The sequence below is a fragment of the Phaenicophaeus curvirostris genome, chromosome 2 (genome assembly GCF_032191515.1).
Source record: "Phaenicophaeus curvirostris isolate KB17595 chromosome 2, BPBGC_Pcur_1.0, whole genome shotgun sequence".
Classification (NCBI taxonomy): domain Eukaryota; kingdom Metazoa; phylum Chordata; class Aves; order Cuculiformes; family Cuculidae; genus Phaenicophaeus; species Phaenicophaeus curvirostris.
This window is the reverse complement of record NC_091393.1, coordinates 107,462,469-107,750,826: the sequence shown is the minus strand read 5'-3', so window position 1 is coordinate 107,750,826 and position 288,358 is coordinate 107,462,469. Positions and strand designations below refer to the sequence as shown.

Genomic DNA, 288,358 nt, shown 5'->3' with positions numbered 1-288,358 from the left:
GGAAATTCTTCTAGAACATCTTCTAGAGATATTAGGAAGAAATTCTTTACTGTGAGGGTGGTGAGGCACTGGCACAGATTGCCCAGAGAAGGTGCACCTGCCCCTTCCCTAGCAGTGTTCAAGCCAGGCTGGATGGGACTTTGAGCAACCTGATGCAGTGGAAGGTGTCACTGCCCACGTCAGGGGGGTTGGAACTGGATGATCTTTAAGGTCCCTTCAAACCCAAATGATACTATGATTCTATGATAATAAAGCCAGTTAAAAGCAAAATTAAACAAATACCTGTATGAAAAAAACCTATCATTTAAAAAAAAGAGACAAGAAGAAGGCCTCATTTCCTTTCTACTGCAAGTATTTAAAAAATGCTATGTCTTCAATCAGATTCAGAAGGCGAGCAACATTTTAGTTCAGAGCTTCAAGCCTTCACACAGCTCAGCCTGCATCACTGTTGCCTGGATTTCTGTATACACCAATAGAATGTCACCAAAAATGTATGCTTATACCTGAATTTTAGAGTCAATAAATATTTTATTGCTGGAAAGAATTGTCCTTGGATCCATAAAGTGTTACCATAATTAAGTTAAAAATATGTGACTGTTGTGGAGACCAACTGTTGCGTAGGGTTGCAGAATCCATCATAGCAATTATGCTGCTGTGTGTCATCAGTTACAAGTTACTTTAATGACTTGTTTGCTAAATCCATCTCCTACCTACAAAAGTGCTTTAATTCATTAATTTGCAAAATGCCTTAGCATATAAGCATTAAAGCTATTTTAAGAGCCACAGAAGTGTCATTCGCTATAGAAGATAACTGCAAATTAAATTAGGAGTGGGAAAGAGGAGGGATAAATTATAATGGGTGTTTATATACAGCTGTACAGAAAAAGCAGAACATTGAGTCATAAAGGTACATTTAGACTGATGTAGGCTTTCTTTCAATTAAGTGCACTAACTAGGATTAACTCACTGTTAGATTTTGACTTGGCACTTGGTGTTAGTCATGGAAATCACAGTTAGGATTGCTCTCAGGTCAGTGAAACCTTATGTCTGCCACTGGGAGACCATATTTTCACCCTGCTCAAAAACATCAGGTATCAGTAAGTGAGCACTTCTTTGAAGTGCCATGTCAAAAATGACATAGTGAAGTAAAATCTCTCACCTCATACAATCAGCTGCAGAGAAACCCACTTCCTTCAGGTTGCAGGGAAGCACAATAGCATGAAGCTGCAGCTGAATCCTGGTGAATGAGATCAGCCAGAAGACAGAGTACACTGTATACCAGCAGTGGATAGTATCACCTCTGGAAGAAATAAAAGAGCTGGATAGCCTATAGAGCTCTATATTCTGAGCTTCAAATCAGTGTCAGTCAGAACAAGGAGAACTGCCTGAATAAAAGACGCTGTTCTCCCAGAAAAGCACTAAGACAAAACTCCAAACTGGTAATAGAGAAAAGAAGAATTGCTGCTCCCACACTGTCCTCAACCTCTGAGAAATAATTATTTTGTACTTATTAATTCTTTATATAAAAAGATTTATTCTCATTCCTTCTTATATAAGTAATCTCCTCCTTAAAGAATTATCAATACCGAGAATGAACAGTGGCAGAATTTAAGGAATTTGGCTTCTAATTACTTTAGTAGTTCCTGCATTTAATGATATTTTAAACCCTTCTTAGTAGGGAGAACTGGATTAAAATCAGATTGCAGAGCAACAACTTGGGAAGTGACCTGCCAGCCTCATCATGTCGGCACAATATGTGGTGTCAAGCAACCATAGACAGTAGCTATGGTGGAAGAAACTAAACTCCAAAAGGGAATTTCACATTACCCAAGGTGCAATAGGACATAGGCTGCATTATGATACTATGAATTCACATAGACGCACACAGGAATACAATAGCCTCAGAGGCAGAAAAACTTACAGCCAAGTTAGATGAGGCAACGTCAATAATATGCTTATTTTAAAAGGTAATTAGTGTTAGTTAATTACTTTACCTATGTATCCCACCATGATCATCAGTACATGCCTACTATTAAGGTTAACAATTTATTAGATACAGAGCATCGATGACTTCTCTAAGTCTTAAAACAATCTGAATCAAAACAAAAGTAAGTCACTCAAGGGAATTCCTAGATTACTGTTTTTCCAACCATCTTCTGTCCTTCCCTAAGTAGTCATGTCACCTGAGAATCTGCCTGAAGTTGGGAGATTATTTCATTGTAGAAACTGAATATCATGCAAATATTAATAGGCAATGAAAAACCTGGAATTAGAATTAAAATAATTTTGTAGACCCAGCTGTAGGGTTCTGCTCAGAAATTACAGAGATCAAAGACAGAGAAGTTTAAACAGAGACCAGGCAGAATCATTATTGTCATTGCACGATCTCCACAGAACAGGTTTGTCAAATCAAAAATGTAGACCTGCATGCCTAGAAGAAAAACTTCTTTGTGCCATTCTGAATCTTCACCAGCAACAGCAAAATAAATCTGCCTCTGCACAGAAAGAAAGAGGAAAGGAAGTTTGTGTTGGAGCAAAGTAATAAACTCCACCAGCTCCCCTTTATCATTTGACTTTTCTTGAAGAGGGTCCTTTCCAAAGAAAAAGACATATTGCAACATACTGTACTCAATCATGGCTTTGTGATCCTATCAGACAGGTTTTAAACATTAGCAAGGGCTGTAATTTTCCTTGCAGTGCCCACAAAAATACGTATTTTCAGAAAAAAAATATAGAAAGACAGACAGTTACGTTTGACACTGAAGACGGAGAGCCTAGGCCTAATGGGCTGGAGGAAAAGTCTAAAAGCAGTTCATCTCTCTGAACTCCCTGAATGACCCCTGTGATGCAGTTGTGGCTAGCAAGACATATTGCTTCAAAATGGGCAAGGGACAATAGTGTGAAGGACAGTTAAAACATGCACACATGGTCAATTTTCAAAATATCTGGAGGCAAGACATCAGCTAGCATCCTAATTCATCTGAACAGCCTAATACAGCCACCTTCAGTACCGTTAATGTATTAACCTGTATTCTGGCAATGAGTTTAAAGCCAAACACAAAGTGCTTAGCAACCAGGACTCTAAATGAGATTTATTATTTTCTGTTTGTCTTCAGACATCATGTTCAAAACACGGAGAGGTGTAACCCTGTAGTAACTGCCAACACACTATAAAGCCTTCTGATCTGAAGGTTTTATTTCCTCTAACCCTGAGCAGCATCACACCCTCGATCTCCTTACACTGCAGCAGCATTAACTGGGAAGAACAAGAAGTGGTAACCCCTTAGACAGCTGCATTCAGACATTGTGAAGGAAACATTCACATAACCCGATAGTGACTTCAACACCATGACAAGGTTAGGGCAGATGCAGCGTAAGACTTTTCCTCTTTATTGCTGGACACTGCACTGAAAACAGTACTGGCTCTCCAAAACAGAAAAGACAACCAAGTGACAGAGAGATTATTTTGTTTCACCCAAGCTCAAGAAGTCCTTTGCTTTCCCAGTTGGTGCCCCACAATGGAAAGCACACAAATCTAAGCAGAAATTCAGCTTAGAAGAGTAGTAATGAATGCTGAGATACTTACCCTGGCAGGTTTCTTATTGAAAGACCTGGCAGTGCTGCTTCACAGCTTGAGTGCTACCCAAACCAAAACATAAATAGAAAAAAAAACCAAAACAAAAACAATGCAAACAATGCAGTATGGACCACTCTCCTACGAATCTTACTTTTCATTCAATATGGATACTCAAAATAATCAAGTTTTACAGAATCATAGAATCACGGAACCATTTAGGTTGAAAAGACCTTTAAGACTGAGTCCAATGTAACCTTAATGCTGCCAAGTCCACCGCTAAACCATGTCCCTCAGCACCACATCTACACATTTTTTAAAACCTCCAGAGGTGGTGACTCCATCATTTCCCTGGACAGCCTGTTCCAATGCTTGACAAAGCTTTCCATGAAGAAATGCTTCCTAATATCCAATCTGAACCTCACCTGGCACATCTTAAGGCCATTTCTTCTCATCCTATCATTTTTTACTTGAGAGAATAGATCAGCACCCACCTCACTACAACGTCCTTTCAGGTAGTTGTAGAGGGCAATGAGGTCTTCCCTCAGCTTCCCATTCTCCAGATTAAACAGACCCAGTTCCCTCAGCCACTCCTCATTACCCCTGCGCTCCTTCCCCAGTTCTGTTGCCTTTCTCTGGACACACTCCAGCCCCTCAATGTCTTTCTTCTAGTGACAGGCTCAAAACTGAACACAGGATTCAAGGCGCAGCCTCAACAGTGCCAAGTACCAGGGAAAAATCACTTCCCTACTCCTGCTGACACACAACATTTCAGATGAAAGCTAGGATGCTACTGGCCTTCTTGGCCACTTGAGCACACTGCTGGCTCATGTTCAGCTGCTGTTGACCAATGCCCCCAGGTCTTATTTCATCATGCAGCTTTCCAGCCACTCTTCCTCAAAACTGTAGTGTTGTGTGAGGTAGTTGTGGCCCAAGTGCAAGACCTGGCACTGGCCTTGTACCTCTTTAGGGTAGCCAACTCCCTGTTCAAGAAGAAAAAGGGCTGAAACCACAGCAAGAAGATGAGATTGGTCACTGTCTGCTTTCAGGTGTGCTGAATATACCATCCTCCCTGGCAGTGAGAGACAGCAGCAGTGGGAAGTCTGGAAATAAACAGCTTTATTTTTCTTTCTGTTGAGAGGAGAAAGTTGGTGAAATAACCAAAAGGAGTGTTTAAAATCTAGAGGTGAAGGGAGAGCAAGGTGTAAGGTTTTTTTGTTATACACCAAATGGAAGCATATTTTAAGGGGAAATTTTCACTAGAAATGGGACTTTTGTAACCCCCACATTCCCTAGAGTAAACGGCTGTAATAATTAGGAATATCCTAGCAAAATAGGAATAAAGATATTGCATCCATCTTCCCATAGCAAGCACTCAATGGTAAGAGAGGTTATTACTGTTGCAGTTGAGAATACTCATGAAAAACTAGAAATCCCTGTTGAACTCACTGGCAGCTGCACACACACAGAACCCTTTGAAAAACAGGTCCATGTCTCTTGTTAAGGTCAGCTTCGCCAGCAGTCGCCTCTCCCAGGGCTGAGGAAACTTCCAGCAGTCCTCCAATAATTATCATACAGTGAAACAGAAGAGCCTTTTTGCTGCCCTGTTCTGTTTTTCCTCAGCTTTCTGTGCACCCAGCAATAAAGGATAACCTTAAAATTTCAAATCAGAGCTATATACCAACTCTGCTTAGCTCTGCCACAGAAAAAAAATTCTGGAACTACACTCCTTCATGGGTCTCTGTCTGAAGATACTGGAAAAACTGCTCTGAAATGAAGCTTTGACTGAAAAACGTCGGGAGTTGTAATTTAGCAGCTGCAGACTACAGTAATGAAATTCCATGAAAGGCAACTCATTCTTTTTTCTTTACTGTATTTCTAAGCAGGTCTCCACTGCTTTAACCTTTTGGGGGGAATTACGGAGAATTCCTTGGTATTGATGAATGCAAACTCTGCCACAGATTTTAATACCTGGGATTAAGTCTAAGATCTGGGTTAAATCTTTACCCCCCATAGCCTAAGAGAGGAGAAATCTTTGAAGATTTAAATCGACCAGATAGCTGGTTTTTTTCTTCCTGTCAAGCCTGGGTTTGCCTCAGTGGACTATAGAGTTTTGAAGTATCTTATCTGTTGCAATATGATTCTACGTAGAAACCATCAGGTCAATTCTATTTCAGTCTGTTCGAGTTCTTATTTTAAATTAAAAATCCCCTTTTATTTAACAGTCAACTCATTCCTGAAATGCATTTAATTTTGATGTTCCAGTTACTATCATTCAAGCAAAACATGATAATTCTACCCCAAAGCAAACAGAGTAGATGGAAGTAAATAAATAAATCGTCACCTTTCTCATACAAGAGTAGAACATAAGAACTTCACAAATAAATAAGACAGAAAGAAAGCTCTGAAGTCTTTACTTTCATTTGTTCTGAAAGAAGAGCAATACCACACACCCCTTTCAAATCCTAGCCCTCACCATTGAACTCAATCCTGAAACATATCTGCTGCTGCAACAGGCGGAGGATCTGAAGGACAACAGAGAAATCCATGTGCTGTGACACATTCGCTCATCTTGAATCAATGGTCACGAAATCAGCAGTATCAAGATCTACCTATGTGTATTAAATGAGATGGACAGACTATTTGCATCCACAGGGGTGCTATACATCACCCATTTACAGCTGGGGAGTGGAGAGAGAAGAAATTAAGGGGGGGGTTGTGGTGGTGTTATGGGTACTGTGATAATTCTATATTATTTTCCTTTTTATCCCTTCTCTTTCTGTTGTTAGCAATATCAGTATCACAAACCAACTCATGTGTGCTTTATGAATAATAATCAAGGTGGATTGATGCCTGTTTGGTGTATATAGTTGATTTTACTGCACCAACCTTTCTGCAGATGAAATGAAGACACAGGGATGGCAGTTTCCATGAGGAGCTGGGTAGAGCAGTGGAGGGAGCCCATGGTGCTACTGAGCAAAGGTGCATTGCCAGCACTAGCTCTGCCATTGGCCAGCTGCCTGAGATTGCCTTCTGCACCTACAAAATGGAGATAAAGGTGCCTAGTGGTCCGTTTCTGCCCTACATCCTACACTGGAAAATTGATGTTTTAATCACATACTGAAAATTCTGTGCTTTCATTTTGTTTTGTTTCATTTCTTCATTTCAACTTTGAAGAAATAACGCTTATTTAGAGAAGGAAAAGAAACAAGAACAAGGATCAAGCATACTAAAGCAAATATATGTTGAATAGTTACATAATAATGAGAGAGTGATCAAAGAAAAGGTAAAAGCAAAATAAGAAGGCAAGGAGAAGCTACATAAACCTAGAATGCACAAATCAATGCCAGCACAGCCTCCTAAGTAGAACCTGGCAGATTACACTGGTGCACACAAGAGGTCTGTTAGGTGCTTGTGCATTCTTTCCCTCACTCCTGCACTCAATGCAGAAAGCATTCAGCTCTTGAATTTCAAGTGTCAGTGCATGCAAGCCCCTTTTCTGATTGCTGCTTCTTTGTCTAAATTACAAGCTCTTAGGAGCAAGCACTTTGTTTCTTACTATGCTACAAAAAAAACCACCACTATGCTGATGTTCTAACAAAGACAGACAAGACAATGGCATTTCAAAAGGCTGATTAAGAAAAGCCATTACTCATCTCCAGGGTCTCATAAAATTCCCTTTGGGAAGATAAATGGCACTAAAAATACAGGCTTTTGTGAATAAGGTACAAGATGATAATACTTTAATTTCCATAGGAGGAAAGATATACATTTAAGTTATAACTGCTTTTATCCTTGTGTTAGCTTTGAGCCAGAATTTAATTGCAGCATCATGAAGAAAAAAAAAAAGGTAAGGTACTGTTGAAGGGAAGATACTGGCCTATCGCAACTGTAAACATGTGGCAGCTGTAAAGTGCTGAAGACAGAATTTCTCAGTAATCACCATGTGATAAGAGTGTAGGTAGTTAATGAATTCATCCACAAGCCAATAAGTTTGCTGAGTGATGTGGAACTGTCTGGCCTAACTCACCTCTCTTTATTACATGAATCCTTTGAGCTATAGTCATGCCTTGAGCAAGCTTGCCTCAAACATCTGAAACAAAGGCTCATATTGGAAGGAAACCAGACAAAACACACAGTGCATGAGTTTCAAAAGACTCATGAAGACATGATTCCCCTAAAGATTTACTGGCATTACTGGAAGTTAAATTCATGCATCCAGAGGAGAAAAGGACTCTGGCTGTATAATCTGCAAAAGTAATGGATATTCAAAAAGCCAAATAGATGAACACTGTTTGCTGAAGGGAGAAAGGGAAAGTTCTTTCATGTTTATGCTATTGAAGAATATTGCTGTCGGGTTTTATTAATAGGGCCCGTATGGATTATTGAGCATTTCACAACAGTTTAGGTTTGTTTAGGTTTACAGAAGCCAAATGTGAAGTGGCTAAAGTCACTTGGTCTTACAGCCTGGAGGAGACTGAGGGGACACTGCATTGCTGTCTGCAGCTTCCACGCAAAGGGAGGAGGAGGAGCAAGCACTCTCTGGACCTGAGGAAACGGCAGGAAGATGTGCCAGAGGAGGGTTAGGTTGGATGTTAGGAAAAGGTTCCTCACCCAGAGGGTGGTGGAGCACTGCAACAGGGTCCCCAGGGAAGCAGTCACAGCACCAATCCTGAAAATATTCCAGAGGCATTTGGCCAACAGCCTCAGGCACATGGTGTGAATGCTGAGGTGTCCTATGCAGGGACAGGAGTTGGATTTGATGATCCTTGCATGTCACTTCCAACTCAGGACACTCTATGATTCTATGATTACAGTGTCAGAGAAACATGCACTGTAAATAAAATCTCCTTTTTAAGTGACCCCAGTAGAATATATCACTCCATCACACAGAAGAATGTTTCAATCCAAACAGTCTTAGCACCTTTCCCATTTCAGCCTGGGAAGCTGGGCAATGGACTCTATTCCCATCTGCAGCACAGGGACTACTCTGAAAAGCTGTCTAAGGAACAACAGCAACCATTGGTCATGAGAGATTCCAGGAAGGAAGTTAGGTTGAATTCCTGCATCCTGATATGAGAAAACCAGTGATTCCCATCTCTTCAGGTGGATTCAAAAGTTTATTATAAAAAATTCTCATTTTTTAAGACACAGGTCTCCAGTGGTGCATTGCTTTACTCAAAAAAAAAAAGAAGACAAACGCCACCACAAGGCTGATGTGTCTGACTTTGCTGACACCTTCAGAAAGAGGAACCATACAATGGTTTTGGGTTAGAAGGGACCTTAAGCATCATCCAGTTCCAAGCCCCCTGCCATGGGCAGGGAGACCTCCTACTGGATCAGGTTGCTCAGAGCCTCATCCAGCCTGGTTCTGAACATCTTCAGGAATTCTTTGGAATTCCTTTCCTAAACAATTACGTCTCAATTAGCAGTTCTTCCTGCATTTTAAAAGACTTTTCCAAAGAGTTACAAATGCCTATCAGATGTGTGGTTGGTCACCCAGAAATATCAAAATAAACCTCTTTAGGCTTAAGTATGTCTTACGTAGAAGAACAAACTATTCAAAAACTAACTTCAATTCTGGTATGCCTTCTGCAGTCAAAGACCAACAAGACCCAGAAATGTTGATTCCCTGATGTCAGAAATACATGGAAAGCTGTTACAACAGATGGGTTATTATAAAAAGTCTTTTAAAAAGATGGAAACAAATGTTAGCCACTCTCAAGCACATACCTCATATCTTGGTGTTCGTCTAACCAAGTGTAATTTCTACTTTTTCTTTTAATGTGGGATCCCTTTTGAGCTTGCTAAACTGAAATAGCAGAATATCCATGCTACAAGAAAATAATTAATCGTGTAAGCTGCCAGCATGTGGAGCAGGTGGCTGGACTGTTCTGTTCCTAACAGAACAGCATAAAGCCCATGTTTAGATTTGCTTCCATAAAATATTACAAAATGTAGACACTGAAAACCAACAAAAACACTATGGATCTGCTTCATCCAGCACTCTTTTTTTTCAGATACATCAAACAGCTAGGAAGGGGGGAGGTGAGAGGGAGGGCTGCAGAATGGGATTTAAGTTCTTTTTTTGGAATAGCAAATGTGGAAAATTATGTTAATGTTCAGGAAAAGGATCTCTAACAAAGTAAAAATTGTATTTTCCTACTCACCAGGCTCAGATTTGAATGACAAAGGGGACACACAGCTGCTACTTTTAATTCTGATAAGATTTGTGAAGTAAGCACAGCCATGAGAGAATGAGTCCCATCCTTAACACCATTGCTAAGAAAAGGCTTGTTTGTTCTCTTCTGGATGGAAATCCACTGAGGTGTCTCTGGAGGTATCAAGGTGCCCTGACTTGGAAGGGACCCACGAAGATTACTGAGTCCAAATCCTGTCCCTGAATAGGACAACCCCAACATTCACACCATGTGTCCAAGGGCATTATCCAAATATTTCTGGAATATTGTCAGGTTTGGCACCATTATTGCTTCCCTGGGGAGCCTGTTCCAGTGCTCCACCACCCTCTGGGTGAAGAACCTGTTCCTTATATCCAACCTAATCCTCCCCTGGCACAAGGTAGGAAAACCTTGACTACTTTCCCTGGATAACTCTGGGATTTTTGTAGTCAGATGGGATTGAGCAGTGGACCACTGCACCAGCAAAAGTCTTGATATAGGAGGGGTGGGAGAATCAAGTTTTTTCTAGGTTCCCTACTGTCCTTGAAGACACCTCTAAAACTGGTTTCTTCTCTCATACCTGCCATGCCCTCTGTATTTACACAAATTCATTCTGTCATACTCAGACTGTCTTTATACATGCAGGTTCTTTGTGGAGGTATATGGGGGGATGAATCTCAACAGCAAAATCAGTGTGCTTCAGCACAGTAGGTCTACTAATACGTAAAGAAAAACAAAGGGAAAAACAGTGCTGGAATTTAGGTTGCCGGAATAATTTTACAGCTATGTTAATCAAGAGAAAATATGGAAGGTCTCAAAATGAGCATTAAATTCCATAACGCACGTTCTACAAAAAATTTCCTTTGACAGATGTGGGCTTTCAGTCTTATTTGCCTGTACTCTGTGTTTTAAAAAAATAATATTAACATGAACATTTAACGTAATTTTGATTTTTCCTAGTGATGTTCCCTGTAACAGGGAGTTGGTCCTGAAGTCACTTATTCACCATATAGCTCAAGGAAATTAGCTTGTTCAGAGCCATCCAGGTGTTAGCAAATACAGCACAGAGATGTCTTAGCTCTCTTTGTGGAACTAATACAATGATAATGTACTGATAAAGACACCAAGTATATAAATTGCATCTCATAAAATAATAATTTATGAGAACCACCAGCAGGGGAGCTGGAACTAGATGATCCTTAATGTCCCTTCCACTCCAAACCACTCTGTAACCACATGCCCAAGTCCTCTGGTAGGAATCAAGAGGAATGTGCTGTGACAGGCCCAAATGCAAGTGATTTGGAACATTCTTGCCACTGAGGTTTCTTCATGACAGAGTTAAGGAGACCTTGTGAGTACTGGGACTGAAATGGTATTTTAAGGAAAACCTTGCAGAAAGGTTTGGGAATTTTGTGTGCCAGTTAACAGGAGAACATGCAGTGGACCTGGTAAATTTGGGGGGGTTTTGGATTCTATTAGGCAGCAGAACATCGTTAGATTTAATTTGGTACCAATCTCTTCTTATGCATTTTAGGTTGAGCATCAGGAGGATGACATTAATTTAATCAAGCAAAACCAATCATGTATATGCAGTAAGTCTGGCTTCTGTCAAAATATTTTCAGTGCTCTGCTCCATGCCCTAAGGATGAGCTGCAATCAGCATCTTAGGAAAAAGCAAATCATGAGCCAAAAAATGTCTTCCGTTTACCAAGTACCATGTTGTAAATTTTCTATTTTGTGATCATGTTTCTTGCTTGTACAAATGCAGACTTAATTTAGCATGTCAGCAAGTCTGCTGTTAACTTAGTTATATGCTTATTGGAGTTTTAATTTTTCAATGCATTAATTAGTAGATTTGTATTCTAATTTATAATTGTCATTATATTCTCATGAGCAGCAAACTCAGCTTTCAAGTATTTCAAAATCACTTGAGCTGTAGTGTTTCTTCTGAGGTAGCTAAACTTTACCAATCTGTGAACTGTCTACTAAGGGCCTTGCAGGCATGTCATGGGAAAGGGGCTTTGATGCTCAAAGGCTCAATAATTAGAAGGTAGAAGCCAAATAGAAATTAACTTCAGTTCAATCAGGCTTTATCCTTCTGCAGTTATATCTAGAAAATACCAGTGCAGTTCAGAACTGTTTTGATAAGGTAGTCGGAACTTGGGAAGGGCTAAAATAGTAAATTGACAATTTTGTAAAAAGTAAGGAAAAATAATAATAAAAGCTGATAACATGATGGTTTGGAGAGTTATCACCAGCATATTATTTAGATGATGAAAATTAAATAATGAGTTGGCCAACAGCAATAAAAGGAAAGTATGGAACTTCTTACAGAAGAACCGTATATGGGCACACTGTAAGCTTGAGCTTGTTGATAGCCTGGTTTTCCTGCACCTGTAATAATGAAAATAATTCATCCGCAAAATCTCCTTAATAAGGAAAAGCCAAGTGGATGAATAAAGCAATTTAGACAGGAGTATAGACCCACCCCCTATTACCAGCTATTATTACCATTATTGTTCCTGAGAGCTAGGAACTTGGAATATTATTGCCAAAATACATACAGCCACAAAGAGATGACAGAGTTATTTTGATGATTGTTTTAAATAAAAATTAAAAAGCATGAATGGGTAGACAACTATTCATATCATTGTGGAAGTAGCTGGGCAGAGTATCTGATTGTGTTTTCCTCTAAATGCTATGTGAAGGATTGCTTTCACACAATTCTTGTCTCACAATGCGACAAGAAAACCTTTATTTCCTTCCTGTCCTGTTGGAGAAAACTACAAAGGCTGTAGCAAACTAAGAGATGGAAAATGTTCAATATCTTTCTGGTAACTTTGAACACAAGTTACAAACCTCATAAAGTAGAGATATGCAAGAAAAGTGAACAGATACAGAGTTATTTTGGGTAACTTTAGAGCTATTTAATATGAAACAGCATAAACTTCTTTTTGTTTTTTCCTCCACAGGTTTAGGATATGAAACATTTTCCATCAAAATTAATGACAAAATCTCATTGAATTCAACGAAGCAGAATCAATCCTATAGCTCCGTCTATCTTTAATGGCAGTTGTATCTATAAAACAGGTGTATAAGGAGGCCTGAGGTAAAATGTTGAGAAATTACTTAGTGCAAATGAAAATGACAGTAAGATTTTAAAAGACAAGAACAGGACTGCTTAGACTGGGGAAAATGAAGATGAGCCGGTGGAAAATACCCTAACTGTTATTGCAGGCTGTATTGATCAAGATCAGAAAGTAGAAAAGCTCCATAAGTAGATTTCCACCACAGGGAGAAGTCAACAAAAAATCATATCTAGGTTGAAGCAGAGGAGATGGGTGCTAGTTGAAAACAATGAATACTACCTGCCCCTCCATGGATCAGTCCATGTATATTATGTGATAACAATGAAGTTTCTACCCATTCTTCTTAACGTTTGCTATCCCAAAGACAGCAACCCCAAACTAAAGCTTATCTGGCTTTTATTCCCCAAGAAGAAACCACATCTCACACTCTGCAATTGTACTTGTTGGCATCCCCATGAGTGGTACTTAACCTCTCCTGGGCTCAGGGAGGGCCAGACCCTCAGCCTATAGAAAAGTATTCATACACTGCTGCACACACTGCCAGATGTTTGGCTGCCCTTTCTCTACCCCAGTGGTCTAACAGATCCAATATTTTCTCATCAGCTTAAATAAATTATTCCTCATCTTTATACCTTTGAATATCAGCTCTTCAAACTCCTGTTTTGCTTCCTCTACCCATCATATTCCCTTTCACATCATTAGAACCATTCGGACTCCAAGTCTGTTTCTGAAGGACAGATTTTGATTTCAATAAACTATTGTACCTTATCTCTTGAACATATTACGGGGGCTCTCACCTTCCTCCATTTCTTCCCTTTTACATCCCAGGGTGTGCACACTGTCCCCTCTCTAATGCTAATAAGGTTCTCTTTACAAGCCTTCATGCTGAGTCCAAGGATTTCATTTCCCTACTTTTACCTTTCAGGCAGTTTCTGACTTCTTTTAAATAACAAAGTTTTCTCCTTGAAGGCTGATATTGCTTTTCTACCCCTTGGTGCAATACCTTTGAGCAGTGTTTGACATAACGACCTCACCCATTCTCACTCATCTCCTCAAAGACATTGAGGACTATAAAGACTTATTCAGAGTGATGTACCTGACATTTTTTATCTCTGTCACTGGAGTTAACTGACTTAGCAATTCTGCAAAAAAAAATTACTTCCACAAAGGATTTACATTGTTCATTTTGTGGAATAGATGGTGAGGCCAGCAGGAGCAGGGAAGGGATCATTCCCCTGTACTTGGCACAGATGAGGCCACACCTCAAATCCTGTGTTCATTTTTGGTCCCCTCACTACAAGAAGAACATTGAGAGGCTGGAGCAGGAGCATCCATAGAAGGGTAACAGAGCTGTGGAAGAGTCTGGAGTACAGGTCTTATGAGGAGTGGCTAAGGGAACTGAGATTGTCTAGCCTGGAGAAGAGGAGGCTAAGGGAAGACCCCATCGCTCACTACAGCTCCCTGGAAGGAGTTAGCAGCAAAGTGGGTGCTGGTCTCCTCTCCTAAGTAACAAGTGATAGGATGAGAAGAAATGCTTCAAGTTGTGCCAGGGGATGTTTAGATTCAGTATTAGGAAACATTTATTTACCAGAGAAGTGGAGAAGCATTGGAAAGGGCTGCCCAGGGAAGTGGTGGAGTCACCATTGCTGGAGGCATTCAAAAAACGTGTAGCTGTGGCACTTTGAGACATGGTTTATTAAACACAGTTATGCTGGGCTGAGAGTCATAATGGATGATCTTAGACATCTTTTCCTACCTTAATGATGTTATTCTATGATTTGATTCTTTTCTATTCTACTCTATTTTATAATAGCCATGACAAAATCCCAAGAAGCTGTGAACACCTCAAGTGCAATTTCTAACCACAGCTCTTTGCAGAGTGATTTTTGGGGACAGTTGGGACACATAAGAGCATTATTTGGGCATCTAAAGTGCTTTGGAAAATGCTAGCTATCATTTACTCTCCTTACGCTATGGCTGCAGAGCTGTATCTGTGTCTTACAGCAGGGAGGGACCCTGACAGCGGGGTCCCAGATGGGGACAGGGAGGTGGCATCTCCGCAGCCCAGAGCATCGGGTTCAGGGGCTCCTCCCCGAGGACAGGCAGGGGCTGCCTAGTTTCAGGCGGTTTGGCAGCAGCACCCTCTCTGTTCCCTCAGAGCCCAGCCAGACCCTCAGGTGAACACAGGAAGGGAAGGTGCTACTTTAATGCACATAATGATTCAAGTGTTTGCCTTTTGCTTTCTCCCTACTGAATCATGAGAGTCAGGAATAAAATATATATAGTTATCAACCAGGTCAGCATGGAGGCAGGTGCTGGTCACTCCACTAGCTTGAGGGAAGCAGAAAATGGTGCTGCTGAGGCTGCAGCTACAGTAAAAATCAGTATATAAACACTTAACTTTAATTAAAAAAATATGAAGTATCCAGCAATTATATTTCTAAATTTACTTCTCCATACAACGGATCATCGTCATTGCGAAGGGAGAGTAAGTTTTTACAAGGAAGGTCCATGCAATGGGAGGGAATGTGAGCTGTAACACAACCTCTGCAAAATCACCATGAAAGAGCATGAAGACATCTACCTCAGAACAGTTAAGTAATCACAGAATCATAAAATGGTTTGGGTTGGAAGGGACCTCAAAGCCCATCCAGTTCCAACCCCCCTGCTATGGGCAGGGACACCTCCTACTGGATCAGGTTGCTCAAAGCCCCATCCAATCTGGCCTTGAACACCTCCAGGGATGCAAGGTCCATGACTTCTCTGAGCATTCTGTGCCAGTACCTCACCACTCTCACAGTAACACCCAAATCTGCTCATTTTCATCAGCTGCAGCACTGCCTCACCTTTTGACAGTCATCTAACGTCCATTTCAATTTTATTACATTAGGGAATAGACTGGAGAAAGCTCTGCAAACAGGCAACAAGCAATAAAATAAATAAAAGAAAGAAAACTACATCTATCAAATCAAGCAACTTATGCAAGATTTAAACACAAGACATTTACTTATGGTGTTTGTATTTTTTAAAAGTCAAATTAAATTAACCATTAATTTATACCAGAGTTGGTCATGACAATTGTCTTAGAAATCTAATCTCAACTGGCTGATATAATGCATGAATTTGCTTAAGTTCCTGCAATCACTCTTGTACTGGACGTAAATCAAGTGCAATGAAGAAGGCTTATTTGTGGATGATTTGTGTACCTGGTGGCAGGCCTTTTTGCAGTTAGGATTATTATTATTCGGTTTTAGGCATGATCAGAACTCCGTAAACTGAACACAAACTTTATTGTTTTCTTGGATGGAGTTACAGAAAGCAAAAGAAAACAGGGTTAGTCCTATGTAGCAGAAGTGTGTTTGTACAATTTTTAAATGGCTCAATTGAAATGCCTACAGACTTCACTGCTGCCCACATAAAATGAAAATTGTTCAATATACTTATACTTCCCTATGCCAAATACATTATTCATACTGGAGAAAGATGAGGCAATAGAAGGAAGACTACTCTACTCAGGGGAGCAGATTAAAAAATCTCTTGATAGAAAATAAACCAGTGAAAGATTCATAAGTACATTCAGTATTTTTATTTACCTATTTCAATATTCTAATTTTAGGTAGCAAAGTAAAAATCTTTTTAAATTTGTTACTCCAGGACGAAACTGGAATTCCTTCTCTGTACTACTTTTATAAGCCACAAATTTCATTTAATCAATAGTTTTGATAGTATTTCTTAGAGATATTCAGATATCTTTGCAGCCCCTCAGCTGTGCCCAAAGCACAGGGTATCACAGAAGATGCCAGTGCTTCCATTACAGAATATCCAACACAACCAGGATCCAATATTTTAGAAAACCTCCATTCTTCAAGACACACAACTTATTGTACCTCCCTTTGCTAGTTAATGACATTTGAGGACCCATGCCAAGCATCTACAGAGTTTGATTACAGAGATGTTGTAAATAATGTGCTTGCTTCACAATTCAAGCCATGGCAACTGCAGAGTCACTGCAGGGTTTTTTTTTAGGGATGTCCCTTGCATTTAGATATACACATGAAAGATGTATGCAGTGTCCTGCTCCACTTTCCTTCCTCCACCTTCCTCACCTCAGCTAGATTTAAGATTTCTTGTGCTTCTGTTTCAAACAAAAGTGAGGTTATTCTTGCTAACTAGAAAAACCCCATCAGACCTGGCAGAAAAGATGCTACCTTTCTCAGCAAAAGAGCCAAAACAGAAACTAGGATGGAGAAAGAAGAATGCTCCAAACTTTTGAGGCAAGTTCACAGAGATTGTGATGAATAGGCCATCTTAGACACAATGAGAAGTGTTCTCTTCAATTGTAAAACAGAAAGGTACTTTAAGAGGTAATAAACAAGTTGTTACAAGAGAAGTAGAATGAACATGGCACCTTTCCCTGTGGATGTGGGTATTACATTCCACACTCCAGCAGCAAAAATACCGTTTACTGGAGTAAATAATGTCAGTTCTCCCTTTGTACCTTCTGTGTTTTCTCACCTTGGTACCCATTGGTCCTATTCCCTAGCCACAACAGCAATAGCTCCAGCACATCCTACGCTTTTTCTCAGTCCTTCATCCTTTTCCTTTCATACCCCATGCATACTTTACCAAGTTTGTGTGACTTGGCACTGCTGAAGGTGTTTTGAAACTACAGAGCTATGCTAACCACTTAAATAATGTGTGGGTATTGAACAATGAAGCAGCAGGCTAAACAGAACAAATACCCTGCAGCTTCTACAGAGCCAATGATTTTCATGAAACCTATTACTCAGCAATCAGCAAACTTAATTTTTCCTTCAGAAAAGAAGCTAAAATAATAATACCTGGAATGTGCCTGTGCTAGTAACCTTACCCTTGGCCTGACCGTGCCAGGTGAATCAGGAACAGTATCTGTCAGAGGAGCAAGGTCCTTGAAGTGCAACAGATGCTAGGGCCCTTATCTTCTATTCCTGTGGCTGTCTTCATAGAACACTTTGTGTTGGAAGGGGCCGTAACGATCATCCCAGTTCCATGGGCAGGGACACCTTCCACTGGATCAGGTCGCTCAAAGCCAACCTGACCTTGAACACCTCCAGGGATGGGGCATCCACAGCTCCATTGGGCAACCTGTGCCAGTGTCTCACCAGCCTCACAGGAAACAATTACATCATAATATCTCATCTAAATCTCCCCACTTTCAGCTTAAAACCATTCCTCCTCCTCCTATCCCTGCACTTCCTGACAGAGAACCTCCCCATTTTTCCTGTAGGCATAGTGGGTGTCTTATTCTTTAAAGTTCTCAGTGTAACCTACACAAATGGAGGGGGAATTAACATTTTACAGACAAATACACCTGAAAGCAAGGTTTGGAAGGAAAAGCAAATAGGAACATGGCAGTGACAGCCATCCTTGCATTAATCAGCAGGAAATCCTGCTGTCAGGCTTTGACAATTGATTTTATCCTGATTTAAATTTAGCCTGATCAGTTTATTTTTAGCTGCTGCAATTAGCATGTCTGCAAAAAAAAAAGATAATTAGAGTTAGAATTAAACACAGTGCCTGGAATCAATCAGAAAAGGCACGAAAGAGGTATTCCCATGGATGTTACACCTGCTTGCAGGCCTGCACCTGTACTACTGAGTCACTGGGAGTCTAATGCCTGATGTAACCCTGCTGTAAATTGTCCCAGGAGCTGAGTATGACCAACATTTGTTTCTCAGGTTTTTGTGTAGTTGCGAAGTGAATTGCATAATGTGGGTTATCTTACTCTGGGTGTGTGCAGAATCTGTATCAACTACTGCTACCAGATCACCTGCATGAAGGTGTTGGGCACCACACGTTAGTCACGCTGCACATGCACTGGGGCAGTGACACAAAGATATCAGACTTACTGCAGAAGTACATCACTCCTACCTCACTCCTGCACAGCAAATCCAGCACCTCCCACAGTGCTGGCGTTTCTGCACATTACAGAACAGCCGAGTGCTTTGCTTTCCTCTTTGGACTGCTGGACAGAGAGCAGCTTGGCCAGACCTAGCAAGCAGTCTCTTACCCAAGCTGCCACACTTCCCAGGAGACATAGGAAAGGCTGGGAATCCACACTGGCAAGATTTCCAAGTGCAACGCATTCAATTATATATGGATGTAAAAACTTCAAGCAACACAAGATGAGAAGTTCAGCCTTGCAGCCCCTGAAGAGAAGAGGAAATCTGGTGGGAGCCACTCAGATTCTCCCTGTTTATGGTACCCTTCTGCATCACATGGCATAAGTAATGAATTAAAGATATAAAGCTATCTGCATATTTATCAGCTAGGGAAATTCCAGCCAGGGAAATCAACACAGACACAATGTACTTTCTTGCCCATCTTGTCTTTCCTGATATATCCTTCCCAATGCACATCATTCCAAGAGAGCTTCAGAACACAAGACATGTACAAGTTAATGGTCCACAGTCACCTCCTGTGCTATGTCAAGCTGAAAGGACTTCTCTCAGCTACACAAGGACAAGCGTCAAAGATCCCATTCAGTCTGCTGCTAGAACAGGATTGCATGTTGGCACGTGAAGAAAGTTCTACGCTGTCTTTGAAGATCCAACCAAACCTTCATGCTTTTAAAAAACTAATTATTAGCTTCTTTCAAGGAACACTAACCCCATATCTTAGCTTTTGTGTGAAGTAGCTGTATTATAAACACTATTTTTGAGCTGCCTATAAAACATAAAGCCATGTTCACTGACAGAGGCCTTCACATGAATTTTCTAATTTGACATTTCTAAACAAGATAATTAATGGAGTTCAGCTTTTAACATTCTAATTGAACAGCAAAATACACCAGCCAATTCATTTGCAAAGAGTACATGAGAGCCAGGACTTAGACTTCTTTTCAGCTTTCCAAGAATTTGTTCTAAATGTTAACATTCCAACATATACAAGTTGCATATATTTACCAATTTATATTGAATAGCCTGAGGATGATGGCTAAATTTCTACCTTCTTTTCATCAAAGAAAAAAGATAAAAGCACAGCATAAAATAAGACATGGAGCTTTTATTCGTATTGATTTAACATTACTGTAATCAGCAACCCTCAACATTAATCTAGCAGCTCTGCCTAATCTCAAATGAGACAAATATTAAATGCAAACTTGCTCTATCTTTTGGCCAGAGCAAACTGAATATACTCAATGTTATGCCTTCATTTCACAAGTGTATGTCTGCCTGCATGCAATAGAAAATGCAGGATCTTTACAAAGTTAACATGTGCAAAAGTTCTATTGTATCTGTAAAAACTTGCAGACAAAAATTCTCTATTAGGGAACAGACAGGATTAATTTGCTTAAACAAAAGAATATAGGAATTTAGAATTGCAGTTCATAATGACTTGTCATTCCTCAAAGTTCAGTATTTAGCACTAGCTTCTGAGCTTGACCTGGGTTTAATTCCATGTCAACATCCACCATGGATAAAACTGGTCCACACTTATTTATTGATTTGTGAGAGTTATTTTTTAATTACAAATGCGTCCTGCCCAAATAAATGCACATTGTTAAAAGCAGATTTTTACACTGGAAAAAATATATACACATTAAAAAATTTGTGACATCTCTGACACAAGAATCGAAACATTAGTCATACTTCATTTGGAATGTGTAAAACACTGAGCTAGATGATATTGCATTACAGCTGATAATAAAGAGGCTTTTCCAAAGGCTATAATTCAACAACGATTCCTGATCTTTCTCCTTTAAAAGTCTCAGGAGATTATACACACCTTTTATATACATATACACGTACACCTCCTTATACATAAAAATATGATCAACATCACAGTTTGCCAAACCCCCTACACTCCCATTAGAACATAAAGTGAATGAAAAATATAACTTTGTTAGAAATAAATGTGTAATGTAATATTTCAAAAGCAATCTACTTGCTTCAAGTCTAAAAATATCTAGGAGACCTAATTAATTTGAGCTCTAAACTGAGGAAGATTTCATGCCTCTTGTTTGTCTATTATTTGTTATGTGGTAGAGTAAAGGCAACAAGATTAAAGCTTTTGAAAAAGAAAGGGCTAATATGTTTATGCTTTATTTTGGCAATAACCCAAGTTAGGAAAAAAAAGCTGCCTGGCAAGAAGCTCCAAATCAGGGAACTTAAAATTAGGTTTCATAATGCATAAATAAAAAAAGAACTCAATTGTTTTCTTAATAGTCAGAAATTCCCTGAGGTTCGAGCTAACCTTGATCTGCTCCCTTGTGATATTTCCCAGAAAAAAAGCCCATCCACAAAAAGTTTCATATTAATATGAAGCATTCAGTTCTCTTTGGCAACTGTGAATTATTCATTTGCAGGAGACCTCAACACACAGGATTACAAGGCAATTATTGTCCCAGAGGTATTCCTCGTACTGTAGTTAGGAGAACATGTACTGTAGTTGAGATGATGCATCTGTGTCCAGAGGCAGGGTATTTCTGAGCAAAACCAAGCCTCCAACAAACCAGAGCTTTAGATCTTCTAGGGACAAACACCGAATGTACAGTTATTATGTTGAGATGGTGACATGTACATGTCTGCTATCTATTTTGTGAACAGAATATGGGAAGACAGAAGCAGTGGGCTTAATATGGCCAGTGAAGCAGGATGGGGCACAGTCTGCTTGGCTGTGGCTTTATCTGGAAAACGAATGTTTTGACATCACCTTGCAGCGCTTCCTTCCAGCACTTCCTTCCAGCAGCCCATCACCACATTACAAATTTTCAGAATTTTTATCAAAGATAAATAGGCAATGAAGAGCAATAGGCAGTGTCCCTTACTTCAGGGAACACAGAAGGTGCCTGAAAACTAGTTCTTCTCCATTACTGCAAAGTTGAAAGCAGCATAACAGAGCTGCGTGTTACTAGACACAGTGGCCACGTGGCTCGAGCACAGTAGCAAGATGAAGCAGAGAAGACTGATCTAGAATGCAGCAGATTTTGACCACGGTCCCAGCACAGTCATTGACCTGCTGGGTGATCTTGATCTAACCCAACCTCTGTTACTTCCACACCTTTGTTTGCTTTTTTCATCCCTTCCTACATCTGAGGGAGCAGGGACTTTGAGTTTTGAGCTGTAAGCTTCAAGGGTGCCCTGCAGCAATCCCAGAACATAAAACAGAAGTTTTACATAAAGTTAGAGATTTTTCTGTTGGATGTCACCTTGGATGCCCCTTAAAGCCCAGCAACTAGCCTAAACCTTCACCGAGGGTGAAAGACAAGTAAAATGCCCTTACTGTTTTTCTAGGTACACAAGATTGTGAAGCTCTATAACTAAGCACCACAGTGGCATGTTAATTATGACCAGCCTTGGACAATTTTAGACTTAAATGGAGAATGTCAGTGACAACCAAATGAGAGCAGTAGCATCTGAGCTAAGAAGACACCAGATAACAAAATGTTGAGGAAGTGGGAGTGGAACCAATTCCCTCTGCTATCTTATCATAGAATTATAGAATGGTTTGGGCTGGCAAGGACCTTCAAGATTTTTCAGTTCCAACCCCTCTTGCCACAGGCAGGGACACCTCCCACTAGAAAAGGCTGCTCAAGGCCCCATCCAACTTGGCCTTGAGCACTTCTAGGGAGGGGGCATCCACAACTTCCCTGGGCAACCTGTGCCAGTGCCTGACCACCCTCATTGTGAAGAATTTCTTCCTAATGTCTAGTCTAAATCTTACCCCCTCCAATTTAAAGCCATTCCCCCTTGTCCTATCACTACATGCTCATGTAAAAAGTCCCTCCCCAGCTTTCTCATACACCTCCTTCAGGTACTGGAAGGCTGCTATACTACTATTTCACCTCCAAATCCTGCCTAATCTTTTTCCTTTCGATACTAAAAGCCATCACCATGCCCTGCAGCAGCAAACATAAAAGGGCACAATGCCTACCTCACTTAGTCAGCAAGGCTCTGTGTAAGCAACACCAAAAAAAGCTGATGTGCAAGGTTGAAACAAGGAAGGGTAGTTAGGAGTTCTCACATACCTAGCCATCCTTTTGTAACCCCATAAACAGAATAGCCACAGACTTCAGGGCTGCCTGTAAAGATGAATTCACTAGTACAAAAGATTTTATAAACTAAGTTAAGAGAAAAGTAAAGGAGAAGGAAGGACGAGGCAGAAGGACAATATGATTATATGGTCATTTGGTAAACTAATACATATGAATGGAAGATAATGCAGTAGGTTTCTTTTTTTTAAATGCAATTATATTAACGTTAATTTTTAGTCTATAAATAGCAAGGTCAAAAGTCTCCTTAGAAGAACATGCTCAAGGAGTAATCTCAGCAGAATACAGGATGCATGTCCAGTGGCCACAAGCATGGAGTTCCTGGTGAAGGAGACATTGAGTGGGAAAGGGAAAACTGCAGTGAACTGAACTCACTTTGAGCAGATAAGGCAGGCATGTGGGCATGCATCCAAGAAAGTAAAAGTAAAAAAAAAAAAGAGATATAACTTCAACTGCTGAGAGTATCTAGACTAAGGAAAGCTTTAAAACACATGGAACTACAATTTCCATGTTCCATTTCCAGAATAAAAACAAAGCATTGGGTACACTTATATGCTAGGTCTCAGTTTTTTTCAGAATTGTTGCTTTATTTATGTCGTAGTCAAAATGCTTTGATTAAAAAATGATTAAAATTAGTTAACAATTAGAAGCTAATAGATCTTAGTATTTTAAAAGTAATTTGAAATAAATATCTGAGAGGGGTCAGCCTATCAAAAAAATCCAATAGCCCTGATAATGCAGCAAGTTGCAAAGAATACAGATATCAAGCTATAGATGGTAAGGCAATAAGGCACAGGGAAATGGTCCAGCTTAGACAATCCAAAGAGTAAGGGACCTTGATTTCCTTTCAGACATTCTTGCCTAGTTTCTGAGGCTCATGACCCTCGTTGCTGACAGCTCCTTTCCCAATATCAAAATCCCAGCCCTTGCAGAAAACATCAATTTCTGCAAAAAAAAAGAGTAGCAGGTCTTTTTCCTCTTCATATCCCAAGGGGCATACCTATCTCTGACCACCACAGGACTCGTACTTTTGAAACTTACACTTATACAGGCCATGCAAAAAGAACTGTGATGCATATGGGCCAACAATGGCTTATATGGATCCATGACTACTAAAGCACAAACAAGAAAGCACTCCAGAGGTGGTAGACTTCTAAACAAAGAAAGAGAAATAGCAATCACATACTATATGCATTAAACCAGAGAAGCTCACTCTGTGACAAAGACCCCTTCTGTTAGAAGACTCCTTCTGTCAGAAGACCACAAAACTGCAAACCAAAGAGAAAAATAAATGCTAGGAAATTAGTGTGGGAAAGTCTGATGAGCTCCAGACTAACATTCCTGTTGAGTCGGCAAGAAGTAATAAAGTCAGGATGCCAAGAGTCTGCTGAAGGCCACCGTCATGCACTGGCAGCTACAGCTGGTGGTATATTCCTCCACTTCCAACAAGGCAGCGGCTCACTCTACACAAATAAAGACTACAGGACTGTACTTACACTTGATGAAACACAGGAGCTTCTCACAGACTTTCTGAACACCTATTTAATCATCTGTCTACCCCTCCCCCCACACTCAGGGTGCCACTGGGGTTGGCCAAGTCAAGTCTATCATCTTTCAATAGGTGATGTGCCACCCTTTCCCTAAACCACCACTATCCATGGATTTCTCAGGCTGTAATAGGTGAACATGTGTGTGTGTGTTTGTGTGTGTGCATGAGTGCTGCACTCCATCACCAAGATGGGTAAAGAAAAATAAGGGAAGCTTGTGAAAAGGCATTCTCACATTTTAGATCATAATTTGGAGTTGCTTACTGAGAATGCAAGTAGTTACTTTGTTTCTGTCAGCCTGAGATTTTCAGCTAACATTGAACTCTGTTTGCTTTGACATAATCAAAAGATTGTGTTGATCAGTTCCAAAATTGAAAATATCCACTGAATTATATATAAAAAAGTTGATGTGAAAATAGCATCAGTTTAAACGTATATAATGAAGATACTATCTAATTAGCAGCTCAGTTAAAGATGACACACTGCCAGTGACCCTCTAGGCTATACGATACGCAAAAATTGCCTCCTGATGTTTCACGGAGGCAGAGTACAGTACCATGATCTGCTGTCAGTGTCACATGCCCATCAGAAGCCTCAGCCTCCCAGCCAAAGAATGAAAACCCTTTTGTTTATGTGACAGTCCAGCATGCACCCAAAACTTTGCTTTTCTTTCTCACCTATGGTTTTGTGCCTTTTCCATCCTGCTATTATTCCTATTTACATTATAGCAATGTCCAGAGTCTACAGTCCTTACACCATGTAAACACATAACAGGAGATAGTTGAGTTTCCAGCCGCAGCATATAAAATGGAAGAGGCATAAGCTTAAAAGCATATGCTAAGAAGAGAGATGCAGATGGTGGAAGTGACTTGCCCCGTGTCAGAGATGAAGTCTGGTGGCAAAATCAATCTACACATTTTCTTTGGGATTAATCCAGTTCAGGGAGGGCATTTATATTTTTCCCCAAGGGCTGTGGGTAGGAGAACTACTTTACTGAGAGATCAGATCAGGGTGATATACCACGCTTTTCCTCTACAGTGAGCAGCATGCACAAAAACTGTCATCCAGAAAGCAAAATTTAAGGTCATGGACTTCAGCCAGCTTAAAGCTAAAGACATAATTAAGGCCTTGGCTAGAAACAGGTTCAGTTAAGCTGGCAACCTGGTGCACAGTCTTTCCCTGATTTCACACCGCCTGTACTTCTGTAACAACAATCCCCACTCTCAGCTATAAGAGGGAGCTGCATGCAGATGTATCAATAGGACCCACATTCATATGTCAGGAAGGTATAATTTGCTAGTCTTGGGAATCAATGGAGTTGTTCCAGAATTTCATCTGCATAATAAAATGAAAACTGCTGTGCAATTTTCACCCCTTGATGTTTGCTGATTTTTCCCCTCCCTCTGAAGAGCTAAATTATTTTCCAGAATTATTAAGTTCACTTCTCTGAAATTTAATTTTCTTTTTAATATATTTTCTGCACCTTTCTTGAGCTTCTAAGTGCCTGTGTAAAATTAAACTTGTCCAACCTCACCAGCATTCACCATTTCTCCTGATTTAGCTGCCTCTGCGAATTTCCATTTTATTTCTATACCAGATCAAAACCAAAGATACTTAGTAAGATCTGAAATTTACTTAAATAGATATCTTTCCTATGTATCCATCACTGGATATCCTAGTTTTCAGACCACTTAACAACACCATCTGAAATAAGTTCCAACTAAGCATTCAGAAGGCATTCAATCTTCCATTTCCTCTGTTCTGTGAAGTTCATTGGCATAATATAGGCATTGGTACAATGGTATCATAGAATATCCTGAGTTGCAAGGGACCCACAAGGTTCATCAAGTCCAAATCCTGTCCCTGCACAAGGTAACCCCAACATACACACCATGTGTCTGAGGGTGTTGCCCAAATATTTCTAGAATATTGTCAGGCTTGGCTCCATGACTGCTACCCTGGGAAGCTGTTCCAGTGCTCCACCACCCTCTGGGTGAAGAACCTTTTCCTAACACCCAACCTAAACCCTCCCCGGCACATCTTCTTGCCGTTCCCTCAGGCCCTATCATTGGTCACCAGAGAGAGAATAAAAAAGGTATCCGTATCCAAATACAAAGAATATCATATTAGAGACAAAGTTAGAACTATGGACTGTGTGGCAAGACTGACTACACTTCCCTCCCTCCATTACCTTCATAACATCACTTCTGACCTCCCTCTCTGAAGCCAAAGGACTTTCCTCACCCCATTCCCATCTCTGCAAGCATGAGTTTCATGGCTTGTACACCAATCCTATCCTAAGTAAGGAGCTTTTTCTCATCTACAACAGAACAGGTGACAGAGGTGTTTGTTGCAAGTAAATAGTCCTTCACAGCTTTCTAATCTACTCATTCCTCTCAGTGACTTTGCTTGTGACTTCCTGCAAGTGCAAGCTGTTTGCTTTGTAAGCAATTTTTCACCAAATACATTAGTATCAGAGAGAATTGGTATTTCACCCCCAGCACCCACTGGAATCTGTATTATCTTACTTAGTAACACCCATTACTACTTCTTTTCCTTAGAGCACTTCAAATGATGAACACTAACAATTGTGTTTCTTTAAAAAACACCAGTATTTTCCGTAACTGTTCTGTCACTGCAGTTTCTGCTTTCACATCCAATATTTTTATTCTTACTGACATACCATCTCAAAACAACAGGTACAATGCTTTTGAATTACAAACATCCTATAAACAGATTATTTGCTGCTAAAGCACTATATTAAACCCATTAACTCCTCTCTTGGTTTACTAATTCAATGCTAATTTTGAAGGACAAGGTTATAAGGGTACACACGGCTCTTGCAGCAATTATTTTTAAAAAATATATATTATAAACTCAGATAGCACCATAGCCATTTGTGAAGCACTAATGATAAAAGAAGGGCAAAACCTACCAAGACTAAACTATGTAATCTCATGAAGGATGGCTTATTTTTTCTTTTTTTTTTTTAACTGGAAAACAGGCAGTAGACAGCATGCTAGTTTAGTACATATATATATGTATATATATAATATGTATTTTTATATATAGTTTCCATAAGGATCAGCAGCATTTACCTTTTCACATATGGTTAATACATGTGGTCATTACAGAATTTTATGTAGCTGATCCACAAGGACAAACACGTTTTAGCAGCCACCCAAGGATTTAGCACAAAATGGTCTTCATAAAGCAGGCTAAAATCTTTACATGTAAGCACATCTTTAAAAATTCTAGTTAGATTCCTGGTTCATATGCCGTATGTGTCACCCCAATTAGAAGATGCCAAAACCCCTCAGTCCTATTCTGGGTTACAATGGGTAACAGAGAAACAGCCTTAGCTCCTGTGGATCCTATGCTGTTGTCTTCCTTCCTTACAGGTGCAAGACCAAGCCATCAGCATCCTGCATCAAGTGCCATAGGGCACAGGCTTACCTGTAACTCACTCTCTTCTTGGCTATCACCTCACTGACCCTCAGCTGAGCATGCTGGACTCTGCACTGAGGGTTTGTGGCCAGAGGAGGTTCTGTGTTTTAGGTTGTGCCAGCCCTCCTCAGACCTGCTGAAAGAAGCAAGGCTTTTTGGGTCTTGTGCCAGCAAAACAGCCAAGCCCAGAGGTTACGGCAGATGACCAAGATTCTTACTACACCAACAAAGCATATAAATTACATCCCTGGTGGGAAAGGTAATTCATTATCAAGACCAAATGTTTCACTATCATCCTTTTACCTTTTTCACACAATTGAAAACACAAAACACAAGGAAACATCTTTCTGGCTTATTATACTCAGGTGAGACCTCAATTACATGAAATTAGAGTCAACCTCAAGAGCTTTAAAGTAATTCCAGAGGAACTCTGCTGGCCAGAATAATGGGGTTAGAAGTCAAGTACAATGGCACAATAGGACAGGAAACCTTTGCTCCTTTCTAGAATTAGATTTTTTTTTTGTCTGTTCTGTCTACAGGACTTATTCCTCCATGAAAAACATCTGTTCTGCCACCTTTCTTAAAGAGAAAAATCACTTATAGCACTTGTATATAAAACTTCCACCAAAGACACAATTCTCTCTTTCTGAGATCATATAAACCAGAATTTGATTATGTCAAATAATACCCCTATGATTATAATTTAAGCATCTTATGACAATTTTTTATAGATTTCACTTTGAATCACTGTTTTAACATTTGATGAAAAAAACTAATGTGTCAAGCACAAAAAGGAAATTTGGACTGAAACTGTTTATAGGAACATAATTATATAGCAATTGAAGTATAATTGCATGATGATTACTGGAGAATTTGGAGAAATTGACAAAGTAAAGGCATTTTTCTCTTTTAATATGGTATGTTAGGTGATTTGATTTTATTTTAGCAATTCCATCATCTTGATTTTTTTCCAAGCTTAATTTTACATGGAATCTTATTTAAAAAAACATTTTATTGGAGAAACTTAGCTTTCTTGGACTGCATATCTGCCATAAAGCAATGTTAGGGCCACATCACTATTACCTTACAATTTTACTGACATGAATATTAAACTATTACTCAGTTAAAGATGCCTGGTCATTCAGTGGGAAATATGAGCCTTTCTCTACGACACTGTTTATATTCAAGATACAAAATTAATTCAAATCTCTCCTGAAAGCAGTTCACAACTGCAGATTTTACAAAACACTGTAGAGTGAACCATCATTTGTATTGAGTCGCAATCCTACAAAGCACTTAAAATGTGCTTAAGGCTCTTTGAAACAACCAAAAGATTGAATCAGTCTTGCTTTCTGAAGACCCCCATTGCTAATACAGTGAAATAAATACACTAGATATGCTTTAACCAGTGTGATACAGATTTCCCTTTCTCTTTTATTTCTGTCTTTTTACAGAGAACCTCTGTACTCAGCTGCAATATTTTTGTCATTCTTACAGGCTCGGAAAGTCCTCTACCTCTGTCTTAACACAGCTAACAACCATCTATTGCATTATTCTCCTAGAGAAGCTGACTGCTCGTGGCTTGGATGGACATACATTTCTCTGGGCAAATGCTGTCTGGATGGCACATAGAATTGTGATGAACAGAGTTACATCCAGCTGGAAGTCAATCACAAGTGGTGTTCCCCAGGGCTGAGTACTGGGGCCAGATCTGTTTAATATCTTCATCAATGACATGGATGAGGGAATTAAGTGCACCCCCAGTAAGTTTGCAGATGATACTAAGTTGTGTGGGAGTCTTGATCTGCCTGAGAGTAGACAGGATCTACAGAGGGTCCTGGACAGGCTGGATCAATGGGCCAAGACCAGTTGCATGAGTTTCAACAAGGCCAAGTGCTGAGTCCTATACTTGGGACAAAACAACCCCATGGCAATGCTACAGGATTGGAGAGGAGTGGCTGGACATCTGCCTGGAAGTTGGTATTCTTAAAGGTCTTTTCCAACTGAAACTGTTCTATGATTACAGCTGTATCTGGAAGGAATATATTTTTTAATATCTGTGATTTGCACAATGGACCAAATACCCAATCTCAACCTATAAATTAGAGATGCTTTTTTTTTTTGCAGCTAAGCCTTTTAGTATTCACAGCATAAATGGAAATTGATATTTGTTCACTTAACAATTAATCTCCTAGATGTTACTCATCTGTGCCCACAAATCTGGTAACAGGCATGAATATGCAAATTTTTAATTATGTACCCTTTTTAAAACACTAGCCTACAACATCTCAGCCGCTTTCCTCACTGCCTTTAATTAAGTGCCTTATTTAGTACTTAAACACAATTCACATAACTATCAACATTGTAAAACTCAGAAAGCACGAGAAAAGCATAAGAGCTACTGCACAGCAAATTAACTTAATAGATTTATGACAACAGCAACCAGCTGTGAATTAATGTGTGACTAGTGAGTGGTAAGTCCCTGAGGCAATCTGTGATTCAGGTGTGTCCCACCCAGTAAATTAAGGTAGAAGAGAGAGATTCACTAAATGTTTGTTTACACTTGACAGAAAATAATGTTTATTGTAAGAATAATTTATTATGTATTATGCTTCAACTATTCTATCTTTCTTCAGACTGAGATGACCTCACCTGAAGTCCTGCATCCAGTTCTGGAGTTCTCAGCACAGGAAGGACATGGATCTGTTGGAGTGTGTCCAAAGGAGGCCACAAAAATGATCCAAGGGCTGGAGCACCTCCCATAAAAGCACAGGCTGAGAATGTTTGGCTTGTTCAGCCTAGAAAAGAGAAGGCTCCAGGGAGACCTTCCAGTGCTGAAAGAGGGCTACAGGAAAGCTGGAGAGGGCATCTTTATCAGGGAGTGTAGGGACGGGATGGGAATAGTTTTAAAGTGAAAGAGGGGAGATTTAGATTAAAAAATAGGAAGAAATTCTTTACTGTAAGGGTAGTGAGGCACTGGCACATGTTACTCAAAGAAGTCGTGGATGCCCCATCCCCAGAGGTGTTCAGGGCCAGGTTGGATGAGGCTTTGAGCGAACTGATCCAGTGGAAACTGTCCCTGCCCGTGGCAAGAGAGTTGGAACTGGATGACCTTTACAGTCCCTTCCAACCCAAACTATTCTATGATTCTATGTTGCAATTGTTATGACTGTCATTTAAGAATCAGTACTTATTCTTTAAAATAGCATTTCTTCTAGAACCCTCATTTCCAGAGGTATTGACAGAAAGGAAAAAGCTGGAAAGGGAGGACTAAAGAGACTGACCTACAAGGAAAGAGAGATCTGTCAAAATGGATACACTTTCTCTGAGAAAGGATATGGCATTAAATACACAGACAGGCACAACCTGCTTTTCAAAGCTGTATCTTGTGAGAGAGCAGGATGGTCCAGTGGTCAGGGCCCAAGACTGGTTCTTGAGGCAGCTGGCTTCAGCTAAGACATCTATCATCGATGTCACTTTTGTTACCTTGGGTGAGACACTTGGGATTGAGTGCAGTGTAACTTAACCTAAAGATCAACTGCAGCTCAATACCAGATCATTTTTCGACTGAGCAATGTAGCTCTTTAGCTGATGCAATGTGGAGCTCAAAGAAACTCACCTGAGTGGGAACTCAGGTGCCACGTGGCTTTTGTGCTAGACTCTGTATTGAAGGAGGCCATGCTTGTTCCAAGCTAGGTCAGATGGGTCTCTGCTTTGGAGCTTCAGTGCAAATCACAGAATCACAGAATAACCAGGTTGGAAGAGACCCACCGGATCATCGAGTCCAACCGTTCCTATCAAACACTAAACGATATCCCTCAGCACCTCATCCACCCGTGCCTTAAACACCTCCAGGGAAGGTGACTCAACCCCCTCCCTGGGCAGCCTGTTCCAGTGCCCAATGACCCTTTCTGTAAAAAATTTTTTCCTAACGTCTAGCCTAAACCTCCCCTGGCGGAGCTTGAGGCCATTCCCTCTTGTCCTGTCCCCTGTCACTTGGGAGAAGAGGCCAGCACCCTCCTCTCTACAACCTCCTTTCAGGTAGTTGTAGAGAGCAATGAAGTCACCCCTCAGCCTCCTCTTCTCCAGGCTAAACAACCCCAGCTCTCTCAGCCATTCCTCATAAGGCCTGTTCTCCAGCCCCCTCACCAGCTTTGTTGCTCTTCTCTGGACTCGTTCCAGAGCCTCAACATCCTTCTTATGGTGAGGGGCCCAGAACTGAACACAGGATTCGAGGAGCGGTCTCACCAGTGCCGAGTACAGAGGGAGGATAACCTCCCTGGACCTGCTGGTCACGCCGTTTCTAATACAAGCCAAGATGCCATTGGCCTTCTTGGCCACCTGGGCACACTGCTGGCTCATATTCAGTCGGTTGTCAACCAACACACCCAGGTCCCTCTCCTCCAGGCAGCTTTCCAGCCAGACTTCTCCTAGTCTGTAGCACTGCACAGGGTTGTTGTGCCCCAAGTGCAGGACCCGGCATTTGGCCTTGTTAAACCTCATGCCATTGGATTCAGCCCAGCGGTCCAGCCTGTCCAGATCCCTTTGCAGAGCCTCCCTACTCTCCAGCAGATCCACACTTCCACCCAGCTTAGTGTCGTCCGCAGACTTGCTAAGGGTGCACTCGATGCCTTCATCCAGATCATTGATGAAGACATTGAACAGGGCTGGACCCAGCACCGAGCCCTGGGGAACCCCACTTGTCACTGGCCTCCAGCTGGATTTCACACCATTTCCCACCACTCTCTGGGCCCGGCCATCCAACCAGTTTTCCACCCAGGAGAGTGTGTGCCTGTCCAGGCCAGAGGCTGACAGTTTCTCAAGCAGAACGCTGTGAGAAACTGTGTCAAAGGCTTTGCTGAAGTCCAGGAAGATACATCCACAGCCTTTCCCTCATCCAGCAGCCGAGTCACTTTGTCATAGAAGGCGATCAGGTTAGTCTGGCAAGACCTGCCTTTTGTGAACCCATGTTGACTGGGCCTGATCACCCGGTTCTCTTGCATGTGCTTCATGATAGCACTCAAGATCACCTGCTCCATGACTTTCCCTGGCACTGAGGTCAGACTGACAGGCCTGTAGTTTCCTGGGTCCTCCTTGTGGCCCTTTTTGTAGATGGGCACAACATCAGCCAGCCTCCAGTCTACCCCTTCCTATAATGGCATTACAAGGGCAAAAGAAGAAAGTTCAGTCATAAACTATGGGAACAGAAAGAGGCAAAGCATGAAATCTCGTCACCTATAATGGGTCAACATGCATGTAACTTTTAGACAAATAACCTGTCAAGTCCAGATCAGAAGCTAACATCTAAGAGAAACTGCAGAAGTCCAACCACCTCTCAACGGTTTCAAACTAGTGCCAGTGCCATGATGGATAACACAGGGGAAAGGCTGATCAGGAAAACATTTGGAAAAGCCCAGTTTTGTTCCCCAGTCCATTTGGGTTTTATACTTCTAAAAGGACAAAATACAAGAAAACCTTAAAAACACAAACAAGAGTGGAACAGTGACATGAATCTGATTTTTCAAAGGACCTGCAACAAGAGCTTTCACTAGTGAGACATACCAGTCATTTCCATGTGCATGATCTCAGAAGCCACTAATGTTATTTTACTGGTCATAATGGTGTCTATTTCAATGCTCATCAGCAAAGGTAAGTTTGAAGAAGGAAGACCACACTTTGAAGTTTTACACTGCTGATTTATCTTTCTGGTCATGGTCTGAACAAATACTGTACAGAACCAATAGGAAAATACAAAACACAGTCCACTCTCCTTATACAAATGCCATTTTCAAAGTCTAGGGAAGAAACAAGCAGAGTAGTGATTTGCAGAAGTAAGGTGAAAGCCAAGTGGTGGCAGAAATCTAGCGCTGGATGGCAGAGGTCTCCTGAAAGGTAATTATTTTCAGCATTACTTGCATAGTGATTTGAACTGCTGGCATCAGAACATCTTACCTAATAACTGGATTCTACATTCTGCTTACCTGCTCTCCTCTTTGCTTTTATTCTGGCATGCAACAGTCTCTGTTTAACATAATTTCAAACTGTATGCATTATTGTATATCTATGGTGTAATAGATGAGATGGGAGCAGAGACACCAACTTGTCTCAACAGCCTGAAAGCAAACCTGGAAGCAGCCACCACTTTCACTGCTGTGAAAAAGTCAGAGTGCTGCATCAGAGCAGCATCGGTCCCTGCAGGAGAGGCTGCCTCCCCTCCTGGGTGGCACTGCCTTTGTTCCCCTGCCATTAAGAAGTTATTTTTGTCATATGCATCTTTTAAGGGAAGTAGTAGCTGTTAAATCCTTAGGAGAACATATCATAAGGCCTGAGATTCAATCAGAAAGAGAAATTTGGGAATGAGAATATATTAGAAAGATTAAAAACCCCAATATAAGTATCTTCTTACTGTACATATCAGACTGATTTACTGCTGTTAAATACTGGGTATGCTTACAGGTTCCCTTTGTTATTTCATTTCCTACAGCAACACGAACAAGACTGTGGTATTGTAATATTGCTGCAATGTGTGCCAGCTTGAGGTGTTTCAGAAGTACTTTTTCCAATGCAATCTTAATATAAAATCAGTGTTTTGAAGCTCTGGTCTAGGTAGGGACCTCATCTGTCACAGGTCCTGTTCAGTCTAGACCAAATCAGGCAGATAGGAGTTAACAGCAGGATGCGCAGTGATTTAAGGGGGATCTTAATCAGCTTGTGCTGCCTGAGTCAATTTTTGCATTTGAGTGCAGATGAGATAGAAAGTCTAATACCATGAATATAGGTGGCTGGGATACAAGGTGCGGAGAAGGAAAGGGAGGTAATCAGTATTTTGTTTTTTCACTATGTATAAATCTTGTCATTCCTTTTTCTCCTCAAAGGATACATCCATAATTTAAATTTCTAAAGCCCAACCTTAAAATCTACAAAATATATCTATTTTTTTTCTGTACATGCAGTCCTGTTGTCGATTTCTCTCCCTAGAATATCTCTAGATAAAACAGGTCCTTAGGACTCTTGCTGCTCCCAAATTTCTCCATCTGCTACTTTTCTCCCCTCTTTTATTTTCACTTCTCCTATTTTGTTATGTGCTTCTGTTGTCAGGAGAAAATATTTTGGCTTCCAACACTATACTTAATTCCACACTAATATTCCTACCAATATTCTATGTACACCAAGAACAGCATTTCTCATGCCTTTCCATAGCAGAGCTCCAGAAGGATGCTCTTTCTCTCTCTGTAAATAAGACAATACCAGCATAATTTTTACCTGACCTGCTGATGTTTGGACAGCAACCCATCAGATAGAAATACTAAGTTGGGCCACAACTGAGGGCATCTTTGAAACTGCAGCAGATTGTAGTCTTTTAGTACTTGCTAGAGTTACATTGAATGCAACTATATTCTAGTCCCTGTTATCTTTCCCCATTTGTCCCAAAACATCTGTCTTTTCACATTGAGTTATGGTTTTAATAAATAGAGAGGAAGATTTTACATTTCTGCATGGATACTCAGTAAGAATGTTTAGCTGGTAAGAGCCACAGAGGTCATGCCTCACTGATGGTTCAATATTTCTCTGTGCTACGTGAATATATTTACAACATTTTTTTCTCTACCTTTCAGGTTTGGTTAATGCTTATCTGTCTCAGACCATTTAAATAAAAAAACCTAATGAACATTTCAGACTGTTAAGGTATGTGGCAGTTATGTTACCACACACTTATCCATGTGGATTTTTGAGCTAATTAAGGAACTTCACATAACAGACCTATTAGTGCAATTTATATACCGTAACAAAGCCTGGAAAGAAATTTAAATCATTTTGACCCCACAGCCTCAAACACCTTTGAAAGCTGCATTAGCGAATATCTATCAGAGAGTGAAATGATAGGGAAAGGGGTAACTGATTTAAGCTGAAAGAGGGGAGATTTAGATTAGATAGTGTGTAGTTGCAACCATGAGATGATAGAATTCTTGGTTCTAGGAGAAGTAAGGAGATGGGCCGGGGGAGTCTGTAGAATGGCCACCTTGGACTTCCAGAGGGCAGACTTTGGATTGTTCAGAAGGCTGGTCAATAAAGTTTCATGGGAGACAGTCCTTAAGGGCAAAGAAGCCCAAAAGGGCTGGATGCTTTTTAAAGAGGAATTCCTGGTGGTACAAGAGCAGGCCATCCCCATGTGCCTGAAAATGAGCCAGCAGGGAAGAAAATCAGCCTGGCTGAACAGAGAGCTCTGGATAGAAATCAGTAGAAAGTGGAAAACATATGAACTTCAGAAAAAGAGGCAAGCATCTCAGGAGGACTACAGGGATGAAGTGATATCAAGTAGAGACAAAATCAGAAAGGCTAAAGCCCAAATAGAATTTAGATTGGCCCATTCTGTTAAAGATAGTAAAAAAAAACCTTCTACAAATATATCAAAAACAAAAGAAGGACCAAGGAGAATCTCCATCCTTGACTGGATGCAGGGGGGACAATAGTGACAAAGGTCAAGGACAAGGATGAGGTACTTAATGCCTTCTTTGCGTCAGTCTTTAACAGTAAGGTAAGATGTTCTCTGGCTACCCAACCTCACAAGCCAGTAGGCAGGGAGGAAGAGCAGAATTAAGCCCCCTTGATCCAAGAGGAAATGGTTACACACCTGCTCAACTAATCAGACCTTCATAAGTATGAGGCCGGAGGGGGTCCACCCAAGGATACTGAGGGAGCTGGCGGAGGTGCTTGCCAAACCTCTTTCCATCATTTGCCGGCAGTCCTGGCTGGCTGGGGAAGTTCCACTTGATTGGACTGCCCATTTACAAGAAGGGTCAGAGGGAGGATCCAGGGAACTAGAAACCTGTCAGTCTGATCTTGGTGCCAGGGAAGTTCACGGAACAGGTCATCTTGAGTGCTATCACACAGCACACAAGACAACTGGGTGATGAGGCCCAGTCAGCATGGGTTTATGAAAGGCAGGTCCTGCCAAACTAACCTGATTGCCTCCTATGACAAAGTGACCCACTTGATGGAAGAGGGAAAGGTCGTGAATGTAGTGTACCTGGACTTTAGTAAAAGCCTTTGACACCTTTTCTCACAGTATCCTGCTTGAGAAACTGGCCTCCACTGGCCTCGATGGGCATCACAGTCTGCTGGGTTAAAAACTGGCTGGATAGCCAGGGCCAAAGAGTGGTGGTGAGTGGAGTTAAATCCAGATGGAGGCCAGCCACAAGTGATGTCCCCCAGGGCTCAGTGCTGGGTCCAGTCCTGTTCAATATCTTTATCAACTACCTGGATGGGAGGATTGAGTGCACCCTTCGCAAGTTTGCAGATGGCTCTAAGCTGGGAGGAACTCTGGATCTGCTGGCGGGTAGGAAGGCTCTACAAAGGGATCTGAGCAGGCTGGAATGATGGGCTGAGACCAACGGTATGAAGTTTAATGGGGCCATGTGCCAAGTCCTGCACTTGGGGCACAACAACCCCATGCAGTGCTACAGGCTTGGGGAAGAGTGGCTGGAAAGCTGCCTGGAGGAGAAGGACCTGGAGGTGCTGTTGACAGAGGCTGAACCTGAGCCAGAGGTGGCCAAGAAAGCCAATAGCATCTTGGCTTGTATCAGAAACAGTGTGGCCAGCAGGACCAGGGAAGTGATTCTGCTCTCGTACTCAGCATTGGTGAGCCTGCACCTTGAATACTGTGTTCAGTTTTGGGCCCTTCAATATAAGAAAGACAGTGAGGTCCTGGAGCATGCCCAGAGAAGGGGAATAAAGCTGGTGAAGAGACTGGAAAACAAGTCTTTCCTACAGGCAGCTGAGGGAAGTGGGGTTTAGCCTAAAGAAGATGAGACTTATCACTCTCTATAACTACCTGAGAGATTGTAGAGAGGTGAGTGTTGGTCTCTTCTCCCAAGTGGTAGGTGATAGGACAAGATGAAATGGCCTTAAGCTGTGTCAGGGGAAATTTAGATTGGACATTAAGAAAAATTTCTTCATTAAAAGAGTTATCAAACACTCTAAGAGGCTGCCGAAGGAGGTGAATGAGTCACCATCCCTGGAGGTGTTTAAAAGGCGGGTAGATTAAGTGCTTAGGGACATGATTTAGTAATGGACAGGTACAGTTGGAACTGATGATCTTGAAGGTCTTTTCCAACCTAATGATTCTAAAGTTCTATGAAGAAATTCTTCACTGTGAGGGTGGTGAGGCACTGGCACAGGTTTCTCAGAGAAGTCAAGAATGCCCCATCCCTGTAGATGTTCAAGGACAGGTTGGTTGGGGCTTTGAGAAACTTGATTGAGCGGAAGGTGTCCCTGCCCATGGGACATGCAGGGGGGTTGGAACTATGTGATGTTTAAGGTCTCTTCCAACCCGAATCATTTTATGACTTCTACAGCAAACTACTAAAATTTCTTCCTCACTGTCAGCCAATGTAAAATGTTTGATTAACTTATACCCAAAATGTTGCCCTCTCTTCTTTGGCATGGAAAAGATGTTAAGAACTTGATTCTTTCTTTTTGAGTTACAGTTTCAGTTGTCAAGGGCAGTGGCAAATACCTTAATTTTTTAAAATATGTTCATTTTAGAGGTGCTATGAAGCCAGCTTTTGAAGCCTTCAGTCCCTCTTCTATTACAATAATCAGATTTTTCAGGACTCTGTCTCATAACAGCATGCCTGAATTTTCTTACTCATCTGAGACATCTGCTCTTTACGGATGAAAAAAAATATCCTTCCTTAACAAAACCTAAAAATAAACGTTTCTGCATATGCAAGATGGAATTCATTTGGGCGTATGAAAAAAGGTATGGTTTTCCCCCCTAAACAGAAATTACTCATACAGAAAAAATTCTCCAAAACTACTAGCATGATAATTTTTTTCCCACAATAATTATGGGACTGATTCACTCTTGCATTACTCCAGTCCCAAAATACATCGAAATCAACTGACTTCAAAACTAGTATTATGCTGCAGTGAATCAGTTTTTACATATATTTAAACCAAACTATTTCCAGATATGCTTTTTTTAATATTAAGCACCCACTACAATGCATGTGGTTTTGCACCTGAAAATTAAACTACTCACGTACTCTAACTGACCCTTAAAGATTCCCTCACTAACTTTTTGTTTGTACAAGATAGAAATGATGAAATATTGAAAAACATGTATAAAACAATGAAAAGCAACTATGACCTCTGTTTTCTCATCTCTCCTTGCAATGATGGAAGCAAATTCTCTGGTCTTGGTTTCACAAAGAGAATAAACCCCTTTCCTTGAGGGAATAAACCCCTTTCCTTCCCGGGTCAGATTATGTTGAGCAATTACACGTTCACTTCAGTATCTTTCCATCTCGTGCATACAGCTGGATTTCCAAACTACAAGTATTTTACAAACTATGGAAATCTTTGTGTTATCTATATCTAGACTAACTGAAGGTACAAGGAGCAAAACACTGACTTCTACTGATGAGGACAGCCAGACTACAGAGAAGCAATTAAACCGAAGTCATACATTATTGAAGAAGAATGGACAGGAAGTATCAGATGCAAAACTACCAGACTCAATTGCTACTACTGATTTTTCAGGAATACCTCTCTGTGTATTTGAGACTGTGGATGTCCCACCCATAGAAGTGCTCAAGACCAGGCTGGATGGTGCTTTGAGCAACCTGATCCAGTGGAAGGTGTCTCTGCCTATGGCAGGGGGGGTGGAACTGGATAGGCTTTAAGGTCCCTTCCAATCCAAACCATTCTATGGTTCTATGATTTTACATACCAGAAAGGAAAAGTAAAAATGGAGAAGAGCTCTGTTGCTGCCTCTTCAAAAATATATTTTTCAAAGTACATTAAAATCACAATGAGAAAACTAAGAATTTAGCAAATTCAAATGCATAACTACAGAGAAGGAGTTAGGCAACCATCATCGTGAAAAGTCATAGATGGAACACTCAACTTAAGCATGACAGTGCCTATTTCGAAAAAGGATGCAACTAAAACATACATAGAGCGACATGGAAAGTAAGTACACAGAAGATGACCATAAGCAACAGGAATAAGCATAAGCAATGGCCTTTCTACACACCAATGCCCCATGTTATCTCTTCTAGAGAGAAACACTGTCTGAAAAACAGTTAGCTTTCAGAAAATGAAGTTACTTAGACAAGACTTAGCTGAAGTTAGAAAACTGATTCTGCTTTAGCTCAAATCAGAACAGAGGTTTTATGAAGGATACTAGTAAAGTAGTGAGCTTGAATTTCTCCTTAACTGATTTTGGTTTTCAGTAGGATTGCTGAGAGCAGCAGTTACACAGTTTTAGAAATCAAGTATTATATGAAAAACAAATTCCAAAAAACTGACAAGTTACAGCTCAGTATCAAAGCTGAAATTAAAATTGCACTTCTGTCATCAATACTTACATAGCAACACACAAGTGGACATCCACTTCCCAAGCTGTGCATTTTCATGTTTAAACATTGCTCCAGATCCAGCCAGTATTTGCTCTCTTCCGGGTTTTGACTTTAATCATTCTAAAACGTGTACATTCACCTTGTGCATTTCTCCTGAATAAAGATTTCAGCCTTCAGTCACATCTAGCCAGGATCATGGGTATCACAGATGTCCTTATATTTATTATTCAACTCCTCACAGTGCAGCACTATTACCACTTTGTCTCTCATTCCAAGTGATACCACAGACACCTTCAGAAGTGCTTTTGAATTCCAGCTGTCACACAATCCACTGAAAGAGGTGTAAAATACAACTACAAACTGTGTAATCATCAATATTCACCAAATAACAAGCAACAGTGACAATCACTGATCTATCATTATGTTTTGAGTATTTTTCAGTAAAAGCTATTTCTTGATTCCTAGAAGTCACATCAAGACCTTACACAATTCTAAATTTATATTGAGTTCTCATTAATCCAGCTTTCTGGGTTTTTTTACTTTAAGCTTTTAAACAAAACATCCATGACTATGACCCTTTTAGCCAAGAAAAGAACCCACTTCACAGAGAAACTAAGAGATGTATTGTAAGAGGCAAAATTTACAAAGATAAATTTAAATCAGAGAAAATCCTGATGGACAGTGATTTTTTCACCTTGACATGCATGCGTTATTACTACCAGTAGTCCAAGAAAATACTGTCCAATTTCTTTTTCCTGTTATTTTTCTTTGGGTTTTCCCCTTTTGCCTTTTAGGTGCACACTAGCAGATGGAGTGCAGCAGAATCCATATTAAACATTTCAACTCCTTTCTGAGTCTGTAAACTAAACAAGCAGATCAAAACTTTATGCAAATCACAGCCACTACTTAATGATCATTTTTTACCAACAGGTATCACAAATTGACACGGATATTGGATTAACTGCTAGAGAAGACAGGACAAATATGTTTTCCATACAACCACAAAGAATTTGATTAAGAATTAGCAGCTTCCATCATTGAAAATGTGCAGTATGGCCATCCTCTGATAATGGCTGTGATAACAGAGATTCACTCCCTATCTGCCTCTGCAGGCACTTGTTATTATCACTTACTGTCTAAGCAGCTGTCATCAAGGACATACATGTCCTTAATTTAGAACCAAAAAAAAGAAAACCTAGTCAAAAATTTAATTAGTGTTAAATGACAGAAACACACATAAAATATTTGTGCTTGTAGTCCGACTAGTGGTGGTAGCTGGAAGCAGTTAACAATTAAAACCAACACTCAGTATTACTCTCTGCTCACCCCCTCCCTGCCTTCAACTGCAAAATAATATAAGCATTGAAATATTTGGGGGTTATATCTCTCGTGCCTCGTATATACATACACAACTTTCACTTACGTGCTAGCTCATTAGCCTGCAATTTCCATGCTCCTCAAATATCTATGAGCAATTGCTTGATGGCTCAAGGCCTCTGATCACCCATAGGTAATGAAAAGCACCAAGTAGGAAACAACAGCTCCTGCTGATGGGGCAGCCATATCTAGAAATAAAACACCTGGGTTTGCCCACATTAAGAAGACAGTAATTCATAGAATCATAGAATCACCAGGTTGGAAGAGACCCACCGGATCATTGAGTCCAACCATTCCTATCAATCACTAAACCATGCCCCTCAGCGCCTCGTCCACCCGTGCCTTAAACACCTCCCTGAGCAGCCTGTTCCAATGACCCTTCAGGAGTAGGGCACAGAGCAGGAATTTGGGACCTAGAGGATCTGTAATTTGGTTTGCCAAACTGCATTCTGCTGCATTACTGCAGCTACCCTGCTGCAAGAAGCTCAGTCCATAGGACACCAATAAAGCAGGACGCTTTATCAATACAAAACACGCATCCAAAATACACTCTGAATTCCACAAAATCCACAAAAAAAAACCTGAACAGAAATCTGGAGGCGGTGTTTTTCTTTAATGGGATTAAGGTTAATGTACCACACACACAGAGCAGAAACGATCTGATTTATTTATAGGAAAATGTTAGGACCTCTACTTTAAATTTCAGAAGTGCAAAATGAGTCTGGTGCTGAATACAGGATATGCGATGCATAATAAAAATGTATGAGGGAAAACCACGGGGTATGGAAAATCCACAGCACAACTCAATTTTTTTTAATAGTAGATGCAGTTTTGTTTGAAATGCACAATGACAGTGTGAAATGTCAAATAGAACAGTACCCCAAGGAACATAGTATTGATCAAATCTGAGACTTTAAAAGTAATGATTGCTGTTGCTGAGCAGAACTGCCTGATTTACAAGCAAACTGCATAAAAAACGCTTTAACTATTCAATGAAATTTGAAAATAAAAGGATCATCAGCTGCTAAGCCAAATCAACATGTGTTAATGGTGTTCAACAACAGATTTGTTCTCAGTTTTGTGAAGGACCACGTGCAGTCCCAGTACCTGATAAAGGATATGAAGAACTGTGTTGTCTATGTATACACACAAAGTTCAGTACATATAGATTCAGGAAAAAAAAACTGCACATAACCTAAATAAACTGAAGTAAATGTGAATGGAGAGAGTTGCTGGAGCAGGTCCTCTTGGACCACACTTCTGGGCACATGTAAAGAAGATACTCAAAACAGCCAGTACAGATTTATCAAGATTAAGTTACACGTGACCAACTTGATCACCTTCTAGGTGAAGGTGAACGGGTTTGGGGATGGGGGAGAGCAATGCATGTCATTTACCTCAGCTTTTGCACAGCTTTTAATGCTCTCTTCCAAAACAGCTGTGGATCTGAGTATGGACCTTACAGTCTATAAATGCAGACAACTACATAATGTTGATGGAAAACAGTAGGCTGGGCAGGCTCAGAGGACAGATCCATAACTCATGCTCTACCTGTAGATAGCAAGCAGAGTACCATCAGGGTCTACTCTGGGATCTGCCCTCCTTCATGTCTTCATCTGTGACCTGAAGGAAGCCATGGAGGTCAATCTCATCAAGCTTGCACGTGTCACTAAATTGGTGGCAGTGTCAGGGAAGCAACTTATGCACTCAAGGGCAGGACTGACATCCAGAGGAAGAGGCTGGAGGAATGGGCCAACAGGAGCCCTGTGAAATTCAGCAAGGACCTATGCCAAGTTCTGCACCTGGGAAGGAGGAACCCCTCACAAGGGGGAGGGGGACAAAACCAGGCTTGATAGAAAAAAGCCTGGGAATGGCACTCTGGTGTCTGGGGAATGGTGTGCTGGCAATGACTTTTGGTCAGCCACCTCAGAGGAAGCAGGGAATAGCACTTCAAATGGCAGCACAGATGTAAAGATTACTGATGGGTTAGAAGATTCAGTGAGTAGTCCCTTAGGAACTGAGCCTATTCCCCTTAGGAGTGTAGTGGGATCAACAGACCAATTGAAGTGCATCTACACCAATGCACACGGCATGGGCAATAAACAAGAGAAACTAGAAGTAATTGTAAAGCAAGAAGATAATTGGCATCATGGAAACACGGAGGGATGACTTGCATAACTGGAGCGCTGCTATGACTGGCTATAAACACTTCAGGTGGGATAGGCAAGGAAGTAGACGGTGGGGTAGCCCTCTACGTTAGCGTGTTTTGATAGGCTTTGCTCAGCACTCACTACACCACACCTAGAATATGGTATCCAGTTTGGGAGCCTCCAATATAACTCAGACAAATTCAGCAGAGGGTGACCATGATGACTGGTGTCTGGAACATTTGCCCTGTGAGAAGGACCTGAGGGAGCTGAGCTTGTTCAGTTTTGAGAAAAGGAAAGCTAGTAGCAGCGTGGTAGTACCTATGATGAGGTTATGGGATAAACTTCAACTTCATTTAAGGCAAAGCTTTTCCACCTTCAGGATAATCTAGCAGTGGCAGAGGTTGCACAGAGAGATTGTGTATCTTCCATCCCTGGCTGTTTTCAAGACCCAACTACGTAAAGCTGTAATCAATGTGGTCTGATCTTACAACTGACCTTTCTTTTAGATGGAGGTTAGATTAGAAACTTCCTGAGGTCCCTTTCCAGCCTGAACTATTCTATAACTCTGTAATTCAGTGAAGCTAGTATGTTAAGCAATATAGTCCCAAAGCTGAAATCAGAGAATAATTTAAATTTAAAAGGCCTAAATCCTCTAGCCACTGGAAAGAGTAGCTCTTTGGATACTCCAAAACTTAGCAGACCAAAGATTACATCGCTGTATAGGGAAGGTTAAATTTAAACATAGCTACCCAGAAGTTTAAACTTCTACTTGAAGATGGTTATCTACAGTCAGACACCTCTAAGATGCATTTCCTGTCATTCTCAGCTGATTTAAAAGGTCTCACATTCAAGTACCACAGAAGTGCTGCCATTAAACTGGCAGCCAGTAGCTACTAGAAACAGACAGGTATTCACCACGTTGCTGTCTGTGGGTAACGCTGCTGCTGCAGCAACACTAGTGTTTGTGGTAATAATAGATATTGTCACCTTACAAGCACCTGGAGTTTTGGGGTTTGGCTGGCTCATCATTGAGAAAACATTCAGTTTCACAAATAATTCCAGAGTAAAACAGCTGGCAAACGTTGACTTTGTAATTGTGAACTCTGTACCATAAGACATGTATAATTGTGCTTGTACAATGAAGCATCTGACTGCTATGTGCATACATATATATTACCATTAAAATGTCGTTACTTTAATAGTTGCAGTGTGACAACAGCCATAAGTGCTAGCAGGATAAACCCTGCAATCGTTTCCTCATATGTTATTTAAAATATTTTATTGTTAATAAGGCTGGAGGATAGAGCCTCCTACTAAATTAGCTAACAAGTTTATGAGCCTTTGCAAGCCTTATACACATTCGTCTCAGGGTTGTTAACTCAGGATAGTGTTTTAGGTTTACTGAATGTGCACGACAACAAAGCTTTGTTTTCTAAAAAGATAACATTAGCTGTTTAGCATACATTCGCCTGCTGTATTTACATGGTTGTTGTATGATCAGGAGAAACTGCTTGAAAATGCTGAAGAACTGCATACACATCCTCTTTTACTGAATTTTGTCCAATTATTTCCATTTGTTTTGGGTATTACCTGATGGGGTTTTGCCTAATATCTCTCATATATCAGTTCACTGTGAATGATTGATTTCTTAGTGTAGAATAGCCTTATTATGACAGCTCAGTATCTTCATAGATCCCTCAAACCCTGACAGTAACTCAGTGCAAAGACTGCTCTGACTTTCCTCCAATTTCTTACCTCTATATTTTTATTTATTTTTTTTCTAAAGCAGTTGGCATTTTCTAACCGTTTTCAAGAAACCTCTCCCTCCTTGCTGTATTGGTCTGTTATAGCTCTCCATCCATGGCAAATTTTCATATCTCACTTTTCTCATTAATTTATTTGAGTACCCATTTACAGTAAGAAATTGCTCAAAAGCTACGTTCTCACATCATGTCATTCCTACCAGTTAAGTTAGTAGAACCTTTCCTTGTTTGAATTAAATTTCTAGCCAAAAATGCTTCCTTATTCCTTATATCTTGTGAAAGTACTGGGTATCCTAGAAGCACTTAATTCATACCCAGCATGCCTAACATGGAATACTACAGCACATCTAGAACCGACAGCAGGTCACATCTCTATGAACTCGCGTCCCTTCAGCATACACCCAGCCTCACTGATGTTATAGTTCAAAATCCTAGAAAGTGCCAGTGCTAAAAGAAAAAAGTCACCTTTGAATATGCCTGGGAAAAGCACAAAGCTGACTGAAGTTTTCTGCTGGATTTCAGGGTTCTGGGATCAAGACGTCTGAAGTGAAACATGTTTGCAGCTTTGCACTGCACCCACTCCCTACGATAGAAAAACAATATTTAGTGAAACATGGAACTACGTTTGTGACCACCACCACTTAAAGACAAAGAAAAAAGTGCCAGACATGCATGAACTCAGTCTCTCCAGTGTAATATCACTACCAGAAATCCCATAGAAACATAATGATATCAGTCATTACAGAGAAATACTTCTAAAGGATAATATGTGATGTGGGACAGTTGAGGAGTCAGTCCATTTTCCTGTCCCTCAGGAAAACTACTGGAGATATCTAGAAATCTGGATATTAAAAAAAAAAAAAAAAAATCAGCCATAATTCAGCTAGAAATTCCAGGAGAAAGGGAATGAAATCTCCTTTTTTCAAGCATGGAAGTGTCAATGAGCCACCATTCCCCTAAACTGTAACCACTGAAAAAGGACCAAGTGCGCTTATTACTATCTACAAGGGGGAAAAAAAAAAAAGAGTATTTTCTGTTTTTCCTTTTCGCCCTGAAGAATGGCCTTAAGGGGCCTGCTACTTATACTAGGTTCTGCTGACAGCACAGAACTCTGCTGTCTTTGTTCTGGAAGTCAAAAAATTATTTTTTATTGCGTTCCCCAGGAACTGAATTAATCAACACACAGAAACAAGGGTTAGCCTGGTTTTATTACTGTTCTGTGTATATGTGTGTATCTACACACACACCAGAGCAAATTAAAGGGAAATTGCTTGAGGCATTTTGGGTTTCAAGATCTTAAAATAACCAACTCTAGAATATTTTTTTTATTAGCTTTATTGTTACATTAAAATTATGCTGTTCCTAGAGTATGCTTGTGTCATTCAATAACACTGCATTTACAGCTGCCTCTCTCCTCCTTTTTCTCTCTTTAGGCCTGTCCTTTTCTCCATAGCATGCAATATTCCCCCCAAGGAGCAAAGCAAAACAGTTTTGTATCACTCAGGAAAAGGAATCCACCTTTTGACTCCCAGATGTGATACGGAGCAGCCTGCACTGAACCTCACACCAAGCAAGATACTTCACTTGCAAATTCTTCCAAACAATGAGAGGAAAAAGAAGAAACAGTAATTTACAATAAAAGTATCCACATTAAAGTGACAATTAGAGGCATCCTCTATAGACAGCTCTCTAACAAGACAGAAAATAGAACAGCCAAAGAATTACAGTGGAGAATAAAATATTTTTTGAATACTAGTATTTCCTGACTGTGTTATGTTCTCAAATGTAACACTGAAATCACAGAATCACAGAATCACAGAATAACCAGGTTGGAAGAGACCCACCGGATCACCGAGTCCAACCGTTAAAATCAGTTTTATTTTTCTCAGAAGGATGCCTTCACTATCTCAGTTTTATATCACCAAAATTTTTGTAGCAGACAGTTCGTCCTTGTTCGTTTCAAGCTTACTCCTTTCCTCTGTGGCACCGTAAGTCCACTCCAGCTTCTCATGCTGCAGGCCTGGTGCTGGTGGTGAGGCACTGGCACAGGTTGCCCAGAGAAGTCATGGATGGTCCATCCTTAGAGACGTTCAAGGCCAGGCTGGATGGAGCTTTGAGCAACCTGATTCAATGGAAGGTATCCCTGCCCATGGCAGAGGGGTTGGAGCTGGATGATGTTCAAGGTCCCTTTCAACCCAAACCATTCCATGATTCTATGACCTAAAGCCTGCTTTTCAGCAGCTAAGTGCCTTTCTGGGCCCTGGATCTTTTTCACTGAAACGCTGCTCAATGTATACACCAGGTCTTATTTACATCTTTCATTTTTTAGGCATCTACAAGATTTGATGATGTTTTAACTTTTCTACCTTCTCAGCAGCCACTTACATTTACATGTTCTCACAAGTAATTTAGAAAAATCAAAAATGGCTTCCAACAAGCAGAAGATGTTGAGCGGAGACTTAAGCCTATAATCTTCTTTACTAGATACTACGTTTATGCTGTCTCTGTTTCTGTCAAGGAAGAAGATGGTCAAGACACTACATGAATTAAAATTAATGTTCTTGTGAAAGAAAAACTATTCCATTTTGCCACCCAAGAATAAACAGATATTTTAAAAATAAAGCCACTTTTTAAGTGCACATGTTTTTTAACTTTTTGCGTGTGAGAGACTTCAGTAAAATATTATGTTTAGAGATTTATGATAGGCTGTTCTGGTTCCAGCTTTGGAGGAGGCATGAGGCAGGGCAGGGATGAAAGAAGCCGGTATAGGATGTCAGCTCCACTATTTGAATTAAGGTATTTCTTGGCGCAATTCATAAGCCCTACACCAATATCGAGCTTGGAAGGGTACTAAATAAAAGCCATCTAATAAAAGATTGGCTACACATAATATTAAATTAGACAAGCAGCTTGATTTTTTTCACAAACTCCATGAACTGGTGCACCTGTATTACCCAGAACTGCCAAATCAATTATGTTAATGAGATCTCAGACTCACAAAACAACAAAAGCCCCAAGTCTACATGAAAAAATATAGAATCATAGAATAATAAAGGCTGAAAAATACCTCTAGGATCATCCAGTACAGCTGTCAGCCCAACACCAAACAAATCCTGAAGTGCCACATCTACATACTATTTGAACACCTCCAGGGAAGAAGACTCCACCACTTCTTACTCTTTCAGTAAAGAAATTTTCACTAATATGCAATCTAAACCTCTCCTGGCACAATCTGATGTCATTTACTGTAGTCCTATCACTTGTTACTTGGGAGAAGAGATCAACACCGACCTAGCTACAACCTCCTTTCAGGTAGTTATAGTAGTGATAAAGTCTCCATGTCAACTGTTCTTCCTGGATTTTAACCAGGTACCAATTTAAGCAATTCATGGCCTTTGTCATTATTTGGGAAAAGTGACTACATAAACCATCTTATTTCTAGTTGATTTACTTACATGCCTGCATTGTCCAATCCTCCTATGAATATGAAGGTGAGCAGGCTGAGGACCATCAGGGAGTGTGAGAAGGAGACTGACCACTGGAATAACACCCTGTGCTTCCTGTGTCAGACCTGGAGGGGGGGACTTCAACTTGCCAGATGTCTGCTGGAAGTATAATACTGCAGACAGGAAGGTTTATCATTTTATTGCACACAATTCCACCAGACTAGGATGCTTTATTTAACAAATCCCTTATAGCAAGACTGTTCTATAGCCTTTTGACCATCTAGGGCTCTTCCAAAGTGGCTTTAACTTTGACCCCTATTTCTGCATCTGACAGTTCCAAATGGAATTTGCTGCTTGTCAATGAATTAAGTGACAATATCAAGACTGGAACTACTTGGCAGACCTAAATTTCACTATAGATTGTAAGAGTGCTCTCTCTGACACCTATCATAATTAATTCACTAGTGAAAAATAAAGTTTCATGATATGCCAGCTGTTTCTACTATCTTATTGTAGAAAGTAAACTGCAAGAAACCAAATTAGACTTTCTTAGGAGGTTCCTACCCCTAAGAGAAGTGACAGCTAGTGATGCGTGAAATATTAATCATCTGCAAATACAAAGCTAAAAAGGTTAATTTAAATTCATTATTATTTTAATACTTCAAACACCACATTATTTCCCCATCTGCTAACAGGTATTCTTCTAGTATTTCAAACACTGCACACTTCCCCATCTGCCAATGGGCCATGCACGTGCTCCTACACAAAGCAAAGCATGTGGATCAGACCATTAGGAATAAAAACCCTCAGTTAATTTTGTTTGCACTTGGAGCAACATTCTTGTCTATTGAGGCTCTCCTGTTACGCCTTGTACCATCCTGTTCAGAACAATGCATTCCTAAATCTCATTGATATGAATAGGATTTAGCATATAAACAGGAGACAAAAGTACCGCAAATACTGTAGAAAATGTTTGCAGGCATATAATGAAAGAATGTTGTATACAAACTTTTGCTTCCTAGAGCAGCTTCATAAACTCCAGGCAGCTGCAGCTTCTAGTGTGTGCAGTGCCATAACTCACAATGTATTTATTTTAACACAGTAACTTGAAGGTGATCTTGGGTCCCTCACCTCTCTATACATCTCACTACAGCTAAAAACAGATCCCTCAATTCTCAAGCAATAAGAAACACAGCGAGAGCAGCAAACTGAAGTGTCAGTGGTTGTCTCAGTCACAGCAATTACTATAGAAGGCAATGACGGAAAGCAGAGTGATCTCAGACAGTGTCACTGCACAGAGGTGCCAGAGAAGGATGCAATTTAGTAGGAGAGATTAAATTGGCATCCTCAGAGATGCAAGTATAAGGGAGTTAACAACTCCCCTCCTGTGAAGGAGTTACACCTGGCAGCAGCACCCAGAGCTCTCCCACGCAGCCTGTGAGCATCCTAGGAAGAGCGCTGGAAACATGGCACATCCAAGGTTCACACAAAACCCAACCAGCTGCACGCAGGACTAAACAGAAACTCTGCTTTTTAAAAACCTTGGCCCAAGTATTGCCAGGATTACCTTTTATCAATAATTAATGTAATTAATGGGCAGCATATATGACTGCACTGAATCTCTGGGGAAGATGCTGCTACTATATTTCTGATTTTTCTGTCTGGCACTTAAAGAGCAAATGCAACCTCAGAGTAACAAAGAGGGACTGTGGCTATAATTTATTCATTATCAGTCTTTAAAAAAATGGGAGTATTTACAGTTCCAAATATGTGAGATAAGCAATTAAGGAGGTGATGGTGTTTGCTGTTGCTTAGGGGTGATGGAGCATGCAGTGTACAACATAAGCAATTACTGGACCCTCATAAAAGCTTCTGTGCTGGCATGTAAAGATCACTGCCTTGGTTTGAAGCAAGCCCAAAGTATAACTAAGCAATACTTACTGAGGGCTACCAAAGCAGCCCAACCCACATTTAAGAGGTTTACACACAAGCAGCAAAGACATTAACCTCTTCTCTTTGCTCCAGAATGGTGTTAGAGACAGTGTAAACACTGCAGCTATAATACCTGTAACACAGGAACTCTCTATGTCTAGATACAAGAGAAATTTACATTTTCCTTTCAAACATTTCTCTCAGCCGTACTTTTTAACCCAATTCCTCTTCAGAAGAAAGGCATGTCCAGAGGAGGGCAACAACAATAGGGAAGGGTCTGGACCACAAGTCTTATGAGAAGCAACTGAGGGAAGAGGAGCTGGTAAATCTGGTGAAGAGGAGGCTGAGGGCAGACCTCATTACTCCCTGCAGCTCCCGGAAAGGAGGTTGTAGTGAAGTGGATGCTGGTCTCTCCTGCTAAGAAACAAGTGATAGGATGAGAGGAAATGCCCTCAAGTTGTGTTGGGGAGGTTTACATTGGATATTAGGAAAAAATGCTTTACTGAAAGAGTGGTGGAGCACTGGAACAGGCTGCCCAGGGAAGTGATGGAGTCTCCTTCCCTGGAGGTGTTCAAAAAGCGCGTAGCCATGGCACATAGTTTGGAAGACAAGGTGGTGTTGGGCTGACATTTGGACTGGATGACCTCAAAGGTCATTTCCAACCTTAATGATTCTATGATTCAGTTCTTTCCCAATGCTAACTCAAGTCATAAGAGGAATCACAGAATCACAGAATCACAGAATAACCAGGTTGGAAGAGACCCACCGGATCACCGAGTCCAACCGTTAGGAAAAAACATTCAAAAATTCCTCCCATTCCAATTAAAGAAAGCTTGGCTTAGACTGCACTGAGGACACTTTCAGCCCCCTCCCAGGAAGTATGCTGGTCTCTATTTTGAGAGATCATCAAATGCAAACAGGACAAATGGGTTTCTGAGTCACTGTTCCTCTCTTCTCTATGGTAATTAAAACTGGCAGATAGAAAGAATGCTCAAATACTGTCTTTTATTAGGGGCAGCTAATTAAACCACGATATTTTGAAAGTACTTATCACTTACTTATAACAGAGAAAAAGTTTTAAAATGTTTCCAGGATGCAGGGCTTCAAGAAACAATTATTAAAAACCTTCTGTATTTAGGACCCTGAGCCCTACTGACAAAGAACACACCTCCAGCTTAAGTCATACACTGATTTTGAGAATGACAGCCTGAGTACAAAGTCACAATTTGCAGCCACTAAAAGACAGGAAACCTCATAGGCTGTTCCAATCGCAAGCCTCCCTCTTGATAAGGACGAGTTGTTCCTATGCCCACTGGCAGGGCAGACAGGCAGCACCTAATCAGACTGTACTTGGCCTCCATAGAGAGCTTCCTGTCTCCAGTAGCGCTTCCTGAGGACAGACAACCATAGAACCACAAAATTGTTTGGGTTGGAAAGGATCATCCAGTTCCCACCACCCTCCCATGGGGAGGGACACCTCCCACTGGATCAGGGTGCTCAAAGCCTCAGCAAAACTAGCCTTGAACACCTCCAGGGCATCCATCCACCATTTCCCTGGGTAACCTGGGCCAGTGCTTCTCTGCCCTCACAGGAAAAAAAAATTCTTCCTAATTTCTCATCTCAATCTCCCCTCTTTCAGCTGAAACCATTGCCCCTCACCCTATCCCTGCACTCCCTGACAAAGAGCTCCTCCTCCTCAGTTTTCCCATGGGCCTCTTTCAGTACTGGAAGCTGCTCTAAGGTGTCCCCAGAGCCTTCTCTCCTCCAGGCTGAACAACCCCAGCTCTCTCAGACTGTTCTCATAGAGGTGGTGCTCCAGTTCCTCTGAATTCACTCCAATCGATCCGTGTCCTTCCTGTGCTGAGGACTCCAGAACTGAACACAGGATCGCAGGTGAGATCTCACGAGAGCAGAATCCCCTCCCTCACCCTGCTGGTCACACTTTTTTGGACACAACCCAGGACATGATTGGCACATGTTGCTGGCTCATGTTGAGCTTCTCATCCACAACTGCCCCGGCAGAACTTTTTACAGACTAGGCTCAAACCTAATTTATAAATCGTGACAGTAAATGTACATTCCAAAAACCACACAACAGCATTTTTTATCTATTAACAGAACTATGCTGTGTTTAGTCAAAATATTCAGAATAGGCCCTTTCCCCAGCAGACAGAAAGGCAGAGCTCGGCTGAAGTTAATGGAGCTGGACTGATTGACACCAGCGGAGAAGCTAGCTCAAGATTTGACTGCTTTAATACTAAACAGATTTCTTTTGGACTCCAATTTCAATACACTGCACCTCCCCTCAGGCACTCATTTGATATCCTGCACGGCTAATTTGTACTAAAAATAAAATACACACATTTGCTCTTGTCTACGGGACTAAAATATTCATCCAAACCATGCATGCCCGTATCAGGTTCCCCTGTGCATTCCAGAGACATAAGATTATGCTATAATAGGCATACCTGTGCATTTGGGAATACACCTGAAAATTTATAAAACCATTTTCAACTGCTTACTGAGTCTTTAATTGCATGCACTGATGTGTTTACTCCCCACGCAACTGCACAACAATTAAAAGATCTACCCACATGCCTACAAATTATGAATTTTAGCGCATTCTTATTTCAGTAAGAAACCAACTCCCACCTGAGCAGTGCAGAAAAACTTGTTGCCCGAGGTATTTTTTCTAGAATGAGGAAAACTGGAAGTAAATAAAAATTAAAGCTCCTGAGCTACACCCTTCCTTGCCATCATACCAGTAGAGTACACTCTAAGCCCCAGGAATTATATTTTTATCTCAGGCAGAGACGAAGTCAAATGAAAGAGCCCAGTGCCAAGCAGCACCACTGCCTCACCAAAGGCTGCAGCACACTGTCTATTGGGTTGGGTTATCCAGCTGGTACAAGGAAAAGGCAGGCAATCTGCTCTTCCTGTTTACCATTTACTGTGTTGCTCAGAGCCCTGTCAAACCTGACCTTGAGTATTTCTAAGGATGGGGCCCTCCACTGCCTCCCTAGGCAACTGTGCCAGTGTTTCACTACCTTCATTGGAAAACATTTCTTCCTTATATCCCATCCAAATCCATCCTCTTTCAGTTGAAAACCATTCCTCCTTATCCTATCCCTGCACTTCTTGATAAAGAGACCCTCCCCACTTTTCCTGTAGCCCCTTTCAGTAATGAAGGCTGATATAAGTTCTCCCTGGAGCCTCCTGTTCTCTAGGCTAAACAAGTCCAACTCTCTCAGCCTGTTCTCATAAAGGAAGCGCTCCAGCCCTCAGATCATTCCTGTGACCTCCTCTGGATCCACTCCAACAGCTCCATGTCCTTCCAGTGCTGAGGACTCCAGAGCTGGACCCAGGACTCTATGTGAGGTCTTCAGGTTGCAAACTGCATCAAGCTTAACCTGATAGAGTCAGAGGTTCAGACGCTGACTGGGCACATCGTTCACAATAAAAGAAGAGTGGCCCTAGCCATCTCACCAGCACCAGAAAGTGCCATTTACTTACAGAACAGAGCTGTCATCAGGTTATGGGGGTGTTGCAACTGTTTTACTCTTTGCAAAATGCTATATGCAATCTCACCACATGATTTCCTGAGGATTTCCTTCCAAGGGGAAAAATATTGCCATCCAGTAACATACACACTTTTAGCCTTTAAGCTATGTAATATCTTATATATGTATGTTATGATATCTTACACAATAGCTTACACAATAACTGATCAAAGACTGCAGTGAGAGCTACCAACACATCTCAGCAAGTCAACAATATTAAGACAACCTGCTACTCCTATATATCACTCTATATTCAAGCCATAGCCTAAGTAATTTTCACTACTAAGCAGTCTGGCTAGCAAGAGCCCTATGATCTTGTCAGTTTGATCTATATTTATTTTTTAAAAACAAATGTTCTATGATTAATTTCTCTCTCCTAAAATAGGATAGTGATGCAATCTGTGATTTAATTCATCTACAGTTATAGCTCTGACTACAGCCTAGAGTTTAAAATATTCTTTGTCAACTATTACGGGTTTGACTGAGCATAGACCTTTGGCTGCCAAAGATTTCATGTGAAGTTGAATTTTAAGTACTAGAAGTGGATTAGCTTGGCAAATGGAAGTACTATTAAGCATTCAACAACTGTTCACACAGTCTGGAACATAAAAATTGAGCTGATGGAACCGACAGCTTGACAGAGAAAGAAAGAACATGAACACATCACCACCATCAATTTTTTTCCAGAGAGAGCTCTGAGACAGAAAACAAAGAAAATGGATCACCCACCAGCTAACAGGAAAGAAAGCAGGTTGGATTTAGATCTTGTTCAAAAACAGTGCAGACTAACAACACATCACCTCAGAGCAAGAGGGCCTGATACAGGATACAGCAGAGGTCCATGCTTACAGCAGCTCTCAATGATTTTTCCCCTCAGTCAGTAACGAGTCTTTTTCTGAAGGCCCCAGACATTAACATAGGAGTTAAAATCTGCAAAGAAATTTTTTTACCTGTCTACAATTCATTAAATTCTTACCTTGAATAAAACTTCCTTTATGTTCAAATCACTGAGATAGTGAGGGATTTCAACAATCTAGTGTTCAAAAATAAGTTTGAGTGTCTAGTGGTCACTGTGTATCTCCTCATCCATGTTGTGGTCTACAGGCACATCATCTGTTATGGTGTTCAGCTTTTTGTTAAGAAGTCAAGCTGTCTTTTCAAGTGATATTACTAATGCCAGAAAGACTTCTATGCCCAAAGCGACAGCAGCACTTAAAAATAAGTGTCACATCCCACCATGATTAGAAAATGCATTCTCACCAAATATTTCGGATGCATGCAAACTTGGCAGATTTCTTTTCAGCTGAAATCCACCCCTCAAAAACTGGAGAAACCAAAACATTTCAGCAGTTCAAAGAAAACAACGCCAAACTTTCCAGTTTTTTCTTTAAGCAGCATTTTGCTACAATACTTGCAGGATTTTAACAAATGCAGTGTAGGTTTTGTTCTCAAAACCAAAATATTTTGTGACCAGTTTGGTATTTTTGTAGAGAAGGAAAGGACATCTCTAACCAAAAAATACCAAAATCCGTCTGGTTTTGTAAACCTATATAATTTCTGACAGAGATCCCATGCTTTTGGTTCAGTTGAAATTATTAACAGTTACAAAGCTTTATTTACAGATGAGAAACGTGGATGGTGAGGTTTCAGCTTCAGTGAGATTCACAGACTGTGCTGAACATAAGAACTGGTCTCTACATAACCACAAACCCAAAAAGTTAAACCATGCTTAAAAGAAATAAAGTAGCCCCAGACATTCAAATCAGAAGTAGAGGGTTATGGAGCAGGGATGAGAAAAGCTGGTTTCCACTAGGAAGTGGAAGGGGAGAAACAGAGAAGAACCAGGACTATTATATGATAGAAAAATTTCATACCAAAGGAAGTCAGGTACACCCATGACATGAAGAACATCCCAAAGTCTCTGCAGAAGTCCTGTGGTGATGTAGTCACAGTACATGGTGAGAAAATGATGCCTTAAAGAAAAGGAATGCCCCCTCCCTGAAGTTGTTCAAGGCAAGGTTGGATGGGGCCTTGAGCAGCTCAGTCTATTGGGAGGTGTCCCTGCCCATGGCACAGGGATTGGAACTGGATAATCTTTAAGGTCCCTTCAAACACAAACCACTCTATGATTCTATAAAAGATTTAATCCAAGGAGAACATACATAGCATCTTCTACAATATTTATAAATAATTAAGTCACCATTTTTAGCCTGTAAGAGAATTAAATATCAGTGCAAAGTAGAACTTAATAGCAGTCTATAATTAATAGACATAACTTGTGATCTTAAAGTATCAGTTTATCTTACTGATTTTACAAGAAATAAAACACCTGAAAAATTTCTCCCATCAACCATGACATTAGCCTAATGTATTTTGCCTTCATACAAACATCTGTAGGGTCAGCCAAAAACCTAGCCTGAAAGGAAATCGAGGCTGTAAGAAGGGTCCCTTCAAAATGGAAATGGCTCCATGCTGTCCAGATACATAGGTCTATTTGCTTCTAGTGGATTACAGAAGTCTACAAGTCATCAACATTTTATATGCAACTTTTTAACAATAACTTACACTAGACAGCTATAAACAGATATGTAAATGTCACTATCTATTGATATCTAATTCTTCCTCTGGATCTATAGCGAATTTTAGGCCTTCATAGTAAAAGTTGTGGATCTTATTCTATTTTATTCGTGAACACTATTTAATCCTAAAAATCACATGGGTTTTGCCATGAAATGCACCTAAGTCAGCAACAATAAATAATAAAAACCTTTGTTTCCAATTAAAATAGGTGATACATTAGGTCTAGTAATGCAAATTTCTTCATTCTGCATGGGCAACATGTAGCTTTCCTTTTCTCAAAACCACATCTAGAAGGGGTATTACCTTCTACCTCCAAATGCCTGGTTCAGTATTAGAATCACAACCTAATTTTATCCATGAAGCGGATAATTGATTTCATAGAATCAGAGAATGGTTTGAGCTGGAAGGGATCTTAAAAGCTCATCCAGTTCCAACCCCGCTGCCAAGGGCAGGGAACACCTTCCACTGGATCAGTTGCTCAAAGCCCCATCCAGCCTGGCCTTGAACACCTCCAGGGATGGGACATCCACAACTTCCCTGGGTAACCTGTTGCCAGTGCTTCACCACCCTCAGAGGAAAACATTTGTTTCTAATATCTCATATACATCTCCTCTCTTTCAGCTTAAAATCACTCCCCTTCATGCTATCCCTGCATCCCCTGGTAGAGAGCCCCTCCCCAGCTATTCTGTAGGCTTTCTCTTCACTGAAACCATGAATCTTGCTGTTACCCCTACTAGACCAGCCGGAATTTAAACTACTGTTAGAGATTATAGCTATTTCTTAACACTACTAACAATATTCTGAGCAGTGTGCTGCTTCTCCTTCTCCTTCAAATTTGAGATAAAGCTAACATTGTGTGTTTGGGATATATCTAATGTTGTCGTAGACCAGCGGCGAGTGCAACGGTCACATTAGCAGAAGAAGTGTGATTGAGTAGAGAAGCCTCTGCCTTTACATGCTTATTTCAGAATGGTTTAATTGAGTTTCCTGACATGAAGAGAGCTATTTCTGGTCATCTATTCAGTGCTTGTTGCCCTGGGAAAAAAGTCTTCAATAGAACACCATAGTCAGTTCTAGCAACACAGATGTAGAGGGCTGTTAGAAGGGTAAATGGAAAGAATAGGCCTTTGTAATTTCCTCTCTTAGAGATAAGTGCTACAGCACAAATGGATCATCACAGATGTAATGATTGCCAGAAAAATCAGGCGTGCAAAAACAGCACAGATCCCATGCATAGAGCACTGCAAAACCCTTAATATGACAGTAACATCCATATTTTTTAATCATGTTACCGTTCTCTGTCACAGGCCCATTGCCACGGCATGAGACGTTCCGGGGACATCAATAGATTTGGTTCTGCATTCCCAAAACTCCTGCTTGTCTACTCTCATGTACATTTTACTTTCCTATGCGAAAAATGCATGTTCGTTCATGCTTGTTATTAGGCTAACTCTCACTTTGATGTTTAGTGAAAAAACAAAAAACAAGTCAAAATATCTCTGAAAAGACTGTCCACCTAAACTCCTGTGCAGCAAAAATAAGGCAGCTATTTTAAGACATGCCCTCAGTATACAGCCCTTCAGGCAAGATTCATTTTCGCAGCAGCTCTCCTTTAAAAAAACATCTACCACCATTGCCAGAAGATCAACAAATTTAGGCTGTTTGAATTGGTGGGATGAGAATAACGAACTGCAAGAGAAAGAATCTTCCTGTAGGAACTACCCAACAGCAGCAATGGCAGGTTTATAGAAATATAAGGTGTGTTGTCTGCATGTGAACCTTTATGAGCAAATGTTTTGCAAAGCAGAGCAGCACACAACTACAACAGTCCATTTGTCCAGAGGTGTGAGCTCCCACACACAAGACTGGCTCACAAACGCATTTTCAGGACAAGGTACAAGGAAACTGAAGCTAACATCAGCTTTACTTAGGCTCTATATAGTGTAACATCCATTCAAGAGATCAAAGAACAAAAGAATTTCCATTCCAGGTCATAGAATCATGGAATGGTTTGGGTTGGAAGGGACCTTAAAGCCTATACAGTTCCAACCTCTCTCCCATGGGCAGGGACACTTTCCACCCAATCCATCCTAGCCTTGAACACCTCTGGGGATGTGGCAGCCATGGTTAGATCCTGCACTCTTGCTGCCACTCTCAGCAACCACCAACACGTTTTCTTTTAGCCATGTCTCAACAAACTCAGGGCTTGAACAAGCAGCTTCTCACCCAGCTTTGGTCCTGACTTCCTCCAGCACTCAGATTTAGCAGGATGGGGGGAAGGAGTTTCTACAGCAGGAATTCAAGAACAGGTAAGGCTCTGTTGCTGTGCAAAAATGTTTGTGTTGCTTTTTATATAAGTTCTGAAGAAGCTTCTTATTTCAAAAAGTCATTTTCTTCATCCACAACAGAAATTGTGTAGTCTCATACTAAAAGAAAGCCATAATAAGCTTTAAATGTTACAAAATATACAGGAGAAGTGATCAGATGAGGGAACAAACATCTTGCTCTGGAATACCATAATAAGAAATTAAACACTTCTCATTTTGCTCTTTTGCTTTAGAGGCATGTTTGGATCAGCAAAACAATCAACTAACACCTCTACTACCCCAAACAATGGCTGGGAGTAGACATAGGAGGATGCCAAATCAGTAGGAATTCAAAAGGACCCAGTACTTCACAGCTGAACCGTGGTGTGCTGTGGGGGCTGACCTGGAGCAATAAAAATCTGTCTGTGTTGTGCCTTTTTGCATAGGCAGACATACAAACCCACCATGAATAATAGATATCTCTGTCTTGCTTCTAAGACTGAGCTCATGCTTTTCATGTATAAAAAATAACTATGTTTCAGCACTGACTGTTCTGGTGACCTCCACAAGACTTTTAATCAAATCTTGCATATACCTTGGGCTTCAGAGATTATTAGATTTCTTCTCAGGAAAGAGCAAGACAGCTCTTGTTTCAATTAATATTTCAATCTCATAAAACACCGCATAATCAAAAAATGTAAAGAGGCCCCTGCAATTTCAAAAAAATTGAACTCAGTAATTAAAATAAAGATTAAAAATATCGTGGAATCCTTACGTGGCCATAGCAGTATAAATACACCCCAAGATACCATAGCAACACTTCCTCTTGTGTTATTAAGCATCTTGCAGGCTCATCAAATGCCAGTCAGTGCAGAAGTATTTGGGGCATCAATCCATAGAGCATTCATCCCTCTGCTGCTCTTCTTCTCTTTAGCCTGTCCTATTGAAACGCTAGAGGTCAGCCTCCCAAGGAAAACTAACCACTGCTCTGTTTTAAATCCATGAGGAATGATGGGACTTGGACTTTATTGCATTCAGAAGCAGCACTTAAGGCACAGCAGTCAGCAGAGTGCCAGGCTCAAAACACAGGAAACCACACAAGGGCATCAGGCTGGGCTTGTTCTTAAGCAAATCTTCCTTTGAGTATTTGGTTGATGGGGACTGAACCAGCTGGAAAAAATATGAATGTTGCATTATATTCCAGATACTTGTGTGAAGCCTAGAGAGCTGTTTGTCAAGCGCAGAGATGGAATAAAGGGTTCTGCTGTATTTTTCCCAGGGCAGAAAATCCAAGGTCCCCTTTCAGACCATCCATAGGAATTTCAAAAAGGTAAAGAGGATAACAGCAAAATAATTGTTTATTAAAGGTAACAAAATACTAACTGGTCCATAAAGAAAAAAATTGGTTTTCTTACATGAAGAACACAACAATGCTTTTATTTCTTTTATTTTTGTAATTAACACTGTTGCATTTACCAAAGATAAATTATGCATGGCCAACCTGATCACCTTCTAGGTGAACATAAATGTATCAGGGGGCAGGGGGAGAGCAATACATGCCATTTACCTCAACTTTAGCTTTGGATACTCCTCCCACACACCCCCAACTCCCACCCCTGAACAGTCACATATTCACATTTGCACATTACTTTGGATGCATAGACAGCTACATGGATAGAAAGTGACATGGATAGAAAGTGACAGGATGGGCAGGCTCAGAGGGCAGAGATGCGTGGGTTATGCTCTACCTAGAGGTAGCAAGCAGAGTACCACCAAGGTCTAGTCTGGGATGAATATATGCTTCATCTCAACACATGAGAGCGTTTCAAGAGTCCATAACAACACCGCACAAGACATCAGGACAGGAGACTAGGTATTTAAAAGATGGGTGGATGAGGTGCTCAGGGGCATGGTTTAGTGGTTGTTAGGAATGGTTGGACTCTATGATCCTGGAGGTCTTTTCCAACCTAGAGATTCTGTGATAGCAATGAAACCATTAGAAAATGAAATATCAGAACGATATTAGGATGACTACCAGAACAGAATTTCCCAGACTGAAAATGGGCCAGAATTCAAGGTGAGAAATCTCCGTTTTGACAAGAACAGCTGTTAAGGTCTCAGACAACCAAGCACAGGGTAGCACATGCCTTGTCACACACCATCCAGGAATCGGCTCCCTGGCAGAACAGTGGACACCTGCTCAACACAGACACAGAAGAAGGGCTTGCCCTTCTGAACCCCGGGGATTCCCACAGCCTCCTGACAGCTGCTAATTAGGCTCAGTTTTGCTTATTTTGCTAAGTCCAGTGGAATCACTACCTGTGACATTTCCTTTGTTTGCTTATTTGCTCGCTTTGCTGAATAGCTTTTTAATCTCCAGCTGTTTCACTCTCCATTCTCCTCCCAGCACTTGACTTTTCCATCACTGTTTTTATGCTCAATTAGCTCTCCATTCTCCATCCTTTCTCCCCAGGCAGGCATAATTGCATTCCTCACTCAGCCATAACCACCCCCAAATCTCCATCACCTCAAGCACTTCCAGAGCTAATGACCAGAAAAGACCACGTGGTGATGCAGGTGACATCTCACCTCACCTGGGAACTGGCGAGACAAGCGAGTCTTCTAACAGCAATGGGCTAGAGTATATATATCCCATAACTGCCAGATAACCATCAGAACAGCTAGCTACATTACTGACTGCTTCTTAGTGTAACACCTACATTTTTAGTTTCATGACTCAATGAAAATGAAAGTAGAAGAGAGATACAGAGAGAGGAGAGAGAAAAGGAATGAGACTAAGTAGAACTATTTTCATATGCAACATCTGTCTAAATTAGGATGTGAAAAAGAAAGGATGAAGAATGAGTCAGTGATATTTTATACACAAATGAAAATTCTATCCAAAAGTAATGAAATGCACTGTTACATTGCTATCCCTCCATATCTCAGTGGAAAACCAAAGTCAGCACCAATCCATTGCAGACACGGTAGCCTACATCAGCTAAAGTACCAGATGTTTTATTATAAGAAAACTATAAAAGTAGAAAAAACTTCATATTTTTTCCTCTTCTAGTGCTTTCTTCCCTCATTTTACAAAAGCTTATTACTTAAGGTGGGCATTTGGGATCAGAGGCATAAAAGCACAACTTCAGTGAGGCTACAGTTCCTAAAATCCTCAAGCTGAGTGTGATTGATCCCGTCTGACACAAGGGACAAACACCATAATAGTGTCTCAGGTTTGGCAAGAAACTGCCTCAGTAATCAGGTCTAGCATACACAGTGGGATTGTCTAAAATAAGAGGGCAAGAAACAGCTGTGGAAGTAGATAGAAAAGGAGATAAACACAGACAGAAAAGCACTACAAAGGACACTTCCTCCTTTCCTGCATAATTTAAGCCATGTATTTACGAAACATAGGGAAGGTCTAATCACATTAGCTAGTAATGAATACTTATTTGTAATTAGCCACAGTTTCAAGCTGGAGGGAACAATTATTTTCATTACTGCTAGCTAATGTACAGGACACTGTATAAGAACTTTTTTCCCCCCTAACTCTAAGGAAGTGACCTCACCCAAATCATTGCTTTCCTGTTTTAATACGGCAGGTTTCAGTGTTGCCCTCTGCTGCTCAGCATGACTTCATCCCATTTATTCCTTTGCTTCCATTAGTCCTTTCAGATTTCCAAGCTGAATAATTTCTTTCCACATCGTAAATGCAGCAACCATTAGAGTATTTAGGCATTTTCTTAGCATAGATAGAGTCCAACTCATATAAATAGATTTCTCAAAACTAGATTTCACAGAATTTTGTTTTCTATTCAGCAGATATTTTGCTGAAATTTGTATTATCAATGCTTCTACCCTCTCTCAGGCATCTAAAAGGGAAAAAATTAAACTAGGAGGAAAAAAATTAATCTTTTCCACATATGAGAAAAGTGGAATGATGGAATGAAATTATTCACATGGACTAAAGATGGTTGAGTGTGGAGCTTTTTTTTTCTAGAACTGGTTGTCATATGGCACCCAGAAGTACCATCATGAAACCCTGCATTTTCCTGCATTTTATCTCTATCTTTGGGGTTTTATCTTCAAACCAGTACTGGTCTGATAACTTCGCTGAATCAATTACCAGCTCTTTCTCCTGCTGTCTTCTCCTGACAATCAAGAACTCAGGATATGGATTCAGGTTCAGTTAACTTCTTTGATATTTTCTTGGAAACATTTCAAATCCCTTTACTTTACAATCACCCAGTAATTCCCCTCTTATTCTTCTTTGTCTTTGGGGTTGAACAGGACTGTTTCCTGTTCTTGGGAAAGTTGATATGAATTTGGCTACCACATAATACCCAACAGCTGTATTATTATAACAGAAAATTATAGTCTTTTACCAAATCTCTGAACACTTGGAATGCAGGCAGCACTCCTCAGCACATTTCAGCTTGGCAATCCTTTAAAAAAAACCAAAATTTGCATTTAAAATTAGGCTTTCTTGATTTGTGGCATGACGATAGGCCGATGGGGGATAGCTTGCATTCCTCTTGTATTCCATCTAGATTGGATAAGCTGAAAGACTACATTGTCCAGAGAACGTTTGTGAGAAATATTAAAATCCACCAAAATAGTCGTAACACACATACGCTTGGTACCATTTTGAAGCAAAATGAGACCAGGATTTTTAACTGTCTGTGCCATGGGTTGTATGTGTTACTCTGCTATTTAATTCAGTTAATAAAAACAAACAAAAATAACTAGGAGGGAAAGAACCCCTGATTTCTCAAGGCATAAACCAGACTCTGCTAATTAGAGATTAGTATGACAAAGGCAAGGGCATCACCTTTCGATACATTTCATCTGAAGCATCTGATATTGCCCATTACTGTTGGATATGGACATCAGAGAAGGAGACCACACAGTTAATCCAGTGCAATGATTCCAATGTCTTCTGCTAGTCATTAACAGGTAGGAGAAAGGAATATAGATCTGTCTTCATACACTCAAACTAAATTCAAGCACATTATGGCTTTTGAGAATCCTTGCAAATAATCTCACTATAGAGAGTTTACCAAAATAATTTTCATCTCTGAATAATTACTAAGCATCAGGAACAACTATCCCTAACATAATTCTATGACAGTCTCTGCACAGCACTAACTATAAGTGCCAGGCCTGGATTTCTGTCTGCAGTAAGACCTCGTACAAATCATCAAGGCTGACACCGTTAAATAGGTTCGTGCTTGCCGCAGCTCAGGACCACGAACCAGTGAATGTTGCACTGTATGGACTGCATGGATTGCTACCAGGAGACATCAGGATCAGTGATAACTTTTCCCAGACATGGTTCAGCTCATTCATTTCAAGAACAAATTTAATGGATCTACACAAGGGGCACATTTGCTTTCGTAGTGCAGGACTCTCAACTTTATAGACACTGGTATATCAATCTAGACAAAATGCCCTTGTGAAACCAGTTCTACCTTTCTCCCCATAGATTAAATGTTATCCTATGTGACAAATCCACAGTAACTTACTGTAATGTAGGTTAATTGAAAATGCATTTATAATATTTTGTGCATCTTTCCTATTGCATTCTTGGCTTATATTTGTTTGGAGTGGTTTTTCAAACCAGTTTTTCCACACTACTGATGGTAGTGGAGAAGGAAACAGGTCTATTCCAACTCCAAAAAAACGGACAAAATTACGATTTTTATTTACTTTTCCCCCCTTTATGAGAATAAAAGGAAAAGCAGCATCTTTAGATCAGCATCAAAGAGTACATCAGATCATGCACCTACTGAGGAAGGCAGAATGACAGCATAGATGAGAATTTCCTGGCCTTACATTGTTCTTAGTTTTTCATGTTTATTTTCATCTGTTCTAGAAATGAAGACCTCTGTAGTTGACAGAAATCTTAATTATAGAAGAACTTCTATTTTTGGGAGGACAACAACATTACCCATACCATTTGCAGAGTTCAAGCACTTAAAAGGAAGCTCTACTCCTTGGGCATGTTAAGTAGGATGGTTGCAGAAAATAACTACACAGTGATGAGTTTAAATGATTCTGGGAAGCTCAGGTAGTATTGAAGTAAAGGAAGCCTGTGGGAAACTGATCAGACTGGTGCTCTCAAAATTTGGTTACAGGCCAAAACAGATCATACTATATATGGACTTCAGATTTTATTGTTAGTTCAATTAATACCTTGCCAAACTAATTTAAAATTCAATAGTTACTATTGTAATTGAGCTAGTGACCAATACTCATAGTCCACGATAATACAGAAAAGCACCATGCAGTTAAAATCATTACATACACAAAAAGTCCCCTTTAGTAGTACTTATTATTTGCACCTTTTCTATAGCATAGTATTCATTCTTTCAGTGTCCATCTGTTCAATGGCTTCAGTTTTCCTGAAGCACAGCAGGGGTACAGCTGATGACAAGTTCATCAGCATCCTGAGGTCTTCACAGGAGATCAGCGTTCACAGTGCCAGTCTCTTCTTCCTTCTCAGTTCTTAAATTGAATAAGGGTAATTTTCATGTTTTCTTAACAGAATTGGCTTATGTACTCTTTCTTTCCTTTAGCTTACAATTATTTGTTGGGTTTTTTCCTGTTGTTCTCCATCACCTCTACACTGTCATTACCCAATAACAAGGCAGCTCTCCTGCAGTAACAGCTAACTGACTGGGACCTTCAGTATCACTTTGCTTTCTCACTCTGCTACGTAATCTCTTGTTTTCACAAATGTTTGCTTTTTTTTAGTATGAAATAAAGCTGAAGCTAAAACTGAAGTCAAATGATGCCACCATCACCTGACTGCTGGACAATCACAGCTAAAATCAGCCTGGCTGGAGCAAGGTCAGAGAGTCTCTCCCAATATTTGTGTCAAGGAACAACACAAAATCCTATTCACTGGCCTGTGATCAAGTCTGATCCATTAGATTTAGATGCATTCAAAGCTTGGGAGGGCTCTTGATCACAGAGTGCAGGGATAGGACAAGGAGAAATTATCTTAAGCTGAAAGAGGGGAGATTTAAAGGAGATAGTAGGAAGAGATTTGTTACTGTGAGGGTGATGAGGCACTGGCACAGGCTGCCCAGAGAATTCACAGATGACCCATACCTGGAGGTGTTCAAGGCCAGTCTGGATGGGGCTTTGAACAACCTAATCCAGTGGAAGGTTTCCCTGCCCACAGCAGAGGGGTTGGAACTGGTCCTTTCCAACACAAACCATACTATGATCCTATGACTTAAAGCTTTACAGATAGGAGACAGCAGGTTCTTTTACAAGAAATGCCAAAAAATATTCTAGACCTTGATTTAACAAACTTTGAGATAGTTGGACCCATCTGCTCTGCAGTAGCAGCTGCTGTTTTCACTTGGTTAATTAAGATAATCCCATTCTTAAAATGAGCTCTCAGATGACTTCCTGCAAGGTCACACTTTTAGCATTTACTCAGGGCATCGGTAGACAAGTGACTGGAAACAGACTGAAGGTTGGATGAAGACCACCTTTGCAGTCCCAAATTCCACTCACAGCCAGAAAGAATGTAGATTCTTCCCCTTTTTTGCCACTTCACGTGTATGGTGGAAGCCACTAGCAATCCCTAGGAGAAAGTACTTGTGCTTACTGCAAATATTAGGGACTCTCCCAGGACCTGGAACAATTTGCTCCGATCCAAAGGAATTAATAACATCTGGAGAGCAGACCAGGAGACCTGCCTCCAGCAGTCAGAAGATGTAGTCGCTTCCATTTATTGGTATATCTTGATAGCAAACATCTTCATGTCCTAGGCTTAAAAGCTCTTCTGAAATGATCAGAACTCCCTTCTCACCCCCAATAAGTGTGAGGCTGGGATTTAAGCACAGTGACATTTGAACCTTTTATTTTCACAGGGTTTTGCTGTTGAACAAATGCCTTTTTTGCATCCCCATACTTTATATCCCCATCTCTTTAAATTAGACTTTAAAACCTTGTTGAAAACTTAGATCTAAGCAAATCACACTTTCCAGGGTAAATCAATGTTGAAAAATTCCCAGTTGCCAGTAGGAAAGCTGGAAGCTGATCAGCAGTGATGGGAATGACTATGACCTGGGTTCTCCTAGGTAATTCCAAGCCTTACTCACATTTTAAGCCTTCCTATTCCCCACCAGCTTTTGTAGATAATTATAAAGCCCTGTAATAGTCAGAACATGAGGGTTTTTACATTGCTAATCCATTAAACGCTATGAAGGAGAAGTAAAAGATTGAATATTTTAGAAGAGCTCAACACAAAAGTACATGATTAATTTAACAATGTCTTTCTAAGTTCCCCTGACGATATATGACTGAAATCTAACAAAAATTTTACTCTTTATTAAGGAAACGTCCCCTGCCCTTCACCACAGGATTAGACTAACTCATCTGTCTCCTCAGGATCTTACAGCTGTCTCAGATACAGAGACCTTTCAACTTGCCAGGCAGTGTAAGATCTAAACCTCTTTGCCAGCAAATAGCCTAAATAATTCTGTTCCATAAGTTATGAAAGCCTAAGAGTCTCTCCTGATCTCATCTGCTCACAACTTTGAAGTGATTGAAACCTTAATAAATAAGCCTTCCCTGATGACCACATACACGCTACATAAACAAGTGCCTCAATTACTAGGTCTGCAGTGAACTTCCACAGCCTAAGATGAGAAGGGATGCATATTCACTGCACTTTCCTGCTCTTGCTGCAGCAGGGAGGGTATCAGAGCAACATGCCTTGCCACTCATCAGTACTCTGATCACAAGACTATAAACAATCATAGAATGACAGAATCATTGATGTTGTAAAAGATCTCTAAGATCAAGTCCAACCATCAACACAATTCCAAGGACAATCTACATCACTTGTATCTGAAAAAAATAGGGTCCTTTCTCTGTCACTTAAGCTCAGTGTCACCACCATGGAAGGTCCAGCATCTCAACAAGGTTTCTTTCCTAGTTTAGATCTGTTACGTATTTCATTTTAGAAGTTTTTTTATTTCACATTTTTTTTAAACAATCTTTACTGGATGAGGGGCTTTAGGGTCCTATAGCACATCCAAAAGCAAAGGAGAGAAGCCAATGAAATCAAGGTTTAAATGTGTGTCAATAGAAGTCATCTTATTATTTTTGAAACAACAATTATTCTTAATGAGGCTTCTGGCAGTACCATTTCACTGAGAATTTACTCAGAACAGTAAAAATCAACCCAAATCTCATTGCTCTGGGATAATCCAACTCCCATTCAGGTCCAAAACTTCAAAGATCAAGTCTGCATTATCTTCTGCGTCATCAGGGAAGGTAATGCACCCTGACATTCTTTTGCAAGCATCAGTCTCCACTGCCAGAATGAATTAAAACCTCCTGCAGCAAGGGAGTTGGTGGCAGGCACTATCCAATGCAGCATGTGCTAGCAGAGACATTCCTCAGGCCGACCTCCTTCAGAAGCATCATCTGCCCCCCACAAAGACAGAACACACAAAATCATAGAATGTCCTGAGTTGGAAGGGATCCACAAGGATCATCGAGTCCAATTCCTGCCCCTGCATAGGACAACTCCAACATTCACACCATGTGCCTGAGGGCATTGTCCAAATGCTTCTGGAATATTATCAGGCTTGGCACCATGACTGCTTCCTTGGGAAGCCTGTTCCAGTGCTCCACCGCCATCTCGGTGAAGAGCCTTTTCCTCGTATCCAAGCTAAACCTTCTCTGGCACATCTTCCTGCCATTTCCTTTGGTCCTATGACTGGTCACCAGAGAGAAGAGATCATTGCCAGCTCCTCCTCTTCCCCTTGTGAGAAAGCTATAGACTGTGATGAGGTTTATTGGCCCTTTCACATCCTTCAAGGCCAGCAAAACCTTCTCCAGAACTTAGGGCAAAATCATACAGCTTAGTTAAAGAGAATTCCCAAATGAATCCCAGAAGTTACTGAATATATCCATTTCCACTCATCTATTGAGGAATCATAGTAATATTAAAGAAGCACAGCATACAGATATTTTTAAGTCATTATTAAACTGAAAGTTACAGTTATTCTTGTTTCCAGGGATTAGTGATTGGGCTACAGACCAAATCACCATACTGTCGGCTTCAGCAGGCTAAAAAAATCTGCCTGTATTGGAACAGTGATTTTCAAAGGCCAAAAAGCTAAATAAAGCTAAATCAACAGACCTTCGCTAAACTGCAACAGCAGGGAATCCAGAACCAAAACTCAATGAACTGGATTTGGCTGGAGTCACAGTGCTGACAGCCTCTGTCTCTCAGATCACCTTTCAGCAGATCAGCAAACAGGCAATGACGGGACCCCAGTAGCATCCCAGCTCTCTTGTGCCAGAAGGGAAAGGGTACCAAAAGGAAAATGAGGATTTGAAAACCTGTCAGAGCCAGCGTTTCCAGAGAGCAACAAGAAATAAAGCTCAGCCTTATGTGCTTGGCATCACAGATGTCTTGTTATCCAATCAATAATAAATAGGTACTTGCTCCTGCTTAGCAACTCAAATCCACTTGCATGACCACCTGGTTATCGCCTCCCTATCTCAGAAGTAAACAAAGTCATGCTGCTTCTTATAAAGCATATTGAAATCCTGCTGCATAAAGCATAAAATCTTATTTCTTATTACTGTATAATTGTCAGGGGCTGCTCTCTAAAGTAATGGTGAGCCAAGAGCTAGCAGCAGCCACAACGCAGGCTGGGCAGTAAGCCTGTCACAGGGTTCAGCACCACAGCACCAAAGAAGGGTGAGCAGAGCAGGATGGTGATTGCAACGTGTCCTATCAACAGTCCTGTGATCACCAGGCAAACATAAAGGACCAAGTCTGGTCCAGGGTCGGTTCAGGAAACCTAAACAACAATCCAGGAAGAGACTTAGGAACAGCTACACCTACAGTGCAGCAGAAGAACTGGGTGGTGAGGCGCTGGCACAGGCTGCCTGGAGACATCATGTCTGCCCCATCCCTGGAGGTGTTCAAGGCCAGGTTGGATGGAACACGTTCCAGTGGAACGTGTCCTTTCCTGTGGCACGGGGGTTGGAACTGGATTATCTTTAAGGTCCCCTGCAACCCAGACCATTCTATGAATATACAGGAGGCACAGACCTGAGAGCTCCTGGTCCAACAGGCATTCCTTTTTACTAATTAATATCAAAGAAATATATATTAACTGTGTTTTTGTAGCAGAAGTGATAAAAGATTTATTTTACAATCTGTGGGGCATGAAGTTTGGTTGAACTATTCTCCTCTACCTTTTGGTACTCATCTTCTCGGAACTGCGGTTCCTTGCAGTAATGACCTCTGCTATTGGTGCTGTGGGGTTCAGTGTGCCAGGGAAGATGCAGCATCCAACTTACAAGTTGCTTTTCTGGCTTAGAGGTCCTTAGGTTTTTAATGATCTCTGTAAATGCAATCTTATTCTTAACTTCCTCCCCTTCAGTATTACCCCATGCTTTAACTTTCTTTGCTGTCTTGTCTGAGGTGTTTGGAGCTCTTAAGGTATCTCAGTATTTAGTGTCAGCAGTCCTTGCAATTTGAAATTCAGTGTTTTTCGGAGTTCTCAATCCTACCTGTGAGAGCAATTGTAATTTTAGAAGATGTTTGGTTATTTCTTTAATGTTCCTCGTAAACTGCATCAGCTTCTGCCACCCTTAAACTTGACCAGGATGAATTTCAGTTATATCCGCCCTGCCTCTTCAGTATTTCTTCTTTCTGTAGTGGGCTTTGCCATACATTAGTGAGGCAGAATTGTACTTCCACAGTTGTTTTTACATTGGCTCAAAGCTTAAGCTTCGTAATGTCAAAATCCTGTGTGTTCTTCCCTCGGTTCTTAGTGTCTTGAGCACTGAATATTAGGTAACATCTCTCTGTGGGCTTGGTAGGCTCTCTTACTATTGTGGCTCTGAGCATGCTCTTAGGCTAACAAAGTAAACGATGTAATTTATTGGTTACTTTCACGTGGCAGGCACTCCTTTATTATATAGAGAAGCCAGTGAATATTCACAATCCACACATACTGTGTTTATCTACCTATTCTGTCCAGTTTAGTACATACTGCAAGTGTTAACTCCCACATCCAAAGAAACTTTTGAGCCTTAGATAATAAACTTGAGTGTTTTCTTAACTCTATTTTTAATTACCATCTCTGGTCCACATTGACTTTTAGTAGTGTATTATGATAGGATATGAACATTCATAATGTGTGCTTTGGTGGGGAATGGATAGTGAGTATTGCATTAGCTTTGATAGCGCAACACTCCACTCTCAGCAGGCTTTGGAGCTTTAATGTATTCAGTCAACCACCTAGTTAATTCCCTGACAAACCATTAATGATTACTTTTACGTTGTTTAGACCTTTTCGCTTATCTTGTGCATCACAATGCATTAATGTCTCTTTGCAGTTCTTTTTTTATTTCAGGTAGATCCCCCCCTCCCCGGAAATGCATTCTCACTCAGGCCAATTTCAGTTAATGTAAGAACTAAGTTTTGCCTGAAATTTGTTTCAAATAATTTACCTAAGGAGCAGAAGTAATATCTGGAGCTAATTTCACTAATTTCACTGATATAACCCAGGGCTGCATATAAATCACTATGCACATTTCATTTCCTTGACCACTAATTTTTGCCATTCTCTCTGGCTCTGACTGGGGCTGGAGCAGCCATTACCATGGACTTTAATAAGGCAGTCTGTTATTTTTACCTGAAGCAGGTTCTATGATAAATTAACTTCATTATTTTCAAGCCAGTGCCCAACTTTTAATTTCTCATCACTCTCTTTATTTTGCTCAGAGATCACTAGCTCCTAAAGTACAACATTGGTCTTCAATCAGAAGTGAATTTCATCTCTCCTTTCAGAGCTTAGGGGCAATGGGACTCTTCTGAAGCTCACTTGAATCATGGGAAGGGTTGGGTTGGAAGGGATCATAAAACTTGTCCAGGTCCAACCCTCCTGCCATGGGCAGGGACACCTCCCACTGGATCAGGTTGCTCAAAGCCTCACCCAGCCTGGCCTTGAACACATCCAGGGATGGGGCATCTATCATTTCTCTGGGCAACCTGTGCCAGTGCATTTCCACCCCCACAAGAAAACATTACTTAATTTTTGAGACATGCTGGCTCACTTGCTAACCGTAAAGGCTGGTAAGGGTTCATGAGTGGTGGTGGATACATATATTTTTACGTTTGATAGAAATGAATCTCCACTGGAGCATCACTATTCACTAAAGGCATTTGTGGTTGTGGCCCCATTTTCATCAGTATGGAAGTCCAAGTTGCATAGACTGCATATGGGATAGTAAGTACCTCCCCTTTTGTTCTAGTTTCAACCCATAGTAGAATAATAAAACAGTATAATAGAATAATAAAAAGATAAGTGTATGTGTACTGTGCAATGAAGCACAGAAATAGCTTGGAAACGACTCACCAGAATCTGATCTGACCTTCAATATGGCTATAAAACACTAACACCAATGTGTGTATTTTCTGAACATTGCACTTTAGCAACTTAATTTAAAGATCTCACATGAAACTGTGTGCACTGTGACATAGGCTCCATTCTGCAAGAGACAGAATCCTAAACTCAAAAAGCAGCAGCTCTTCAAATTGAGATAAGGGCTCTTTGTTCCACATCCATTGGCACAAATGAAAAATAAAGCTGTTGCATTTTTATTACATCTATCAAAAGAATGCAACATCTTTCTGTCAAGAGTACTCTGCCCTGAAAGGCAGAGGCCACCAGAGCTTCCTCTCTCTACAAAAAAAAAAAATACAACCAGAAGTAGCTCACTTTCCTTTACTCATTCCTGAACTGTGCCTGATTATCAAAACCTTTCAACTTCGCATTTTCAAGCTTTTCAAAATCACAATACTTTGGTAAAATCACTGTCAGCTTCTGCCTTCTCCATGAGGCAAGATTATGTTTATCTTATTTTGCTACTGAACTTCTCAGGACTTCCATTGCACTTGAAAGCAGATAGTTTTCACACATAGCAATACCTCATGCCCTGCTTGATTATTTACTAATACTTCTTATCTAACTCCATTGTTGGATCAGTCAAGACTAGATCAAAGCAAAACATTCTCAGTTAAAGGTCTCAAATATGAAATTCAGACAAAAAAAAACCACAGCATATAGTCCCTGGGACAAAGTCCTTGCAGTGCCTCTGCAAATATTTTTGACAACTTTATTCTTAATGGCTTTACTAAAGCAACCCGCTTCCTTTTCATTTCATTTTACAGACTGAGTTTTTAATAGGGGTCATCCAGCCCTTTGGGATCCCTGGAGAAGTCCAGAGGAGGCCACAAGGTGATCCAAGGTCTGGAGCACCTCCCATACAAGGACGTGCTGAGAGAGTTGGGCTTGCTCAGCCTGGAGAAGGCTCCAGGAAGACCTTAAAGCAGCCTTCCAGTACTGAAAGGGGCTTCAGGAAAGCTGGGGATAGGCTCTTGATCAGGGAGTGCAAGGTTAAGATGAGGGGGAATAGTTTTAAGCTCTAAAAGGGGAGATTTAGTTGAGACATTAGGAAGAAATATTTTCCTGCAACGGTGGAATCAGTAGAGAGTAAGCTGCAAAGGCTGCTAGAAACCCATGGGGCTTCTTGTGAGCTCAGCTGATGGAAAACAAACAGCAGTGATTCTTGAAACTAGGAATTTTCATTTCTCTGAAAACTCCAGTATTTTGGAACAAAACTCAAGTTGCACTCTAAATTGGATAAAACCAAATTACTAAATCTTTCTTAAAAAACAAAAAAAACAGTCACATATCTTCAATTTGTGCTAAGCCCTCTTTTCCCCCCAGAGAAATTCATGTCCAAAAAAAGTTCTCCCTGCCATGAACTATAAATCTAGGAACCTGCCAGCCTTAGTCTGAGCTAAGAGTATAAAGCTTTATGTAGTTTGGCAGCTTTGCAAGTTATCCTATCTTCCACAACTAAGGGAGCAATCCTACTGCGTGTCCCTGCATCTCTGCTGTGCTGAGAAAGTCTAAGGAAAAAAAGCAGTGAATATTGCAGGAAACAGCTTCCTTGTAGCAATGCACTCACACAGCAAGACTATAGGGTTTGGCCACATATCCATGCACCGCTGCTGGAATACAGCTCCCAAGCGTTTCTGGTTTTCCAGAAAGTAAAACAGCCTGCAGTCTTGCTGCCATAACACCACACACAATTGCAGGATTTCATCTCACAGCAACACTGGCAGAAAGCAGAGCACCTACGCAGACAGTCACAGCTAGAATCTCTGCACTCCTGACATCAGTAAAGGCAAAACTGGGTCATTGATGTTAGTGATACCTGCCCCTCCTTGTTTCTGAGGCTGCTTTCCCCAACCCCAGTAACAGAATTAAAGTCAAAACTTGCCTTCTAAACACACATACTATCGCTGTTTCTAAATGCAACCCCCAGTAATGAACTGAAAGAAACTTTTCAGACCAATTCACTTCATTTATGCATGTTATCTTGACATCAGTAGTCCACACACACAAGCACGCTATTGCAAACTTTTCACATTTTAGTTTAGCCGAACATTTTATTTTGCCTTCTGGCTTCACCTTCCCCTTCTTTCTTCCTTTTTTGTTTCACCGTGCTCCTGAGCATCCTGGATCAAGAGCCACCACCAGCAGTACCATCCTGCATGCAGAGAGCTGCCTTCTTCCTGTTAGTTATTTCTTAACAGCACACATGGCTCTGCCTTTTGACTCCTAGTTTTTGGGTTTTCTTTGAAAGCCCTGTTTTGTGAAACACAAAGTCTGGAGTGAAAAGTATTCATCAAAGTCATCATTATTCCACATTTATCTGCAGCGAACAATCTTTCTCATCTATTATCCCTTAAATGATCTAAAGCCTCCTATCTGCCATGTTCCTCTTCATTATGTGCTGTTCCCCTCTCATCCGTTTTTCACCAGCACTGCCTTTGTTCTCTGCCTTTCATTTTCTGCACCACACATCAATACTGTTTCACCGTGATCCAGAGGCACACAACGAGGAGCCAGACAAATGATTTTCCAAGTGTGAGGCAGATGACAAAAAAAGATTTTATGCTGTGTGCTTGGATACTGTTGTTGTTATTCAAACTGAGCCCTGCTCGGCAGCAAATGCCCTGGTTGCTCTCTTTCCTCCCAAGGTTTTTCTCCAGAAGGTCAGTAAGTGGCACTGCTTGACTAGAACGTGTGACAGAGAATGTCTTGACTTTCATATATCCTCACCTTCATCATTGTCCTCCATATTTACTGCTACACATATTTGACTTCATGACACTTCCTAATTTCATATGTTGAACAGCATATGTACATCAGACTGATATACATGTCTCTATTGACCTGACATCATTTATTAGCTGTGGCTGAATCACCCCTGTCACACATATATTAACCTTCTAAAAGGCATCTCTCTGTGAATGCATAAACTAGCTGTATTCTTTATCAGCATTCAGTAAAGTTACCACTGTGGTAGGTGGGAAGTGACTGCACTAATCAAAGTTGAGCATACTACAAGACTTTCTGCTGTTTCACAGCAAGGACTTCATGCAAGTGATCAGTCATCAGGTAGCCACTGACTTTCAGACACAAAATGGATCTAACCTGCCTTTCAGCAATTCTGGAACCAGAATTTCTAGCTCAGGGGTTGCTAGTAGGATTGGAGGATTGTAATGCTCCCTTCTACTTCTTCTCTGTACAACTATGGATGAAATAGAATCATAGAATGCTTTGGGTTGGAAGGGACCTTTGTAGGCCATCCTGTCCAATCCCCCTGCAGGAGCAGGGAGATCTTTAACCAGACCAGGTCACTCGGAGCTCCCATCCAACCTGGCCTTGAACATTTCCAGGGATGGGGCCTCCACTACCTCCCTGGCCAAGCTGTGCCAGAGTTTCATCACACACTGTAAAAAATTTCTTACTTATAACCAGTCTAAGTCTACCCTCCCCTAGCTTAAAACCCTTACTCCTTGTCCTGCTGACAAATGTATGTATGAAACATAGCCCAACACAAAGGACAAAAAGCATCAAGAATATGTTATAGGAAAGACTGTGCTAGACGAAATTAAAAGCATTTCAATGCCTACAATACTGAATGTAGAGTCCATTGTTCCCATTCAGTTATATACAAGAAACAGGTACCTGGAATACAGTAAACAGAGACCTATGCTGTCTGTTCACAGTATCAGGGAAAGAATCCAGGTGTTACTCCATTTGGATTTGCTGACTGGAAATCTTGCTTTTATTATCTGTTTTTATCTTTTCATCCTCTCTAGTTTAAGACTTCTGAATCTTTCTGAAAACTTAATACCAGTTACGTCACTAAAGACTCAATATCCCATAATAAACAGAAAGATTGTGCAAAATACTGAGTAAAGAGACTGAAAACAGGTCCTGTTCCTATACGGAACAAAAACCAATAAAACCCCATTAATCTTTTTTTTCCCCCCTCTGTACATTTACACTCAAAATAATCACAGACTGTCAATTTTAACTCCACCTCACCCATTTGTCTAATGCTGCCTATCTACCATTCACAAACAACCCAAGATACCAATCCTTTCTCCATATCAACATTCCAGAATACCCAGAGGTGCATCCAGAATAGCATTTTCAGCATTTCGAGGGAGGTGATTTTCCTGCTCTGCTCCATGCTGGTGCAGAACCACCTTGAGTATTGGCTGCAGTTTTGGGTGTCACAGGATAAAAAGGATCTAAAGCTACTGCAGAGTGTACAGAGGAGGCCACAAAGTTGATGAAGGGTTTAGAGGGGAAGCCATATAAGAAGCAGCTTAAGTCACTTGCTCTGGTCAGCCTGGAGAAGAGGAGACTGGGTAGAAACCTCATCACAGTCTAGGTGTACAGCTTCCTCACAAGGGGAGGAAGGAGAGTAGGCACTGAGCTCTTCTCTCCAGCGACCATTGACAGGACCAGAAGGAACAGCTGGAAGATGTGCCAGAAGAGGTTTAGGTTGGTTATTAAGAAACTGGTTCTTCACCTAGAGGGTGGTGGAGCACTGGAACAGGCAGAAACAGTGCCAAACCTCACAACATTCCAGTAGCATTTGGACAATACCCTCGGGCTTGTGGTTTGAATGTTGGGGTTGTCCTATGGTAGGACAGGAGCTGAATTCAATGATCCTTGTGTGTCCCTTCCAACTCAGGACATTTTTATACCAGGAGTGGAAGACAAAACACTTCATACAAGCATCAAGTTCTTTCTGCATGACAGGGAAACGAGTGTTATACTTGTCAGGACAACTTTCTCACCCAGAAAGGTGGCAGTTTTGAACACTTATGGGTATTTCTAAACATGAGCAGCATACATTGCTATTAACACACAAATGATACCATGCTTTGTTTTTCAAAGAATAAGCTTTTGATAACCATTGTCAAGAGATGTGGCAATCTGTTAAATAAAAGAGAATGAGGCCAGATTTCAGCTGCTGCAGATCCCTGATGTGATGCCCTCGATAACAATGGGGCTACGTTGGCTTGGTGCCATTTTATAAAATCTACCCTGATAAACTTACAATGAATCAGAATATCACTATCCCCAATGAGGAGCCTAACACAGTTCAATGTTTTTGTCCAGAATGATCTGAATAAATAGAATAGAACTACATTTTAAGCTCAAAGAGGGGAGATTTAGATGAAATCTTAGTAAGAAATGTTTTCCAGTGACGGTGGTGAGGCACTGGCATAGGCTGCCCGGAGAAGTCCTGGATGCCCCATCCCTGGAGGTATTCAAGGCTAGGTTGGATGGGGCTTTGTGCAGCCTGATGTAGTGGGAAGTCTTCGTTCCCATGGCAGGGGGGTTGGACCTAGATGATCTTTAAGGTCCCTTACAACCCAAATCACTTTATGATTCTATTCATTTTTCCTCTCCTCCTTGGAAGTTTATGGGACTGCTAGGAAATGAATAAATATAGGGTACTAAAACAAACCATACATTGCTCTATAAAATCCAAAGCAATACAAAGATATGGGTTCATTTCTTTAAGGATCTGAAGATTTCTTGGTTGAAATTGGCTTCTCTCATAGGCAGGAAGTTGCATGGTTTTAGTCATTTTCTTTGAGAGTAGTATGAGTAAATGAGAGGAATATGCACATATCAGAATAAATTAGACTGGAAAAGCTTCTCTGAGCATCTGCTGTCCCACTTTGAAGGTTACAACTACAGGTAATATTGCCAGGTATACCTGCATCTTAAAAGACATGAACAGTCTGTTTGGTCTGTTTATCTCTGTTCAGCTGGGTCTAAAGTCAATTCGGTTCTTCTATGCCTAGCACTGAAAATCCCTTCAGGAAAAAAGAAAAACTGTTTATATATAGCACTTCTCACACAGTTTTCCAAGCACTATTCTTAGCCTTGAGAATTTTGTGCTAGCTTTAACTATACTTCCGTAACTGTCAGTGAATCTACCTTAACATTTCCTCCTTGAAGACACAAACATGATATCAAATTGCTTACCACACTGTCAACACAAGAAACCTGCTAAGGAAGCAGGAAGAAAAAACCCTATTGGTTCCTTCTCCTCTTAGAAACCACAGCTTTTATTTATTTATTTACTGTGAGGGTGGTCAAACACAGGAACGGGAATCCCAGAGAGTTTATTAGCCTCTCCACCTGCAGACCTGCTCAAAACTCAACCAGATCTAGCCCTGGGCAATCTGCTCAGGGTGACCCTTCCAACCTGAATAGTTCAGAGATTCTGAGAGAAATAAGCACAGAGTCTTGAGCTCTCTCTCTCTTTTCTTTTTTTTTTTTTTTTTTTTTTGGATAAGCAGTGAACCAGGCAGATGTGTGTTAGGTACATTGGAGTCTCTGTATCCCTTTTGTATCCTCAATGTGCTACCACCTCTCTATGACATACTGATTTAATATATACATCTGGCAACCCAAGACAAATCATAGCAGGCCCGTAAACAAACCTACAGTTTGTTTTCCAGTAAAGAAAGACTAAGCAAATCTGGTTTTACTTTGATATGTCTAATAAGATGGAGATTCAAAAATAGTATATATATTCACCTGAAGGAGTTACATCTATCAAATGCAGAGCAGCATAGCCCTGTGGGGATGTGAGGCTTGGAAACTGTAGATGTAACAGCATGAACTCTTCCTGTGCACAGCTAACAATTGCACATCAGAGGTAATAAATAAAGGCTGGGTGACTTCAGTACCTTTTGTTCATCCAAGAATCTGTAAAGAATATTTGATGGCAATATTCATCATATACGTCAGCAATGTACTCTCATGGCAAAGGCAGCCAACAGCATCCCGGTCTGCATTAGGAGTGCTGCCAGCAGGTTGAGGTTAGGTGATCTTTTTCTCTCCACCCAGTGCTGGTGAGGCCGCACCAGGAGTGCTGGGTCTAGTTCTGGGCTCCCCACTACAAGACATGCACTTACTGAAGCAAGTCCAGCAAAGGTGAGGAAAGGACTGGAGCATCTCCTTTACAACAAGAGGCTGAGGGAGCTGGGACTGTTCAGCCTGGAGGAAAAAAGAGTGAGTGCAAAGAAGTGGAAACCAGGCTCTTCTCAGTGGTGTCCGGTGATAGGATGAGATAAAAGGGAAACAACTTAAAAGACATGAAATTCCATCTAAAGACAAAAATCACTTCTTTTACTGAGAGACCGGTCAAACAGTGGAGCAGGTTGCTGGGTATCCCCATCCTCAAGAGATATTCAAGGCAAAAGAAAGAATTCTGTATGACAACACATAATGATAATTATCATCAAGATCAAGCTCAGTTTTAGTTGTATATAAGTCATCTTATTTATCAAGAAGCAAGAAGAGAAGCAGCACAAATAATCCTCACCCATCAGAAACTGCCTGTGATAATTGGCCCTCCTAGCTTAGCTTTAAAGTTCAACTGTGCTTGTGAGGGGTCATTTCAGGGAGGAGACATCTTAACAGAGCTAAACAAGTGATTTCACTATCTGCATCTACACATCATCTGGTGATGGCAGAATTAAATACCTGCAAATTAGATTGAGGGAGCAGGAGAAGCAAAGTAGTGTTTTATAGCCTGTAATTAATGAGTCACTCAGCTTGTAGATAAACATTTTGAATACCAATTGCAGCAACCATCATTCCAAAACCCATCACCAGCAACAGCACTGCAGCAGGGGCTCTGGCAATGCCCCAAAGTCTGAACTCCGAGCCCTGAGGAGCCAACTTACAATTGCAGGAAAGGGAATGAGAATGAAAGGACATGGCCACTACCTTGATGGGCAGGAAGGGATATTAAAGGGTCACAAAGTGCACTCCTTTTGCCTTGAGCATATTAATGTTTAGTAGCAAGTCAAGGTTATTGCAAATGATTACAGTCACCCACAACAGAGGTGTTCATTGCCCTTTCTCATCAGCCCAGAACCTAAAGGACCTGATTCAACATGAAACAAATTTTTGCTGCTGCCAAGCAGCACTCAGATCCATTCAGAGTAATTACAAGCTTTATCATTTTCCCTGTAATCAATGTTATTTCTGTTCTTAATTTACACTTAGAACCTGGCACGGGAAGGGAGTCTGTTGTACCACCAGTTTGGAAGCACGCTCGATTGGAACCAGGAGACAGGCACGCACTCACAGTTTGTTTCTAGTTGTTTAACACAAAGGAGCTGTTTTCCTCTGCAGCAATGTTTCACTGCTCTCCTTTCCTCCACTTAGAGGCAAAATCTGCTAGCGGGGCTGTGACAAACATCTGGTTGTCACTGCAGGGGCGTGCTGTACTAATCACCTAATGACAAATTATCCCATTAATATGTAATAGTTTGCACTCCCATGTACAAGCTACATCATCTCAACAAAGCTCTTCAGAGCCACATCCCTGCAACGTGAGAAATCTCATGCATTTTACAGAAAGCTTAACACAAAAGCCATATGTTCTGCAGCACCTGTTTGAAAGGCAGCTTATTTTACTAGTTTTTTACAAAATATCAAGTGTTGTGAGGAGACCACAGGTCTGTTTTATTTATCATAGAATGATCTGGGCTGGAAGGGCCCTTAAATATCAGCCAGTTGTAACCCCCTGCCATGGGCAGGGACACCTTCCACTGGATCAGGTTGCTCAAAGCCTCAGCCAACCTGGTCTTGAACACCTCCAGGAACAGGGCATCTACAGCTTCTCTGGGAAACTTGTGCCAGTGCCTCAGCCACCCTCACTGGAAAACAGTTCTTCCTAATATCTCATTTCAGTCTCCCCTCTTTCAGCTTGACATTCTTCCCCCTTGTCCTACCCCTGCACTTCCTGATCAAGAGCCCCTCCCCAGCTTTCTTGTAGTCCACCTTTCAGTACTGGAAGGCTGCCCAAAGGTCTCCCTGAAGCCTTCTCTTTCTCCAGGATGAAAAACCCAGCCTCTCAGCCTGTCCTTGTATGGGAGGTTCTCCAGCTCTCAGATAGTCCTCATCACCTCCTCGGACTCACTCTAACAGATCCATGTCCTTCCTGTGCTGAGGACTGCAGAACTGAACATAGGACTCCAGGTGAGGTCTCATGAGAGCCACTCATGAGCCACCCTCACCCTGCTGGTCACACTTCTGATGCAGTCCAGGATATGGTTGGTTTTCTGGGCTGCAGGCATATATTGTATACTTCTTTATTTAGCATACTTATTCAAAGTTTCTTGTCAGGTCATAGCCCTCTGCTGTATGCAATCTTGTAAACACTTCTCATGGCAATTAAAAACAGTGTTCCTTGTCTGGTTGACCACTTATCTCTTACCTGAATTACTCGCCTCATTGCTTAAGACATGCTGATCAGCTCAAGACTGGCAGACACTGAGAATTCAGCATAAAATGCTGATGTCTGGGTGAAGTGTGACCTAATCCTAATACATTTTAGCGTGCATCGACCCTGGTTTTTTTCCCATTTAATTAAAAATTGACTTTTTCAGTCATTTTACATTAGTAACAGATGGGGATGAAACACAGGTAAGATTTGCTTCTTGGACCTAGAAGACCTAGTATTGCAGTAATTTAAAGAAAGGGGCTTTAAGTAATCCTGTGCCTGCCAAGGGCTCTCCAAAACACAAGAGCTAACAAAGTGACAGCATCAGCCATGGGGAGTGCTGGTTAAATTCAAATTCAAATTCACAGTAGCCCAAGCCACTGGATTTTTAAAAATACTGGTATATTTTAGACCCAAAGGAACACTCATGCAACACTAACAACAGCAGCATTACCAGCTGCCCTAATTTTAATCACAAGTCTTACGTTATTTTGTCTTCTGTGGTGGCCAGTAGTCAACAAATCTCAATTTTTATATTAGAAAGAAAATTATATTTTTAGGCCTCATTGCAGAGGAAAGGTTAAAAATTCCAACTAGACACTGGTTACAAGATAGTTCAAAGCCACGCACCATAAAGGTATTTACTTCTAAGCTAGTCTTGTGATTTGGGAAAGCCTGAGGCTGGCAGTACTCTACTGACATAGAGGCAATCTGTTTGGTTTCCTTTAGTGCTCTTTTGGGAGAGCCAAGCAGACTGAGGTTTTACCTTGCATTAACCTAGAGCACATACACACCCATATGTTGTGCCCAGGTACAATACTCCTCTTGAATAAGTAGCATTTTTGGCAGCCCCAAATTCCTCCTAAATTAGAAGAAATTGTTCTGATTTACGCTAGCACCTCATTCATCTACCTTTAGTGGCATGAAATCAAGCAGAATACTCTTGCACAAATTTACTACAGGGCTATTGCATTACATGTGCACATTATCCACATTGCATAACCAGGCTATGAAAACCTCATGTCAAAACCTTAGCACCTATTTTGAAGTATCATATAGCAAGGGAGGAAATAAACAGAGTCTAATACTTAAGCTTAAGATGGATCAGCAGTTTCTTCCCTTACATAAATAGAGCAAATGTTGCAGGTGGGGAAAAAAAAAAAAAAGGAAAAATAGAAAAAAGGAGAAACTAAGCCTCAACCAGTCTACACTCGACTTGGAAACACCAGGCAAGGAGAAGCTCTACGTGCACACAGACACAGCCATGGTGTTGACCTGCCTCAGCCATGGTGCAGAACAGGTCTCACCAGGCAGGTAGACATCTGTGGTTTGACTGGGCAGGTTGCTTGAATGCACTTTCCAAATCCATACATCAACAGCAAAAATGAAGATATAAAAATAAATCTATTCATGATGTTATGTGCTCTAAATAAGCAAAGAGTCTGGTAAAAAATCCATAAGATTTGCTTTAAATAATAGTGAGGAATTATATCATCACCAAATTCCTACATTGCACATATTTGTGTTTTCAATTCTTCCTCTACATTGGCAAGCACTAGGAAAACTATCATTTAAAAAGCCTATAAGCTCTTTCAAGCTTTTTAATCTCAGTTTCAAGACAGGAAAGAGGCACAGATACTAAAACACATAATATAATCACACTACAGATAACAGTAGCTGGATTTGTTTTTCTGTCTGTGTATGTGTCACTACTTCTCTAATTAAATATACCAGAATGAAAAGAGGCCTGTATTTCTGGGTCTCAGCCATTGGCAGCACAGGAAAACACTAGATCCAGCTTTGTTCCAGCTGTGCCTACTCAGAAATAATATCATTCATAGAGCCACAATGTCACAGCTACGCACGCAGTGCTTAGCACAGCCGGTTTCACCTCAGCCAGCAGCATGCAAATGCAAGCCCTTCTGGGAGCACTAATAATGCAATGCAGGCAGAGTACAAGGCTTGGCACAGTCTCGTGTGTGCATTAGCTGAGGCAACTAGGAAGAACAAAGTTAAATATGACTGGATGAGTCGACAGTCTGCATGGATTCCTGGTACCCTTTTCTGTCACCCTCAAGGGCTTCATGAATAAAGATAAAGCTATGCAAACACTCTCCATCTATCCCCAACCCCACCTCCCTCCCAGCCCCATCAACAACACTGTAAGCGTACACTTAATAAAACTTCCTTATCTCTTTTGGTTGCAGTGACCTGAAAGATTCAACAAACCCAAGCCTGACTAATGTAAAAATAACCAAACAAATAGCTGAGAAAAATGATAAGGGAACGCTTAGCTGACAACGGTGGATGAACAAAACTTATCTTTAGCTCACAGTGTGGTCAGCATATGATGTCAGCACAACAAAAATGACATCAGGTAAACAAACAAATGTTACCTTGACCTTTCTGCTTGTCATTCAGTGATTTCAAGTGAAATGTCTGCAGCAGAGAAAGACAAAGAAATGCCAGAGAAAGCACTGCAACTTGCTATGGCTTTGTGCTCTGAGATTCAAGAGACTTTGAAACCTATGGATTTGGTATTAGATTAAATGCAAAGTCCTAAGTGTCCTCCATTGTGGTTTCAGAGCTCATGAGCAAGAGGGCTATGAGGGTGGGAACTGATGATCTTTAAGGTCCCTTCCAATCCAAACCATTCTATGACTCTATGAACAATTTCTGCACACCTCACACACTGCATCCAGACCATGTACCGTTGTCCGTCAGAAAAGAGAAAAAGATACCAGGCTTTTCTGCAGAACTTCCCATCCCAAGGCATTTGTTACTTGTTTCACAACTCGGGATATGCCAGTCTTCACTTGGTTTCTGATCCTCGTTTTATAAAAATGCTATGTACTTTTAACTCTCCAAAAGCTACCAAATGGTTGAAAAAAAAATCAGGTCAGTTACTTAGAAGTATCACTTCAGCAGCTTACAAATAAGTGTCTCCTGGACTGGTTCCTGTCTCCAAATCTACTGGAGTAGAGGCAGGCTGTTACCTCAATTCAGTTGTTTTACTGGAAGCAGTGAGGAGAGCCACAAGACAAGACCAGCATTGTCACTTTCTGTGAAGGACACAACTAACTTTTGTTGAAGCACAACAGATTCCAGGGTGGTTTTATTTATTATTTCCTGTCCTCTTAGATGAAGCATCTTCTACCTTTTCACATGGTTTAAGGCTGAGGGAGCAGGTTTCACTTGCATGAACAGTAGATCTCACTAAAACCCAGTATCTCTACCTCTCCTTCATCTCTCCATGCCCACAAAGGTGTTCTGTGCTGTGGTCTCAGCAGGCTAGGCTCATCCTCCTGTGCCACTGTTGAAAGTTACCTTATTTTTCCTCCTGGCTTATCAAGATCAGCTTCCACACTGGCTGCCTATCTTCTCATCTCTTTTCTGACACTAGTTCATTCATGTAACATTGTCACCAAATTCACCTGGGTTAGCATTAGGCAGTGGAAAGCCTTGATGTCAGAGATGGTCTCCTTGTTCCTACTAGCAGGCTGCACGCAGCCATAGGAGTTTGTGGAAACGAGGGAAATGAGGGACAAGGCTGATCAGTGAGGTTAGCATAATAGGAAATAGAAACATGGTCTGTAGTCAAATCCTCTCAGCCCTAACAAGTGTTCAAAATAAGTTAGAAAAAAAATGCTGCAATCACAGCTATTGAGATATGGGAGAAGTAAGGCAGAAAAAGTTAAAAGAAATAATACATCAACAACATCATCCGCCCTGTCTCTATGAGGGGAAAAAAAAAGAAGCTGTTGGGATGAAGCATAAAGGGCAGGAGATCCAAAGTCACTGCAGAGCCAGTCTGAGGTAAAAAGCACTGTCAATCGGCAGGAACCAGTATCACAAGGTATACAAGACAGCAGGTTTCAGAGAGCAAGGACCTTGGAAACCAAGTGCCTAAGCCAGACACGAAAGTCATCACATTCAGCTGGAGAGACAAAGTGAAAGCAGGATATAGAGTGAATCAAACTGCTTCAGTTTCCACCATTGTATTTGGCTTAAGTCATGGTGTTTCTCTTTCCAAAGGAGATATCGACCATTCACTGAAAAAAGCATAAGCCCCGTAGGCTTGCTTGGCTTTCATGGACTTCACAGATGCAGTCAAGGAGATGCCAGGGGCCGTGGACAAGAACCTCTGCATGAACATAAACAACCCAACAAACTAGAACTATCATTGGCCCCAAGACATCTCGGTGTTCACTTTCTACTTTATTAAGCAGCAGCACAGGAAGACAGTTCTGTTATGATGCTTCTGAAAACAACTCTTAACCAATTCATCTAGAGGGAGAAACTACTTAATATGACATGGTCATCCAGCTGGGTAAAGCATTACTCAGTGCTACAGAGTGTGGTGCTTTGTGCCCATCTTAAAAGTTTGAGGAAATATCACCTCTTAAAAAGCTTTTAGTAAAATCTATCAATAATATCTGATGCCCAAGAGTTTAGAATAAAGACTCACGAGACCAAGACTTCTTGCTAATATTCATGCTTCATAAAGCTTTGAATAAGCTTTTGGCCCACTGGAATACGTAAATACAGGCTGCTAAACCCAACTCTACTGTCCTCTTGCCAGGTAAAGAGAGGCTACTACAAATCAGACCTTGTGATTTACATAAAAGCAGTTGGTTTTTTATGCAAAGTAGTAAGATACAATTCTTAGATAAAATAAAAGTAGTACTGAAAGACATTTTAGGCAAATCTGATTAAATACATTATAATCATAAGAAACATTTGAGGAACATGAAAAGCAACCTTGCTTTTTATCATCAAAAAAATATAACTGATCTTCCAAGCACGCACATAAATCATTTAGCAAAATTAAACCAGGAAAGCCATAAGGGAAGTGCATCTTGTTCACAACAGAGGCTGATGTTTCAGCCAGCTATGCACATGTAGGAGATTAAGTCATATACACATTCAGAACTGCTAGAGAATTAAAAGAAGAACAAAAAGCTTTATGAAACAGTTTTGCTCTATCAAATATAAAAAGAAGAAGAAATTATTTCTAGGTGGGGCCTTTTTACTAGACAATTCATGGAGGATTATCTGCCCTTGACAGCAGTGACAGGCAGCCCAATCTGGAGTGCCTTGGAGAGGTCAATCATCCAACTCCCAAGATGTTCCTTGGCTTTCACTTGCAGCTGCCATTGGAAATCATACCAACAGCTGCACAATAACAGCTTATAAAGGTCTCTAAGGTTCATTTGTTTCTAGTATGCTACAAACACTCAGAAGAAGCACACTTATGGACCCAAGTGCTTACTACATTTAGGACCTACCTACACAATTTGATTAAAAACAGCTGTGGAACTTTAAGTTCTTTAAGTTAAAAAGGCTCTAATATATCAAAAATAAACTGCATAAAAGATGAGCTTACAGCAGCGATGCTGCAATAATTATATTTCCATTATCACTAGGCCAGAATTTGCAGCAAATGCATTGCAGAGCATTAGAAGCTGGTCTAGAGCAACATAACATTAACTGCAAGACTTCCACCAGTTTCTATAGGCCTTGGATCAAGCTCCAGGGACAAAGGACATGAGGGGTCCATCTGTAGTGATGCGGTCTAGCATTATAACAGGACAAAAATCTCACAGAAAGGAATTCCTATAAAGATGGGCAGAAGCGTCATAAAAGAGAAATGGGAAAATCCTAGAAAGCTTTACACAGTTCCCAAACGGCAAACTGGAAATCCTTAAAAGAGAATTACTAGACAAGAGGGGAGAAAACATAGAAAATAAACAGGGAATTCCTAGAAAGCAGGTAAAGATCTCTCGGTAAGCAATAAATGAATTGCTAGAGAGCACAACAAAAACATTGGCAGAAGCTCTAGAAAGCATTAACTGGAAAGAGGGGGGTAGGAGATTCCTAGAATGCAAAAAGAAGGAATTGCTAGAAAGTGCGGAGTATTTCCAGAAAGGGATTCAAGAGGAACTATTACCTAGGCAAGAGGATTTATTGCCTAAGAAGTAGTAAATGTGTTTCCAAGACAGCATTATAGGGCAATTCCTCAAAAGCTTCCATGAGGAACCCCAGAAAGCCATGGTGGGGGAAAGGGGATTGCAAAGCAATGTTACTAGGGCACAAAAAAAAAAAAAAAAAAATAGGGGGGTGGGGAGCGATATTGAGGGATAGGAAACAAAAAAATTGAAAGATTCCTACAAACTACTACTGAAACATTATAAAAGAAACTTAAAGGTTGCCTGGAAAGCAGCTGGGAGACACCCTAGAAAGCAATGTCAAGAAGATTGCCCAAATCACTGGAGGCAGACTGTGGAAAAAAGAACAGGCTCCTAGAAAACAACCTGAGGGAATTACACAAAAGCTCCAGGCACGAGTCCAGGAGAACAACTAGGGATAACCTGGAGGAGGCAGGGAAGGATATTGCTACAGAACAAGGAGTGAAAACATGGAGAATTCTTAGAAAGCAATATTGAGAGGACTCCTGGCAATCCTTTAGGAGTCATTCCTAGAGAGAACAAGTGGGAAAGCTTCTAGAAAGTATGTGGTGGGTCTATAAAATGTAAAAGTGTCTTATGAAGTAAAAGAAAAATTACTAGAAAAGATGCAATTCCTGGGGAGTGGGGGAGCACGGGTGGGAAGATTCCTGGAAAAATCAAGGCTATTCCAAAAAGATGTGGAAAATTTCTAGAAAGGGTTTTATAACAAGCAGGAGGATGAGTCCTTAGAGGGTAACTGAGAAGACTACAAAAAAGAAGCAGAGATCAGAGGGGAAGGGGCAGGGTGCACAAGACCTCTAAAAACACATTCAAGGGGGATTCAAACAATAGTCTTAGAAGCATTTATCAGGGTTTTCCTAGGACACACTGGGGCAAACTCTAGGGAAATTAAAGAAGAACAGTTTTTTAATAGAGAAGTCGGAGTGCATACACAGAGCGTTGCACATATTATGAGTCCTCTCTGTGCAACCCTCTATGTTAACACATGGAGTGGGTTCTTCCTAGAGCCCTATCCATCTAGTAATCTGTATATTTTATGTAAATTATTCCAACCTAAAACAGGGAGAAGCAGATGCCATGGCTTTTGTCATTAAAAGGAAAACAGATAAGAGAAAAATATGCAATACTTCACTTTCTAGGGACAAGTTATTAATCAAGTTTTTGGTTCCCTGAGCCACAAGCTAAACCTTTGATGGAAGTACGGTAACACCCCCAGTTACCAAATTATCACAACGATTCGGCACTGGTCTAGCAGATTTATCCACATCCCATGGGCACCAATTAGAGTTTTGCCACAAAACCTCTAAGAGCAATAGATTAAGTGTCCATTTTTTGTTTCATTATCTGTCTTTGCCTCTATTTACATATGGGTTGGATCTTTTCCAAGGCAAATGAACTCTTCTGAAACAGGATTTACTCTCCTGGCTTTCCCTTTACACTCTTCTGTTTTATTTCAGGAATTACTTCTATGCTTTGTATTCAAAGGAGATGACATATAAATGCCATATGTTTATTCATCACCATACCCCATCAATCTTTCTGACACGTTGACAGACTGACAAGGCAAAAGTGTGCATTTCTGAATCCGCCTGGATGCTTCTGCCTCAGGTGGCACATGGGGAACGGATCACAGCCTTCTCTAGCAGGAGGTCATCAGGAATCGAAATGTTAAGAACTGCCTAATTTTCATTCTCATCTTAGGTTTGCAGCACTGGAAAGCAGAGTGTCTTGTAGAGAAGGATAGTTTTAGATGGGATTTAGAAAATAAATACAGCATTACAGAACTGGATCATTTTAACTATCTCAGTCTAAGAAATCCAGGTAGCATATCTTAAAATGAGGTTAGTGCTGGTGAATATGAAATAGCCGAGTCTACCTCAGGCAAGACAGATCTGCTGGGAATCCCAAACAAGGCACATCAGGTGCTCTGTGCAAAGAAAGTACCTTACTCCACAACAAATCAGCATTTTTAAAAAGTAGCAATAGCTGCAAACAGGTGACTGAGCAGACACGTCCTTTATAGTTCCAAACTTCTAAAATCCTGAATCGAAGTGAAAATGGAAAAGCCCACTATATCTCAAGCTAGACATATAACACAAGTGGGTGAAAGCTGGATTACTCTTGTTCGGTAGCAGTGGCTATTAAAGGTTCATCTTGAATGCCTGCTCACAGCCCTGCCATCACTCCTTTCCAGGCAGCACCCCAGCAAGCAATGCGTTCTCATTCCACCTTCCCCCTCACCCAAGCAGGCTACCAGCACGCAGAGAGTCTAATCCCTGCCAGTACCTTCCTGCCTGGTAGCTCTTTATCTGTGAAGATCTCTGTACCTTATTACACGCAATGCTTTGATACTTACCCTGCTGGAGGGGCCGTGTGCTAGGAACATAAGGCTGTTATTAAACTAACCACATGGTGTTGAGGGGAGAGGATCCTTGCTCTGGGCAGTAGGATGGCGCTTCAAGGAATAAGGGTACAGCACCCACATAATCACAACCCTATTCAAGTTTGCCAAAAATGCACGTAGTTCCGAGGCACAGGGACCAGCTGAACCCTAACTCACAGGATACATAGGAATTCCAATAAACGACAAGAGGAGATGCCCTCAGTTTGTTAAAGCAACAGATTCTCTAGGTTTGGTGAAATTTCTACAGCTAAATGAACAAGTTGCACAAGCAGCCAGTCAATTCAGAATGAAAAGCAACCCTTAAGTAACTGCTTCAAACAATGTAATAAGCAGTAGTTACCAAGGAAAGTAATTCCAAAGAAAACTACAATGCTGAGGAAGTGACACTGTCTGCTCTTCCAACAACTTCAAATTCTTCAAAACATAAGATACAGGCAATGAGTGTGCCTGAAAGAGTGGAAAAGTCATTTTAGAGTCAAGAAATTGCTCCAGAAGTGACGGCCCAGTGAGATAGAATGATTACTCAAAAAGAACAAAACATTGAATACTAATAACTAATTGAATATAATACTAATTGAATGCCTAATAGCTACAACATTCTAGGTCAGCTTCTAAGTAGTTTACTCCTAGTTTTATGCTTAGGAGACAAAAATAATACATTAAGAAAAAAATTAGAAAACAAATGTTTTGGTGTGCTAGTAGACACAGATGAGCAAAATTTTGTTCCCTTCTTTCACAGACTGTTTTCCAGTAATGCATGACAAATTAGCCTGTCGAATATAAAAGTCACCTGTTTGCAAGAAGAAACCTCTGCCTCTGTCATACAGAGCAGTACACTGTGTCTCTTTGAGAAGAGCAGAGCTGATGTGCAGCAGTAAGAAAAAATGCCAGGAGCCAGGATCAAATCACCCTCAGAAACCCTACTGCTACCTTTATGACATGCATCAGCTGACTGTAAGAAAACAGACTGAACACAGAGACACAAAAACAGTAAATGGCTCTATTAAGGATATGTTTAAAAGGCATATCTTTTCAAGAATGACACAAGAGCGGCACAACCTGACAGTCCTCTGCAAGTATGAGAGCCTGGCACTCATTCCTGGCTCAACCTCCTGCCCAGGACCAGCTCCCTGGTAAAAGATGCTATGCAGAAAGTGCTGGAAGATGCCTCAGCAGGGACTCTCCCACTTTTGCTTGGGAACTGCTTTAACCCCAAGGCTCAATGCCCTTGACTCCCACTTGAGCTGCATTACTACCATCCCTGTGCCCAAACAGCTGGATCACCAGCAACTTCCCTGGCAATCTTGGTTCTTGGCTGAGCCTCATGGCCACGCCTGGGTCAGCCCTGCTTTGTTTGCAGCCTGCACCAGACTCCCAGGACAACTCCCCTTGCACAGCAGCCAGCCCTTGCCAGTCTCATGGGACACAACATGCTTCCCCTGATGACTTTGTGACTTGGGATGCTGTGGCTGCACAGTACCAGCAGCATTTGCTTCCCATAGCAACCAAAGCCAAACCAGCTTCAGTATCCTAACTGCAGCCCTGCAAACATCCCGCCAATACAGAAAGAAAACAAAGCAGCAAGCAGCTTGCTGCAATAGAGCATCTGCCTTGTGCCTAGAGATACAGCAAGGAGATGACATTTCTCTTTTCTGCCCCGTGCAGGTAGGATCAAGCCCTAAAACTGCTAAAAGAAAATAGCTAAATGTGCTCCACAGATAACCCTATTCCACCCTTCAGCAGCAGCTGGTAGAGTTAACCTCAATCTGAAAGCACCTTTAGCTCTTGGATAGAGAGGTGATATATAGTTAACCAGGCCATCAGACACATTGGAACTGTAGAAGTGTTGGATATGAAGGGAGAGCATTTTTGAGTTAAATAGGTTTGGAGTAAGCCCAAATGCAAATGCACAGTGCCTGTGGCATCATCTAAAATTCTTTCCCCTGTGGCTATCCCAGGCTCACTCAGTTTCTATTAGTACTTCTTTCCTCCTGTATTCGTTCCCTAGTGCAAATGAAGGTCAGGGGAGAGCAACTCCACACAAGCTGGCCAGAAGTTCAGAGTTCACCTCACTACACAGGTATAATCAAGGTACCATACCTGAAGGACAGCATCCACTTTCCACTTGAAATGTATGTGTCAGATTCAAAAAAAAAAGCCAGATGGTGATCTGGCTCCTTTCTGAACACATTTTATTCATCATGAAGTCTATTTCAAGCAATGCTGTATGTCACCTGTCAGGGTAAATGCAGATGAGTCTTCCTGGATTTCAAATTCTAATTGATTCATATTTCCTAAAGCAGGGAGACATAAATGCGGTTGTGTTTGAGGCATTATCCAGCCAAAATGCCATTGGTTTAATGCAACACACAACTACATCGGGAGACTAAAGGCAATCAGACTGCCAAGCAGCTTCTAAGGTGTAATTGTCCATGTAACTCTGCACTCATAATCTAAACTTCGTACTGCAGCAGCCTGCCAAGGCTGAACAGGGAAGCAAATCCTCTGTTCACCTCATCCCTTGTCTGCCTTCCCTGCTGTGCACCTCTCCCCTGTTCCTAGCAGTTTTTTTACTCTGCCACTCCCTGTAACACATGCCTTATAACTGATTAAGAAAAGGAGCCATCGCATCTCTGGGCTCTTGGTGGGAAAAGAGGCACAAGGAGTAGCTGGTACAGGTAGCAGAAGCCGTCCAGCATTGGAATTCACATCAGCAGGCAGAGAGGCAGCTAATCAGGCATTCATACCTCCTGCCAGGGTTTTCCCTTGCTCAGCATTTCACACACGAGCTTGACCTGTAGTTTCCCACTGAGCTCATCAAGCTCTGGGGGCAAGTCTGTACTTCCCAGCCTTTTGAAGTCCAAACAAAATGTGTTCAAGCACTGTAGGCCAGCATCACAGACTTATCAGAGTCACAGAATGGTTCGGGTAGGACGAGACTTCAAAGATCATCCTGTTCCAACTCCCTGCCATAGGCAGGGACACCTACCACTGCATCAGGGTGCTCAAAGCCTCATCCAGCCTGGCCTTGAATGCCTCCAGGAATAGGGCATCCACAGCTTCTCTGGGAAACCTGTGCGAGTGCCTCCCCATCCTCACCGGAAAACATTTCTTCCTAAGATTGCATCTCAGTCTCCCCCTTTCAGCTTAAAACCATTCTCCCTCATCCTATCCCTGCACTCCCTGATAAAGAGTCCCTCCCCAATTTTCCTGTAGCCCCTTTCAGTACAGGAAGTCTTCTCTAACATCTCCCCAGAGCCTTCTTAGCTCCAGGCTGAATAACCTCAACTCTCTCAGCCTGTCCTCGTATGGGAGGTGGTCCAGCCATCGGATCATCTTCATGGCCTCCTCTGGACTCGCTCCAAGCGATCCACGTCTTTCCTGTGTTGAGGACTGAAGAACTGAATATAGTGTCCCCCCATATATGGTGTAATACGTAAATTATCAGTGAAAGCAGACGCAGCTCCAGCAGGCATTTGGTTTTCTTTCCCTATGAGGATACTTTTTAATTGCAGACAGCAGTTAAAGATTCCAGATGAAAAATATCCTATTTCCACCTGCTCTATGACACCCTGAAGATGTCACTCACTCAGAAATGTGTACCTAAAGCAGGAGCTCCCACCAGCTGAGGTACACGTCCCACACCTCAGAGGTCTCCAAGGAAGACAAGACACTCAAGCAGATGCTGTGTTTAGAAGTGACAGCCTTGACAGCTGGTACTGTGAATATTCCTTAGAAATTCATGCCATTTATCTACCTGTTCTTCTGTGACAGGCAGGCCTAAAAGCAACTCCAATATTGATCCAGCTGGGACAGAGATGTGTTATCTTATTTAACATCCTCACAAGCTCCTGCCAGAGCAGCAGGAGTTTAAAATCCTTTTGCAGGAGAATGCCCAGGAAGATGCTGCATCCCCAGCAACCTGTAGCAGTCACAGGAGGAAGAACACCACCACCAAAGCAGAAAGTTTGGCAGGACATCAGGAAGGCTGTTTGCAAATCTGTGGATGCAGCACTGCTTGAAACCAGCATCTCTGAGCACAGTGCTCTTACAAACAGATAGTTTGGTCCAAAAACTGAGAGGCTCCTATGTGGGCACAAGTACATCAGAAAGGCTACATGACAGGCTGTCTTGACTAAGATAGTTTAAATGCTGAATTAGGACCAGTGAGGTTACAAAAGAAGGTTTACAAAATAAAGCTGACTACTGCTTCCCATCATTTGTTCTTATTTGTACGTTCATCATTTGTATTTAATTCACAGCTCTTGGATTGAAACTGTTTCCCAGGAATCACCCACCATCCTGTAGGAATGGAGCATAGGGTGGTCACACATAGCCTTTCCAAGCATCTCTTAAGCTGGTCTAGCTTCTATACCTAGCTGAAACTAAAACTTGGATCCTTATCCACACTTCTGTCACTTCCCCAAACAACAATCAGCCCAACACCACCATGCTAACTAAACCATGTCCCAGAGAGCCACACACTTTTTTAATACCTTCAGGGATGGAGATTCTACCACTTCCCTGGGCAGCCTGTGCCAATGCTTCACCACTCTTTCAGTAAAGAATTTTTTCCTAATATTCTATCTAATATCTAAACCTCCCCCAGCACAACTTGAGGCCATTTCCCCTCATTCTGTTGCTTGTTACTTGGGAGAAGAGACCAGAACTATCTCACCACAACCACCTTTCAGGGAGTTGTAGAGAGCTATGAGGTCTCCCTTTAGCCTTCTTTTCTCCGGGCTAAACATTCCCAGTTCCTTTAGCTGCACCTCAGAAGACTTGTGCTCCAAGACCCTTTGCCAGCTATATTGCCCTGAGGATCAGAAAGTTCAATGTTAGGATGCAGGAAGAACAAAACTGCTGGAGAACCACAGAAACCTGATGTGCCATTCTGTGTACCCTACAACACCTGAAAAACTGCTGACATTTTCCGTTGTGCTGTCACCAGGACACAGAGTGGTATCTCTAATACAGTCCACGTATAAAAAGTAGAGATAAAATTATCTCAAGGGGCACACTTTTGTAAGCCCTACATTTAGGTCTGTAGCACATGCCAGCCTCTCACTGTCATTCACACCAGCAGGGCTTCCCTCCTCTACTCATCTCCCTCTTCACCCCAAAGAAAAAACTCCTTTGAGGACTTGGACTACCTAATCATGAAATTTATGTTCATTACACTTCAATTAATCTGCCTTCATGACATATTAAAACACCAAAATAGCTATAATATTGCTGACCATGTTGCCCCCAACAGTTTCCTCAAATACATTCAATTTAAAAAAAAAAAAAATCTGTTTCACAATAGTTTCAATTTGTTTCAAGAGGGACACTAAAGCAAAGGCTGAGATATACCAAGGGCAATATATGTACACTCCTAAAATAAAGAATTTCCAGTCTAAAAAACATTTCATTAACCAATTTCTCTACAAGCCAAGAACCTTGATTTATTGCCTGACTTCTTTCAAGAAAAGATAATTGACAGTATTATACAAATTACAATCTGTACAAATACAAATGACTAATCAGAGCTGGCATAAGTACAGATAAAACTGCAGTTAGAAGCCCAGGTTAAGGTTAAAGAAAACTTGTAATTAAAGAAATTACAAATTTAACACATGACAGACAGGCATTCAGCTTCATTTGGGGTTTGATAGTTTCAGCTATAAAAGTAGACATACTCTACTAATTAGAGAGGTGTCAATTTCTGTGTCATTAACAAGAACAGATTTATAAATGGAGCCTGAGTTGGAACAAGTCTGAAATTCAGGACATTCCCATCTCCGACCTAATTTACAAGGTGCTGGGTGGCCTAACAATCACTTTATAGCTCTGCCATGGTGCACACTATGATATGAAAAGATAAAATCGCATACCTTGAAAAACAGGTTAGTGTCTCCACCCATAACAGATATCATTAAAGAAGCAAATATTAATACATATTTCTGTTAACTTAAAAAAAGATGCAAAAAGAATTAAGCTTTCCTATGTAAAAAAAAAAAAAGCACCAGTTGAAAACTAAATTTCCTTATACCGTGCTTCAGGTAAAAAAAAAACAAAACACCAAACTATAACACAAAGTTTGGGAGAAATCCCCAACTTCATTTACAATCCAAGAGCTCCTTTACCTGCACGGAGTTATAAGCCCAATGTAGCCTTGCAGAAGAATCATCAGCATCTCTGCACTTGCTCATTTGTAGAGAGCAACCCCCGAGCTGTGCTCAGCTAAGGACGGCATGGCTCACAAAGCAGTGGGGAACACAACCAGATTGATGGGGCAGCAACAGTGCAGCCTCTTCCCATGCAATCGCATCCTACTCCTTCTGCACCCCTTCATCCTGCTCCTTGCCCAGCACATCAAAATCCTTTACTCAGATGAAATGGGAATCAGGGTTGTGTCAGCAGAGAACAGCAGTACAGCTGTTTCAGCTTCTTTAATACAGGGGAGCTAATTTGCTCTGCTAAAAGACTGGGTTTATCAGGTCTGGAAACAACAGTTCTGAAATATGAATTGTATGGATGCAATAGTTCTCAAAACTCCAAATTATGTGGATATACAAGAATTTTTTTTCAAAGGGTGCCATGGGCTTTGTGCTGAATTCCCCATGAGACAGTGGGAACACAGATGCCACTGATCAGCCCCTGCCCTAACCCTGCACTGCAAATTAACACACAATAGAAAGCTCTCACAGCTCAGCTTTTAATCAGCCTTGCAAGATGGTATGAAGCTCTGGGTAACAGCCTTCCATTAAACTCCTCTGCAACTACACAACAACACATGGAAATGCCTCCAGTAAAGAAGCAACCAAGAGATGGTTACCCATCACTTCCATCCCTCTGCACCTTACATGGAGGTCATGTTCCCTATCAACACTTTTTTGAAAGAAGGAACATGGCACTTCTGCATCATCAAAAGTTTCTAGAGGAGGCTCAAGGGTTCAAGAGTGCAAAGAACATGAAGATTCGGTGGCTACTGTCAGGGAAGCAGGGCAGGGAAAGCTTAACTCATAGGGAATGGAGAAGGGCATCCCTGGGTGCAGGCTGATATAACTTCAACTCTATAAAAAGGGAAGATTTTATTCAAGAGAAATTGCTGGTAAGTAGCAGCTTGATCTCAGGATCTGGTTGTATATCCAGTAAAGGCCGTCCGTCAGCCTGGTGTTTCTGCTGAAAGACTGTGGATCAAAAGGCTAATGGTGGTATCTCTAGCAGCATTACTTAGGCCAGAAAGGTGAGATGCATAGGACCCTTTAGCCTGCCTGAAGTACTAGAACTAGGATTGTGGAATAAGCATGGAACAAGGCACTATCTGAAGAGTTAATTTTGATGAAAAAAGACCACTCACACCCTGGAGTATATTATTAACAAGGCAATCATGTTACACACAGAGCCTTGACCAAGTGACATGATGCTTTAAAGAACGAACTAAACAGGCTATTTCACCACCCCAGTCTGCCTCCAAACTGGGGTACAGGGGAAGCTGGCATGCTTCTAGCTGTGTCAAGGCTACAAGCTTTCCAAGTCTTGTGAGGAGCAACTAAGGGAACCGGGGTTGTTTAGCCCAGAGAAAAGGAGGCTGAGGGGGGACCTTATCACTGTCTACAATTGCCTGAAAGAAGGATGTAGCAAGGTGGTTGCTTATCATTTCTACCTAGTTATAACTGGTAAAAGAAGAGAAAACAGCTTCAAGTTGCAAGCTTCAAGGAAAAATTTATTCACCAAAAGGGTTATCAGGCACTGGAACAGGTTGCCCAAGGAGATGGTGGAGTTACCACACTTGAAGGGGTTTAAAAAATGGGTAGACGGGGTGCTTGGAGATATGATTTAGTAGTGGACAGGTATGATTGGATTCAATGATCTCAAAGGTCTTTTCTAACCAAACTATTCTATGATTCCAAGACAATAGAAATACAGCTGTGGCATCTGCCCAATAGCCCACAGCCTGAGCATCCCTGCCTCCACATCAGATGTACTCACCAGCCTCATGGTTGAGTGCCTAATCACTTCAGCACACACTATGACATGTCATCCTCTCAACTGAGGCTCAGAAGACTACAGAATTATTTTGGTTGCTATTGACGTTACTTGACATCTCCATAGTTAAACAACCATTCTGCTTTATAATGAGCAGAAGAGTTGTCAGGATGAGATTTGTCCCACTGTTTAACTCACGTTGCCTTAAATTTGACTCTTCCCCTGTGTTTGGTGTCCCTTACTCATGTCTTCTTCACAGGGTTTGTAAACCCCACATAAGCATTATCAATGGTGAGTGGGAAGTCACACCAGTCATCCAAAAAGGTGTTCTGAGAATTCAGCGTGATCCCAGTTTCCCAGTTTGTGGAAGCCTGCCATCGCATCTCATGCAAGAGCAACCTCTCCCAGTGTTGTGCTCCAAGAAACCAGAGTGCCAGCTGCTACATCAACAACAAGGCTCGTTAAGAGGCAACTCTGACAGTTATTTTTAATATAATTGCATTCTGGAAGAGAGTGTACCTTTGGAGTCTCATCACTGGATGTTGACACAGCCTTAAGCAGGAACAGCAAGATCTACTGGGATTTGCCTGATCTTGTCGATAGAGGAAATAAGCAAAGAAATGACTGCTTAAAAAGGTAGAAATTAGTACCTACTAATTATGGTAGATAAACATTTGCTGATTCCTTACTTGTCATCACCCACAAATATTAGACGCTTTAGCCATAGGCTGACTGTACCTTTTCCTTTTGAACTGAACGCTTCTCCTTGCAAATCAAGCAATGGAACAGCCCACAGAGCATTTTCTTTTCATCATTCATATGCACACAACACTCAAAAAGCAATAAATTATATCATAGTCATTCAAAGGAACAATTGTCTATGGCACTCACTACCAGCCCTCATTTTAATCCCATACCAATTGGTTAAAAAAATCAGTTTAATCAACAAAAAGAGGAATAGATGCAGAAAAATAAACAAGTGGGATCAGCTGAGAGGGACAAGGACAAACAAGCTCTGAAATTAGTAGCTTAGTGAAGGAGAAATCTCAAGGAACTTAGACCAAATGAAAACAATACTGTTCAATCGAATTGCCAAGCATTTCCTAGGCAACTCCTAGCAAAACCAGGACAAAACCAAATCTTCCCAAAGCTACTTACAAGCAAAAAGTAATGCCTTTTATATAGATAAAAGGCAAGAATAGTGAAGGGTGGGACAGGGTGAAGGACACCATGCACCAAAACTATTCTGGTGTCCCTTATCCTCCCATCCACTGGCTTGCACACAAAAAAAAAAAAAAAAAACACCAGAACCAAAATAGAAATTTCTCTATAATTTCCCACCTTTTTCTGACCTGTAATTAATAGCAGCTGAGCTATATTTGTGGATGGCCTGTCAAGAATGTTTTACAAGACAGATGACTAGTAAGTTCTATACTGCCAAGAATATTCATTGAATATAAAACACACTACTCATGACTCCCAAGGGAATTCAAGGGTCACCACTAGGGAATGTACTTCAAAGGAAAATAAAGCAAAAGAGCAACACCCATTAGAAATATTAGCACAGGCTTTTGAACACTTATGTGAGGGGGAGTACCACAGGCACCTAACAGATAACAGAATTTCAAAGAAAGAAACCATTATGCCAGGCTTATTTACTTCTCTCTTTCAGCAGAGAAATACAATGTGTTAAACATCTAAGGAGCCTTTCATGAATGACCATCCTTACTGCAGGAAGAAATAGGTCAGGCAATCTCTCACTCAAAATCACTCATGTTAAATGATTTTATAGAATCATTTCAATCCATTAGCACTGTCAGTCTGAAATCCGAGTCAGAGATCAAACCAAAAGTATGCTATATCCAGTGGTCTAGATGTCTTGAAAGTATTAGGGGTACAGCTTATGTGAACAGTATGCATATATACATAAAACACATACCCAAATAAAGTACAAATTAACTCGGGTAACCAGTACTTTTATCAAAGCGTAACTCCAACAAATTCACACAAGTCTCTATGGTGCTTATCCAAGAGTCCAAAATAGCTAACAATTTACCACAGCGTTTTACCTATTCATCTGATAGCCAATAAGGTGAACCCTGTCCTGAGGCTTTACCTGTCCAGCACAGCGTTACCAGCCAGTTGCGGAGGGGACTGTCCTGCTCTACTCTGCATTGGTGAGGCCCCAACATGAGTGCTGGGTGCAACTTTGGGTGACACAGTATAAGAAGGTTACAAAGCTACTGAAGATTCTCAAAAGGAGGGCACAAAGTTGGTGAAGGATTTGGAGGGGAAGCCTTACGAGGAGCCGCTAAAGTCACTTGGTCTGTTCAGCCTGGAGAAGAGGAGACTGAAAGGAGACCTAATTGAGGTCTGCAGCTTCCTCACAAGGGGAGGAGGAGGAGCAGGCACTGATCTCTTCTCTCCGGTGAAGGATCATAGGACCCGAGGCAGGAAGATGTGCCACTGGAGGGTGAGGTTGAACATTAGGAAAAGGTTATTCACCCAGAGGGTAGTGGAGCACTGGAACAGATGCCCAGGGAAGCAGTCATGGCACCAAGCCTAACAATATCACAGAGGCATTTGGACAATGCCCTCAGGCTTGTCGTGTGAACACTGGGGTTGTCCTATACAGGGACAGGAGCTGGACTCTATGGCCCTTGTGTGTCCCTTCCAACTCAGGACATTCCATGATTCTATGAAATTAAAGCATGCACAACTGTTAATCCATGCTGGTGGTGCATTACCATTTCCCAACACAGCCCTTCATGTCTATGGAGCTAGTGCTGGGTTCTTGAGGAATATTTAGCCTGCACGTCAAGTGTGAATGGAGTATTGAATTGAAGCACCCCATGCAATCTTAGAAGTCTTTCCCAACCTTAATGATTCTATGATTTTTCGCTGCATCCCAAAGCCCTCAGCATAACCATGTTGCCGAGAGTTTCACAACAGCATTAGCAAATCCTTGTTTTGTCCCATACGCTCGTGTTTGGATTTTCACTTCTGCCGCACATTTTCTCTGCTCCCTACTTTTGCAGCAAACACCGTCCCTTGGACAGCAAAGCTCGGTGCTTATTTCCTGCTTCACAAATTGGTGATGCCCCTGTAAAATTTTAGACTTTTACTAAAGCTCAGCAGATATTTCTTGCAGAGCTGAAAATAAGCAGTAGCCTGTCTGGCAGAGACCATGCAGAAGGACAGCAAGAAGCAACATTCCATCAGCTGCTGAGAAACCAAAAAAAGGGAAGCAGCAATAATCTGCATAAGCCATTCATTTCTGGCTCCACTAAAGCCTCTTGTGCCAAGCGTGCATGGTGACATAATCCCAAAATTCCTTCTTTCCTTGCATCACCTTTGAATTTTCTTGATATTCCTCCCCCTCAGGAACCAGCTGCGTAAGCGCCAGTCTTTTGAACTAAGCCTGTGGCCTGCTAACACAGCAATTAGTCCAAGCCCCAAGAAAAGTAGGTGAAATCAGTAATTATTTGCAGGAAGGATTATGTCGTACTAGTGAAAACCAAAACGGCTTTGTTCTTTCCTTGCCTGTAATTTGTTCTTTGGAATGTGGATGACCCAAATAATTACCTGTTTCAGGCTCCACAAAAGGCAAGCCCATTTCTCTAGTTCGAGTCACACATGCAAAATAATCCAGAATTTTTAACCACAGCTTGTAACTGCAAACAATAAATCAAAGAGTAAGCAACAGCACAAAAAGACACCCACTGTAATTACAAGCTGAATTAATACTTCAGCACCAAATACACCCTCCTTTCTCTATCTGATTTCAACTATTATTTCTTCTCCAACTCATATCCCTAGAGTCCAAAAGAGGGGAGATTTAGATGAGATATTAGGAAGAAATATTTTCCTGTGAGGGTGGTGAGGCACTGGCACAGGTTGCCCAGAGCAGCCGTGGATGCCCCATCCCTGCAGGTGTTTAAAGGCCAGGCTGGACAAGGCTTTGTGCAACCTGATCCAGTTGAAGGTGTCCCTGCCTACAGCAGAGGGGTTGGAATTGGATGATCTTTAAGGTCCCTTCCAACCCAAATTATTCTATGATTCTACGATCGCTGCTACATTACTTTAATACAGCCCCTGGAAACAAACTATAACAGAACGAAAATTGAGACACTATAATTTGTGAATCAGACACCAGACCTCATTGCTAACCAAAACCAATTTCTGGACCCACCCCACCTTTTGGGAGGTCTTCTGGGGAAGGGAAAGAAAAGCTTGAGGGATAGAACAGCTCTGCCAAATCATTCAGGAGATCAGAAGGATTTAGAGGAACTGTTCTTAATCACTGTTTTCTACTCCATTACTCACCAAAAAGACCAGGTTACCCAAGGCCCCATCCAACCTAGCCTTAAACACCTCCAGGGATGGGACAGCCACAACTTCCCTGGGCAACCTGTTCCAGTGTCTGACCACCCTCATGGTGAAGAAATTCTTCCTGATGTCGAGTCTAAATCTGCCCCTCTCCAGTTGATATGCGTTCCCCCTCATCCTATCACCACAAGCCTTTATGAACAGTCCCTCTCCAGCATTCTTGTAGGCTCCTTTCAGGTACTGTAAGGTCTCTGTAAGATCTCCTCGGACAGCACCAGTCCCAGTAACAGGTATGTGTTCTATAAGCAGCTTCTCACATCAGTTGCTAAAGACATCCCAGCATTGCCAGGCCACAAACTGACTCAGAAACCATCCCCACTTCCACCAGCTACTGCTAGACCTTCAGCACAATTTGCCATGGGAGATGTGTACTCATGCAGCCACCACAGCCCTCCAGGGGAGCAATTCTTCCTTGCTTCATTCCCTGCTTTGTTCTCTATTTCTCTCTTCTAAACTTCACAGAAGACCAGCCGAGCTGACCAAGACTGCCTTCCCCTATGACCTTAGAGGTCTTTTCCAACTTTTATGGTTCTATGATTCTATTTCCTTCCTTGGCTGAGGGCAGCCCAGACCAGCACCTCTGGCAGAGCAGTACTGCTGCTGCGATGCCCCAGGGAGGCTGGCAAGAGCCCAGGCAGCACAAGCTATCCTTCAGATGGCAAAGAGCCCATGCCCCATACAGAAGCACTGCTTTCTGCCTTTGGCTTATCCGTTTACTCCCTTGTCTTTCACCCATTTCTCTTGTTTTGATCTCAGAAATCAAGATGATACTGCAGCAACGGACGCTTCAGCTCAGTTTCATCTCAGTGCCTCTGCAGACGAACGTAAGACACAATCATCTCTAATACTAGGACTTCAAAAAGCTGTCAGACTGATTTCCCCCTCCTTCTCCCTCCTCCCTCCTCCAAAAAAAAAATCTCTTCCACTTTCAAACATTTAATCTTTTTTTCTATAGCTAATAAAAGGTTTAAAAGGATTTTCATGTGAGCAGAATATATGGGGCCAGGCAAGCAAACGTGTCCTCTCTTTGACTCATAAAATCATTGAGATTAGAGAAGACCTCTAAAATAATCCAAGTCCAACCATCAGCCCAACACTACCGTGACTACTAAATAACATCCCAGAGTGCCACGTCTACACACTTTTTGAACACGTCCAGGGATGGAGATTCCACCACTATGAATACATGTGACAGATGTATTGTTACGCTCAGGTATTTACCAAAAGTACATTTTGATGCTGGTTCACAGTTCGCACTGTGAGTGCCAGAATTCAGCAAGGGAAACCCTTCTGCTCTCCAAAAACAGAAGTCTTAGCCACTCAGTATCCATTTTGAACTCTGAGTCTAAGCAGTTGACTCTTCTCACACAATAGAGAAAGTGAGACCTGAACTGAAGAGGTTAAACAAACAGATTCAAGAAACAGAAATGAGTCTGAGCTTAGGAGCAGCAAACATCATCATTTTGAAACGCCAAAATCTGAGATTTTTAAGGCAGCAACTGCAGCACCTGATTTCAGACACATTAGAGGAGTTTCAGTTTCAGCAGGTTATTGCTGATCGGCTCCTAGAACACAAGTTTATTTTAGAGCATGCTCGTAGCTCAGCACTCTCAAACCACACTTGAGAGTCACTCAAAGTCCTTAGCTTGAACAGCAAAGCCTTGTGCACCTCTCCCAAGGCTACACACATCAGTAAGCCCCCACATACTGGGGGTAGAAACACTTTTTACATTCATAGCTCACTTCTGTTTCTAAAAGTTAGACCATGACTGATGGTCTAACACACACAGAGCAAATCCTTTCAAAATAAGAGGTGAAAGCAAACCAACAGCCACATGTTAGTACTGAAGTGAAAGTTGTCATATTTTGAGCTTCTTTAGTGTACGGTATCAGTAAAGACAATCTTGACAATGTGGCATTACTAATTTGCCCTCACTGACAGAGTCATTGCTGCTCCAAAACATGCATTGCGCTGTCACTTGTGACAGACTTGCAGCTGCAGGTTACTGTGTTCAGGCTTGAAGTCATAGAATTATGTAATGTCTTGAGCTGGAAAGGACCCACAAGGATCACTAAGTCCAACTCCTGTCCCTGTATAGGACAACCCCAAAACTTACACAATGTGCCTGAGGGCATTGTCCAAATGCTTCTGGAATAGTGTCAGACTTGGTGCCGTGACTGCTTCCCTGGGCAGTCTGTTGCAGTGATCCACCACCCTCTGGGTGAAGAACCTTTTCCTACTATCCAACCTAACTCTCATCTGGCACATCTTCCTGCCATTCCTTCGGGTCCTGTCATTGATCACCAGAGAGAAGAGATCAGTGCCTGCTCCTCCTCCTCCCCTTGTAAGGAAGATGCAGACCACAATAAGGTCTCCTCTCAGTCTTGTCTTCTCTGGGCCGAACAGACCAAGTGATTTCAGCCACTCTTTGTATGACTCCCAGTTTCATGGCCCTCCTCTGGACACTCTCTAGTAGCTTTATGTCCAGCTATAGTTTCAGTAGATTTTCTTCCTTCTATAGAAACATAGAATAGTTTGGGTTGGAAAGGACCTTAAAGATCACACCCAGTACCAACCCCCCCGCCATGCTAACATAATTTTTTTTTAAACTCCCTTGTACAAGCAGATTCTGGTATAACTGGTTATTTTACTACCTGCAATGACCTTCACATGAGTCAAATCCAGACCTGTCTTGTCTGAGCATCAGGTCTCAGTGGAGGAGCAAAGCCCACTGGAATTGTCACTCTGTAACCAGCCTAAGCTATTATGAATTTTCTGTTTGAGGATATGAGAAGCCTTCTACGAGAAATCAGATTGCATCCAGTTGTCTAAAAGGCATGGAAGAGATCAGCAAGACCAAGTAAACGGCAACTCTAGAGGGATAATGATCCCAGGACTTGAAAGGAACAGGAAGGATCATCTACAGAGGATCAATGTGCTTTAAGCTCTATCTTCACCTGCAAACAGAGCCAACAGCCAGGTGCATCTTCATATGGAGAGGAGGACAGGAGAAAACCCTACCTGAGCCCAGGACACCAAGCAGAGTTCTTAAAAGAGTTGGTCAGTTGCATTAACCCTCCAAACCCCACAGTTCAGGAAGGGGGTCTTTCAAGCCCTTCTGCTGCCTGCCGAGCGCCTCACTGCTGGGCTGAAAGCACCACCCAGTGTCTGCAGCATCTCCTCAGCAGGTTTCTCAGTTCTGATGGCATAGATGAGGTCCCTGAAGACAGAGAAACACAAACAACCAGTTCCAAGGCAAAAGGGAACATTTTAAGACCCTCTAATTCACATAGTTATTGTCTCCACTGCAAGACTGACCACTATCTACACTGGCATTTTTACTCTACTGTACCAAAAATCAAAGCTATGAAACTCTGATCCCAGGGAGTACACAATCAGACTGCATGTGTTTAATTAGCAGCAGATTCAAAGGTTGCCCTCAAGCTACAAAGCAGGAATTTCAGTATCATTGCATACTATAATTACAATAAACTAATTAAATCTGTTTTGAGCCTGGTAGAAATAAGTGAAAGTGATTAGAGAATATCAAATTCTCATTTTATCTTTCTACGTAAGCTTACACACTTCCACGCTTTATTTTCAGGGAACAGTTATAAATACCATACCATCTGCTTAAGGATTACAATCTGAGCCAGTGGAAGGTGTCACTGCCCATGGTAGGGGGGTTGGAACTGGATTGGCTTTAAGGCCTCTTCCAACCCAGACCATTCAAGGATTCTATTATATACTTATTAATCTCTTGGGGGCAGGGAGACCTGACCTAGAGAAAAAGCAGAAATAGACATCTTTAATAATAACTTCCAGAGCGCTTCTGCTTTATTGGCAACAGTTAATATTCATGCCAGGAACTGTTCTTCAGCCTGAATGTGGAATAAAAAAAAAATGTTTTAATAGGTGGGATGTTACATAACAGAGCAGAAAGAACAGTCTGGTTCAGCCATTTCATCTTTGCTACTGTGGAAATGTATATCCTTGCCTGACTTGATACCTGATGTCATGTATATGTTGAGATATATTCATAGGATCATAGAATAACCAGCTTGGAAGAGACCCACTGGATCATCAAGTCCAACCATTCCTATCAAACACTAAATCATGTCCCTTAGCACCTTGTCCACCCGTGCCTTAAACACCTCCAGGGAAGGTGACTCAACCACCTCCCTGGGCAGCCTGTTCCAGTGCCCAATGACCCTTTCTGTGAAAAATTTTTTCCTAATGTCCAGCCTAAACCTCCCCTGGTGGAGCTTGAGGCCATTCCCTCTTGTCCTGTCCCCCGTCACTTTGGAGAAGAGGCCAGCACCCTCCTCTCCACAACCTCCTTTCAGGTAGTTGTAGAGAGCAATGAGGTCTCCCCTCAGCCTCCTCTTCTCCAGGCAGAACAACCACAGCTTTCTCAGCCGTTCCTCATAAGGCCTGTTCTCCAGCCCCCTCACCAGCTTTGTTGCTCTTCTCTGGACTCTCTCCAGAGCCTCAACATCCTTCTTGTGGTGAGGGGCCCAGAACTGAACACAGGATTCGAGCAGCGGTCTAACCAGTGCCAAGTACAGAGGGAGAATAACCTCCCTGGACCTGCTGGTCACACCATTTCTGATCCAAGCCAAGATGCCATTGGCCTTCTTGGCCACCTGGGCACACTGCTGGCTCATGTTCAGTCGCTGTCAACCAACACCCCCAGGTCCCTCTCCTCCAGGCAGCTTTCCAGCCAGACTTCTCCTAGTCTGTAGCACTGCATAGGGTTGTTGTGCCCCAAGTGCAGGACCCGGCATTTGGCCTTGTTAAACCTCATGCCATTGGATTCAGCCCAGCGGTCCAGCCTGTTCAGATCCCTTTGCAGAGCCTCCCGACCCTCCAGCAGATCGACACTTCCACCCAGCTTAGTGTCGTCCGCAGACTTGCTAAGGGTGCACTCGATGCCTTCATCCAGATCATTGATAAAGACATTGAACAGGGCTGGACCCAGCACTGAGCCCTGGGGAACCCCACTTGTCACTGGCCTCCAGCTGGATTTCACACCATTTCCCACCACTCTCTGGGCCCGGCCATCCAACCAGTTTTCCACCCAGGAGAGTGTGCGCCTCTCCAGGCCAGAGGCTGACAGTTTCTCAAGCAGAACACTGTGAGAAACTGTGTCAAAGGCTTTGCTGAAGTCCAGGAAGACCACATCCACAGCCTTTCCCTCATCCAGCAGCCGAGTCACTTTGTCATAGAAGGCGATCAGGTTAGTCTGGCAAGACCTGCCTTTTGTGAACCCATGTTGACTGGGCCTGATCACCCAGTTCTCTTGCATGTGCTTCATGATAGCACTCAAGATCACCTGTTCCATGACTTTCCCTGGCACTGAGGTCAGACTGACAGGCCTGTAGTTCCCTGGGTCCTCCCTGCGACCCTTTTTGTAGATGGGCACAACATCAGCCAGCCTCCAGTCCAGTGGGACTTCCCCAGTCTTCCAGGACTGTTGGAAGATGATGGGATGGAAAGGGGTTTGGCCAGCACATCCGCCAGCTCCTTCAATACCCTTGGATGAATCCCATCCGGCCCCATAGACTTGTGGGTGTCTAGTCAGGCTAGCAAGGCTCTGACCACCTCCTCTTGGATCATGGGAGCCTCATTATGCTCCTCTAGCTCCTGGGTTTGTACACAGATGGAACGACTTTCTTTACAAGTAAAGACTGAGGCAAAGAAGGCATTAAGTACCTCAGCCTTTTCCTCATCCCCCTGTCGCTGTTGTTCCTTCTGCGTCCAATAGGGACTGTATGGTCTCCTTAGTCCTCCTTTTATTATTTATATATTTATAGAAGGATTTTTTGTTATCTTTCACAGACTTTGCCAATCTGATTTATAGTTGAGCCTTAGCCCTTCTGATTTTTTCTCTACATAATCTCACTTCCCTCCTGTAGTCCACAATAGTCCATATTGAACTATACTAGAGCTCTGCTTCTTTAAAACCTATGGGCTTCCTGACCTATCATCCTGCAAAGCGACGTCCAAATGGCATTTCTGACATTTCGAAGTGACAGCAAACAGACTGAGTAAGTACATTCACTGGAGGGAAAAGAGAAATCAATAACAGAAAAAGAAGGCATTTGCTTACAGCAGGGTAATGAATTCTCAGAACTGGGCTAAGCAGAAGTATTGAAACAATGAGATTCACTGCGCTCTCACTTTCATTTTTGGCTTCCAAATAGTATTAGAGGTGGGTCTCATAAGGTCATTTTGTGGAAGGAAGGAAAGAAGGACTGAGAAGAGAACTACAGAAATCTGTCTGGGAAGCACACCAACTCTTTCTTATAGAATCATAGAATGGACTGAGTTAGAAGGGACCTTAAAGATCATCAAGTTCCACTCCCCTGCCATGAGCAAGGACACCTTTCACTTGATCAGGTGGCTCAAAGCCCCACCCAGCCTGGCCTACAAATATTACTATCAAGTTTTCTGTTAAGACTGGAATTCATTCCCATAAAAGTCAGCTATCTATTTAGACATGAAAAGAAGTGTATGAAGTAAAGCAGTCCCTATACCAAGAATGCTGAAAACCTACAGAACCCAATGTGCCATGCTCAAATATTTTCCCACATTCTGATACCTCATTTCATAGAATTACAGAATGATTAAGGTTGGAAAATACCTCTAAGATCATCCAGCTCAACTGTCAGACCAGCACTACCATGTCTAGTAAATCATGTCCAAAAGTGCCATTGCTACATGTTTTTGAATGCTCCCAGGGATGGAGACTCCACCACTGCCCTGGGCAGCCTCTTCCAGTGCTTCACCACTCTTTCTGTAAAGAAATTTTTCCTAATATCCGATCTAAACCTCCCCTGGCACAACCTGAATAGGACATAAATTAATGACAGTAGAGAAATATGCTAAGCACAAGAATGACATTTTCCTGCACAACAAAAAATGACTGAAGATCTTGAAGAGCAGCTCTCTCTGGTCTATTATTCAGATACAGCTGACAAGGTTCTGCAAAGCAGTTTTGCTCTCAGTGATATAAGTGATCTCTGAACTAAAAAAAAAAAAAAAGGATATAATTCTGTGTAAAGTTGTTTGCCACAGCAATCCCTGTGCATTAAAGTGAAATGGATATAATGGATTTCAGAGTGGGAACAGAGTATAGCACCACAGAATCACAGGTAACCCCACATAAGACTGCTATGAAAAGTCACCAATAAATAGAGCACTGCAACAGTCTTCATTGCAAAGGGAATAGATACACATCATTCTGAATGTATATACATCGCTCTATGTCACTTTAGGAAAAGTGCCCACCTCGTCTGTACTGCTAAGAAGTTGACCTTCAACTTGACAAGAACTTCAACAAGAAATGGAGGCACTAGCAACCAGCATTCATGTTACACATTTAGGTGAGGTTCTACTTTGTTCTTCCCTTGATACAGAAGGGGAGCACATCCTCTGGCAACAGCCAGCCTGGAGAAGACAGAAGGGGTGGCAGTTTTATTGCCAGTGCATTTTCAAGAACAACAAGTATCAGCACCCCTGGAAAAAAAAGCAAGCGGTATTTACCCAACTGGAGTTTAGCTTGGCACTTAGTGATACTTGTCAGTCTTGTACCATGAGAATGGCACCATCACTCTTGATTCCACCTCTCAAGCCTATCCACTGCTGTAAGCATTTCAAAGAGTTAACATGCATCTCCATTTGGAAAATGTATGTCTTTGACAGTGAGAGCACCCAAAGCTGCCAGATCCCCTTGAGTTTACTTCAGAGAAGCATGAAAAACACCACCTTCAAGAACCTGATTTGAGCAAAGCAGAGAGGAAAGTTCTTCAGCACAAAAGTACTTTGTCCAAATAAGTCCCTGGAGGTGTTCAAAACCAGGTTGTATGGGGCTCTGAGCAACCTGATCCAGTAGAAGGTGTCCCTGACCATGGGGAAGTGGTTGGAACTGGCTGATCCTTAAGGTTCCTCACCCCCCAAACCATTCTATGAGTCTATGAAAAGTAGGAAGTAATAAAACAGAGCAGGGCAGGGGGGGAGAACACCATGCATAGTGAAAAAAAAAGTCTTAAAAATATATCTGGCATCTATGTCCTTTCCCAGCAGTAGATCAGGAAGTTACAAAGTAAAAAAAGCCCATCTCCAGAATGTCACTGCTTCCCTCTCCTTCAGTCAAAAAAAATTCCTTCTAATTTATCAGCCTGGTATTTGCAATATTAGAAAGGGAGCACTGGCAGGCATATTAAACAATGACATTTCACAGGTGAAGAGATTTCCTGAAATGCTGACTACTCACTCAAGTTTATCTGTTCCTCCCCAGTACAAATAGCAGTCATGCAAGAGTACATTGATAGCATCTACTTGGATGTGCCTTTAAGTAATTGAGCTTGAACTCTCAATCAAGCACCATGAATTTGTTTCCAAGCCATGCATTTTATATTGCCTAAGTCCAATCAAGCGGCAGGCACTGGATACCCTAGGACTGATGATGCAGTCTTTTTGCTCTTGTCCAGAGGAGATCACAAAGGTGATCCCAGGGCTGGAGCACCTTCCATATGAGGACAGGCTGACAGACTTCGGCTCATTCAGCCTGGAAAAGAGAAGGCTCCAGGGAAACCTTAAAGCAGCCTTCCAGTATTTAAAGGGCCAAGAAGGGGCTGGGGGGGAGCCTATGGAAAAGGTGGGGAGGGACTCTTTAATCAGAGAATGCAGGGATAGGACTAAAGGGAATGGTTTTAAGCTGAAAGAAGGGAGATTTAGATGAGATATAAGGAAGATTATTTTTCTCCCCTGAGTGGGTGATGGCACAGGCTGCCCAGAGAAGTTGTGGCTGCCCCATTCCTGAAGGTGTTCAAGGCCAGGTCAGATGGAGGCTCTGAGCAACCTGATCCAGTGGAAGGTGTCCCTGCCCATGGCAGGGGGCTGGAATGTTCAATAATACTGCTGGTAAGAGGTCACATCCCAGACTGGGGGTAATGCAGATACAGCTGGATACAGCCTAGCCAAGTGCTTAGTGAGCACTGGGCATGTGCATTGTCTTATTGACTTCACAGGTACTTATCGCAGGCCAAAACCCACATCTTGCTTATATACGGTAAGGAGTGAGAGCTCAGTTTGTTTGCAGGATCAGCTCCTAATGGGTACACTTACCCACTGGGCCAGCTGACCTCACCCTTTAGGTAGAGGAATAAAATTGATTGCACTCTAATGACATGTTCTCTCAAATCCTTTGAAGTGTGAAACTTCAGCAATCATACACTCATAAATGCTCCATCTCTTATGGAGAATCATCTGAAGCTATCAAAAATTATATTTCTTCTAACCACATATTTGATCAATGTTCCACTTGAGTATGGGTGACAAACCAGCTCACATCGACAATCAAGAGACTAGAGTTGCAGCATGTTAAGATTTCTCTGTGTAACAGATTTCAGCTACTAGGATGAAGGCAGCAAAGTTTCACCTCCTATATGAGGATAGGCTGAGAGAGTTGAGCTTTTAAACATCCTCAAAGAGATTCATACACAGAAAAAAATCAAAGATTCTTTTGCCCTGTTCTGCCCTTTCAGTCTATTCCTACAATACAGAGAAGGAAAATGGTACGTGATGCTAACTGGTTCTTAAAAACAAAGGGACTTCCCATAGTTCCTGCTATGGCAAACATGGGTCAAGTTTTGCACCTCAGTGGGGCAGGGCCCACGTAAGATACTGACGTAGTTAGATCATACATCATATCAGAATCCTATGGTAGCATCAATGCACTGTTTTACTTCTGGGAAAGGATTAATCAAATAAATCCATTGCACAATAAATATGCATATGGGAGAGCTGGCAAGTATTAACCCCATAGCTGAAATGAATTAACATTAATGTAGATTTTCAAATGACCAAAAACCTACAAGAGATTAAACATGTTTCTCCTGTTTCATTCATAACGGCTGACATGCTAGAACAGTACTTCAGAGAAAAACTGCACATTATAAACATGCACATTCTCCTCCTGAAGCCATCGTTGCTTTTCTCTCTCCTTTAGTGCCTAAAATCAAACAGCTGTTCCAGAAGCAGACAGTAGCACAAGTGTGCAAGTAACAAAAGATGAGTGACCATAACACTAAATAACTCCACCTAGATGCTTTTAAAGCTTTCAAGTCTCCCAGATCTATTGCACCGGGCTGCGGACAGAAGTTCTATAGTTGGCAAGAAATCCAATAATGCTTCCCAAGGTACCCTCTGAGCAATCCCAACTTGGAATTCTAATTAAAGTTTTTGATAGAACAAACTGTGCATAGCAGCATCCACCATAATATGAAACAAAGCCCTGGATATACTGCCTTTATTGAAAGCAGGTTTTTGCTAAATCCAGAATAAATAAAACCAAGAAAACACAGCACAGCTTTAACCTCTCACTTCTAACATACGTAACCTTATTTTGGAATGGCTTAAATAATGAGACAGGAGGAAAGAAGTAATAGCAAAAAATGCAAACACTGCAAAGGGGAAGGAAAAATAAAGCTCCAGGTTTCCCTCATTTGTTGTAAAACTGTTCATTTACAATCAACTGTGCTTATCACCTAATCTACAAAAGGCACATTATACGTAGGCTTTTTCATGTGTTCATTTGAAAACACAACTGGGGTGCTAATCTAAAAACAAAGGGAATTTTCTTCACCAGCAGAAGAGAGCTCCCCAATCAGCTACTGCAGGTGCCCTTATGCCTACAGTTCTGCTGCAAGAGCATCAATTGCCCCAGCCTGGCACCTTAATTGTGGCCATATCTTGAAGAACCAGAGGAGTTGGTAGGTATGTTTCACCTAGATATACAGGGACCAGCTGGCCCTAGACTGCAGTTGTCATCATCATCTCTGAGATGGTCCTGATGGCCAGACAGCCCTTGCCACTGAGATGGGACAGTTTGTAACTAATGCGACAGCTGAACAATGTGGTTCCAGGACATTTGGAGCTGACCCAGGCCACCTGTGTGAGGCTGTTTTACAGGCACCCTACCTAAGCACAACCAGTAAGCTCCTTCCTCAGGCTGCTCTTCCAGCCTTGCCTCAGGGCAGCACCATCCCACCTGCAGCCCCCATACATTTTATTTCCTGTGTTGCTTCCTCTCTGTCCTTAAGTGCACAGCTCCTACTTGGAAAAATAACAGATTTACAAAACAACTGGATGTCTAAGGACTGTTATCCATGCCTTCTCTAGTGATCAGTGCTAATTCTGGCAAATCAAGATGTTCTCCCAGGTCCTTGCAGGATTTGGCTGTTGTAGCCTGAATGCATCAGGTTTGGGTTTTTTTTCCCCAAGTGGGTTCCACTGTTTGCAGTCTCGGTAGTACATCTACACCCAAGTACAGAGAGGCAATCGTTAAAAGCACTGACAGGCAGGAGTGACCACAGAAAGGACAGGCAATGGAAAAATCCAGGCTATCACTCTGCAGCTCCTGCTCTCCCTGTTTCTAAATCAGAGCACAGCACTGCAATCTTTTCCACCTGCTAAATTACTGCTCTGGGCTTTCAAAAAAGCACTGGAAGAAACTTCTTATAGGGGCACATTAGCGACTCAAACATGAAGCTGTTGTCTAGTGTGCCAGCACACAAGAAAACCCCTTTTTCTTGATCTGAAAGCTCCTTAATATGACAGTGACATTATCTGGCTCCCATTAACCTTTAGAAAAATGATGTCCTCTTTTCTATATTCTTTATGTTCCAACAAAAGCCCTTCTTTTCCCTGTTCTCATATTTAAACATACACTGGTAGATTTAGCTGGTAGGCTTATTTATTCAGTAGACAATCTACGCAACTGGCAGTTTGTCCACAGAACAGTTCAAGTACCTCCAATCTTTTCTCCTTTACTGTAAAGGTGAATCACTTGGAGATGCACCACAAGCTGCAAAACAGGCTGCAAAGCATTAACGAAGTAGAATTTTAGTGGAAACTAGGAGGTAGAGAGAGGATGGAGCAATGATTTTTAAGATCAGAGCTTTCCACCTTCGACAGGGTGTGATAGTATTTACATCCCCCAAACTGCAAAATACGCTACTGCTCGAGGAGAGGGGGAAAAAAAACAGCCTGCAGTATGGTGTAATTAGAAAGGAAAAATGCTCCTTGGAAGAAATGCCCAATTGGCACCAGGGGAACTGTGGGTGTAAAACCCATAAGTGTTTGAACACCATCTGCCAAGATATTAAAAATGCAATTCCAGGCACAAAAAGCAGCATAACAAATTGAAGAACCCATCAGCATAAGGGGGCTAAAATCCAGGCTCTGAGAGGCCAGGAAGAAAAAGAGTTAATGAAACTAGAAACACGTTTCTTGCTGTGTATGGCTGGTCACCACTGTAAAAGTATACGGTTTAAAAAAAAATTATATTCTTGCTTTTCAGAATCAGCAAAACAACTAGCTTTGAAGTACTTGTACTTACTGCACAAGTTATTTATTGCATGCTCCTTTTCAGTATCAAATAGAGTCATTATACAGTAAATATCCCAGCCCAGAAACACATCTAAGCTTTTATTCATGGCTGCTCCTGGCCTCCCTCCCATAAAGTTATTTTCTTCAGTGGCAACTCGGCTCAGCATCTCAGACAACAGTCAGCGTGGTGTACCACCAGCAATGCTGATTCATTCCGACTTAAAATTCCAGCCAAGACGGCAAAAAATGGGCTCCAGGAACCACGTGTGGCCTTGATGCAGTTACCAGTTCCTATTATTTAAGATCCGGAAATATTCTGATTAACGTTATCCTGTGAGGCTCTGGGGAAGACTTTAGAGAAGCATTCCAGTACTGAAAGGGGCTACAGGAAAGCTGGGGAGGAGCTCTTTATGGGGGAGGGCAGGAATAGGACAAAGGGGGCAGTTTTAAGCTGAGAGAGGGGAGATTTAGGGAGATTTTAGGAAGAAACGTTTTCCTGTGAGGGTGGTGAGGCACTGGCACTGGTTGTCCAGAGAAATCATGGCTGCCCCATCCCTGGAGGTGTTCAAGACCAGGTTGGATGAGGCTTTGAGCAACCTGATCCAGTTGGAGGTGTCCTTGCCCATAGCAGGAGGATTGGAACTGGATGGGCTTTGAGGTCTCTTCCAACACAAGTCATTCTAGGATTCTGTGAGTCAGAGGATGAAAAATCAACTATACAGTCAGTTTCAGATACCATTACATCTGAAGACAGATAAACCATAGGATGTCCATCCTGCACTGAGCCTCCTCCAAGCTGAAGGTTAGCTACAGAGCTATTTCTGAAGCAGTCATGGCTAAACAAACAAAATCAAAAATAATAAAGCTCCAAAGCAGATGCAGTCCCAGAAGAGCATCAAAATGCCCTTGGGTTTGGGGATTGGGAGGGGGCAGTGAGCAACACATCATCACACAACAACATAAACCAAGTGTGGTCTAAGCCCTGCCAGTTCCATGCCTGCAGCTAAGTCACGTGAAAAATAATACAAAATTGAATGTACTGGGAGATTTTTAGCCTGGAGAAGAAAGCTGAGGGGAGGCCTCATCCCTCTCTACACCTACCTGAAAGGAGGTTGTAGCAAGTTAGGTGCTGGTCTCTTCTTCCAAGTAACAAAGGATAGGACCAGAGGAAATGGCCTCAGGTTGAGATGGGAGGTTTAGATTGGATATTAGGAAAAATTCTTTACTGAAAGATCGGTGAAGCAGGCTGCCCAGAGAAGCGGTGGAGTCTCCTTCCCTGGAGGGATTCAAAAGACACAGAGATTGGGCACTTGGAGACATGGTTTAGGAGACATGGTGGTATTGTGTTGAAGGCTGAACTGAATGACCTTAGACGTCTTTTCTAACCTTAGCAATACTTTGATTCTAAAATCTGGTAAAAAAAACACTTCTTGAAATAACTCAGCTTTCAGATTAGTAACTACGTTATCTGCATCTCCAGTAAACACTTGGCTTAAGCATTATTTGGACCTCTAGGAGTACTGCATACCTCCTAACAAGCTAAAACATCATAACTGTTGTGAAAATGTTAAGTTTACTTTTTAAAACTTGGAGACTTGTGACAAAAAAAGGAAGACTTTCAGATGGTCTACTAAGCACACCACATTTAGAAATGGTCAGTAAATACCATAGTACCTGAATTTAATAGAAAATTACTTGTTTCTCTGTCAATACATGAGCAAGCACCAATACTCATTAAAGTGTTGAACTGGAGCTCCTTTCCTACAAGGAAAGGCTGAGAGAGCTGGGGTTGTTCAGCCTAGAGAAGAGAAGGCTCCAGGGAGACTTTAGAGCAGCCTTCCAATACTTAAGGGGGGCTTGTAAGAAAGATGGGGACAGACTTTTTAACAGGGTCTTTGTAGTTAAAAAAAGGGGTAATGGCTTTAAACTAAAAGCAAGTGGATATAGATTAGATACAAGCAAGAATTTTTCTTATTAGAGTGGTGACACACTGGCACAGGTTGCCCAGAAAGGTGGTAGATGTCCCATCCCTGGAAACAATTAAGGCCAGTTTGGATGGGGCTCGGAGCAGCCTGATCCAGTGAAATGTGTCCCTGCTCACTGCAGGGGTGGGTGGGGTAAATGGGACCTTTAAAGGTCCCTTCTGCCCCAAACTAGTTATGATTCTATGAAAAGCAAGTAGAACCCTATACAATGTATAGCTGCATTTGCTAGAATAATTTTGTTCCATGCCTCTTCCTCTGCAGATGTCCGCAGAACAGAGGACATTGTTTATTCCATTTCCATCTCAAATTCCGGGGTGGGGATAGGGGGAAAAAAGTTGCCTTTAACAGAAATAACTAAGAAAATAAATCGCATTCCTTATACTGGTACTTGAGCAAGTATTTCAGCCAAGAAAAGACTGTGTGTTTCAGTGAACTCCTGGACTCTCAATGAGGCTTTTAATTAATCAATCATTAATTCATGAAACCTGAATAATTGACATAGCACACGGCAGCAGCACCCTTAGAGAGAAGAGATCAGCTCATCCGCTCATACTCTCCATGCCTGGTGAATCTGCTCTCCATCATGTCACAGGTGGTATCCTGAGTAATATGTCTGTGCTTCTCGAAAATGAAGTGGGCACCAGGCTTTGTACTGAGATAGGCTCAGCATTAAATTAGAACACAGGGATTTGATGCTAAACTATCTCCCCACTTAGCTGGCTTAGCTGACCTCCAAGCCTCAGCTTTCTGCACTCAGAGATAAATGACTTTAAATGTTTCATCCACATTCCTGCTGCATCGTCTTCCAGGCACATCAGGGCACCTTTCACTGCAGTCATCTGTCTTTTTAGATTCCTCAGCAAGAAACTGGATAGTCCAGCTGGCCGGGTACTGGCTGCAGCAAATAACCAACAGCATCTTGTCAGAACATCTTTTCTTTTCTGCTTTCATCAGCAAATGAGTGGGGTTGACTCTAAAGTTGTAGAGAAGTAGGTATAGAGCAAGTCTAGCTTGCTTTCTGCCCCAAAGTCACCCCGTCATCTCCCCCAGTACTAGCAGGCTGTAAAAGCAGGTAGACAGATGCAAGATGATCCTATGATTCTATTATAAATATGAGACTTTGTGACGTGATTTAGTAGGCACGTTGGCATTGAACAATCTTGGAGATCTTTTCCAACCTTCATGACTATGATTCTAAGATCACTGCCCTATGCACAGCTTATCCTGCATCTCTTGCGCTCCTATTCACCACCATCTTCTTGACTTAAAGCAGAGTACTGCATGGTTCAAACAAAATAAGGATTTACTCAAGAGCTATTTGAGCCTCTAAAAAGCTTTGTGTTCTTTGCACATCATACTGCAGCAGGCTCCAGTGTCCTCATTTGCCACATCAACTTTCTTAGATACAGCTGCCCTGTGGAACTGGATGGTCTTTAAGGTCCCTTCCGACCCAAACCATTCTATGATCCTATGACTCTGTGATATGCCAAATCCTGTTTCCAGTGGACACAGGAAGCTGGTTGTCTGTGTGGAGGATCCAAATAACTTGGCAAATGAGTGGCAAGATTCCCTGACTGTTCATCAGGACAGACATGGAAGAGGAATGAGGATCAGAGTTGAGGACTTAACTGCAGACCAGAGAGAAGCAACAGCATTGTATCCTTTACTCAATCAGGCCATCACCTGCCTGATAAACTGAAATGCAAAAACCACATGTCCCTTCTTTGGCTGAAGGAACTTGGGTCATATCGCTGGTAAGATACAGGGCATTACAGCCTTGCAGCATTCTTTCCCTTTGCCCCAGGATTTGCTTCACTTCTGGAGCATACGGATATGGTAGGAACACTCCTTAAAACCTTCCCTTCCTTGAGTGACTGCCTGTGTTCATGCATGCTCACAGCAGCAAGTGTTTCAAAAGCCCTCTAAGCTGAATAACATCTGCAATTAAAGTGTCCATACAAACACCAGACTTGATTTAATGAAATATTGATGCCCACGTATTTGCCTGTGCACAATACATCTGCAGGAGTAAACTGTATCTATTCTCAATTGATCACAGACTGCTTCCTAGTTGGCTTATTCCATCTGAAACTCCAAATAAAGATCATTATGACAAATGAGGGCAGATGACCCTGGCGCAGGGTAGAAAGCAGCAGAGCATGATTGCATCTACCTGCTTACAATACCTTCCTGCAATTCCTTTTTTATCCAAACTGGATAATTTTTCTCTCATTTTCTTACCTTTATTTAATCCATAGACAGAAACGTCAGTGATTGAGATTGAACTATCCAGCTTCTCCCACACTTCAGCTAGCACTGTGCTCCACCCAGAAGCCAGTCTTTGCTGCACTCACTGAGGATGGGAGACACTGAGCACAAGTTCCTCCCTCACTGGGAGAGGAAACTCGACTCTGATGCCTGACGATTGCCACTCACTGGGGAGGATGGGAGCCTTGTACCCTGTTGCTATACACTTGCCCATTCAGAGGACACACTGATGGACTTAAGGCTTTCCTTTCACTGGGGTGTGCCTGAAGGATTCATCTCTGTATCAGAATCATAGAATCACTAGGTTGGAAAAGACCCACTGAATCACCAAGTCCAACCATTCCTATCAGTCACTAAACCATGCCCCTCAGCATCTCACCTACCAGTCCTTTAAACCCCTCCAGGGAAGGTGACTCAACCACCTCCCTGGGCAGCCTCTGCCAGTGCCCAATGACCCTTTCCGTGAAAATTTTACGTCCAGCCTATTAATTACAGAATCACAGAATTGTTTAGCTTGGAAAAAAGACATTTAAGATCATCAAGTCCAACTGTAAACTTCATCCTGTCAAGTCTCAGACCAACTGGTACATAAGTATCCTGCGTGAAGAGGACTTTTCAGCAACAAAAGGGTACAAGAAGCCTATCTGAGGACTTTTATAGTCAGGTTCACTTAGAAATGGAAAATGTGTATTCAGAGTCCTCCAGCAGAAAGAAAATTCAATCCTGGGGCTGCCTTCGTTGGCTGAATGCTTTACCAACTATGTACTGCCACAAAGAAATGAGGACAGAGAGAAGGAGAGCTTCTGCATTATACACATACAATAACCCAAATGAAAAACATCTACTTTGTTATCAGCCACTTAGAAAAAGTAGCCAGAACAATCTCTAGACCAAAGGGAAAAACACCACCATTGTTAAAATAAAGTATTACCAGACAGTGAAACTACCCAGGTGAAAGTTTCTTGCCAGGTAAAACCATGCTTCCTGTATTTGTGGATCCCTAAGCAAGCACTCTGACAAAAAGAAAAGCCACACATAAAACCAAACATAACATGAGCACAGAGGCAAAACAACTTTCACATAAGCAGATTCTAAAGTCTCTACCCTTGCCCATTAGGCCTTCTAACTTCTCAGAGTCACGGTTTTGGGTGGCTTGTTCTTTTGTTGGTTTTTTTTCTAATGCTATTGGATTATTTTTTTTTACATTATCTCAATTAAAGATGTCAAGAGATTAACCTTGTCATTTTGTAAATAATAGGTGAATCACACTAAATTCTTTACAACTAGAGAACAAAAAGATATTTCAATCCCCATAGTATCTACCAAATAGGTCCTACTCTTTGGTCACAGGCTTCTGAACACAGTAAGAACAATGCTTATTATATAATGAATTCAAACTGCTTTCAAGCATAGAATAAAGCTTTGATGCATGAACATGCTTAGTCATCTCTCAAATCATAAGCAGAATACACTTCTTCCACTAGCTTATTTATCTACTTCCAAAAATACTATTAACATGGGAAGTTGGTGTTTCTTTAATAAATGACCCAAAACGCAAGCCTGCTCTTCTGATGTATGTTCATACCACATGCAAAACATACCCATTTCTTACAGTCTTAATTGCAGCTCTGCAAAGCCACTATTTGCCAACCTTTAAACATAGCAGACTCCGGGATATCACTTTATTTCCATACAAGGTGCATACAGAGTTTCCATTATTTCACGTCAACTCCTTAGAGGCAGTGACTACGCTTCTCCACTAAATTGTAATTTCTAGGTTTTATGAATACAGTTTACATGCAGCACGACTCTTCGTGCAAGCGCATACAAGCAGTTCCCTCTCTAAGCATCAATTAAGCTGCACAGAGAGCAGCAATCATGAGATGCCAACACAGGAGGACATCTGTGAACCATGCAACTGGTCTGGAGTGATGCCAGAACTGGTAGTTGGGCCCAGCTTCAGAGAAATGCCGTGATTTGGCACAGCTAAGCTGGATTCTTGCTCCAAATTGCCTTCCACAGCATCTTCTCTCTGCCTCCTCGAGTTACTCCATCCCTGTCACCTGCAGAGGAGAGCAACCTACCTCCTACGTGAGCTGCCTGCATTTTCAGGCTCAAAACCACCTTACCAATTCCAGCAACTTGCAAGACTTTCTTCCATTGAACAACAGATATGACAGATTCACACAGGGAAAGTGGCTGTGTTCCACTTCCAGTGTGCCTAGCATGTCTAAAAAATCTTAAGGTCAGTTTGGATGTGGAGTTTTAATCACATTCCTTAATGGGAAAAAATAGCTTCAGGCTTCCACGGATCTCTAGTTTAAAATATGGCCATAATTTTCACTTGAGCATTTAAAAGACAGCTAAAAAAAAGAGTCTTAAAAGCAGACATGGATTTTTACAAAGATCTCACAGTTTACAAAAGCAAAGATTTTATTTTACAGTACTTCAGTCTGCAAGCAATGGGCAATCATTAATTGGGTGCCACAGGCATGCAGCACATCTGGTGTTAAAAATTGATATAGAAACAAGGGCCATTTGTTACAAACCAGCCTCTAAAGACAGACAAGGGCAGCATCTCCCTAGCGATGCCTTAAAAAAGAAGATAAAGTATCAAAACCAAAAGGTATGAATCCAGTGTGCTGGACACTGCAAATGATGCTGCTGAAGCCCTGAGGCTGCACTGTGCTTACCAGGTGCTGGGATATGTCAGAGGAGTGAGATAAATTCTATCCTGGCTTTCTGGCAGCACATGCAAGAAGGGAGTACAAAATCCCAAATGCAGCCCTAAGGAACTTGGTCCCTTCCCTTATTCAGTTGCTATGATATTAGGAGTTACTTCACGTCTACGCCACTGCGAAGATATTCAGTACAACCAGTGGAATGGCCTTCCAATAAAATTTGGGTATAAACGGAGTATAAACACTAGTCATAGCCTTGATGTCCTTTCCAGCTCACTCCAAGGCTAAACTATAAAGGGGTTCATCCAAGATCCTCAGTCCAAGATGCAACCTCAGGCTACTCTTTCAAGCAAAGAAGCATTCCAATGGCTGCATGACCCTCACACTACTATCTCATGCTCAAAACATCTGGCAGCCATGTTCTTATGTTGCACTTATCTCTAAATGCAAGGGTCTCAGTCACTCTCCTGTGTTGTTCTGTCATTCCGATTGAGCCTTCATTGTCTTTTTCCTCCTTTCAGGTGAGAACAGACAAACCTCTGTGCCTCCGAGACCAGTCCCCCTCAAATTCATATAATCCCGTTACATTAAAAAGTTGTGGTTTATACATATTACTAGGGAATGTCACAGCAGACTCCTCTGCAAACTCCTCATATGCTAAAGTGGAGGATGTAGACAAAGGGCTGGGGACAGTGGGAAGGTAAATGCTTTAGGCTGGAAAGAGGGAAGACACAAATGAACAGCAAGGGAAAGGAGAGAGCAGCTGCTCCCAGGTTGATGCAGGAGCAGTGCTGGATATGAGCTCGTAGGGAACACCAGAAGGGCACTCTTGTCATGGAAAGAGAAGCTGACTGAGCAAACTAGCTGAGGGCAAATTCAGGTGGAGATCCAAGCCAGCTGACACACAGACATGCAGAGCACTCCACTTCCTTGAGGACTGTGGAGACAGGAACAGCTTATAATATAATGAGTCTAACAGCTTAGACGCTCTACAGATGAAGTCTACAGAAGAACATAGGACCACTAGGTCCCTATCTTCTTTTGCTAGGAATAAACTGATAAGAAACATACAGACAGGAAGGGAGAATACTTTCTCTTCCTCTAATTGGAGTCAAATATAAGGATTTAATACCCTATTTACCACTACTTGTTCAAACAGCTCTCCAGTTGCAGTATGACCGTAGAGGCAAAAACTCCTGACACAACACAGTTTTTTCATTATTTTAGTTTAGTGATTTTCTTTTAATATTGGAAATTCTCTCCAGATCAAAAGTCTTAAGCTCAGATGCTCATTTAAGTTGAGCATTTAAAAAATGACAAAACCCCTTAGTGTGCACACATGCCGCCACAGCTCTTGTTACATCAGTACCGCTTTTTCAATAGGGTTTGTGCATAACTGCGGAGTTGCTGTTATCTCTTGCTAACTAAAGCCAGAAATTGCTTAATGAATGTGGGAGGAGTTTCATCTGACCCCTCTCTAGATGCCCACATGGCAGAGGAATTGTTAACACTCACACTTGCTAGACGCTACATTTTCAGCATAATTTCTAACTTATAAGACTGTATCAGACAGGTTACAAAGCTCAGCAGCCTGACCTAGCAAGGAATAACAGTCCTAAGCCTCCTGGCTGTAAAACAGGACTGTGCCGTTTCACAGGGTGGTACTGAAGACACAAAATAATGCTTGTGCAGCTCTCTGCCATATCTAGGGCACCATGAAAACTTATTTTTGCCAGGTCACAGATGTGCAATACCGAAAGGCCCTGAATCATAATTGAATTAGGAAAACAAAAAGGAATATTAAGTAATTATTCATTCATTGAATAGGACAAACATTTTCATTAGACCACAACTACTAAGGGAACATTTCATGACACACGAGGACTGTGAAAACAAGTTCCTCCCTTTAGTATTCTTGGCACACAACACAGGGAACCCTCTAAAGCTGATGTGTGGGAGAGCCAGAACATCATCCCCTCCAGGGATTAAATGCCTGTGTGCTCCTGAGCACAATCAAGGCCAGATTAATTTCAGGCTGAGGTCCCCATGCATAACTGGAGATCCCAGACGGGTCTGTGCTGGTAGCTCTCACAGCACAGCTGCTGGACAGCTGCATATTAGCACGGTGTATTAAAGAAAACTGCAATTTTCATAACATGCATGGCAACAGCCATTGGAGCTGTACACCGAGAGTTGCTATTGCCAAGCCTGTTTTCCCCTCTGTTAGGATACTCAACACGCTGCTATGACAAGTAAGTATCCTAGAGATAATACACACCGGAACAAAAAGGCAGAATCATTTATGTTTAATACACCTTACTATCAGAAGACAGGTCTATTTGTTGTTTAGCTAAGCAAACACACCAATTTCTTTTTCACTGGGGACTCGCTTAAAATTTTTCAAAAATCCAATCCATGGTGGAAAAGGGGTTTCTGAAGTGCACGATCACTAAGAAGAATGGGAAAAAGAACAAAAGGAAGCCGAGATGCTCGGTGAAACACAGTGAAACACAACACACAGCAAGGATGTCCTGGGGGGAAAGGAATCCATTGCTTGCTCTGACTGCCAACTACACGAGAGCTCATGGGGACTGCTGGGGGATCTGCTCATGATCTATGGCATCACACCCTCCTCCTCGGATTTTAGTTTACCAGTGACATCCCCCCACTTCCCTGGTGAGACACACCCACAGCCTTCCCAAAACATCTCTGGCTGTTACTGCTGGCAGCACACAGGCAGAAAGGAAATCAGTCAGCCCTTGTAATTCTTTTTTGCGACATGTATACAACTGGCTGATCTTATTAATTCCTCTTTATCTACATCGGGTTTCCCCAGCCCTGCCAGGCATCTGCTCCTCCTCCCAGCCTTATCATTTTCGCTTTCCTTCGCCTTCTGCCTGCTTGGGCGTTTGCCATTTCTCAGGTTTGCTGTTCCAATCCCCTGTCAATCTCCCTTCCCCTTTCCTCCTCCCAGCCTCATCCCTTTCTTATCCCTGTATGCCTTGTTTCTCAAGAGAAAATAATGAGTTGTTCAGACGCAAAAATCTATACATATATTGAATTAACTACATCCTAGGGCGTGTTTGACTGTGTGAAGAGGATGTATACATATCCTGAACCCTTCTGCCCCTTTAATACGGTATCCTAGGCAACCTGAGTTTTCACATTGGAGATTAAAAAAAAGGAAAACCTTGGATGGTTCCAATATAAAAATTAACCTTTGCACATCATCTGAGAATTTCAGAAAGCACATAGCCTAATTATGCCTGACTCCATGAATTATTCATTCGTCAGCAAGTAGGAAAGATCAGATATAATTAAGTTTCAGGAGTACCTTCTATAGAATTAAGCATCAAAATCCTTATTTGTCTATCTAGCAGTTTTAAGCACAACCTACACCAGGCTTTAAATTTGCATACATACACATGGCACTAATTCAGAAGATGTGTGAAGTAAAATTAAAAATATACCAATGTTTCCATACATATAAACAATAGACCTGTCTACTCACAAGCCACTTGTTTATTAAATAACACACAACTTTATCTCCATTATTACAAAATGAAAACAACACTAAATTAGTAAAGAGCTGTCTGGAATGTGGCCATGCACTCTGTTTATAAGATCAACTTCTGAAACAGCTACAGGTCAACATTAGCCATCAAAAAATGTGTATCAATCACTGAGTGACAGCCTCTTGTCATGTCTGGTGTGCCTCAATCAACTTGCAGTGAGAGATTTGACTTGCAATCAATATTAGTTGCCTGTGTAAGCACTTTGCAGAACACTTTTATGCTGAAACACTGATAAAAATTAGGGCCTCCAGGAAAGCTGGGGAGGGGCTCTTTATCAGGGAGTGCAGGGATAGGATGAGAGGTAATGGATTTAAGCTGAAGGAGGGGAGATTGAGATGAGATCTTGGAGAGAAACATTTCCCTGTGAGGGCGGTGAGGCACTGGCACAGGTTGCCCAGAGAAGCTGTGTCTGCCCCATCCCTGGAGGTGTTCAAGGCCAGGCTGGCTGAAGCTTTGAGCAACCTGATCCAGTGGGAGGTGTCCATGCTTATGGCAGGGGGTTTGGAACTGCATGAATTTTAAGGTACCTTCCAACCCAAACCATTCTACAATTCTAAAAAGCAACTTACAAGAACTATAATAATAAAATAATATAAATGCCTCCACCATTTCAAAGGAACTTAATTCCAAAACCTAAAATACAGCCTATTTTCCTCTCCATCAAAACTACTTCTTTTAAAATCTGACTCACTCCTGCATTAATGTAATATAGCACATATATAGGTATATATAGCACATATAGGTATATATGTGCTATATACCTAGAACGTTTCAGTATCGCTATTCTCAGTAAAACTGGAAGCATATCACAGTTAAAGCCAACCCCTCAATACAGAAAAATGATTAAACTGCTTTTTTTTTAATTTTTATTTGTAAGTAATATAAGCCAAAACAACTAGCTGACAGCGAGCACTCATTTGTGGGGCCTGATGTCCAAACTAGTGCCCTCCTGGTGTCCAATTGACCTACAGCCACAGTCCCCATGCCCCTCACCCCACAGCCAGCAACACAAGCAGCCACAGGTGAAGAAGTTGCACTTCCTCAGTTTCCCTACTATGAAAAAGTTGATAGCGTTGAACTTTTTCATCCAGTTTTTCAGGACCTGCTGAGGAAAGGACTACTTAAGAGGCTGCTCTTCTTCCTAACAGTTTACAGAGTGGATTTCCAAAGCTGAAAAGAGTGATTGGATTTTATTCTTATTTTCTAGTAGTTTGTTTTGTGAGTTTGTTCATTTGTTTTCTCCAGATGTACTGACAAAAATTCATTTGACTCAGAAACAAGCGTAACACTTAGCAACAAATAAAGGAAAACTCTTCCCAGATCTCTGCATAAAAAAGGCAATTATAAGTATCTGAATGAAATGAACCCTGTAAGTCTCAGCTGATATTTTCTCCATGCCCTTCAAGCAGGGATAGCAGTTCGCATGTGGTAATCACCTACATGTCTCTATAAATGCAACATAGTCAGTGTCACCTGATTATTTTGAACTGAATCAATGTTTAAGACACCCAGAAATTTAAAACCCCTGCCATAAACATAATGAAACATTTAATATTTTATTACTCCCCATCTCCTCTCCCTCCCAGCACTGGTGACAACGAGCAGGACTTATTAGATATGGGTCAATACTGAAAAAAAATCAGATCTGGACTTCACATCCCCTGAAGAATGCAGGGACAGAATACCATGTTTAATAACAATATATAGCAAAGGCTTTTCTCTTATTTATATGCCTAGGACAAAAAACAAAACAAAAAAAACATTACTTTCAAAGCTAGTAGCCTAGATCTAGCCCCTAATTTTACATCAGAGGTCTAATTTCAGGACAAAGCGAATGCCACAGAGAGCGATTCATTTTTATCAGCTTCTGCTTGACAAACCTCAGTTATGAATAACCAGCAAAGCAGAAATAATCAAGAAGCCCTATATTTTCCCCAGTCACTTTCTCTGTTGTTGGGAGAGGAGGCGGCCACAACAGCTTAAGGTATTTCATTCCAAATGTGACACATGTTCACCATGGTAGCCTAAAGAGGTGCCTAGACACGGGATGCAATTTTGACTAGGCTACAGCTAGTGTCTTACAAAGGACAGAGACAAACTGCTCAGCCTTCCCTGCCCAGAGCTTCACGCAGGAAGCAGTCATCCACATGAGTAACCCCATTGGCTTCAGTTATTACTCAGCAGTTGGAACATCAGCACCCTGTTAAAGCATCTTCATTTTCAGCTGCTGAGCAGGCACATGTGCTCACAGAACCAACAGCTTGGAAAACGAGTAAGTGATTCTGCCTTCAGGAGGCCAGCAACAGCCCTCCATGCATGACTGGCATAGTTGGCATGAATACACACTAATAAGTTGTTGTAGGCTTATCCCAGGGCACAGCGTATAGTTTGAATAGGTGTATGGTTGTAAATCTACAGGAGACGCTGAAAATTGCTTCTGTTCTCCTATCCAAAACCTTTTTATACCAATGAAATCTCACATGTAAATTTCAAGTCTACCCCAATGTTTTTCCCTATAAGAAGCCTTCTTGCTGTTTGTTTTCCATCATAAGACAACTAAATGGCTAACATTATATTTTAATACTTTATATAAAACATGACATTGGTTTTTGAGATATTAATGAGTCCTCACTCCATCCTTACAAAGCTGCTATAGCTGTCTAGAGTGCCTGATCACTTCAAACCCACTACACTGTGTGAATTTAATCTTTCTGTTACTTTTCTAAATGTACCATTTTCTGAAATGAACACCCTGCCTAGCATAAATAAAAAAACTTCATGGATCATTGTCTTCATATGGCAGCACTTACAGTCTGATTGCAGCTGTCTTACAGCCCATCTTGCAAAGATTCATAAAAGAACTTAAGGATGCACAATATTCACCTGACCCCCACAGTGTGCAGATAAATATCATGTCCTCCTCTTTCACCATTTGGGATACTGCATTGTATAAACATGCTCTTTCAAAAGCCACAATTCAAATTCACATATCTGAGTTTGGACGGGACAAGAGAGTTGGGATTGTTCAGCCTAGAGAAAAGAAGGCTCTAGGGAGACCTTAGAGCAGCCTTCCAGAACTGAAAGGGGCTGCAGGAAAGCTGGGGATGGGCTCTTGATCAGGGAGTGCAGGGATAGGTAAGAGGGGGAATTGTTTTAGAATTAAAAGGGAGATTTAGAGGAGACCTTAGGAAGAAATGTTTTCCAGTGCGGGGGGTGAGGCACTGCCATAGGCTGCCCAGAGAAGTTGTGGATGCCCCATCCCTGGAGGTGTCCAAGACCAGGTTGGATGGGGCTCTGTGCAATTTGATCTATCCCTGACCAGGGCAGGGGTGTTGGAGCTTTAAGGGCCCTTCCAACCCAAAGCATTCTATGATTCTATGAAGCTGGGCACTCTAGCACTAATTTTAGCACAAGCTAAAACATCAGCAGTACTTACGCTCCTGCCAGTATGAGGACTCAATGGGACCTTAAGCACGTGTTTTAAGCTAAATCTATAGTGGCCCAGCTGAACTGAGGCAAACATAGTGGGTGATGTTCTCTCCTGAGCTGCTGGAAGCTGCAGGTTTTTGCCCGGCTGATATCAGCAAGGGAGCACCTGCAAAGGATGCATCTGGTTATGCCCAAGACATGTGGCAGGGTAGGAGGTTCACACTGGTTTCCTTCTAGTTTGCAGTTTGTTTTTTAGTAAAAGGAGATAAACTTTTCCCACATGGAAAGATTTTCTTTTACAAGATTCCCAAGAGCCTTATCTATCTGTTAAGAAAATCGTCTCAATTTGCTTGGCACTTCATTTCTACCCCTTCCTTAGGCCCATCACTAAGGCATGGGGGTTTTTATTGCAAGTAACCCACATAATACCGGCTTCATATACAGTGACATTTCAATGGTAAGGAGCAAAGTCTATTAACCACTCCAGACAAGCTGCCTACACCTGTACAATGACTGGCCTATCACCAAATCCTAGGTTTTACATCACTTTCAAGGCAAACTCTGGAGCCCTTACTCTACTTTGATGGAGGGCAGGCTGGAAACCCTGGTATATGACTCTAAGCCACAGTGTATCTACATCCTCACTTCTGAGATGCACCTCAAATATGGGGCTAGGGTTATACGCTAACTGTGCAGTAAGTGTTTACACAGAGCTGGATGCTCACCAGAAGAACAAAAATTGAGTAAATATTAGTTTTACCTCTTTTCTTGAGTGCTCTTAGTATTTATCCCCATATGTCCACCTGAAAAAGGGTATGTCATGTTTGACCCTGTGCAGCCTTACTTATAACTGTATAATTACCCAACACAGAATAGAGGAAAGTTGTACCAGGTCTCTAGAATGACTCTATATGAGTCTGTATCATACACCAGAGTTATAACCTTATCCCTTGAACAGAACAGTTACAACTTAATCAGATAACCTGTGAAGTTTACTACATTTTCTAACCAATTGTAATGCAGATGCTGCAAATCTTCCTGAAACTACATTAAGCTGTTAAAATCCCACTCATATTCTGAGTCAGTTACACACACAGAGCCATAGCTGCAGATGCTGTGCAATCCCATTAAAAGTACTACCATTTCTTAGGGGCTTTCCCTCCAAAACACAGTAATCTTGCAGAAACAGTACTTAACATTAACCTTGAAACCAGCAAAATCTCCAAGCCTGCAAACGTGTCTGGAGACTCAATAGCTGCTTCAAGTCAATTCACAATTCATGCTTCAGGAAGCCCCTTCTCAAAGCAACTTCTATCTGCCTGTAGTTACCCAACACAACACAGAGGAGGTCAGTATGGTTTTAGTGGCCAGCAAATCAGACAAGGCTGCTCTCCCAGCACCACATAAACCAAGCGCTAGCATTAACTTCAAATGGAAAAAGTTTCCTCCAGCTCCTTCCTCCAAGGGGTCTGCAACATACAACATGCTTTGCAGCAGCTACTCACCCTTGCAGCAAACTCACCTTTTGTTCTAGAGCTTACAGGGACACCTCATAAGCTGGCAGCATCCTCCAGCCCTTGGAGAACCAAGGCATGGAGATCCTTCAGCCACGGGACAGCTTATGCAAACCAGAAGATCTCATCTAACCTTCAAATAAGAGCAGCCACAGCAGCAACTAGACAAACTGCTTAGAGGTATGTGGAAATGAGAGCTGCCACAGCTGCCCATTTCACTGATGAGTGACAGAAAAAAAGCTGAGAGAATCCTAGTTCTGCTTAATAGATGACAGCTGTGAAATGGCATCACTATCTTCAGAAGAGGGAGCTGTAGCAACATCCCTGTGACCCACAAGGGCTAAAAAACAGATACAAGTCTTCAGAAGCCCAGGACCCTCCTTAGTGCTGCTGCTTGGGGGTAGAAGGCTTCTTACTTATTCTGAAGGAGTAACACCTGTGAGATCTCTCAGCTGGTTTCTTCCAACAAGGCTGACCTGCTAAGACCAGCTAAAACAGAGACGTTTCTCACAGATTTCCCAACAGAGCATCAAGTTGCTTCCAAGCACGTTTCAGTGTAGCACTCCTAAAACACAGATCCCTCTCTCTGAAGGGCAAACCATCCCAGTCTGCCAAGCAGAGAGCCTCAATGCAGTTTCTTTGCAAAGGACACTCTCTTTTTGCATGTCTTTACTTACCCCTATAGCCTTAAGTTGTGTACAGTATGGAGCACACAGGAATATTCTTCAAACTCAGTGCCTGCTTAGCAAAGATGTTGTCTCCTGGCTTTAAAGTATGGGAAAGTAATCCTGTAGGTATTGGACACCTTGGAAAGTCAAACAATTCATTGGTGTCACCTGAAAATGAACCAAAAGATACAAAACAGGAAGTTCCGACCTGCATGATTTGTTCAAGATCACGCAGCCAGAGATGAGGCCAGGACTAGTAAAGACTATCTCTTCTTTGAAAGCACTCTTGATTTAATGAAATTCAATTACTTGAAAGCAATCAGCAGAGCTGACAGTAGCAAATTATGTCTACAAAGGTGCCTTTATGAGCCTGTCCATCTCCCATAGAAATCAATAGGGTCCTGCCCATGTTTAGTGCAGATCCTAGAAGACAGATTACCCGCCTAGCTGTGTAGGAGTGATCCTTTACACCAAAGCAGTCTGAGCAGAGAAAAGGGTGGAATTATTTCCCCATCATATGTGTTCCCTGAACCAAGTGCCCCCAGGCACTCCCTGCTGTGTAGGCAAGGCACAGCTGCCCTCTGGTTGCCAAAAGTTTGGTGTAGGTGTGCATGCTGCAGGTTAGCACAGTTTTCACCCCAGTTCAGAAAAATGCATCTGCCTTCTCTGAAAATATGAAAGACCAAGGAAGAGAGGCAAAAAAATATTAACATGGAATTTGAAAAAAAAAAAAACCACATAGCAGGAACTCAAAGCTATTTCAGTTTTCGCGGAAAAGAATTAAGGTGATTCTCCTCTACTTTACTCTCATGAGATCTCATACAGAGCCCTGTGTTCAGTTCTGGAGTCCTCAGCTCAGGAAGAACATAGATCTGTTAGAGCAAGTCCAGAGGAGGCCACAAAGATGATCCGAGGGCTGGAGCACCTCCCATATGAGGACAGGCTGAGAGAGTTGGAGTTGTTCAGCCTGGGGAAGAGCAGGCTCTGGGGACACCTTAGAGCAGACTTCCAGGACTGGAAAGCTGGGGAGGGGCTCTTTATCAATGAGTGCAGGGACAGGGTGAGGGGGAACTGTTTTAAAATGAAAGAGGGGAGATTTAGATTAGACATTAGGAAGATATATTTTCCTGTGAGCGTGGTGAGGCATGGACACAGGTTGCCCAGAGAAGTCATGGCCGTCCAATCCCTGGATGTGTTCAAGGCCAGGTTGGATGAGGCTTTGAGCAACCTGATCCCGTGGAAGGAGTCCCTGCCCATGGCAGGGGAGTTGGAACTGGATGATCTTTATGGACCTCTCCAACCCAAACCATTCTATGATTCTATGATGCTCATTCGCCATGCGGAAGTGGTTCCCTCACCTGTTGAGACAAACTGCTTTCCATTGGCTGAGTCCCAAGATCGAGAAAGTTAGTCCAACACTGAGGGTGGAGACACAGCTCCAAGAAGCGCAGTGAAAGAATGCACAGTTTCCCCCTGTTTTATGGTATATTTAAATACCTGGAGGGGATGTTGTTGGAAGTGAATGATTGGTATGTTGTATCTCTACAAGTGTGTGTACAAACACACTAGCTGGAAAGAATATAGAGAGGAAAATATATCAACGGCAACCGAAGCAGCTCATGTCTGCCCTGACATTGTTAAATGTGTAAAAAAGGTTCCTGGGGATTTTCTTCAATACAGTCTTACAAAGTGAAGTTCAATTTATTCAGCTTGTTGAAAGGGAGGTTAAGAGGTGACTCAATCATTGTGTATAGGTAATTACATACGGAAACTGTATCTGATAGCAAGGGACTTCTTAATCTCACAGAGACGGCAAAGACACGTGGCTGAATTAGAACAAAACTGCACCAATTCAACCTTGACATCAAACTGTTCCTGCCATTAGCAGTGTAATGGTAATTAGGGACTGGGAAAGATTGTAAGAGGAAGCTTTAAAGTCACTCACTGGAGATGTTATGACAAGATGAGGAATTGGCCTTCCAGTACTTAAAGAGGGCTACAGGAAAGCTGGGAAGGGCTCTTTATCAGGGACTGCAGGGATAGCACAAGGGGGGGTTATTTTTAGCTGAAAGAGGGGAAATTGAGATGAAGAATTAGGAAGAAATTTTATACTATGAGGGTTCTAAGGCAATGGAACAGGTTGCCCAGAGAAATCATGGATGCCCCAACCATGAAGGTGTTTAAGGCCAGGTTGGATGGGGCTTTGAGCAATGTGACCCTGTGGAAGGTGTCCCTGCCCATGGCAGGGGGAGTTGAAACTGGATGATCTTCAAGGTTTCTTCCAATCCAAACCATTCTATAATTCTATGATTCTATTTTGGGGAGTCCTAAACTGAGATGTCTGGGCTTGCAACCTGCTGAGGACAGACGTAAGCAACTGTCTTGAACAGTTAACTGCAAAATGACTAATATATACTAATAATAAAAATCTGCAGCTTGGTACAGCTTAGTACATAAGCAAATATTTAAACATACAAAATTCACAAGTCAACCACCTTTTATGTGGCAATTTACATAGTGAAGAGGATCCTGTTGATTCTATAACTCATTTTCTGTTCGTAAAGGAAACAGAAACTTTGAACTGCCTTCCCTGGCAAACAGGAAACTGTAAAGCTATGAAATGCACCACTTTGTAAAAACAAACTGTTTTCAGAAGCCTGGCAAAAGGCATAGTTAGTTATTGTTCTAGCACAGCCTTTGAACAGAACAAAACTATCTTGGAAAATATTCATAATGTAGCTATTATACATCTCCAGTTCATGGTTCCTAACACTGTCAGATAATTTGATATTCCATATTTTGGATCAGTTTTATTCTCTTGAAGAAAAGGAAAAGTCCTAAAGTACTGAAAGGTGGCTTACAGGAAAGCTGAAGAGGGGCTCTTTATCAGGGAGTGCAGGGACAGGAAGAGGGGGAACTGTTTTAGAATTAAAGAAGGGAGCTTGAGATGAAATATTAGGAAGAAATGTGTTCCTGTGAGGGTGACAAGACATTGGCCCAGGTTGCCCAAAGAAGCTGTGGATGCCTCATCCCTGGAGGTGTTCAAGGCCAGGTTGGATGAAGCTTTGAGAAACCAGATCCAGTGGAAGGTGTCCCTGTCCACGGCAGCTGGGTTGGAACTGGATGATCTTTAAGTTCCCTTCCAACCCAAACCATTCTACGATTCTATGATATCAAAATAAGTCAGTCTAGAAAGAAGCCAATCAAGCAAAGCCTACAAAACACAGTAACACGAGGGAAGACACTGTTAGAATAAATATCAAATAAAAGTTTCATTCATCAATTAGTGTTCGAGTTATTTCAACCTAACTTCTCCTAATGTACTAAAACCTGCTAAGACTCTTAAGTACATTTTTGTACAGAGCACATATAAATCATGCTGGCTTGCATGCTTCAAGGTGAAATGAGAAGCCAGTCCTAGGAACCATTTTTCTGTTGTCTTATGATATATGTAATGCCAGATGCTCTCATTGCATCTAATGCTGTTAAATAAGTGGGGAAAGGATACACAGTATGCTAAAAATACAAAAGCATATCTGTAAACATGTATTCACTCAAAACAGTGAATAGGAGTAGCACATCCTAATGCGAGCTTGATGATTCTGTCTCACATATGTCAGAGAGAGGTACCTGACAGAAGAGTTAGCAAAACTTCTCCAAGCTGCAGCCTCCAGGACTTCTTTTCTTCCAATTCCACCTTTGACTTCTTTACAGCAAGGTCTCATTTCTCAGTATCCTTTAAGGAGCTTCTTGCTAGAGACCAAAACTTCTTGACCCCATTCCCATTAAACACACCCCTTTGGCAGAATTTTGCCAGCACAGAAGGTTTGTGCTCACCCACAATAATATTGCAGCTTGAAAAACCTAACATTTAAACCAAATCAGGAATATTAAGCCAAGCCTTTTTCCCAGTTACAACATGAATGTATTTAAAGGAATATATACCTAAGAGATCACATCAAGTTCTTTCTAAATGTACCTTGTAATGTCACAGCCAAGCCTCATAACTTTTAGAAATTTGATTTAAATTTGACTGCAGGAGGAAAAAAAAGAAGACTTATTTAAAAAGTAAGGCTTTCTTAAAACTTACTGGCAAAGGAGATTTTTTGTTCCTTTAGATGTTATAAGTGTGGTACAATAACAAAGTAGGCTGAAAAGCATTAAAGGGATCTGCACCAGGCTTTCTGCCAACAGCATTCAGTGGCAGAGAGAAGGGGAGCAACAGGGGCACCAAAAGCTGACAGGGATAAATTTTTGGAAAAGAGAACCTGGATATAAGGAAAGTTCAAATAAGAAGGAAAGAAACTAGAAAGAAAAAAAGGCATCGAAAGTAGCAGAGGAAAGCTTCTGTCTTTTCAGTGCACTGGGAAAGGGGCAAGTTACGGCAAAAAAGGTTAATTTAATAAATAGCACACTCAGGCGCAGACATTACTTCACGTCTACTGGCCAGCAGGAAAATAAAAACAATTTCTGATCAGAGTTTAACATAACCTTTTCATAATTAAAAGGTGGTATTTCATCTTCTTGTTTGTCTATTTAGCAACGACGATCACACTGCATCTTCACTATTCCTTCCTCAAAATGCCTGGTCTGTTTACATGGTTTCAATAAGCAATGGGCTGACCTTTACTTCAGGAACAGGAGTGCAGCAGAGCAACAACAGCATTTTGAAAATACAACAACGCATCTAACGTATGTACGTCCCCTATGCCCAGATAGGATGAGTCTGAAGTCCTTTCCATCTCTGAGCAGACTTAATCTATTCCTGCAGGATCAGCAGGAAGCCCCCATCATTGTCTCCAACATACAGCACGGGAAAGTAAAATCATAGAATCATAGAATGGTTTGGGTTCAAAGGGACCTTTACAGGCCATCCAGTCCAACCCCAGCCTGCAATGAGCAGGGACACCTTCAACTAGACCGGGTTGCTCAGACCTCCATCCAGCCTGGCCTTGAGCGTCTCCAGGGATGGGGCAGACATGACTTCTCTGGGCAACCTGTGCCAGCGCCTCATCACCCTCACAGGAAAACATTTCTTCCTTAAACTCAGTCTAAATCTCCCCTCCTTTAGTTTAAAACCATTACTCCTTGTCCTGTCACAATAGGTCTAGCTAAAAGGTCTATCTCCAAGTTTACTGTAGCCCTTTTCAGCCCTAGAAGCTGCTCTAAGGTCTCCCTGGAGCTTTCTCTTCTCCAGGCTGAACAACCCCAACTCTCTCAGCCAGTCCTCATATGGCAGGTGCTCCAGCCCTTGGATTATCTCCTCTGCACTCGCTCTAACAGATCCATGTCCTTCCTGTGTCCAACACTCCAGAGCAGAACTCTTGGCTACAGGCGAGGTCTCACGAGAGGCAGAACTCCCTCCCTCACCCTGCTGGTCACACTGCTTTGGACACAGCCCAGGACATGGTTGGCATTCTGGGCTGCAAGCGCTCATTGCCAGCTCATGTCCATCTTTTGTACACCAGCACTCCCAAGTCTTTCTCTTCAGGGCTGCTCTCAATAATCACAATAATCTTGCCTTTGGCCTCCTTTTCCCCTTTACTGCAATTTTTCCTTTAGTCTCTCTTCCTGAGATCAATGTGAATTACACACATACCACCTGGGCGATGGCCTCTGGTTTACCTGCTTACCTGGGTGCAGAAAGTACCTCCTTCTCTTGCGTGTGTGACAGCCCAAGGAAGCAGCCGTTTCCAAAACTGGACAGATTTTGTGTTAAGCATAGCCACTAGTGAGCAGCCAGGAGTCAAAAGGGCCTGGCTGAGGAGGCGTGAGGGGAGCAGCTGCCAAAGGTTACTGCACCCAGGTTAATCTCATTATACAAGCTGTCACCCTAAATGCTCACTTAAGACCAAAATTATATATATATTTTTATTGTATAAAATGATGATTAAAACCTACAATCTAAAATTAAGAAGATTGATTCCTAAAATTCCACACCGGGCACAACAAATAACTAACACATCTGAGCAAAAGCTAGAGCATATGGTGTGAGTCAGGAATAGACTGGCAGCCTTTAATACATATTCTCATTTTAAAATGGCATCTGGGGTTTCCTGTTATAAATACATAAATTTGTCATGCACAAACCTGACGCTACGTATTTCTGAGAACCATTTAACACCAACAATCACTCCAGTGCCTCCAAAACCTTCTAGAATTCCTTCCCTATTGGATTATCTAAAGAAAATGAAAATGTTTCTGCCTTGATCATTAAAAAAATCTAGTTGTTTGTTTAGTTTTTGCATGGTTCAGGCTAGAAAGGCACACGATCATAGAATCATAGAATCATCATCATCTTCCTTGCAAAGTCAGAAAGCCTGTCCCATGGGATGCCGTGGTGATGCTCCCCAGAACAAAGAGCATTTCGTATTGCAGAGGGACACCTGGAGTCTCCACTTCACAGACTTCCTTTCTAAAGGAAAGCATCAGCATTCTTTATTTATTTACTGTATCTCTGCATTTTTAATGTTGCTTAGTTTAAGAAGTTAGAGATGCTACTTATTGCCTCTGCTGGGAACCAGCCATTCCCAGATTTTCTCCCTGTACATCCACGTACCTCATCTGCTTCTTTGAAGTTGTAATTATACAAAAGAAACTGGGGTAGTAGGGGCTGCCATTCCCCCTAAGAAAGAAAAATTCGTCTGATATCCAAACTGAGTATATTTGTAATGTTGATAAGTCTCATATCTCATGACATTTATTACATTATAGATCATTTGGTATATACATTCTTTAGAAAGTGAGCTCTTGAGGAGGATCACATGAGAATAAATATTGTTCCTAGAATCAGAGAAAATGAAAATATAAATTCTACATATTCAAAGCATGAAGAAAAAGCCACTCATTTCTTCAAGTCTATCCCTATAGAAACCAAGGCTATCCTCGAGCTGGCGAATTGCCATAAGTGAAAGCAGTGAAAAAGGGTCACACCTGCAGGGAGGGCAGGCAGGACAGGTGACCCAAGCTGACCAGCAGAGTATTCCATCCCATTTATTGGATGGGGCATTGAGCAGCCTCCCTAGTGGGAGGTGTCCCTGCTTTTGGCAGGGGAGTTGGAACTGCATGATCTTTAAGGTCCCTTCCAGCCCAAACCATTCCATGATTCTGTGCTTCTATATACATCATACTCAGGATAAAAGTGAGGATCACAAGGGTCAAGCTCCCTTCTTTGATGGTTGATGTCCAGTGAGGACTTCATCTGTCTGTTTGCCCCCAGTCCCAGATCCATGCATTCCTGAATCCAATTTCTGAGTCCAGCTCCCCCCTAGCCTGGACCCCTTACATGTGCTTGCTCTGCAGCATCAGTGGTGACAAATTTATCGAGGGGTGGCAGGCAATTTCATATATTTGTATGTTTCTTATTATTTTCTTATTAATAGTATTTTCTCCATCATCATCATTATTATTATTGTTATTGTTATTTCCTTACAGCTGTTTCCATTTTAGTTTCCAAACCACAGGTCTTTTTCCTCTCATTTCCCTTTCCCCTTTCTCTGGGGATGGGGAGAACAGAATTGTGTTCACAACTGCTCAGTTTTAGCTACCAAATTGGGCCAGGCCAGGGCTAAACATTGACAAAGTCATTGTTTTAAAATCATAATTTTCATTTAACTTTGTAACCAAGGAAGACACAGGGAAGAGAAAAGCAATTTTAAGTTAATATTCTCAGCTTCTAAAGGCCTGGAACGACTGCCTGAATGGCTCCTGTGTTCCAAAACTATTTCTGAATTTAAAATCTGTAGAGGAAGTGTGGAGCAGTTTATCTGGAAGAAACAATAGCCTTTGGAAAGTAAGAATTGTGTTCTTTGTGGAAAGGTAATAGCCTACTGTTATCTGTAGCCCAATCAACTGTTGTAACTCCAATGACAGAGACTCTACAAACTAAGGCAGTGTCTGCTCCACAGATGGGGACCTTCTATAATGTGTAATTGAATACATCACTGCATATAGGAGCTATATCATAGAATCACAGGATGGTTTGGGTTGGAACGGACCATAAAGTCCAACCAGTTCCAACCCCCCTGCCATGGGCAGGGACACCTCCCACTGGATCGGGTTGCTCAAAGCTTCATCCATCTTGGTCTTGAACACCTCCTGGGATGGGGCAGCCACAACTTCATAGAATCATAGAATGGCTTCAGCTGACAAAGACCTTTAAGTTCATCGAGTCCAATCATCGATCCAGCCCTGCAAAGTCCACCACTAGACTCAGGTAGAACATCTACTCATCTTTTAAACATCTCCAGAGATGGTGACTCCACCACCTCCCTGGGCATCCTGTTCCAATGGTTGACAACCTTTTCAGTAAAGGAATTCCTCTTAATTTCCAACCTAATCTCCCCTGGTGCATTTTGAGGCCATTTCCCCTTGTCCTGTCACTAGCTATCAGGGAGAAGAGACCAACCTCCACCTTGCTACAACCTCCTTTTAGGTAGTAGTAGAGAGTGATAAGGCTCCCCCCAGCCTTCTTTTCTCCATACTAAATAACTCCAGTTCCTTCAGCCCCTCCTCATAAGGCTTGTGCTCTAAATCCTTCACCACCTTCCTTGCCCTTCTCTTGTCTGGGCAACCTCTGCCAGTACCTAATCACACTCACAGGAAAACATTTCTTCCTAAGATCTCATCTAATTCTCCCCTCTTTCAGGTCATTCCCCCTCGTCCTGTCCCTGCACTCTCCGGTTAAGAGCCCTCCCTAGCCTTCCTGCAGATCCTTTCAGTACTGGAAGGCTGTTCTAAGGTTTCCCCAGAGCCTTCTCTTCTCCAGGCTGAACCAGCACAGGTCTCTCAGCCTGTCCTCATATGGGAGGTGTCCCAGCCCTCAGACCATCTTCGTGGCCTCCTCTGGACTTACTCTAACAACTCCTTCCTGTCCTTCCTGTGCTGAGGACATGCCTGTGCTGCGCATTTAATGCTATGCAATAACTACTGACAAGTATTGTTTACTTTCCCTTGTCACTTAATGCTGGAATTTCCAGTGCAAACACCAAGTCACAGCACTTAGCAATAAAGAACAGAGATCTTGGCAAGAAGGGTAGGATCATTACACTGCTATCACACTGTGAATCAAAAGCTACAGATTTCAGCACACCATCACCAATAAAAATGTGGCTCCTTGTGGCAGACTCCAAAAAGCACTAAAGTCTATTGCACTTTTGCTGCTTTTATGTCGTTTTTAAAGAAAAAGGCAGCAGCTTTCCAAATCAAATCTTAGCTCCAGCCTACCACCCTAATGACCAGCATTTTATTTTATTCACTGCTGCTATAAAGCAATCCCATTCAGACATATTTTGCAGGCAAAAACAAGAATAAATGGCTTTAACAGTGATGTTTGCTTCACTTACTTAAATCATAATATTCCTATGTTTTACAGTACCTTTTGCACTGTAAAATGAAAGTCCTACTTTGGGCTGCAGCAGAATATAGCTTCTTGGGAAACTCTTCCATTGCACACTTGCTATTTCATATCATAATCTCATACTTTAAATATGACTGCATGCAGAATCACAGAATCACTTAGGTTGGAAAAGACCCCTAACACCATCAAGTCCAACCATAAAGTCACCACTGCCAAGCCCCACTAAGCCATGTCCCTAAGCACCACATCTCCATGTCTTTCAAATACCTTCAGGGATGGTGACTCAGTAAACACAGTTCTTTCAAGGCAGAAAAGCTGGAGGTTGCATAGAACCTGCACTAAGCCTAACAATATTCCAGAAGGATTTTGACAACTCCCTGAGACACATGGTGCAAACGCTGGCATTGTCCGATGCAGGAACACGAGCTGGACTCCATGATCCTCGTGGGTCGCTTCTTGTGTGACATTCTATGCATGATTCTATAATCAGGGCAACAGCAAATAAACAACTGGCAATACTGGAAGAAAAGCAGTGAGATGGATGTCATTTCCTTGCCACATTTATTTTGATATTCATATATATTTATTTCCCCACAGGTACTAACAGACTAGTTCATATGATTTGCTTGGTTGGGTTAAAGCACCCTCAGGTTTAATAGCAACATATTTCATTTTGGATGAAAGGAATAATTGCACTTAACTAGTCTATATGTCTATGCAAATGAAACTATTGCTGTCATTTAAGAATCAGAGATTATCTTCACTGAACAGTATCCTACTACAGAAGGAATATCATCACAATCAAACCACTTTGCTAGTGCTACTAAGGGTGGTTAATATTACTGTGAAATTTGGTCTTTAATCTATTCACAGGTCTGATTTTCTATTTGCTGCTATTACTTAAGGGAAAACATATCAAATTACTTAAACATCAAGTTTAAAATAATAAATAACAGTTTCACATACCTGCTTAGAAACTTAGAGTCATAGAAATGTTTGGTTGGAAAAGACATTTAAGATCATCAAGTCCAACCACACCTGTCCACTACTAAACCATATCCCTGAGCACCTCATCTCCCATATTTTAAATCCCTCCAGGGATGGATGCTCAATCACTTCCCTGGGCAACCCCTTCCACTTGCCTGCTTGCAAATAAAATCAAATAAAAAATATTGAAAGTTGATACTACAGCATCCAAAATTAGAACTAAAACTACAAAAATATATGCGATGACAATCTAATACAAGTTTAAAAACCCAAACTAAACAAACGACGACCATTGCCATATGACAGAAGCTTTCTTAAATGTTCCAGCTCAAGCAACAACATCAAAGGTGTAATTCAAAATCACCCTCACATTCCTTGCTTGTTCCTTTCTCCAGGAGCATTTTTATTTTTTCAGCGTCCCTAGAATAAAGATTTTTGCTCTTAAAAAACACTGTGGAGCTGACACAGACTATTTTCCAACACACATTCAAAACAGAAATCAGAAAAATGCAATACATTCAATATTCTAAATATACGCTGAAAAATTAATGGTGGAACAAATTAGACAAATTTAATTTAATGTTTCACATTTGCTCATTTACCCAATAAATAGAAATGGAAATTGAATTGGTTTATTAGAACCATTAAGCTAATATATTTCTGTTCCGGAAATGGGTCATATATCTCAGTTATGAAGAGATACTCAGCAGAACTCTTTCTCAAAAATCACTTCCCAAATACAATACATGAACTCATAAGTACCTGCAATATTTATAATACTTAAATAATTAACACTTCCTAACAGCTGATGTAGTCTCAATACGCTCTTTTAGAGCATTTCAACTCCATTAGCATTTAGACTACTTCATAGCTGCCAGGATAGGGTAGGGAAAAAAATCACCTGGGAATCACACAAAAATTATACAAATTCTCAATCAGAATATAGGGGTACATAGAAACAGGACAAGAGCCTTACAAGTTACCCATAACAAAGCTTGGTGCAAAGAACAATTGCAATTGCAGGATGCAATTCCAAGCGCAATTACAGGCTGGGCAAAGAATGGACTGAAAGGAGCCCTGAGGAGAAGGACTTGAGGTTGCTGGTGGATGAGAAACTCAACATGAGGCAAAAATGTGCACTCGCAGCCCAGAAAGCCAACTTTATCCTGGACTGCATCCAAAGTGTGACTAGCAGGGCAAGGGACGGGGTGCTCCCCCTCTACTCCTCTCTTGTGAGACCTCACCTGGAGCCCCGCATTCACTTCTGGTGTTCTCAGCACAGGAAGGATATGGATCTGTTAGAGAGAGTCCAGAGGAGGCCATGAAGATAATCAGAGGGCTGGAGCAGCTCCCTTACTAGCTGAGAGAGTCGAGGTTGTTTAGCCTGGACAAGAGAGGGCTGTGGGGAGACCTTATAGCAGCCTTCCTGAAAGGAAAGGGGCTCCAGGAAAGCTGGGAAGGGGCTCTTTATCAGGGAGTGCAAGGATAAGGATGAGGGGGAACGGATTTAAACTGAAGGAGGGGAGATTTATGCAAGATCTTAAGCAGAAATGTTTTCCTGTGAGGGTGGTGAGGGGCTGGCACAGGTTGCCCAGAGAAGTTGTGGCTGCCCCATCCCTGGAGGTGTTTGAGACCAGCTTGGATGGGACTTCGAGCAGCCTGATCCAACAGGAGGTGTCCCTGCACACGACAGGGGGGCTGAAACTGAATGGACTTTAAGGTCCCTTCCAACCCAAACCATCCTGTGAATCTATGACTTCTCTGTACCTACAAATAAAAATCCCAGGTACAATGAACAGTGTCTGGCTTTGGAGTAGTAAAAGCATTGCAACAAACAATTATTGGTTGATTCACCTTCCCTGGAGGTGTTTAAGGCACGGGTGGATGAGGTGCTGAGGGATATGGTTTAGTGTTTGATGGGAACGGTTGGACTCGATGATCTGGTGGGTCTCTTCCAACCTGGTTATTCTGTGATTCTGTGATTCTGTGAAACTCTCAAACAACAACAAAGGATGTATTCACAGCCCGATTTAAACTGCAATGTATCTGAAGAAGCAGAAGGAACACAGAACATCCAAGATTACCTAGAGCAAAGGCAACCTCCCCTGAAAGAGACCTGATACATGCGCATTTGAGTACAATCTTACTCTGGTTTTATTCAAAAGGCATGCTCCTGTTTTTGTAGGTAGGTAATTTGTCAGGCATAAGGAATGGTTACCGTATCCAAAAGCACTGACATCATCTCGGGCAAGCCTTTAAACCTGTGCCACATGCATTGGCGGTGCCAGAATCACTGCCATCTGCACGGTGGTACTGGCTGGCACTGGGCATCTCTGATCTCATTACTGCTCATCCCCTGTGGCTGCTCTGCCACCCGGAGGGGCTGAATTACCGCAACGCAGATCATCTCCTGAATATGCAAAAAATCACTTTATTCTACGGGTTTAGAACAGAGCAGTTATGAGGATACAGACCCCACATATAGGTAAACACATACACTCTAGAGAAAACACCTATCTTAGTTATCACCAAAATTACCCTGTTCAACTGCAGCGATTTCCAATTCCTTAGGTTTTGCTGTCACCTGCTGGCACACAGGAAAAGAGCCCTAAAGCACTAAACACACCTCTGTCCCTGCTCTGCCAGCTCTATCCTATCCCCTCCTCTCTGAATGCGACTTGGTGTTTCTATTACAGGCACAGATAGCAAAGTATTCTCTTACTCAAAGAGTGAATCTCCTCTCCTAACATCAGGACTGACCCAAACTCCCCACACACCAGTGTTACAAATACATTCATTTTATCAACAAGAATTGGGTTTTGTCAATTCAATAGGTGGATCAACTCTAAAACATGGTGGGTGTGAGGTTGAGTGCAAGTTTTAAAGTATTTACTGGCATCTTCAACACAGGAAATACATGGATTGTTAGAGCAAGTCCAGAGGAGGCCATGGAGATGATCAGAGGGCTGGAGCATCTTCCATACGAGGACAGGCTGAGAAAGCTGGGATTGTTCAGACTGAAGAAGAGGATGCTTCAAGGAAACCTTCTAGCAGCCTTCCAGTACTGAAAGGAGGCTACAGGAAAGCTGGGGAGATGTTCTTTATCAAGGACTGCAGGGATAGGATGAGGGGAAACAGTTTTAAGCAGAAAGAGGAGAGATTTATATAAGACCTTGGGCAGAAATATTTTCCTGTGAGGGTGGTGAGGCACTGGCACAGGTTGCCCAGAGAAGTTGTCGATGCCCCATCCCTGGAGGTGTTCAAAGCCAGGTTGGATGAGGCTTTGAGCAACCTGATCCAGTGGAAGGAGTCCCTGCCCATAGTAATGGGGTTGGAACTGGATGATGTTTAAGGTCCCTTGCAACCCAAATCATTCTATGATTCTGATTAACGTTGTCCCTTAACATTTATAAACATATGAAACAAACATGCCTTTTTGTTAAACAAGGTCATTTTCAGTATCATAGTTAAAAACAATGCTCCTGACTAAAAACCTGATTTATTTAATAAACAGACAACAAAAACTCACCAAGGCACTAGGAACTAACCGAGCCTAAGAAATACCAGGCAGAGGAACAGAGACAGGAATTCCAGTCCCCTGGTTTTTGCTTACAGCTCACTACAATCTGGAAAAGCAATGGGACATGTAGCAAGTTTCTAAGCCACTGAACCGCACTTGGAAAAGCGCCCTTTCCTAGGTTTTGCTGCCAGGATAACAAGGCATGACTTTCATTACAGCAAATAGCATTTTTAACAACGTGGGCTTGGCTGGTTAGGTTTTTATTGAGTCCTGAAACAAATCATAGTGCGTGAAAAAACGCCGTGCACAGGACAACAGGAAGCACCTATCCAAAACACGTTGCTGTCCTGGGTATTCCCAGTTCCTACACCTCCATCCCCACAGACCACAACCCCATCCCAGTTTACGGTGAGCTTATCACTACAACTCCCACATAAAGCAGGTGAACTATATGGATTATAGGAGATTTGGAAAGAGCATTTTGTGTGGTCACTGGGAGAAAGCACCGCTGAGTCGGGAGCCAAGCATCATGTCCCCTCCATCCTTGACTAACAGCCACTCCTTTACCCTTTATCTCTGCTTAAATACAGCTGCAAAAACACTTCTTGCCTCCCCCAAGACATATCTACACTTTTTCTTTTCAACCTTTCTTATTCTTGTTAAGCTTGCCTTCTACCAGCTTACCTTTCAGGATGCAAACGGGCTGTGGGACTCCCTTCATGTCCTTAACGTCTCAAGAACAAGTTGTAAAGCAGAAGATAAGATTTCCAACACATGGGAGTAAGTGGGATGCTTAAGTCAGAGGAGAGAGGTCTAAGGGCCAGTTCTCCATCAGCTCCACTGGCACCTGAGAAGAGTCACTGACAGCCTTCCTGATGGATTTGCCCTTTGAAGCCCATCAGGTCTCATTCCAGGTCAGAGAAACTCTGAAGGGAGAAGACACAACACGCGTACCTGGAGATAAAAATGATCCCCTTATGACAAGGCTGGTACTTCAGCCAAGCTGAACTGCATGTAATGGCCAGGTGAAAAAATGATCTAACTGTTAAAGGTATGGCTATGTGTAACATTTCAATCTATCCTGGTTATTCACCATCCCTGTTTAAATGCTGGCTTTGCCAAATCTTTACTTCAGGTTCATGTACTTGAAAAAGTCAGGGTGGAGCTCTGAAACTCTCCTGTCCTGGTTTGACTGATACTTTACTAAACAAGCAGTTACAAGCAAAAAGCTACAAGGGAAAAGTTTAAATGCAGTCTTTCATCTCCCCTGAAACTTCCTTGGCTTTAACACCCACAGGAGAGCAGTTTCACAGCTGCTTCTCAGCTCTCGTTGTTTGCCAGCAGCTTCCAAATGCTATTCTGCCTCTGATGAATGGGACAGAAATGCCAGCAGGCTCATGATGCAGTTTGGGGAGCAGCTGCCGCAGCGTTTTGATGGCCACTATAAAGTACCTAAAGGACTCTGATGCAGTGGAAAGAGCAAAGGTATCAGGACAGCAACCTGACTTCCAGACTTTCAAAGAAGAGGGTACATTAGTGACTGTTGGTGTGTACGGGATGCTGGTTTCTTGGCTTGTTAATCCTCCTCAGTGTCACTCACGTTGTCGCACACTTGGGGAACGCAACACACAAACACCAACAGGCGTTCAGCTGGCATCATTTGTTTAATAAAGTCTTTTCTGTTCTTAAAAAAGTTTACAAGACAGATGTGTTCCACGTGATAAACGACTGGTGGTCGATCTTCCCTGTTAATAAGTTAATCCATGCAGAAAGACCGGACCACCTCACTTGGTTGAAGGTAGCAGCTGAACAACATACCAAAACCTACACAGATCTACACGCTGCCATGGGGACGGAGAGCACATGACACCACAGAGCGAGAATCAAAACACAAGCCTGCTTGGATAATTTCCAGAATTCAAGTGTAAGTTTAAGGAAAAAACCCTGATTTATCTTTGAAATGGAGTACTGAGAGTGAATGTTCCGCTACGATCTGCCTACAGTCACCCTTGACTCAGCAGTCATGTGAAAACACATACACAAAATGGTACAAGTCCTTGTCACTACTGACACTACACACTAACAACTGGATCTGATAGCATTGCTTTGGTTGTCCCAATACAGAATGATACAGGTTTCTAATGTCTTTGTTCTGTTTCCCCATTTTCCATTCTTTTCCAAAGTCGTAGAGTGGTGCTGAGGTGAATGTTGGATCTCTCTTCAAGAATCCAGTGTAGCTTTTGAATGAAAGACTGTGGAAGGGAAACAAAAAGGAATGTTACTATAGGCAGAGCAGGAATATAGCAGGATTTCTTCAAATTCCATAGGGAAAAGTATCTTTATGTATTGTCACGGCATGAAAATTAACACTAGGTTATCAGTGTACCGAGTTTTAGAAATGTTCAGCTCAAAATATTCGGCTCCCTGGATCTCCAGATGCACTTGGAAAGGTCAGACTGACCACAGCATCCTACAAGGCCTGCAAACCACTGCTCTTATTTCAACACACAACACAGAAACAGTGAGGGAAACCTTGCATTCCTGTAATACAGCAGCAAGGCCAAGAGCTGCTGAGAAATAGCACCTTCTCACTTTATTTTCTAGGAACACATTTTCCTTGTTGATGTGCCTGCTCATCTCCAGTATTAACACAGGAAGGTGCACCAAGCATGAAGAGAAGGAGAGCATGACTCCTGGGATTCCAGTTGGTGTAGAATATGACAATTTGCTTTGACAGCAGCCCAGTTAGTGAATGGAACTATTTTACGCAAGTCTTGAAGCTGCTCTGCATGAAGCTAGGGGGAAAAAAAAAAAAAACCCTGTGGACTTGAAAGTTTCTTTGATCCCTTTTTCAGGTCTATGTAAAACAAAGTAGCCTATTTCCAGAAATCTATTCAATGTTCTATGCAAATTCATTTATATTGGTACTACAGAGATTACAAATTTCTATAAACAGAAATCACCCCCTGATGTCTGAACACTAGGGAAATTCAGGGCTTACATTCAAAATAGAGCAACGTTCTGAGCAATGCATGATACCGAATTGTAGAAATCACCAACCAGACTGAACTGTAGGGACAGCAAAACAAGAGAAAGGTTAGAACTTAACTTTGCAGAGTTGTTAATAATTAAACTGCGTAGACAGCTCAAGGCTTCAGTCTGTAGATGAGGGAAATAATACTTTCCTGATCCCTGGAGCTGTTCAAGGCCAGGCTGGATGAGGCTTTGAGCAGTGCAATCCAGCAGAAGGTATCCCCATCCATAGCAGGGGGGTTGGTACTGGGTGGGCTTTAAGGTCCCTTCCAACCCAAACCTTCCTAGGATTCTATGACTGGACATGCTTGAAAGCTCAAAATCAGCCATGTAGCTTTTTTGAGGGAGGAGGGGAAAGGAACACTTGGAAATGTGTCCTGAAGACTTAAAAGTGGAAGAGTACGAGAAACACGTATCTACACATGAAGATAACCCATGAAAAATAACTCGGGTCTGTATTCAGACAGTCTAATTCAATTCACTCCAGTCCAGGCATGTCCTGCAGGTTAAGTGCCTCAAGAGAGAGGAAATCCCAGTTCTTATACTGAATTTGAGCAGGAAGTCTGTCTCTCTATACCTGGTCTAATGTTCTCGTTAGATGGGGAGGGTGCATGAAATAGCCTGTTATCAAGTCCTCCTCAGAAAGAACAGACCATGCTAGGAAGCTGCAATTCTGGCCTGTCTCCAACTTCTGAAATGCTTTCCACTTCCATGGCTGGGGATGGCATGTTATTTGGGGATTACAAATGGTGTGGCTGTTCCAGAGTGACCTGCCTGCTAGGTAAAGACGGAGAGAACAGCACAACTATGCATCTCCACTCTGAAGAAAGCAAAGTGGGATTCTGAGTTAAGAGTCCTAAGACCAACATTTTAGATTTTCCAAGTCTGCCTGGAAACAGCCATGCTAGGCTGGACTCACAGATGCACACCTGCAGCCAGGCACACAGCTGGGAAGAGGCTTTCACCTGCTCCTACATTCTGGGATACTGACTGACAACAGAAGCAGGGGTTACACGCAGGCACGATAACCATAATTTCACCTTTCAGCACTCCCAAAAATAATCTCTGTGTGTGCTGCTTCAAGGTTAAAGACTGCCAGGCAGGAGGACACAGCTTTAGAGGAGTAGAAAAGCCAAACCTGAGGCCTGCTTTGGATGAGTTAAGGCTCTCTTTCCGAAGACACATCTCCTTCTGCTCCACTGCTGGCGCTGGGGTCATCCTTGTTACGGGGCGCATTTCTTTCTCTACTTGATTCGGAGGGCACCTTGGTTCTGATCTTCTCTTTCCTTTGTTGCTGTTTTTCAAGTTTTGTCAGCTATTCACAAAGTAAGGAGAGTAAGAAAACACTTCAGGGAATAAAATAATTTCAGAAGACCATTTGTAAAATATCATAAATGTGAGCATAAAACCTGTAGTTCTGATTCACAACATCAACACATGCATCAATGAAAGAGGAAAGGAAAAAAAAAGCCCAAGATTTAGATTTTCAGGAATTTGGAGAAAACAGTTAATTATCACCATATATGATAATCCATACATGATCATCACCATACATACTATACACGATCATCCTTGAGTATAAAAGAGAAGGGCACATATTCCAAGGATTATCCTCTTATTTCCAGTGTTCTTTCTCTGCCCAACACAATCAGCAAACATAGAAACGAATAAAATACAAGGACCAGAAGGGGGAGCTGGATTCCACCAAACTGCTTTTGTTTTGCACGTTAAGCGGCAGTTTTGTGTTTCAACAGACGTGTCCCAAGAGTATCCATCCAGCACACAACAATAAATTCATTTTATTCTTTATTCAGAGAAAGAGACTTACGAGCTTTAGCATCACCTAGGATATCAAATAAGCATTTCAAGTCAGCTTGGACAAAACTCTTGGCTAACACTGCCTTAACCCTCAGCTAACACTTCTGTGCCACCTTCTCAGCAGCAACACTTTCAGCACTACTAAGAGTAAAACAAAGTCACAAATAGCTGCCACTTTGACATCCCGTTCCCATACTCAGAGATGCAGGCTGCAATAAGTCTGGGGGACACGGAATACCAATAGGTGTTTAAAGCCCCACACTTTGTGCAGTTTATCCATCTGGATAACGTCTGTATTTTCTCTACTGCTTCCACAGCCTCCCCAAGATAAAGCATATCAGCCATAAATCATAATTTCATGGCAAGTTCTCTTCTGAGGTGAAATCATCACAGAATGAAATGAGCTAGATTATGTGTGTCAATTCTGAACTAGATGGACTCATGGACAGGCTCAGAGAGCTGGGCTTGTTCAGCCTGGAGAAGGCTGTGGGGAGACCTTATAGCAGCCTTCCAGTACTGAAAAGGGCTGCAGGAAAGCTGGGAACAGCCTTTTTAGCAAGGCCTATTGTGACAGGACAAGAAGTAATGGTTTTAAAATAAGGCAGGTTCATTTACAATCTAAGCTCCAAGTCAGTAAGAGCTGAGAGCACAGACTGCAGAGCCTTGGGAAGAAGCACAGCATCCCCTTGTCCCTTTTCCCCTCCTCAAACACCTCCACATATATACTTCGGGCCTAGCACAGAACACTCTTAGCTGGCTGTTTCAAAACTAAAAATGGTTTACTTTCACTATGTGAAACAACATAGTACGGTGCATGTGTTTGTTGAGCGTGATCCCGTCCTCAAGTCACACGCACAGATGTTACAAATACAGTGGGCATGATGCAGGCAATATTTTAACTCCAGCACCCAAGAGCACACACAGCCCTCTTCTTCCAACAAGCCTATATACACAGCACAGGAATGTTAAACGTAACAGAGAGAGTGAGGGCATCTGCAGGAAGGGAAACAAAAGTTTATAAGCTCCCGCTGTTAAAGGTACTCAACCTTACTTAATGACACTCCCATGGTCTCTGTGTAGCTGGGTTTTATTTTTGCAAATAGTACTGAGATCATCCCGATGCTGAAATCAGAAATGGGGTTTCAGTGCTCTTCATGGTACAATGCTTTACCAGAGGAGGGCAGGAGCACTGCATTAACTGTGGGCTCCCAAGATCTGAAACCACGGTTCCTAGGTTTCAAAACATAGATTCGTCATTTAAACAACTCAGTGAGCAGGCAGTGCATACTCATCACTCCTTGCCGGCCCTCAAAGCAGCAGTCAGTAACTGCAAAGTACCCGCAACGGTGAACCAAACCACAACCAAACCTGCTGCAACCACACTGTAGACAGATCATCATAGAACCATAGAATGGGTTGGGTTGGAAGGGACTTTAAAGATCATCCAGTTCCAGCTCCCCTGCCACTGGCAGGGACACCTCCCACTTGATCGCGGTGCTCAAAGCCTCATCAAACCAGGTCTTGAACACCTCCAATGATCTGGATGAAGGGATTGAATGTACCTCCAATGATCTGGATGAAGGGATTGAATGTACCTCTAGTGGTTTGTGGACACTAAGCTGGGAGGAAGTGTTGATCTGCTTGAGAGCAGGAAGGCTCTACAGAGTGATTTGGACAGGCTGGACCGATGGGCTGAGACCAACGGTGTGAGGTTTAACAAGGCCAAGTGCAGAGTCCCACACTGAGGACACAACAACCCCATGCAGCGCTACAGACCTGGGGAAGAGTGGCTGGAAAGCTGCCTGGCAGAGAAGGGCCTAGGGGTGCTGGCTGACAGCTGACTGAACACGAGCCAGCAGTGTGCCCAAGTGGCCAAGAAGGCCTCAAGCTGTGTCAGGGGAGGTTCAGATTGGACATTAGGAAAAATTTCTTCACGAAAAGGGTTATCAAGCACTGGAATAGGCTGCCCAGGGAGGTGACTGAGTCATCATCCCTGGAGGTGTTTGAAAGATGGGTAGATGAAGTGCTTAGGGATATGATTTAACAGAGGACAGGTACGGTTGGTCTTGATGATCTCAAGAGTTTTTTCCAACCTAGTGACTATGATTCTATGATATCGAAATTATTTTTTTTCCTGTGAGGGTGGTGAGGCACTGTCCCAGGTTGCCCAGAGAAGTCGTGGATGCCTCATCCCTGGAGGTGTTCAAGGCCAGGCTGGATGGGGCTTTGAGAAACCTGGCAGGGGGGTTGGAACTGAATGGTCTTTAAGGTCCCTTCCAACTCAAACCATTCCATGATTCTATGAAATGTTCTAACTGAAAAGTGATAGACAAGTTAAAATTTGAGGTGTGGGGTTTCTCCACAGAGTTTCAGCAGAGAAATCACTTTTGGCTACACAGTTATAAGGAGTTTCTTAATAAACAATAGAATAATAGAATATTTATAAATAATAGAATATTTATCCAGAATTCATTTAATGGATTTTCTCTAATCAAGATCCCATCCTGTTTAAAAATGAAAGTTACTTAAATGTCAGTCTAGAGAAGTTCCTCTCTCATTCAAAACAATGGCATTTCCAAGGGGCTTTCCATTATTATTTATTCCTTCTATCAACCAGGCATATGCACACTGCTTTACAGCACTATACATACAGGCTTCTTAACAAAGACCTGCTCCAATGCTTTTGTTCTTCTTGCCCCTCCAATCTTTTGAGTTGGTACCATGTCACCTCCCCAGGCACCTCTTCCTGCTCCATTTCTGCCTGGCTACTTCTACAAGCTACAAATCCCTACAAATAAACCGAAGTACATCTCCCTCAATTCTCGGAACATAGGGCGCTGCTAACCTGATCTCAGCAATGAATAGAGCAAACTGCATCAAGTCAGCACAGAAATCTGCTACACTTTCAGTGCTGACCTCTGTAATTATTTATATGGAAGCATGGAAGCTCAAAAGGAATTAGCCAAAATGGCTTCATCAGTTAAGGCTGGAAGCGACACTTGTGATTTGTACTAGAACATTAGGTAAAGTCCTTCTGCTTTCTGCATCACAGCCGAGAGTGAAGAGAAACACTCATTCCACCCTCACTCCCAAGGTCTATGCAGGAAACAGTCACTGTTACTGAACCCAGCAGAATCATCATGTGCAAATATTAACCTTCTCCTGTTTTATGCCTTTTGGGTTCACATTTCTCATCCAGTTTATAGAATCATAGAATCACAGAATCACTAAGGTTGGAAAAGACCTCTAAGATCATCCAGTCCAACCATCATCCCAACACTAAACCTCAACTCATCAGCCCAACTCAGCCTCTTCTTCTCCAGGTCAAACAGCCTCAGTTCCCTCAGCTGCTACTCATAACCCTTGTGCTCCAGACTCCTCCCCAGCTCTGTTCCCCTCCTCTGGACATGGGTCAGCAGCTCAATGTCCTCCTTGTACTGAGGTACAGTTTCTACTCTGTGGCTTTATTTTGCCTTTCAAGCACAACTCCTTGTACATCAGACTTACCAAAAAAGTGCTTTTGAAGTTCAACTAAATGCCACCTATTTCTTCTTTTTCTATTATTTTACTCACATGTCCAGAATCCCCCAAATTGACAAGTCTTCAGGCAAAGGCCCAGCAACCACCAACACTTGCTGGTGTAAGGATCAACTGACCCCCTTCATACTGCCAAATCATTTGCTTACTGTTAAATTAGAGCACAGGGGAACTGAACAGTTCACAACAAATTAAACTGTAGTGGCTTCCTCTTACTGGGGTTTCACAAACAGCAAGGATATTCTCTTAATTTTATACACACACATATATATTTTTTGCCTGAGGATGACATTGTTTTATTATTTTTTTCTTAATTAATTCTGTAAGTGACTTACTTCTACCTCTATACCACAGGGAACATAAAAATACATTTGCATTAATTAATCCAAATTTTTTTTACTAATTACATTGCCAAGGAACTATAAAGATCAGATCACCAATTACAACCACAGACAATTCCTCAAAAGATGTCAAATCCGATGACACAAAAGAGCTCTTCATTAGCAATTGTTTGTCTAATCTCTCTCTGTTAACATCACGTTAAACACTGCAGGATGGAGCTAACACAGAAAGCAGAAAGATAAACCCACACCATCTCTAAGCTGTCATTCCCATCCTACAAGCAAATCAGCAGACTGTATGACAGCAAAAAAAAAAAAAAAGCAACAGGTGGGGAAAAGGGAAGAGAATGACAAAATTAAATTGGTTCTTCCCCATCACACATCTTGTATGATGGGTGAGAGATGATGGCGCATGTCAAACAATATTGGCAGCGGGTGCTTCAGAGTGTCAGGAAGAGCAGCGCCTCTGACTGTGTGTGTTAAGGTCCCAATACAAGCTACAAAAGACATCCAGTTACACTTAAAAGAGCTGCCAGTTTTCAAGTAAATGGGGTTCTTTGAAACATGGTGGAGATTAAATTCTTTGTGGGTCCAAAGTGTGCATGGCTGGACTGCTTTATTGGTATTTCTGCCACTGTAAGAGCTCGGCCATTTCTGTGACAAAGAAGAATCTCTCACATCAGGTCTCACAGTGAGATGGAACTCAGGATGGCTCAGGAAGCAAGTGTGGTCAACACATGGCAGACAGGAAGCAAGTAAACTTACATTATTCATTCTCACACACAGAATGGCCAGTACCCACTCGGACTGCCCATGTAAGGATTCTGACCTCTTTTTCACAGAGTCCAGGACCAGGCTCAGTAAGAAGATACCTGGTGTAACCTTACCTTAGGACAAAGGGCAGTGCTCTGAGCACATCCTGCACAAGAAGCCTCAGCTTTGCTGATGAAATGAGGTTTGATGAGGAAAGGAAGGCAATCAGCAAGTGAGACTGAAGCAGAAACAGACATTCACATTAAACAAAGATTTCATGCCAGAAAAAGTTTGAAAACCACCATCCTTCCCAGACTTCAGCCCATGTTATGGCCACCAGGAATGTAGGGTCAGATGGGAAAAGCAGGCAACTGTGCACTGGAAAGGCAAAATCCTTAAAGAGCCAACACTGTCCAAGAAAGAGATGGAACCTTGCAGAATCCTGCATGCCCTGATGATTCTTCTTGGGCTACTTGACACCTACACAGGACAGCAGGGGCAAAAGCTCTCTCAGTGCTCTCCATTTCAGGCAGAAACTGCACCATGCCATTCTTCAGTGATCCACCGACCCTTATTCCAGTGATTCCCACCAACTGCTTGAGTACTAAAGACTGGTCAACAGTTTTGCCCCAGAAACCAAAACACCACGGGGCTCCCTCTCATAGTCGCAGGCAGCAGAACAGCTCGCTACCATTGATCCTGTCACAACACCCTCCCTGCGGGCTATGATAAATGCTGCTACACACAGGATACAGGCACATGCACCTAAATATGGCACCTGAAAACAGTGGGCCACAACACTTTTGAGGGTGAATGAACAGTTCACAGGGGACATCAAAGCACACCATTTCTCTTCCATTCAGCTTTCTGCAGACTATTTCCCAGGTAAATCAGGCAGCAGTTCAATCCGTGCAGCTGGGGATGTTTACCTCTCCAAGCAGTTCTCACTCCAAAGGCAGAGCTCCTCCTCCTAATTATGCATAGTTTGTGCTGAGAACAGTTTGTGCTAAAGCTGTGAGGGTACAGAAAGCAAGCCCAAGAGCAGATGTAGTTCTTTCAGGGGCTAAAACATCACACAAGGACACAGAAGAGAATTCGGAGGTAGAACAAAACTAACTCCAAACCAAGATACCTTAGCTACTTAAGGCAACAAGTGACACCTCCCTAGGCTTCCCCATGCCCTTTTCCCATTAGACTCCAAACAACTTTAGTGTGATATTTTGAGACATGCAAAATTCACACTAATTACAGATACCAGTTGCACTGTGATTATCACAGAACCCATATAGAGGCTTTAAAAGAGCAGTTACAAACACAGCTGGCTGGCTGAAAACCCCAAATATCTGACTTTTAATTCAGAAGGATGATGGTCAAATGATGCTTTAAGGACAGATGCCATCAGCAAAGTGATTTTATCTTGCTGGTCAACTTGTAGGATCACTGGCCACAGGACAAACTGCAGCTACAAAGACTAAACAGACTAGACTAGACCACACTAGACTCATTCCAGTCAGAAGGGACCGTCTAGTCCAGCTGCCTGATCACTTAAGAGCTGACCAGAAGTTAAAGCACATATTAACAGTTTTGTCCAAGTGCCTCTTAAACACGGGCAGGCTTCGGGCATCAACCACCTCTCTAAGGAGCCTGTTCCAGGGTTAGACCATCCTCTCAGTAAAGAAATGCTTCCTAATGTCCAGTCTAAACCTCCCCTGGCACAGCTGTAAACCACTCCCCTGCATCCTATCACTGGATATCAGGGAGAAGAGACCAGTACCTCCCTTCCCTATTCTCCTCCTCAGGAACGAGGTCACACCTAAGCCTCCTTTTTCCAAACTAGACAAGCCCAAAGTCTTCAGCCACTCCACACAGGACATTCCCTCCAGCCCTTCCACTAGCTTCACTGCCCTCCTATGGACGCATTCAAGGACCTTCACATCCTTCTTAACTTGTGAGGCCCAAAACTGCACACAGCACTCAACATGAGGCCACAACAACGTTCAATACAGCAGGATAATCACTCATCTCTTTTACCAGCTGTTTGTACTGTGTTTGATGCACCCCAGGTTGAAGTTTGCCCTCTTGGCCGACAGGGCACTGCTGACCTATACTGAGCTGCTGCCAGCTAGTAGCCCCAGATCCCTTCTGCAGGGCTGCTCTTCAACCACTCCTCTCCCAGTCTAACCTTGTAACCAGTGTTAGATCATCCCAGACGCAGAATCCTGCATTTGTTCTTGTTAAAATTTCGTGCCATTGATGATTGCCCAGCTCTCAAATCTATCTGGATTCTGGATAGATTGAAGCTACAAAGCATCCTGTCCCTCAGGAGACTCGACAGCACCTCCCGTGTTGGTATCATCAGCAGACTGGCTCATGGTGCATTCAGCTCCTGCATCTACATCACTGATAAATGTATCAAACAGGACTGGCCCAAGAATTGTGCCCTGAGGAACCCCACTGGTGACAGGTCATCAGCCAGATGTAGCCCCATTCACTACAACTCTTTGAGCCCAACCATTCAGCCAGTTCTTCAACCAGCAAAACATGAACCAGTTCATAGTGCAATTGGCCAACTTGTCCAGAAGGATGTTGTGAGGTACAGTATCAAAAGCCTAACTGAAACCCAAAAAAATCACACCCATCACCTCCCCTTCCCCCTCTATGTGGATGACCTTATTATAGAAGCCAGGGAGGGTCTTTTTACAAGGGTGTGTATTTATGGGACAAGGGGGATTGATTTTAAATTGGAAGGGGGAAGATTTAGATTAGACATGAGGAAGAAATTCTTCACGATGAGGGTGGTGAGGCACAGGTTGGAACAGGTTGGAACAGGATAGGCTTAGAGGTCCCTTCCAACCCAAACCATTCTATGATTCTAGAAAGATATCAAATCAGTTAGACAGGACTTTCCCATTGTGAACCTGTGTTGACAGTGCTTAATGGCTGCATTGTCCTTTAAAAGTCTTTCAACAGCACACAGTATAATCTTCTCCATGATTTTTCCAAGTCCCGAGGTTAGATTAACAGCTCTGTAGTTTCCAGGTTTTTCCCTTATGCCCTTCTTATAAACTCGAATAACAATTTTAACAAGGTTAAGTGAAGTGTTACACAAACAGGGTTGGTGTAGCTTCACTGGCAATAATGATCTCTCCCCCTTCTCTTCCATTCTGGAAAAGTTGGTCACTGTTGCTTTTAGAGAATGAGAAAGCGTCATCATTGCAGCTGGTTTTCAGTGTGGCCTGTGCTGTTCCTCAGCAGAGCTAACTCCTCTCCGCTCCAGATTTAAATTCAGGACATAAAATTGCTCTTCTCTTGTTTCTGAGTAAGAGCCAGCTCTCCAGCAAATTGCTGTGCCCAGCCACCCACACATAAAAGCCCCTAAATGTCAAGAAACTTCACTAAAAAAAAAAGTTGGGGAGGTGTGCAGGTCCAGACACATTAAAAACATAATCATTGAGTCCTGATTAAACAGCAGCTGTAACGATGAGCAAGAATAAACTCTAAAAAGCTGGTTTGCATTAAACATGCATGACACTTACCAGGACAGCAAGCAGCTATTGACTGGCCAGGCGATTGAAGAAAATATTGCAATTACTTAATCTTTCAGAGGCTTCACAAGAAGCAGGTCATCATAGCCAAGGAAAGCTAGACTGCTTCCTTAAGAGGAATGCTACAAATTCTCCAAGGAGGTATGGCTTATACATCCACCCTCTCCAGATGGACCCTCCAGCTCACTTACCTGTTTAGGGTCAATGGTGGCAGCCGGGGACTCCAGTTCTATTGTTACAGGACCATCATTCTGGATGTGTACCTGCATATAGGCACCAAACTTGCCGTCTGAAAAGGGAAGAGACCAGAAATGCTGAGGCTTCTTGAAAGGATAACAAGTACCACATCTTTCTCAAATGTGCTACTAAAAAGGGGGAAAAAATACATACAAGGACAGGCAAGTAATGAAGTGCAGAAAGCTACAGAGGAAAACACTGCTGGTGTGCACCCAGACCTGTGGTCTGACTCTCAGTATGCAGCTCAGCATAGCAACGTCCACAAAACAAAACAAGTCCACAGATAATGCTGCAATTAAAGAAGTGTGGCCAGCAGGTTGAGGGAGGTGACTCTCCTCCTCCACTCTGCTCTCGTGAGACTCCACCTGGAGTACTGTGTCCAGTTCTAGAATTAGAAAGATATGGTACTGTTGGAACAGATCCAGAAAAGGCCACGAAGATTATCAGTGGGCTGGAGCACCTCTGCTAAGAGGACAGGCTGAGAAAGTTGGGCTTGTTCAGCCTGGAGAAGAGAAGGCTGCAGGGAGACCTTAGAGCAGCCTCCAGTACCTGAAGGCCTAAAAGAAAGCTAGGGAGGGACTTTTTACAGGGGAACGTAGTGGTAGGATGAAGGGGAAGGGCTTTAAATTGGAAGGGGGAAGATTTAGATTAGACATTAAGAAGAAATTCTTCACAATGGTGAGGCCATGGCACAGGTTGCCCAGGGAAGTTGTGGATGCCTCCTCCCTTGAAGTGTTCAAGGCCAGGTTGTATGGGACCTTGAGCAGCCTGGTCTAGTGGAAGGTGTCCCTGCACATGGCAGGAGGGTTGAAACTGGATGATCTTTAAGGTCTCTTCCAATCTAAAGCATTCTAGGATAATGAAGGTGCTCGCAGTCCATGATGGGCAGGATAACTCTCAAAGGCAGAAGAGGAAATCCAGAAGACTGGAACAGCCTAGCCTAGGGACCCAGTCCAACTAACTAGTTGAACTTCTTAAGAAACCTTTTGTATGGGCAAAAGACAAAAAGATTCAAAGTCTGTTCTGAAGCATTTGAAACTGAATGCTCTACAATATGGGATGCAGGTGTACAACTCCAAAATTACTGTAGCAGATTGGGACTATGTTCTACGTTCCCATCACCTCGTGAGCTAGAGCTATGAACTCTGGCAAAGCCAAAATCAATAGCTTTTCACACGAGTCTACTGGCAGTGCTGCAGCAGCCACAGAAAGGTTCCTGGACGGACCACTGAAGAGTCACAGCAACAGAAACACTAAAGGGAAAGGGGAAAGAGCATAATTCAAGGAAGTATTTCTATGAAATGTGATTTACTGAACAAAGAGCTGCAAAATCTTACCAGCTGCACTCCTCAGACATTTTCCGCCCCGGCAGAAAATGAGTGCCCAGTGTCCCAGCTCACAGTCTCTACTCGGGCTCCTTTGATCCAACTGATCACACATACACACCTACATTGAGCCACTTGCATATACATCAACATAAATACATTCAGCACTCACAGAAACACAGAACACAGGAACCTACAGGCCTCCCTGAATCATGCACTGGCTGATCAGGATGAAGGTCCATTTGTGGGAAATATGTACATATATACAATGCGGACCCTTTAGACCACAGATCATAAAATTATTGAGGTCAGAAAAGATCTGTAAGATCACCCAATCCAACCGTCAGCCCAACACCACCATGCATACTAAACCATGTCATGAAGTGCCACGTCTACTCACTTTTTTAACACCTCCAGGGAGGGTGACTCCACCACTTCCCTGGGCAGCCTGTCCCCATGCTTCACCACTCTTTCAGTAAAGAAATTTTTCCTAATATTCAACCTAAACCTCCCCTGGCACAACTTGAGGCCATTTCCTGTCATCCTATCACCTGTTACCTTGGAGAAGAAACCAGCACCCACCTCACTACAACCACCTTTCAGGCAGTTGTAGAGAGCAACGAGGTCTCCCGTCAACCTCCATAGTAATATCGCATAGTAAGTCTTGTCCAATCCTGAAATGTCTCCTCCTGCACATGTCCCTTGGCAGTGACCCTGTCAGTCTGAACTCTGCTCTGTAGAGCGACACCTGGACAACAGGACTGAGGGTACCCCAGGACAGCCTTGGGAGGGGCCTCAACAGTGATCTTCTGAGTCCAGACTGGGTTCCTCTGCCTGCCTCTGTGCTGTTATGCGTGTATGCAGACCAGTTTTGCATCACACAGCCTAACAAGAACTAGGAATAGAAAATATTAATCCATCTGACAATTCTGCTGCAAGGTCAGTTCCACCTGGAGGAAGTGGACAACTAAGGCTGCAGTGGCGTCAAGGAACGGCTCATCCAAAGGCACTGGCACATTAACAGTGACTGCTTTAAAAAGATGCAGCTGACTTGAGTGGGTAAATTGGGTAAGCAGAGATACCATGAGGCTGTCGGTATTCCAGGAAAGGTGTGCCCTGAATTGGTAAATCAAGTAATTAGAAACATCTTGAGGCTGTCGTCATTCCAGGAATGGATCAGGTGCCCTGAATGGCACTTGACAGTGCAGAAGAAAAGCATTACTAAATAATTACAGGAAATTTACAAGACAAAGTATTACAAACAAAATAAAAAGAAATTAAAAAGATCTGTTCTTATTTTATAAGTTTGAAGGGGTCTGGAACGTGTAACGGGTCCCACTGAGAAAAGATTTCACAGCAATCAAAGAACTAGTGATTATAATTTTCCAGCATAGTTTTTAAAACCTTTGCTACACCTGATAGATGAGAACCTGCAGCAAAAACACAAGTAGTTTTTCCCTAAGCATGTAGCTTATGGCTTCACTGACGAATCCTGCAGACACACACTTTTAGAGGTGCCTATAAATGACTCTGAGTTGAAAAATGAAAGCTTGAAGAACACTTGCTTCTGGTGAGCTGTACCTGCACATCTGGTCTCCCTACTGTAATGTGAGAGGGTCTCCTAGAAAGCAAACATCAAGTACAGCACAGGAATTGTTTCCCACGCAGAAACAGACATTTCTGTATCTGATAAGCAGAATAAAACACGACTCTACCTCTATGTAGACCAGGAGGGAAAGATCTACTCTCATGCTTTGAAAGTGACCATGTTACTTCTTTAGGAAGATGAAGCTGACCTTAACTGAGCTGCTGCTCCTAGGAAGGCAGTTGTTATATGGGAAAAGATGTACCCATATGCTGATCACATCAACCAGTCAAAACTAACACATCTCTTTAACAAAACAGTAAACACAAAATACCAGCTCAAACTGTACATTAGTGGGAGCACAACTTCTCAAACAGCTCTCTGCATATCGCATCACCCCTGTGCTGTGCTTTACTCACAGAACAGGACTGCATCTTGCACCTTCCATACATGTATGGACCTGGAAACAAAGTAAATCTCACAAGCCCCTTTCTTCAAGGGGTTAAAATGATTGAGTATGCTCCCACCTTTACTAAAACACTCAGTGCATTCCCACAGCACAAGCACGTTCTATGTTGTTTTGGCATCGGAAATACTGTCATAGAATCATAGAATGACCAGACGGGAAAAGACCTCTTGGATCATCGAGTTCAACTATTCCTATCAACCACAAAACCATGTCCCTGAGCACCTCGTCTACCCATCTTTTAAATACCTCCAGGGATCGGGACTCAACCACCTCCCTGGGCAGCCTGTTCCAGTGCCCAATGACCCTTTCCGTGAAAAGTTTTTTCCTGATGTCCAGCCTAAACCTCCCCTGGCAGAGCTCGAGGCCATTCCCCCTCATCCTGTCCCCTGTCACTTGGGAGAAGAGGCCAGCACCCTCCTCTCTATGACCTCCTTTCAGGTAGTTGTAGAGAGCAATGAGGTCTCCCCTCAGCCTCCTCTTCTCTAGGCTAAACAACCCCAGTTCCCTCAGCTGCTACTCGTAAGACTTGTTCTCCAGCCCCTTCACCAGCTTCATTGCTCTTCTCTGGACTCGCTCCAGAGCCTCAACATCCTTCTTGTGGTGAGGGGCCCAGAGCTGAACACAGCATTCAAGGTGCGGTCTCACCAGTGCTGAGTACAGAGGGAGAATAACCTCCCTGGACCCATATCAGCTCTCTTTCTCTGAAAGACAGGAAAGGCCTCAGTGCCTTGCAACCGCCACGATATAAAAGGCAGTGAGTTTCAGTCTCAACAACCTCATTCTGTCAAAGCGTTTAAAAAGCCAACTGAAGAACTTCCTCACATTCCAAAAACTCTGTATTGGTCTTAATCCAAAATGTCTTGTGGACCACCACACAACCTCATCTTCAAGCTTTGAAACTACTGCAAGGTGATGTCCTTAGAGGCAGCTGCCATGTTCCCTTATCACAAACCAACATGTCCTGTAGTTCCAGGACTATGGTCCCAGAACAGTATGAGCTTTCCTCATGGGACACCCCTAGATCTTTCTTCTGGCGGCTCCCTTACACAACAAAACCAAAGGGCTGCTGCAGTCCACTGGTCATCATAGCTGTGTTCAAGAAGTGGCCTCACTATAACACAGCTTTTCCCTCCACAGCTTCAGGGTCTGATCATGCACAAAAGAACAAGGGAAAGCTAAAACCTAGTTTCACAAGTTCTTCTTAAATCAATACTCAATTCCTCTTTAGGAAAACATGCTGCTTCAGCAGACTCTCCCCCAGTGCTGCCTTCCTCCCCTCATCCCAGTGGCTACCATAGCTGCAGTACACAGCAATTCACATAACCTTTCAGAGAAGGCACTTTTCACTTGTGTGTTACAGTTCCCTGAAGAGGTAAGCTGAGAGACAAGCCTGACTCCTCTAAAACAGCCCACTTCCTATCCATGGTACCACTCCATTTTGCATCAATCTAAGAGCACATCGGCTGGAACACATTGCCTTTGTGGTGCTCAAGCAGACAGGCTGCACGGGAGCTGGTTCTTCTACTCTTAAACACAATTTCTGAAACTCTGATTCAGAAAAAACCCTCTTCGGCACAGGCCTGCAAAGAAACTGAAGACATCACCTCTTCCACCTCTCTGTCAAGAGTCTGTCTGGATCGCTTTTCATGTTCCAGTCAGAAGGAAAGAAGGAGAAGGAAAATACCTTCCTTGGATGTTGCTTGTTACCCTAGCAGCTCCAGGCGAAGCTATCACAAGACCCTGTATTGTCTATGAGAGACACCAGCAACTTACCCTTCAACACTATTTCTTCCCTTGCTTTTCATACTCTTTAGTGCATTAAGCACCTTTCCCCACTTTAATACTTCTTGACTGGTAAATCACCTCCTTGCAACACCCTCTGCAATAAAACAGCATGGTACAAGTAAAATTAAAGTGACAAGTTTATTCCACTGGGCACCCATCTCTTCCAATTCCTTTTCACTTAGAAACTGGCACGCATATCTTCCTCAGGGGCAAAGAAGATCATTATCCGAGGGGAGAAAGACAAGGCATATCTGAGATGTAAAGACTTGAAAATGAAATGTTAATTTACTTGCAGAATATTTTTGGACATATCTCAAGCCTTGAGACCTAGAAACTTCATGCTGGTTTTATTCAGGAGTTACTTCTAAGCTTGCCTGCTTGCAAAGTTGTTCCTAATTAACTCCATGCAGGTACTCTTGCTCTAGATAAGAGCACTTATTCCAAAGTGAGAACACTCAGGAAGGGAATTCATCGAGAGAAAATAATTTGCATCAAACCTTTATCTGATTTAAACTCCTCCTTGTGGAAACAGTCCTCCTATATTTACCCAGTCACTGCTATTACAGGAGAGACATTCCACACTCCTTGCCATGCTAATCCTTACTGTCTCAGAAGACGAAATCCACATTAAAGATAGACAGCGAAGGCCCAGACAAACAAGGAGAAGCCTTGGCAGGCCTACTTCTTGGATATTAGCTTGCACAGCAGAGTCCTCAGACCTGCATTCACCAGCTCCACTCCTCAGAGTGCAGTGAGGTGTTTAAGTATTAATTTCACAACAAGAAAGCACTCTGAAGAAAGACACGCAAGGATTTATGATGCAACCTCCTCTTTCCTAGACATCTGCAGTCTTAAGCCAGCAGTGTGCCCAAGTGGCCAAGACAGCCAACAGCATCCTGGCTTGGATCAGTCACGGTGTGGCCAGCAGGATGAGGAAAGGGATTGTCCTCCTGTACTCGGCGCTGATGAGGCTGCACCTCAAATTCTGGGTTCAATTTTGGGCCCCTCACTACAGGAAAAACATTGAGGGGCTGGAGTGTGCCCAGAGGAGGGGAACAGAGATGGGGAAGGGTCTGGTGAACAGGGGTCCTGGGAGCAGCTGAGGGAAGTGGAGCTGTTTAGTCTGGAGAAGAAGAGGCAGAGGGGTGACCTCATCACCTTCTACAGCTCCTGGAAAGGAAGTTGTAGCAAGGTGGGTGCTGATCTCTTCTCCCAAGTAACAAGCGACAGGATGAGAGGAAACAGCCCCAATTGCACCAGAGGGGAGTTAAACTGGATATTAGGAAAAATTATTTACTTAAAGAGTGGTGAAGCATTGCCACAGGCTGCCCAGGGAAGTGGTGGAGTCTCCATCCCTAGAGTTGTTAAAAAATCATGTAGATGTGGCACTTTGGGACATACTTTAATAGGCACGGTGATGCTGAGTTGATGGTTGGACTGAATGAGCTTAAGAGGTCTTTTCCAGCCTTAATGATTTTATGATTAAACTAACAGCTGTAGCTCTGAGCCTTCTCCAAGATTTTGTTTGTTATATGTCCCCTTGCTTTAGGTGTGAGAGATGGTTTGCGCTTCTCTTTGAGGAACATTTACCATTCCAAGTTCCTAGTTGGCATGCTGCAGATAGACTAGATACCAGATGGAGGAGCTGCCTGCCCAGCACCTACAACAGTGGCACACATAGCAGCTCAACTTCCAACAGCCATAAAATATAAAGACTGGAAAACACATGGCTCTTCGGCAATACAAGAAGACATTTATTGATTTGTCTTCATCTCAGCTACACAAACTCCACTCTAAATGATTAAATTAGGCCTCTGAAAAGCATCAAGCAATCTGTAAGACTGAAGGGAAGGGCATCTACAGCAATCCAGAGAATCAGACTTCAATCTCCCACTAACTAGAGTCTTGTGTGTGTGTGTGTACGCATAGGCTGAGTATGGATTTTGAAGACAGAAGACAGAATCTCTTGCTGTTACACTAAGCTTATTTTAAGATCACAGTGTTCCTTCCCAGGGTCCTCCCATCACCCTTTCTAACACTGCAGCATGTAGAACTGCACCTAGCAACGCAGGTTTCGAGCTCCTCGGGACTTTTTTGGGAATTTCAGGGTAATTCAGTATATTCACATGCCACACTAGATCACAGCAAAGGTGTTACAGTTTCACAAAGTTACCCTTACACTCAAGCAGTCCTGCTCTCACACGGCCTGCCAACACATAAAGGCCCTGTGCTCTACCACACCTCAGCTCAAGGAAACTGTAAACTCTGCTCATGCCAGTACAGGACTTAGCCTGCTATCTCTGAAATCATCAAGCTTCAGAAACTTTGCATGCACGAAACTAAAGAAAGAAAACAAGTAAACAAACAAAAAACCACTGGCAAAGCAATTGGCACAACAGAAACTCCAATCATAAGAGCCTAACAGGCTTGGATGCAGCACAATGTAGGCTGGCACAGCTTAAACAGAAAGTAAAATTACAAATTTGGAGGTGATTCCAGTGCCGCCAGCAGTTCCAAGTGCATGCGTTCACAGACACAATAGAACAGGCAGTCACTCACGGCTTTCTAAATCTACAGTTTATAAATCTAAAAAAAAGGCAGAAGTGAAGCTCTTTTTGCAGGAAGCATTGGTAAACAAGTGCCAAATTATGGGCGCTTAACAGCAGTGGCAATTTATTCCAGCTGCAGATCTGCTGTTCACTGAAAAGTTCAAAAAGCTGCTGTCAAAATGTAAACCGATCAAAAGTATTTCAGAAAAAAGCATCTTCCAAAGCCCAAGAATAAAGATGTAAATATATAGAGATACATCAATTTTTCCACATCTTACTTAAGTGAGAGAAGAAGGTCCATCATTGCTTTTAGTTTACCAGGACATAAGGGCCCAACTAAATCAAACCTCACCAGAGCAAATCTGACTCTTGTTGACTTCCCATCAGTTTCAGAGGCACAGGAATCATAGAATGGTTTGGGTTGGAAAGAACCTTAAAACCCATGCAGTTCCAATTCCTGCCACGGGCAGGGAAGCCTTCCACTGTATCAGGTTGCTCAATGCCTCATCCAACCTGGCCTTGAACCCCTCCAGGGATGGGGCAGCCACAGCTTCTCTGGGCAACCTGAGCCAGTGCATCGTGACCATCACAAGAAAACATTTCTTCCTAAGACCTCATCTAAATCTCCCCTCCTTCAGCCTAAAACCGCTCTCCCTCATCCTATTCCTGCACTCCCTGATAAAGAGCCCCCATCCAGCTTTCCTGTAGGCTTAACAAAGTTGAGTTGCACCAAGGGAAATTTAGACTGGATATTAGGAAAGATCTCTCCACAGAAAGGGTTGGCAGCCTGTTCCAATGCTTGACAAAGGAAGTGGTGTAGTCACCATCCCTGGATGTACTTAAAAGATGTGGAAACGTGGCATTTAGAGACGTGGTTTAGTGGTGGGCTTGGCAGTGCCAGGTTTACAGTTAGGCTTGATGATCTGAAAGGTTTTTTCCAACCTAAACGATTCTGTGATTCTAAAGACTCAAAAAGCACATACTCTAAATTCATTAGAACATAAGTTTTCTATGTTACAGACCAAACAGCACGCAGGGAAAGGGTATCAAAACTACAGTCTTTATCATCAGCAAATGCTGATTGGAAGGACACATCAAGCTACTGGAAAGCTGACACAAGATGGAAATTCTGTGTGTGCATTTCACTGCGCCTCCATGAAAAATACTAGGAAAGCACTAATTATCTTAATCTACAGTCAATACGGAAATTAGCCTTTAAATCTTTCCACAGCTACCAGTTTTCTGCCTTTTTCTTCTTTTTGTCCTCATAAGGAAACTGAAGTTGACCATCATCTTTAATAGTACCCATTTAAAAATCAGTGTTTTCTAGACAGTTGTCTTCTGTGCAAGTGCATCAAAAATTCAAGTCTAAATGTGAAAATTGCCAGAAAGCAAACAGAAAAGATGAAAGCGGACAGGGCACAAATGCCACGGGAACCTAGACATTTTCTGGTAAAGAGAAAACCATTACATACATTTCGTAGAGTGGAGAAAAGAGAGTCTAAATCAAATGCTGTTCTCCAGGAGCATATAACACCTCCAGCTGTCATCACTATCATTTGACAGAACACAAAACTGAAGTGACAGACAGAGCTACACCATCCATCACACACCAGCAATGCCTTTGAGCCTGCCTAACCTCATGTCTCAGAAAAAACACTCCTCCTGGCTTAATTGAGCTACACAGCAGCACAAAGCATCCAGCCTTTGAGGGAGCCTGACCCCAGAACTTGTTCTCATGGCTGCAGCCTCACTGGGTCGCATTATAGATCCAGTAACAATACAAGAATATCTGCATTTCAAACCATTCCAGAGGAACTCTAGGAAATAGCTTGGCTACAGGAAAAATGGAGTGACCAGCCCGCCAGGCTGCAAGTGAAAATACCACAATATGCCCTCATCTGCTGCACAAAGACAGCGACTTGTCAACACAGACAGAAAATCACAGAAAAAAGGAAGTAACGACCAAGGAAGAGCACACATATACAAGGTCCACTGGTCACACCAAGAGCCTTGCCAGCCTTTTGCCCTTACCTTTAATAAGTTCTGGTTTGTAGGCTTTCCTTAGCTGCTCAAGGAAGTTGTTATAAAAACTCTCCGCTTGCTCTGTGGGCATTGCCATGTGGTAGTCAGGCTTGTTTCCTTTCAGGATGCACTGGAGAGTAAATTGGCTGACGCACAACACTTCGTACTGTTTATCCATCACACTTTTGGACCAGTGCTTCCCACTTTCATCTTCAAATACTCGCAAGTTCAAGATCTTTCGGACCCTAAGAAGAGAAAAATATAATTCCTCAGTTGTCCCATGCAGTATCAACAGGTACCAGGTAATGCCTACCACACAGGGAGAGATAAAAAGGAAGGCAGTTGAACATCTATTCTGCTTTCACATAACAAGATATCCTTTTCCTTCCTAAGCCACAGGAGCCTTGTCCCATTAGGCAGAGCCATAACCACGAAAGCCCTTACACAAAACGTTGTCAGAGCATTAACATCATCATTTTAAATAATATATCAGGACAGAATAACTGCAAGTTATAGGGCGACATAAAAACAGCAAGGAAAGTAAGAATTTTACTATGTGAATTTATGCATTGCAATGTTACTTAACATGTAAATAGTTTTGAGAATTTTAATCCTCCCACTGCACTGGGAAATCACCCTCAGTGTGAAATGAGATCATCCTCAACTATGGGTGCTTCCAAACATGATTCACATATACTCATCCAGCTGTGTCACCTAGCGCTCTTCCCAGACCAGGTCCCACAGGCCAGAGGAGGACAGGGCTTTTCATCAGAATGACAGGAGGCGGCCAGGGAACAGTGCAGAACTGCAGGTGGCAGCGAAGTGGTGACTGGGACTTGTTTGCAGTTGTATTAAGGCTGATTTTTTTGACTGCAGGGAAAACAGATGGATTTGAATCCTCAAAGAGGACAAGGAGCAAGTGGATCCTGGAAAGCAGCAGGGAGACTTGCAACCCGGCCTATGGCTGGACTTTGATTGATAACATAACTGTATGCATGCCGCTCTCCTGTCTTTGCTTTCTTCTTTTAGCTGCTACAAATCTGCAGCCTCTAGAAACAAGGGAGCATATCAAGCACAAAGCATTTTGATTTGCTTAAACCATCACTACTACCATGTTTTAATGATAAAGATGTTTGTCGTTTCATTTATAGGATTGTTAAACTTTCCTTTTAAGCTGCTTTTTTTCATTTATTTTTTTCAGAAGCTGGCTTCCTGCCTCCCTGCTGTCCGCCATACCAACTTGGCGCTGAGAGCACAGTCATTACGGATCAACCACCTGCAATATTCAGAAGCATCTTCCACATTCACCAAGGTAGGAATGAGAAAGAACAATACAGCTTAGGAGGCAAACAGTAAGGCAAACCAATGGAGCATCCCATAATAAAAACAACTTGAGCTTTGTTGCAGTTCTGTAGAAGTTCCACATGTTTATGTGAGATTTGTGCTGACCTTTAGTTCACATCCCCACTCTCTGCTTTCTCTTCCACATCTTCTTAGGGTTTTTTTCACCCTCACTCACATACTCCTCTCTTAACTACTTGAGCCTTTTCTTAACAGCAAGTAGCTTTGTTACCTGTTTTTTCTGTGCCTTCAAAAGAACTGAGGTCAGCCCTAGAACAATGAACAGTTGGAAGGGGACAGAAGAAGCCCCTGGAGAACTCCCTCTGGCACGTGTATGCTGGCTGAATCGCAGTATTTTGTGGCTGTGGAACAGATGGCCAGAGCCAGACCTCTGGGCTGCCAAAACCAATTCACCTTCCCAGAAAAGTAACTCACGAGACCATCCAGCCTTTTGAGAGAGCAAAACTGCTCAGTGGAAGCTGAAATGAGAGCTTGTTTCTGACACAGCCCATCCCTGGAGGATGGAGTTCTTCAGGGTGAATTCATACAGTAAAAATGACAGACACTTAAAAAAGGGAGATCAGAAACACACAACACATTGATTCTTCCTTTTTGAATCTGCTCTGGATAAAAAAACACAGAGACAGGGAATGAAAACAGATTTTTCTCAATGGAACATAATTCTAAATAAGAAACTTTTATTTCAAGTAAAATCTGAAGAGGAACTAAGGGGCAAATCTGGGTTTCCCAACAGAGGCATGCTGTTTGTTTGGCTGCTGCAGATTCAGTCTCAGAAATGCACAAAGCAAAAGCACAAAGCAGAAGGAAATACAGGACTTACATGTGCTCCAGCTCTCTCTGCGTGTCTTCCAAAGAAATGCCCAGCAACACACAGAGGCCTCGTCCTATTGAACTGATCTGTTCACCACCCACTGCGGAAGAGGGGAAAAGAAAAGCAAGGGTAAATGCACTGTCCTGTTTTACAACCCAGGAAAGTACCAACTTCAGCTGGCAACTATGCAACCATCACAGAAAACATCACCCTAAACACTGCTTCTGTGTCTTGTTTGTTAGAGAGTAAAGATCACATAGAAGCCTTCTTTCAAAAGCCTTCCCAACATTAGGACTTATTTGTGAAGTCCTAGATCAAGATGTATTTCAAAACACCATATAAAGATTTTTCACTACAACTGGATCAGACGTGCTACTCAGAGAGGTGGTGGAACTCTCTCCAGTCCTCATAAAAAATACCACCAAGCTGATAAAGAATCATAGAATTCTAGAAAGGTTTGAGTTGAAAGGGACCTTAGGACCCATCCAGTTCTAATCCCCCTGCCAAGAGCAGGGACACCTTCCACTAGATCAGATTGTTCAAAGCCTCATCCAGCCTGGCCTTGAACACCTCCAGGGATGGGGCATCCATGACCTCTCTGAGCAACCTGTACCAGTCCCTCAACACACTCACAAGAAAGCATTTCTTCCTATGATCTCATCTCAATCTCCACTCTTTCAGCTTAAAACCATGCCCCCCGCCCTCCATGCTATCCCTACACTCCCTGATAAAGAGCCCCTCCACAGCCTCCCTGGAGCCCCTTTCAGTACTGGAAGGCTGCTCTAAGGTCTCCCCAGAGCTTTCTCTTCTCCAGGCTGAACAAACTCAACTCTCTCAGCCTGTCCTCGTATGGGAGGTGCTCCACCCTCACCTTCATGGCCTCCTCTGGACTCACCCTAACAGCCCCATGCTCTTCCTGTGCTGAAGACCCCAGATCTGAACACAGGGCTCCAGGTAAATGTGTTATGAGTAAGTGTGTATCAATAAGCGTACTTGATTTCTCAACTCTATAACTCCCTATATAGTTTACACAAGTTGTGGAAACATGATTTCTATTCAATATCATCTTTATGGACTTTCTGAAACAAGACTTTGAACAAGCTGCAGATTCTACCCGCCTAGCTGGGAACACAACATCTTTAATGACATTTACAATGAAACAAAAACCATGCACTGCATTTTCCTAAGAAATTTATCAAATTATCTTAATTTAATTGAATTATCTTAATTTAAGTTATCTTAATATGGTTGAGTCTGTGATGACCGCAGTAGGTTTTAAATGAGGTCTTAAAACTGAGACAAGCACCAACTACCCAATTGTTAAAACTACATCCAAGCTTATGCAGGTGGGAGAAAAAAGCCCCAAACATCTTTTAAAAGGAAAGCAGAGCAGGCACCAATGGAATCCGAAGGTTCGTGCCTGCACAACAGTGGCCAGACCTTGACTATTCCCAATGGCCAGAAACAAAAGGGCAAAAACAGGGTGAACTGGTCCCAAAAACTCTTCCTTTCCAAACAATCTGGAAAAAAGCCCTTCAGCTCAGGAATCTATCCTCCTGCTAAGCACAGCACCTACTAAGCACAGCACTACCTCTCTCACAGAGGGACATCTCAAACTATAACAGTCAGAAACAGCACAGAATCATAGCAAGTCTTGAGTTGGAAGGAACCCACAATGGTCATAAAGTCCAGCTACTGTCCCTACACAGGACACCCCAACATCCACACCATGTGCCTGAGGACATCGCCCAAACACTTCTGGAATATTGTCAGCCTTGGCACTGTGACTGCTTCCCTGGGGAGCTGTTCCAGTGCTCCACCACCCTTTGGGTGAAGAGCTTTTTCCTAAAATCCAACCTAACCCACCTCTGATACATCTTTCTGCCATTCCCTCAGGTCAAGAGAGAAGAGATCAACGCCTACCCCACCACCTTCCTTTGAGGAAGTGAGGAAGCTGCAGATGGCCCCTGAAGCGTGGCAGTAAGTCAGCCACAATCCCAGCGCTGAGGGAGCCTGACCACTATTGTACCCACATTCCAGCCGTGCACAAAAGCTGTGCTCCTTACTTATCCACAGGCACGCTCTTCCAGTACTCACTGACCACATGCATGCAAGCAAAAGCTATTTATTTAACGTGCAGGCCATCCCAAGCCTCACAGCAGGCACATGCAAACTACTTGGAATTTTAAGTATCCTTAAGTTCCAACCAGGGCAACAGCAAAGACATACCATCTGGATACACCGTTCCAACCAGTAGCTAAGCAAGCATCAGGGCTACCACTGGCTTTCTTGATGCAGGCAAGCAGCACACAGCAGTGACCGGGACAGCACTGCTGGCATGTGGAAGCAGCACGGGAAGGTGGGTCGCGCTGCACTGCCAAGAGCCTGCAATGCATGTGAGACACGGAGGAAGGCAAGGAGGCTCCACTGACCCACACTAGCAACGTGAAATGGCAATGGGGACAGCCCTGCCAAGCGATGCAAGGAGATCACTGCGATTACAGCACCAGCGCAGCGAGCCAGGCAAGGAAGCGGCTCTCATTATAAGGCATCACCGAGAAATCACAGGAGAAGGCAACTGGGACAGCAGTGGGGACCCACATCTGCAGTAACAGCAATGGGGACAGCCCGGCAAGCAATTCAAGGACAGCACTGCAGTTATAGCGCTAGCACAGCAAGACAGGCAAGGAGGAGGCTCTCATTACAGAGACAACACCAGCAAAGCAAAGGAAAAGGTGACTGGGATGCCATGAGGAACATACAGAAAGAATGCAAGGAGATGCCTGCAACTGTAGTGGTGGAACACGCACGCCACGCGGGCAGGCAGTTCCACAGCACACGCAAGCAATCCATGAAGCTGTCTCGGATTATAGTGCCACGTGCTCCAACCAGGGGAGAAAGGGATCCGAACTACACTGCTGACAGACAAAAGCAAGGCAAGGAGGCAACTGGGACCGCGGTGCCAGCGTGCAAAAGCCCAGCAAGAAGGCTCCATAGATCCACACCAGCAACAGGACACGGTAATGGGGACAGGTCTGGCAACACAGACAGGTGATGGAAGGAGATGGCTGCGATTACAGCGCAGCAAAATAGGCAAGGAGGCAGCTCTCGTTATAAGGCAACACCCGTAAACCACGGGAGAAAGCAACTGGGAGGGCACTGGGGACCCACACCTGCCGCAACAGCAATGGGGACAGCCCTGACAACACGGGCGAACTATGCAAGGAGCTCGCTGCAAAACCAGTCAGCAAAGCGGGCAAATAGGCGGCTCTCATTACAGAGACAAGACCAGCCAATGACGGGAGAAGGCAGCTGGGACGGCACTGGGGACCCAGCCCGGCAGCAACAGCCACAGGGACGGCCCTGACAGCACAGGCAAGCAGTGCACGGAGATCACCGCGATCGCGGCGCCAGAGCAGCGAGCCGGGCGAGGAGGCGCCTCCCGCAGCAGCAGCGGCCCCGGCAAATCACAGGAGGGCGCCGGGGACGGGGCAGCACGGCCGGGGGCCGCGGGGCCGGCGCCGGGAAGGCCCGGCCGGTGGAAGGAGGAGGCGGTGCGGCCCTTCTCAGCCCTCCCCGAGCGGCACACTGACCTGTGACGCTGGCCTGGGCCACCCGCTGCACGATCGCCTTCATCGTGGCGCCGCCGCGCAGCGCAGGCCCCGGCGCCGCCGCCGCTTCCGGGATGGAACGGGGACCGGGGCAGGGGGCCACGCACCGGCCCGGCCTCCGCCCGGTACGCAGCGCCCCTAGCGGAGCGGAGGCCCCGCAGCGCCCCCGCCCGCCCGCAGCGCCCCCTGGCGGCCAGGGAGCCGCCGTGGGAGCGGCTGTGGGTGAGGGACCTGCGGGCGTCGTGCGAGCGGAGGGGCCGCCCCGCTCCGAGTCGGTGCCTGCGGGGTCTGGGTGGGGGCGCCCGTGGAAAGCAGCGAAGCACAGAGTTATGGAAGGGGTTGGGTAGGAAGGGACTTTAAAAACCATCCAGTTCCAACCCCCCTGCTGTGGGCAGGGACTCCTCCCACTGGATCAGGTTGCTCAAAGCCACATCCAGCCTGGCCTTGAACACCTCCAGGGATGGGGCAGCCACTTTACTGGCCAGCCTGGTCAGTGCCTCCCCACCCTCACAGGAAAACATTTCTTCCTAAGATCTCATCCAGATCTCCCATCTTTCAGCTTAAAACTGTACCCCGTCTCCCTGCAATCCCTGATCAAAAGCCCTCCCCAGCTCTCCTGTAGCCCCTTTCAGTACTGGAAGGCTGCTCTAAGGTCTCCCAGAGCCTTCTCTTCTCCAGGCTGAACCACAACTCTCTCAGCCTGTCCTCATCTGGGAGGTGCCTCAGCCCTCTCATGAACTTTGTGGCCTCCTTTGGACCCATTCCAACAGATCCCTGTCCATCCTGTGCTGAGGACTCCAGAACTGCACGCAGGTCTCCAGGCGAGGTCTCACAAGAGCAGAGCAGAGGAGGAGGATCCCCTCTCTTCCCCTCCTGGTCCCATTTCTTTGTTTGCAGCCCAGGATACGTTTGGCTTTCTGGGCTACAAGCGCACCTTGCCAGCTCGTGAGCTTCTCATCCACCAGCACCCAAAGTCCTTCTCTTCAGGGCTGCTCTCAATCTGCTTGCCACCCAGGCTGTGTTTGCGGTTGGGATTGCTCAGTGCCAGAGGCATCCGCCATAGGAACGGCTATAGGGGTACACAGCAGGGAGCAGCTTTTTGAAAAAGGTGGCTGTAGGGAACAGAGGGACCTATAAAGGTGAGTCTGTAGGTGCCCGGGCTGGTATTATAAAGCCCCTATAGAAGTGCAGGGTGCAGGCAGAGGGGCTGGAGGCAACTTTCTACACATCAAGGTGCTGCCTGCAGGGGTTGGGAGGACACCCCATGGAGTACTGCAGTGTGGGCACATCCTTCTCGAAAGGCTGTAGGATCAGCAGGTATCCCCTATCAAAACAAGGAGCTACTCGCAAGGACAGGGGAAGTCCCTTTGGAAAAGAAGATCCTCAGAAGGGAGGCAGTGCCTATAAGGACCGGAGGAAGTCCCTGTAGAAAGCAGGGGCTGCAGGCAGCCTTCGAAAAGCAACTGTGGTGGCCAAAGAGGTCCCCTATAGCAAGAGTCAGCAGCTGGGGGAACCACCTATGGAAAACATTGACCAACAGCAGCTTACTGTGAAAGGAGAGGATATCCATAGGAAAAAGCCTATAGAATGAAAGGTACGTACAGCAACAGTATCTGGGGACAGTACCCTGCAACCTGGAGGTTGCATGTATAAGGAAACCCCAATGGAAAGAAGTGCCTGGAGCAGAAAACTTCCCAAGGTTTCACCTTGCAGTAGCATTTCTGTACTTGAAATTCACCTTTTATTTGAAGCATAATTAACAACTCTCATACCCCAAAGATTAAACTACATTTCTTCCTGTTTCCTTATCATTCTTAAAGCATTCGTTTCAGAGCTGATCTATCGAGAAGCCATTCCAGGTGCGTCCTGGATCACCCGGGTATGTCCTGCACACCAACTGGGAAACCAACGTCACAAAAAAGCTGGAACGGCCACCGGGTCGGAACGTTAGACCCCAGGTAGCACACGGACTCACTGTTGTCTCCCAGCTGAACCCAGTTTGTGTTTGGCAACCTGAACACACGTGCAAAGAACAGTAGGGATGCGAGCAGAGAAAATGGTTTGCAAGTTCTGTCAGCGATGGAGCTGATGGACACTGATGGGTGGCCTGCTGCCAGATGCCAGGATGACTGTCTCCAGCACAAAGTCCTGAGCTTCTGGACCACTCAGTCTTCAGAAGGAGGGCTGTCACTGGAATCAAAGAATGATTTCACACGCCGAAGCAGTCGAGTAATAGGAGGCAGCTCTTCCTTATAGGTTATTATTGTTGTCACTTCTCCAATAAATGTTTGTCTAGTGAATATTTCCCTGCGGGGTCCTTGGTTTGCCTGAGGATCCTCTTCATTCTCTAAGGAATAGGAGGGGAAGGAGGAAGGGAAAAATGAGCGTAGCAATAAAAACGTTTTATCGCTGTATCATGGCAAAAGTGACCCTCTTACAGGTAGTTCCACATTACTAGGCCTTAATCAGCAGCAGGCATCTGAGGAAGCGTGAGAGGAACGCAGAGAGCCTGTGTCTCAGCGCAAATACCAAGCAACATGTTGGACAGGGCCTGGGCCCAGTTCCTGTTGCCAGAGACAGAGCTCATGCTTTTCCCACCCACACAGCCCTCCTTCGGGACGAACCTCAGAATGCCAAGAGGTGCCAGCATCCCCCAAGCCAGCGGCCCGTCTGCCACACAGTCATTCGCCCAAGCCACGCCCCTTCACTCAAATCCGAACTGAAAGCTCCACCCCGTTAGCCAAACCACACCCCCCTCGGGTCAGATAGTTAATCTCCCTCTGCTAAGCTCCGCCCCCTTAGAATCACAGACTCATCAGATTGGAAAAGACCCATTGGATCATTGAGTCCAACCGTTCCTATCAATCACTAAACCATGTCCCTCAGCACCTCGTCCACCTGTGCCTTTAACACCTCCAGGGAAGGTGAATCAACCACCTCCCTGGGCAGCCTGTTCCAGTGCCCAATGACCCTTTCTGTGAAAATTTTTTTCCTAATGTTCAGCCTGAATGTCCCTTGGCGGAGTTTGAGGCCATTCCCCCTCATCCTGTCCCCTGTGACTTGGGAGAAGAGGCCAACACCCTCCTCTCTACAACCTCCTTTCACGTAGTTGTAGAGAGCAATGAGGTCTCCCCTCAGCCTCCTCTTCTCCAGGCTAAACAACCCCAGCTCTCTCAGCTGCTCCTCATAAGGCCTGTTCTCCAGCCCCTTCACCAGTCTCACTGCTCTTCTCTGTACTCTCTCCAGAGCCTCAACATCCTTCTTGTGGTGAGGGGCCCAGAACTGAACACAGGATTCGAGGAGCGGTCTCACCAGTGCCGAGTACAGAGGGAGAAGAACCTCCCTGGACCTGCTGGTCACACCGTTTCTGATACAAGCCAAGATGCCATTGGCCTTCTTGGCCACCTGGGCCACTGCTGGCTCATGTTCAGTCGCTGTCAACCAACACCCCCAGGTCCCTCTCCTTCAGGCAGCTTTCCAGCCAGACTTCTCCTGTCTGTAGCTGCACAGGGTTGTTGTGCCCGAAGTGCACGATCCCTTGATCAAGCCCCCCCCACTCTGGTCAGATGCCGTTCCCCCCCGTCGGCCGAGCCCCGCCCCCTGTCCCCGCTCTTCTTCCCCGGGGCGGCCGCGCTCCCGCGGCGGGGCCGCGCTGGCCCGTACCGGGGCTGCCGCCGCTCTCGGTGCCGGTGCTCGTGGAGTTGTAGTGCAGCATGGCCCCCAGCAGCGTCCACCCGCCCAGCGAGTACAGCAGCGCCGCCCGCGCGTTCCACACCGCCGGCCGCATCGCCCCCCAGCAACGGCCGCGCGCATTGGCCCGGCCCCGCCGCCAATCGGGGCGCGCGGCGGGGGGGGCGGGGCTGCGGCCGGAGGGAGGGAGAGAGGGGAGCTGCTTTGCAGGGAGCTTAGGAAGGGAACGGTCTCGAATTTGTCCCGGGGATACGACAACCCCGATGTCCGTATACTGGGGAGTGAGGCTGGAGAGCAGCCCTGCGGAAAGGGGCCTGGGGGTTCTGGTCGATGGCAAGTGGAACACGAGCCAGCAGCGCCCTGGCAGCCAAGAGGGGAACCGTGTCCAGGGGGGCATCAGCACAGCATCGACAGCTGGTCAAGGGAGGGCATTGTCTGCTGTGCTCCGCACTGGTTTGGCCCTACTCGAGCACTGGGTGCAGTTTGGGCGCCACAGGATAAAAAGGACATAAAGCTACTGGAAAGGGCCGAGAGGAGGACACAGTTGATGAAGGGCTCAGAGAGGAAGCCCTATGAGGAGCGGCTGAAGTCACTTGGTCTGTTCACCCTAGGGGAGACCTCAGCACATGCTACAGCTTCCTCACCAGGGGAGGAGGAGGAGCAGGCACTGATCTCTTCTCTCGGGTGACCACTGATAGGACCTGAGGAATTGGCAGGAAGACACGCTAAGGGAGGGTGAGGTTGCATATTTGGAAAAGTTTCTTGACCCAGAGGGTGGTGGAGCACTGGAACAGGCTGCCCAGGGAAGCAGTCACAGCACCAATCCTGACTCTTCCAGAAGCGTTTGGACAAGGCCCTCAGGCACATGGTGTGAATGTTGGCGTGTCCTGTGCAGGGAGAGGAGTTGGCCTCAATGATGCTTGTGGGTCCCTTCCACCTCAGATCATTATAGGGCCTTTGATACCCTTGACATCAGTGATACCAGGAAAGCCTTGGGATGATGTCAGGTCACAGCAAGTGGATTTGTTTCCAGCAACTTGTACGTACCCTGCTGTTAGGCTTTTGAAGCAGGAAGGCAGGGGAGCAAATTCATCACATGTACAGCTGAGCTGGGGACAGCACATAACAGTAACGCTCTTATCCAGCTTTATTTTTCATTAATACAGACCCCAGTTGCTAAAAGGACACCTATTTAAGAACACACAATGCTAAAAATTAAGCTAAAGACTGTTAAAATCGACCCTGGCTAAAACATCCCTCAGCAATAACCGCAATGTATGAAAAATGGAGAGCAAAGAACATAGACAAAAAGGGATACAAATAAATTAATATCTAGAAGGGCCAAGTAAAAAACTCTCCCTGAATATTTATTTCATTTAATATTTTAAAAATGTAGTCTAAAAGAGAAAGAAGGAAATGTAAATAAATGGCTCTGCCATCAACATGATCCATGTAGGTCTTCTATCCTTGATCCCTGGTTTGATCACAGTCACGATGCACTTGAGACTGCCAGCTTTTTTAGATGGTCCATGAATACCTGGAGACTGACATCATCTGTTAGGATCGGAGCTCCAGATTCCTGCACAGAAATAAGGAAACAATGAGCCTGAAATAGTGGTGTTAACACTGGGGACCAGCTGAAGGCAGACCAGATGTCAGCACTCTGAACTAACTGCCCACAGCATCAAACACTGACAGGATCTTGTAATGCAATCTCACCTACTGGAAAAAGAAACACTCTTCTTTCAAAGCACTACGAATTCTGTTGCCCAAAGCTCTGAACATTTAAGGTACAGAAGGGGGCTATCAAAGCCAAGTATTCTCAGATCAGTTCAATCTCTGTGTATCTATATGCTGGTGACTTTTTCCACAATCACAGAATGAACGGAATGGTTTGGGTTGGAAGGAACCTTAAAAACCATCCAGTTCAACCCCTCTGCCATGGGCAGAGACACCTCCCACTGCATCATGTTGATCAAAGCCTCATCCAACCTGGCCTTGAACACCTCCAGGGATGGGGCAGCCAGGACTTCTCTGGGTGACCTGTGCCACTGCCTCATCACCTTCACAGGAAAACATTTCTTCCTAAATTCTCATCTCAGTCTCCCCTCTTTCAGCTTAGAACCTTTCCCCCTCATCCTATCCTTTCCCTGCACTCTTTGATAAAGAGCCCCTCCCCAGCTTTCCTGTAGGCCTCCTTCCATACTGGAAGGCTGCTAGAACGTCTCCCCAGAGCCTTCTTTTCTCTAGGCTGAGCAACCCCAACTCTCTCAGCCTGTCCTCCTAAGGCAGGTGCTCCAGCCCTCAGATCATTTTTGCAGCCCTCCTACTAACTACACTGTAGTAAGAGTTTTAAATCATATTTGAAGGGAAGGGCGAAGATAAATTTCCACATCAGGTCATCTGAAATCTGTAAGAGCACATTCTACATCAAATAGATGTAAACAATAGATTGTTTAGCCTGGAGAAGAGGAGGCTGAGGGGTGACCTCATTGCTCTCTACAACTACCTGAAAGGACGTTGTAGAGAGGAGGGTGCTGGCCTCTTCTCCCAAGTGACAGGGGACAGGACAAGAGGGAATGGCCTCAAGCTCCGCCAGGGGAGGTTTAGGCTAGACGTTAGGAAAAAATTCTTTACAGAAAGGGTCATTGGGCACTGGAACAGGCTGCCCAGGGAGGTGGTTGAGTCACCTTCCCTGGAGGTGTTTAAGGCACGGGTGGACGAGGTGCTGAGGGATATGGTTTAGTGTTTGGTAGGAACGGTTGGACTCGGTGATCCGGTGGGTCTCTTCCAACCTGGTTATTCTGTGATTCTGTGAAATTTGCTGTTTCCATAGAAAATCCTGCAGCCCTGCTTGTGCCTTGCCTGTAGCCGGGATATAGAAAGGGAGATCAAAAGGGGAAAGGGCTCCTTGTGGAGACCACTCCTCTGCTGCCATTGAGTTGCTGCCGCACCGAGCTGTTATGGCAGCACCTCTATTAGGACAGCCATTCCTTGTGTCCATGGAGAAAAATCCCCTGGAGTTAACTAGATTGTGCTGAAAACTTTGGAGGGATTAATACGAGGCCAGGAGTTTAGTCATCCAGACTTGAAAAATCTGTTCTGATCACCTTGTCATGCAGTGCTCCCACCAGCACTGTTTTTTCTTCTCAACAACCATGGACTTGATAAGCTTGTTGAATAAAAACCTCACCAGTCTAAGCTTTAGAGACAAATCAGTTGTCTCTTAAAATTATGCAGTTATTGCAGTCTTGGATGGTAATTCCATAACTAAATCCTTGGGTACACAGAAGTAACATTGTTTCCTTGTGCTGCAGAGCACTAAAGTCTTCAAAACAGTCGCATATGTCTGCAAAAAGCTCTTTGGTAAGAAAGGGAGGACAAATCTAACCAGCTTCACCCATGTGGTGAAACAGGATGGCTGCGACGCAGACAAATACGTACATGTTATAGTATTCCCAAACATCAGCAGCTCTTCCCTGCTTACCTGTCCCCACGCATAGAGGTTATTGTGGGTCTGAGAAGGGTTCACTTTAGACAAGAGGAACCGGGCCTGTTAAGACAGAACACAAAAGAAGTAGTTGAGGAAAATGTCAGTCTTAAGACCTCCTGCTGCCTCAGATACGCGACTAGCACTGTTCCTCTGCTTTTGTAAGCAAGGTACTAATCAACTCGAACAGGTTTCAAGTCCAGAAATAGCCCTGCTCCTCAGACAACTCCTCTCCCAGGGGTTCAGAGTGTTCTGCTCCAGAAAGCAGCGCTCACCTAGCAGGGCAGCTCTGGTTCCGTGCAACATAGGGACATCACCAGTACCATCCCTCGCACATCCTGCTCAGTCAGTGGAGAACCAGTGTAACACAGTCACATCAGAAATTAGCACCAAAGCTTTGTTTTGGAGCACCAATTCTGGCCTCTTTGGTGTCAAAAACAAGCCAGGCACAAGCACTGAACAACTGCACTTCCAGAAAGGGCAAAAATAGGAATTTATATCCTCATTCAGCATCCAAGATTAAAGGAACAGACAAGTCATCATTCAGCATAACAATCCTAGCAAGCTAAATACACTCCCTGTCTTCGGTAAGTTTAGATACAAGGCCAAATAATTTCTTTCTCACCTCTTTGGGGAATAAAAAGATAATTAAATGCCTTTTTGGGGTTTTTTTTTTTCCCCTCCTCAGAGTTCAAAAGCATATCCAGCAAGTGACTGGCTTATTAGAAGACATTGTAGGAGCTCTGTGCTGTGAAGAGCTAAATTACCACTGTATTTAACTCAAAGAACTTTTAGTAAAGCAGAAAGACAGCTGTTTGCTCAGTTCAACAACAGAGAGTTCCTCAATAAAACTCCTTACCTGACTGCCCCCATGCTCCGTGTGGATGTAACGTGGCATTGGAAATCTAGTCTGCAAGATCTCCTGGGCGTCATCCAGCGGGGCTTGCAGGAGGTGCTTGAAGTTTTCATATTCAGGCATGTCCTGGTAGCCAGCCTTCTGCCACTGTGCGATCGTCTATGGACAGGACAGGGAGGAAGTGAAAGGACAGCGGAGACGGCTGCAACCTCTCCTTTTTAACCTGCGTGTCTTAAGGCAGCAGAACGTTACATGCACTGCTGCTCACAGAGCACAGGGCAGCTGCATGCTGTCACACTCTGGCAATAACAGTTTAGTTCCTATCCTTGAGATTAAGAACAGGTGATTCACACAAAAGCTGGTGGCAGTTTGTGCAGTGGAAGAGCACTTGGTTGAAAGTGATCTTCACGCTGTTATGTTTCAGCCTGCGCCAACACAGAAACACAAAGCACTCGTTTGAACCACTTTCAGTTTGAACCAGACTTGATCTTAGATTAAGCAGCCTCACGGTATTCCTAAGGTACCCAACCACTTGTACCTAAGCAGTTGTTCCATACTTGTGCAGGATACACAAGTAGCTCTTCCTTTGGCTACTTTTTACCCTGTTGCTCAGTGCCTTGCTCTGCCACAGCAGGCAAAAACAATTTAAGGGAACCTTGAAGATTTACTGTCATTGTTGACTCAAGTGTTCAACTCTTCTTCATGTCATAGAATCATGGAATGGTTTGGATTGGAAGGGACCTTAAAGACCATACAGTTCCAACCCCCCTGCCATGGGCAGGGACACCTCCCACTGCATGAGGTTGCTCAAAGCCTCATCCAACCTGGCCCTGAACACCTCCAGGGATGGGGCATCCACCACTTGTCTGGTGGTGGATGGGCCAGTGCCTCAGCACTTCACTGGGCCAGTGCCTCAGCACCCTCACAGGAAAATGTTTCTTCCTAAGATCTAACCTAAATCTCCCCTCTTTCAGCTTTAAACCATTCCCCCTCATCCTATCCCTGTGCTCCCTGTCAATCTGATGGCACAAAGGGAAGAGATCCTATATGGAGTGAAGTCAGAGCTGCTAATGGAGCTGCCAAACTTCAAGCATTCTCATTAAATATCAGTGAAGTAGCTTAGTTCAAAAACAAAGGGAAGAGTTAAAATATCTCCCAAGAAGTTCCCAGTGATAAGAATGTTTGACCATAAACCAAGATGGGTTTGTTTTAGCTACTCCAACCTGATGCCATGTTTAGGTAAAAGAAACCGGACGAGGGCCACTCCACAAGCAAGACTATAAAAGGGGGGGAAAATGGCATCAAAGAACAGGGAGATTTCCAGAGAAAGAGGTGAAAATCCAGCTTCCTCTTCATCCCTTACACCATCAAAACTTCATGAGACATTTCTGTTACAAAGCTGCAGCAGCACACCACTCACTGACAAAGCCTGACAGGAATGAGATACAGACCTGAAGGTGCCGGAAAACCAAGGCTTTGCATATTGGTGTAAACCTGGATTTCAGAAAGGTTGAGCTCCTAAGCACTTACCTCAGTCCCAATGAAAGGAATATGGGAGAAGCTGTGGAAATCATCCAGGATTTAAAAGAAAAAGCTGGAAATCAATTTGTAACCAATTTCTTTAAGAGCAGCATTATTTCTGTGTCAAAACCTAGCAATCAAGCATGTCACATGTCTGAAAAATCAAAATGCAGTTCTGCCCTGCTTAGTTTCAAGTTTCTCTGCCCCTTCCTGGGTGTGATAAGGGACCATCTTCATTACCAAACCGACATTACAGTATTCCTCACTGCAGAATGTATCCTCAGTGACTCCAGTAGGTTGTTTTTGCTAAGTCAGACTCTGTGGTGACTGTATTACAACTGGCAGCACATAAACAATGTGATTGTACCAGTGTGGGCCTTGCCAGCAGCTCTTTTCATACTAACAGTGATGCTGTCTCCGTGCATGGCAGGACGGAGGGAGTGCAAACAGAGAAAGAGAATGTATTTCACCGTACCTCACCAAGATAGATCACTATCTGGAAGAAAGTATCCATCAGTAGGATTCTGTCAGGAAGAATACTGCTGCTGTCCAAAAGCACTGGCTGTGGAAAACAAGGCAGAAAGTCAAGTGCCACTAAGACCTCAGAACAGTATCAACCTTCTTGGTCAGCCAAACAGCTTGCTCAGCCCTGCCCATGGAGACACGAGTGCACCAAGAGCTGCTCCATCCATGTGGACACCTTGCAGAGCACAGCCAGCCTCCTCCTGCAGTACTACTGAATAAGGCAGCAGCTATCAGCTACTGCATGAAACAGGACAGAGACAGCAATTTCTATGGCTCTCCAAGTTTAATCTGGAATAGTCTTGAACCAAAGGATCTCAAGAATCATGAGGAGAGAACTCCGGCAAATGCTGCCAAGAGGATTTCAGAATGTTACTCTGGAAGCTCCTACACTTCCTGCCAGACCCACTCCTTTCCAGGGGAATCTGGGTCTGCCTGCTAAGTAATTGCACATGGTTTAACACTGCTGCATGAACAACTGAAAAAAAGCAGCAGGTGGGAGATGATGACCTGGAAGGGTTGAGTTTTACTGACTTAAACAGCAAGGAAACAGAAGTGCTACTAACAGCCACAATGTGGCTTTTGCAGGGAAAGCTGCTTTTTGGGGGGGAATGGAGGCTGTTTTGGGGTTTTTTTTTGATCAAAGCTGCAAGCTTACTGAAAACACAATTCATATTTTAGATTGCCCTACTTCATCTTTTAACAATTAAGTTGACTAAAATCTATATATAAGGGCCTTTTTGCTGAAATAGTGTTAGTCTGACTGAATACTCGTTATTTTGGATTGATCGAACTCTTCCTATTAAACAGACTCACCTCAGGAGGTCCATGGAAAGAATAAGCATAAAGGATGGGCTGGATCATAATGAGAGACTGAGTCAAATCTTGCCTAGCAAAGTGGTGACGGTAATAGGAAGATTCATCTGGACTGTTATTGAAGACTTGCAGGAACGGGGAGCGTCGCAAGTGGAACATGAACTGCACCGGAAAGATGAAGGAGAACAGACATCTCAGCAAGGTGGCAAAACTTCTGCACCCAAATCCAATCTTTCTGAATAGCAAACTCTGAAAAAAGTTTGTCCCTTACTAAACTCCTCAGAGTTCTTCCCTTATTACCAAATTAAAAACACTGATGTTCCTCCTGTCTTGAATCGATCAATGGTATGAGACATTTTATCATCACTCTCACTCACCCTTGCACACTTTCCCATGGCTGTGGAAGTGAAGTACTTACCTGGGGATACAAAGAAAATGATTCTGACAACCTGAAGGAGTTGGGATCATCTTTGTTGTATTGTCCAAACTTCTGACACTGTTGGAAGCAAAAAGAACACTTTGGTTGTCTCTCTCTTTTCCCTTCTTTGTTCTTTCTTATTTTAGAATTAACACTTTTTTAAGGGTGTTCTTTCGGTTGTTTTTAAATAGAGCAACCAAGGAGTAAAAGTGACAATACTAAGTATTCTAACATATACGTTTCTTTAAGTCAGTGGTTTCTGTATCTTGCTGGAACGAGAAGGATTATTCAACCTATTTTTATACATCAATTATATACAAATACATCAAAATCTATTTTTATACATCATAGAATGTCCTGAGTTGGTAGTGACCCACAATGGTCATCAAGCCCAACTCCTGTCCCTGCACAGGACAACCCCAACAATAGACAACCCTGTGTGCCTGCGGGCATTGGCCAAATGCTTCTGGAATATTGTCAGGCTTGGAGCCGTGACTGCTTCCCTAGGGAGCCTGTTCCAGTGCTCCATGACCCTCTAAGTGAAGAGCCTTTCCCAAATATCCAAACTAACCCACCTCTGGCACATATTCCTGCCATTCTTTAAGGTCTTAGATTTGAAATTATCTAAGAATGAAAGAGTGTTTCTAGTACTACCCAATTGTTTCCACTAAATCAGGGATACTACTTTACACTTTGCACACTGAAACACTGAAGCAATTCTGCTTCCTTCCAGAGCAGCAGCAGACCAGTATTTCACCACTGTTCAACTGCATCAGTGGTTTTAGCAATTTAACTATAAAAGACTCCACAACCATTTCAACACACAGCATGCCTGTGTATGTTTTGGTACTCAAGTCTTCATTTGATACTGGCCCTGTTTTTCCCATGTCTGATGTGCCGTATCTGTTAGTATCGACTCCACATGGGCGTTTGGACAAAGTGAGAATTGACTTAGGCAAATCAGGCTTGTGAAATTCAAAGCAAGACAGTGTGAAGTTGCAGAAGTGATTGCCACCTTCAACTTGGCATAAGTGATCCCACATCCCAATGCTGTGTCCAGTTTGGGGCTTCCCAGTGCAAGACAGATCACAGAATCACAGAATAACCAGGTTGGAAGAGACCCACCGGATCACCGAGTCCAACCGTTCCTACCAAACACTAAACCATATCCCTCAGCACCTCGTCCACCCGTGTCTTAAACACCTCCAGGGAAGGTGACTCAACCACCTCCCTGGGCAGCCTGTTCCAGTGCCCAATGACCCTTTCTGTAAAGAATTTTTTCCTAACGTCCAGCCTAAACCTCCCCTGGCGGAGCTTGAGGCCATTCCCTCTTGTCCTGTCCCCTGTCACTTGGGAGAAGAGGCCAGCATCCTCCTCTCCACAACGTCCTTTCAGGTAGTTGTAGAGAGCAATGAGGTCACTCCTCAGCCTCCTCTTCTCCAGGCTAAACAACCCCATCTCTCTCAGCCGCTCCTTATAAGGCCTGTTCTCCAGCCCTTTCACCAGCTTTGTTGCTCTTCTCTGGACTCTCTCCAGAGCCTCAACATCCTTCTTGTGGTGAGGGGCCCAGAACTGAACACAGTATTCGAGGAGTGGTCTCACCAGTGCTGAAGTGGTCTCACCAGTGCCGAAGTGGGTATACTAGCGAAAACTTGGCAAAGGCCACCAAGCTGGTCAGGGGCTGGAGCACCTCAGGCAGAGAGGCTGAAAAAGCAGGTTTTGTTCAGCCTGGTGAGGAGCAGGATCAGTGAGTCACATCACTGTCTACAGTTACGTGACAGGCAGCTGGAGAAATGGACATTTCAGTGGGGGTGGAGGAAGAAAACTAAATCACAGTCACTGTGATCAAATGTTGGAACAGGTTGTCAAGAGAAACATCATCTTCGGAGTTTTCAAAACCCAACAAGACCTGGAGCAACCTGCTCTAACTTCAAAGCGGGTGCTGCTCCAAGAAGGGGGTTTGAAACAGGGACCACCAGAGGTCTCTTTCCACCTTCCTTATTCTGTGTTTCACCATCACTTCTTTAATCTCAGGTTTAACCTTTCCAGTGTGATACTATGTTTACCTGCCCTGATCACAGTGGTTCTGAGCTGCCGCGTACTACAACTACGTGACCGTGATCAGAACACAAATGAAGCAAGTCAATCTGGGAAAAGAATAGCATTTTCATTCCGGAGCCTGTTTTTACTACAATCAGGAATACATCCAAACTGCAGTCTGCTTTCCTTACCAGTCTGATGAGCTGCCTGTCCAGCCATCGTAGAACATCTGGTCCCTCCTCAGATTCAGCTCTGTATACTCCCAGTCGTGCCATCAGCACAGCAGCCGCTTCCTGGTCAAACGCAGCTTCTATGTGCTGGAGCTGACTCTGTGCATCTGCCCAGCTACAGGGTTAGTAAAGGGTTAGTGCTGCATGCTTTCACCACCAGCAAACCCAAACCAGATCAACCCTCCCTTTGCTGAATACTCCGCTGCAAATGCATGCAACAAAAAGCTAGGAAAGTTCCAGCACTGACTATGGCTCAGGTTTCTGCCAAAGCACTGGCACGAGATACTTACTTTCTGGCTATGGTGGTGACACGGATGCGTTTCTGTGTGCTGGAGTGCTGATACTGAGTGACAAACTGCACAGCTCCTCTGCCTCCCTGAGGTATCGGCGCATTGTGCTGCAAAGGAAACAAGAAACAAGACAGGCCTTCAGAACAGGCTGGCTTTCCTATAGCACTGTCTACTACAGGGTACTGCAGGGCATCATTTGAGCAATCACAGAATAAGTACAGGCTAGAGATGAACCAGAGAAGAGAGAATCATCTGTTAGCATTGGTTTTTCAGCTGTTTTGCTATGGCAATGAACAGAAGAACAGCAGCACTAGGTCTGAGGAAAGGTCCTGAGTCCACCATCCTAATCCCAACTATACCAAGCCCTCACTGCAGAGAAGATAGACACACATGTGGAATAGAATTGCTTTGGGGTGGCTTCCCCAGCTGCCAGCTACCACATGCTCAGAAACCTCCATAGCCAAAAGCAGCTTCTGAACCACTGCAACTTGGAAGACCCACTCTCCAGAATTTGAACATATTTATACTTCCATTCTCCACAGCATCTACTGGCAAAAAGACAATTTCTCCCTTGTTAAATAAATACAATAGGAAGAAGACAAAGAAAGAACGCAGGTTCTGGACAGAACAAAATATCACGCAATTTACGATTAGGAAGAGAACCACTGAGACTATTTCTTTGGCACAAAACACTTGGTTGCTCCACAGCCATCAATTTGCAACACAAAGGACATCACTGAATTTTCCTATTTACAAACAAGCGCTTTGGTATATAAATAAGACAACAAAAAATAAAGAGAAGCCATGACTGACCTGATTTACCACTTCAAAGTAAATGGCCAGAGTTGTGCTGGGATCCAGACTACAAATTTTCCATTGAGATGTTCCTCCAATTCCAAGTTCCTGCATAGAATTAAAAAGAAAGCAGCATTTTTGTCTCCAGCAGGACATAAGCCAACCTGATGTTAAATTCTGGTCAGAGACACAAGTTAAAGCAGCCTTTCTGGATTCCTTATCCTTTGGGTGTGAATGAAGTTACTGAAGGACATGCACTTAAAAGAAAGCCTTACAGGGCAAGAATTTACTCTGGGGAAGACTATTTTTCTAGGGATGTTTCCAAATTTTTCTTCTCCTTGAAAACTCTTTACATCCTAGCAAAGCTGTAGGTCTAGAAATAAACTTTGCACTGTTTATTCACTTTTTTATTGAAGATTTTTCCATGTCAGAAACTTACATTTTCAGAGACACAAGGCCCTTTAGCATTCAGGGATATGCACGGTCCAATAGCTCCTGCAATTTTCAGCTCCCTGGAGGTCTAGAGCACAACACAAAACATTGTGAGGCTGTTTGTTTGTTTTTTAAAATCAAGTCAGTCAAACAGAATACACAGATTAAATCAGTCACTCAGCTTCGATCCAATGATGCACACATGTGGCTGTCAGGGAAAGCATTTTTGAGTGCTTCCCAGATCACCTACTGCTACAAATAGGAAGAGAATCTACATAGTCACATTAAAATAATGAAGATATGTTTATAATGACCACAACACAGCATGAAATGTTCCTTGCTGAACAAGAAGCGTCTGAGCTCAGATGCTTTTTTTAAGAACCAAAACCAACCAACCAACAAGAAAACAACACAAAACCAACCACAAATTGAATAAGCTTTCAAACAAAAAACGCTTCACTCCCTGCAGTGCGGTGCTTCTCCCAGAACAGGCACCACAGCTGACCGCAAACATGTAGAATTTTCTACACTCCAGAAACATAATCAACTTGTATTTCCCAGTTAATGTCATCCAAACAAACTGATTTCTCACCTTCACATCCAAACTTGCACCAAAAGCCATCCGAAACTCCCCATTGTACCCTTTGTTAAATACCCGCTGGAAGGTCTGCTTGAAGAGAGAAGTGTTGAAGGAGTCTCCCATCACCATGTGTCCTCTGGGAAAGAAAAAACAATACATAAGGCAACTGAAGCAACTGGGAACTGGAAGTAAACCCAAAGGATACATCCCTCCACTCTCATGCATGCAAACACTTGCAGAAACTGCTTTCAAGTATGCCTTTGCGTAGGTAGGATTCACATCAGGGAAAGCAGATACCTTCCCCAAAGCCAGACAAGTTAATGCTCCAGCTTTCCCAGCTTGCTTTCTCAATTATACTTCTTGCCATCTCTTTAGCTGCCTTAAAAATGCTTGTGGTTCCACCAGTTAGAAAAGAGCTTTGCTGAGCGTTCTTCCCCTGAGCAGGGCTGGACACACACTGGAAGCACCTATGCCACAGACAGGATGGCTGCACCACTGCAGCACGAGGACAGGTGCACAGATCTATGCTGTGCCTCCCTTGGGAAACCCAAGCCTGATTGGATGAAGCTTAGCAAAGCAACCAAAGGCTAAAAAAAGAAATATCTCTCTCCTCTGCTTACTTAGTATTTCCTGATTATTTATTATACAAATACCTTGCATTTGCTCAACCATCCTTTGATGCCCTGGACACAGCAGATTTTAAACAATCAAGAAGACACACGAGTCCCCAAAAGGGTCGGTTTAACACACAGTCTTACTCAGAGACCATTAAGGTTTTCAGCAATTCACACAATTACCCCTCAGAGATGTCACCCAAAGCTAAATCCTAGGAAGCCAAGAATCCCTGGAGAAAGTGCAAATGAGCGTTAAGCAGAGAAAATCTGGCCCATACAGGGAAAGCTTCTACTCAACATGCCTGACATTCTGGTCTTTGGATGATACTTCAGCCACGCACACATCACAAAGCACAGCACTTCGGTCCCATCATTTCTGGAAGGGACACTTGTTATGCCCCAAGGAGGCAGAGGGCATGTGCAAAAGCCATGTTGTACCATGCTTTAGAATACCTTTCTCAAAGCAGGACATGGAGTTTTCTACCAGCAGTGCTGGTTTGGGACTTCAGGAATGCAGACTGGGATTGAGGGGCGGGGGGGTTGCCATATAATTCCTGGCAAATTCAAACCACAATTCAGAATAGAATGACAAACATCTCATCCTTTGCCCTGACAGCAAACTTCACTGCTTTCCGAACCACTCTCCCCCTCAAAAAAAGTGAAAATGCAGGTGCAACTCTGTGTTCTCCTGCTACACAAACATACCCAGTGAGGTTTGCACAACACTTCATCTCCAGCAGTCCGGTCTGATCCAGGGCACAGGCATAGATGTCGATGCAGTGCCCGTTGGCTGCAGTGCGATTAGCCAGAGCCTCATAGTGCTGGGGAAAACACACACAGTATTTAGGATGCCACAATGGGCGATGCTTCTACTGCTCTCCAGCTGAAAACAACACGTGAAACTCAAGGTAAATTAAGCAATTATCAGTGCTGTAATAACTAAACTGCTGTTTGCTCTGACTGTTCAGTTGGAGTGCACTTCTCTCCTAGGCTATTTGCACTTGGATGAGCCTGAGGTGCACGTCACAAATATAGAGAGCACGAATTGCATGGGAACCCTGCCTGTGATAATTTAGATAACCCAAAGGTTCCCAGGTGACAGGAGAACAGATCTCATACTGCTTTCTCTAAGCTGACATGCACGTTTCACGTCTGACACTTTTACCATTCTAACTGTTGTTTCATACATCAAGAAGACAAAGTAGGCTTTCTCGAAGTGACCAATTCTTGGGAGACACATTTTCTTCTCCCCAGAAGAAGATACAATGATGTCAATGAACCAACTCAGCACACACCATCAGCCAAGAAACAACACTGAAATACTCTCTCTGAGAAGGCACAAGACTGTTTAGGAGAATTAAGGAGGAGGAAGGCTTTTTTACCCTTCCCTTAACCATTCTCACAATTTAATGCACACAAAAGCTCAGGCACTTTAAGGATAACAGTGCAAATATCTGGACATACTGATCCCACATGCAGAAAATGGAATGTGTCTGTTCCCTGGGGAAGGACACCAGGCAGCTGTCAGCATAGCAGTTTACATATGTTTGAGTTGCGTCCTTCTCCCTCATTTAGTGTCCTGACACGACACCTACTTTGGTGGCCTTCTTCATGAACCTTGCGTTGTCCTTCTCTATGTCATGCCATGAACGGATGGGTGTTTTCAGTTCATCTCCTACCACCATGCCCGGGCCTTGTGTTGGTGGCCCACCTGTAAACAGCATTATTCTGGCCCCAGTGTTTGGAAACGTGCCCTAAAATTAAAACAAATACTTATATCAGAGAGAAAGAAGGGGAAAAAAAAAGGCAAGGAGCAGGGGAAGTCATTGATTAATTACTAGTCACTGATTAAATGGCAATACTACTTTCTTTAGAGAAGCTTCTGCACGTGTTTCTGCAATGTCACTAGGGACCTGTCTCTGCAGAGGTCACCCTGACAAACAGTGATGCATTGCCTAACGATATAGCACTCTCAAGTTTAGATTCAAGCCATGTCAAGCTGCATCTTTTCATAACAGGAAGCAGACAGTTTCTGTTCTTCTTACATCTCATCAGCTCGTATGACATTCAACAAGGCCAAATGCCAAGTCCTGCATTTGGGTCACAACAACTCCATGCAGTGCTCCAGGCTTGAGGAAGAAGGGCTGGAAGGCTGCATGATGGAAAAAGACCTGGGAGTGCTGGTCGACAGCAGCTGAACATGAGCCAGCAGTGTGCCCAGGTGGCCAAGCAGGCCAACAGCATCCTAGCTTGAATCAGAAATGGTGTGGTCAGCAGGAGTAGTGAAGGGATCATCTCCTTGTGCTTAGAGCTGGTGAGGCTGCACCTCGAATTCTGTGTTCGTGTTTGGGCCCCTCGCTACAAGAACATCGAGGGGCTGAAGTGTGTCCAGAGGCAGGGAATGGAGCTGGAACACAGGAGTTATGGGAGTGGCTGAGGCACTTTGAACTGTTTAGTCTGGAGAAAAGGAGGCAGAAGGGAGACCTCATTGCTGTCTACAACTACGTGAAAGGAAGTTGTAGTGAGGTGGGTACTGGTCTCTTTTCCCAAGTGACAGGGGACAGGATAAGATGAAACAGCCTCAAGCTGTGCCAGGGGAGGTTCAGACTAGATAGTGGGAAATTTTCCTTACTGAGAGTGGTGAAGCATTGGAACAGGCTGCTCAGGGAAGGGGTGGAGTCTCCATCCCTGGAGATGTTCAGAAAGTGTGTAGATGTGGCACATTGGGACATGGTTTAGCAGGTGCAGTGGTGTTGGGCTGAAGGTTGGGCTGGATGATCTTAAGAGGCCTTTTCCAACCTCAATGATCCTATGATTTTGCATGACCCTTAGATAAACTCAGTGCACACTATTACCTCCACGTGGCAATACACAGAAGAATCAAGAGACCTTTAAACATTTGCATGTTTTACTTCTTAGATGTAAATTCCCAGCCCAGTCTACACCAACTGCTGCTAATTCATGTTGAACATCAGCAGAGACAAACTGCGTCTCTCCAGCATAACCAGGCCACAGACTAAGCTGGATGGACACCCACACACCTCTCGGCCAAGACTGCCAGGTGCTTTCTTTGATTAGCTCATCTCAAACAACAATGCTAAGAATACCTCTAATAAGCCAACAGCAATCGAAAGAGCTACTCCAGTGGAACGTAAAGGCCTCTTTCCCTGGGTCACTGGCCATGGGTCCCTTTGCAGTTCTCCGAGCAGATCTGTTAAATTCATGTCAATCTTATGCACTGGCTGCAGAAACCTGCAAAAATTTCAATGAAATGTTTTCCTGCTTAGAAGTCCTTTTGCTTTAGGGAAGAAAGAAAATACCTTTTTGTTCCTGGCACATACAAATTGCACTGAGATAATTATCAGAAGCAAAAAGTCAAATGGAATCTTCCCTTCTCATATCCAAACTTCCCAAGATAACAGGCCTGTGTGAAATAAAAGGTTTGACCAAAGCAAGGCATCAGGAACTGACTAGAAGACAAAGTCACAGAAGGATAGGACATAACTTCATATAACTTAAACGGTGATTTAGTCTACCAAAACACACAAATGCAGCTGCTGAGAAAAATGTATTCAACAGAGGCAAACATGGCTTTACTGCTCCAGGTCACTGCTTGCCTGTTGATCCTGTTTTGGAGGTGCTGGGTCAGGCATAGGAGGTGATGTATAGGATTTCAGGTTGGATGGGGCTTTAAGCAACCTGATCCAGTGGAAGTTGTCCCTGCACGTGGCAGGGCTGTTTGGAACTGGATGGGCTTTAAGGTCTCCTCTGACACAAACAATTTTAGGATTCTATGATCACTACTCACAGAGCAGGCCCCCATCAGCTGGACGAAGACAGGGCCTGGCTCCAAACAATTCCTGAGCAACAGGCTTTCCACACACAGCTACTCTATGTTTTTCAAGCGGAAATCCAGCCTGAATGGCAATCATGCTCTGGCAACTGCAAAACCAAGATATTTCAGAAGTCTAATGCACTGCCCACAGCTCGAATAAATCACATCAACGAGCATCACTCAATGTGGAGAAACAGTTGTAACAATACCACTTAAATCTCACAAAGACTCCTCTTGGGAAACCCCAATTTAGAAATGTGACCCCAATGGGGCATAAAACATCTGCCCTGCTCTTCTAAAAGCTGCTGCAGCTTACCTGCTCGAAATAACAGGTTGCTCTGGAGTTTGAAGAGGTCTTCCAGGTTGAATGGGGACAGCAGGCCTTGAAAGTCCAAGCATATCCTAAAGAATGGTAAAAAGTAGGCAGAGGAGATTTCCTATTCAAATAATAAATGTTTTGTTTCTTGTCAAGTGATATACCCCAAGGCCCACAACACCGTCGCATCAAATACATTAAAATCTGAAAGATTAATCTTTGAACTCCCATTAGGAACAGATCAATGGGTCCACTATGGAAGACACCCAAACTCTTGTACAAGATTCTATGGAATTTACAAAGGCAAAAAGACAGGATAGATATTGGGGCCTACAGTAAAGCTGGGAGGGGCTTTTTATCAGGGAGTGCAGGAACAGGATTGAGGGTGAACGGTTTTAAGCTGAAAGAGGGGAAACATAGATGAGATGTTTAGAAGAAATGTTTTTCTGTGAGGGTGGTGAGGCGCTGGCACAGGTTGCCCACAGAAGCTGTGGATTCCCCATCCCTGCAGGTGTTCAAGGCCAAGCTGGATGGAGCTTTGAGCAACCTGATCCAGTGGGAGGTGCCCCTTCTCATGGCAGGAGGGGTTGGAACTGGATGGTCTTTAACTTCCCTTCCAACCCAAACCATTCTATGATGCTACGATTCTATGATACAGGGAAGGAAACAGGCTAACACCTAGAAGCGCTAAACCTTCCTTCCTCCTCAAGAGCTGAGAGCTTGAAAGCCTACCAATAGTGCCAATGGAGCTAATGGGGACAAGCCACTGCCATGAGACAGCAGGACATACCTGTATCTGCTTAGCTGTCAGGTCCTTTGTGCCCCTGAACACATAACTCTTGGAAATCCCTTCACAGCTCAGCTCGTGAACCTGGACCATTCTGCCAAAAGTGATGAGCCCCACGAGAGCATCAGCAGGCAGCAGACTTAAGGACATCTGGAGGGACTCCTTCAATGCCTGCAAGTCCTCCTCTTCCAAGCACGCGTCGACAACATAAAGGAAGATCAATGGCGTCTGTGGACCTCGCTGATGTGGGAAGAAATGGATTTACTCGGTTTGTGCATATGGCAAGAGACACTTTATAATGCCTACTGTCAAGTAATAAAATGAGCCCTATCTGAAGCACCTCGTAGAAATGTTATTTACATTATCTTCAGTAAACCTAACACATACATAAGTTGTTGCAAATAAGACAATTTGGGGGGCTTCAAACTTGCCCATGATTCCTTTACCTGCACTATATATTCAATTGTTGAAAATTGTGGCATAAGCTCTGCTGGCTGATTGACTTCAGATATGCCTGCATATGCCGGAGGGAACTGAAAAAGAGAACAAGAAATCAGGACAAGGAACTTGCGGTACAGAAATATAGGGCCACACTCTGCAGTGCGGAGGCTTCCTTGCCTCCTGATGTGGTTATTCAATCCTATTTACTGCCACTGCACCAAAGTGATAAATTCATGACAAGAGACCCACCCTGTTGTTTCCCCAAGCACAGACAAGTGGCCAGCAGGATGGGAGACTGCTCAATGCAGTGCAAATAAAAGGTAGGACTTAAGCAGCTCTTCATTAGCTGAAAGTCATTCTGCCACATGAGATTTTTTACAGCAAAAGTCTACTCAAATCTAATTGATATCATACTCAGCAAGAACAGTAAAGATCAACTGAAAAAAACACAGTGGAAACATGGGACAAAATAACCATTTTATCATCTTCCTGTGCCCCACATTCTGGTAAAATCACTGGCAAACCTGAACTCAAAACAGATGTCAGGTAAAATAGATACATTAATAAGTACCCTGGCCTGGGCTCAGCAAGAGAAAAAGGCCTATCTAGAAAAGTGGAATTCATGCTTAAATTGTTTGCCAGGGAGGCCATCAAAAAAGCGTGCACTGAAAAGATGGAAGCTCTGATGCTTTTTCCAGCTTACCTGATTTCTCTGAAAACAGAAGTTACAAGCCCACAGTTTGGCCCGAAAGTCAACTTGGCTGCAAAGGAAAGAAGAGGTGTCAGTATAACCACAGGAACAACCTTACACGACAGCTTCACAATTATGTGTGCTGGTTCTTCTGAGGAAGAAACACAGCATCAGGCACTCCAATGAGAACATTAGGAGTTTTAAGGACTCGGATTCTTATTCTATTACCAGGAAGTCCACTAGCTCACCCAGCCCTGCTACTTCCAGCCTAACAGACCACTGACGCTCTCCAGAGCTTAGCTTTTGGCAGACAAAGACTTTAGTTTAAGAATTCTTTCACTGCACTTGGGCTTATCTCAGTCATCTTTTGTTTGCACAGTTGTAGCACACAAGTGCTCCAGTAAGAGAGCAGGAACCATCCACCCAGATCCTGTGCAAACATCAAGCAAACAGACTATTCCCTGCCCCAAGGCTTTTAGTCTTAAGTTTCATTATTCACCACAAAATTCTCTGGGATGGTAAGAGGACTAGACATTTCATAGAACTATAGAATGGTTTGGGCTGGAAGGGACCATAAAGCCCACCCAGTTTGAACATTTCTTCCTAATATCTCATCTAAATCTCCCTTCTTTCCCCCTCATCCTATCCCTGCGCTCCTTGATAAAGAGCCCCTCCCCACCTTTTCTGCAGCCCCCTTTAAGTACTGGAAGGCTGCTAGAAGGTCTCCTCGGAGCATTCTCTTCTCCAGGCTGAACAAACACCATTCTCTCAGCCTGTCCTCAGATGGAAGATGCTCCAGCCTCATCTTCACGGACTCCTCTGGACTCACTGTAACATATCCATGTCCTTCCTGTGCTGAGGACTCCAGACCTGAATGCAGGGCTCCAGGCGAGGTCTCACAAGAGCAGAGTAGAGGGGCAGAATCCCCTCCCTCGACCTGCTGGTCACACTGCTTTGAATGCACCCCAGGATACAGTTGGGTTCCATGCCATCCTGCCTTAATAGCCTCCCCAAAGGCAATCCTCTCTCCTCTGCCTTTGGCACCTCTAGTAAAGATCTGAACATATCCACACATGCCGGGATATTTGAGTTACCTCATTAGGCATGCACAGATTTTAATAAATCCACTATATCAAAATGTAAGAGGCTGACAGGCACCAGGCAGAGAAAAGGAGGTATAAGCAAGCAGTGAAGTTCAGTTAAGAACTAGGTGGTATGCAGCCTCTCCTAACATCCCCAGCCAAGAAATTCATACCAGAGTGGGTTGAGCACTGCTTTGCAGGTGGGTCTGCTACAAAGCACTGGCTCATACTGCACAGGTGGCAGGTCCAGACGCTCCTTCAGTGGTGTCAGAAGACAGGCCAGGGGGACAACCATCCTTGTGGCCTCCAGCCTGCTGGAAGGCCACACATTCCAACTGAAGCGCACTCCATCACGCTCCTCATTTTGCTGGATGAACTCCAGGTATGTTGCCATGGGACTGCAGAAGCTCTGAAAGGACATAAGCAACACACATTTGGGCAGCAGTCGCCTGCTTGGACAACGGTCCTGCAAAGGAAGTCAGCGGATTAAACACTAGGGGCACAAGACACTGCAGGACAAAGCCAACACATTATAACTAGTTAATCCCATTATCAAATGAACCACGTGAGCACATTAATCTCTTCTCTCCAATACTCTCATCAACTTCCCAGACAATTAAAACCCTACTAAATCCAATGAAGAAACAAGGAAATCTGACACTCAGAACCAGAATACAAGGTTTTATGTTGTGATCAACATGTAACATCCCATTACCCACTTAGCCCCAGGTTGGCCTCACAGAATCATAGAATGGGTTTGGTTAAAAAGACCTTTAAGACCATCTAGTCCAACCATCATTCCAGCACTGCCAAGTGCGCCACTAGGCTATGTCCACAAGTACGACATCTACTTGTCTTTTAAACACCTCAAGGGATGGTGACTCCACTACCTCCCTGGGCAGCCTGTTCCAGTGCTTGACAACCCTTTCAGTAAAGAAGTTCTTCTTAATATCCAACCTAAACCTCCCCTGGTGCAACCTGAGGCCATTTCCTCCTATCACCTGTTACCTGGGAGAAGAGACCAGCATTCACCTCATTACAACATCCAGTTGCAGAGAGCAATGAGGTATCCTCTCAGCCTCCTTTTCTCCAGACTAAGCAATCCCAGTTCCCTCAGCTGCTCCTCAAAATGCTTGTGCTCCAAACCCTTCACCAGCAAGGCAGTCAGTAAAGGAAAACAGGTCAGATTTGCAACACATCCTGAAGCCTTCAGCTAAAACACTGTGGGGAGAAAAGGCATCCGAGGCTGAAACAAAAATACTCATAACAAACATCACCTGGTTGCCAGCCTGGCCCAGTTACACATGGAAAGAAGCACACAACAGATGATCAAATAGGCCTTTGGTGATTTTATGCACCCTCTGTGCACAGCACTGTGTCCCACTCCCAGTAAGGGAAGAACTGAGTTCAGCAGACTGCAGGAAAGATCTCTCCTGTTCAAGAAGGGATAATCCCCATACATCAGAGAAGTCACTTTCTGTATCACCTGGACAAACTCTTCAGAGTAAGGCAGGAACATCATTATCTTTGACGTCTCCCAGAATGGGAAGGAAAAGCCTACTGAAAAACTCACTCCTGGGATCCAGCCCACAAACACCACACAGCATCGGCAGCAACTCAGATTGCCACAAGCAGCAGTACCATGACCAAAGAACCCCATAGAGGTTCACCTGGAGCAGATGATGCAGTATTACTTAATTCCTGGTTCTCACTGAAAGCAGAAGATTCAGGAGGAACACAAGCATGAGAAATTAGAATCAACACCTCCTCCAAAGGAGAAGTTTTGATGCAACATTTCCCTACAAACCTCCAAACTCCTTGCTGTTTCCTTTGTCCTTGGTATTAAGGATGTAAATCAAGCTAGCGTTCATTAACACATCCATACCATAAATGGGCCTGTCAAGGTAAACATGGGAGCTGAGTTTCCCTGTGAGACACCCTGCACATCAGAATAGAAAGATAAACACCTGACGTTCCAGGTACACAGCACAACCACAGTGCAAATTCACTCCATGTTCCTCTAGGTGCAGCCCGGCAGCACTGCCCTGCTCCAGGCTAAGCCCTGATTGTCTGGCTGGGTTTGGCATGGGCTGTGGTCCTGCTTTGGGGTCAGGACAGCAAGAGGCGAGGTGCTCCCACCCCAAAGAGTGCTCTGTAGGGCCAGGTGAGGGCTGGGAGCCTGCCCAGACTACCAGTCCCTCCACCAGCGTGGGGCCCTCCAGACCGACCCACAGTGACCTTCAAAGCCCTATCTGGCAGTGGGGAGGTCACAGAACCCCTGTCCAGGAGAGGAAGGACCCTTCCAAAGCTTCAGTAGATGCCAGTCTCCTTACGGGATCTGATAGACAGCACACCACCCGATCACTCCCAGAAAAGCCACAGGAGAAACTGGTACTTCCTCACAACACAACAGGGAACACCACAGACCCCCAGCCCTTCACCAGGAAAGGAACAGAGGATCCCATGGATTCCTAGCAAAGCCAGAGGAATCCCCTCTGACCCTATGTGCTGCTGGTCCCCAGCACTGCCACAGGGCAAAGCCCTCACCCCCTGCCCTGCTATGGGTGGCACTGCAGACCCTGCAGGGGACAGGGGTGAACCAAGCCTGCCCCAAGGGACAACGCTGGGCCTCTACACTGCTGAGGATCCCCCTGCTGAGGGGACACCACTGACCCTCCCCAGTGCCCCCATAGGGGACACCACTGACCCCCTCAACATCCCCTTCTAGGGACCCCTTCATCCTCTCCCCGGAGCCCAGGGACACCTCATCTCCGCACAGGGACCGCAGGGACCCCACAGACGCCCTCATCTCCTCACAGGGGACCTCACTGACCCCTCATCCCCCTCAGGGGACTCCACGGACTCCTCATCCCCCCTCACAGGGGACCCCATGAACCCTTCATCCCCTGTCACAGGGGACTCCTCTGACCCCTCATCTCCTCCCCGGGCCCCACCGACCCCTCATCCCTTCACAAGGTGCCCTCTGACCTCTCACCCCCCCTCACGGAACCCCACAGACCCCCCGTCACTCGGGACCCCGCGGACACCTCCCCACCCCCCACAGCCCCCACCTGCACACGCCGCTCCCCTCCGCTCCGTCGCTCCTTCCCAGCAGCCCCCGCGCGACCGGCAAGGCCAGCTCAGCGGTACCGCCTGCCCTCAGCCAAGATGGCGGCACCGGCACGCTCCGCCCTCTGCGTGCATCTCGGCTAAGGGCACCCTACGCGTCTCTCTGAGGACGGAAACGCGGAGAACCCGTAACAAACACGGCGAGGCGGCGGCGGCGGCGTCAGCGACGCCATCTTAACTCAGGGTGCAGGGGCAGTGGTGGTGCGGCTGCAGAGAGCTGGGGGTGTCGCCTTCCTGCGCTAGCACAGAGCGAGGAGAGCGGCTGGATCCACTAATAATACGCACACTTTATAAAAAACAAAGTGGAAGTCCCGAGTGGCCTCATCTTTTATAGGATCATGGACTCGTTTGCTCGGAAAAGACCTTTGAGATCATTAAGCCCAGCCGTACCTGTCCACAACTAAACCATATTCCTGAGCACTTCATCTGTCTGTCTTTTAAATCCCTCCAGGAGTGGGGACTCAACCACTTCCCTGGGCAGCCTGGTCCAGAGCCCGATAACCCTTTCAGTGAACAAATTTGTCCTAATACCCAAACTAAACCTCCCCTGGCACAACTTGAGACCATTCTTCTCCCAAGTGACAGGGGACAGGACAGAATCACAGAATCACAGAATAACCAGGTTGGAAGAGACCCACCGGATCATCGAGTCCAACCATTCCCATCAAACGCTAAACCATATCCCTCAGCACCTCATCCACCCGTGCCTTAAACACCTCCAGGGAAGGTGACTCAACCACCTCCCTGGGCAGCCTGTTCCAGTGCCCAATGACCCTTTCTGTAAAGAATTTTTTCCTAACGTCTAGCCTAAACCTCCCCTGGCGGAGCTTGAGGCCATTCCCTCTTGTCCTGTCCCCTGTCACTTGGGAGAAGAGGCCAGCACCCTCCTCTCTACAACGTCCTTTCAGGTAGTTGTAGGGAGCAATGAGGTCTCCCCTCAGCCTCCTCTTCTCCAGGCTAAACAACCCCAGTTCTCTCAGCCGCTCCTCATAAGGCCTGTTCTCCAGCCCTTTCACCAGCTTTGTTGCTCTTCTCTGGACTCTCTCCAGAGCCTCAACATCCTTCTTGTGGTGAGGGGCCCAGAACTGAACACAGTATTCGAGGAGCGGTCTCACCAGTGCCGAGTACAGAGGGAGGATAACCTCCCTGGACCTGCTGGTCACACCGTTTCTGATACAAGCCAAGAGGACAAGAGGGAATGGCCTCAAACTCCGCCAAGGGAGGTTCAGGCTGAACATTAGGAAAAAATTTTTCACGGAGAGGGTCATTGGGCACTGGAACAGGCTGCCCAGGGAGGTGGTTGAGTCACCTTCCCTGGAGGTGTTTAAGCGACAGGTGGACGAGGTGCTGAGGGGCATGGTTTAGTCATTGATAGGAATGGTTGGACTCGATGATCCTGTGGGTCTTTTCCAACCTGGTGATTCTATGATTTCCTCTCATCCTATCACTTGCTTCTTGGAAGAAGAGATCAGTGGTCACCTCGGTTCAATCTCCTTTCATGGCACTGTAGAGAGTGATGAGGTCTCCCATCAGCCTCCTCTTCTCCAGTCTAAACAACCTGTGAGAAACACTTATTCACTCATGAAATACTGAAAAGGACAAAGTGTTCAAAGCAAAGGCAATAGTATTTTTATTTTACAATTTAGCGCTGAATTGGATGCCCTTCTAAAAAAGGCATAACATCTTACAAAAGCAGCATACTAGTTTTAGAAAAAAGAACCATGTAAGTTCTCAAAGAATTTTTATTTTTTTAGGTTATCTGGAAACTTCCTTCAGGTTATCTCCTGACCCAAGACAACTACACCTCACAAGTTAATAAAGCACATCAATAAATTCTTGCAGCCCTAAGACAGGTTATCTCTTGACCTAAAACAGCTACATCTTACAAGACAATTAAGCATATCAATAAATTTTTGCAACTCTAAGAAAGTGTTTATTCTTTCAGGTTATTCCTCCATGTCTAGAGATTGTCTGCATGTTATCTCTTGATACAAGACAGATTTATATTACAAGATAATTAAACATACAAACCAGCTGCAGGAAAACTTATCAATTAATTCTCAAAAAAAACAGTTCCCTCAGCTGCTCCTCATGGCCCCTGTGCTTCAGACCCTTCCCCAGATCTATTCCCCTCCTCTGGACATGCTCCAGCATCTCAATGTCCTTCTTGTAGTGAGGAGCCCAAACCTGATCACAGGATTCAAGGTGCGGCCACTTATCGTGTAGATGTCTGCCTACACATCTGATAGAGCAGATTAAAAGCACAAAAGAGCCAGTGGTATGGAGATCTACTGAATCAGGTCGCATTGCATCCTACCAGTTAACCAGCACAAGAAACATGAAAGATGGCCAGATTGTGGAGCTCAGGTTGCCTGTAGAGGCCAACTGCAGGATGATATTAATTCTTTCCACTCTGAGCTCTCTGGGACACATCTTTCATTTTCCTTAGCTGTATGAAGTTTTTGGTAAAATCATGCATAGGAAACATGGCCAACTTTTATATAAAATAAGCACTTAGGAATAGAAATATATTTTACATGTTACCGCAATCCACAATGTGATGCTTGGCTAGTAAAAAAAAAAAAAAAGGACACTCTCTTCTCAGTCGTCAAGCACTTGTAAAAATTTGTGACTGCTCGCAGTTCACAGACTGTGCTAAGAGTTTGTTTACACTAGAAACAGCAATAAGTTAATCAAACAATTGAAGAAGGAAGGATGAGGTTTTCAACTCTGTTCTCTGTGCCCCTCAAGATATTTCAACAGGCCCTGGCAGTGGAAGAAGATCCAATGAAACCGCTGTTGGGATATTGTAGAGCTTGGATCTGTGAGCAGTCCTTCTTCCCTTCCCTGAAAGGACAGAAGGAATTCTCTGACAGATAAGGAGCAGAACTGCGCAAGTACACAGATAGGGGCCATTTTCAGAACACTGAATTCCACAGGGAGATTTGCATTATCCAGAGAATGCTTGAGGAAAGTGCTTTACCCAAGAGCCACTCGTTCCTTCTTCCCAGGGTGAGAAGGTATATTTTCGACTGAAGCATCTAACAGTGGAGAGCAATATTTCAGGTCCAAAACAAAGCAAAATGAGGTGATGTCTGAGCTGAATATTAATATTGCCTTCCCCGCTTCCTAACATAAGGCAAGTTGTGTGCTCTGCAGCTGTTAAATCTGCTTGTATAAAATCTGAACACAAGCAGAAAGATCACAAAATCAGTGAGAATAAAAAAATTGCTACCTATGCTTATTTGCTAAAATTCAAATTACTACTATTATGAATGTCCTCAAAGCCAGGACTTGCTCTCCAAGCACTATCAGTAAGAAGCGGAGCAAATCTGCTCTTCTGGACTTGATAGTTTATCATTCATTTTACATCTTCCTTACATTACCACGTCTCCAAAGCAATGCAGGGCTGTAAGGCCATGCTGTCCCCACCCTGCTAGCGTTATATTAATTAAACATTGACCAACTATCGTGAGTTTTCAAGGGGAGCAGAATCCTAAAGTCCTGTGTTTCTAGACCAAATAACTAAAGTGAAAGCTTTCTCATTCTTCTGTTTTCCTGGAAGAATCACAGACTTATTCAAAAAGTGAGAGAGGGGTGAAAACACAGGCTACCTACATCAGCCTCAACTTGTTTCAACAGCTGGAAGAGAATGCTTTGAGCTCTCTTTCCCTTCTATCCACTACCCCAGGATTTCCTGAAGAGCATGCAAAGTGCAATAATGAACTTCCTCAGAGGGAAGTAAACATTTTCAACAAGAACTTGGACACCACCCGTGGAGCTTCTCACAGCACCTTTTTGTCTCCTCCAGGCACGTCTGAGAGCCTGGGTGCCAGTTTCTCACAGGTGAACAGACTGAAAGCCCCAACCCTGTGAAGCAAGAGGGGAAGGTGGTCTGTTTGTGGCAGGGGACAGACCTCTTTCACGTGTCTGTAGTCTGTTTCAAAGCATGAGATGCTCAGCAGCAAAAGGAGGTGGAGGCAAGCAGGAAACCAGAGCAAGGTTTAAGAGTTTTCTCTTCTCTTTCTTGATCCCTAGGGTAGTCACGCCAGGATGGGACAGAAGATGGCACTCGAACAGCACCAGATGAACAACCATCACTTTTTTTCATTAGTCTAAATGAAACAAGCAAACCCAGGACAAACCTAACACCCATTTAGCTACAGGGTAAACGTTTTCATTATCAAAGCTTCAAGTTATGTTAATGTTTTAAACTTTGGACTGTAAGGGCAAGAGATGTTAAACAGCACCTGCAAGCTGTGCTTTCCCTTAGTTCACAACCCAGCCTGGTACTGTAGTTAATGTTTCTCTTGGAAAGAAAAAGCAATCTTGAGCTTGATTCCGTGTGAAAATGGCCTCTGGGTGTAACTACCCTCCAACACACTTTTGTACAGTGGTTACTGCTGGAGAGGAAATGGCCCAGAACCACCAGGTAGGGTCACAGTGGGGTCCACACGCCCTGGAGCTCACGGTAACAGGACTTACATTAAGGGGGCTCACATTAATGGGGCTCCACTGCAACAGGGCCAGCTCTCCAACCCTGGATGCTCCTCGAAGCCCTGTAGCAGCTCCACTGTGATCTCCCCTATGAGGATTGCGTAAAGAAATGAGCAGATCATGCTTCCAAGTGTATGATGTTATCTATGTTTTGAGGGTTAACTTTGGTGTTTTCATATTCAGTATGGGAGTGAGTATTGCAGCTTCCTCCACATTTGAGAAGTCTTGTTACAGCTGCAGCACTAAGAAGCTTCAGAGACAAAGGTCATTGCAACCAGATAAACCAAATACAAAAGAGCCAGAATTTGAAGATCTTAACAAACCAGTTCTTTGCTACCTAAAGCTGTTCAATGACAAGCTCTCTTCCCTTTTTCTCATCGCCAGTGAGTATGGTTATACTGCAAGTGACATACCTGCATGATAAAGGCATTTTGCTTCCTGAAAGCTATCTTCCAGCTGCAGTAGAGCACAAACAATGTCTTATCTCTGCAGCAGCAGGATTCAGGGCTCCATTGTGTTCTGTCCTCTTTGAACTCAGGAAGACAAAGGAAACCCCGGCCCCACACCTCAGTGGAGTTACCTTTGGCCACATAACGGATATCTGAAGCTGAGGTTGAGGCTCTGAACAGTGAAATGAGCAGTGTTTTCCTCCGGCTTCAGCGTGCTGAGTGGTTAAAGAGGGCAAAGGAAGAACAAACAGCTGAGCATTTCACCCCCACATCTCTTTTGTGAGAGCTCTTCTGCCTCTGTGGAGATATGCGTTCCTGTCACCTCCAGACAACATTGCAACAAAACGAAGAGCAGTGGGTGCTCACACTAGCTAATGCAATTAAACTGCTTCCACAGACACTTATCAGAACTAGTTGTTTGCTCCAGTCAGAGACAGCATGCCTGGGTGCTCCCAAACAAGGAGCCTTTGCCTCTAGATCATACTCTCCCTGTGTGGGACAGGAACCACATTGTTTTCTTTTTACAGCACTTAACTGGTGTTAGCCTTCTGTCTACAGCCCACACTATCAGTAGGAAAATAAGAACTGAGCAAGATTTGAACACTTCTGTGTGTGATCCAGGCTGCTTTTAGAAGGTGCAAACTCCTGGACAGGATTGAAATTTGCCAGTGTAAAATTTCTTACCCTTATTAGGTGAACTGTCTCTCCATATCTCTCTGTTAGTCCACTGTTTATTACTCGTGGTCACTGATAACTCTATTGTACAGGTGCTTGAACATTCCCCTCCCAACACAGTATCCAGGAAAGCTTATTTTCCAACAGGGAATTCTGAAAAGAAGTAGAAGCGACCTGTCTACTGTTGTGCTTGACCCGCCCATTGTTTCCCAGTTTTGGGAGGCTATTGTGAAGATAGTGAGTGCTTGCATAGACATCCAGCCCTGATGCTGCAAGATTAAGCCACAGCAAATTGTAATGGGACCAGTCATTTTCTGCACAGCTTATGTGCCTACACTGCATTATTCCAGCCTTCTGTCATTCTGGATGGTGGAAGCACTGGCTGGACCATATATACACAATATCCTCATTTATGAAGAAGGAGCTGACTTTTTTCCCCTCCTAGAGGTTGCTTGATTATAGGTTAAGGAAGAGGTGGAGTAACTAATGAGCATAACGGAGTTGGTACAAAATCTCTTTACTTCCCAAGCAGGGTTTGAACCTTACATTTTTCAGACACTATCACCCCTCTAGTATTACCAGATGGACATGGATAGCCAGAGGAGACCAGACACAGCTCTAAGAGGTCTATGGCCCAGCATACCCTGGGCACAAGGCTCATAACAGCACCACAGTCTGTATGGCATTGCCAGTTCATCAGCCCAGAATAACACATAAGATCCAGAAGTGTCACACTTAGGAGAAACACAAATTGGCTCTACATTGCAGGAAGAGAATGTGCTTTTTGATTATATACCTTCTCATGCCCTTCTCAGATCACAAACCAAGGTCAGAGGCCATATTTATGTACAAACAACTGTCACTGGAATCTTTTTCAACCCTGAGGGCATTCAGGTAATATATAATTTTTTTCCCTGTACTGTCAAGCCAGAGGAACTCTTTCTCTTCTGGAAAACACATCTTCTCAGAACACTTATACTCAAAATTGCAGCTGACATACCTATATATGTGATGCAGCTGCCCAGACACAGCAACACAATTTGATGATGATTTTGTGGCTGTCAGATGAAAGAATAAATAGAACAGATGCATCACCAGGCAATGGCCGCAACAAAGGGAATGAAGCACAGGTGTACATGAGAAAAATCAGGATTTTAATAATAAATTACCAGGTAAGAAAGACAATAAAGAATCAGTGAGTTCTGCTCGACATACTCAGGATGTTTCCCACATCGGATTCTTCATCTTCCATGAGTTATCACAGGAGAAAGGTATCAGCTTGAGGACTTAAGGACTCACCAGCAGCATCAGTCTGACAGCAAAGTTTGGGATCTCATTCTTGGCAATACTCACTAGCAGTCTTTCTGATCAGCTAATGACTTACTTTTATTAAAAATAAGCATCTGTGGAATACTCAACACAATCCTTGGAATCCATCACCATCCATCTGTTAATTGGCACTTTTCAAGTCATGCAAATAATTTATGGGACAAGAACGGATCTACATTTCCACTTCAGCCTTGATCTTCACTGTTGACTGAATTTACAGTCCACTCATAGGACTCCTCATGCAACTGATATGCTGCTGCTTTATGTTTCATTAAAAACAAAGTCACTCCGTGTCCTGAAGTTGCTCTCAAATTTAGAAGTTCACTTTTAAAAAGAGCAAGCAGCTTTGTCATCTTGGCTGTGAAGCACAAATTCCATTTACAGTTTTCTTTCACTTCAAAATTCCAACCACTCTGTCATGTAAATACAGTTTGATGGAGAAATCTCACCACCTTCATGGCAATCATCAAAAACCTGCAAAAGAAAGCCCTGGGTCAGCAGCGCAATTATAGATAGCAAGCACAATATAACTGGAAGTAATGTACTCGCATGTTTTCTGCTCCTTCCCCAGTAGAAAAGCAGTAGTCTAACAGAGGCAAAAATCCTGGAAGGCCTATTCCAGCTTTGAGAAAGAAAAGCAAAACAGACCCCGCTGTAGTATAACAGAATCATAGGATCAATAAGGTTGGAAAAGACCTCTAAGATCATCAGCTCCAATTATCAGCCCAACCCCACTATGCCTACCAAATCATGTCCTGAAGGGCCACATCTACATTTTTTTTGAACACCTCCAAGGATGGTGACTCCACCACTTCCCTGGGCAGCCTCTTCCAGTGCTTCATCGCTCTTTCAGGGAAGAAATTTTTCCTAATAGCCAATCTAAAATCCAGGCTGAGGAAGTTGTGATTGTGAGCCTGGAGAAGAGAAGGCCCCAGTGAGACCTTAAAGCAGCCTTCCAGTACCTGAAGGGGGCTACAGGATAGCAGGGAGAGGGACTTTTATTAGAGTGTGCAGGGACAGGGCAAGGGGAATGGCTTTACATTGGAAGTGTTCAAGACTTAGATATCTTAGACGTTAGGAAGACATTCTTCATGATGAGGGTGATGAGGCACTGGCACAGGTTGCCCAGAGAAGTCATGGATGCTCCATCCCTGGAGGTGTTCAAGGCCAGGCTGGATGGGGCCTTGAGCAACCTGATCCAGTGGAAAGTGTCCCTGCCCATGGCAGGGGATTGGAACTGGATGGGCTTTAAGGTCCCTTCCAACTCAAAAAACATTCTATGATTCTAAATCTCCCCTCCAAACTTGAGGCCATTTCCTCTTGTCCTATCAGTTGGCAGAAAATTATGTAGGTAAGTAAGGAGTAAATGATGCAAACAGACATACTGACAAATTTTACCTAGATATCACTTTACAGTCCAAGCACGACAGATCAATTGCTAGACAGAAATAAGTCAGCTTGTTAAAGACATAAATAGGCAAACTTGGGGTCAGAAAATACAATTTGGAAAGGGCTGTACTTGACAGTTCCCTTTCACATACAGTCCAGTAAAAAGACAGGATAAAAGTGCAAAACATCCTGGAGTAAACTAAAGAATTTGCCTCTTATTCCATACCTAAGGCTATGGATAACACATGTAAATGTAGCTGGTTTAGAAAGCCATGAGGATCCCTCACGGATATAACCTGGCAGTGTGTAGACTGTATACATTCATATACAGCATTAGTTACTCACAGGGCAGAGTCCACAGGGCGTCCTGACTAATCCAGTAGGTTGTATCAGAGGACTTATGGCTCTGTACAGCTTCATCTGTCCATCCACACTGCCTACTGTCCCTTCCTTTGCAGCAATAATCGTCATCTCCACTTTTCCATCATATATCAGCGTATTTAAAATGGTTTCAATGTCTTCCATTGACAACTCTACCTAAGAAACAATGTGTAAAACAAATATTAGGAAAGACCCAGGCCAATAAGTCCTGCAAGGAGGAATGAGGAAACACCACGAGTAACAAATCCTTAGAGTTCTAACTGAGCCCAGATAAAGGCACAACTCTCACTGGACACTTAATGAGGTTGTCCCTGGACAACCTGTGTGAGTGCTTCACCACCCTCACAGTAACAAATTTCTTCCTTATATCCAGTCTAAATATCTCCCCTTTCAACTAAAAGCTATTCCCCCTCATCCTATCCCTGCACACCCTGATAAAGAGCTGCCCTCCAGCTTTCCTATAGCCCCTTTCAGTACTGAAAGGCTGCTGTAAGATCTCTACAGAACCTTCTCTTCTCCAGGCTGAACAACCCTAACTTTCTCAAGCCTGTCCTCATACAGGAGGGGTGCTCCAGCCCGCAGATCATCTTCGTGGCCTCCTCTGGACTCACTCTAACAGATCCAGCTCCTTCCTGTGCCGAGGGTCACAGAGCTGGACACAGGACTCTAGGTAAAAGCAAATACCAATACCTCCTACTTCCCAAGCACTCAAGGATTACAATAGCCTTGGCTTACCAAAACAAACTACCCCGTGCACCTCAAGTGTTCACATCATCCTAGCATGATAAATTTTCAGTTCTAAGGAAAACAATCATGAAAGTAAAAAAAAGACAAGTCTGCTGGTGATATACCTGTTTATGGTGCCCAATAAATCGGAGGGGGTTTTCCTCCTTTTTTTCCCTCCCATCAAACTGCTTTAAGTGTACAGGCAAACTTGAGAGAAGATATAAAATATAAACCGGTTGAGATCATTAAAGGAAAACTGCCTCCAAGCAAGTTTTACTCAAACAAGGACGTAAATGCTAATTCTTATGTTGTCTTTGAAAACCTACATGTACAAACTATCATGGAGTCTCACACAGTAGCAACGATCTCCTCAAAAAGCAACACAGCAGCAAAGCCCACCCCTACTACAGGAACTAAAACACTTCTTGGACCCTCACAAAATCTGCAGGACACAACTCCTATCGCTAGCCACGCACAGACAATTTTGACTGAAGTAACACGAATCTTTTCTGACCTTACTGATACCCAGCTCACAGATGTATTTCCACACCTCATGGGATGAGGCAAACGAGCTGTTCCTCTGTATCATAGGGTTCTGTTTGCTCTCTCGAGCTACCTCTGCCTGAGGAAAAAGCAGAGATGAGTTACAGTCAGTGCTCCCTGTGTAGAGCCTCCTTCATGGTTCAGTTTCAGGCAGATTGAAATACAAAAATCAATTTTCAAACCATTTCTGGGACGTGTTTTTTTACTTAGCATTTTAAAGCTATATCCTTAAGGCTGACGTACGTGAGACAACACAGTACACAAACATAATTTTACACTAAATATGACACAAAATTTACAGTGGTTTAGATAAATACGAAGGAATATCAGCATTTAGCATTTTGTTGACAAGAACTCTCTGTTGTACCTAGCGCTGGTTAAAATGTATTTTAACAGAGAGAAGGCTTCGCCCGCAGTTAAACTAGAGAAGATTGTTCTCTAGGCAGAGCTGACTGACTGCTGCCTTTAGTGCTCTCAGAAAAAAAGGAGCTCTGTTTTATAAGGAAAATACTTGCTCAAAACAAATGGGAGGTGACTTTAGTAGCAGCACTCACCTTACTCTGTAGAAATTTAAAGCACTGTTGATTTAACACCTCCACAAATTCCGACTCGAAGTCTTGGTCACTGTACCAAGCCCCACCAGTCACTGACCGGTCCGGCTGCAGGTTATACAGCATGTACACCTTCTTCTTGGATGCCTGTGGGAAAAAAGTACACAGCTCTCAACAGCTGAATGGCTTCCATAGAAAGGAAGATTTAAGAAGCTCTCTGCAAAAGGAAGCGTTCATTACTCCTGAAACCTGGGGCACGGCAATCCAGCTGACTTGAGTTATCCTTAACAAGTTGGACCCTCAAGTAACATGAAGATGAAGAGAAGATCAACACTTCCAATTCCAAATCATTTTATAACAGCATTAAAAGAGAGAATCCTGCTAACAGTGTGCACACAATATAAACTCACTGGAGAAGATCTCAGAGTTTAAGTTTAGCTTACTGATGCTAATCCCCTCCACAGTCAAAGGAGGGCAGGAAAGTGTCTTTAGAAGACAGCAAAGACAAATTAAACAGAGATGCTTTTAACTGTTTGTGCAGGATTCAACCCATGCAGTGATGGCAGGAAGACCTCTACACAATTAAACACCGCAGCTGCTATTAGCCCTTGTGAGACCGCTCTGCACTACCACACCTGGACAGGGTGAAGGGGAATGCTGATTCCATCCCAATATTAGCAGTCAGTTAGAGGAGAATGGTTACCAAAAGGACTGCTCAGCAACCATTGAAGCAATTTTAGCAGTGTTACATCCCCTGTGTGACCAGACGTAGCCAGCATCTCTCGTAAGAATGTGAAAAAGCAGCTTCTTATGTTCAACTTCTTTAACTACATTTTATTTTGGAAGTTACTCTTGCCTCTCACTCCTTCCAGCCCCCACCACAAAGACACATATGCCAGCCAAGGTATTGCCTCCATGGTGCAGGCAAGATTGGCACATAGAAAAGTCACACAACACAAAACTTGCAAAAGTTCACAAGCAAGTGGTGCTCCTGGTTTACCAGGCCCTACAAAAACACAGAATCTCTGCTGTAAACCAGCAGAATGTCCAAGCAACATGCTAATACAAATATTTACAATTAAGCAGGTAAGGGAGAGCAGGATGCTGCATGAGCATTGGAACAGTGTGAGAGAAAGTATGGAAAAGAATAAGGCCTACTCTGATATGTGGACTGTTTGCACACAAGAACATACTTCAGTAACCGAAACAAAGTAGAGGAACCAAGACTAGGACAGAATCAGATCTCTTAGAAATTGTTTAAAGTAAACAATACAAATGCAGCATGAAGCAGATAAGTGAAGAGAGTTTCAGGATTTCTGGTGTAGAGGAACTTTATAAGGCCACATGCAGCCAGGTGATGGTATCAGCAGTCCCTTGTAAAAGGCTGAGATTGCTGAAGTATCAGAAACACCAAATTATGGTACAGCAACACTGGAACCAACAGAGAAAACATAATTATGGGCAGATTGCTTCTTTGCGTGGAGACTGAATGGAGAAAAAGAGAAGAGTGGTAGAAAAGTGAAGAAGCAATAAAGGAAAGTACATTACAAAAATCAGAGACCAAGAGAGGGCAGGATCTATAGACAACATAAGTGTGGATGCCTACAGATGGCAGAGCAGTTGACCTGCAGACCCAAGCCCATTAGGATGCTGGAGAGAACCCCACCAGACTCTTCCCTAGGTTTATGTGCTAAAGATCAGCTGTGGTGGCACAGAGAAAATGGTGACACAACTGCAGATGAGCAGCAAGCAGCGCAAGAGGTCTGTGAGGGGTAAGAAAGCTATAACAGCAGTTGTGTGCAATAAAGAACTAAGAGAACTAAAACTGCAATTTGATAGCAATAGTGTGTAATTAGCGGTGGGAAGAGTGACAGAACTGTATATTAATAGTGGTATGATAATTAATTAATCAGTTTATTAGTGGTATGTTGATTACAGAATCACAGAATCACAGAATAACCAGGTTGGAAGAGACCCACCGGATCACCGAGTCCAACCATTCCTACCAAACACTAAACCATATCCCTCAGCACCTCGTCCACCCGTGCCTTAAACACCTCCAGGGAAGGTGACTCAACCACCTCCCTGGGCAGCCTGTTCCAGTGCCCAATGACCCTTTCTGTAAAGAATTTTTTCCTAACGTCTAGCCTAAACCTCCCCTGTCGGAGCTTGAGGCCATACTTAATAAACATGACAGCCTCTCATATTTGTTGCAACTCAGACCTGCGCACTAAACGCAAAGTCAAACACTGGCACACAGTCAGTGAAAAAGCTGGAGACAGAATTGGGTTTCTCTGCTCCCAGCTCCCTGTTCAAACACACACAGCGTGCAGCAAATGGTCAACATTGTTAAAAAAAAAGAAGTCACAAAATACTCACTGCTACAGATTTAACCGCCTTAATTAGTTTCTTGCTTTCCAAATTTTTCAGTATCTTGTTGATCTCCGTTAAAGGCAAATTGCTTTTGTATCTGATGTCCCTGCTCCAAATACCTGATTAAAAACAGAGAAGTGAACAGAAATGAATAGGAGAAACCACTTGTTTATGCACATACTCACAAACCAAAAGCCACACCACAACATTGCTCAACTCGTTTGCCAACCATGGGATGTCTCCTTAATCCTATTGCTCCTGGCAAAAGGGAGGGAAGGACAGAAGGGGATGGAACAGAACAGATAAAACCAAGAAATGCCCACCACAACCACTATGCCCTTCTGCCCTTTTCCACTCCTTCGAGAGCTCTTACAAATGGATCCCATTTTCCTGCCAACACAAGTGCACAAGAGAATTGTTCTTGCATTGTTAAGTAACAAATGTTCGCTTCAACTAAAACATGAAGCCATTTCTACTCACCACCTCTCAACCACAGTGTGCAACAACTGCTGGGAAAGCCTGGTTTCTCACAATGGTTTCTCCTGGCAGCACACCTCTTAAATCCAATATGGATATCACGTTTTCTTTTAAGTAGGGAATATTCTGCAGATTCCTTAGGTTGAGAGTTCCATAGATAACTCGTAATTAATACTCCAAGAATTCTGAAAGAGCTCCGCCGAAAGTCAGCCAAGACAGGTTCTTATTTTAATAGAGAAATATATCACTTTCTCTTTGTTTTTTTTAAAAAGTGGGCACGTGGAACATACAGACCTGGTATGGGGACTCTAGATTTCATATTTATATTGCCTGGATAACCATTTGTTTGGACAGGAATGGTTCCATAAGTAAACAGAGTCAGCATCATTCACAATTATAATTTAAACTACCTTTGTTGCCTGCATCTTCTATAATTTGGTAAACCAGCTTCTCTTGATTGTCAGAGCCTTTCATTTTACTGTAAAATAAGACAGACATCAGGATTTTTGAAAGGTCCGAAATTTGAAAGAAGTTGGATTTGCTTTAAACCTAAAACAAGGACTATGAAAAAACAATGCATTAAGGGAAAAAAAATCCTATATAGTCAGCCAGTCACTGGCAAACACAACACACAACACCAAGCCTCACTGGATCAAGCCAAGCTCACCAGTAAGAAGCCACGGTGAAGAGAAAAGAGTGCATCACGAACAAGAAGTGACTAAGCAGGAGTCACCCAGCTTGTCATGACAATGGGGAATTCAGAGTCACGTACTAACACAAATATGGAACATCAAACACAGCTCAGAGCATAAGTTAGGATTCTGTCTCTAGACTGAGCATCTTCAAAGGGAGAGCAGCAGACTTCCATCTCTAAAATATGTCTTTTCAATGGTATGAGAAAGCCTCAACTCAGCAATCTTTCTCTAAAGCATCTGAAAGAGAGGATGATATGCCTGCACAGAGGATAACTTTGAAGGACATTTCTTTCTGTTAGCATTTCTAGGCATCTTTTACCCCAATTTATGCAGGCATCACATGACACGATTTGCAGGTATGTTTTAATAGACCAAAGAGCAGGAGTTCAAGCAGAAGAGCTGTCAGTACGAGCGCTGATAGTACTGACAACCTGATCTAGGGGAAGGTGCCCCTGCCCATGGCAGAAGGGTTGGAACTGGGTGATTTTCAAGGTCCCTTCCAATGCACACCATGGCATGATTCTGCAATCATGTGCAGTGAGGAAGGCCACAGAACAACAATTTGCAGACAGCTTGGTCAGGCTCCAGCAGGATTTCACCTGAGCACGTTCATATGTGTACAGAGATCACTTCGCTGTCATCTGGACCAGGAACTGTGCTAGGCAGTTACAGTCATAGTCCCATGGCACCTTTGGCTTAGCAGAAACTACAACACCTGAAGCAGTTTTCAGGATGAGCTCGGGGGATTTATGTGCACCCTCCTGTAACAGCTAGGTCCTCTAACACCCACGGTACAGAATCCATGTTACATTGGTGAAATGTCTTCTCCGCAATACAGCATTAGAGTTACAGAATGGCATTCCAAGTGGATTTATCCAGAAAACACGAGGCTTACCTTGCGTTCTGAGACTCTTTGATTCTGTAGAGGAGACCTGCATTGCTCCTGAGAAGGTCCAGCTGCCCCTAGTAGAGAAACACAATGCAAGTAATTCCCTTAAAAGAGCTCATTTCAGAACATGACAAAAATCTTCTGAAAATAAAAACCTCATTTTAAGTCAGCTGAATAAGGAAAAGGGAAAAGAAACATTTCAAACCACTGGAAATAGTAACACCCCTGAGGATATTTGTTCCCTAAAAGTACAATAATACTCTTGAGGATATTTCTCCACCCACCCCCAACAAGAAGTATGTGCTTATCATCAGCTATCAGAAATAACAAATACAGCTCCCAACCCCTCCCACAACATCTAGGCACTCCACATTGTACGAGGAACATCAAATTCCCATATACTTTGCTCTCACCTTCCACCAAAACACTCCTTTGCATGGTCACCCACACATCACATCGGAGCTCTACTGCACAAACTCTGAACAATTCTGACTTCCAGAAGCAAAGTTCTGTTATTCACTAAGTACTGATCACTGGAAAACTGCCAATCAGGATTTGCAGGCCCTCTCAGAGGCAAATTACCGGTATTTCCTGCACACAGAACACTTGTTCTGCCCTTGACACTTGTGCCTAGGCCAGGAAAGTTCTTATTCTCTATTTTGAAGAGACAAGCCCAAGAGCATAACTACGTGTAACCGCGTTCACTAACGTCTACTCTTTCATCACAAGCTGAACCTTTCACCATAGTCACAGCCTCATTTCTTATGCATCTGCATATGGGGAAGGGGTCTTTATAAGGGAGTGCATGGATAGGATGAGGGGGAACGGTTTAAAGCCGAAAGAGGGGAGATTTAGGTTAGATAGTAGGAAGAAATTTGTTACTGTGAGGGTGGTGAGGAACTGGCCTAGGTTGCCTGGAGAAGATATGGCTGCCCCATCCCTGGAGGTGTTCACATCCAGGTTGGATGAGGCTTTGAGCAACCTGATCCAGTGGAAAAGTGTCCCTGCCCATGGCAGGAGGGCTGGAACTGGATGAGCTTTAAGGTCTCTTTCAGCCCAAACCATTCCATGGCTCTTATGAAACCCAAAGGGATTAATTTGCCCGCCTGCCTTACAGGCTGCTGCCATGCAGACTGCGTGTAGGAAGAGTTCTTCGGGCTAGCTGAAATACCATGAGGAAGGAGAGATCACCCTACCATGGAGAGGAGCCTGTTGATAGCCATGGCGCGCTGCTGGGCTTCCATGTGAGGCATGTCATTCTGAATCACCTGGTCTGTGATGCCGTGAGGGAACTGATGGCACAGCTCAATAATCCTGGGGGAGGAGAAAAGCGAGTTCAAAATCATGTCCTATTGCATCCTAACCCAGATCCAAACAGCATTAGAGGCAGACTGGTAGAGGGGGAAAAGAATCTCTCGTGAGGAAAGTGCCCATGAACTGCTGCTTGGCCATATTTATTGAGGGAACTTGGCATCTGCTCTCCAAGTGAACAAATCTGCTGGACAAACAGCCTTTACTTTCCGAACAACACCAAGCGTGGTGCTTCATCCCAGTTCTCTTCAGCTCTCATTATCAACAACCTGGACTTAAAACTCCCTGCGGAGATTCATTACAGAAAAGGTTCTGATGGGAGGGAATTGCTGGCTACTTTGAGAATGCAAATACTGATAAAATACCTTTTAGAAATAAATCACTTAATGCAGAACAGCCATTCCAACAGCCATTGGAACCCTGTTCCAAGATCAGAAAGGCCGAAGGGCAGCTGAAGGCAACATGAACGTGTTGCTGTCGACACTCTTGAGAGCAAAGAGGCCCTGCAGAGGGATCTGGACAACCTGGAGAGCTGGACAACCGGGAGAGCTGGGCAATCGCCAGCTGCATGGAGGAAAACAAGGGAAAGAGCTGATATTTGCACCAGGGACATGGCAGCCCTGTATGTCCATACAGGAAGTGAGAGGCTGGAGAGCAGCCCTGCAGAAAGGAATCTGAGGGTTCTGGTCAATGGCAACACCAGCAACAGTGGAACATGAGCCAGCAAGGCCCTGGCAGCCAAGAGGGGAACCATGTCCAGGGTGGGGGCATCCAGCATGGCATCACCAGCACCACCAGGGAGGAGATTGTCTGCTCTGCTCCACACTGGTGTGGCCCCACCTCAAGTACTGGGTGCAGTTTGGGCACCACAGGGTAAAAAGGACATAAAGCTACTGGAGAGGGTCCAGATGAGGCCACAAAGTTGGTGAAGGGTTTCGAGGGGAAGCTGTATAAGGAATGGCTGAAGTCACTTGGTCTGGTCAGCCTGGAGAAGACTGAGGGGAGACCTCATCGTGGTCTGCAGCTTCCTCGCAAGAGGAGGAGGAAAAGCAGGTGCTGAGCTCTCTTTACCCGAGGGAATGACAGGATGATGTGCCAGGGGAAGGTTGGGTTGGATATTAGGAAAAGGCTCTTCACCCAGAGGGTGGTGGAGCGCTGGCGCAGGCTGCCCAGGGAGGCAGTCACAGCGCCAATCCTGACAATATTCCAGGAGCGTTTGGCCACCGCCCTCAGACACACGGTGCCAATGTTGGGGTGCCCTGTGCAGGGACAGGAGCTGGGCTCCGTGACCCGTGCGGTCCCTCCCAGCCCTTCGCCCCGCACCTGCTCTCGATCTCCACGGGGTCGGGTGTCTCCGCCTTCACCCTCACCTCGGCCATGGCGCCCGGGCGGCGCCGACGGTGACGTCAGAGCCGAGCGACGGGAGTGGGAGATGGGGAGCGGCGCCGGTTGCCGGGCAACGGGGGCGGGGAGCGAGCGGTAGGGGCGGGGGGAGCAGGGTGAGCGGGGATCGAGTGCGGAGGGCAGGGATCCATCGGGGTGGGCGGTGTGAGCAGGGGTCAAGCAGGATGGGCAGGGATCGAGTGGGGCGGGATCAAGAGGGGCAGACAGGGATCGAGTAGGGATTGGGTGGGGTGGGCAGGGATGGAGTGGGGGTGGAGCGAGATGGGATCCAGCAAGGATCAAGCGGGGTCAGCGGGGATCCCGCAGGGTGGAAAGGGGGGGAGTGGGGTGGACGGTGTGAGCAGGGGTCGAGCAGGATGGGATTGAGCGGGGTGGGCAGGGATCGAGTTGGGATCAAGTGGGGTGGGATCCAGCAGGGTGGGCAGGGTGAGAAGGGATCGAGCAGGATAGGATTGGGCGGGGTGGGCAAGGATCAAGTGGGAACAAGTGGGATGGATAGAGATGGAGCAGGGATTGAAGGGACTAAACTGGGTAAGCAGGGATCGAGTGGAGTATGGACGGCTGTGAGATAGGATCGAGTGGGGTGAGCAGGGATGCAGCTGGGATTAAGCAGAGTGGGAAGGGGCTCAGAAGCAAGGATCGAGTGAGGTGGGCAGGGATCAAGTGAAGTGAGCACAGATTAAGTGGAGCAGGCAAGGCTGTGAGACTGGATCCAGGTGGGTGGGTAAGGGTGCATCTGCGATGATGTGTGTGAGCAGGGACGCAGCTGGGATTGAGCAGAGCGGGCAGCGGTTCGGTAGGAAGGATCAGGTGGTGCGGATGGAGCGTGCGGTGGGATCAAGCGGAGTGGGCAAGGGGCTCTGTAGAAGGGATCAAGTGGGGTGGGCAAGGCCATGGCTGAGATCAAGTGTGGTGAGCAGGGATGGATGTGGGATCTACGGGACTGAGGAGGAGCTCAGAAGCAGAGATTTAGTGGTGTGGGCAGAGATTGAGTGTAGTGGACAGTGCTGTGGGCTGGGATCGAGTAGCGTTCAAAGAGGTGGGCAGAGCTGTGGGACAGGACCTTGCAGGGCAGGCAGGCTCCTGCAGTGGGACCAAAGTTAAGTGGCAGAGGCTGTGCAGCAGGGATGGAGCAGGTCAAGGTGGGCTGTGCTGTGAGGGGATGGGAAACGGGGCCTGACCTGGGACAGATCCCATGCTGGGACAGGGGCCGAGCACTCTGGGTTATGCTGCTTGTGTCCCACCAGTGACAGGCTCCCAGAAGGCTGAAACAGGCCAGTGTGCTTTTGGTGCAGGTGTGCCGAGAGCAGGCGGGTCCTTGAGGAAAATTACTCTCTGCCCCCTCGTGTCAGGTAAAAATCTGTTCCAGCTGTCGCTGCGTCTCCCGTGACACTGTGTGCAGCCCAAGAGAGTCTGACTGGGAGCTGCCCACACTCCTTAACCGCTGTTCCAGGGAACTCAGCCAAGGAGATGGGCAGCGGCAAGCAGCACCGCAGCTCACCGCCTCACAGTCGCAGTGAGAGCGCAGGCTAACGAACATCTCCCATGCTGACTCATTACTGTCTCCGTTGATGAGTAGCGTAAGAGACGTTCTGGAGGACAGAAGGATTGGTTACAAAACCAAATCCTTCTAGTATATACATGTTTCCTGGCTTATGTATCAATTCCCAAGATCTGGAGTACATCTTTCTGTATTGTAAAGTGTTATTGGCTCCAAATGCACTTGAATTGCGTTGCATGACTATGTAAATGATGATAAATCATGTTTGGCACCTGTTTGATAGGTATATCAAACCACCTTGGCAGCAATGTGGTAAGGAACCAGGAGGCCAGCTAAACTATCCCATAACTACCTTATAGCAGCTTTCCAGTACTGAAAGGGGCTACAGGAAAGCTGGGGAGGGGCTCCGTATCCAGAAGTGCAGGGATAGGATGAGGGGGAATGGTTTTAAGCTGAAAGACGGCAAATTTAGATTATAGAATAGGAAGAAATTCTTTCTTGTGAGTGTCTGAGGCACAGGCACAGGTTGCCCAGAGAAGTAGTGGATGCCCCACCCCTGGAGGTGTTCAAGGCCAGGTTGGATGGGGCTTTGAGCAACCTGATCCAGTGGAAGATATCCCTGCCCATGGCAGGGGTGTTCGAACTGGGTGATCTTTAAGGTCCCTAGCAACCCAAACCATTCTCTGATTCTATGTTATATTCTGATGGCCACAATGAAACGAGAGGCTAGTTCTTCCTGCAAAGGAGTTGACACCACATCTGCCATTGCTAGGGTCAAGATACTTTGCTGTTAATCACTCTGAGCATTTATCCCTGGTGTGTGATGCTAACGCTGTTTTGCTTGAACACATGGAAATCAGACTCAATCAAAGACCAAAGTGAAACAAAGGCAACGTTGCTCATCTCAGACATCATTCACTGTTCTGAAACAGGAGAATAAGTTGTGAGTGTGGTGGTAATTAGGATCTTGCTCCTTTTCAAGGTGAAAATCATGCAAATATTCATGACAACTAACAGTTTAAAGAATCTGGTATTCTGTCTTGTAAGAGAAACAAATTAGACAAGGAATCACATGAAAAGACTGGATTTCTCAATGCATTTTTCTCCTTAGAAATATTATTGTCTGCCTTTTTTGTTTGGTTTTTCTTTTTTTTAAAGATTACTGCTGAAAAAGATGACGGCTGGCTCTGTCTCGGTTCCTCAAGTCATTCCACTACGCATCCCTCTTCCAGGGAAGGCAAAACATGAAATAGACACAAATACTCTCATCGAAATAAAATCAGGTATGAATAAGAGCTCTGACTCTATGTAAAACCTCAAAGCCCACTTCATTAAGAACTTATGAAATTAACCGACCCGGTTTGATACATCAAATATACTTGCACTTAATTTTTTGCAAACACATATTGACACACAACTTATTTCATATATGTTACTGGTCTTAATTGCTTCCAAGACCAACCTCTTATGCTGTTGCGTTTCACTTTGACTGCAAAACCAGTGCATGAAAGTATCGTGTGCCAGGCTCTCTCCAAAGATTGTCCTTACAGGTTTTGAAATGCCACCTTTCCCCGTGGCAGGAAATATCTTTTCTGTCATTAGAATGGACAAGCTGTTGCAGTATTTTTCACACAAAACCACTGCACAGCTACTTTATGAAGAGAAATATTGCTTATCATGAAATTGCATTTGTTGTGTAAGTAATTTTTCATTGGAGGAAGAGTTTTGGTCCCAAACATTCTGTCATTTATGGAACTGCTTTATTTTGTTTACATAAGAAAAATCAAGCATGGTAGCAAGTACTTTCAGCTTGGGTTTCATAGGTTGTATTCAGTTTGGCTAATTCTTTTCTCTATGTCTTTCAGATACACCTGAGGTCTCCATTTATTACACTTTGGATGGAAGTAAACCAGAACTCACTAGGAAACCAGGCTACAGAGAACACAATACATTGAAGTATAATGGTCCTATCATGTTACCAGTTGGGAAGATAATAGTCAAGGCACTGGCAGTTACAGAGTAAGTATCCTCTCTTATTCTAATTATATTTTGTCACAGGACATACATCTTCCTTGTGGCTTGGAGCCACACTGTTTAGAGCACTCCATACTTTGCAAATGTCCCTTTCCCCAGCCAGTTTGCAATCCAAGTGATCTTCATGGGCTGCTTTGACTTCACTTTCTCACAAAGCTTTTCATCCATTAAGTGTTTGTGCGGTTGGATTATCTCTTGGATGTTTATCTCCTGGGCTATGGATGATCCATAGAGGCTGTGGGTGAGAAACTAATAGACTGTGCTTAGAGCTCATCCTTTTGAGTCTGATCATAAAAAATGCCAGAGGCACTAGTATGGTGTTTTCTGGGGTCACTCAGTGATTCAGAAGATTTATAGAAACTGGTCTTCCCAAGAGTCTGCTTAGCTTCTCTCAAAAGAACAGAGAATGCTAAACCTCACTGCTTAAATACAATGTTAGTACAAGGGTTAAGTACAAGAATAAAGTAAAAATACTGGATTTTACAGTACAGCCACTGACTTTCTCCAAACTACCTTCATGCTTAGAGACAGAGAGAGGACACACTCATTCTCTGTCTGTGCTCTGTCCTATTATCTTTTATTTCCAAGGGAGCAGAGACTTCCATGCCCCTGAGGATTTGTGTTTGCCGTTCCCTGCACTTAGACCTGCAGGGAGCCTTTGCTTGTGTCTGCACTGGAATTTAACCACACAAACCTAGGCCTATGTGTATTTTCCGATATTACTACTTGGATAACACTTGTTTCCAATATGTTTTCATTAAGACATTTTCAGGTGGACTAGAATGACAGTAAATCCTAAATGAGCAATTTGGTCATTTACAGCCATTTTAACACTACTGCTGTAGTTTAATGACAGTTGCTACATCAAATGAATAGGATGCAACCTACTGCTTGACTGGCAAAATGAATATGGTATTATGAATGCAAAAAAAGTCTTCCTCGCCTCTCTTTTCTGCGATACTGGCAAACAGTGGTTATACTAGAAAGCAGATAAAGGATTATCAAGGGTTTTAAAGATGTTGAGGGATTGAAATATCCATACATGTTTTTCAGTAACTTCTTAATGTGCATTTTAAACTGAAAATACATTTAAAAAGAACAGAAGAAGGCAGTAGTTACTGAGAATATTGCCCAGGATTACACTTCCTAACTGAAATAATGACTCATAAGCTGCACGTGGATTTATGGCATGTTCATAGCTTTATGAACACTGCTTTTCAGGGACTGCCGGGAGAGTACAGTTGTAACAAAGGTATTTCTGGTAGAGTACAAGCAACCAAACATCCTTTTCTCTGTTGAAGACAATGACAAGAATTTCCTCAAAGATATCGCCACACAGGCAAGTTTTAGCAAAGTTAACTCCTTGTCTGAATATAAAATGTGGTGTGCATGATATTGCTTACAGATTAAACCTTGATTGCCTATAATATTCTGTATTTTATTACCTCTGTTTGCCCTTCTTTGCTGTTTCAGTCCTTTCTGTAATACTAACATTTCAATGATACTGTCTTTTTTTTGTTCTCCTTCACTGTTTTTTCATTACCAGTTAAGGTCAAGTACTTTTCAAGTAAACATATAAGATTTTTCAAATGCTGCCATGGAAAATAAGCATGTACTTTCACAAATACCTATAGCAGAAGAGGATTAGAACAAATTAAAATTGGAATTCACATGGAATTACTTTTTAGGAGAGAGAAGGTGGGATGTGTACTACAACACTAAAGAAGAATGGAGAGAATGTGGAAATTAAGCCTGCCTGGAGTGAAGAACCCCAAGATTTTCAAGGTATAGTATTACTTCATAAGACCAAAACAGATTTCTGTCTTAGCTGAAAACAGGCAGTGTAAGGTTTTCCTCTTATATTGCTGGTAAAACCACCTCAGAAGACAGAAGATCCCCTTGGAATTCCAGTTTTGGTTGCTCAACTGCAAATAGAGAACAAAAATTACCTTCCATACATATCACATTACCTCTTAAGAAGTCATTCATATCTGAGCAATGTAACAAGGCCCAGCATGTATTTCCCTTTGTGCCAGGAAAAGCTGTTAAATTTATGGGATTGCAAATCCTTTATGGAGTACTTTACTGATATTTGCTTGCAGTAATGTTCTAAAATGAGTACACAAAGCAGAAATGAAAGCTTGAACCGTATTTTCTCTATAGATGAAGCCCGTTGTTCCGTGGTAATGGCAATAGGAATGTTTATGAGCAGGGACTTATATTAATGTTTACTCATTAATTTTCTCTTAGGAGCTGGATATTTTTTCAGCACGCAGGAAGGAAGAAAACTGTAAATAGAGACAAATACAAAAGTAAGCTGTTTCAGAGAGGAATGAGGTTTCTTCTGGTTTAATTTTCTGTAGTTCCATGTAGGTTATTTGAACCCAATATCTGGATGTCAAATACATTTTAAAATATGCTCAGCTATTGGAATTTAAAATGAGAGTATGTAACATTTCTGTTAAGATACGTGTTAACTGTGTGAACTGAATGACAGTGGAATAACAGGATTGTAACTTTAGACTTGGAAACAGAAAGAAAGGCTGCACACAGGTCCCTGCAAGGTCCACAGCACCTTCCTAGTCATTTGGAGACAAGAGAGTACAGAGAGGAATCCTCCTCAGCACTACCAACAGAGTCGTTACAGGTAAGCAAAGGGGTGTTGAGAACCGTAAAACCCTATCTTCAGAACTGAGCTCTAAAAAAAAAAAAAAGACGTGAAGATTTGCGACCATTTTCATGTTATGCCCTAGAAATCGATGCCTTTGGCTCTATTATCCAGCATTAATTTACACTTACTGGTAATGACACACTGGAATAGGAATGCCCAAAGCAGTACCCAGTTGTCAGTAAAGGCAAAACCAGGCAAAGCAAATTAACAATGCCTGTATTCCTGCTATTTCTCTTCTAATGTATTACTGAATCTGCCATTAGCAAACAACTGTTGCCCTAGGTTGACAAGTTGATATTTAGAACTTAGTATTCGGTAATACTGTCTTGGAAGTAAACAGCAAGACATTGATTTACTTTTATTGGAAAACGCCCTTAATGTGGGCCCTTAATGTAGTTAATGAGGGAGTCAGGTGTAGTAGATATTCCTTAACACAATGCATTTCTGTGCAGTTTGTTCCAAATCACATATGTAGCTGATTTTGCTATTCATATACATTTTGCAAATATTTGCTTACTATGGCTAAAGAATTCTCTTTATTTCAGTTTGCTGGTTCTTCTGCAGTGACTAGCCGGAAAAGCTTATCTAGCTCACAAGTAGCCAGGATCCAGAGGGAAATAGATTTCCTTAGGTAAGTGACTTCTTAACATATTTGTCTTTGGAAAGTAACTGAGTAGTTGCCTTTTGCAACCAGGTTGCTGAAGAGAAGGGCTTGGTAGTGCTGGTGAACGAGAAGCTCAACATGAGCCAGCAATCTGTGCTTACAGCCCAGAAAGCCAACTGTTGCTTTGAGCAGCCTGATCCAGTGGAAGGTGTCCCTGCCCATGGCAGGGGGGTTGGAACTGAATGAACATTAGGACCCCTTCCAATGCAAACCAATCTGTGATTCTATGATTCTATTCTGTATTATGAGGCTCTATACAAAAGAGGAACACAAGGACAGATACTGAGGTTCAGAACCTCATGGAACCTGGGCAAGGTCTGGTGGACCACCATAGGCTGGAAACAACAACTGGGAAATTAATGGTCCATGTCCTAGCACAGCAGGTTTCAGATTAATCATTACAGTGTAGTTTTACAATACCAAAACAATCCCAGCCAGTTTGTTCTTATTCTCAGATGCACACGCTGTTCTGCACCTCGCCTGTCTGACCCCTTGGCTCACTTCTGCCAGGAATGCGGATCTCCTATCCCACCTGTGCCAGTACATCGCTTCCCACCTCCTGAAGGAGCACAGGTCGGAAAAACATCATAACAGTCAATAAATCCTCTTTGGAGAAACCAACTTCCTCAGCAAATCACACATTCAACACTGGCATAACCGTTATTTAGTTACATGTTCGTTTGGGAAGCTCTGTTCTGATTGTTTTATTTTATTCAATACCTTTAGCAGTGGTTCTAGTTCTTGGATGATGGGGAAAATTAACCATAGATTGCTTCAAGTGCAATATATTTTAATAAGGATAACAATGAAAATGTAAATTGTGGGGTTTTTCACTTGTGCCAGGAAACATCACCAAATTCCAATTCCTCCTCATCCTAAAACAACAACCTCCGCAACTTCAGGACCTGCACATGCATCTCATCCATTGCTAATTAGTGCAGTTAGTTAGTAACTAGTGCCTCTGTCATAGCTGTAAAGATCCATCTAAAATGCCTGAAACCCTGGCATGTGTGGGCATCTGTAAGAGCACTGAGTTGTTACAGTGCTGCCTATAACTATCCTCTCTAAGCTCTTCCCAAGAGATGATAATAACCTGATCTAACAAATCAACCATGTATTTTTTTTTTTGTGTATCTTCAGAAAGTTGTCTTGTCTGGGGCAATGCTACAGCTTCAAGTGATGACTGAGAATACTCGGCACCTCTTTAGATTAGGTTCATAATTAAGCAGATTTTAACTACTTGTACATGTTTTATAGTAGCATTTTAAATCTACTGAAAATTATCTTGGTACCTTTCTGGACTATTTATAGTAGTCTATAAAGCATCCGCTTTCAGTTGTCTTCATATTTTCTCAATAGCCTTTGATCTTTGAGGATCAACGTCAGCATCTGTTGCTGTCAGTTGCAGCATTTCCAGTGACTTTGCCACTGATGTAGACTATAATCAGGCAAATATTTAAAATCCCAGGATAACCTTAATGATCTCATTATGGTTTTTAATATGCTGTAATGTGGCTTTTTCTTCAGATGGCACCGTGTCTTGAGTGCAAACATCTTGTGCCAATGAATACCCCCTCTTGCATTGTATGTGAGTCGCCCATAGCTCCACAGCTGCAGCCCCAAACCAAAGTCTGCGTAAAGGTAATTGAGAATAAATACAACAAATGAGCAATTTACCTCCTGTCCTGCATTTTCCTAACAGAAGACTTCATTACAAATATTGTGATCCGACTTGAGTTTGAGTAATTACCTTATGACAGCTTTAAGAATTAGTAGGATTAAAAGTGGCTTTATTAGAAATAAGCATTAAAGGGTAAAGCACATACACTCAGGAAAGGATGTTGAAGACCACACGATGTAGCAGCTGAATGATGGAAATGCATGCACTTGTGTTCAGTAGAAAGATGTAGTATGATTCTGTTTTATGGCCTTAGTATTACTAAGGATTTTAAATTTGAATATGTCCTTATTACATTAGAGCACAGTCTTGACCAGTGATCCAAAGGTGCTGGTGGTCTTAACTAGACAAAAATACTCCCTACCTAGGGGCACAGGGACCCAGTGACACAGGACATGGAAAAGTCTGAGGTACTGACTGGCTTCTTCACTTCAGCCTTTATTAGTAAAATCAGCTTTCAGAGATTTTAGCCTTAGGCTGAAAGAGGGAAGATTTAGATGAGTTATGAGGAAGAAATGTTTTACTGTGAGGGTGGTGAGGCACTGGCACAGGCTGCCTGGAGAAATCGTGGCTGCCCCATCCCTGGAGGTGTTCAAGGCCAAGCTGGATAGGTCTTTGTGTAACTTGATCAAGTGGAAGGTGTCCCTGCCCATGACAAGGGGTTGGAACTGGATGAGCTTTAAGATCCCATCCAACCCAAACCATTCCATGATTCTATAAAATCCAAGGCCTTGGAGACCAGTGGTGAAAGCCTGAAGGAAGGAAAGCTAAGCCATTAATGGAAGAGGATTGGGTTAGAGAATACATAAAGAAACTGGACATACATAAGTTCATAGGCCCTGATGGGATACGCTCATGAGTGCGGAGTGAGTTGGGTGATGTTATTGGGATCTTCCAATAATCTTTGAACAATCATGACAACTGGGAGAAGTTCCTGAGGGCTGGAGGAAAATAATAATCATCATCCTTGTCCTTGCAGATACTGGTCTGTTCTGTGTGAGTGCAGTGCTTAAGCAAGCTGACACTAATATATACGCCAATCCTGACAATATTCCAGAAGCATTTGGGCAACGCCCTGAGACACCTGATATGAGTGTTGGGGTTGTCCTGTGCAGGGACAGGAATTGGACTCAATGATCCTTATGGGTCCTTTCCAACTTAGGACATTCTATGATACTATGAAATACCTGGAGATATTCTTGCTGGATCTCCTGAGGAAACCGTACTGTAGTTTAAAATGTATTGTTGGCAAGAAACATAGGTTTATGATGACCAGGCACTAGGGGTTAACAAAATTCTGAAGCACACAGCACAGATTTGAAGGATCTCTTCTCTCTGCAGAGCTGAATAAGCACAGCACTATGTAAGGGCAAGTCCTCTTCTTATTGTTGTTCACAGCTTTCAAACACTGTGTGACATGTATTCCTTCTCTATTTTAAAGGGCAAAGTAATTTGTCAGGCGTGTGGCACAGGAAATCCTCTTCACCATAAACACTGTGTGACCTGTGAAAGTGAACTGCCTGATGGACACAAGGTAAGGCTTCTTCAGTCAAACTAGGGTTAATCAAATCAAGGTGTAGCATTCTTTTTCTTTGGAAAGCTGAAGTAATACCCACGTGTGCCCATATTACAAACGCAGAGATGTCTTTGCCATGCCATATTCAAGCCCAGTACTCCCACTGATTCTCCATCACAAATGCCCAGCTAAATATAATTATATCATATACCTTCAAGTTGCTCCTGTAGAAGTCAGGATTGCAAATGCCATTGTGAAAGCTCCAAAGGCTCTTAGAAAATGGGTAGTCGTGGCTCCAAGGAACTCCTGGTTTTGTTCAGATTATTCTCGACTGCAAACTTGAGTACATAGATCAGGAAGATAATTCTTGCTGATTTCAATTATTTTGTGAAAACAAATATTCTTTTACATTATTTTTATCTCTATTTGCTGCTTCCCCTACATGGGTACAGCTACTGTGTTTGTATTTGGCTGTGACTCTGCACAGAGATGAGAAAAGCAGTGATAAAATTTCCGGCTAAAACTGCTGTCTATTTCAGCTTCCCATATAGTTTGCTTATTTCTTTCCTTGGATGAATTTTACTTACAGTTCTTGTATGAAAAATCCTGTGTGAAAACCTCATGGTACATTTCACTTCTCCAGGTTGTGATAAATACAGAAATGAGGGAAGAATAATGAAGTTAATTGTAATGGCAGCATCCTGAGTTTTAAAACTGTCGGTAGCAAGATGCAAAGGTCTCTTCTGTAGCCACTGAGGTGTCATTATTTCAAAGTGGATTTATGTAAGGATTTATACTTACCCAAGATAAACATATGTTTAGGTGCTCCACTGAATGTAGATATTAATATGTAGCTGCATGTGTTGTTGGGCATGTGGCTTGAATGGTGAGACCCATAAGAGTGGTGAGAGAACTTTAAATGCTTTCTAAGAATTATTAATAGCAGTCAGAAATTTTATTAATAATGGTAATTGATTAGTGATAACCAATAGTAATTCCTGGACAGTTAATAATTAGTAATAATGGTGATATCACTATTAATGGACATTAAATACTTTAGATTTAGAACATATTTAGACTTGTGTCCTTCTAGATATTCCAAATGAATTTTGTTCAAATTGTTCAAATCACATTGTTCAATTTGCAATGCGGGTAACAGCTGAAAACAGGACGCTTTTGTGTTTGCTTACTTGCTGTTGTGACATCTGTAATCAAAATCCTGTTCCTTCAGATCTGTTCATTATCCATATTCCTGACTTGCAGAGAAAATAAACTGCATAAACCCTGAGACAAAGCCTAACAAAACATTTTAAGACCTGCTTGGCCTAACTGGGATCTATACTCAACCTCTAGAAGTTTCAGCTGAAATACCTGTTTTCTTTTCCATACCCCTCTAAGTTAATTGTAGTAGGACAGCTGGGTAATCTATAACCTGTATGAGGTAGAGAGGGCAAAGAAACCATTTATGTAGCAAATACCAAAGTGAGAGAAAACTCATTGTTTGAACATACTCTCCCTGCTGTACTACTACGAAGAAAAATAACTGTTGTGTTTTGGGTTTGAATATAAGCTTATCAGCAGAGAAACCTCCCTCTAATCTGTGAGTTTACTTATAGATGGGGCTGTATTAATAAATACGCAGTCTAAAAGTGCACCATTGATAAGGAAATATAATGTGTTTGCACTCAGTTCTACTAAAATATTTAAAAACTAATTAATGCCGCATTTTACTGTGGTCTTGTAATGAAAAAAATTTACAGGTTAGATCCAAGTCAGACTGTTGCTTATTCTAATTTGAAATAATTCTTTTAGGCTAATTATTACTTTATGATATCAAAGTAGCTTGCTTTTCTTTTTCCTCTTATTTGACTTGTCAACTTTATGAACTTTTCTTCCTGAGAAGTTTAAATTAGATATTAGGAAGATTTTTTTCACACTGAGGGTGGTGAAACACTGACATAGGTTACCCAGAGATGTGGTGGGTGCCCCATCCTTGGAAACATTCAAGGTCAGGTTAGACTGGGGCTCTGAGCAACCTGATCTGGTTGAAGGTGTCCCTCCTTACTGCAGAGGGGTTGACTTACATGACATCTAAAGGTCCTTTCCAACCCAAACCATTCTATGATTCTCTTTTCTCTCTAATGGTTATTTTGTTTTATTAGCCCGCATTTGGAGGAGACACCCACCAGCCTTACCACAGCCGGCAAAGGAAGACAGTTTCGTGCTCAAAATGCAGTCGCATTAACCAGTGTGATGCCCGTTTCTGTGACTGGTGTGGAGCCAAGGCATGTGCCCTCAGTGTTTGTGGTGACAAACCTGGTTTTACCTATCTGTAACCTGCAGCAATTTCAAACCTCTCTTTGCAAAACTCGTGTCAGTTAGCACACAGCTTAGTAGTACCAAAACAGTCACTCAGAGCACATAGGATTATGTAAAGAAAAATAAAAGGCTTGGATAACATCCTAACTGCACATCAGTCAGTGGCTTAAGGGTTTAGGGATGTAAACAAATTTCCATGAGTCAATGAGCTGATGCTGGTGCTCGTTGACTCAGTTGACATGCAACAGCAGAGTGCTCTGCCAATGTAACTTATCCATCAGAGGGTAAAGTACAGGCACAAATGCACATTTTCCCATATTCCCAGAGTACTCTGGACTATGGTTACCTATTCAGGCAATTACCAGAAAGGAGGTGATGCATGCAATTTTTTTGACTGAAGGCCTCATTAGCTTCAAAAAAGACAAGTACTTAACTGCTGCTCAGTAGAGCTTTTGCATGTTACAAAATAAATAAAATAATAACATAATAATAAAACGCAGTAAATAAAAAGAGTTACAGGCACAGTCTTGTTTTTTTTGTGTTGGTCCTCATATGTCTTTATAGGTTTAATGTTTCAATCTAAGATCACACTCACAGAGACTTTTATTCCCCTGTGAGCTGAGCCTACACACAATTTGAAACACTCCTGTATACACGCAGAACCATTGGTTCTGTACCATAACAAGGGACTTGGAGATGGTCTAAGTGTTGAACTGGAAATAACTGCAGTCAGTATTCAGTATCAGACCACCAGACCAGTAACTACAGGGAATTGCCAAAGGAAATAAGTTTTTTTGAAAATATATGTTAAAAAATAACATACCGTACTGCTAGATCTGTCTGAAAAAATGTTTGCCTCCATAGTATAGCCTGGTATTCTGGTTAATATTTCTACTCTAGTGGTTTTAGGCAGTGCTATTTTACTTCCTTTTAATTCACTCTGCTGCTGTTATCATTCCTGAACTGTGCATCCCGTGTTTCTATAGTGACAAGTGTTCCATTGAACCTTTCAGCCTGGACCTCCTCCATCCTACTTTTCTTGTGTCAAGTGTGGTACAAGCAACCGTCCATACGCTCGCTTCTGTGGGTCCTGCGGCATTTACATAGAGCTCCCATCAAGGATGGGCTCTCAGAATGACAGTTCCGTGGATGTTGGTGACTCACTGGAGTTTTCTGAGGTAGGAGACAGTATTACAAAGCAGGATTTGAACACAGCCAAAACTTTCACCTGCTGCAGGTATAGATCAGCACAACTCCTTTTGCTTCCTCTTTGAGACAATGCTATGGTCTTTGAGTGTGCTAAGGGCAAGACCAAGGGTGTGCCTACTCTGAGAAGTGCTTTCTGCCCCAAAAAAGCCTTAGCCAAAGGCCTTAAGACAGCCTGGGATAGTTGGGCTTGTACAGACTGGAGAAGAGAAGGCTCAGAGGAGGCCTTCTAGCAGCCTTCCAGTGCTGAAAGGGGCTGTAGGAAAGCTGGAAGGGGCTCTTTATGAGGGAGTGCAGGGATAGGCAAGGGGAAACAGTTTTAAGCTGTAAGAGGGGAGATTTAGATGAGATACTAGGATGAAATATTTTCCTGTGAGAGCAAGGAGGCACTGGCCTGGGAGGCACTGGCCTGGGAGGCACTGGCCCAGGTTGCCCAGAGAAGTGGTTGCCCCATCCCGGGAGGTGTTCAAAGCTGGGCTCGATGAGGTGTTGAGCAGGCTGATCCAGTGGAAAGTGTCCCTGCCCATGGCAGGGCGGGTGGAACTGGATGGGCTTTAAGGTCCCTTCCAGCCCAAAGCGTTCTATGATTCTATGATATTCCAGCCTTATTCTGAATAGCAAAGTGAGATACAATTAGCTTTTCAAAGTCCTAACTCTTCAAGTTCTTCTGTCTTATTACTGGTGAATTATTTGTGTGCTGCTGACACAAGGTCATTTCATGCGTATGTACCAGTGTTTTTAGAACTCTAAAATGATAACTGCTAGCAAGGCCAGCTTTTTTGCCATTCTGCTGGCAATCCTGAAGGGTTTTGCTTTTGCTTGAATATTTGTGATAAGTTGCATCATTGTTGCAGGCTGTTAATTAAAATCAAGAATTGTTAATGATTCTTCCTGCTAGCTTTTTCATTATTTTACAATTTTGTGTACTGTTCTAGTTAATTTCTGCTTGTAAGCCATCTAATTATATCTAATTATATTACTTCTTATATTATTTATATTATATATCTAATTATATTCCTTTCCCTCCACACCCCACAGGCTAAACGATTTCAAGCTCAAGTTGCCTGGCAGCCTCTTCCTATTTCCTTGCCCAAATCAACAGCGGAACTAAAAGAAACAGGAGATAAAGGAACCCAAACCATTGGCCTTTTTTACCCATCTAGCAAACTCTTGGAAAAGAAGGAACTTGAGCTGATTTCACAAAAGGAAAAGCTGGAAAAGATGAGTGATCGTAAACCTCTCCTCACAACCATTAGTCCTGGAAAAGGTTAGTTTGATTTTGTGTTTTCTAAACACAGCTGCAATGTATGACCTTGCTTTTTCTTGAAAAGATTGTAGTCTACAGAACGTACCATCAGTAGGACACTGATTTCTGTCTTTACAAGCCTGTAGTGTAAGTGCAGTGCCTTGGAACTCAATCACTGATCCCCATCAACAGCTAAAAGTAAGCCTATCAACAGTGTCTAGATCATGGTTACTGACCCTTGTGCAGCCTTACTTGTTTCCTAATACTTTGGTTTCGTCTGATCCTACCAGACCAGGGCAGGTGTCCTATGTTTGAGCCAGAAGCCCCTGGAAAACCACCCCACTTCCTGGCACCCTCCCTGCCATGCAAAGCTTAGTTAGAACCATGATAGCACCTGCTATGAATATTGTTAAACAAAACACAGGATATCGTAGCTCTTGAAAAGTAGGATGAGATTTATCTACATGAAGAACTTGTTTGGGGTATTGCTGTGGAGTAAAATATAGGAGTTTTGGAAACAAAGGAAATTAATCTAGAGAAGGAGATTCTTAACAGGACTACAAAATATTAGGATTGGTAGAAACCATGAGAGCTCCTGTAAGCCCTGTCTTCCAGCCCCTCAAAGATATCAGTGCATCTGCATCTCTCAACACAGAGGGTGTCCACACACAGACTCCTGACTGCATCACAACTGCAGACAACTTTGTGTCACAGTCCTTGGTTTGGTCAGTTAGTTCTTTGTGGCATTACTGCACTGTTTGTTGTAATTAAAAAGTTTGGGATTTGTAGAGATTTTAGCTTTATTCTCCTGGGACAACTCCCAGTTTCAGCTCTCTTGATACCAAACCCTTGAAGATAACCCATCAGTATTATTTAGCAACCTAATAAATGGCCCAGTTTGTAAAGCTGTAGTTAGTCTGACAGGGCATTCTAGGAATTCAGTTAATTTTCAATCACTACTGCATCAAACTGTGGTTTGGAGGAGCAATTACTTTTTTTTGATCCGTTTTCCCATGTGTTTTCTAAAATCAGAGGGCCAAACCCTCAGGCCATCATCAGAATTATTTATCTATTTGGTAGAGAAAGTTGCTGATGAATGTTAGGAATCCCTGTTTAAACTTTATTTATAAATATCCAGATTATGCACTTTTCTTTTTAAAGTGATCACTAGGAAATCTGTTTTCCGGCTCTCTCACACTGAAATGTGGCATGTTCTCTTAGACGTTACTGTAGGAAATATAACACTTGACTCAACATGTCAGAGAGCTTAATTTAGTCAGAGATAATAAAAGACTGGCCCACAATAGTGCTGAGAGAAAATAAAAAGTAACACTGAACACTCATTTATCTCTGTCAGGAGGACAGCTCTTGGCTTGTAAGTGAGAACTCCCTTCACTGGGAAAGAAATTCCAAACTGCATTTGATCTATGTTAATTCCTATCCGTTTAGCAGAGGGAGCTTTGTTGTGGTTGTGCTGTGTGATGTATTCTCCTGCCAAGGGCTGAGGAAGGTATTTTGTTTTATAAATCAATAAATGTCTGTTGCAGTCAGGGCTTTGAGGCTGTTCCCTTTCCTCGATGCTGAGCTGTGTGTATGGCTTGAAACTACGTGTATCAACAAGACCGTATGCTGTCATCCAGGGAAATCGATGCCAAATATGTCCATTATTTCTTCAATTCAAACAGTATCAGACATTTGATATTAAAGTTTTTAAATATAAATGATTTAATAAGTGATTTTTTTTCTAATTTCTTGACCATAACAGCCATTAACATACCTTCTTTTCTTTTGCGAAGATTAAAAAAAAAAAACAGTAGGACAGGGAGAAATAACAGCAACACCAAAAAGCTAATCCCCTGATTTGCGTGTATGTATTTTTCCCCTGTACTTTCAGTCTGTTTTGAACAGGAGCCAAATCAGTTACCAGGTAAGCTTTACAAAGAAGCCTCTCCCTGCTCCGAACAGTAAATCAGTGCAAGATAGGCGTAATCACCTACTGACAGCATGAGTTCAGGTATTCCATCAGTGCTGCCAAAAATCCTTTCAAGTGTAATAAAACATCAAACACACAGGAATATGTTCGTGGCATCTAGATTTTTAATTACTATTTTCAACCTGTATTATATTATATATATAGTATTGTATCATATTTGTTCAAGACCAGTTGGATGAGGCTTTGAGCAACTTGATCCAGTGGAAGGTGTCCCTGCCCATGGCAGAGGATTGGAACTGAATGGTCTTTAAGGTCCCTTCCAACCTAAACCATTCTATGATTAGTTTTCACATGTGAAACCGTGGTAGGGAGCAATTTATATAGCTCTGTGGATCCTTCTTTTCATATTCCTTTAAAGCTGCCTAACAAATAAAACTTGCCGGTTTAGTTTGTCATAGTTTCTAGCAGTTCAATCTTGGATGAGTCCTCCAAGCACAGAAATCCTTGTGCACTTGCCTTCTTTTGTAAAAGTCAGAACAGCGCTTTCCTCCTTACATGGCTGTTTTGAGCTTCACTTAACATGAAGGGAAGGATACGGTCAAAGTAACTTCATTGTGTAAGTTAAGGTTACCTAGCCTATATAATTAATTTACAACTAAAGAAATCATGCTCTGTACTTTTTATAAGTATGCTCAAAAAATCAAGCTAGCCATATCCCGATAACAATCACTTAAGAATAAGAACAAGCCCTTTTGTTTCTTTCTCTGCTTTGGAAATACTTGCAAATACTGCAAAACCTCTAAATGGCTTAGGATGAGTTTTGAATCCAGACTCTTTCAGCATCTAGTGGTTCATGCCCTGAACCAGCATAAAGGAATGCTGACCCTTTCCCAGAGATCCTGACAGGCAAAAGAGCAGGAACACTCAAGCTTTTAACATTCTCTCCTGTGTATAACTGAAAGGCATTTCTTTGGGGAATAATTTACATAGCCCGGAATGCTGTATAGGTTGAGTTACTGTGTCTGCACTATTCAGATGTGGCTTATTGTTACCCGTCAGTGATCTCAGATCAACTAAAAAACAGTTCAGTAATGCACAATTGCTTAGTTCTAATGTTGTACTTTTGTTTTTAATTATCTGGAATACTGTGAAAATATCCTTCACACCGGGCCAGTTTAGGACAATCCTGAGACATTGTTTTGTTGTAAACAGAGATTCCCTGAGAATTAATTATAACCAATAGATAAGGAAGTGTTTAATGGTGGGTTTTTTTAGGTTATAATTCTTTTCTTGATCAGATAAATTTTCTAAGGAAAAATTCAATTATTTTTGCCTCAGTGAAAATATGCTATCTTTAACCCATCCATCAAACAAGTAGAAGAAATATTAATTACAGTTTCAGGGAGTTTTCTCCTGCTTAACTCTCTCTGAACAGGTTACTGGAGAAAACAGTTGGACCACGTCTGCACTCACCTTAGAAGCTACGCTCAGAACAACCTTGAATTCAGAACACTGATTGGAGAACCTCGGATGGGAAGGGTAGGAAGGCGCTCATGAGTAATATCCTCCCGTACAGCCTCATGAAAAGATTATTGTGGCTGCTAGATAAACACTGGGAAAATGAATGTCTCCCTTTTCTTTATGCCTTGACCTGCTTGTGTGTGTAATTTGTTTTGTTGTTCCATTTTTTTTCTCAGTCTTTTAGTGAAGATTTTTCTGCTTCCTTTCCTGTGGCAGTTTTCATTCTCTCACCTCACAGCTGTCATAGAATCATTAGGTTGAAAAATACCTTTGGGGTCATCAACTCCAACCGCACCTGTCCTCTACTAAATCATACTCCTAAGCACTTCATCTGTCCATCTTTTAAATAACTCCAGGGATAGGGACTCAACTACCTCCCTGGGCAGCCTGGTCCAGTGCTTGATAACCCTTTCTGTGAAGGAATATTTCCTAATGTCCAATCTAAACTTCCCCTGATGCAGCTTAAAGCCATTCCCTCTTGTTCTATCACCTATCACTTGGGAGACAAGACCAAAACCCACCTCACTACAATCTCCTTTTAGGTAGTTGTAGACAGTGATTGGTCTGCCTTCAGCCTCCTCTTCTCCAGCCTGAACAATTCCCACAGCCACTCCTCATAAGACTTCTGCTCCAGACACTTCCCCAGCCTTGCTGCCGTCCTCTGAACAAGAAGCGTAGGTCTGTCCTATTGTTTTGAAATCACTGCCCTCAAAAGTAACAAGCGATTCGAAGTAGATGCCAGCTATCTGGGTTTAATACTGGGTTTTTTCCAGTTTTCATGTAGATTAGAAATACAATCAAACTTATCTCAAAATTCCTAACCTGCTGCAATATAAACTTGTCAGCTTCATTCTGCTTCTTTATAATCCCTTATGCACTTATTTATGTATAATTTCAACCATATTCTTGCCAGCAGTTCTGTCTCAATGAATAGATATGGAAAGTTTCCCACATTTTCCTATAGACTGTGTTTTCACGGATCAGTCCATTTAAAGCAGCAAACAGTTCTCCTGGAGGTGGGAGTCCTAAGGATGACACAGCCTTTCCTGCAGCTGGAAAACCTGGGTGGAGGATGACTGAACTTTCATAAAATGTAGCATTATTACATGTGGCACTTAGGGACATGGTTTAGTAGGCACGGTTGTGTTGGGCTGACGGTTGGACTGGATGATCTTAGAGGTCTTTTCCAACTTTAACGATTCTTTTGGGTTCATTTGGCATTCCAGGCATTCCGATATTTCCAGTTACTCAAAACACCCCCTCCCCTTGCTCAGTTAGATGGGAGGTGTTGGTAGAATATCACAAGCAGGCAAAGGCTACGTGTGTGAGTTTGGGTATCGGCTCCCTAATGAGCATTATCAGCAAGACTTGCCCCTAATGCTGTTCCTGTGTACTTTTTGTAAGAGATAGTAACAGCTGCTCTTTCCCTCTAGATTAACTCAGCTGCCATCCACGAGAATGATGATGAAGTCACTATTACACTGAATTACGCTCTTGCTGTTAACAAGGTCAGTTTGAGGATGAGGCTGTTGTTACGCATCTGCTCTAAAGCTGTCACCAGACTAGTCAGTGTAACACTGATATGTTTTAAATTCATATCCAAACAAGAAATTCTTTTGTTCAGAGGGTGTTAACTCATCACTTCAGAGAAAGGAATCTTTTCCTTTTTCTGTTGGAGCTGGCTGAACAGGCATCACAATCTGATTAAGCCAGACTTCATGGATGTTGCTATCATCTTGCATTTCATTAGTTTGCAATTATTTTTTAGCATTCTTCTTTCAGCTGATGTTGTTTGGTCATTCTAGCACCCCTTAGAGACTTTTTTTCAGTGTATATTGTGCTCTTAAGAAATAAGCTTAGTAGTTTTCAGCAGTTTGGAGATAACATTTACCAGAGCCCCTGTTAACCATATTCAGGCACCCAAAATCCCTGCCTCCAGAATTATGTTCTAAAACTCATCCACATATTCATTCCCAGCTTTTCAGAGATGAAAACCTACCATTTCCAAGATCCAAAGTTCAGGCTGTATCTCTCATGCAGAGCCTTTAAAATCTTGCCTTGCCAAGTGGTGCCTGAAAACATGTATTGCATCAGTTCCCAAGTGAGGACTCAGATCTCCAAGGTGGTAGACATGCTTTCATTTAGGTGAGAATCTTAATTTCATGAAGTGAGGTTGTGTCACATTTTTCTTTTTTTTTTTTAAATAAAACATACACCTAGTACAAGGTTTAGGAAAAAAATTGTTTGTCCCAAAAGAGAGTTCTTGTGTTAATTTGAAACTGATATTAAAAGCCTAGATATTTTTTCATATGCGACATCACAGTGTTAAAACAGCATTACATGATAATCTGATTGACTGCTTGTGTTTGATGACTCGACAGGGTATCCATGCTAGTAAATCAGCGAGATTCAGCAGTCTCTCCCTGAATACTCTAACAGAAGCCAGAGATGGACGGGATCACAGTCCATCTGGTTGCGGTGAGGTTTCCCATCTTTATGATAGACTATGAATATCGTAGTTAAGAACATGGAAATGGTGCTTGGAAGGTTCAATGCTAAGATAGACAAGCAAACATATCATCACATTCTACACCTACTTATGTTGAGATTTAAGTCTCAAAATATGGCTAAGTTGAGATTTAAGCAATGTACGGCCTCATGGCAATGCCTCATCTGTAGAGGACAGCTGGAGAGGCCAGTAAACTGCTCCTGCAGCTCACAGCAGCAGTGTCTTTATTATAGTGATAAAACTTCAGATGCTTTGCAGATTCTTGTACAATAGGAGCTACAAATGTCAATATTATCTCTACTTTTGAGCTGTGGCAGGGACTTTGGCTTTGGCATATTTGGCAAAGATAAAAAATTATAAGATTCATTAATTCTAGACCTTGCTTTCAGAGATGCCTAACTTGCATCTCCCATTGATGTTGGTAACAGCTCAGCATTTTAGACATGTCATATTGAACTTATGTATTCTTTAAATGTGAGGGCACTGGTGATGAGTGACATTCCTCAGGGATCAATACTGGGACTCATGCTGTTAAACATCTTTATCGGTGACACAGGCAGTGGGATTGAGGGCACCCTCAGCAAGTGTGCTGGTGACACCAAGCTGTGTGGCATAGTTGACACTCCAAAGGGATGTCATCCAGGTGGACTTAGACAGGCTGGAGCAGTGGGTCTGTGTGAATATCATGAAGTTCACAAGGCCAATCTAAACTGAAAGAGCGGAGATGTAGATTAGAAATAAGGAAGAAATAGTTTCCTGTGAGGGTGGTGAGGCATGGGCTCAGGTTACCCAGAGAAGTCATGGATGCTCCATCCCTGGAGATGTTCAGGGCCAGGCTGGATGACACTTTGAGCAACCTGATCCAGTGAAAGGTGTCCCTGTACGTGGCAGGGGTTGGGAACTGGATGGTCTTTAAGGCCCCTTCCAACCTAAATCTTTCTGATTCTATGGAATCAACCATTTGTAAAGTCAGCAACAGAAATAGAATAGTCAGCACTTTTATCAATTATTAAAAAAAAAGGATATCTGTATCTACTCAAGGTCCTCTACTCTTGTTCTTAAGTATTTTGGAGCTATACACTGAAAAATTGAAAGGTTTTGGTCAAAACAATTAATGAATCTAAGTCAATTCTGTTGAAAAAAAAGACTCAAACCAGCTAGTTAAAAAAACTCACATCACCCACCCCCAATTCCACATTTTATTGAATCTTCCTTTTCAAAACAGCAAGATTTTAAGTCTGTCTGAGTGTAAAACTTTTGTTAAAACCAGTCGGATCTGCAAGAAATATTTCATCACTTTGTCTTGTAGAAAACTCATAAAAATTGCTTTCATTTAACACAAAATATCTTTTTGGATAAATTATTTCCAGATCACTCCATGAACTTCTTTTTAGGATACTGACTTTGCTTTGAATTAACACTTGTTTCCCTTTCTGGTAGGCAAAGACAATCATAATCTTTTCTATCCAACAGGCAAAGTAAAGAGAACAGCATCAAGAACACTAGAAAAAGAAGATGAGCTCCTTGTACGTATCTTCTGCCACTAAAGCAGCACTGAGGTGGAGGAGGGCGTTCAAGTGTAGAAACGGGTTTTAACAGTGACTGAGGTGGTGAGGAGGAAAGGGGACAAAAGTCCAACTTCATATAAAACCTGAAAATTGGTAGCAGACATTTATTACAGAACCAGACAAACCCAAACTTTGTTCCTACTTGGAGCTTTCACACAGTATTAAAGCAAGGTGGAAGCTGAGGAATCTTTATGTCTCTAACAGCTCGACTTCCCTCCTCTGTGTGTTCCAGGGAGCTGACCCAAACTGCACCAGCATCAGGGACCAACCAGCTCTCGCAGCTGCTGTTCTTAACAAGCGCACAAAAGCCGTCTCCCTTCACAAGCAGAGAGGCACCGACGTCGACCAACAGGCCAGACCGTGAGTAAGCAGGGATTCTCTGCCTCGTGCCTGCTGAAGTTTTACCAGCTTCAGAGAATATTAACCTCCTACCCCCTCCTCCAAAAATCTGTACTCAAGGAGCTTTCAAGGCCAAACTTAAACAAATAAACACACCAACCTGCAAGTCATTAAAAATAATGGTATTCACAGTCTTTCTGTCAGCTGCCAGCTTTGAAGGTTTATCATTTGTTAGAAAAGCTGCAGTCCAAGTCCTTCCCCGTATCCACTTCAGCTCAATATGATAAACCACGCTGAAGCCTACCCAAAGAAAAATCACTTTGACTCTTCGTGTCTTCCGTATCTTCCTATTTATTTTCCTTAGATAATTTACTAGACCACCTCTACATGCACCAGGACAGTTTCCTTAGATTTTAAGTCGATTGCTCACTACTCCTATGCAGGTGCTCTCCGTGAGGCAGGTCAGATGGAGGGGAGTGCATCTTGAGTCCTATTATAGTACATACTGTAGCCAGACCTCCAGCTCAGCAACCAGCAATCCACGGTCCACCCACATGGACCCAACTGGAAATACGGAAGGACCAGAAGGAAATACAGACTGGCTGAGGCTCAGTGCTCTTAGCTCAGAGTTGAGTCCTTGCAGGAAGAGGCATCCAGAGATTCTGAAGTGATGCTGCATCAACATTTACCTACAAGCCACTAAACTGGTTCCAATTTACTGGAATTAGTGAAGCAGCTTAAAACAATGTTCTTTATTTACAGCTACAATGCAAACATGAAAAGAACACAAAAGGCTTGTGGGCATATGATTTGGCCGTTACAGCTGGAAATAAGTTATTTCATTATTTGCAAGTAAGCTCAGAGAGGGAATGCTGGACAAACTCGGAAAACCCAGGAGCCCTGGTCTCATTGGTGGATGATTACAGCCACCTTTTCCCCAAGATGGAGCTGAAGGTTCTTCAAGTTTGGGAGCACCAAAGCGCACGCATCCAGTTCTGCCCACAGCCTTCACAATCCAGGTACCACCCACTCAGGCCTCATAACAGGCAAGGATTTAGTACAGGATTCCCCCAGTCCTTCCTGCAGTTCTTCACTGTCTGCACTCTGGTCTGCAAGAGTTCCCTTCCTTTGCAAACCCCTGCAAGGAGAGGGACCAACCAAACCTTCCACAGACATGTTAAGGAGACCTGATGAATACTGATTGATTCAGTCAGACCCCTGAGCAACAGCACTGCAGGATGTACTTAAGAGTAGCTTATTCCCCATTTTGAAGTTAAATTTCATCAGATTCTTTTCCTTCAGAACAATGAACAAAATTACTTTCATCATTTGCCTTCAACTTTTATTTATAAATGCATCAACACGGGGCAGCAGCCAACTGCAAACACAAATTTACAAGGATACAAGGCACACTATGATTTGATATAATCAGAAGTTTTTAGCCAATATCCTGAGTTTTAAAGCTCCTTCCCGTTTTTATTTCCAAAATCATATGAAAACATTTAGTATAAAAATGGAACTGCCCACCAGCTTTTACAAGAAATACAAGTTTTTGGATCAGAGCTACCGGTAGCTCCATAATGGAAAGAGCTGGGTTTAAAAAAAAAATAAAAATAGACCAGGTAAAACCTCAAGTAGTAAACCTTATTAAGCCAACAGGAAGAACAGAAAAAGAATTGTGTACACAGTGCCTTAAACCCCAGGTACTTCCTGGACAGACTCAGGTGAGTAAAGGAGAATTCCGTCTGCTCCTCACAGCGATGGCCATTCTGACAGCAGTCTCCGGAAAAAATAGCTGTTCGGTTGAAGCAGCAGCCAGAGCACAGATGTCAATGGGAAGTGAGGCACTACAGCAGCCTAGGAGATCAGATTCTCTATTTCACGGCGCACGCTCTTGGCCACATCTTCAACATCGCTTACTTTCTGAGAGATTATTTTTTTCTGCAAAGAACAGAACAAATACCTTGCTGTTTACTGCTGAACTGCGCAGTGTAGCAGAAAGTGGGCTATGGTTCCCGTATGGCAAAGGCTGGAAACAAGGAGTCAGGGAAGCAGCAAACCACTTTAGCAGCAGTGTGGTAAGGAACCAGGAGGCCAGCTAAACTATCCTATAACTACATTATAGCAGCTTTCCAGTACTGAAAGTGGCTCAAGGAAAGCTGAGGAAGGGCTCTGAATCCAGGACTGCAGGGATAGGTTGAGGGGGAATGGTTTTAAGCTGAAAGAGGGCAAATTTAGATTAGAGATCAGAAACAAATTCTTTCTTGTGAGGGTCTGAGGCACTGGCACAGGTTTCCCAGAGAAGTGGTGGCTGCCCCATCCCTGGAGGTGTTCAAGGTCAGGCTGGATGAGGCCTTGAGCAACCTGATCCAGTGGGAGGTGTCCCTGCCCATAGCAGGAGGTTGGAACTGGATGGGCTTTAAGGCCCTTTCCAACCCAAACCATGATTCTACAGTAAATAACTTGTCCAGCCTCACAGAGGTGCAGGAAAAAATCGCAGTGCTGATGTGTACGTACAATCGCGTTTTTCATTCGTTCCTTGTCCAACTTCAGGAACTCTTGCAACGTCAGGTCAGCAGGAACTTTCTGAAGGGAGAGAAAAGCGCAGCCCGCAGAGTGCTTTTTGTGTTCCTCCCTGAAAAGGACAAGATAAAACGAAGAGGCAAGCGGCTCCCACCCAGCGCAGGAGCCGTTCTCAGTCCCGCGGGACGGGATCCCCTCCATCCCTACTCACAGCGGGTCATCGTCGGGCTCCCAGCCCTCCAGCTCCTTGAAGCAGAAGAAGCACTGCGCCACGTCGGGGCCGTTCTCGCTGGGGCAGTGCACGAACCCCGCCGCCGCCATCTGCGGGCGAGAGGGCCCCGTTAGCCACCGCGCCGCCCGGCGCCGCCCGCCCCGTTAGCCACCGCGCCGCCCAGGCTCACCCGCTCGGGCGTGCAGGCGCAGCCCTCCGTGAAGGGCCAGTTGCGGAAGGTGGCGGCGCGGGTCGGGGCGAGGTAGAAGCGCCACTGCTCGGGCATCGCCGCCAGCGCCGCAGCCTCCGCCTCCGCCATGGCGCGATTCAAACGGCGGCGGGCGCGCAGGGCACGGCGGGAGCGGCGCCGCGGGGGACGCCGGGAGCTGTAGTCCCGCCGCGGGGGCTGCCGGGAGCTGTAGTCCCGGCAGAGGGAGCTGCCGGAAGGTAGAGACCCGCAGAGTCGAAGCGTGTCCTGAGCTGGAAGAGACCGCGGGGGTCCTGGTGCCCAGCTCCTGCCCCGGCACAGGGCACCCCAACATTCGCACTGTGTGTCTGAGGGCATTAGCCAAATGCTTCTGGAATATTGTCAGGATTGGCACTGTGACTGCCTCCCTGGGCAGCCTGTGCCAGTGCTCCATCACCCTCTGGGTGAAGAACCTTTTCCTAATATCCAACCTAATCCTCCCCTGGCACATCTTCCTGTCATTCCCTCGGGTACAGAGCTCAGCACCTGCTTTTCCTCCTCCTCTTATGAGGAAACTACAGACCACAATGAGGCCTCCCCTCAGTCTCCTCCAGGCTGAACAGACCAAGTGGCTTCAGCCACTCCTCATACAGCTTCCCCTCCAAGCCCTTCACCAAATTTGTCTCCTCCTCTGGACCCTCTCAGTAGCTTTATGTCCTTTTTATTCTGTGGTGCTCAAACGGCACCCAGTGCCCAAGGTGGGGCCACACCAGTGCGGAGCAGAGTGGGACAAGCCCTTTCCTGGTGGTGCTGGTGATGCCGTGCTGGATGCCCCCGCGGACATGGTTCCCCTCTTGGCTGCCAGGGCACTGCTGGCTCGTGTTCCACTTGCCATCAACCAGTACCCTCAGATCCCTTTCTGCAGGGCTGCTCTCCAGCCTCTCACTCCCTGTATGGACATCCAGGGCTGCCGTGTCCCTGGTGCAAATATCAGCACTTTCCTTTGTTTTACTCCATGCAGCTGGAGATTGCCCAGCTCTCCAGGTTGTCCAGATCCCTTTTTGCTCACAACAGTCTCTTTTCTCACAACAGTGTCAACAGCTCACCCCAATGTTTTGTCACCCACAAACTTAGTTGTTAAACCTTCAAGTCCTGCCTCCAAGCCATTTATGAAGACTTTAAAGTGCGCTGGAGCTAAGATGGATCCCTGCAGAACCTCACTACTGCATGACCGCCAGCTCAGTGTAACCCCATCATTAAAATCATAGAAACAAAGAATGGTTTTGGCTGGAAGGGAACTCAAAGACCACCTAGTTCCAGCCCCCACATTGTGGTCAGGGACATCTTCCACTGGATCATGTTGCTCAAAGCCTCATCCAACCTGGCCTTGAACACCTCCAGGGGTGGGGCAGCCACAATTTCTGTGGGCAACCTGTGTCCGTGCCTCACCACCCTCACAGGAAAACATTTCTTCATAACTTCTCATCTAAATCTCCCCTCTTTCATCTTAAAACCATTCCCCCTCATCCTATCCCTGCACTCCCTGATCAAGAGCCCCTCCTAGCTTTCCTGCAGCCCCTTTCAGAACTGGAAGGCTGCTACCATGAGAAACCTGAATGGTTCCAAGCAGCTCAAGTCCACTGCTTGAATGGTCATGCACAGCTGGCTTTCTCTGAAACAGATAAGGCCCTTCAAGGCACGAAATGAAACAAACTGTGTGCTTTTAGCACTCAGCTTCCCTCTTTGTGCTGCGGAGACCACCATGATGAGTTACATTTGCTGTGAGTAAGAAAGCCAGCACCCACCTCTCTTTACAATACGATTACTCTGTGCTTCCGTGAGCTGCGCAGTGACTGTAGCGGTGACTGCGGTTGCGAAAGACAGCCCAGTTTAACAGAACAAAGTTTTCCTGAAGACTAAAGCAGGAACCTCACCCTTTACTAATAGAGCAGCAAAACCTGAACCTTCCCTGCGCTTGTCTGAGCTGTGATACTTCACAACCAGGAAGCTGCCCATGGCTTATCCTGCCATGGCTGAGCTGGGTAAATACTGGGATCATTGTGTAGTGGTCAGTAATTTTGTAGAAGTGATACTTTGTGATTTACTTTGAAAGAGAATCCTCTTTCCTTAGAGTCCTGATGTTGCACATACCGGTGCTGAATGCTTCCCTTCCAGTTTCAGGGTCAATCTGAGGGAAGAAGGAAAAGTCTGCCTGGTCCGTTCATGTGAGGATGTGCTTCCTTGCAGACTCACCTGCTTGTGACGCTAAGCTCTTAGCCACTGGTTGAGCTAAGCCATCTTTATCTCTTATCTCTGACTACTTTGCTTACACCAGCTTGCTCCAGGAGGTAACCAGGTCCACGGGGTTGCTTCTCTTTAGCCACTGCATTTTCTTCTGGAGAAGACTCATTGCTTGCCGCATCAGACAGTGCAGGAAATGGAGCCCCGGCCGCTATGATGGATGAGTAGCCAGATCTCGCCCGTAAAACTGGCTGCCTCCTGCCCTGGTGGCAACAAGCCAAATGGCCGGGTGCCGCTTCCTTCTCCAGGCAGGCAGTGAGGGCGAGTTCAGCCGCACCTGCTGCCTGCGGGAAGGGAAGGGTGGCTGCCTGCGGCGAGAATGTGCTGCCACTGCTATGGAGCAGTGGGAGCACCTCTGTGGGTGTCCTGAGCTTCTCCACCAGCTCTGTCAACATGGAAATCCACAGCACCTTCTTTTGAGTGTAATGGGTTTTTTTTTTAAAAAAAAAAAAGGTCAAATTGGCAAATTTGTCCTTCTTCCCCTTGGATTTGTGCTGGAGTCCTCAGCACAGGAAGGACATGGATCTGTTAGAGCAAATCCAGGTGACGCCACAAAGATGAAGAGGGGAGATTTAGGTGGGATATTAGGAAGAAATGTTTTCCTGTGAGAGTGGTGAGGCACTGGCACAGGTTGCCCAGAGAAGTCATGGATACCCTATCCTTGGAGGTGTTCAAGGCCAGGTTGGATGACGCTATGAACACCCTAATGCAGTGGGAGGTGTTCCTGCCTATGGTATGGGGGTTGGAACTGGATGATCTTAAAGGTCCCTTCAGACCCAAACCAGTCTATGATTCTATGATTTAGCGTTTTGGGGAGGAAGTGCTCTCTTGAAAGAATGTTGGAAGCAGTGCCTGTGGAGCCACAAAAGAGAGATGGAGCTGCAGCAGCTATTTTAGAGCTGCTTTAAAGACTGCCGAACTCTGATGATGACTTAGCAAGGGCAGGTAGAGCTCCTTTGCAGCGCTGCTGCATTTCCCCAAGGCTGCCAGCCCTTATCAGATCTCACACCTGATTTCACATCCATGTGCCTGTTACAGGGCTGGCCTCAACCTCTTGTCCTTGGAAGACTCAGCTGAAAATGTGGGAGGAATTCCTGCTCACTAAACAGTTACTCTGTGCTCACCCATACATCCAGCAAAGAAACTCTTAGGGACAGCTTGAGTTGCCAAGAAGTAATAGTGCACCAGTAATGCAGCATTCACCAGTATCCTTCAGATCTGGTTTGCTGGGATCCCTTTGCCAGTCAGGAATGTGTCACAGCTGTTCTTCTTTGCCCGGACCATCAATAAGGCCATCCTTAAGCCAGCCATGCTTACACCCTGTTCCCATCAAAGCCGTAAGGATCTAATAAAAAGCAGTTCAAAGCCTCGACAGATTTCCATGGTCAGCACTGAGGAACAGGGTGTAGTGTCCTACACATAAAATAACACTAAGAGATCAGAACTTAAGCCTACAGTTCTGGGAGTGTGGGATATAGCAGGTATAGCAGTTAACCGGCTGATTTTCCAAGAATTATGGGCAAATGAGCAAATAAGAAGCCATGCGCAAGTAAACGCTGGTGGACTTGTCATGGTGCAAAGCAATCTGGTGTTTCTGCAGCCTGCAGAACAGCAAGGACATGGATCAGGACAGAGAAACAATATGAATCTGTTAGACCAAGTCCAGAGGAGGCCATGAAGGTGATCCAAGGGCTGGAGCACCTCCCATCCAAGGACAGGCTGAGAGAGCTGAGGCTGTTCAGCCTGGAGAAGAGAAGGCTCCAGGGAGACCTTAAAGAAGCATTCCAGTACTGAAAGGGGCTACAGGAAAGCTGGGGAGGGGCTCTTTATCAGGGAGTGCAGGGATAGGAAGAGGGTGAAAGGTTTTAAGCTGAAAGAGGGGAGATCTACATATGATCTTAGGAAGAAATATTTTCCTGTGAGGGCCTGAGGCACTGGCACAGGTTGCCCAGAGAAGTGGCGGCGGCCCCGTCCCTGGAGGTGTCCAAGGCCAGGCTGGATGGGGCTTTGAGCAACGTGATCCAGTGGGAGGTGTCTCTGCCCATAGGGGGAGGGTTGGAACTGGATAGGCTTTAACATCCCTTCCAATGCAAACTATTCTATGATTCAATGTCCTTTGAGAACACGATACGAAACTGCTCAGCTTTTTCAAACTATTTTCTGTCTTCTAATGCCGGCTGGCAAGGAGACAGCCTGTGAGGGCTGCACGTGTGCAGCTGCAGGGGAGAAGCCCAGCAGACAAACAAGGAGTTTCCTGTCTGGCTTTGCTGCCCAGATGCACACTTTGCATCCTCTATCAGCCATACTCAAGGTTACTAGATTTCAATGAAATAAGCAGATGGAGAGACAGCTGAACAAACTGCAGGACTAGACGTGGGCTCTTCCAAAGCAAGGGCTTTAATTCCATTCATAAAGATGGGTATTTTTTTATTTCCACACACAGCTAACTTGTAACACCAGTAACATAAAAAATGTTCACGTAGTCATAAAGCAGGCAGAAATGTGCATGGGTGTCAGGGCATGCAACGCTTGGAGGAGTTTTGGTGAGGATGGATGCACACTGGCCACACAAAAACACACTTTGTGCCCACCTCCTTGCTGTCACCAAAATGAAGACTCCATTAAGACAACTACTGCAGTGGCCAGGTATGCAACAGGTCTGCACAGTGGATTAGGAACAAAACAGCCACGTTTGCTGTGTAGGTCCCTGTAGGGCTTGATGGGAAAGGGACAGCACAGGGGACATGATTTGTATTTCAAATGGATGGACCGACCTTCAGTCAGGCAGTAGAGCAAACTGCCAGCTTACGTTCATCTGCAATAAAAGAGAAGATGCTAAACTGTCTAAAAGTACGAGACCCCCCTACCAGAGAAACTGTTGGGGGTTGTATTTTTTTAATTCTTGGTTATTTCTGCTTATTACTTGTACTTGAAGCCATGAAATCACAGCCTAGATGCTTCCAAGGACTCAAACTGGCCCACCTCTACCCTCTCCTCCCTCTCAGCTGAGAACAGGTTACATCTACAAACCACAGCCTGCATTTCAAATGTCGCCACTGACATCTGTGCTGGGTTTCTTCTAGCCAGAACATCTATAGCAGGAGGAGAAGGAGGATGCTGGTGCCTGCAAGGCTGGCACTGTGGTTGGAGGTGTGCCCGAAGGGCTGATCTGCAGCATCAACAACCAGCAGATAGGAGTTAAGATTTCAAGGAGCCACTGTGGCAGCTGCTGTGTCCTACCGCGCCTTGCTACAAACCCACTTGACATCGTGTTCCTGAACACAAAACACTGCACGGTACAAGAACTTCACATTGAGCACAAGGTCAACTAGGGGAAGGGAAGGCAGTAGGTAAGAAGCAGAAGATGGACATCTCCAATCCTCACATTCAGGATCACAGGAGTTCACACACTCTTCGTTATTCCCAAAACATGGTTCCAGTGTTGCTGTTCTGGCATTTGTAGAACCTTACTAAAGCTAGCATCCAGCTAGATGCACTGATACCTCATTTCCCTTCATGGATGCAAGACATGGTTCCTAACAAAGCAATCAAATAACAGAAACACTGTTGATGATTTAAATTTAGATGTTCATTTCTCAAAAGGAAATAGAAAACCTATGACTTTTAGGCTGCAAAATTTGAAATCCATGGGACCCCTCTGAAGTGACAAGTATTTGTTTGTTTGTCAATGAGGCTCTCCACATAAACAGTGGCAGGAAAACTCCCCATAAAGAATTTCAGTTTTCCAGTGGTTTCAGCATGTCGCAGTTAGCATTTCCAGGCCTCTCCCCTCGGAGCACAGGAATCAATCCTCTTGGATTGCAGTTTCAGCACACAACATAGCAATGCTGACATTCACAGTCCAAGGGATAAAGGCATCAGTGCATTCCAGCTCTCCCGTGGCAGCCAACGTCCTCTGCTGAAAGCTGTGGTGGTTCTTTGCTTAACAGACTGGGGTTTTTTTTCAGACAGAAGGATCAGCGCCGCAGTCTGAGAAAGAACGCGTGCTTGCACTCCTTGCTGTCCAAGGGATAGTATTTGTCATAAAAATCCAAAATGTATTCTTCCGTCTTAAATCCAAACTTCTGGTAAAGCAGCATAGCAGGGTTGCTTGCAGAGACGTGAAGGGTTACGTCTTTGCCCATGCAGGTCTGCCAAGGAAGGAGGGGAGGAAAAAAAAAAAAGGTATCACAACAAGAGAATGAGACAGCCTCTGGGGGAATGCGGAGGTGAAGAGATTCATCTGGTCAGGTATTCCAGTTACTGAGGAAACGTGAGAAAAATCACACGCCTCAACACAGATGTTACCACACATAGCAACAGCAGAAAGGCGAAGGGAATGATGCCATTCCTCCCAGCCTTTGTTTCTGGGAAACGTGGACTCTCCGACAATGAAAGCACGGTTTAGACTATAATTTGTCAGCTTTCCATTGTCGATTCCTAAGTAATTGTTAATTAAAAATAATCTCGGTGTATAGCACTGATCTCAAATAGTTACTAACAATAGCCTGAAGAAAAGACAAAACATGCCAGAGGATCAGGAGCGGTGCTCCTCCCCATCGGCAAACAGAGCTGAGCTCTCTGGAACCAGGGGAGAAGTGCTAGTGCACCTCTGAGCTGTCACACTGGAATTCCTGTCTATCCCACCCAGCTCCTCTCCCATCCTTCAGGGCACAGCGCTTGCCTCCTGAGAAGGCAAGGAATTCGGCTCAGACAGCAAATGGCAGGGCTGAAGTTACCTTAAAGATCCCAGATTACTCTAACCAGTAGCTCTCTAATAAAGATGCCAATATAGTAATTTTTTCCTGCTTTCATCTCATGTTTTAATAGCATTCTATTTATAGTAAGTGGATTATAACTCTAAGTGGGAACAGCAACACCCTTTAGGAAATTTCCATGATAGAATATTCTAAGGAAAAGCTCTCACAGGGATTTAAGAAAAAAAAAAAGGTAAAATAAACTGGATTCAATTTTGGGAAAAGGAAGTTGGAATGAGATATTAAGAAGATGCAGTTTGGTCCTGTGGGCCAGATGCATTAGAGGGCAACTTTTGGAAACAAACCCATCATCAAGGTATCATTTGCATCAACACATTCTCTGTTCCATTATGCTGCTCCCAAGAATCCATCCCCAAACTCAACATGCTAATCCAAGACACAAATATCCTTAATCCAAACAGCACAGGGAAGTGGCTGTCGCTACAGAGTAGACCCTGGTGTTGGCCCAAGCAAGCTGTGAAGTAGCACACGCAATCGGGCGACTGAGGAACAGAAGGTCACAAGCACCATTTCTCCTCGCCTTCTGATGGATGCTTGGGAATTGAAAAATAAATCTAACGTGAGCCAACAATACACTGCCAGTGTGCCTAATCAGCCTCAAACCTGCCTGTCACTACTCAACACGATAAATTCACGCTAGCCTACCTGCAAGCAGAATTAGGTTAATTAGCTATGATATAGCCTACAAAAAGCTGTGATGATTTTCTACAGCTGACTTGCCACCACATCCCAAAACTCTGTGGGAGAGACACTAGTCCAGCTACTGGATCTCTACAAACCTTGGTGCGTTGCTTGTGCCTGTTCTCTCACAAGGTGTTGACATCTCACATCAACAGACTGCAGCTGAGGGTAATTTACTCAAACGCTTTACATAGAGACACTCAGGAAATGTATGGAGTGAATTTAAAGTAGGTTGGTTAGTGGCCTGTGTCGACAAGTAGAGCAAAGAGAGGTGGATGCTGCAGAGAGCTGTGTAGGTATAGGAGTTACCCTCGGGTGGCCTAAAAAAGCTACCTGTAGTGAAAACTGTTCTTCCAAAGTTCAGATCACTGTTCCCAAGGCTCTGCCAGCACTTGCTACCTCTCTTCAGCCAAATGAGTATGAGGAAAGAGTTTCAATCGTGAGTTTTTGCTAGTGCAGCTCATCTCGAGTAAAACAAGTTAAGAAATGTTTCACATCGGCAGTTCTGCCAAGAGAGCTCAGGGAGTGGTAAAACTGCAGGCCCTGAAGAGGCACAGTTAGGCTCTGAAAAGGACATCTGTCTGCATCTGTACTCAAAATTAAGCTGGCTTTCCTACAGTTTAATTCAAGAAAGTGAATGGAATTAAGGCCACCTGAATAACAGCGTTCATTCAGAGCTTTAATGAAGTTTAACTATAATACCACCCGTTTAGTTAGCTCAGATTCATTTTCCCAAGTGTCCCTGTGGAACAAAGCCCAGTACAAGCTAGTTTGAACAAATTTGAATGAGGCTGCACTTACTCTTTATCTTTGACTCAGTTGGATTTAAATCAGAGTATAAAAGTGAAAGAGAATGATTAAGATCAGTAAGTGATTTAATGCAACCGCCCTGGTCACAGAATAAACCTCCAGGTGTAGCCAAGAAAGCTGCAGTAGATTCTAACTGAACCTCCCCACTATTGTCTTGTTTTCTCCTTTAAACCCCAAATTTATGGTAATGGTAGTATGTGAGCTATTGAGCACTATGCAAAGTTATTCCCAGGACAGTCGGAGTCTCCAGCAACTCACTGAGTCTGAGGACCTGTCTGGTGTGGTTACTCTTACAAATACATTTTAGTTCCTGCTTTTCAAGTGACTTCCCACCATAAACGTTCACCTGGGCTGTTGACCATGGACGATCCGTGCAGGGCATAAACAGAAAGAGACAGAAAGGAGGAACACAAAATACTGACTTTCTAGTATTGGCACATGTGCACACAAAGAAGATGGGAGAGCTGGTTCTTTACCAGAGAGGCTTTCTTTCATTACCTGGATAAGATGGTAAATCATGAAGGTTGCAATCCCAGCTCTTCTCCATTCAGGGTGAACTAACAGAAAAGAGATGTAAGCTTCATTGTATTTCACATCTGGCACCATAAAGCCAAAAGCAATAATAACTTTCTTGTACAGGACAACAACGCTGAAGTCTGGGTACTGGAGGCATTCCGACAAATCAATTCCTACAGAGAAAGAGAAACAGCAGCTGAAAGCATTGTAAACCAAAATAAACGTGTTACACTTGCATAGAAGCTCAAGGTTTTAAAGGAGTTTTAGGTCATTCACTTGATCACTTCCTTTTACCTTTATTTCAAAGCTCTGAGATTGAGAGATGCTTTAACCAAACACACAGACAAAACCTGACATGCTTATTAGTGGGGATTCTTGTACGGAGAAGTTAACAAAGCTGATTTCCTCCCAAATGACTCGAGGACAAAACTGAAACTCAAAAAGCAAGTTCTCTAAATCAGAATGGCTTTGAAGAATACAAAAATCACAGGATCTTAGGACCCAACTAATAGATCCTGGGTTTAGTGTTCTCCTATCAGCAGACTCTGCCAAGGACACAGTTCTAAATATGCACACAGATAAAGATATTTGCATGTGCAAATGTTTGCTGGATTGGGTTCTAGGACGTTTGTATCCTTTGTTTAGGTTTCTTAAGGGCTACAGGAATGTTAATGGAGAAGGGTTTGCTTCTTCCTTTCACCTGGGCTGCACCAAGCACCAGGTTGGTGCACACTGTACCTACTTCATCGGCAAACGCCAAGGACCAGCCCTGCAGACAAGCAAAGGGGAGCAGTTTAGAGTGTATCAGCCTGACAGACTGGGTGAACCATCCCGTTCTTCCTGCAAACTCCAGACACAGCAGACGTGAAACTGGACTCCAGCTTTGGTAGCATTGCCTGCCTGAGCTTCCCATCTCCTTTCTCCACCTGGCCTTGAGCTCCTGCGGTTTCCTCTGTTGTGCTGCTTGCCTCAGCTTTCCATGCTATCCTTTGCTTTTACCATGCAAATTCTCTCATCTGGGGCATGAAGGAGTCTTGCAGCCATGCTCCTGTGAGTCAGAGGCTGCACAGAAAGCTGGTGACTCCCAAGTGGAGTTTGTTTCCTCATCTAATCTCATTGCTACTGCTGCAGCTGGAGAGGATCCACAGTGCGTTACGGCCAAACAGTGCAGTTCACAGCATATTATTTGTGTAGACAGGCCATAAATGAGGTGCAAGACATAGAGTAGCTGTGCCATAAATTTTAGTTTCAGCCTCAAAATTGGCAGCCACGGGTGTATCTGGAATGTGGGATAACAAAATAGCAGAGTATGTTTTCCAGTAATGTTTATCTCTCTTGATGAGATGCAAAACTTCATAAGGTACCAAGCACAAATAAGTGGGTGAATTATGTTCTTGCTCGAGAGTAAGCTGGGTGGAGCGAGACGACGTGGGAGGAATCGATTGGCAATAAGGAGCCACGTTAATTACCTCAAGGCTGCAATTCACTGTGAAGTGCCTCACAGCATGTCTGTACAGGAACGCTACCTTGCCCCAGCACACTGGTGTCTACAAAACGGTGCCGTCCCCTCAGCACGCAGTTATTCCTGTAGGAAGATGCTTAGCTCAGTATGGTTTACCAATCGTCTGCTTGGGAGATGTTTTCCATTAGGGCATGAAGACACAAGATACCATGAGAGACAACAAGGGGGAATCTTGCTTCACATCAGCTCATTTGCGGTAACGACCTGCAAACTTGTTTCTGCCTAGTGAGAAACAAGAGCTCTGACAGGAAGCATGTGAAGAGGTGGAAGAACTGAGGCCTGGGCTCACCCCACCCAGGGAAGTGCCTACAACTTAAGAACTCAGTCAATGAGAGCATCGCTATTAAAAGGCAACTGAGCACACCTAAGATGTCATTTACTGACTATCACATCCCCCAAGCACACATGCTTTGGATGCCTAAACTTAGCTGGAATTACAAGTGCTTCTCTGAACAACAGTGCTAACTTAATTACGCCCTTCCAGCTGCATATCCCACCTCCTCCCCAGCTGTACCAAGCCTGCTGTGAAGCTCAAAGGGTTCTGAACCACATCCGCAAAGACACTGCTTTATCTCTTGGACTGTTACCACCTTGCTTACCTCTCCTGCTAGAACAGAGCCAAAGTGCAATAAATTGTACAAGCTCAACCTCAGAAAATCTACACCACAGAAGAGATTGTAATTCCTGTTTGGAGACCGACAGGAGTGTCAGCTTTCTGATTTAATGATGAGCAGTTCACAGTCGGGTGGAACACACCCACGCTCTTTACATTAAATAAAACAGGGCGAGTCCTGAAGAACTTAATGAAGGTGCGACCCAACTTGGCCATGACTTCAAATGCATTATCAGAAGAGGAGAGACTACGACAAAAGGGATTCAGCCTCTGCTGAGACTTCAAGTGTCTCTCAGAAGCTCCAAAACAGCTTGTGAAAGGGAGGGTAAGCCATGTTATTGTGTACAACTGGGACAATGAGGATAACAAAGAGCTCCAATCCTGACTGCAGCACCTGAGCACTGCCTAACTACAAACCCTGCTGAATCACTATCTGCAGATCTAACTGTAAAGCAAACAGTTACTTGGAATAAAGGCATGTACTGTTTGTACTGGGCTTCTCTAAATTAGTCTGCCACGTTGTTTGCTGTAGATGAACATTGTTATTAGAAGAAGTAGAGACTTACAGCCTTGCAACTGCCCCCACAAAGGGCAGCCACTGTCCCAAAGAGCCTACAACTCAAGAAATGACACACAAAAATCAATACCCAAGCTTTCTTGTACCTCACAAATATCGAGGCTTGAAGAAGTAAAAGACAGCACAGTGAAGTTTCCAGCTGTAAATGTACTTCCCGTATTTCACTTCAACATACCCACCTTATGTCTGCTGGAAGAAACTCTTATGACGCTAATGAGCAGTCAATCTCCAATATAAAACCGTTTACTTCTGCAAAAGTTTCACTACATGCCTAATTTTAGTAACCAACCACTCCTAGTGGCATCAACGGTGTTACTCAAAACAACCTATTTCTTCAAGTGCTGTGCTTATTAGGGCATAATTGCCCAGTTCTAAACTATCTCAGAAGACAAAGACACCAAACTCATGTCTCCATCTCAGCTGCATTCCTATGAGATCAGAAAATGATTTTCTAAGAACCAAGTCAGGCTCCAACTGATGAAAAATTTGGCCCAAGAATATTTTCTTCAGAATAAAACAACTTCTTTCTTAGAAAATCGAGCACCAGAGGAATCTTACCAGGCCAGAAGAACTCGTGGCACATGGAGTTTATAGTGGGGATGTGATTAGGGCGAACGTAGCAGTAATCAATGGGTGCTTCTGGCTCAGCCTTCCAGTTGAGATCATTCCTGTGTGGATATGCCCGGATTTCTGCCAGCAGCCTGAGTTTTGGGGGCTTTGTCTCATAATCGCGCCTGCCAGTGACACAAAAAGCAAACACAAAAGGCAAGTGAAGCAACAATAACCACCACTGTAGCTGAATGGGCACTGCCCATGAAATATTTCGTGATGTGCTCTACCCGGATTGAAAGAAGCTCCTTCCGTTTATGTAGGAAAGCAGGATTCAGCTCAGCAAAACCATCTTTGTGTCAAAGGCCAGGACACTTCCCAGATCTGCTGCATGCCAAGCCAGCCTCTCCTTACAGCAGAAGCAAAGAAATCATGGTTCTGACCCAAGAGCAGGTGCAACCTGCGCTGAATGCCTACAGAGATTCCCTCTCTTGGATGTTCCCCTTCCCAATGCAGAGCCAGTTACATGCTCCACCAAACAAATCACTATCCCATCAGGGTTACCATAGCATACTGGTTGTACTTCAAGGAGCTGTGCCCAAGAAAAGTGTCCCCTCCAAGGGCTGAAGGATCACGAACCAAGAGCAAATTCCACCTCTGATTTGCTGTACCTGATGTAAGGTTTCAGGACACGGGATGTGTATGGACTGACAATGCTGTGGTCTGACAGCAGGTCTTCTGAGCCTACCAGTCGGTACAGAAACTTTGTTGTCTGCTGTCGATATCCTTTCATGGCCGGCAGCATTGTCTACACACACAAGAACCAGAATATTTCAGGAAGATTAGTCAATAACTTCACACAGGGGAATCACACCAACAGAGAGAGAATCATAAAATCATGGAATAGTTTAGGTTGGAAGGAACCATAAAGATCAGCCAATTCCAACCCCCCTGCCATGGGCAGACACACGTTTCATTGCACCAGGTTGCTTAAAACCTCACCCAACCCAGCCTTGAACACCTCCAGGGATGGGGCATCCACTTCTCTGGGCAACCTGTGCCAGTGCCCCACCACCCTCACAGGAAGACATTTCTTCTTCTTCATCTAAATCTCTCCTTTTTCAGCTTAAAACTGTTCCTCTCTGTTCTGTCCCTGCACTTCCTGATAAAGAGCCCCTCCCCCAGCTTTCCTGGAGCCCCTTTCAGTACTGGAAGGCTGCTACGCCTTTCCAGAGCCTCCTGTTCTCTAGGCTGAACAACCCCAACTCTCTCAGCCTGTCCTCAGATGGGAGGTGCTTCAGCCCTCTGGACTTGGTCTAACAGATCCTCGTCCTTCTTGTGCTAAGGACTCCAGAGCTGAAAGGAGGCCTCCAGCTAAGGCCTCATGAGAGCAGAGCAGAGGGGCAGAATCCCCTCCCTTGACCTGCGCATTGCACTTGTTTTGATGCAGCCCAGTTGGCTCTCTGAGCTGCAAAAATAAGGGCCTTTCAATGGGACAGGATTAACTCAACCTGCAGCATGGTAGTCCCACCTCAGAAGGCTCTGCTACACACTCTCAGATTTAGCGCCTAAACCTTTGAGCTGCACACATCACTCATAAAAACACTGCAAGCAATCTCCCTCCTACACAGCATGAAACAGCAAAGTCCTGTTAGGGTCCTTCCAGGCCTCCGCCATCAGTGTTACGGCAGGGACAGAATACAAATACACAGACACCTGCGGTGCTGACACCAACAGACAGTTAGGCTGTACCAGCACATCCCAAGAAGAAAGTGGATTGTGAGAGCATTGGTGGGGGCACAGCCCCAAGGCAGAATGAGTCCTGCTCACATAATCCTTTTCACTTTGGGAAAGTGAAAGGGGATATCTCAAGGGGAGAACACTATCCGCAGCAAAACGCCTAAAAGAACCAATGCCAAAAGCTCAGTTAGATTTGGAAACACTCACTTGGTATCTGTCCAAAATCCTGAAGTCCTGGCTGGTAGTTCTGTACGTTGCTTGCCCTACAGGGGACCTGGAAACACCTCCGTCTTTGGCTCCATAAATCCCATCAACCAAGAGCAGTGCAGCATTCACAACCTGGTCCAAGTCAAAGAGTGGCAGTCCTCTTTCCCTCTTGGCCTGCCTGACTATCAGCTTGCGCCTCAGTCTCCGGGCCTCTGGGGTCATGCTCAAGGCATTGGGACAGGCTTCCAGTCTCTTCAGCAGCAGTTTTTCCTCATAGATACTAACAGACGTGTGCTTGGGAGCTCTGGGCTTAGCATCCTTCTCCAGTGGCAGCTTCCTCTTGTCTCGCCCCCTCATCTGCAGTGATGCATTTGACTCTTCAGGATCCTCACTGTCACCTTCCATCCTTTCCATTTTTTCTTCTTCACTCTCCACCTCTTGCTTGATCTGCTCAGCTGTCTTCACTTTTTTTCGACTTGCTATCACAGCACCAACACCGGCTGCCCCACTGGAAGGGGGCACGTATTCTATTCCTGGGTCTATGACTCCATCCCCTTCCATCTCCTCATCATCTGTTCAACAGATCAAAATAATCGAGGAAAAAACAACGTAAACATCAAAGCCCCATTTCAAAAAAGGTTGTTGCAGAATTTTTCTACTAAGGAGAAATAATGCAGGTTTACTCAACACACTCAATTTTCTATATACTTCTGGACCTCCCAATTTTGGACAGGAGACACCATAAGGAGCCCAATTTCAGGACACAGATTCACTCCTCCTAGCAGTTTGGCATCTGAATACACAGCACTTCCAAGCTGCAAGTTCATCCTCTTTGACAAATGTTTAATTGGTGAAAATTCCTGAAGACAGGATCAAAGGGTCGAGCTGGTGAACTACATCTTCAGCCAGCGTACCCTGGAGCTCTGTTTAATCTGAGGGAAAAATTAAAATGATAGAGTTGTTTGTTTGGAAAAGACCTTTCAGGTCATTGAGTCCAACCATAGCTGTCCTCTACTAAACCATATCCCTGAGCAACACATCAACCCATCTTTTAAATACCTCCAGGAACAGTTACTCAACCACTTCCCTCAGCAGCCGGTTCCAGTGCCCGAGAACCCTTTCAGTGGAGAAATTTTTCTAATCCAAATCTGTCCTGGTGCAACTTGTAGCCATTTTCTCTCATCCTATCACTTGTTACTCGGGAAAAGAGAACAGCACCCACCTCGCTACAACCTCCTTACAGGAAGCTGTAGACAGTGCTAAGGTCTCCCCTCAGTCTCCTTTTCTCTAAGCAACCCCAGTTCCCTCAGCTGCGTCTCATAAGATTTGTTCTCCAGCCCCTTCACCAGCTCTGCTCCTTTCTCTGGACAAGCTCCAGCACCCCAATGTCTTTCTTGTAGTGAGGGGCCCAAAACCAAACACAGGATTCAAGGTGTAGCCTCACCATTGCCAAGCAGAGGGGCACAATCCCTCCCCTGGTTCTGCTGGCCATGTTGTTTCTGACAGAGGCCAGGATGCCATTGGCCTTCTTGGCCACCTGGGCACACTGCTGGCTCATGTTCAGCCAGCTGTCAACCACCACATCTTTTTCCACCAGGCAGCTTTCCAGCCACTCTTCCCCAGGCCTTTAGTGCTGCACAGGGCTGTTGTGACCTATGTGCAGGACCCATCACTTGGCCTTTTTTAACCTCATATTGTTGGTCGTAACCTACTGATCCAGCCTGTCCAGATCACTCCGCAGAGGCTCTCTACCCTCAAGCAGATCGCCCAGCTTCATTTCATCTGTGAACTTACTGAGGTTGCACTCAATCCCTTCATCCAGATCATTGATAGGGATACTGAATAGAACTGGACCCAGCACTGAGCCCTGGGGAACACCACTTGTGATAGGAGTTACAGAAACACAGGATTTGTCCCTCTACAGACCCCAACTATCCCTCCTTCCATCAAGAAGAGCTTTATTCTCTACTTTCCTGATAAGACTGAGGTCTGGCTTCCTAAGGCACCAACAGCATCCAGAACACATTACTGCTCTGTGACCTGACCAAAATTTAATATCTGTTAATCACGATGTTTGTCACCATGAGAATAAAATTTCTCTCATTGCAGACAAAATTAGAGCTGCTATTGAACAGTGTAGTCTGTGTGGCAGTGAAATGCTTATGCCTAGCAGTGCAACAGTTGCTAGGTGAAATCTTCTACGCAGTTTATTTGGGATCTCTCAGAAAACAATAGTGGTCGTTCCTTCTGGCCTTAGAAGCTGGTGATACAACTACAGAAGACTAATGAAGATTTACATGCAACTGAGACAAATAGGATTTCACCAGTTACCTCCCATCTTATTTGAAAAGATCCTGCAGCACACTGGAAGTTTCTTTATTTTAACGTCTTCCTTGATGACAGGTACGATTTATTATTAAACAAAAACCATGGCATCTCTTACCATGAAACAGAGCCTGTGGCGGCATGACGTCTGGGATGAGATCCGCTTCTGAGAGAAGGCTGGGAGTAGCTGAATGCGAGGCCGGAGTTCCAGGAGCAGAGAAGTCCAGAGATGGAGAAGGAGAAGGGCTTGTCAGAGGAGTACGATCTGAAGAGCTCAAGGAGGAGAAGTCAATCACCTCTCCTTTCTCAAGGACGATGTCGGGACGACGGCCTCGACTGGTGAATTTAACAGGAGTGGAGGAAGTACTCCGGTCCAGGAAGCCAGCTGCCTCCTTCTGGGCTCTCCGAATATCCTTGGCTTCCTGAGTGCGAGACCTCTTCTCCTTCAGCTCTATGGCCGATTCCACTGGATTGCGGCTTACCCGCTTCCTGAGTCCTTCCACAGTAATGATGGGATCCAGAGGTGGCTTTGAAGCTGCTAAAGAAGTAGTTTGCTTATTCTAACAGCCCCTGAGCTCCCACTGTCACTGGAAGTCACAGTCTTCTGACCACACGGTCAGAAGAACACATTGACCATGAATCTTAAAAGACGTATTTTCAAAATATACAAGAATTTCACTCTGAGATGCAATGCACAACTAAAGCCTCGTTAAAGCCCCAATCTTGCTCAAATGCACAAAGGGGAATTTGCATCCAGTGACAAAAGATAAAGAAAGCCCTCCCCAGGGTAAAGAGGAGCAGAGAAATTGTAGACTTCAGCTGGAAATAAAAAAAGTAGAAATCTCAAAAGCCTTTAAATCAATTAGGATAGTGCAAAAATGTAATAAAATATAACAGGCTTCTCGTACTACCGAAGTCCTCTTAGGTCAATCATTACAGCACAGCAAAACCAAGAGCCTGTCCATGCACAACAACACAAGTTTTCTCATGTCTTCCAGCTCTGGCCCACACAAGAGGAAAAGAGTTACCTTTTGCCTTTAGCGCAGATGCAGACAGCTTCTCTCCTTCAGGTTTCATTGTTGGGGGTTTATTATGAACCAATTTCCACCATCCCGGTTCTCCAAACTCCTGTGCCCCTGAGCGGAAAAACAAGGGGCTCCCCACAGAGAGACAGCCAGCAACTGTGCTCCACCATGTTGAGGTCTTTTTCCTGTCGTGGGAAAGGAGAAAACAAGCGTTAGGTCCCCCCTCACCAGCTGTGTTTTCATCCTGAAGCATCCTTGCAGCATTCCTCCCTGGGACCCCAGCTTTCAAATGCTGGTGTTGCTGCTTTCAATGACAATTCAAAAAGAATGGGAAAGGAATCTCAGTGATAGGCTGTGTCTGGAAATTGCAGAGCCATATTCTGTTACTGAAGACAGCAAATGGTACTCTGGGTGTCCAGGATGCGAGAGGCAAGGGAAAGGTAGAGATAAAGGTGTCACTCCACACAGAAGGAAAGACAAACTTCATTTAAATGCCTGCCTTGATCACTTTTGAGATTTAGAATCACAGAATCATTAAGGCTGGAAAAGACCTCTAAGCTCGTCCAGTCCAATCATCAGCTCATCACCACAGTGCCTGCTAAACCATGTCCTGAAATACCACGGCTACATGGTTTTTGAAGATCTTCAGGGATGGAGACATCACTGCTTCCCTGGGGAGCCTGTGCCAATGCACCACCACTCTTTCAGTACAGAAATATTTCCTAATATCAAGTGTAAACCTCCTCTGGTGCAACTTGAGGCCATTTCCTCTTGTCCTATCACTTGTTACTTGGAAGAGACCAGCACCCACATCACCACAACCTCCTTTCAGGAAGCTGCAGAGAGCGATGAGGTCTCCCCTCAGCCTCCTCTTCTCCAGGCTAAACACTCCCAGTTTCCTTAGCTGCTCTTTATAGCCCCTGTTCTCCAGATCCTTCACCAGCTCCAGCTCCGTCCCCCTCCTCTGGAAACTCTCCAGCCCCTAAACGTCCTTGTAGTGAGAGGCCTAAAGCTGAACCCAGGATTCAAGGTGCAGCCTCACCAGCACCACGTCCAGGGGGACAATCCCTTCCCTATTCCTGCTGGCCACACCATGGCTAATCCAGGCCAGGATGCCATTTGCCTTCTTGGCCACCTGGGCACACTGCTGGCTCCTATTCAGCTGCTGTCAACCAACATTCCCAGGTCCTTTTCCACCAGGCAGCTTCCCAGCCACTCTTCCCCAAGCCTGGAGCCTTGTATTGCACCCACACAATTTACCTGAGCCCATCGATCCGGCCTGTCCAGATTGATTTTATTTAGCAAAGCATGTTCACAGAGAGTCCTAACCCTTATTTGCACAAGATCTTGGGATTCCTTCTTTCCTCTGCACACCTCCACTGAGAAAAACCTCAGCATTCAGGCTAGGCATGGCAGAGCAGAAATCAATGCTGTCCGAGTGTTGCAATTACAACCGACCCTCAGACGTGTGAGATTAACCTCAGGTGCCCCAGACTGGAGTCTGGAGTGTTACAGTAAGTCTGGACAAGCTGTACTTCATTATGCTAAGGAAGTTAAGCACGGCACACCTTGAACCGCTACACACATGGTTCAGCTGTCCCTACTCCACCAGTGGCTTGTCCAGGCAAGCAGGTAGACTACTGCGTCTGAGGCCAGTAATCACTTCATCTGAGTTTAATTAGAGCAAGGAGTGCCCTGTTCCCAGGGCAGGCCCCAAATGGCAGCAGCAAACCCTGGGAGGTGATTGCTCCCCAAGCAAGGGACAACAGGCCATCAGCTGCCTCTCCATCAGGGTGCGTCCAGAGGGGACATGTACTAACACTTCCAAGAACAGAGCAAGGAGGCACAGACAGGCAACAACAGCAAAGCCGAAGAGCAAATTTGGCTAGGGAGAACGGACAGATCTTACAACAGAGAATTCCCTGGGGAAGAAAAGAAGCTGTGAAGTCAATCAAATCCACAACTTCAAAGGCTTGCTCAGTTCCTTTCCTAGCAGCAGTGAGACTGGGGTTTGACACAGCTTCAGCACACTCAGAAATACCATGCCTTTTGCACATACAGCACACGAGTCATCAAGCTGTGAAGACTGCCTTTTCCAAGAAGGGCTCTTACTCCCACAGCTTCTTTCTTTACATACACTGGAAAACATGTTGGTGTTTTGTAATGCCTGCTGTAAAAAAAGCTGTTTTATTGAGACCCAAACCAACCTAAAAGATGAGGCTGAATTTGTTTTTTTGGAGAACTTGGTCCATCAAAGCTTTATAGCCAAGTAACACAATATTTGGCTGGACCTCTTTTTTTTGTTTAAAGCCTAATACCATCAGGACTAGCTCATCCATTGTGACCATTTAGAAAGACTCAAGGGCTTTGAAGATCTATACACTACCCCATGGAAGAAAAGAAATACCCCAGAATATATGGATTTACATTGCTTTTGTATGACATTCTTGGTGATGTCTTTCCTCACTGAGAAATCCTTCTTCATTCTCAGGATTACACCCTCCAGGCCTATATCCAGGTTCTCCATATTAAACCCTCCAATTAATCACAGAATCATAGAATTAGTAAGGTTGGAAAAGACCTCCAAGATCATCAAGCCCTATCTTCAATCTTTTCTCCAGCCAGAAACAACAGAAACATTGCCAAATTAATCAGGATTCTTGTCCATCTGTATAACAGGTTTTAATCCCTTTGGCTCACTCACCAGGGCTTCAGGGAATCATCACATCTTTACCTGTTTCCTAATAAGAAAGTCCAGTGTTTCTCAATAAAAGCACAGATATCTTCTTTCCATCTGAAGTACCCTTGACGGCCTGTTCCTTCCAGAGACAAATTGTACATTGCCAGCATGACAACCTGGAACAGAAAGAGTTGGATACAAGTGAATCTGTTCCGTTTTTGCTGAACTGCCCCCCACAGCCACCACACACACAAATCTTTGTTCCCTCATAAATATCTTATTTTTGCAACATCTCATAGTCAACTTCTGCAATTCATCTTCCAACTTTCATGCTGCCCGTTCTTGTCTTTCTATTGTTAGAGGCACATCCTCCCAGAGATTTCTGCATCCCAGGGGAATGAGAAGCTGCCTAGTTATGCAGGTTTATGCTGGGATACAAGCTTTTTCAGCAGTTGTATAAATGAATTATATCACAATTGGGATCTGAATGTAGCATGAAGGTAAGGAAAAAATCTTTAAATAATAGTCACATGTAATCCCACTGCTTAATCCATCAGAAACACAGTTCTAGATATTTACTGTGGTATTTCAAACTGAACAGACTGCAAACGCTCTGTAAAATTACATGATACCTACTAATTGTTCTGGGAATGCAAGAATTGAGTTTGTCTCCAGGTGATCTTCACTAAAGATAATGCATTTACAGCCTAACTGATAAGGATGTGTTGAGGCCACACACACCAAAAAAAAATCCAGAAATCACGGTCCCCATTTTTCCTATTTCAGGTAAGTTTAACCACTTCCCTCAATCTGGCTGACCCAAAGAATCCCAGAATCATGAAGGTTGGAGAAGACCTCTGAGATCATCCAGTTCAACCATCACCCCAACACCAACATGCCTACTAAACCACGCATCAAAGTGCCACATCTACATGGTTTTTGAACACCTCCAGGGATGCAGACTTCACCACCTCCCTGGGGAGCCTCTTCCAAAGAGCTTGACTGCTCTTTCCATAAAGAATTTTTTCATAATCTACAATATAAACCTCCCCTGGTGCAAATTGAGGCAGTTTCCTCTTGTCCTATCACTTGTTACTTGGGGAAAAAAAAGATCAACACCCACCTCACTACAAACCCCTTTCAGGGAGCTATAGGTCTCCCCTGAGAGAGACCAATTAGGTCTCCCCTCAGCCTCCTCTTCTCCAGTCTAAATATTCCCAGTTCCCCCAGCTGCTCCTCATAACGCCCATACTCCAGATCCTTCACCTAGGAGCAGCAGCAGTTGTTCTGGCTGCTAGAAGGCTGAGATTGCATCTTCACTAGTCAACTTTCTTCCTCACCCATTTAGATTTTGTCTTTCCCTTCCCCATGCCAGTCAGAAGGGACCTGGGTGTAACACTAGCAGCTTCTGCTCTCCATATCCACAACTTGCTGAAACTCTGCCTGTCAGCAGGCCAGAGACTGCTACACCAGCTCCTCCCCTGCACAGCCCTGCACTGGGCACCATGAGGAGTTACAACTAACGCTTTAAATGATCCATTATGAAACTACTGCTCTCCTAAAAGATTTAAAGAGATGTCTCACACATACTAAGCATGTGGGGACACTTAGTGCTGAGCAGCAGCTACTGCTTGATGTAATTCATTTTATGCCGAGAAAGCCAGAACTGCCCCTCCAGCACCCTACTCAGAGCCAGATGACATGCACCAGCCTATGGTGACTGCTGTATAACACAAATTATTTGCATTGCTCAGATGTGCAAGTGACTGAAAAAGCAAAATCCAGTGAGTAAGCGGCCAGATTGGAGCTTTGCATTCAGTGAGCTGGCAAGCGTTCTGTTTGCGTGTTGCCACCTCACTAGTTTTACATTTGCTCATGTACACAAAAAATTGTTCATGCCTAGCAGCCAAATTGCATTTGTTTTGCTTTTCCAAACCTGCCTGAAGCTATGAATTCATAAGCAACATAAGGGGAAGCAAAAAAAGGCAAAAAAAGGAATGTGGTTTGTATGATTATTTTTCCATTTACCTGCCAAATGCCCAAGATTTAATATGCAGGCAAACCTCACCTCATTAATTTCTGAAGTTCATGCATATGTTTCTTTGTTACCTATACCTGATCCTCCTTTTCTAGGTAGTGCACACACACAACAAACAACAGCTTCAGAAAGTCCTGTGGTTGTTCCGCTGGCAAAAAACGTTTTACTTACTTGCTGCCACGTTAATCTTAACCGTTCAAATTGTTCCTTCCCGTCTTCTGAGCAATCTGAGCAAGTAAATCTGAAAAAGTTATCTCCTTTGAGGTAGCTGAGCTGTTCTCTCAGTTGACCTAAAATGAACAGGCAAAACTCAATTTCCTGGTCCTTTTATAAGAAAGAATGCTGCAAAGGAGATCTGGATTCTCTACAACATCAGGCAGAAAAGTACTTTTTGCCTTTTTCCCATAGTGCAGAGACCCAGGAAACATGAGAACTCGATGTGACAGAAGGCACAGATTCAATTAACGGTCACAGCAGCCAGCATTGACCAATAGAAAAGCACACCCACGAAAAAGGGGCATCCTACTTAACATCTGAATGCAGGTACAAAGCCAAAGGTTTCCTTGTTTCCACTGCATTTCTCATTCCTTCCTTCCCCAGGGTAACTTATATCACAAATAATTGTATTCCCATTCTACTTAAAAAAGCTGACCTGTGAAAAACACAGTGTTCTACTGCAAAGTCTGCCAACACATAAAAGTGTTCTCTTCCATGTCATCTTTCCACTTGCTGCTACATCTCTTGACAGCTTGCTCTCTCTGTCCACAAATTATCAATAAAGCAAGGTGGCCGTCCTCGTTTGCAGCCCCCAGGATGCACTACAGCAGACATGGTGTGAGGCTTTAAGGTATTTATTTCTCCTGTCAGGGGAAGATCATCTTTCCTTGAGACTTAGAGCCAAAAGAACAGCTCGACATTATCAGGGAACACTTTTTCTGGCTGCAGTTGACGCACTAGATCCCAAATCAGTAAAGCATTTTAGCATCCTCGTGGATGAGGCTTTGAGCAACCTGATCCGGTGGAAGGCATCCCTGCCCATGGGAAGGGGACTTGGAACTGGATGGGCTTTAAGGTCCCTTCCAACCCAAACCATTCTATGATTCTATTATCTGCTTTTCTGTGTAAAGCTAACCCTGCATAAAAGCCTGTCTGAATAAAAGCAATCTACTGGGATAGAGCCACCTGTAAAACCCTATGCACTCAAATTTCCAGGCTCTGATTCTAAGTTTCTGCAGCAGAGAAAAAAACCCATCATATGAATCAGGGCTTGTAAGTTCACTAGGGGTTAATTTACACATATATGAAAAAATAAACCATATCAATAGGGAAACAGTTAAAACTACAGCATTTCTGAAAATCCACACACAATAAGTGTTTCTCTACAAGTATGGCATCTCTTTTGCTATATAACAGCACCAGATCAAGCATCTGTAATATATGGATGCTCTGCTTCTGTAGAGAACTGCAAAACCTAACCATTAAGGTTGCACTCATGTCTGATGGAGGAAAACCCCCACCCTTAGTAGATTAACAGGATTTCTACATGGCAATTCAATGTCAAAATTAATCATTTGCCTGAGAACACTGGTAATTTGATTTTCACCAGTAACTACTGATATCCCTGTGGCTGGACAACTAGCAAAGAACAGTATTTCCTATTTCCAGCTTGTTTACTTTGCACATTTATATACAGTTACTGTTCATCTGCGATTGGCTTATTCTGTTCTTCGGATTTGTTCCACAGCAACGAGAAAGAGAGGAACAAATTTGTAAAATAAAACAAACCAAGTGTTTAATCAAGTGCTCCAAGATATCTCAAGCTACCTTTAAATCGGCTCCACTCTTTTCAATTAATACATTTCCAGCAATATGTCCCTTTCACTGCACATTGCCCTCATAGTTTGATGCTGGTTTCATCACGTCAACATCAAAACACTCACTCACATGCGTTTGAGGAGATTTCTGCACTGTAACTTTTGGCAAATTCTAAGATGGCAAAAAGGGCAGCTCTGAGGCACCTGAGGAGTGGTGCAGAGCTAAAGCTCCTTTGACTGGAGTTGATAAATCTCTTCATAGAATAAGGGTGTCTAGCTTCTCCAAACTTGTGCTCATTTTTTACAGCAAATTCAATCTGAAGGGTTTTCCTATGACTCCTAAGTATCTAGAGACAAACATTTCAATTCTAGCATCTAGACCTTGCTAGAACCACCTCAGAAGTGTCAAAACACCAGAAGGCAGGCAGTTCTCCCAGTAACTCAGACAGTTAATTGTGCAGCATGACACACAGGCCCACTTCTCCAACTTGTCGAGGTCCCTCTGGATGACATCCCATCCTTCCGGCATGACAATTGCACCACTCAGCTTAGTGTCATTTACAAACTCATCAAAACTTCCCAGTAAAACTGTGGAAGAATATAATCTTAAGTCAAACACTGCTGCTATTCATTATTATAACCTCTTATTGGTGGTTCCTCAAATACAATCCGGTCTTTCTTTTTTGCTTCACTTATTAGAATTTCACAGATTTGATTAAGCTGCTTAATGCTACCATCTTATTTCTAGTTAAAAATAGAAAAAAAAACCCACCAAAAATTAAAACCAAACCCAAACAAACCCCAAGAAAACAAAACAAACCAACCAGTGCTTAGCACTGTCTAGCTTTTGGATCTAATAAAAGAATAATCTAGAATTTAGAAGGTAAAGTCTGGTCTGTTAGATTGCTAACAGCACATATCTCACACCCAGCAGCAGCAGAGGGATCAAGTTCTGCAGCTTACTCCAAATGCTTCCCAAAGTGAGCTGCTACAGGCTGGGCACACTTCTGTAAAATCTAAATTAAAATCACCCTATCTGGAAACCCCGAAGGTTGAGGTTTAGCCATGTGTTCCACAGACACGACAAAGCAACCAGGGAAAAAAAAATGAAGTAACACTATCCCAAAGCCTTTTTCCTCCCCAGTCATTATCCTTATCTGAGTGAGCAGGGAGGCCAAGTCACTTGGACAAAGTCCCCTATACACACCAGTACCAAGATTCAGAAGGGTGTGCATGTTTCTGAAGTCATGCCCTTGTTCGTTACTAATTAAAGAATACAGTTCCGTTTCTTTACAGGGAACACCAGCTTCAGACACCCACACAGCTCATGGATCAAAGTGCCTATGCAACAGGCTGCTGGGCTCCACACAACACCTAGACAGCCTTTCTCCTCCAACAGAAAAGGGGACACAGCTAAACAAAACAGGACAGTGTAGCCCCTTTGCGAATGACAACCCGGCAGGCTTACTTGCTGGAATCCACTTCTGGCACTTCTCACAGTAATAGGACATTTCCTCCATCCAGGATGCATCACCTTCGTCGCTGTTCAAAGAGTCCCCACTCTGGTCGTGTGATAAATCCACCGAAGCCTGGTCCTCAGACTCCACAATCAGGAGAGTCTCTCCTTCCACCTCCCCCTCCTCCAGACCCTCTGAAGTGGAGGTCCTGGTAGCCTCATCATCGTGGCGGCTCAGCAGCCCACTCATGTGAACGTTGTTAGCCATCCTAGATGGTGTTTTCATAACAAGGAGACGCTCCTCCCCACACTGAAAAGTCCATCCACAAGCCTCCACAGTCAAAGCAGGGATGACAGAGGAGAAGTATCGGGTCCACCCTAAAACTTTGGGGACTGGATTACAACCTCTACAAAGAAAAGTCTTTCACAGATTACCCCTGTTAGCTGAAACACTTGCAAGTAGTAAGATACCAAAGATGTCCAAACGTCTTTAATCAAACCTCTCATGACTCAGGGCTGTGCCTAGGACTGCTGGGACCCTTTGCTCATTAGCTCCCTGTCTCTCTCTTCCATAAGCTGCTTTGTCAAAGCAATCTGCTCTTCTAGAAGGCGAATATTCTCCTTTTTCTGATGCTGACGTTCAATATCTTGAAGAACTCCATCATGCAGCCTCTGAAAACACAAAGGAGAGGGTTTATCACAGACTGTTGGATGCTGAATGTGACTGACCCCGACCCAGCTCTAATGCCTCCGGCAGGGCTGTTCACCGTGCTGCCTTTGCGAGTCCTCTGCCACCGTCTGTAAGCCCAGCCACTGAACATCGTTTGAACCTGAAGCTACAGGAGCTGATATCCGATATCAATAATCTAACGACACTACACCAAAACCCACTTTATTTGTACTCATTTCAGATGGGCTTGTTTACTAAGGAGTAAAGCTATCAAGCACATAAACGCTATGCACCTGTAATTCTCATGCCCTGCAGAATGGACACAACCTACAAAATCCTGCTACCTCTGCCCTAAGCCTTTACCAAATGGAGCTAAACTCGCTCAAATTTCTTCTCTGCTTGGAGAGAATTTGTTGCCAAACTGGAAATCATTTTAAGATAAACTGCCATGTGTCTTCACCCGCTTCTTCCTGATCATGTTTTACTCCTGAAAGAAATAACCTCATCAGCTCTGGCTGCAAGGCTGACACAAGTCCCACAGCCTACTTATGCCAAGTAAAAAGCAAGGCATTTCATTCAAAATACATCCTTTTACCTTAAATATCCATTATGAATAAAATGTGCAACCCAGAGCAGCAGTTTTCAAACTGGTGGGTGAGCCCATAAAGGGAGAAAAAGCCCTAAGGAAACCCCAGCTGCTCTTTGCTTTCTCCATAGGCTTTTCCCTCTCTCTCTCCTACCTGGAAGAATTTTCGCTCTGATAATTAGGAAAAACTTTACCTCTCACCAGCGGAATGCAAAATAAACAAAACAAAAACTGATGACACAGACTAGGGTGGGAGAAAGGAGGGCAGGGACTAGCTGGGAACTAGCAGCTCTATTCCAGATGTGCACATCTGGGGGCAGGTGAAGAGCAGAGGTGTGATGATAGCAGATGTGGGATGGAGGGGATGGGAAGGCAAACATGAACTCTGGAAGGAAACATGGACCACGTGAAGTATTTTGTTTCACATCCCTCATTCACACTGTTGCCTGACGCGCTACTTCACCACACACAGATCCCACTCTGACAGTGGCATTGCTTATTTACCTATAGACTGCTCTATGCTCGTTAACCCTACAAAATATGACTGCTTTGTAAACGTTAATTTATTTTCACAGTCTGTGAGATGAAGAAGAGAAGTTGGCCAAAGACCAAGGCTGAAACACCCACTGAGTGTAGGTGTCTCACTGAAACCCCCAAAGGTCATCTGTTTCTGAACATGTGTTGTCCTGCAACATGTGCTCTAATTGCAGCTCCCATTTATTTCAGCAGTAGTTTAGGAGCATTTAGCACATATTTCTGCAAGACCTTTAGTGGCTCAAGGCAAGTATGGTGAATTAGCCAGCCACCACCTACAAAAATCTGAGCTTAAATGAGCTACCCAGCCCATACAAGGTCCAACACAAAAAATGAGACTAACCCTATAGCTCAGGGAGACTAGAGAAAAAGGTGGTTATAGAACATGTTCTAACCCGTCACAGTGAGACAAGGCTCAACTCAATTGATGCACTCAGTGTGAGTGGATGTGTGGTCAAATAGAGACATTTTCTTACCCTTGGTCAGAAAATGTTGGTGTGTGAGTGAACAGCAAGTTAGCATCAAGAGAATGCACCAGCCCACAGCACTTCGTGAAGCAGTTTTTAGCTCATAACAACATCCCTCTGCTTGAGTACCCACCCTGTTCACCAGACCTGGCTCCCTTTTTCCAAAGATCCAGTCACTGCCCAACAGAACGCAGTTTTTGTCAGTAGACGATGTGAAGGCAAAAACAATGGAGATCCTCAACAACCTTTCAGAAAATGATGTGCAGAATTACTTTGGATGTCGGCAGCACCACGTGTAGCTGTGCTTCAGCTCAGAAGGAAAGTGTTTGGAAGGTGAGTGTAGTTGATTTGCTTAATTTTTCTAAATAAAAAGTGTTACTGGCACAGACTTGTTTGGTTTGGCGTTTTTTTTGATGTCAGACCTTGTATGTCAACTCCAGCACATGCAGAACCAGTACCCATAGCCATTTCAAGAGACCAGCCTTTCTCTCCTTGCTGCTGCCCATGCCATTCAGTGTGTTTTCCAGCTTCTGCAGTAAGTTAACCTGTCTCTTTCCTTACCCAGATCAGACTCATCCTCCAAGATCCATCATTCTCAAGCACTGACAGAGACAATCTCTTGGGGGAAACTAATGTAATCCTGGAATTACGGACTGCATTGTAAAGCCCATGCAACAGAGCTAGGGTACAGATTAGCAACATGAATTCTGGTGTTTTTTAACTGCTGAGTGCTTCAGACCTTTAACAACACACAGGGTTCCTGCCAGGAATGACCCAAGTTTTGTAAATGCAGCACAGAAACATTCCCTGTTTGATTATCACATGGCATTTCTGTTCACTCGCACTTTGCCTGTCCTGTCAGCACAAGAAGGGAGTTGAGGGAGGCCGCATGACCCAGAGCAACACAGTTTGCCCTTTACTTTAGCAGGAGGCATTTGTAGAGCTCAGGAAAAGCAGAGCACATGCACTGCCAGGAGGACAAGCAGCAGTGGGACAGCACGGCTGGCCAGGGGAGAACCCTGGGAATGCTGCCAGGGTGGTGCCCTTCGGCCCAGAGGGTGCAGGATGACATCCTTCCTGCATCCTAATATTCCAGGCTGCTAGGAAAGATAAGGAAACCACCTCCAGTGGCCCATAATGGCCCATCCCAGAGCTCCTAGCTGCTGCTTGCCCCTGAACAGAAATGCATGGGATGGAACAAAGGAGCAGGTGCAGCTCTGTGTGCAAATGCAAAGGCACGAAAAGGTGGGAAAAGGGTAGTTCGTGAAGAGAGAAACGTCAGGGGCAAAGCAGGGGAGGCAGAGAAAGTGGCAGGAGATGGGGGGCTGGATCCCTGCCAGGCACAAAAGGCCTGTCTGGAGATGCTACCAGGGAGCAGGGAGGGAGGCAGGAGGAAGGGAGCTGGGCAGCAAGGAGCCAGGGAGGGAGGAGGAAGGGAAGGAGCAAGCAGGGAGGGAGGGTGCAGCAAGGAGGCAGGGAGGGAGGGTGCAGCAAGGAGGCAGGGAGGGAAGGAGGGTGCAGCAAGGAGGCAGGGAGGGAAGGAGGGTGCAGCAAGGAGGCAGGGAGGGAAGGAGGGTGCAGCAAGGAGGCAGGGAGGGAAGGAGGGTGCAGCAAGGAGGCAGGGAGGGAAGGAGGAGGGAGCAGGAGGGAAGTGAGGATGCTGCAAGGAGGCAGGGAGAGAGGGAGGAAAGGACCAGGAAAGGAGGATGCAGCACGGAGACGTGGAGAGCGCTAGCAGGCAGGGAGAGAGAAAGGGAAGGAGGGGAGGGAGAGAGGAGGGGAGGGAGAGAGGAGGGGAGGGAGAGAGGAGGGGAAGAGAGGATGCTGCAAGGAAGGAGGGAGGAGGCAGGGAGCTATAAACGCCTAGAGGGGCTGCGGGGCTGGCAGCGGCTGCAGGCGAGGGGCGTGGCCTGGGGTGAATGGGCGGGGCCTAATGAGAAGTGGGGTGGCCCGGCCCTGCCGGCGCGCGCGGCGCGGGGGCCGCTGTAGAGGCGGGGCGCGGCCCCTCTCCCTTCTCTCCCCCTCCCCGCCCCTCCTCCCCGCACTCACCTCCCTTTCCCGCCGCTGCTGGATGTGCACGGCCGCCACGGTGGCGGCGGAGAGCAGGGCGGAGGCGACCAGCACGGCCCGGGAGCTCCTGGACATCGCGGCTGCGGGAGCCGGAGGCGGGCGGCGCGCGCCGCGGGGAGCGGGGCGGGGGGGAGGGGAGCGTGTGGAGAGGAAGGGGGCCGCTCGCGCCCCGCCTCCTGCCGAGCGCCGAGCGCGTCGAGCCAGGCCGGAGCAGCCGAGCGCCGAGGCGGGGCTGGGCAGAGCTGGTGATAGGAATGGTTGGACTCGATGATCCAGTGGGTGTTTTCCAACCGAGTGATTCTATGACAGTGGAGAGGGGAGCAGCCATCCAGGCGGCGATCTTGGCGGCTGGGGCTCCTCGCCGACCCTGCTGGTCTCTAGGGAGTCTCGGGGTCCTGCCTCCGGGGAGCAGGACGCGGGATGGGAATCCTAGAGTCGTGGTTCGGGTTGGAAGGGACCTTCGTTCAAATGGAAAGTAACCGGTTTGCAGGGTGCACTGCAAAGGGAGGGGAATTTTCCTTGATCCTTTGCTTGCAAAGGAGTAAAAGAAGGCTGTGTGTGTGTCTCCATGCCCTGTGGTTCTCTCCTCTTTCCATCATTAAAATCATAAAAATTATTCCATTCCAAAACCATTCCATTATGGAATTCCATCATGGAATGGTTTTGGCTGGACCTTACAGCCCATCCAGTTCCACCCCCCCGCGATTGCCATGGGCAGGGACACCTCCCACTGGATCAGGTTGCTCACAGCCCCATCCAGCCTGGCCTTGAACACCTCCAGGGATGGGGAAGACACAGTTTCCCTGGGCAGCCTGCGCCAGTGTCTCACCACCCTCACTGTGAAGAATGTCTTCCTAATGTCTAATCTCAAGCTTCCCCCTTGCAATTTAAAGCCAGTCCCCCTGATTCCATCCCTGCACTCCCTGACAGGGCCCTCCCCAGCTTTCCTGCAGCCTCTATCAGTACTGGAAGGCTGCTCTAAGGTCACTCCAGAGCCTTTTCTTCTCCAGGCTGAACAATCCCACCTCTCCCAGCCTGTCCTCATGCGGGATGTGCTCTAGCCCTCAGATCATCTTTGTGGCCTCCTCTGGACTCACTCTACCAGTTCCCTATCTTTTTTATGTTAAGGATTCCAGAACTGGACACAGAGCTCCAGATGAGGTCTCACCACGATGGAGTAGAGGGGCAGAACCCCCTCTCTTGCCCTGCTTGCCATGCTTCTTTGGATGCATCCTAGGATACTGTTGGCTTTCTGGGCTGCGAGTACACATTGAGATGCAGCCTTGAGCTGATGTGTGGCCCTCAGACTTCTTATTACCTGAAATAAAAAAAAAAAAGAAACTCCTGAAACAAAGTATTTTATTTAGAGAGGAAGACATTGCTTTTTTTCTGTGCAGGGTGCTGGGTGGAAGTTCTTCCATGAAACTAGCACACCTACTGAAGACTCCAAAGGCTCAAAATTCCACCTAGACAATATAATTGTTACACTTCTCTATTACAGATATTCATTAGGTCACACAAGTCTGCTTTGAACTAAAATTGCTTACTTCCTTTCCACTTCCTTAGTTAGGTTAAGACTGTCTTTCAGGTAACCCTTAGATTCTCCCTATCTGATATCCCTTTCCTTTTTCGTCATGTGTTTTCAACCTTGAGTCCATCACCGAGTTCATCATTTGTGTAAGACTACATGTCTGCATCTCTGGGCAGATATTAGGATGTTTGTAGATGATGTTAAGTTTCTACGTCTCTGGGATCAGGATGTTTGTAGTAAATAGATGAGGTAGACAAGGTGCACAATACCTTCTCCCTATTCCTTAGGCTAACATCCTCATGGCAGGAATGGTGTCCTTTCACGACCCTTCCTGTGCTGCCCCCAGCACTGGGTGTATGAGATAGTGGAGGGGAACCATTGCCAGACTCTCCCCAGCCAGAAACACCAACATGGGCAGCTCAAAAACGGCCTTCACTCCATCGAGAGTGCTGCTGGCAGAGTCTCTCACAGAAGGGAGCAGTGCCCAGGGCCTTTCCACAGGGCGTACCTTCTGGAGCTTTCTGCCGGCATGCGCTTGCATTTCCAGTGTGGTTGCAACTCTGGAAAACAAATAAAAGGAGATTTCTTCTGAGGTCAAGAAAGATTTTGCTTTTATTGCCTGAAGACCTCCCGTTCTGCACTTTCCTTACCAAGAAAACCCCAACTGCCTAGGACAAGCAGCTGGAGAAAGCAGCTCTTCAATTGTTTGGTTTCTCCTCATTGTTCAGTGTGTGGCCTTGGGCCTTGTGTTTGCCAGTTTTTCATGCTTGGGAGACAGCATTATTTGTCTCCCGATACCATTATTCCTCTCCCTGGGGGCTTTTCCCTGGCACCTCTTCATCGGAGTATCAGAGTGCTTTACAGATGGAGAAAAATTTATGTTCCCTGTACTCCCATGTGAGGGCAACAAATGGGTGTCATGAATGACTTGGATCCACTGTGTTCCGATGCGCTTCAGGCTTCAGCTGGAGGACTTGGGCCTTTCATGGGGCTTTCACCCTGTAACATTTTAAAAGTGAAGTTCCCTTTGGCTGACCTGGAGCCAGTTCATGCTCTCAAAGAGCAGGGAAATTGTCAGCAGTCACTCTGCTGCCTGACCACCATCAGAGGTGCAGAAGAGTGACCCTAGAAATGTCCTGAACAAGGATGTCTGGTGGGGAGGTGGGATACACCATGGGGTACACAAAACCCTGAAGGAGGACAGGAAACCAGTGGAGGGGTGAGGAGCAATCTAAAACCAAGCAAAAAGGTTGAAAGAGGTAATTCTTCCCCTCTACTCCGCTCTTGTGAGACCTCACCAGCAGTCCTGCATTCAGTTCTGGAGTCCTCAGCATAGGAAAGACACAGATATGTTAGAGCGAGTCCAGAGAAGGGCCACAAAGATGATCAGAGGGCTGGAGCCGTCTGAGGACAGGCTGAGAGAGCTGGGGTTCTTCAGAGAGAGAGGTGCAGGGATAGGATGAGGAAGAATGTTTTTAAGCTGGAAGAGAGGAGATTTAGATGAGATATTAGGAAGGACTGTTTTCCTGTGAGGGTAGTGAGGCACTGGCCCAGGTTGCCTACAGAAGTCGTGGGTGCCCCATCCCTGGAGGTGTTCAAGGCCAGGTTGGATGAGGCTTTAAGCAACCTGATCCAGTGGGAAGTGTCCCTGCCCATGGTAGGGGAGTTGGAACTAGATGATCTTTAAGGTGCCGTCCAGCCTAAACCGTTCTATGAAAAAGGGACTTAAGCTGCATGTGAGCAGGTTGTGGAAGTTGTCACCCCTGGTACTACAAAAGCTGAACTTGACTATGGATCCAGTAAAGAACTGGACAAATTCCTGGAGTACTGTTGGTGTCTGGATGCTGCTTTTGGCTCATGGACTCCTCAAACCACAAATGAACCAGGAAGGTGGGAGATTTACTGTGAAACGTGTAGGCTTATTTCTGGCTCCTTCCTGTACTTTATTTTTCCAAGGATCTGCCACAGCTGGCTGGCAGGCAGGATGGTGGTGCACAATGAATTCCAACCTCGCAGGGAGCACAGGCCTTGTCTCAACACAAGACTTGGGAATTTCCAGGTAGAGCTTTGAAGATTTACAGAGCAGTTACTGCAAGGGGGTGGCCAGGTCACATCCCCAGCCCCGCCTGGAGTGGAAGAGGAAGCACAAACGTGTGAAGCCTCCTCCTTCTTGTTACAATCTTTTCCATCTGTCTGCTGAATGAACATGATTAAAATGAAAGGTGAAATTAGTGGGAATGATAATATTTCAATTGAGTCTAATAGTTTTGCTCACATCGGTGTGTTTACTGTTATTAAGACTTATGCATAAGCGCTTGTACTGCATCCAAGGCCACTGGGCTGCCAAGAACAGGGTTGAGCCAGATGCGTGGTGGATGTGAGCCGGTGTAGTGCCTGTGGCACTGTGGAAGGGTGCAGCTCACCCCTGCTGAAAGCATTAATCACTCCAGGGGCTAAAACCCTGGGCAGGGAATGTTCAGGCTGTGGTTTCACAGTCTGAGTTTCTTCCATGGCAGTTCCGAAGGTGTTGCCGCTCTCTTCCCTTCCCTCCTGAGGGCTGAGCCTTGTCTCCTTGGCTGCCACGGCCCTGCTGTCCTCTGGCTTTTGGTTGTCGCCCCCTTCCTGTGCTTGGGGTGAGCTCATTAAGGGAAGCAACCTACAAGGGAAAACACCCACGGACCAGATTAAAACCCTGCAGCAGCAACAATGGGGGAAAACCCCACGTTCCTGTTTCTGGGACACTTTTGCATCTGGGTCAGGAAACCTAGCTGGAGGAGGGCTTTTACCAAGTTGGGGTGATGGGATGCAGGAGCCCACAGTGGCAATTCTGCTGGGGAAAGCACTTTTAGCTGGTAGTTGGCAGAAGGACAAGAACAAAGGAAATTCCAGAGTTCCCCCACAACCTTGTCCACACCAGGCTTGTCACAGAGACATCTCATGGAGCTGATGGGTGTGACTGGCGAAGCAATGGTAACTCGGAGACAAGCCCGTTGCTTATGAACAGAGTGTGAGGCAGAGGATGGGTTTGTGCAGAGGGTTCTTCCAGTTGCTCTCTTTGTAAGGTGTCCACAAACCTTCTGCAGCTGGTCCCTGGTGTGTTATAGAGTCATAGAATCATTAAGGTTGGAAAAGACCTCTAAGATCATCCAGTCCAACCATCAGACCAACACAAACATGCCTACTAAACCATGTTCCAAAGTGCCACAACTACATGTTTTTTGAACACCTCCAGGGATGGAGACTCCTCAGCTTCCCAGGGCAGCCTGTTCCAATGCTTCACCACTCTTTCAGTAAAGATTTTTTTCCTCCTATCCAATCTAAACCGCCCCTGGTGCACCTCAAGGCCATTTCCTCTTGTCCTATAACTTGCTACTTGGGAGATGAGACCAACACCCACCTTGCTACAACCTCCTTTCAGATAGTTATAGAGAGCAATAAGGTCTCCCCTGAGCCTCCTCTTCTGCAGGCTAAACAGGCCCAGTTCCCTCAGCTGCTCCCCCGAACCCCATGCTCCAGGTCCTTTCCCAGCTCCATCATCCTTCTCTGGATGTGTTCCAGCCTCTCAATGTTCTTCGTGTACTGAGTGGCCCAAAACCAAACACAGGATTCGAGGTGGGGCCTCAGCAGTGCCAAGTATAGGAGGATCATCTCTTTGCTACTCCTGCTAGCTGTACCTTTATTTGATGCCCTCTTCCCTGTGCCAAAGTTCCTCTGTTGCTGGCCTGGGTATAGTGGCAAGTGTCGTCCATCCCATGGAGACAGCAAAGAGCACCAGTCAGGGAAGGGCTGACTCACATATGAAGGAGAATGGGAAAAGCTGAAGGCTGTTTTTCCCCTTGGGCACACAGCTCAGATCTCTCTGGTGATCTTGTTTAACGTGTCTGCAGTCAATGCTTAGGGGGCATTTTTATCCTGGTTTCCAAAGGAAAGGAGGCTTGTGCAACCCCTGCACCTCATCCACCCCGTTCCTCCCCTCCATGCCTCCTTGGTGAAACTGCACTGCAGTTTCCATCTCAGTCATTTATTTGCCAATTCCAACCATTTTGGCAGACGTAGAGGAGTTCTAGCTAAGCTTAGAGTAACGGGTGATTACACCAAGCTGGGGAGCATCCCATGAAAGGCGGGGGTGATAGTGTCTGGGTCTGCAGGGTGTGTGTGTGTGCATACATGCCAGAAATCTTGGTGCAGATATGCAGCTAAGCACCAGGGAGAGGTGTGTGCCATGCCTGCTATTCCTAGCACTGATTTTCTTATGGTAGCGCTAATAATACTAACAAAAAAGGATAATTACTGTGTTGTAGTCATGTATTTCCCACCGTGATGGCTTTTCCACTTTGAGATATGTCATTATTCACACTTGATAGTTGCAGACCTGGTTGGGGCAGCGTGGGAATTGTCCAGGAGCAGCTGCCCTGGCCCCACAGTAACTGTTCCTATTGGATCTGGATGCCCAATTTCTGTGAGTTTTGTTTTCTGATGGGCGTGAATGATGTGAAAGCCACCCTAACTCATCCCCTTGGTGTTTGTACAGGGGCTTCATGACCTGCTCTTACCAGGAATTAGAGCGAGTCCAGAGGAGGCCACAGAAATGATCTGAGGGCTGGAGCACCTCCCATCCAAGGACAGGCTGAGAGAGCTGGGGTTATTCAGCCTGGAGAAGTGAAAGCTGTGGGGAGACATTATAGCAGCCTTCCAGTACTGAAAGGGGCTACAGGAAACCTGGAGAGGGGCTCTTTATTAGGAAGTGCAGGGATAGGATGAGGGGGAATGTTTTTAAGCTGAAAGAGGGGAGATTTAGATGAGAAGTTATGAAGAAATGTTTTCCTGTGAGGTTGGTGAGGCATGGACACAGGTTGCCCAGAGAAGTGGTGGATGCCCCATCCCTGGAGTTGTTCAAGGCCAGGTTGGATGAGGCTTTGAGCAACCTGATGCAGTTGAAGATGTCCCTGACCATGACAGGGGGGCTGGAACTAGATAGTCTTTGAGTTCCCTTCCAGCCCAAACCATTCCTTGTTTCTATGATTTTAATGATGGAGAAAGGAGAGAACCCCAGGGCTGGGACAAACACACTTCTTTTACTCAGTTGCAAGCAAAGGAGTGAGGAAAATTCCTTTCCCTTTACAGGGCAACCTGCAGAACAGTTACTTTTGATTTTAATTTCCTTGTGCACTTCCTCCTTCCTGCAGCAAGGGCAGAAAGCCGGGACAGCCGCTGCGCGAGCCCTGCCGGTTTTATAGCCAAGCAGTGCGTGATTGCATGTTAGCCAGGCAGGCACGGGAAGCCACCCCAGCCTCTCACCTCCAGGGGAATAAACTAAGGTGTGGGCTCCACCGCTCATCCTATCACGGCTTCGTTCTGTTCTGGCTGGAGAGTGCAAAGGGGCCTCCATGGTCCCAGCCACCCGAGGCTCCTTTCCCTGGGATGGAGGGAAGCAATTTGTGTGATCTGGACACTGCCAACATCTCACCCTGTTTTTCCCGCGGTACAGTTTGTCCATGTCCTTTTTTTGGGGGCATCATAGCTCGTCCCCGACCCAGGGAGCTGCATCCCGTCTCCCTCCTACATGCAGTTCTCAAGAGCAGGGACAGGCGGTTGAAACGCAGGCGGAGGACAAAGTCTACACATCCAGCAGTGAGGGGATGATATAAACCCAGCCCTTTATAATTATATTGGTGCCAATCGCACAGACCCTTGCCCGCGGATGATGGGAGGCAGGAATTGCGGCAGTGCTGTTGGGAGATGAGGGCAGGGACGCTTCTGGCTGTGGGACTGGGTTGTTTCTTTTTTTTTTTTCCTCCTGGCAAACATTGTAAAAGGCACGGGGAGATAAAGGGTTGGTGGAGTAATTCTACAAGCAAGCACCCCGCAGCTTGCATGGCAAAGGTAGCCCTGCCCCAGTGCTGGGGCCACTGTGAGGCAGAGGGGTGTGGGGTCCCAGATCCCAGAGTGGGGTGAGCCCTGCATCCTGAGGTCCCGCTATCCTGGGGCTGCCCTAGGACAAGGAGGACTTCTTGGGCTGCAGCCAGGGAGGAGCGGGGAGAGGAGGGCTGATGGCAGGGTTTGGTTTTAGCTGGGTGACTGGGGAGAGGGCAGAGGCACCCATGGGTGCTGCAGCTAGCACTGAGCACACCCCTGGCCATCAAACCACACCTGAAGGAAAAGGAGCCTGACTGGAAGCAGTACCTCTAAGCTCTCTGGGTAATTTCGTAGGCAGTGGTTGCACATCCTGGTGCGTAACTCATCCTGGGTGTGTTAGAGCACATGCTCTGACTTAGCGCAAGCAGGATAAGCAGGACTCTGTGGCAGCAGCACAGCGTCTCTGCCAGAAGCCAGCCCTCCCCATGCACCTGCAGCATCTGGACAGGGAGCAGGAAAGGCCCATCTCTAACACAGCAGCATCTGAACAGGGTTTGGGATATCCCGACCTGTCCCCTGGCCAAGTTTGAAGCAAACTCGCGCTTGAGCTAGCAATCTCAATGCCAGTGTTCAGGGTCGGCCTGGTTGTCTGCCTTATTGGTGAAGAGCTGAGAGGAGTCTAGATGGACCTCATCTTCTCTTTCTACTTCTGCAGAAATCCCCAGGGAGCTGCACTGCAAGGGTGGCAGTGGCGGGATGGTCCCCCTTCCTCCAGCCCATCCCTCTGTGCCCTTTCTACTGCTCCATCGTGTGATTAATCTCCCCATTCCCCTCAAAAGGGGAGGAGGGATGGTGGGGACAACACCTATCACCCAGCTGGGCCCCTCCTGGAAGTTTTGAAGATGGTAGAGAGATGCATAAACACTGATCGCATACAATGGGGTTTATAGCAGCGGTCATCTGGCAGGAATGAGGAAGCCTGGGGCTCCAAGGTGCCATTTGTCCTTGGGGAGGGGACAGGGATTTATCTACTGTAGGGGTTTAAGCTTGGAGGGGGATGGCAGACCTGGTGAGGCTGGTGGGAGGGGGCAGTGCAGCCCCCCAGGCAGTGAAGCAGCTTCTCTGCCTATGCCAGCTTCAGGGAAGCAGGATTTTTAAAGGTGTTTGGAAAGCACTGTCTTTATTTTTAGGAACCTGGGAAATGGACTGCCTGGGTCAGACCCCTGTTGTGACTCATCCAGCTCTTTTCCAGCAGAAGCCGATGCCAGCCTTTTTGAGGAGAGCTTTCCCAAGCAAGCTGGGAGACTGCGGGCTCCCTAATCCCCAATTAAAGACTGTAATTCCAGTTAGCGAATGGTCTTGCCTTGCCCAGCAGCCGGGCTTCATGCTCCTTGCTTGAATTGTCAGCCTCTGTGAGCACACGCAGCACATCCTGACAGCAGCACATCTGGACAGCACTGCATCCCGGTGTGCAGTACAGACCAACAGTGTCACATCCCATCGGCAGGACATCCCAACGTGTAATGCATCCTGGCAGCAGTGCATCCCAATGGCAGCACATCCCCACAGCAGCCTCTCCACACAGCAGTGCATCCCAATGGCAGGGAAAAGGCATCTTTTCCAGCGCAATCTCTTAACGTTTGCATGGGTCAACACTCTAAAGCAGGCAGTGACCAGGCAGTGAAATGGGAACGTGGAGCTGTGGTGATGCTGGAAGTCAAGCATTGAGTGGGGAGGAAAAATATCCCTCTCAAGAACAAAGCCAGGTCGGCAGACTGCCCGCGGTACCTTTCCCCTGTGGTTGAGCCATAGCTGGGACCCCCTTGGGAGATGGAATCAAGGTCAGACAGGGAAGCTGCTCAACTTGGTGGATGTCAACACCCACTCTGGATGGACCCACTTTGTTGAAGCATTTTGTAATCTCCTGCCAGAGAAAGCTCAAAATCCAAACCACCAGTCACAAAGAATGAGTGGCTGCCACCCCATTTCTCTGCTGCTCACACAGCTGCTGGATTTAAGGCACAGAGAGTTGTCTCTTGCGAAGACATTAGAGAAACCTGAGGTCCTGAGGATGATTCCTACCAGCAGCTGGTTTTTGAAGGAGATGGAGTGGCTCTGGCTTGCATGGATGTTGCTTTTGGAGGTAGCACCCATGTAGATTTGCTGGTGTCTAATGAAGGTTGTGCATGTAACATGTTTTTAAGCACAATGGCAAGAGGGAGTAGCTTTCTGTCTTCTACTTAGCTATGGATTTGCAGGAAACTCCTGGGATTTCACTACCTTTGCAATCTGCTACTGTACTGGGCTTGGTAGGAACACACCAAAACTCCTGGGTAGAAAATGCTGGAGAAGACAATGGGATCGCAGGAAGCCAAGCAGCAAAATAAAGTTAGGCAGTGAAGGCAAAGCTGGGAAAGGACTTCAGAGAGAGATCCTCACGCAGTTGTGTTGCTACAGCAGAGGCTGTGAGCTCCAGGCTCTGCTGAGCACCTTGTGAGGGTGGACACCTCTCCAAGGGGGTCACCCCATCCTCCAAGAGTGGTGCTGGACCATGTGTGAGGGATATGGGTGGCACGATTCCTCCAGCAGCTTCTTCCTCCCAGACTTAGGGCCCTGGGTTCCACCAAGGAGGATGTCTTACGGATGTCCTACTTATGTCCAACATCTGGTGAGGGCTTTACAGGGGCAGCTGGGTGGTCTTCCCATGGAGAGCAGGACTTGGAGGCTCAGCAGGGAGCAGCCAGACAACTTGGGACGACACCAGGTGCCCCAAGGGAGCAGAGCCACAGCAAGTGGGCGGCTGCAGAGAAAGCGCCAAGCCGGCAGTGTGGAGTGGGAGGGAGGCAGAGGTATTAGTGCAGAAAGACAGGGAGACGCTGGGAGTGGCAGGGGCCGTGGGAGGCAGGGAGACGGGAGCCCAGTGAGTCAGCCTGATGGGGTGGTTTGAAACCCAGCGGGGAAGCACAGGCAGGGCAGGTTCTGCCACAGCCTGGGGAGCCATCTTCCCCGAGCTGGCAGGTTCTCCATCCCTCCTTCCTGCTCAGCCAAGGAAAGCAGATTGCCCTGCAAACCGGGGCAGCTTGTGGAGCCACTGTTCCCTCTTTCTGAGATAACACTGGTGTGGAGCCACCCTGGCTCCATCCACTGCAGTGTAGTGGTTCCTCATCTAGCCAGCGGAGCTGCCAAAACCCAGCTTGGAAGCAGAGCTTTCCGGTGGTCGGGCTTGGCCCCATGGCCAGTGTTGCGCTGGCATGACTAGGGCAGTTGGTGCCCTGTGCCACCCCGAAGAAGGCTCAGATCCCCCTGACCACAGGGGACTATGGGCCAGTATTGACCTGGATGTTAGTATGGGAGGTGCCACACTTTGGGTGGGAACCTGCCCTCTGAGGCAATGGCAACCCCTCTGGCAACATACGGAGGCTGCTGAAACCCTGCTGAGTCGCTCCTGGTGCTACAGGTGTGGGATGGGGCGCAGGGCAGGGTGGAGAGGAGAATCCCCCAATGCAAATTGGCTCTTTGCAGGCAAATATTGAGTTACTAGACCAAGGCCAGATATCCCCATGGATGGAAAGCTGGGGCTGGAAACAGTGCATGCCCCAGGCAAGGCTTTCTTGTAGAGCAGAGAGACCTTTCCTTTGTGTCCTGCTGAGGGCTTTCAAACTGTGGCCCCTGCAGTCCTTCTTGGAAGACCCTGCAGCGTGCTGGAACTCCACTGGATAATCCACGGTTGGCATCCCTTGTTCTCATCTTGCCTAGGTGCAATGGGAGCATCTTCTTCCTGCAAAAACTTTCTCTGTAATGTGGCCAGAATGCAAAACTAGGGCTTCCAGTGGTCTTGCAGAACCTGTTCCTGGGTCCCACAACATGTGGGGAAACATGTGAAGTGTTTAAAAGGAGTGTTACACCAGGATGCCTCTTACAGAGGACAGGGCAGTATTTTGACACCCAGCCTCCTCCTCATCTCTCTCAAAGCACCTCTGGGAGCAGTGTGGGGGTTCACCAGCTGAGGGGCTGTCAGCCGGGTGTTTGGGTGATACGCTGCAGACCAGATGTCCCAGCCCTGGAGTTTCAGGCACACCACAGTCCCCAGAAGGTGAAGGTTTATCTTCCCAAGGATATGAAGCTGTGGCCTCTTTTGCATGGTCAATAAACTTCCTGTGGGCCCCCTTTAAGTACTGGAAAACAATAAACAGGCTTATAGGAAAGCTGGGGAGGGGCTCTTTATCAGGGAGTGCAGGGATAGGATGAGGGGGAACGGTTTTAAGTTGAAAGAGGGGAGATTTAGATTAGATATTAGGAAGGAATGTTTTCCTGTGAGGGTGGTGAAGCACTGGCACAGGTTGCCCAGAGAAGTGGTGGATGCCCCATCCTTGGAGGTGTTCAAGGCCAGGTTGGATGAGGCTTTGAGCAGCGTAATGCAGTGGAAGGTGCCCTTGCCTAGGGCAGGGGAGTTTGCAATTGTCTGATCTTTAAGGTCCCTTCCAACCTAAACCATTCTGTGACTCTGTGATCTTTCCCTCTGCTCTTCTCAAGCCCAGCTCCTTCCCTCACTCCATGCACCCCAGTCCCTGCCCCAGGCATGCTTTCGCGGCTCTGTCCTAGGAGCTGTATCCACATGCTGAGGTCGGCAGTGAGAGGGAGTCCTAAAGACAGAGCAAATACCCCTGTGCCTGTCCTACACGGCCATTGATCCACCCTCACCCTGGCTCAGTTGGAGAAGGAGGATGACGCGATTGTGACAGCGGCACATGGCTGATTCATTGTTTGATCCAATCTCTCCCTTCTCACTCCCAAATGATTTGAGTCAAATGAAACACATTTTAGTAGTGAAATCTGTAAGGGTGGGCCCCATTGTGCTCTGACCCTACAGGGCATTTGGTACATTTAATTTGATTTACACCCAAAATGTTAATTTAATGTACTGGGTTTTCTCCCACACCCAACTAACACTGAAAATTAAACATGATCCTACAGAAAGGCTTGTGTGCCAGTATCTCGTTAGCATTGTTGTTTATTGAATAATTACAGCACTTGGGCTGTACCTGCAACATGGGGTGTATGGAGAAGGACGCTGGCCCACCGGTCCATGGGCTGCCTCGCTGAAGATGGCGCAGCCCCAAGAGTGCCGCTTCATGGTGCTGTGTGTAGCTCCTTGCAATGGTGCTGGTGGGTCCATGCTGTGAGCATGCTCCCCAGGCTCCTCCAGCTTAAAAAATACCAAGGAATGGTCATTTCATGAAAAGAACGTGGTATTCTTCTGGGCTATGGCCAAGCAATACCAAGGCTTAGTCAACAGTCTGTATTTCCACTTGATAGAATCATAGAACCATGGAATGGTTTGGGTTTAAAAGCACTTTAAAGATCATTGAGTTCCAAACTCCCCTGCCATGGGCAGGGACACTTTCCACTGGATCAGGTTGCTCAAAGCCTCATCCAGCCTGGCCTTGAACACCTCCAGGGATGGGACATCCATGACTTCTCTGGGCAACCTGTGCCGGTGCCTCCTCACCCTCACAGGAAAACATTTCGTCACAACATCTAATCTAAATCTCCCCTCTTTCAGCTTAAAACTGTTACAGTAGCCCACCACCACTGAGATGGCTCTTCTTCATTTAGGAGGTGCCTCTCCACCCATCTCCTCTTGCCTTGGTTCATTTCTCCACCCTGTGCCTCTGACAGCAGTGGACACACTGCAGCCCTGACCACTCATGTCAGGGCTCCAGAGATGATAATAACAATAATAATAATAATTCAGTTCCCGATTCAGCCATGCTTGCAAGTGCTCGTCGGACTTGGAGCACCCATTTAAAGTGAATTGTGTGCTGCAGGACCATGCTAAATGGGAACCTCAAAGCAGGATTTGAAAAAGCCAAGATGACATTAAAGTAGTCACAGAAAGCTCTTGGTTTGACAGCGTTGCAATTAATGTCGTTTGATACCTCTTTTGGCTTAAGCGTTGAGGAGTGGTTAGAATAAAAGAAACCTCAAGTTGAAAGCATTGCAAAAAATTCATTAAACACCAAGGCTGCATTTTGACCCGGAGCAAAATTTCAGATGTAACAGAGAAATTACATAGCCTTAAAAAGAAAGAAAGGGAGAGAAGGTTTGTGTGTGGTGTTGCTTAGGTATTGCCTGAAGGCGTGCTGAGGCGCCTCCTTCCCAGTCCTGTAACCTCACCATGGGAGCCAGGGTGTGAGTTGGTGCCCCCAGCCCTCGCCATCACTGTCCTGCGGGTCAGCGGTCAGGGCTTAAAAGCCCTCCTGGTGGATAAAATGCTGGGTGGTGGGGTAACTCCTCTGTTGGGATGAAAATGTCTGTGGCTGCACTTCACTCTGGTAGATCCTACTGAAACGGGATACATCAGATAGGGCTGCTGCAGCTCCCGCCTGGGGTTTTCTCTCTGGAAACACTGATTTCTTTGGGATGCTTAGCCTGGAGGATCTCTCTGGTGGTGTAGTACCTGATATGGGGCTTAGAGCTGCGGTTTCTCCATCCATGGGTCTCCAGACAATTCCATGCCCCCAAGTCTCATACCCACACAAAAGCTCATGGCAGTTTGCCCTTGGATAAAGTCCCCAACAGCCCCTAACCAACAGTCTGCACCCCAACAAGTAACCAGTGTTAAGCAACACTGCTTAACACGTGTTAAGCAAAGCTCTTTTGGCCACCGCATTTGAAGGTGCGCCCTTCCAGAAGCTCCAGATCCAGCCTCTGAAGCTAAATATTTGTCTCAGTGAAAGCAACATTGAGAGTCCCGTCAATTCCCCCTTGCCTGCACTTTGCTTTTAGGGAGGAAGGCAGCAGCCTTGGAGAAGAGTGATGCCATTGGAAAGGCCTCTTCATGCAGCCAAACAGCTCTTGGTGCTCAGTCTCACCAGCCTGCACAACCATTCCAGCCCAGTGCCAGCTCTGCGGTGAGGATGTGCACAAGGAGGAGGACACTGGGTGTGTTTAACAAAAAGGCCAGTTGAATCATAGCATCATGGAATGGTTTGGGTTGGAATGGACCTTAAAGATCATCCAGGTGCAACTCCCCTTTCATGGGCAGGGACACCTCCCACTGGATCAGGTTGCCCAAAGCCTCATCCAACCTGGCCTTGAACACCTCAGGGATTGGGCAGCCACAGCTTCTCTGGGCAGCCACAGCTTCTCTGGGCAGCCTGTGCCAGTGC

General features: G+C 44.0%; 9 protein-coding genes across 10 annotated transcripts; 2 read left to right on the top strand and 7 right to left on the bottom strand.

Annotated features, from left to right (window-relative positions):
- Window positions 1-46,183: 46,183 nt before the first annotated feature.
- LOC138717113 (baculoviral IAP repeat-containing protein 5-like) lies at window positions 46,184-243,987 on the bottom strand. Its single transcript, XM_069850382.1, has 5 exons — window positions 243,844-243,987; window positions 243,654-243,763; window positions 243,437-243,554; window positions 242,745-242,860; window positions 46,184-46,195 (listed from the first exon to the last, which is right to left on the bottom strand). The coding sequence occupies exons 1-4, from the start codon at window positions 243,970-243,972 to the stop codon at window positions 242,777-242,779; spliced, it is 441 nt and encodes a 146-aa protein (XP_069706483.1). The 5' UTR covers window positions 243,973-243,987; the 3' UTR covers window positions 46,184-46,195; window positions 242,745-242,776.
- Window positions 146,810-174,045, bottom strand: DTD1 (D-aminoacyl-tRNA deacylase 1). Its single transcript, XM_069850377.1, has 6 exons — window positions 173,933-174,045; window positions 170,349-170,439; window positions 168,176-168,411; window positions 158,383-158,480; window positions 149,336-149,512; window positions 146,810-147,416 (listed from the first exon to the last, which is right to left on the bottom strand). Exons 1-5 carry the CDS (start codon window positions 173,973-173,975, stop codon window positions 149,357-149,359), a joined length of 624 nt encoding a protein of 207 aa, XP_069706478.1. The 5' UTR covers window positions 173,976-174,045; the 3' UTR covers window positions 146,810-147,416; window positions 149,336-149,356.
- On the bottom strand, window positions 175,651-177,775 carry SMIM26 (small integral membrane protein 26). The gene is made up of 2 exons (XM_069851045.1): window positions 177,614-177,775; window positions 175,651-176,297 (listed from the first exon to the last, which is right to left on the bottom strand). The coding sequence occupies exons 1-2, from the start codon at window positions 177,735-177,737 to the stop codon at window positions 176,116-176,118; spliced, it is 306 nt and encodes a 101-aa protein (XP_069707146.1). The 5' UTR covers window positions 177,738-177,775; the 3' UTR covers window positions 175,651-176,115.
- On the bottom strand, window positions 178,767-200,594 carry SEC23B (SEC23 homolog B, COPII coat complex component). The gene is made up of 20 exons (XM_069850347.1): window positions 200,468-200,594; window positions 197,570-197,805; window positions 196,327-196,384; window positions 195,629-195,715; window positions 195,186-195,422; window positions 194,396-194,481; window positions 193,352-193,496; window positions 191,840-191,998; window positions 190,950-191,065; window positions 189,643-189,766; window positions 189,058-189,138; window positions 188,637-188,726; window positions 187,824-187,930; window positions 187,495-187,648; window positions 185,264-185,341; window positions 184,846-185,007; window positions 183,983-184,069; window positions 181,990-182,145; window positions 181,128-181,193; window positions 178,767-179,219 (listed from the first exon to the last, which is right to left on the bottom strand). The coding sequence occupies exons 2-20, from the start codon at window positions 197,788-197,790 to the stop codon at window positions 179,130-179,132; spliced, it is 2,304 nt and encodes a 767-aa protein (XP_069706448.1). The 5' UTR covers window positions 197,791-197,805; window positions 200,468-200,594; the 3' UTR covers window positions 178,767-179,129.
- On the top strand, window positions 202,668-204,115 carry RBBP9 (RB binding protein 9, serine hydrolase). The gene is given in 4 exon segments (XM_069851535.1): window positions 202,668-202,803; window positions 203,168-203,177; window positions 203,277-203,361; window positions 203,364-204,115. Coding segments are annotated over 4 exon segments (429 nt in total). The 3' UTR covers window positions 203,562-204,115.
- POLR3F (RNA polymerase III subunit F) lies at window positions 207,280-218,234 on the bottom strand. The gene is made up of 9 exons (XM_069850370.1): window positions 218,134-218,234; window positions 216,696-216,813; window positions 215,506-215,573; window positions 214,326-214,393; window positions 213,445-213,557; window positions 211,069-211,212; window positions 210,486-210,593; window positions 209,210-209,401; window positions 207,280-207,949 (listed from the first exon to the last, which is right to left on the bottom strand). Exons 1-9 carry the CDS (start codon window positions 218,187-218,189, stop codon window positions 207,872-207,874), a joined length of 945 nt encoding a protein of 314 aa, XP_069706471.1. The 5' UTR covers window positions 218,190-218,234; the 3' UTR covers window positions 207,280-207,871.
- DZANK1 (double zinc ribbon and ankyrin repeat domains 1) lies at window positions 219,547-241,162 on the top strand. Its single transcript, XM_069850387.1, has 18 exons — window positions 219,547-219,566; window positions 220,874-220,998; window positions 221,581-221,734; window positions 222,971-223,088; window positions 223,438-223,534; window positions 224,272-224,396; window positions 224,966-225,051; window positions 225,540-225,657; window positions 226,612-226,725; window positions 228,204-228,296; window positions 230,441-230,563; window positions 231,611-231,775; window positions 232,842-233,070; window positions 236,418-236,521; window positions 237,937-238,011; window positions 238,885-238,981; window positions 240,453-240,538; window positions 240,813-241,162. The coding sequence occupies exons 2-18, from the start codon at window positions 220,890-220,892 to the stop codon at window positions 240,942-240,944; spliced, it is 2,025 nt and encodes a 674-aa protein (XP_069706488.1). The 5' UTR covers window positions 219,547-219,566; window positions 220,874-220,889; the 3' UTR covers window positions 240,945-241,162.
- A 5,721-nt stretch (window positions 243,988-249,708) lies between the features above and the next one.
- On the bottom strand, window positions 249,709-269,766 carry KAT14 (lysine acetyltransferase 14). 2 transcript variants are annotated; one of them, XM_069850345.1, is made up of 10 exons: window positions 269,485-269,766; window positions 266,374-266,492; window positions 264,219-264,340; window positions 261,488-261,669; window positions 260,578-260,997; window positions 258,135-258,706; window positions 256,859-256,995; window positions 256,197-256,372; window positions 252,909-253,099; window positions 249,709-250,292 (listed from the first exon to the last, which is right to left on the bottom strand). In XM_069850345.1, exons 1-10 carry the CDS (start codon window positions 269,756-269,758, stop codon window positions 250,119-250,121), a joined length of 2,367 nt encoding a protein of 788 aa, XP_069706446.1. In that variant the 5' UTR covers window positions 269,759-269,766; the 3' UTR covers window positions 249,709-250,118. The 2 variants fall into 2 exon arrangements, with proteins under 2 accessions (XP_069706446.1, XP_069706447.1); XM_069850346.1 differs by having other exon boundaries at window positions 260,578-260,994.
- Window positions 269,767-269,987: 221 nt separating this feature from the next.
- On the bottom strand, window positions 269,988-273,918 carry PET117 (PET117 cytochrome c oxidase chaperone). Its single transcript, XM_069850383.1, has 2 exons — window positions 273,779-273,918; window positions 269,988-270,144 (listed from the first exon to the last, which is right to left on the bottom strand). Exons 1-2 carry the CDS (start codon window positions 273,872-273,874, stop codon window positions 269,995-269,997), a joined length of 246 nt encoding a protein of 81 aa, XP_069706484.1. The 5' UTR covers window positions 273,875-273,918; the 3' UTR covers window positions 269,988-269,994.
- Window positions 273,919-288,358: the final 14,440 nt, after the last annotated feature.

Excerpts from the sequence above, each read along its gene's own strand:
- DZANK1 (XM_069850387.1), top strand. The coding sequence starts at position 220,890 with ATGACGGCTGGCTCTGTCTCGGTTCCTCAAGTCATTCCACTACGCATC. Across the intron at positions 223,535-224,271 it reads AGAACCCCAAGATTTTCAAG|ACTTGGAAACAGAAAGAAAG; the intron begins GTATAGTATTAC and ends TTGTAACTTTAG. Across the intron at positions 238,012-238,884 it reads ACGCTCTTGCTGTTAACAAG|GGTATCCATGCTAGTAAATC; the intron begins GTCAGTTTGAGG and ends ATGACTCGACAG.
- KAT14 (XM_069850345.1), bottom strand. The coding sequence starts at position 269,758 with ATGAAAACACCATCTAGGATGGCTAACAACGTTCACATGAGTGGGCTG. Across the intron at positions 266,493-269,484 it reads CCAGAAGTGGATTCCAGCAA|GTCAACTGAGAGAACAGCTC; the intron begins GTAAGCCTGCCG and ends TGTTCATTTTAG. Across the intron at positions 256,996-258,134 it reads GGATTTTGGACAGATACCAA|ACAATGCTGCCGGCCATGAA; the intron begins GTGAGTGTTTCC and ends TTGTGTGTGTAG.
- LOC138717113 (XM_069850382.1), bottom strand. The coding sequence starts at position 243,972 with ATGGCGGAGGCGGAGGCTGCGGCGCTGGCGGCGATGCCCGAGCAGTGG. Across the intron at positions 243,764-243,843 it reads GCGCCTGCACGCCCGAGCGG|ATGGCGGCGGCGGGGTTCGT; the intron begins GTGAGCCTGGGC and ends TCTCGCCCGCAG. Across the intron at positions 243,555-243,653 it reads GAGCCCGACGATGACCCGCT|GGAGGAACACAAAAAGCACT; the intron begins GTGAGTAGGGAT and ends TGTCCTTTTCAG.
- DTD1 (XM_069850377.1), bottom strand. The coding sequence starts at position 173,975 with ATGAAGGCGATCGTGCAGCGGGTGGCCCAGGCCAGCGTCACAG. Across the intron at positions 170,440-173,932 it reads GGCCCAGGCCAGCGTCACAG|TGGGTGGTGAACAGATCAGT; the intron begins GTCAGTGTGCCG and ends CCTCTTCCGCAG. Across the intron at positions 158,481-168,175 it reads CAAACCAGAACTTATTAAAG|ACGGCAAGTTTGGTGCCTAT; the intron begins GTAAGGGCAAAA and ends TTCCCTTTTCAG.
- SMIM26 (XM_069851045.1), bottom strand. The coding sequence starts at position 177,737 with ATGCGGCCGGCGGTGTGGAACGCGCGGGCGGCGCTGCTGTACTCGCTG. Across the intron at positions 176,298-177,613 it reads CGAGAGCGGCGGCAGCCCCG|AGAATGAAGAGGATCCTCAG; the intron begins GTACGGGCCAGC and ends CCTATTCCTTAG.
- PET117 (XM_069850383.1), bottom strand. The coding sequence starts at position 273,874 with ATGTCCAGGAGCTCCCGGGCCGTGCTGGTCGCCTCCGCCCTGCTCTCC. Across the intron at positions 270,145-273,778 it reads AGCAGCGGCGGGAAAGGGAG|AGGCTGCATGATGGAGTTCT; the intron begins GTGAGTGCGGGG and ends TTGTGTTTTCAG.
- SEC23B (XM_069850347.1), bottom strand. The coding sequence starts at position 197,790 with ATGGCAACATACCTGGAGTTCATCCAGCAAAATGAGGAGCGTGATGGA. Across the intron at positions 193,497-194,395 it reads CAACCTGTTATTTCGAGCAG|GTTTCTGCAGCCAGTGCATA; the intron begins GTAAGCTGCAGC and ends AAATTTTTGCAG. Across the intron at positions 191,999-193,351 it reads TTGCTGTTGGCTTATTAGAG|GGCACGTTTCCAAACACTGG; the intron begins GTATTCTTAGCA and ends TTTTAATTTTAG.
- POLR3F (XM_069850370.1), bottom strand. The coding sequence starts at position 218,189 with ATGGCCGAGGTGAGGGTGAAGGCGGAGACACCCGACCCCGTGGAGATC. Across the intron at positions 216,814-218,133 it reads CCCGTGGAGATCGAGAGCAG|GATTATTGAGCTGTGCCATC; the intron begins GTGCGGGGCGAA and ends CTCCTCCCCCAG. Across the intron at positions 207,950-209,209 it reads CGCCCTGTGGACTCTGCCCT|GTTTTTGATGATTGCCATGA; the intron begins GTGAGTAACTAA and ends TTTCTTTTGCAG.